The 288,358-nt window shown below is 48.2% G+C and overlaps 2 protein-coding genes and 1 long non-coding RNA gene across 4 annotated transcripts; 2 read left to right on the top strand and 1 right to left on the bottom strand.

The window, feature by feature from the left end:
• Positions 1–128,892: 128,892 nt before the first annotated feature.
• Positions 128,893–188,423, bottom strand: TMEM132E (transmembrane protein 132E). The gene is made up of 9 exons (XM_028835797.2): positions 186,706–188,423; positions 141,130–142,060; positions 139,489–139,635; positions 138,994–139,186; positions 138,040–138,183; positions 135,294–135,499; positions 133,121–133,409; positions 132,009–132,200; positions 128,893–131,032 (listed from the first exon to the last, which is right to left on the bottom strand). Exons 1-9 carry the CDS (start codon positions 186,770–186,772, stop codon positions 129,977–129,979), a joined length of 3,225 nt encoding a protein of 1,074 aa, XP_028691630.2. The 5' UTR covers positions 186,773–188,423; the 3' UTR covers positions 128,893–129,976.
• Positions 188,424–188,579: 156 nt separating this feature from the next.
• Positions 188,580–190,330, top strand: TMEM132E-DT (TMEM132E divergent transcript). The gene is given in 3 exon segments (XM_015119096.3): positions 188,580–188,643; positions 188,646–188,970; positions 190,240–190,330. Coding segments are annotated over 3 exon segments (480 nt in total).
• A 4,848-nt stretch (positions 190,331–195,178) lies between these two features.
• On the top strand, positions 195,179–266,645 carry LOC144335912 (uncharacterized). Of its 2 annotated transcripts, XR_013407161.1 has the most exons (3): positions 195,179–195,310; positions 262,014–262,310; positions 265,818–266,645. It is a non-coding gene; the product is annotated as an uncharacterized LOC144335912 (long non-coding RNA). The 2 variants fall into 2 exon arrangements; XR_013407160.1 differs by lacking the exon at positions 265,818–266,645 and having other exon boundaries at positions 262,014–262,364.
• The last annotated feature ends 21,713 nt before the right edge of the window (positions 266,646–288,358 follow it).

Genomic DNA, 288,358 nt, shown 5'->3' with positions numbered 1-288,358 from the left:
GCAGCTCCACCTACCCACTCTTCCCCTGGGCCTGGACCACACTGAGAAAGCTCTGGCTCCAAGGGGGGTCCTGGCTTGGTTGAGGTCCCAGCCCTGGGAGTGGCCTCCATCCTTGCCCAAACCCAGCAGGGCTGGAGGGGAACCTGGTGTAGTGGGACTTAAATCACAGCAGTGCTGACTAGCTTTTAAGTAAGATTTCCTTCTAACTATGTAATTCTGTTTCTTAGAAGGAGGAGGGACGCCAGAGCCATGCAAGCAGCTCGTGTTTAAGCCTTCTTCCGTCCTTCCTCCTCCATCCTCCCTCCTGCTAAGGCCCTACAGCTGTGGAAACTGTGGCTCAGCCCAGGCTGTGTCAGCTTTGGGACTGGGTTTGGAGGAGATGGAAGAAAGGCTTCTGAAGCCAAGTCCTTCTCCAGGAGCACTCTGGAAGCTGCTGTGCCTCTCTCTCTTCCCTCCCTCCCTCCCCTGCTGCTTTTACTCATTCATTCATTTGTTCCTTCATTCACAGAGCCTTCTCTGGCTCATCTCCTCACTCAGTCACTTGTCCATCCATCCTCCCATCATGCTCTCAGCATTCACTGACCATCTACCAGGTGTCAGCTGATTTCTAGCTCCTGGGGTGGCATCAGTGAATCAGCGAGTGCATTTGCGGTTCACAATGTGCTGTCCTGTTCGTGGTCTCCTGTGCCCTGCACATCAGCGCTTAGAGGCAGGGAGTCCAGGTTCAAGTCCATCCTGATTCTCAAGTATAAGCTCTTTCCACCACACCACACTGTTCCCTGATGAGTCTGCCTCTGTGGTATCATTGGATTCATCTTGCTGTTCCCTTCCCCATGCCCTGCTCTGGCCTACTTCTGCCTTTACTGACTTTCCTGATAGCCTCCTCCTAACTGCCCTTGCCCTTTCCTAATCTGTCTTATGTGTGGCTGCCAGACTATTGTTCCAGTCTGACTATGGCATTGTCCTGCTCAAAAACCTTCAATGGCTCCCCACTGATTGCCAAATAAAGCCCAAACTTTTAATCTTGGCATCCAAGACCCTCAACTTGTTGCCTTTAATTGATTTCTCTGGTCTTTTCTTTGTCTTTTCCCATTCATGCACACTTCCCTTCAGAAAAATGGGATCATTTTCTCTGCTAACAACATCATTGGATTTCCCACCAAAACACCTGAGGTGTTTGCTTATGCATATTCCTCTGCTTGTGATGTTCACCCTGCCATGGCCACACCATGTCCACAGGTCCAAATCCTGCCCATATGAAAGGTCATGTTTAAGTGCCACTTGCTCCTGCCTCTCCCCCAGTTGGAGTCATCTCTGTCCTCTGGGTTCCCAAAGCACTTGAGCCTCACAGCGTGGCTGTTTATGGACATGCCTTGTTCCCTCTTCTAAACTGGGAGTTCTCTTGGGGTAGGCTCCATGGCCTGGTCATTTCTGTATCCTTGAGCCCATGGACAAAGCTGTGCATGCAGCAGGTACTTGATTATTTCTGTGCTCTTAGTCTTCCATCGCCCAGAGATACTCCTCTCCCAGAAAGGCAGCTGTGGAGGCAGTGCAGGTGGGTGGCTGGTGGCTTCAACTCTGGACGGATAGACCTAGGCTGACTCCATGACTCGCTGTGACCTTGGATAATTTACTTAACTGCTCCAACCTCAGTTTCCCCATCTGTATAAAGGCAGATATTGATAGTGCTGTCACCAGCTTATTGAGAGGATGGTGTGGGAGAATGCGTATCCCCTAAACATAGCACCTGCCACTCTCAATAAACATCAGTACTTGTTATCAGTTCTAATCCCACCATTAGCAGCTCTGCAGCCTTGGCAAATAAATTCACTTTCTTGAGACTTGACTTTCTCATCTGTAAAATGGGAACAACAATCTCTGCTGGCCCAGCTTGAGATGTCATTGAGAAGATGAAATGAGATGATAGATACTGTGTGAGTCAAAGGCTGTGAATGGCAGAGTCCCAGCTCGATTATGTTTAATGAAGAAATAGGAAATTCATTGGCTCATATCACTTGATCATAGGAGGGTTGAAGCCAGTGGAGCTGGGCACCCACTTTCTGTCTCTCATCTCTGTCTCTTTGTGCATGACTTCATCTTTGCCATGAGAAAGGCTGGAGGCATGCTCACAGGCAGCTCCACCTACCCACTGTCCTCATGTCTGAACAGGAAAGAGTGCTCCTCAACAGTCTCAAGAAGAAAAATCCTAGAGAAGGCTCTGATTGGACCAGCATGGTCACATGGCCACCTGTGTAGCAGGAGAGAAAAGGAACACACTGTGCGAGAGAGGAGAAGCAGTTCCCTAAGCAGAGGGGAGATGTTTGTTACTAGATGAAGGAGACAGAGCATTGGGCAGACAAGTGGAACAGATGTCCCCTCCAGGTATGAATGCACTTCTTTCATCCATCCCTATGCATCTAGCACTGTGGTGGGCACAGAAAAAATAAAGATGAATAAACCGCTATCATTGCCTGGATAGCGCATGGCTTTGTGCGTGGGCTATAGGGATGTAGACATGGCACTCCATAGTTTAGAGAGAGAGTTCTAAACTATGGGAGAGTTTGAAATTTGCTTTACAGGTATAAGGTGACATTACTGCTATTCGTATCATTTCTCAACATGCAATTGTTTATGGGAACCTCTGGGAGTCAGGAGAGATGAGAAAAAAAGAAGTGGGGATCAGAACAGATCACAGAGCGAGATCACTGAACAGTTAGCAACAGGCTATTTTGCACACTTTCTCATGTCATCTTTGCAAGAAACTTTCAAAGCAGGAATTACAGTCTGCATTTTCGAGGTGAGGAAGGGGATGCCTGGGGAGGTGAAGTGGCTCCTCAGAGGGCACGTGGCTAGAAAGGGCAATGCTGGGATTTGAACCCAGGTCTGTCCCACCTGGATCTCATGCTTTTTGCCCAGTCCCATGGAGTGGCAGGGAAATGACTGGCCAGCTCCTGCCTTGGAAGCACATCTTTTGCATCTCTTCAGAAGAAACCAGAGCTTACTCAGGCAGAGGTTAGGGCCTGGGAGAATCAAGTGTGGAATGAATAAGTGGCCAACAGAGAAAATAATTCAGGAGGCAGGATTGAAAGGAAAAGACCCTTGTAGGGGTGTGTGGGGGGATCCTACACCCCAGTCCCCGTCTCCCTCCCCTACCTCTCCCTTTCTCCTCTTCAACTGAACTCCAAGTGGCAGATTTATTAGTTTTAATTAACAGCCCAAATGCTGGGAAAATGTCCAAATTCCAGCTCTCGGCATCACTGGGTTTCCACGGGAAGGGGTGTGAGGGGGATGATGCCAGGAATAGTAATGAGCGGGGGTGAGACAGCAGGAGAAACCACCTTCCCCGCCTGGACCTGGCCTGGGCACCTCCCATCCATCCTCTGGCCCCAGCCTGACCTAACTTCATAGGAGCTAGGGCTGGGCTGGCCTTGTGGGTAGGGGGAGGCCCAATCCCATGTAAGGTCATGGGGTTTGGGAGCATTTGGCTTGTCTGCTGCTGTGTGACCTTGGCCAAGCTGCTTGACTTCTCTGGGGTTATTGTGAAATTCATGTGCAAAGTGAAGGGGATGATTTCAAGCCCTCTAAGAGTCCTGGCAGCTCTAACTTGTGATTCAGCTTTTTTTCCAGATCTTCTAACTGCCCTGCTTTTCTGACTCTTCCTTGTCCAGGGAAACTCCTTGAATTTCTCCCTTGGACTCTGCTTCTCTCCTAGGGCCTCCTTCTAGTTTGGAAAAAGTTCTCCACTCCCAGCGTAAGCGTAAGGCCTTCACTTGGAATCAGGAGCAATCCTGTCTGAGGTCTGTCAATTTGAGCTTGACCTTGGCTCTGTGAGCCCTTACTGGGTGGAGGTCTCAGGCAAGTCTGTGCCATGCCTGTTTCCTCATTGCACATGGGGATGACAATGCCTGTTTCCTAGGTGTGTGTGTGTTGAGGAGGGGGTGGTAGGTGAGGGGAGGTGGTGGAGATTCAGTGGAATAATTCTAGTGCAATGCCTGTCTGGTACGGCGATCAACGTGGGACCTACCCATGACCACGTGAGGCTGGGAGCCACGCCTGAGACCTTTTCCTTCTGAGAACCCACTGAGAGCAGTGCACAGGGGGAGGGGCTGCTGTCATTAGTGGTAACCAGCAACAGTTGGTTGGAAATTCCAGTCACTGGCCAAGGTCAGATTGAAGGGAACTCTTCAGATTCCAGTTCTACCCCTTTTCCCTCACTATAAGCCCTGTGTCTTCAGCTCGACTCTTTCTTCCTGCCGTGCCGAGATCATGCAAAATTATTCAACTAAAATCATTCAGCAGGAAAGGCAACATGAACAATCACAGTTTCTGCTGAGAAGCCATGGCCTTCGCTGAGTCTGGGCAGCAGGAGCTCAGTGTGGCTGGGAGGTTGACTTGTTTCAGTGTTTTCCAGAGACAGAAAATGCAGGCCCGTGCTGACTCCTTTCCTCCAGCAGAGCCTCGAGCCCTAAAAGCTAAGTGGTCAGGTAGTCTGGTCCCACTTCGGCACCAGGTCTTGCTGGGGGTCTTCAACCAGCATGCCAGGACTCTCCGAGTCCCAGGTTCACCAGGCTGAAATTGCTGGTATGAGAAAAGGAGTTTGGAGCTCACACCCATGGCTCCTGGTCTCTGAGAAGCATGTTCCCCTCTGGGTTCTGGAGGGCAATGAGGAAGGGAGAGAGAAGGGGAAATGAGGGTTGAGGGTGGGAAGGCAGGCAGGGGGAGAAGGAGGAGGGCTGGGGGGGAGATCCAGGAATGGAGATCCATAAGACCCCAGTTAGGCATCTCTGGGTGATGTGACTTGCTTGTAGGGTACTTACTCCAAATGTATGTTTCTCTCTCCACCTGGAATGCAATGAAAAACGTAGAGTCCCTTGGTCATAAATATGTTGACTTCTTCACCCCTCCCTCTTCCAACCAACCTTCCACCTACCCATCTGCCCATCCAATGTGAATAGGGCCTTTCAGGCAGGCTCTTAGCAAGGGATAAAGAAGTGAATAAGATGTTGAAAGTCTTCAAATCAAGTCCTGGCACTCCCTGCCCCACACCCACCACCCAAAACCTGCTCTTTTCTTTGTTCTTTTACTGATACAGGGTGTTGCTCTGTCACCCAGGCTGGAATGCAGTGGCACAAACATGGCCACTGCAACCTTGATCTCCCAGACTCAAGTGATCCTCCCATCTCAGCCTCCCAAGTAGCTAGGACCACAGGTGTGCATCACCACACCTAGTTAATTTTTGTATTTTTTGTAGAGACAAGGTCTCACCATATTGCACTTCTGGGCTCAAGCAATCCTCCCGTCTTGGCCTCCCAAAGTGTTGGGTGGCATGAGCTACCATGCCTGGCCTAACCTGCTCTTCTCTGTCTTGGAGTTTGGTTCCACTATTTCCTTAGTCCTCCCAGCTGGAAACCTTGCTTTGTTCTCTCAACTCTCGCCTGCCTCACCCCACCCCAACTCTCATTCTTCCTTCCAATTCATTTCACCTTCATCACCACGTACTTCCGGTGCTAATATATCCAGTCCCGTCATTCATCACCACCGTGACGCTCGCAGCCAGGGAAGGAGGGAGTGAGGCCTCGGGACTTACTTGACTTCCTCTCTTGATTCTGTGCCAGGGCTGGGTGTGGAGTGAACATGAAGAGCTCTGGAGTCAGAGGGGCCTGTTTCTAAGCCTGCCTCTGCCTTTTCCTGGACGTGCCACTTTGGGCAAGATCTTAAACTCAGCCTCAGTGTCCTCCTTTGGAAGACGAAGATGTTAGTATTTCTTCCACATGAGGAGGCTGAAGAAACCGGATGATGAATGCCAAGTGCCTCTGCGGTGCTTGGCACACAGTAGGGGCTCAGGGAATGCTGACCCCACCTGCCCTCCCACTCCCTTCCCCCTTCTTCTTTCTCCTCGTCCTCCCCACAGGCGTACACTTCCCAGCACCCAGGCTGCAGAGCCCTGTGCAGCTGGCTCAGCCCTCCCAGGAGAGGTGCAGGTGGTCAGGGGTCCCAAAGTCACATCAGAGGTCTTGATGGGAAGCAGGAAGGATGGAACTCCGCTTGGCTTCTGGGGAATTACTCAAAACTAGACTCCAGGCTCCCTGGTGGGGGTGGGGGATAAGCCCACAGAACTGAGTAGCTCCCAGGGCTCCCCACAGATCTCCAAGCAGAAAACCCCAAAACTTCATCTCCGTGGCAGGCAGAAAGAGGCTCCTCCTAGTCGCATCCCCTAGGTGTGGTGAGAGAGCACCATCTCCTCCCAGGGATGAGGAGGAAGGAAGCACATTCTATGAAGGGGTATCCAGGCACCCTCTGATCCTCACCCATCACCCCAGCCGAATTGTCTTCTTGCTGGTTATTCTGTGAAGGAATATCCAGGCACTGTTTGATCCCTACCCATCACCCCAGCCGAATTGTCTTCTTGCTGGTTTAGGATTCTAGACTGTTTGGGCTGGAGAGGTCCAATTCTTCACTTTACAGATGAGGAAACTGAGGCACCAAGAGGAGATGGATGTGGAACCCGTGACTCTTGCCTTCCTATTCAGTGCTCTTAAATCTCCTGAATTCCAGGAATCTGGGCTTAGCGTAGGAGCCTCCCACGAAGGCTGGGATGTGGTTCCCTGAACAAGGAGGGAGGAATTGGCCTTGGGACAGGGCGCATGGGTGGCTCTGGCACACTGGCAATGTCCTGTTTCCTGGGACCTGGGAGGTGGTTTCCTGGGTGTTCACTTTGTATAACTTATTAAGTTCTACATTTATGGGCTATTCAATTTTTGGTATTTGTGTTATATTTCACAATAAAAAGGGTTTAAAAACCCTAATAAATCCCACTGAAATCAATTACACGTACAAAAAAAAGAGAGAGAAAGGCCTCAGGTGTGAAGGCGGCCCAATCCACGTTTTAGTCTTGGCAACTGTTCGAATTCTAGTTACTCTGTCTGTAAAATGGGTACAGCAATCCTCACCTTTCTGCTGTCCAGAGAAGTGAGCATGGTGGTGGGGCAGACATTTTTCAAGCACCCAGCACACTCTGCTATAGGAGGGTGACGGGCAGCATGGCTCCCGGGTCAGGGTTGGGTGTGAACACCCTGACGACATGGCCATAAATGCCATCCCTGACCTCCCTTTCAAGGCCATGTACAGTCTGCCAGACCGCTGCACCGCTGACCTTTCAGAGCACGGTTATTGGAGGTCTGGTGGTCAGGGTCTCGTCCAGGTTCTGCTTTGCCTTTCTGTAACATGGGAGGATTGAGGGGCGTGTCCCCAGAAACACCTAGATTCTGTTCGTTAAGGGAAAGCATGCTGCCCAAAGGTCCAGAGGGGTCATTTGACTGTCTCAGTCACACAATGTTGCGTGTGGGTCTGAATTGAGGATCCTGTTCCCAGGACCTCTCAGGGAGCCCCCGCCTTCCTGCACGCCTTGCCCTTGTCCTGGACCCCATGGGGATGAATGCCAGAGCAGCCTGCATTCCTCTCTGCTGTCCCTGGTGATGCAGGGCTGGCCCTGAGCATTTGTGGCTTTTAAGTTTCCTGAGATTTAAGGCCAGGCTGGCTGGTGGCCTCCACCTCCCCAGGCTGTGGGTGGGAGGCGGGGGATGATTCATCTCTCCTCTCCTGGTGCTTAATAAGAACATGGCTATAAATGTAACTGGGCCGTTTACGAGCCCTGCCGGCTGGCTGCCTCTCCGTATCAGCCTAGCAGCTGCCTCCTGGCCCCTCGGGGTCGGCCTGGCCCTGCCTGCTGCGCCTCTCCCTGGGGCAGGAAAAGGGGATTCTCTCCTCAGGTCTCCACTCCCACCCTGAAAGCCAGGAGTCCTCATGGAGTAGGACTAGGAGAGAGTGGGCAGCTGTGGTGGGATCCATCCTCTATTATTAATTAATAATAATTAATGCGGCTAGTGTTTGCTAAGTGACCCCTATGGCCTGTCAGGCTCAGCACTCGGGGGTGGGACGCACTGATGGGTAATTTCCAGCCCAGACCCTAGGAGCTTGCAGGTTCTGGTGGAGACTCACGAGAGAGCAGATAATTGTTATTCCGTGTGATATGCAGTCTGATGGCTGTCAGCGTGGGGCTCTGAGAGCAAAGTGCAGGGCCCTCCACTGCTATGAGCCAGGTGGCCCGGAAAGAGTTCCCAAAGAAAAAGGCTGCGAGGATAGGGGTGTGGGTTGGGGGGTGTTTGGCTCAGATGGGGAGGGCTATCCAGGCAGAACGAGTTGGCTTACAGGAGAGAGCAGGTCAGGGGTTAGGAAGCCTGGAGGTGTGGCTGGTGCTCAGGAAGGAGTGACCAAGAGGCCATGGGGGCAGGGCCCTACCAGGCATGAGCACGATGAAGAACCTCTAAGGGGTTTTAGAAAAGGGCCAGGGGTGAGGAGTGGAGATGCTGACATGAGTGTCTTAGAAAGATCACCTGTTGGGCATATGGTCACCTTTGCATCCTTATCATCAGATAATAAGGCGGGGTGCGGTGGTTCATGCTTGTTATCCCAGCACTTTGGGAGGCTGAGGTGGGCGGATCACAAGGTCAGGTGTTCAAGACCAGCCTGGCCAACATGACAAAACCCTGTCTCTACTAAAAATACAAAAATTAGCCAGGCACGGTGGCGGGCACCTGTAATCCCAGCTACTTGGGAGGCTGAGGCAGGAGAATCACTTGAACCCAGGAGGTGGAGGTTGCAGTGAGCCAAAATTGTGCCACTGTACTCCAGCCTGGGCGACAGAGTAAGACTCTGCATACAAAAAAAAGAAAAGTCACCCCTTGCTCAGAGTCTTCCAAGGCAAATACTTATGCTTAAATAAACCCTACATCCTCATGTGGCCCAAAAGGCGTGGGCAGTGTGGTCCTGCTGACGCTCTGACTTGGTTTTCCACTCACTCGTTCTTCTCAGCCACGTGTCCTGTGGCTGCCGGTCCTGCGTCCCTTCATTCAGGTCTCTGGTAGGTGTCATCTTCTCAAGAGCGCCTCCCTCACCATCCCTGTCGAACCCCCAACTCTGCTTTATTTTTCTCCAAGCACTTCTCTTTCCTGCATGAGATTTTGCTACAGACCACCCATTTATTAAATTGCAGTCTGTTTCTCTACCTTAAATGTAATCTCCACAGATGCAGAAATGCTGTCTGTTCTTTGGGCCCAGAACCCAGAACAATGCCTGGTCCCTGATCTGTCCTCAAATATTTGTGGGTTGAGTGAATGGACGGTGGGTGGAGTGAAAGTGGTCAGGCCAAGATCAGGGCCAGGAAGCCTCCTCGGTGACCCCTGAGGTTGTCAGAATCTTTTTGAGGGGATGCCAGGGGCCAGAAAGCTGCTGCTCTCTGATGGGCTATGGTGGTGCTGATTTCTGCAATAATATCTTACACACATGCACATACACACACACGCTTTACAAACTGCTTTCTTGTTTTTACCTCTTTAATCATCACAACTACCCTCAATTTGATGGATGTCAAATAAGGATAATACTCTTCCTAGGGCTGTCTTGAGGATTAAATGAGTTAATATGGGGAAAGTGTTTAGATTAGTGCTGGAAAGATGGTAAGCACTCAAATATCAGCTTTTTCTTATTTTTAAGGCTCAGAGAAGTGGTGACTCATCCAAGGTCACACAGCTAAGAGGTGTGTGAATGGGAGGGTCTTAAACTTTGGTGGCCATTTCACCTTGTTGCTGCTTCCCGCAGAGACCCCCCTTCCCATCTCCCTCTTCTACTCCTGCTAGCAATCAGATGTAGCTAAAGGCTTGGCCAATCCACAGAGAACCATTCCTAACAAAACGTTGTAGGCATGCTGAGTTCTAAGCCCCATGTAATCACAAAGGGCTCCTCCAGTCCACAGAGACTGTTCTAGCTGTGAGTTCTTGAAGTTGGCCTAAAGGTGGGCTCCTGTAATGTCCAGCAACTGGATGACTCCACCAAGAGGAAAGGGGCTGAGCTGGAGAGAAAACAAACTGGACCACCCATTTGCTGCTGTGAAGACCACGACTGACCGATGCTGGGAACCTGCCCACTCAGCAAGCACACCTGCATGCCAGCTTGCTCCATTGTCCCTCCCCACTGGTCCTTCTCCACCTCTGCCAGCTCCTCTACTCACCAGGTCCCCTTTCCCCCTTCACCGTCACCATGCCTTTTGCTTTTGACCTTTCTCTAATGATCTCAGAGTTTCCTCATCTGGGGGAATAACCCTCATTACATTGCTGGATTGAGTGCCTCTCCACTTCACAGAGAGGACTGCAGTCTAGAGAGAACCACTTGCTGAGGGCCACCCGGCAAACCGGCCAGTCATAAAACATGAGTCTGGTGGGGAAACAGGGGAGCCACACCTGGCTCTGCTGTTTTCTGGCCATGCAACCTTGAACAGGTTTCTGAATCTCTCACCATTTTCTTCATCTGCAAAATAGGACAAATAATGCCCACCACATTGGCTTGTTTTGTTTTTGGAAGATAGAATGAGGCAATTGGCATAAGTCACCCACACAGTGCCTGGCATTAATAGCTGCTCCATATGTGTTAGTTCCCTTCCTCCCTACCTTTTCCACAAAAATAGAGGAGGTAGTTGAGGTGGGGGTGGAGTGGAAACCTAAATACAACAGAAAATCCGGCAAATACCCAGACTTCAGGAGCTGACCAATCAATGCAACCACAGAACCAGACACATACTATCATTGCTTAACCAATTTTGCAGGGGGAAAAAAATCAAAGGATAGCTACAAATGAAAAACTAACAGAGTAAAACCAATACTCATTTATCTGGAACTAGTTTGCTGTCAGGAGGGGCCAGTCCCTCTGCCTCACGACCTGTCGATTCCAACTGCTCAGAGAGATGACAGGCAAGAGATGCATTCTCTTCCTCAGCGTTGGATGATGAGGGAGAAGCAGAGAAGGAGGGGTTCAGCCAAAGAAGCAAGAGGAGAACTGCAGCTAGCCAAAATGACAGAGAAGTCAGGCAGCTCCTGTTGAACACTATGTTAGCTTCCCTCATCTGACTAGAAGTACATCATTCAGTTTGCAAAGACTCCCAAGGAGGTCCAGAGAAGCAGAGCCATTCACTGGCTAAGGCATGGACCCCACAGCAGGGCTGTCATAAACTGTTGGGTATGTTGTACACTGCACAAAACGTTCTAGCCAACAGGGGAAACAGGAGCTGAAATCTAACCTACACTTCACTGCAAAGCATGCATCCTTGTACAGGGCCCTGTTTTCCCAAAGAAAGGGATATATTTTTCTAGCTTGCACAAAGGTGTCATAAGGTTTAATGCTGCTCTTGTCCCTAGAAGAGGCTGAGAAGCTGTCTCTAAGAAATAAGTGTGCTTAGACTCAGGGTAGTGAAGAGGGAGGGAGGCAGGAGCTTCTTCAAATCAGCCCAGGAGCCTAGACGTTTTAAGAACTTGTCAAATGACATTCTTACTTATCTGTTATTAGGACTGTGAGCTCCTCCAGGGCAAGGCTGTATGCTCATCTTTTGAAATTGTTCATACTTATCCCAGTCCTGGGCACATGGCACTTGGTGACTGTTGAAGGAAGGAATAAATGAAACTGACATGAAGGAGAGGGAAGGAGTAGGATGAGAAGAAGAGAGTGAAGGAACAGGAAGTGTTGGGAAAAAAGGAAGAAGAGAGAAAAGATGGGGAAAAGGCATTGAGGAATAAGGGAGGAGATGCAAAAGGTGAATGAAAAGATCTAGCAGGAGGGCAGAGGCTGTACCAGAGAGAGGCAGAGTGAGGCTGAGATTTCAGAGGGGGAGGAAGAGGGTGGTGGTAGATAGCTCAGGACTCTGGAGGCCTGGCAGGCTTGGGGTGGGGCGGGGGCTTTGGAGCTTAGAATCTGCTGTGTTCTGAATGTTTGTACCCCCGAAACTTATGTATTGAAACCTAAACCCTAAGGTGATGGTATTTGGAGGTGTGGCCTTTTGTGGAGGTGATTAGGTCTTATGAGCTCTGCTCTTATGAATGGGACTAATGGGACTAGGAGCTGCTGTGGTTTAAATGTGTCCTCCAAAGTTCATGTGTTAGAAACTTAATTCCCAGTGCAACAGTGTTGATAGGTGGGACCATTAAGAGGTGATTAGGCAATGAGGGCTCCATCCTTATGAATGGATTAATGCTGTTATCATGGGAGATTGACCTCCTTTCTCTCTCTGTCTCTCATACTCAGTTACTTTTCTGCCTTCTGCCTTGTAATGTTGAAGCACAAAGGACCTTGCCAGATGCTGGCACCATGCTCTTGAACTTCCCAGCCTCCAGAACTGTGAGAAATGAATTTTTCTTTATATATTCTGTGGCATTCTGTTGTAGCCACACTAAAGGAGACTAAGACAGTGTCCTTTTATGAAAGGCCCCAGAGAGCTGCCTTCTCCCCTCCACTTTGAGAGGAAACAGTGAGAAGACACCGTCTGTGAACCAGGAAACAGGCTCTCCACAGACACTGAATCTGCTGGCGCCTTGATCTTGGTGCCAGCCACTGGAATTGTGAGAAATAAATTTCTGTTGTTTGTAAGCTACCTTGTTTATCGTATTTTGTTATAGCAGTGCAGATGGACTAAGACAGGATCCCTGCCTCTGATCCTGAGGTCACTACCTGAACTCCTAGAGGCCTATATCCATGAGCAAGCCTAAGATTTGCTCCACAACCCTGACCTGAAGGGCAAGGCCGTAAGTGTTCATTGATGCTTGCTTTCATTTGTTATTGATGAGGGAACAGGTGATAAGAGGTACCCTATAGCCTGGGGCACCATTCCCAGGCCTATATCTTTGCTGTTTCCTACTTCAAAGCAGTTAAAAACTTGGTCGCTGAAGCCCTACAGGCTTGACCTGGAGTACCCTCTTGTCTTTGGGTAACAAGGCTTTTTATAACCAGCTCTGGACTCTTCTGCGAGCCCAGCCCATGGGGCTGCCTACTGAGCTAGATTAGAACTGAGGGCTCTTTTAGGGAGTAGTTATGCTCCTGACTTTGGCCCCAGATTGCCTTGGGGAGATCCTGGCTCTCACTTACTGTTATTCACTTACTGTGTGTCCTTGAAGTTGGTTAACCATTCTGAGCCTAAGTCTCCTTATAAGGGCAATATTACCTCCCTCAGAGATATTGTGAGGGAAAAACAACATTATATATGTAAAGTGCTCACAACAGGGCATGGCACACAGTATATGGCAGTAGGGATTTATAACTGATCCTCGGTCAGGGCCTTTCTCTATTACCTGCTTTCCATCCTCGTTATGTCCCTTGATTCATCCCAGCTTAACATCCAAATGCTGTCTAACTTACTGGATTCTCAAATGTTAGAATTCATACTTTCCTCTGAAAAGGACTGTTTTGTCCCACCTGACAAGACATAGGAAGGGTTTGTGCCCTCATTTGGACCAAAGGGCCAAACGGTTAAGGGGCAGGTTCTAGTTCCAGATAAGATTGAGCAAGCACATTTTACTCTCCCTCTCCCACTGAATGTAGTAAAAAGTCTAGATAGAATGCATGGTGCCGCTACTTGAGGACTTTGAAAATTAAATAATAGAGGCAGATTAAAGAAGAAGATTAGAATTTGAAGTACTTCTGGACTTGTGGTGAGTTTCCTGTTTTATTTTTTTCTCTTGTATGCCCTGGGCTTGACTTAAGATAGCCCGAAATCCAGAAAAGGGCACAGGGTGCAGACCAGGAGAAGCCTACGGAATGGAAAAGGGGACTCCTGATACTCAGAGAAAGTGGGGGAAAATCCCTCCATTGTTTTTTCTCCTGTTTTCTCCCTTTTTGCTTATGCCCTAGCCCAGGTAATCCTTTGACAGTAGGATGGAAGCAGCAATAGCAGTAGTAGTAGGGACCTGCAATCATGTAAATCTCTGTGGGAGGAAAACTTGCCCTTACGACCAGAGGACCTGTGGTTCCAACTGGCCCCAGATGCAGACATAGTCATGGTAAATAAATGGCAGATTAAGGTAACTAAAATTTCAGCTCTCTGGGTGGAGGACTGAAAAGGAGAGTCACAGAAAACTAGGAAGTACTAGGGTAATTTAGAAAGGGAGGAGCTTGGGAAAGATACCCTATAAAGTTATTTATGAACACTAATGGGTCCAGTCCTAAGTAGTGTATTGAAGACTTTGAGAAATGAACCAAAGAACAGACTAACTCACAGGTCCCAGACTTGCCAGTGGGTGGTGCACACATAGGACGAATCTAAATAGCACTGCAGAGGCTTTGAAAACTGAATGGCTGTTAGAACCACAATCCACAGGAGGCTGGTTGAAACTTACCTGAACCCAGCTGGGTTGGTTGTACTAAAACGTAAACATCAACATTCTCTATAAAATTTAAATAAGACTCTGAGTCATAATATAGTGTTCAAAATGTCCAGGATAACAACCAAAATGACTTGGACTATGAAGAACCAGGAAAATGTCAACATTCATGGGAAAAGACAATCAACAGTTGCTAACACCAAGAAAACACAGATGGTGGAGTTATCAGACCAAGATTTTAAGACAATTGTTATAAAAATGCCTCAAGAATCAGGCCAAAGAGTCTTGAAATAAATGAAAAGATAGAAGGTCTCAACAAATAAATAGAAAATATAAAGAAGAACCAAATGGAAAATTTTAGAACTGAAAAATCTGACAAATAAAAACACCTCTCTAGATGGTCTCAATAGCAGACTTGAAATGACAGATGAGTCAGCGAAGTTGAAGATGGGTCAACAGAAATGAATCAATCTGAACAATATAGAAAAAATTGATTTAATATAAATAAACAGAGCCTTAAGACCTATGGGACAATACTAAAAGGACAAATACTTGTGCCAATAGGATCCCAGAAAAAGAGGAGAAAGAGTGCAGTGCAGAAAAGGTATTTGAAGAAACAATAGCTAAAAACCTCCTAAATCTGGCAGATAAAACAAACATACAGATTCAAGACTCACTAAGCCATGAGAAGATTAACCCCCAAAATAGTCATTTAGAAACATAAATATCAAACTGATGAAAACTAAAGGCAAAGACAAGCCTTGAAGCAGCTGGAGAAAAATGGGACATTACTTATCAGGGAACAGTGATTTGAATTATAGACAATTTCTTATTGAATACTATAAAGGTCAGAAGGAAGTAGCACAACATTTTTTAAGTGCTGAAAGAAAAGAACTGTCAACTCAGAATTCTGTATTCTGTGAAATCCTTCAGGAATGAAGGTTAAAGAAAGACATTCTCAGACGAAGAAAACTCAAGAGAATTTGTTATCATCAGATCTGCTCTAAAAGAAAGGCTAAAGAAAGTTCTTCAGGCAAAAGAGAAATTACACTGGAGGACAACTTAAAGTAGCATGAATAAAGAGAGAGCAACAGAAATGGCCAATATCTGGGCAAGTATAATAGACTATTCTCCTCTTGGGTTCTTTAAATATGCTAAAGAGTTGCCTGATTAGATTATCAATACATATATTGATATAATATATGAGACAGGCCGGGCGCGGTGGCTCAAGCCTGTAATCCCAGCACTTTGGGAGGCCGAGACGGGCGGATCACGAGGTCAGGAGATCGAGACCATCCTGGCTAATATGGTGAAACCCCGTCTCTACTAAAAATACAAAAAACTAGCCGGGCGAGGTGGTGGGCGCCTGTAGTTCCAGCTACTCGGGAGGCTGAGGCAGGAGAATGGCGTAAACCCGGGAGGCGGAGCTTGCAGTGAGCTGAGATCCGGCCACTGCACTCCAGCCTGGGTGACAAAGCGAGACTCCGTCTCAAAAAAAAAAAAAAAAAAAAAAAAAAAAAAAAATAATAATAATAATAATAATAATATATGAGACAAAAATAACATAAATGGGTGAGGATTAAAGGAACTTCTATAGTGGCAAGATTCTATATTCCACTTGGAAGTGGTAACATAATAATTCTAAGTAGACCGTAAAAAGTTATATATATCATAATCCCTGGAGCAACCACTTTAAAAAAGCTATACAGAGAGATATGGTAAAGAATACAATAGATAAAATAAAATACAAACATGTTCATCTAACCTAAAAGAAGCCAGGAAAGGAGGAAAGAGAGAAACAAACAAAAGTGAATAGAGAAAATAAATAAGGAACTGATAAAATGGGAGACCTAAATCCAAACGTATCAATAATTACATTAAATGTAAATGGTCTAATACTAATTTCAATGTAGACATCATCAGAATGGATTAAAGAAAGAAGCTACCTATAAGACATTCACATTAAATATAATGATAGAGGTAGGTTAAAAGTCAAAATATGGAAGGATATATACCATGCAAACACTAACCAAAAGAAAACTGAGTGGCCATATTAATATCAGACAAAGTAGATTTCAGAGCAAGGAAAATTGCCAGGGATAAAATGTGTTGTTACATAATGATAGAACAGTAAATTCACAAAGAATACATAAAAATCTAAATGTAGATTTAGATTTTTAACAACAGAGCTCTAAAACACTTGAATCAAAAATCTAAATGTAGATTTAGATTCTTAACAACAGAGCTCTAAAACACTTGAATCAAAAACCGACAGACCTGAAAGGAGAAATAAACAAATCCATAATTATAATTGGAAACATCAACATGCTTTCCTCAGTTGCTGATAGACCTAGCAGACAGAAAATAAATAGAATTGAACAACACCATCAACTCAACTGGATCTAACAGACATTTGCAGAACATTCAACCCAACAAAAGTATAATACACATTCTTTCCAAGTGCAGGTGGAACATTCACTAAGATAGGTGATATAATGGGTCATAAAACAAATCTTAATAAATTTAAATTAAAATCATAAGAAGTATGTTCTCTGACAATAATGAAATTAAAACAAATATTAATAATGGAAAGATAACAGAAAAATCTCCCAGGTACTTTGTTTTTGAGGCAGGGTCTTGCTCTGTTGCCCAGGCTGGAGTGCAGCATCATGATCACGGCTCACTGCAGCTTTGACCACCTGGGCTCAAGCGATGCTCCCACCTTAGCCCCATCTTGATTAGCTGGTGCCAGAGGTGCACACCACTATGCCCAGCTAATTTTTGTATTATTTGTAGAAACAAAATCTCACTATGTTGCCCAGGCTGGTCTTGAACTCCTGGGCTCAAGTGATCCTCCTGCCTTGGCCTCCCAAAGTGCTGGGTGCATGAGGCACCATGCCTGGCAGCTCCCAGGTACATTAAATTCAACAATATACTTTTAACTCACCCATGAGAAAAAGAGGAAACCTCAAGGGAAATTAGAAAATATTTTGGAACTAAATGAAAATGAAAGCAACATATAAAAATTTGTGAAATGAAGCTAAAGGAGTAGAGGAAAATTACAGCATTAAATACTTGCATTAGAACAGAAGAAAAGTTTCAATAATATTAGATTCCATCTTAAGAAACTAGAAAAGGAAGAGCAAAATAAGCCCAAAGAAAGAAGGAGAAAAATGGAGCACAGAAATCAATGATATTGGAAACAGAAAAACAATACAGAAAATCAATGAAATCAAAAGCTGATTTTTTGCAATGTCAAGAAAAGTGATCAAACTCTAGCAAGACTGATAGAAAAAGAGGAACAGGGGAGAGAGAAGACAAAATTATCAATATCAGCAATGAAAGAGGGGGATATCATTACAAACATTAAAATGATAATAAGAGAATAATACAAACAATTCCAAGAACATAAATTTGACAACAGATAAAATGGACCAATTCCTCAAAAACCACTGTTGTGCACTGAATGTTTGTGTCTTCCCCAAATTTGCATGTTGAACTCCTAACTCCCACTGTAATGGTATTAGATGGGGCCTTTGGGAGGTAATTAGGTCATCAGAGTGAAGCCCTCATGATTGGGATTAGTGATCTTATTAAGAAGAAACACAGGAGAAATGACTTCTCTCTGCCACGTGAGGATATGAGGAGAAGATGGACATTTGAAAACCAAGGGTGCCCTCACCAGACTCCAGGTCTGCGTACCAGCCCAAACTAAGACAATCACAAACAACCAAAACTCATTCATGATAAAGTAAATAACCGAAACAGTCCTACGATTGTTAAAGAATTTGAATTTGTAGATAAAAATCTTTTTTAAAAGGCTCTTAGTTTCTCTGGCAAATTCTTCCAAATATTTAAAGAAGAATAACACAGTTCTACACAATCTCTTCCAGAAAATAGAAGAGGAGAAAGGACTTCCAAGACCATTTATGAGGCCAGCAAAACTAGACCAAGAAAACACATGACAAAGAAAACTGTAGATCAATTTCCCTTATGAACATAGACACAAGATTTCCTAACAAAGTATCAGCAAATTGATACCAGAAACATAAAAAGAACAACTCACCATGACTAAGTGGGGTTTATCACAAGAATGCCAAACTGGTTGAATATTTGAAAATTAATCAATGTAAGCCACCATATTAAAAATCTACAGTAGAAAAACCACACAATCATATCAACTAATGCAGAAAACACACCTAACAAAATGCAACATTGATTGGTAATAATAACTCTCAGAAAACTGGAAATGGAAGGGAACTACCTTGACCTGATAAAGGATATCTATAAAAAATCTACAACTAACATCATACCTAATGGTGAAAAACAGAGTTTTTTTCCTCCTAAGATTGGGACAAGTCAAGGGTTTTCACTCACCACTGGCAGTTCCAGCTAGTGCAATCAGGCAATAAATAAATAAATAAAGGCATACAGACTGAACGTAAGAAATCCAACTGTTTCCATTCACAGACCAAATGTTTGTCTACATAGAAAATTTCCAAAAATCTACAAATAGAAAAACTACAACCAAGTTGTAGTTTACAGTTGTAGTTTACCAAGGTTGCAGGATACAAAATCAACACAAAAACACCCATCATATTTCCATATACTAGTAATGAATAATTGGACACCAACATTTAGAAACAGTATCATTTGCAATAGCTCCAGAAATATGAAATACTTAGGTATAAATTTGACAAAACATGTAGCAGTTCTATATGCTGCAACTACAAGATGCTGGTGAAAGAAATGAAAGAAGATTTAAATAAATGAAGAGACATAATGTGCATGCATTAGAAGATTTAACACAATAAAAATGTCTATTTTCTCTGTAGATCTACAGATTTAAGGCAATTTCAATAAAAATCCAGCAGGATTTTTTTGTAGATATAGACAAGCTAATTCTAAACTTTATGAAAAAGCAAAGGAACTAGAATAGCCAAACCAATTTTGCAAAAGAAGAATAAGGCTGGAGAACTCACCATACCCAACTTTAAGACTTACTGTAAAGCTACAGTAATTAAGGCAGTGTGGTATTGGCAAAAATAAAGACACATATACAGAGAGAAAAATGATAGCTCAATGGAACATAATAGAAAGATCAGAAACAGCCAACTATAAAAAAGATCACTTACTTTTTGACAAAGTTGCAAAGGCAATTCAATGGAGAAAGGACAGTTTTTCTTTTCAATAAATGATATTGGAGTAGATGGGCATTCATATACACAAAAGTGAACCTTACCATAAGCATTGTACCTTATGTAGAAATTCACTTGAAATGGATCATCGACTTAAATTTAAAACATAAAACTTTTAGAAGAAATAATAGAAGAAAACCTTAGTGATTTGGGGCTAGATGAAGAATTCTTAGATATGACATCAAAAACATTACCCATAAAATAAAAATTTGATAAACTGGACTTCATCAAAATGAAAAACTGTTGCTAAATGAAACATTTTTTTTTTTTTTTTTTTTTTTTTTTTTTGCTTTTGAGACAGTGTCTCACTCTGTCACCCAGGCTGGAGTGCAGTGGTGCTTTCACAGCTCATTGCAACCTCTGCCTCCCAGGTTCAAGTGATTCTTGTGCTTCAGCCACCCAAGCACCTGGGATTACAGGTGTGTGCCACCACACCCAGATAATTTTTGTATTTCTAGTAGAGACCAGGTTTTGTTATGTTGGTCAGGCTGGTCTTGAACTCCTGGCCTCAAGTGATCTGCCTACCTCGGCCTCCCAAGGGAGGGATTACAGGCGTGAGCCACTACACCCAGCTGTGAAAGACACTTCTAAGAGAATAGGAAGACAAGTTGTAGACTGGTGGAAGATATTTGCAAATCAGACATCTGACAAAAGGACTTGTATCCAGAATATATAAAGAACTCTTAAATCTCAGTAATGAGAAAATAACTCAATTAAACACGGGCAAAAGACTTGAGCAAACACTTCACCAAAAAGAATATATGAATGCCGTGAAAAGATGTTCAGCATTATTAGCTACTAGGGAAATACAAATTAAAGCTGCAATAAAGCTGGGCATGGTGACACCCACCTGTAGTCCCAGCTACCTTGGAGACTGAGGCAGGAGGATTGTTTGAGCCCAGGCATTCAAGGCTGCAGTGAGCTGTGATCGCACGACTGCACTCCAGCCTGGGTGACAGAGCGAGACTCTCTCTCAAAATAGATAAATAATAATAAAACTACAAATATTAATTAATACCATTACATACCTATTGGAATGGCTAAAATAAAAAAGTTGACAATAATAGCTGCTGGTGAAGATGTGTAGAAACTGAAACTCATACTTTGCTGGTGAGAATATAACTGGTACAACTACTCTAGAAAACAGTTTGATAGTTTCTTATTAAATATACACATCATACAACACAGCAATCGTATTCTTAGGTATTTATTGCAGAGAAATAAAACCTCATGTTCACACAAAAAACCTGTAGGTGAATTTTCATAGCAGCTCTATTCATAATCACCAAAACCTGGAAACAACCCTTTTGCCTTTCAGTGGGTGAGTAAATGTGGTATATCCATGTAATGAAATACTCAGCAACAAAAAGGAATGATTTATACACATAACATTTAGCTGAGTCTCAAAGGCATTGTGGTGGGTGGAAGAAGGCCAATATCCCAAGGTCACATACTGCATGATTCCACTTACATAGCATCCCGGAAAAGGCAAAACAATAGTAATGCAGTGATGGCTACGGGTTAGGAGGGGTGGAGGGTTTCACGACAAAGTGGCAGCTTGAGAGAGTTTTCTGGGATGATAGAACTATTCCGCAACAGTGGGCATATGAATCTATACATGTTAAAGCATATAGAACCATTTACCAAAAAAAGAGTCAATTTTATACTATGTTAACAAGTAATTTAACAGAACAAGGAAAGAAAAAAAAGAGTTAAAAGAGTAGCAGTGCCATAGCAGGCCAGCGTGGTGGAGAACCCAGGGATGGAAGGAATAGAGTTGTAGAGGGAGGTGACATCACAGGTCCAGCCTCGCTCCTCACCTGGAGGAGGTCTCCTCCAGAGCCATGCCCTGCAGGTGCTAGGTTTCATTGCCAGAAGGCATTTGATCATCACTTTCCACTGTCACCATCTCAGCTTGAGTGCCCTGGGAAGCCTAGCTTTATCTGACTTTACGCATTTAAAGTCTCTTAAACCCCTCATGCACCTCTTCTCTGGCTGCATCAGCCAATTGCCCACATGGGAAACTAGGCAGCAGCATATATATATATATATTTTTTTTGAGATGGAACCTCACTCTGTTGCCCAGGCTGGAGGACAGTGGCGTGATATTGGTTCACTGCAACCTCCGCCTCCCAGGTTCAGCAATTCTCCTGCCTCAGCCTCCTGAGTAGCTGGGATTACAGGTGTCCATCACCACACCCAGCTAAATTTTGTATTTTTAGTAGAGATAGGGTTTCACTATGTTGGTCTCAAACTCCTGATCTCATGATCCACCTGCCTCAGCCTCCCAAAGTGCTGTGATTACAGGAGTGAACCACCATGCAGCAGCATTTTGATGCTTTCTTCCCTACCCTGCCTGTCCCGGTCAGTTGACTACAAGTTCCTTAGCATATTTTGAACCTGCCTTGCTGCCTTCCCAAACCCAAGCCACAGCCTGGACCTCCCTCTCCCTACCCTGGACCTCTGTAACTGCCTCTTGCTGATTACCCAGCACAGTCCTGCTGGGCTCCATCCCTTCTTCATAGGTGGCTGGGTTGCTCTTGCTAAAGTGCAGACCTCACTTCCCTGCTTGAAGCTGTAGTTGCTCCTGGGGGCAGGGTGGTGGAGCACAACTTCCATAGCCTGGCCCTGTAGGACTGGCTGCCTCTAATCTCTAGCTAATGCCTCCTCCTCCTAGAAATTTGAACCCCATCCATTCTTCCCCTTGAAAGTTCTCTCCCCTTTCCCTTCACCTGAATCACCTCCCATCCCCTTCACTTGGCTAATTCCTATTCTTTCAACCTCATCTTGGACATCTTCTCCCCCAGGAAGTTTTCCTTGACCTCATCCCACCAAAGATAGCTTAGGTATCCCCTTCTGGGGGCTCCCATGGCCTCTGTGCCTGTGTCCTTTACAGCACTTTTTGAGGGTATTGAGATGGTTCATTAAATTTTGAAAATGTTTTTGAAGTGAGGTCTGGGAAGAATAATAATAATAATAATGATAATAATAATAATAATAATAATAATAATGTCCTTCATTATTTCCCAAGCAGGTGCCTATGGCGGGCACTCAGTAACTGTTGCTAAATGAATAGCATCAAGCCTCTTTCTACTACCTTAATACTGAGAAGAGGAGATTTTCACAGTATCAGGGGGGTGTCAGCGTATACATGCACATACACAGGCCCTTGCAGAATTTCATCTGTTCCTAATAACTCAGAGCCTGCTTGGGCAGAGGGGAGAAGACAACCAGCCTCTTCTCCACTAGAGCTGTGCCCTGCCCTTTAATGTAGCTTTGTGTAGGAAGAGGATCCCAGCCTGAGTCAGGGACTTGACTGTGAGTCCTGGCTTTGTTCCCACTGTGGCCTGGGAGAAGCACGCTGCCTCTCTCTGGATCTGTATCCCATCTGTCCAATGGGATGAATGAAACCTGTCCAGGCTGTGTCTCAGATGCTTTGAGATGACAGATCTGAGGGCTGGGGGAGAAGTGTCAGCCTTGGACCAGTGGGAGGACCTAGAGGGCAGGTTCTGAGTGGAGAGCTCACAGTGGTTCACAGAGTCACTCACACCCACTCCTGAAACACTCAGCCAAAGCCAGGAGAGATGAAGGAATGTTTGTAGGGTGGCCCCCCTTTTCTCTTACCCCCATCTTAATTGCAGGGTGGGCAGCTGCCATCTCCCCCCTTCCCTCACCACATTTTGTTCAAACCTCTAATTTGTCAGTCAAGGAAGCAGCAAAGCATTAGTAATGGGTGGAATATGCCAGGCAAAAAAGTGGCATTCATTCAGCCCGAGGCCTGCGTGGGGAGGGGTGGTGAGCTGTTTCCCTGCTGTGGGATTAGGGTTGGGGGTGGTGCCTTTCCCCTCTTACCCTTTGATTTCTGTACCCAGAGAGCATGCTTCTGCATGGAGGCAGGCGGCTGGTACGCAGTGGGCTCTTTGCTTTCCTCTGATAGTTGTCATTAATAAAACATTACATTAAATCAGAGCTTGGAGGGGATAATTGGAGCCATTTATCATGTCTACAGCCAAAGAGAGGGTTGGCTCATTGGCACAGAGGCTGGTGACCAGGCATTGAGGGGTGACCCAAGAACCCATGGGGGCTGGGGGAGCTGTGGGAGGATTGGTTTCCTGAGAAGAGGCAGGGTGGTCTAGATTAGAGACCCTCCTGCCCCTTCACCCCCTCAGCATTTTAAGCGGTTTTAAGGGACCCTCCCTTTGGCCTGAACAGAGACCATGAAGCCAGGCTCTGCTGCCACATAGGAGAGGTTGGAGCCCTGGCCCCACCACATACTAGCTGCGTGGTTTCTAACCTTTCTGAGGGACAGTTTCCTTATCTGTCAAATGGGAGTGTTACTAATACCTACATTCAGGGCTTTTGTAAAGATGGCCCAAGTGAATGCATTTGAAGTGCTTAGCACATAACCTCGCACACGGCAGGGGCTCAGGTAACATTAGCTGTTATTATTATTAGTTTGGCTGGCTGAGAGGAGGATGGGGCACAGGATCTGTGCCACCAACTTTTGGGGTAAAAAGTCACAATTGCAAAGTGGAAAAAGCATGAGCTTCATTCTCAGGTAGACTACCTGGGCTTGCAACCCTGGCCACTCAGCTCTTCCTCACCATAAGACTTCCGACAAGTTACACAAGCCCTCTGATTCTATTTCCTACTTGTGAAATGGGGATGTTCACGGCCACCTCACAGAGCCACTCGAAGATTCAAGTGTGAGAATGGATGGACAGCTTCTAGCACACTGCTTATCACAAAAGGATATCAATACGAATGAGGGCTCTTCTTTTAGAACAGAATTGCCTCTGTGGTTAAACAAAATACAGAGTCTGTCAAGGTATGCGCAGGGCAAGATTGGGGAAGGAGATCAACTGGACTCAAGTGGTGAAGCTGACTCCGATTCAGCTAGATCCAGGGGCCCAAATGAGACCACCTGTTGTAGATTGCATTCCTGGCCCCAAACCTTAAGCCCTCTTTGAACCCATGCCTTTGATAATGGCACATTTCAGTTCCTTCCACTAGGGAGCAGACTGGATTTCCTTTCCCTTTGACTCTGAGCTGGGCCATGTTACTTGCTTTGGCCCATGGGATGGAGCAGAAATGGCAGATCTGAGTCCAGGCCTTGAGAGACTTGGTGTTTCTTCTTGCTCTCTTGTCCCTCTGCCATTCTTATGAGAACTAGCTAGCCTGCTGACCCAAGGTTGGTAATACCATGTGGAGCAGAGCCACCATAACCAGCCCAGCCTGAAGCAGACTGCCTGGCTGAGCCTGACCTAGTTCAACTGAACCGCAGCTGACCTGCGCATCCACGAGAATAAAAGCTTATTGTGATATACAGCTGATGTATCGTGGTCAGTTATGACCCACAAAAGCTAACTGACACTCCAAGACCACTTCTTCCAGTCTCTCAGCCTTCCTTCTCAAATAGGCACTGCCCTTATGGTGGTAAGTTGGCCATCAACCTGTCCACCTAACCTTTAACAGCTAAAACGCCCTGTACAAATCTCAACAGATCCTACACAAGTCCAGGATCTGACTCTAATTATCTTAGATTAGGTCAAATGCCCATCCCCAAATCAATTACTATAGTCAGGGATGCAGACCACCTTGATTGGCTGAATCTAGGTCATATGCTCACTCATGCAGCTGGGCCATGGGGTCTACCTACAGCACCCCATCGGTCCACATGGACAGAGAGTTGGGGAGGGCCATTCTCCAAAAGACATCAGGGTACACTTATTAGAAGAAGGAGGAATGGATGCTAGGCTGGCAAGAGCCACAGGTGTTCACTACAGGAAGGGAGGGAGTGCATAATTCTATACTTAGGAAGGAGAATATGTAGGCATTGATGACTGATTAGGTAAGAGAAACATGACCCCAAATTTCCAACTGGTGGAGTAGCAGGTGAGGCCATTTCAGCAGAGAAAAAAGACCTAGGCATGAACAGAGTAGAGGGAAGGTTTCAGGACATATAAATCCCCATGGCTTACTCAGAGGGAAAATTAATAAGCCAATCTGACTACATAGGAGGATTTCTTCATTTATGTTTAGTTTTAGGCTCCAGAAAGGTCCCAACATAAATGGAGCATTTCACATTCAACAGGCCTTCCTGTAGCTACATGTTTTTAGGATTAATGAGTAATCCAGGAGGCTCATCCTCTGTAGCAGGGAGGGAGTAGAGCACGCTTTGACAGAGAGGTTCTCACCTGGAGAAGGGGCATGTAGGTCCCCCACCATGCATCAGAGTAGTTGAAGGATAGGCCAGGATGTCAAAGATCATTCCTGAAGCCTAGAGAGAAATCCTCATGACTCTGGGAGTCAGTGAGAGTTGTCAGGGGCTGAAATGAATTCCAATGCCAGCCTGAGATTTTGCCTCTGAAATGTGAGCTGTATACATGTCTACCGTGTTGTTTCAACTATAAATGACTGAATTTAATCTTCTGGAATATCAGAGGAGAAGGAAGCTGCTATGGGTTGAATGTTTGCGCCTTCCAAAACTCATGTTTGAATTTAATCCCCAATGTGGCAGTACGGAGAGATGGGCCTTTAAGAGGTGATTGGGTCAGCAAAGACATGAAATCAACCCAAATGCCCATCAGTGATAGACTGGATAAAGAAAATGTGGTACAGATACACCATGGAATACTATGCAGCCATAAAAAGGAACAAGATCATGTCCTTTGCAGGGACATGGGTGGAGCTGGAAGCCATAATCCTCGGCAAACTAACACAGGAACAGAAAATCAAATACTGCATGTTCTCACTTATAAGTGGGAGCTGAAGAATGAGAGCACATGAATACAGGAAGGGGAACAACACACACTGGAGCCTGCCCGGGGGAAAAGGGAGGGAGAGCATCAGGATAAATAGCTAATGCATACAGGGCTTAATACCTGGGTGACGGGTTGATAGGTACAGCAAACCACCATGGCACATGTTTACCTATGAAACAAACCTGCACATTCTGCACATGTATATTGGAACTTAAAATAAAATAAAATAAAATAGAAGTGTTTAGTATATATGTACATATAAATGTATGCATTTGTAATTGTTTCTGTTATATTGCTTCCAATTTATACTGAAAAGAAAGGAAATAATGTCTTTCCTTTATTCCAAATAATAAACTTGTTCATGTATATGTTAAAAAAAGAAGTGATTGGGTCATGAGGGTTATACCTTTATGAATGGCTTAATCCATTCATGGATTAGTGGATTAATGAGTTAGTGGAATAATGGGTTATAATGGGAGTAGGATTGGTGGCTTTATAAGAAGAAGAAAAGGGACTTGAGGTAGCATGTTCAGCCTCCTAGCCATGCGATGCCCCGTGCTGCCTCAGGATTCTGCAGAGTCCCTACCAGCAAGAAGGCTCCCACTAGATGTGCTCCATCAACCTTGGACATCCCCCCTTTGGGAACTGTAAGAAACACAATTTTTAAAACAAATTTTCCTAGTTTTAGGTATTCTGTTATAAGCAACAGAAAATGGACTAAGACAGAAGCCTTTTAAAGCGCTAAGAGACTTTCATGTCTGGCCAAGAATTCTGATTGGAGACTTACTTCCACAACTGCCTAGCAGGAAGTCTTCATCCAGAATTCTCTGAAGTTAAAAAAAAATCTAACACTAGAAAGGCTTTTCAAGTCTATCTAGAGCAACAAGATGAATAAGGAAGAGATGAATACACTGTTTAGAGCAAATGATGTAATAGAAATACAAGCGAATCAGGTTTCTCATCTCTACTTTTGCCTCTGATTTCAGTTTCTTCCTAGGGAATGGTCCAGTTAGAACAATAAGGTCCCTGTCCCTCTCTGTTCCTCCTTTCCCTCCCCCTATTCCTCCTTTCCCTCCTCCTCCTCTCCCTCCTCCTCTCCCTCTTCCCCCTCTCCATGAGTGTGCACAGACATGTAAGCACACAGTGAGAAGGCAGCCGTCTGCAAGCCAGGAAAAGAGTCCTCACCAAAACCCCACCATGTCGGCATGCTGATCTTTGGCTTCCAGCCACCATAACTGTAAAGGGTAAATTTTTGTTGTTTAAGAAACCTGGTCTGTGGTATTTCATTATGACAGCCAGAGCAGACTAATACAGAAAGGGAGGGTGGCAGTAATTGAGTTACCTGGACCAGGTGTTTCCCAGCTATCATCTCATGTGATCCTCAAGCACCCATCTGGAGGAAGGCTTGCCATTCTCACTTTATAGAGAAGAAACTGAATCTTGTTTCGTGTAGCAGGATGGGTATTGAGTTCTGTACCCACTGGGGTAACATATCCAAGGTCTGGTCTGATTCCCTCACATACTCCAGACCCAAGCCATTGATGGCTTGTGATTCTGAGTGAGGGCAACCTCTGTGATCCTGGAGAGATTATGAGGTACCACAGGACCTTCCTCATCCACTTAATACTCCAAATAATTCTGCAAGGTAGGTAGTAGTACCTATTTCACAGTGCAAGAAACTGAAGCTCAGAGGAGTTCTACATCTTACCTATAGTTGTATGGTATATGGCAGATGCACCCGACAGCGGTAACTTAAGCATACCCTAAGAATGACCTGTATGGCAGATGCATCTGACTGTGTGTTCCAAGCTAAGGAACCCAGGAATGGCCGACTTAGAGTTTCATTTCTTATCTTTGAGGAACATCTGAACCTCCAGCCTGTCCTTTGAAATGTGGTTTGTATAGGGAATCAAGGTGCTTTGTTTTGGGTTAAATGTAGGTTGCTTGATGGAGATTGCTAGGAGAGTGCTAAATGAAAATGCTGTATAAACTGTATACTTCTTATAAGTGGCTATAGTTCTCCTGCCTGGCCTGCCACCACTGGGCTGCTCTGTATGTAAGTTTCCTGCTAATAAAACCGTGTCTTGGCCGGGCGCAGTGGCTCTCGGCACTTTGGGAGGCCAAGGCGGGTGGATCACGAGGTCAGGAGATCGAGACCATCCTGGCTAACATGGTGAAATCCCATCTCTACTAAAAATACAAAAAATTAGCCGGGCGTGGTGGCGGGAGCCTGTAGTCCCAGCTACTTGGGAGGCTGAGGCAGGAGAATGGCGTGAACCCAGAAGACAGGGCTTGCAGCGAGCCGAGATCGTGCCCCTGCGCTCCAGCCTGGGCGACAAGAGTGAGACTCTGTCTCCAAACAAACAAACAAACAAACAAACAAAACAAAAAACAAAACAAAAAACCGTGTCTTGTTTGCTGGCTCTGGGTCTTTGCTTTGGCCTCTTGAACCTGGTGCCATCTCTATTGAAGTTAAGAGAGGTCCAGCATGAAATATAGTTAATTAGTAAGAATTTAAAACCAGGATTGTATGACTGCAGAACCTGCATTTTGGATGACAGACCCAGAGCCCCTGCCTGCCCCTATACCGTGTGCCTCCAGCAGATGGAAGTCAGCTCCCTTCAGACCTATTTTACTGTGTCAATGTCTTAAGGAAAATGATGACTGAAACCTAGTAGTTGCTTAATAAATGTCTCGTGAATGGAACCAATGTCTTGCCCTTTCTAGTAGCCAGCAACCCCCTTAGGTAGGGACCAAACAGTCCTCACAGTAACACACACAGAGTGTCACATCTGTGGACACGTTGGTGGCCATAGCATCATGGGAGAAGACCTCGAGATGAAGAGGGATTGCAGAGTAAGTGGCCCCTTGCCCTTTCTTTTCTGGATTTCATCTTGCTTTTGAGTGTTCTCCAACTTTGGCTTGTCCCTGCCCTCTTTGTAATAGAATTACTGCTCTGAAGAGAACAAATCCAGCCTCTGCCTTGATCTCCCTGGCCCACTGGGCCCCAGCTACTCTGGCTTTCTTCCCTCTTCCAGACCTTTACCCTTGCTGTGCCCTCTGCCTGGGTGTTCTGCCCCTACTCAGACCTTCGCAGAACCAACTCCTTCTCCTTCTTGATATCTCAGCTCACATATCATCTCCTCCCTGTGGCCTTCCCTGATTGGGCCATCTAAATTCTCACCCTCTCCCATCGCTCTCGTCCCTTAATAGTGTTCATCACACTGTTGCTACAGACATCATCTTGTTCATTTACTTGTTTGCCTGTCCTCCATTGTTGCATCCCCAGCACCCACAACAGGGCTTGGCTCTTAGGTGTAGGCGTTCACTAATTTTTTTTTCTGAGATGGATTCTCACTCTGTTCCCCAGGCTGGAGTGCAGTGGCACCATCTCGGCTTACCGCAACCTCCACCTCCCAACTCAAGTGATTCTCCTGCCTCAGCCTCTCAAGTAGCTGGGACTACAGGTACAAGCCAACATGCCCAGCTAATTTTTGTATTTTTAGTAGAGACGGTGTCTCACCATGTTGGCCAAGCTGGTCTCAAAATCCTGACCTCAAATGATCCACCCACCTCAGCCACCCAAAGTGCTGGGATTACAGGCATGAACCACTGTGCCCAGCCACTAAATATTAGTTGAAAGAACAAATGAATGAAGGAACTTTTAAGGAGGGGGCAGCAGGAAGTACGGAGGGGTGGGACAGTTTCTTCTCTTGGGGAACTTTATTCTTTCAGGGTGTCTTGTGCAGTTGAGGCTGTTTCGCTTTTGAGGGGCTCACCATGGAGCAAACGAGATGGTGTGGACACAGGCGCGAGGAATGTGGTTGGAACTGGGAAGCCCAGCCCTCAAGTACCAAGGAGACCCCAACAGGTGCTGTTGACTTTGCAGGAAACCAGACTACAAGGCTCCCCCGGTCACAGCCTCCCACGGCTTCTCCTCGGCTGCTGGGCTGAGCAGGGCTGGGCTAAGCTGGCTGATTTCCACTTCATTATGTGTGATGACTTCCCCCCTCCCTGGAATGATTAGGCCTTAATAAATAACATTTCTCTGTGATATTGTGCCATCATTAATTCTGCTTAGCTCTCCTCGGAGAAAATTTTGTGGAAACATTCTCAGTGCTGCTATTTAAAGCTAAATTAATTCGGCTGATTATTTCTGTCCAAGTAGATTTGTGCCCAGGAGACCAGGGCCAGCACCAAGGAGAAGTGGGGTGAGTGCTGATTCCTGTCCCTGAGGCCTTGGTCACAGTTTCTGCCTGCACCTTACTCTGCACATCTCAAGTTTGAGTCTTCTCTGGTAGGTTGGGGGAGAAAAGGGGATCTGAACTCTGATTTTGGGGGCTCAGATTCTTCCAGCGTCGCCTAAGTTGTTGGTGGCATGAAGAGGATCCATCTGCTCTTCTTTCCCATTGCTGTCCCCACAGAGGCTTGTACAAGTTCGAGCTTCTGAGAAAAGACACCATCATGCCTATAATCCCAGCGCTTCGGGAGGCCGAGGAGGGCAGATCATCTGAGGTCAGGAGTTCTAGATCAGCCTGGCCAACATGGTGAGATTCTGTCTCTACTAAAAGTAAAAAAATTAGCTGCGTGTGGTAGCGGGCACCTGTAATCCCAGCTACTCAGGAGACTGAGGCAGGAGAATTGCTTAAACCTGGGAGGTGGAGATTGCGTTGAACTGAGATCACACCACTGCACTCCAGCCAGGACAACAAGAGCGAGACTCCGTCTTAAAAAAAAAAAAAAAAAAAAAAAAAAAAAAGACACCAACATGATACCGGGTGCTGTTCTTACACGAGTACTGGGACGAAGCTGTACAAAACAAGAGTAACCGCTTAAGTTTCTGTGTACCAGTTCTGTAGATCTACATAAAAATCAGGGGTCTGAATGCTCTGGGGGATTCTGTGTAGGTAAGGCAGTTTCTTTAGAGCAATGAGGTTGTCAAGCTGCAGTCAGGCCAACAGCAGGGTCCCAAGCCCCAGCGAAGGAGTTTAAGTAAACAATGCTGGCTTAACAATGCTGAGTTCTCTTTAATGGGCCAGGGCGACCATAGCACACCAGGTTTCTCTGTACAAAGCTGGATTCTGTGAATTCAGATTTCTGTAAAATCACCGAGGGTTTGGCACAACGAAGCACAGTTCTGAAGAAAATGGCAGGATTCTGTGCAGCCAGGTAAATTTCTGTGTAACAAATCAGGGTTATGTAGAATAAAGATGATCTCTGGATATCAATATTGGAATCCGTTGAAAAAGCCTGGAGCAGAGTGGAGTTCTGGAGAACCAGTGGAGTTCTGCCTGGAGAGCAGGCGGCTGTGTCCACAAAGCGTGTTCTGGGTCAAGTGTGGAGTTTTGTATAACAATGACATGGTTCTGTGTTTGGGGATGAAAAAGCAGATTTTCAGATGGCAAAGAGGGGCTCTGTGTACTGAATGAGATCTGGATACAGTAGGGGCCTACATAACAGAGCAGATTTTTCTAAGAGCTTGAAGAGATTACAATTCTCAATGACAAAGCAGTCGTGCACATGGGTTCTGTATAATACGGCAGGGTCCTGTGTGACAAAATGAGGCACAGCATACCTTGTGTGATCTGGCCCAGGTCAGATGCTTCTCCTAGCTTTAAGGGAGGCTGGAAAGTGATCAGCTGGTACTCTTCATTTGGACGATGGGAAGCTAGCCCTGACACAAAACTGGGGATTCCTTTAACATGGGAAGGGGATTCAGATGTTGGACAACCAAAAAGAATGACACCTCCAGCCCCCAAATCTCTCTGCACCTGGGACATCTCTATCTGGAGGCCATGTACACACCCAACTCCATGTGTCCCATACTGAGCTTGTCACCTTTCCCCACCAGATCGGCTCATCTCTCCAGTCATGACATAGGACTAGGTATGGCACCATCCTTTCCATTTCTCAAATGAGATACTTTGGAGTCCTTATAGACTTGTGCTTCCATTGCCCTCATCCAATCAGTAACTAACGCAGTCTCTTCATCCTTGATGTCCCATCAATCCATTCTGACCCTCCTCACCCTCAGGTATACCCCTTCAGAATTACTGGAGCAGCTCACAGGTGCATGCCACTTTATTATGTGCAGAGACTTTACATCTCATGTTCTTTTCCACTCCTCACTATTGAGCTGCAGTGGCAGGCTGTGGAGACTCAAGCCAAATAGTGTTATCGTGTCTAGATCCCAGATTGTTGTAACTGGGATACGGGGTCAGCTGTAACACAGATCTAAGGTAACAGTCACTCAAACAAGATCAGAAGTGATTTCTTTCCCAGGCTGACAGGCTGGCCATAAGCAGTCCAACTGAATAGGGTGGTCCCTGGGTCCATTCCTTAGGGTGTTGCCCTCCTTGGCATGGTCAAGAGGAGTCACCATGGTGTCCACTGGGTCTGTCTTCTAACTGAGGGGAGAGAGCAGAGGGAGCTGTGGGGCCGCAGGGCCAGTCAGGCCCCCTTCTCCAAGAGCACAACCCAGAGGTACCCATGTGACTTCTCACATCACTGGCCAAGTTTAGCGGCAAACGAGGCTAGGAAATGTAGTTGATTCTGGAGAGCCATGAGCCCAGTTAAAACCTAGAGGTTCATTACTCAGGAAAGCAGGGACAGCTGACAGTCTCTGTCACTCAGATTTAAACAATTAAAATAATGTAGAACCTAAAAACAAGCGTTTATGGAGCTCCTAAAAGGCAGGCAGTCTCATTTGATCATCACATCAACATGGCAAGGCAGGAATTATCATCCCTGTTTATGAAGAAGGAAACTGGGGTGAGGAGGCGTATTAAATGACTTGTGGAAGATCAGAAAATTTAAACGTGACAAGATGGGACCCAAAGCCACCGTGCTGATGCCAGAGCCCAGATTTTCCATCATATCACCCAGAATGGCTTTTCCAAGGAAGGGGGACATTGTCAGTTTTCTTCACAGCTCTATTCCCAGCACCGAGAACAGTAGGGGATGAATCATTGATATTTCTGGAATGAATGAATTTTTGTTCCCTTCTTCCTGTTGGTCCCTCGGCCTGAGAGAAGGGACTTCTACACTTTCTTGCCATGTGGGAATGTGCTGGTGTCTTCTCCCCCTCTTCTTTATTCCTTTCCAGTTGGGCCACCCACCACTGCAATGTCACTCTTCCTTGTGTGTGTGCGTGTGTGTGTGTGTGTATGGAGGGACAACACATTCCACGGTGAGGTCTGGTTTTCAAGGGTGACAACTCAGCTAAAAGAATTCTTGTTGTGGTGTCCTGAACCTCCAGTCATCTCTCCTTCTCATTCTTTATTTATTTTGGAGAAGGAAGTCTCACTTTGTTGCCCAGTCTGGAGTGCAATGGAACAATCATAGCTCACTGTCATCCCAAGCTCCTGGGCTCAAGGGATCCTTCTGCCTCAGTCTCCCAAGTAGCTGGGACTTCAGGCACCTGCCACTGCACCTGGCTAATTAATTTTTTTTTGTAGAGATAGGGTCTCACTATGTTGGTCAGGCTGGTCTTGCAGTCCTGGGCTCAAGCAGTCCTCCTGCTTCCACCTCCCAAAGCACTGTGATTATAGGCATGAGCCACTGCACTCAGCCCCCTCAGTCTTTATACAGCCTGGGAGTTAAGAGGCTGAGGAACCTGGAGGGGCGCTGAGCATGTAAAATAAGTTTCCTTCTGCATAGGACATGAATAGCTGATGTCTATCAGTCCCTTACTATGTGCTGGCTCTGTTCTAAACTCTTTAATGTAGTTCATTTACTTTTCACAATAATGCTATGAGTTGGGTCCCCTTCATAGTCCTCTTTTACAGATCAAGAAATGGAGGCACAGAGAGGTTAAGTAACTTGTCCAAGCTCACACCGTCAGTAGGGAAGCCAGGATAAAGCTCAAGGCTGCACCTATAAATGCTACTCTACAGCTGTATAACAACACACTTATTAGATAGCCAAACGCTCTACATTTTACAGGCTTCGGTGCAGCTATGTTTATTTTGATTCACAATAAAGCTCATTTTTCAGATGAGAAGACTGAGGCTTAGAGAAGCTAAGTCTCTGCCCCAATGGCCCAGTTTACTGCTGGCCTGTTCACAGCTGCCTGTAGTCTCCGGTCAGCGGAGGCCTGTGGAAGTGCTCTATCCCTGAGCTCTCTCTGACTCTGAAGGCAGTCTAGGGCACGTCTGTTGCTCACTTTCTTCCAGGGGTGCCTCTCTTGCTTTCCTTGGGGATCCACAGCCCTTGCAGGCCGCCCTCCCTTCCAGCTGTTGCAGCTGTGCGTGCATATCAGGGGAGTGCCGGTGCATGGTGGGTGAGTGGGGGAAGAGGGCTGTTTATTTACAAGATGACAATTTTGATGTATTTGCTAGGGGGAAAAACACCCCAGCACCACACAATTAAATTAAAAGAGCGGCAGTTGTGGGCGAAGCTCGTCTACAGCTGACTTAGAACCAAATGGATCTGAGAAAAACAACATAAATTGCTGTGGCTTCAGCTGCTCAGCTGGCAAGTCCCCCCGCTGCAGCTCTTAGATGCTGCTCTGGGGCCGACCTCAGCTTGCCCAGGTGTGCACCCTGCCCACGACCCGCGTGTGATGGAGTGATGAGAGGGCTGGGGCATAGCTCTGCTGTTTATTGGCTTTTGTGGCATGATGGGCCTTCCCCGGGCATCACAGAACAGAAGGCCTTCCAGATCTCCATGGATGGCTTCATTCCTCTCTGCTGTCCAGGCCAGATATGTGGTCGTGATGTGAACTTCTCCTGCCTCTGTCTTCGCCTCAGCCACTTAGTCATCAGGCCTAGCATTTTCGTACCTGTCTGGTTCTTCCCCTCCTCTCTCCCCTCCTCTCTGATCATTGGAACGCTCATTCTGTGGTTCATCTGAAAAGTGGTGATGGCCTCCTCCCTGCCTCCAGTTTTACCCAGTTAGATATACTCAACATTCAGGCTGGGTGCAGTGGCTCACGCCTGTAATCCCAGCACTTTGGGAGGCTGAGGCAGGTGGGTCACTTGAGGCTAGGAGTTTGAGATCAGCCTGGCCAACATGACAAAACGCTGTCTCAACTAAAAATACAAAAATTAGCCAAGCACGTTGGCACGCATCTGTAATCCCAGCTACAGGAGGCGGAGGTTGCAGAGAGCTGAGATCGTGCCACTGAACTCCAGCCTGGGTGAAAGAGTGAGACTGTTTCAAAAAACAAACAAACAAACAAACAAACAAACACAAAGAAAGAAAGAAAGACAGAAAAAGAAAAAAGATCTACTCTGCCTTTAGCAATTGTCTCCTAAATTTCTTAGCATGTCATTCAAAGCTCTTGAATCAATCAGGCTTCTGCTATGGTGCTGTATAAAAAGCACTCCTTAGATCTCAATGGCTTATGACTACAAACACTAATGTTTCTCATGCATGGGCCTTCAGGTGGGCTGGGGCAGCTCTGTATCAAGTGGTAGGCTGGGTTCAGGGCTGTGCCACATGGCTTTCATTCTGGGACCAGCAGCTCACCAAAGCATGCACTTCCCAAGGCAGAATGGCAGATCACAAGAGGCCTAGCTAAACTATGCAAGCACTTTTAAAGTCTCTGCTCACGTTGAGTCCACTAATCCTTCACTGGCCAAAGCAAGCCACGTGGCTGAGCTCAATGGGGCAGGAAATTATAGTTCACCTCCTCCAATAGCGAGAGACAAGTCACATGGCAAAAGGAGCAGATGTGTAATACTATTACAAGGAGGAATAGAATAATTGGGAATAAAACACAATTTTTCATGACCCTTTACAACCCTTTACAACAATTCTCAAAGGTGCTGTCTGTGGACTGCTAAGTAGCACCAACGTCACCTTAGCCCTACCCCAGGCGTACTGAATCAGAAGCTCTGACGGTGGCGTCTGGCAGTGTGTGTTCTAACAAATCCTTCAGGTCATGCAGGCTAGAGTTTGAGAACCACTGATGGGCAACCTGGCTGCCCCTTTCCTGACCCCCGAGTCTCACTTGTTCTGGCTGCAATGGAAATATGTCCCTTCCCGAGCTGTTCTTTCTCCCTGCTAGGATGCTCATTCCTCCCCAACCTGGCAACTTCCTGCTCAGTTTTCAAGGCTTGGATCAAATGTCCCCTCCTCTGGGGTAGAAACTTCTGCACCCCACCCCTAGCTCAAAGAGAATGAGTCACTCCCTCCTTTGTGCTCTCATGGGACTCCAACAGGTACAGGGAATACAGCAGGACCCACAGGGTATGTCAACTTTGTGCTCGGGACAGGGACTTCTCCGTAGTCAAGACAGTGTCTTATTGGCTATTCCATCCCCAGCACATCACCTATGCCTGCCACATGGTAAACGCTCAATAGCTGTTCCCTGATTTCGTTGCTGATTTTCATGTGCTGTTGCCAGGGTGCGGGTGCATTACTATTTCTGCCCCGAGAACCAGGCTTCCCAGGATGTGCAGTTGGGAATATTGATGGAGGGGGAACAATGGGTGAGGTGATCAGGGCAGCTCAGGCTGGGCCCTGCTTAGACTGTAAGTGTGAATGGGGGAAAAGTTCTGAATCCTTGGGTATGGCGGGGAAACAGATGAGGAGAGCATCTGGTGCCCAGATGCCTGGCAGCTGTCCTTGCTTATGGCAAATCTGGTAAAGGCTCATCCAGGAACACTGCAGGGCTGGGGGAGCTCTGCTTGTTTATTAGATACTGGGAAAGCTAACTGACCATCAGACAGGGGGTCTTGGGCAGAGCTACCTCCCACCTCAGACTAGGATCTCATCTGAGGCAGGGCTCAGATTTCCATTTCAAGGGAAATCTCTATCAGAGTGGAGGCTCCTGGGCAGCATGAATTGTTTCTGTCCCCTCAAACAAGGGGAGCCCTCCTTCCCCAGTTGAGCTTTCTTTCCTGTGTGTTGAGTTCTTCCCCCAGACTTGGGCATCCCTGAGATAGGGCAGGGGCTGACAGATAAATCCTTAGACAGATGTCCCATTGTTCTCCGAAAAAAGTCAAAAGCATCCTCCCTTAACCTTTAATATTTGACATCCTTATATAGACATTCCGTCCATCTCTCTGCCTTCAACCTGAATACCCTTTCCTTTCCAAAACACCCGTAGAATGAGCAGTCAACTTAAGGATGAAGAGGGATGAGGGAGCTGTGAGATTGGGTGCTGGGTGGAGGGGAAGATGCAGTAGGCCAAGAAGAGCCTCTACCTTCTAATCTTTTCCTTCCGGGCTGACAGGTACGTTTCAAGGGAAATTGAATCTGCACATTTCAGCTTCATTTGCACTTAACGCATCTGGCTGGCAGTGGGCAGGAGGCTTTTGATGTCTGTGTCTCGGTGCCCAAGCCTTTTTAAGCCTCTTTTCTTTGAAGCCAGGGAGACTTGTGTTTCTGCCAAGGAGTAAACAGACTTGTACACCCTCCAGCAACTTAGTCTTTGGAGACCTGGCTCCCAAAGGCCCTGGGGGCTACAGGCCTCACTTCTTCATTTGTTCAGCCTACAAACACTTATTCAAGACTTACTGTGCAAAAGCTTCCCCAAAACTGCCTTCCATAGGAAGGGTATAGAGAGAAACTGGTAGATTTCACAATCAAACTCACCAAGCTCATTTGTCTAAGAAGCAAGGGAAGGCAGTTTATGTCCCACCAATATTTTCTAGAGTGACTTTAGCTCCCCCATAATTTCATCAGCCTCCCTACCTTCCCACCCACCTCTAAAGTCATCCCTTGCTGTTCTTATTTGTAATATGGGCAAATTGATGATTTCTCAATGTCATGTGAAGTGTGAATAAAGCACTTGAGAAAGTGTGGCTGTTTTTATTGATCTGAAGTAATGTATACAATGATAGTATTGTGTGCAAAGGCAGGCTGTGCTGCCCAGCCTCATGTTGGAACAGACTGGTGCCCCAAAGCCCCTCCTTAGAGAACCCTTGCAAAAGACACAGGAAGACACCTTGGCCCCTTCTTTCCAATCCCACAATCCCAATCTGATCCCATACCCTTCTCTACTCCTCTTGAGCCTCCAGAGGGAGAAGTCCCGCTTTTGGTCCTGAGCACGGGAAAGCAGCCTGTCGCAGAGCTGAGAGCCAGCAGGTGCATCACTCCTCTCACTGGAGCGATTCATGGCTGGGTGGGAGGGGCAGTCACAGGCCTCCTTCTCTGCTCACCTAGCCTGGCCTAAGCACCCTGGTTTCCAGGTGGCTCTTCTGAGGCCTGGATGACTTTCAGAGCTTCGGCAGGTTGGAGCATCTCTATGCCGCTTTCCCACTCTTCATGTGCCCAGCTCAAACACCTCCATGTGGGGCACGTGAGGGGTTTGGCTCTAAGAGGCTTCACCCCAGCCTGGTGCTCTGAGGTTTATGGAGGAGGCCTAGTGAGTGAGGAGTTTTAGGGGGTCTGAGAATAGAGGAGAAGCAGCGTTGCTGTGGGAAACAGGGCCCTTATGTGTGGTTGGAGACCCATCCATTTTGATGGGGAAGGCACAGCTCTTTATGGAGGAGGAGGGGGACATTCTTTACCACAGCACAGCATCAGAGGAATGAACAGATGCAGATCTTGGCCCTGAGAGCAGAGAGCAGAGTAGATGAAATCATTCCCCTTCTTCATTGTTTCACGGTGTGACTGAAGCGAACAAGGGGCTGCGTGGCTCTATTGGGGTTTGAACAACAAGATGAGAGTGATCTGCAGACGTTCTCCTCTTTGAACTGTAAACTGACAGAGCTTTCCTCCTCTGGCCCAGGGGTGGGCAATGATTACCCGGAGCTGGGACTGGACCTTGGGTCCCTTGACTCTTAGCCTAGTGTGTGTGTCCTTTCCATTCTAGGTGGAATTTAAGAAAGAACTCCCTGCCTCTGGCAGTTGACACAGACACAGTGGAGTCTGAGTGGTCTGACAGTTCTCCAGGGAGTTCCCCAGTCAAGGGCAGCCTGGGAGGCCCAGGGGTGATTCAGAGAGGTTGAGCCCTTGAAGGCCTGCACATGTACTCCCTGGCCTGAGCAAAAGTTCCCTGTGACTTGGCATGGCGCTTGTGGGAGGCAGGCCTCTCAGAAGAACCCAGGTCACTGTAGGAGGGAGCACCTGGCACCAGCCTTCGGCTTAAGAATAGACATAGAGTCATTATCCAGTAAATCACCATCATCATCCTGGAAGACGCACGGTTCCCCTCAGGTGCCTTCAATCACCATCCCTGAATGGGAGCGGAAACTTGAAGCAGGCATCACACCCACGCAGATGGGAAGCTGACAGCTCCATCTCCCAGCCTGCTCCAGCTTAGCCTGTCTCCCGGCTCAGAGGCGCCTGGTGTGCTGGGTGGGAGTGGGGGTGTTGCGCTCAGTCCTCACCAACTCTGGCCCACAGGCGGAAGAGGAGGGGTCTCCACTGGTTCACTGACACGGGAAACCTGGATCCTGGCTATGCCGCTCAGTCATTGATACAATGTCATCATTGATACAATGACAGTGTGACCACACCGATCTCTCACTTGATAGAGGATCGCCTGAGATGATGTTGGAATACCTGGAACACACTAAGCTCTTTATCACAGTGATCAAACTACAACATCCCTAGAACTACATCCTTTCTAAATGCCGTGCCATCTAACTCCTGCTCAAACCTTGAGACACAAGTGCCCACTGGACCAAGGAAGCATGAATTCAGTTATTCTTTCACCCACAAGAGCCACCAGTTGGCACCAGCTCAAGTGCCCAAGCCTGTTCAATGGCCTAGGCTTGTGTGGGCCAGGAGCTCCCACAAGGAAGGTTGCAGGGAGTGAGTGCTGCCAATGTGTCTTTGCCTCCCATGGGCTCCTGGACTTGGCTAGGTCCCTGCTCTTCTCTGCACCTCAGTTTCCCCATCTGCCAAACACAGGGAGGATTGGTTGAGAGCATCTTTCATGGTCTTCTGGGTGCAGACTTCCAGGCTCTTTGAGTTTTCCAGGGCTCTGTGGTCCCTAGAGTGACAGGGAGAATGATCCCTTGACTCCCCAGGACTCAGAATCTGGTCAGACCCCTGAGCAAAGAGGGGTTCAGAAAGTGGCAGGGATTTGACTGCTGCTGGGGGGCACTTCCATGGGCCCATTTTGCTGATAATTTGCCAGGAGGTTATGTCCCTCTCCCCAGAGAGGGCACAGAGACATATTAGCTGCTGGCACAGCTGACAAGGGGACATTTGCACCTCAGGCAGTGTGATGCTGCAGAAAAAATGCAGGCTTGGGGCCAGATGCCCTGGGTTCCAAGCCTGATTCTGCTACTTCCAGGCTTCGTTTGCATTCTATAAAATGCGGACAAAAGTGTTCTCCTCGCAGGACTGTTTGAGGATTAAATGCAGCCCGGGCTGTGAAGGGACACCCGAGGGGCTTGGCACCTACTTATTTCTCAGAAGGCATGAAGTTTCTCTCCTCCCGCTGGCTGGCCTCACTAAGGGGCCTGCATCCTGATCTCAGGGTGGCAGGAGGATGAAGCGACTACTTGGGAGTCAAACTGTCTCCTTCTCCCTGGACCTTTGCCTTCCCAGTCTGTCTTTCTAACGTAGTGCCCCAGCCTCTTGTAGACGCCCAGACACTGTGCCCTTTAGAAGCAAGCCCTAAAGGTCAGATTTGGAGAAAAAGTCACTTGAAGAATTTCTATTTCCTCGTAAACATTTATTCTCAAACACCAAATAAGGCGCTGACTCAGGGCTCTGTTCCTGGAACCAGGCTGCAATGAAAGCTTGAACTGCAGAGTTGAGAGAGGGTTCCATACCCAGGAGCTGCTCCATGGGGGTCTGGTTGCCAGAGCTTGGCGTTCTCTCTCCTGAAGCTCCCCTGCATCGGGGGGCGGCAGGGTGAGGAGGAATAAATACAGGCTTCAGGGCCAGGCTGCCGTGAGTATGAATCTCAACCCTGCCGCTCATGAGCTCAGTGATCTTGGGAAGTGAAGTTAACCTCTCTGAACTTCAGACCCTCTTCTGCCAGATGGGGACAACCACAATTCTCTGAGCATGTTGAAGTGTAGATGAAATGAGACAAAATATGAGAATTCTCCTAGAAGAAAGCTTGGTTCATCATATGTGCTTAATTAATATTTCTTTCTTCCAATGTGACATATTTATTGAACTTAGACAGAAGGCAGTTCATTGTGTTTGATGCTGAAGACGCAGCCATGAATAAGCCCCAATTCCTACCCTTCAGGACCTCATGGTCTAGTGGGAGGAGCCCGCCCTCATTTTCCTCCCTCCCCTCCTGCTTTATTCTCAGTTGCAGGTGGGACAGGGGAAGACTCATGGAGGCCAGGAGGGTTCCAGCTGGCTGGTGTTTAAAGGAGGATGCTCACAGGTCAAGGGGTTATAACTGGGTGCTCTGTGTGCTCCTAATCCCCAGGGCTTGTCTTCTCTTAGTCTCCCAGTTGAGTGATGACCCTTTCTAGGGTTTTGCGCCAAACCCCTTCTATTTTGTGTCCAGCTGACAATGGTAAAAATCCTGGGGCCTTGCTCTGAGCCCTGAGTTTCATTCCCGTCCCTCCTGCCATTCAGAACCCTCACTTTATTTCCTCAAACCAAACTGAGTGCAAGGTCAGGTTTAAAGAAAAAAAGATTACAACAAAAAAGAAAAGGAAAGAACAAGAGCAGGTCTGGCTCTTCAGGCTGCCCCAGGTTCAGGCTGGAGCTGAGATTCCATGGTGGCATGGGCCTCAGACACAGCCTGCTTTGTTCTTTAGAAGGATAGGGGAGGAGGCTGGCAGGCGACCGGGTTCAGGGGCTGCAAACCTCCACTTGCTTATGACTCATTGTGCCAGTCACTCCTCATTGATCCTCCATTTCCTTGTCTGTAGAACTAGGAGTGGAGGGTGTCACTGGGCTCCCGCCTGCAGAAAGCTTTGCCACCGCCATTTCCTGCTCACAGCAGCTCCAGTGTGCCAAGGAGCTTAGAGCACTCTTGGCCTCCAAAGAAAGGGCCTGGGGAAAATAAGGTGACTCCCTCCTAGGGGGGTTGCAGAATCTCTAAGGGCCAGATAGTGAGATCTCCAAGTCCTCTTCCACCTCTGAGCCTCTGACACCAAATCTGAGGTGTAACTATGCAGCCCGGTGCCTGGATTTTCTATGGAACAAATAGATTGGATGACGCACATCTCACTGAGTGTTCCCACTGCACCTCCATTCTCTTGGGAGACACAGCACTGATTCCTGTGATCCTGTAGTTGCTCAGACTGTGTAGGAGGTCTCCTTTGGGCCTGGCCATTAGAGTCACTGGGAGACTCATGAGGAACTGACAAAGGTGTTGCTTCAGCCTCTGGACTTGGCAGTTTCTTCAAATCATGCCCGGCACCCATGGGATGAGTGGGGGGATGAGTCAGCAGGGCCATGAGCACAAGGTTTCCCTGTGGCTTCTGCCTGGCCCAGTGCCCATCCTGCTGCTCTCCTTGCCTCTGCCTTTGCCCCCTCTGGGTGTCCTCCTGTCCCTGCCTTGCTTAAGATTCCCTAGGGCTCTCTGCATCATCAGGCTGACAGCATTCATTTCATGGCCATCCAGTCTGCCGGGTGCATGACTCTCCAGCCTAGCGCTCTCCACTTTCTATTTCCCGATCTCCACTGTAGCTGACCATGCTCCTTGCCATTCCTCCAGACAATTTCACTGGTTATGCTGACCTTGGTGCCTTCTCATATGTTGTTCCCTGCCAGGAGTGCCTTTCTCTCCCAGCCCAGGTTCTTACTCAAACTTGAGCTCAGATGTTGCTGCCTCAGGACAACCTTCCCCATCCCCTTGCCCCTCAGTCTGTTCTTTGGCCATCCCAGCATGGATCGCACAGCGTCACTATCATTCCTCCATGGGCTGAAGCCTATAAAACCCCGCTAGACTGCGAGTCCTACATGAGAAGACTTATTTGTTTTATTCCATCTTTGTATCCTCAGGGCCTAGAACAAAGCTTGGCAAAGTGTCAGTGCTTACTAAATAATTTCTGATGGATCAGTTGAGGGTGCAGGCTGTCTGGGACCTGCTAAGATGAGGAAGAATAACTAATAATCACACTTGCTTATTGAGTGTTTGCTATGTGCCAGGCATTTTAGTCGCAATAGCTGAAATACCTGAGTTTATACCCTGCAAGTCGAATTATATTTATTCTCTAAAATCACTAGGAGAGGTAGGTACTTCTATTATTCCTGTTCATACAGTTGAGGGACCTAAGGCACAGGGGAAGTCCAGCACTCGTGACAGAGCTGATTTGTAGACAGAGGCTGTCTGCTCCAGAGCTCAGACTGTTACCCTGGCTCTGGGCCTACGTGTCTCCAGTCAGGGCACCAACTGCTAGGCCCAGAAAGGGTCCTAAGGAATCATTCACCTGCTGTTGCCTCTTCACATAGTGCAGAAACGGAGGCCAGGGCTGTAGAGAGGCTTGTTAGGCCTCTGCCTGCAGCGATGATGGGCGCTATCTTTGCCTGGTTTCCCCTCTGTTTGCCTCCTCCTCAAAAAGAGGGGAGGGGGCTTCTCTCTGGTCAGATCCTACTCATCCTCAGCCCTGTTTCCCAGCAACCTGTTTCCTGGGCAGTACCCCTGGTACAGCTGTGTTGCCATGGCGACTGCAGTGGGTACAGGTACATCTCCAAGATGGTAAGAGATGCAGCTCCAGTTCCTAATTGGCCCTCAGTCCCCCTCCAAGAGAGACTCAGAGTCCCCATACTCAACAGGCTCATGCCGGGGGAGAACAGGGTTAGACCTCTGGCAGCGAGGAGGGTACTGGGGTCAGAGACTGGAGTGGGTATGAGGGAGGGAACAGGGCCCAGAGCCTGGTTCATGTGAGGGCAAAAAAAGTCCCCTCAAAATTTCTGGCTTCAAAGTGTCCATGGCACCTAAAAATGGACATCTAACCTCTGGCAGCATCTTCCTTGGAGCGGTAAAAAGGGAGGATATTTCATATCCTTCAGGGGAAGAGTCATCTTTTTATTTTCCTTTTAAATTAGAAAACTATATAAAATATACCTACTGCAAAGTAAAAATCACCCCCAATCCCACTAAACTAAATTACACAAAAATAAATTAAAATTTCCCTCCTCACCACTAAGTCCTATTTTCAGAGGTTAAAAACTGTTAATGGTTTGCAAAATCTACTTGCTGCTGTTTCTTTTTTGTTTTCTTTTTCTTGACACAGAGTCTCACTCTGCCGCCCAGGTAGGAGTGCAGTGGCGGGATCTCGGCTCACTGCAAGCTCCGCCTCCCGGGTTCACACCATTCTCCTGCCTCAGCCTCCTGAGTAACTGGGACTACAGGCGCCCACCACCATGCCCGGCTAATTTTTTGTATTTTTTATTAGAGACAGGGTTTCACCGTGTTAGCCAGGATGGTCTCGATCTCCTGACCTCGTGATCCGCCCACCTCGGCTTCCCAAAGTGTTGGGATTACAGGTGTGAGCCACGGCGCCCAGCCCTGGTTTTTCTGTGATTATGCAGATTTCTCTTTATATATACATATATGCACATATATGCATGTAAAAATATATTGTATTGAATTGGAATTATATTCTACAAATTGGTTTGCATCTTATTTTCTTTCCTTTCTTTAATGTAATGTTATTTTTAATTGACAAATCACAATTATATACAATTATGGGGTAAAATGTGATGCTTTGATATATGTATACAACATGGAATGATTAAATTATGCTAATTAACGATAAACTGGCATAATTTATTAGACTATGCTAACATACCCATCACCTCACTTATCATTTTTCTTGGTGAGACATTTAAAATCTACTGTCTTGGTTATTTTGAAATACATCTTGCTTTTTTATTTTTAACTTTACAATATGTCTTGGAAATTTTCCACATCAGTAAGTACTAACATACCTTCTATCGCTGAGGAAGGTATTAAGAGCAGAGGAAGAGGAGGCCTCAGTGGGGCCAATTTTGGGGGCTCCCGAGAGGAGGGGCAACTGACTACCTGAGTGGAGCGGGGAGATGGTTACAAGCAAGGAAGAAAAATATCACTTGACATATAACTGCAGTGTGCCAGGTACAGCATTACACTCCCATTATCTCATTTACTTCTCAAAACAGTCCACAAAGGAGGACTGACCCCTCCCGTGTTTACAGATGTGGAAGGTGAGGCTCAAGCTCAACAAACCAGGAAGTGGGGAGAGACCGGGACTTGTTCGCAGCCTGGCGCCCTCCATTTTTGTGGGTCTTCCCCCACCCCGCACAGGCGAGCTGTCTCGCCACTGGCATGTGGGGATCTGGGGGGAGCCCCCTACCGTCTTTCTAGCCGTCTCCATTCTCCACTGCAATTGGAGCTAGGTGGAGCTCTATATTCCACAGAGCACTCTGGAATTCATAAAATGGAAATTTATTGAACAAGCCTTTGGAGAAGGAAGGTAATGAAAACCGCTACATAAATTATGAGGCCATTGGTATTATACAGCTGGAGCTAATGCTGTTAGTCCCCAGAAGGGTACAGAGAGCCTCCCTCGACTCCACCCTTCTTGGCCGAGACACCTGCGCCTGGGAGCCTGAGGGAGAACTTCAGGGACCAGGACGTTCATGGGTCCACTAGGACAGACAGACCTACACCTGAGTTTAGATGGGAAACCGTGGGAGGTTTCCCCTCACCGCAGGCAAGATCATAGCAATACCTGCACACTCAGTGGGGCTTTGTCAATGGACAAGTCCCATACATGTGTTGGGCTGTGCATCTGTTAGTGTTATGATCACTGTAATATTTCCTCAATTTGAAGATCCCAATTTTTTCCCCAACATTTAAATTCTGAGATCATGATGCATCTTATATGTAGTGTAATATAGCTCCCATTTTGCCCCTGATAAGCTGTTAACTTGACTTTAACTTAAAATCAATAACATCTCAAAATTGAAGAAACATTATGTTAGTAGTGTTGCTGTTTATTGTCATTTGTATTTTGCAGGCCTGGACATCATTACCTATTCCTTACCATAAAAAGAAAAAAATTTCCCCTGGGGCAGGAGGGGACAGGAGGCTCACAGGACACATGCAGTGTGGCCCTGAGCATGCTGCTCTTTGTCCTGAGTGACCTCCAGTCTGGTCTGTCTGAAACTGATGATTTTCAGGGACTCAGGAACTTCAGTGGTAAAAATAGAAGAGTCCTAGGTGACTCCCAGAGCAGATTGGCCTTCCAACTGTTGTCTCCGGGCCCTGATTTGTTTCCTCCATCCAGTGGGGATAACAGCTGCAAAGGTGTGATGGATTTGTCAAAAACGAGTGACTTCCCTGCAGTCAAGGGCCCCTCTGAGGAGGATCCTTCTGGCACAGCCATGAGCTCTTATCCTGAGCAAACCAAGTGGTTGTGCCTCTGAGCACAAACCCCAAAGTTTTGGGGGTGGATCGACGTCTTACCTGGTGACTCATACCCAACACTGTCACAGGAACTGGCCATAGTCACTCCTTGCATTTACTGTCTTCCCTTCCTTTCCTTTTCCTTCCCTTCCCTTCCCTTGCCTGCCTGCCTTCTTCCCTTCCTTTCCTTTTCCTTCCCTTCCCTTCCCTTGCCTGCCTGCCTTCTTTCCTTCCTTCCTTCCTTCCTTCCTTCCTTCCTTCCTTCCTTCCTTCCTTCCTTCCTTTTTTCCTTCTTTCCTTCCTTCCTGTCTTCCTTCCTTCCTTCTTTCCTTCCTTCCTTCCTTTCCTTTCTTTCTTTCTTTCTTTCTTTTTTGATGGAGTCTTGCTCTGTTGCCCAGGCTGGAGTGCAGTGGCACGATCTTGGCTCACTGCAACCTCCGCCTCCTGGGTTTAAGCAATTCTCATGCCTCAGCCTCCCAAGCAGCTGGGATTACAATTGTGTGCCACCATGCCCAGCTAATTTTTGTATTTTTTAGTAGAGATGGGATTTTGCCATGTTGGCCAGGCAGGTCTCAAACTCCTGACCTGAAGTGATCCACCCGCCTCAGCCTCCCGAAGTGCTGGGATGACAGGCGTGAGCCACCGCGCCCGGCCCCTGTTGTATTTTCATTCTCAGTTGGTTCTTGGCTCCCCTACAGAAGGCAGAAAGGGCACATCTCAGAGACCCAAGTAACAGATGGAAGACAGGAGACTTAGAGAAGGCAAAGACCTTTCCACAAGGCACGCCCAGGCCAGGCCCAGAAGGGAAGCGGCGTGGGGTCATCAGATCACTTCTTTCCCACAGGATGCCCTGCCTGAGCTTTCCATGTTTGGTTACTTGGAGGGAAGTGGGGGCCGGGGGTGAGGGTAGGGGTAGTGCCAGAAAAGCTCTGGGGCCTGGCTGCTCTCTGCTGATGGACCTCCAGGCAAAAAGTGAATTGGGGCTTAGGTCCTACTTTGGGCTTTTCCTATGTGACCGTGGACTTATTACATATCCTCTCTGGGCCTTGGTTTTTCTACCTGTATAATGAAATATTTGGATTAATAAAGTGGTTTCCAAACCTATCAGTAAATCTGAACCACTAAAGGAGGTTGTTAAAATACAGCTCTCTGGGCCCACGGGAGGCCTGGAATCTCTGGGAGAGGGCTCAGGAATCTGTGTTTAACTGACTTCCCAGGTGATTCAGATGCATTTAATCTCTGAGTTGATATCTGGGCAAACTGGGCTGGGTGGTCAGAAAGGAGGTGGGTGGGAGAAGCCAGATTTTTTGGTGGTGGGATGTGGGGGAGGCTTTGCAGGGGAGCAGGGGAAGCACAGTCCTTGCCTTATAAGAAAGGCTGGGCTGTCGTCTCTTAAAGGGGTGACCTTGGACAAGTTACTTAACCTCTCAGTTTTTGTTTCCTCGTCTATAAAAAGTAGGGGCAATAATTCCTTGAAAGGGCTGTTGAGAGGATTAAATTCCATGATTGATACAATAGATTCTGGTTTTCCTCTCCAACCATGTGTCTCAAATGTCAGACGGGCCCAGTCTTGGCCCAGCCCTGCCCTGAAGTCCTGACAGAGTCTGGCCAACATTTCTGCACCCTAGAATCTGGGGGATCAGACGGTGAGTGATGGGGCCAGGGCAGGCTGGGGAGGGCCTTGGCAGAGGGGAGGAGGAGAGGAACATTAGAGAGGGAAGGGACGGAGGTGGAGGAGGGCAGAGGGTTCTCTAGGAGCTGAAATATGGCTCCTTCTTTCCGGAATGTGCCTCTTAATCAACTTAATGGACCTCTGGCTGAGCAGGGTCCTAGGAAGGTAGGAGAAATGGAGGTGGAAGCTGAGGCTGCTGATGCTGGGATGTGGGTAGGAGATGGGCTGGGCTGGGCTCAATGGGCTGAGGGTGCTACTGGAAGCCTGGAGGCTGTGTTGGTGGTTGGGACCTTCACCCTTTTTCCTCCTAAACAGCTACCCGGCCAAAGAAGTGGCCTCTCCTGGATTTGGCAGGGGAAAGAAGAATTCCTGTGGGGAACTGGAGCATCTGGCCCCTGACTTCTGATTTCTTGCAAATCTTCCTTAGGGAGGCAGTGGGAGCTTGAGCAGTGCTGGGGCTGGGCAGGAGGGAAGGTGGAGAAGTGCAGCCTCTGGGGCAGGTCAGGGATCATGTTCACAGTGGTGGCACTCTGTGGTGGCTCTCTTTCAGATGCCATCAACTGATGGGGCTCTGGAAATCTGGCAGGCGGCAACTTTGATTCTCTGCCTGGAGTAACAGTGCCAGCTCCATGAGCCGGGAAGCCTTCTGCCTCAGGGGCGCAAAAGTTGAAAAGTGGCTGATCCAGTTCCTCCTACCCCTTCTCCTTTCTCTGCCCTGGACTGAATCAGGAGTTCATGGGAAGGTAGCCTGGTGGAGTGGGTCTCCTGGGTCCAGATTCACTCTTCTAGTGGTTGACATCTTACAAGTTGCTTCATTCTAAGCCTCAACCTTCCCATCTGTAAAATGGGGATCCTGACACCTTCACAGCAGTGTGGGAGAAATGTGATACAATGGGTGACGGGCCCAGTGCAAGGCAGTTGTACATGGAAGTAGAATGGGACCCTGACCCTTGGTCCTCCAGAGATGGTGAGGGAGTCTCAGAGCAGTCAAGGCAGAGTGGGCAGAGGCCAGGGTGGGGGCAGGATGAAAAAGCGGTGGAAGCAAGAAGACTGAGCTTTTCTCGGGATCCCAAAGAAAGCTGGGTGAGGGGAGCTGAGGGGTGCAGTTGCCTCTGTGGCTGGGCAGTGTCTCTGCTCTCAGGGGCTACACAGGGATGGCTCCAAGGGCCTTAGCCATGTGTAGGAGTTCAGGAATGCCAGGGAGAGGGTAATTTGTGTATGTTTTACGTGTGTTTTACATATGACAATCAGCCTGAAAGTCTGTTTTCAGGCAGCCTTGAAACAAGCAGAAATCTCACTCTGCCTGATCTGTCTGTCATGGCTTGAAGGGTGTCTGGGCCAGGCCTGTTGGAGTACAAAGGCGAAAGGGGTGGGGGAATTTTCCTGAAAGCCACACAGTGAATGAGGAGTAGGATGAAAATAAAAATTGCGTCTCTGGTTCCTGGTCCTATAGGCATTTTCTATCACATAATAATAATCATAATCATAATGATGATGACAATGGTGATGGTGATGATAAAAACAGTAATACTAGTCAGTACTTACCAGGCATTTACAATATGCTGAACACAGCTGTAACACAACTCATTCAATCCTCACACTAACCCTATGGGGTAGATGTTACTATTATTCTCATTTGACTCAGGAGGGCGCCCAAGAACAGAAAGGTTAGGTGACTTGTCCAAGGGCACAGAACGGACATGGCACAGCCAGGATTCAGACCTGGGCAGTGTGGCCCCGAGCCCATGCTCTTTTCCACCACATCTTGCCCTGCAGGTTCTTAAAGGAGCAAATCAAGGGTCACTCCCTGCCACAGAGTCTGGCCCTAGCGCTTCACTCTCCAATGCCCCTCTCCTCTAGATCCTCCAGCAGTGACCTCTGAGTGGGGGTGGGAGGGACAGGGTTCCTCTGTCTGTCCAGAGATGATTAAAAGTAGATTGCCTTGAGAGCATTCTTTGTCTCCAGGGTGTCAAGCCCAGAACAGCCAAAGAGACAATTGCTGCAGGAGTTGCATTTGTTAATCTCGTATTCATTAATTTATTTTATTTTCCATCCTCAGAATTAGGACGAGCCTCTTGAACTTGATATGCAAATATATGCAAAGTGAGATGAACAGGCATCTTTAAAACCTTGGCCCTTCTTTTCCCTCTGTGCATTAGAGAAATTGCAGCTCTCCCCGGCCAGTGGGTGGAGGGTGGGTGTGTGGGCAGATGTGGGGGAGGGGTCCTTTGTCACCTTCCATCCACCAGCTCTTCAGTCCCTCCCAGGGATCCTCTGGAGTGGATAGTGTTGCTATCCTCTCCATTTCACTTACTAGGCCAGTGAAACTCAGACGAGTGGAGTGACATGCTCAAGATCACATGGGAAGGCAAAAGTGGAGCTTAGACATGGGTCCTTTTGACTCCAAATCCCACTTTCCTCACCCTGCCCTGCATACGTGCCTTCCTCCTGCCCACAGCTTCACCACTGATTTCCCTCTCTGGCTCTTGTGCAATGGGGGAACTGCAGTGTAGGTGGCCTGGCAGGGGCTGAACTGAGCCTGTGGATGGATGGACTTTTGAGCTTTCTATCCCCACAGTGGTCTCCACCTACCCTCACCTTCTCAGCAGCCCCTTCCTGTGGGCTGGCCTCAGCCCTGTGGCCAGTGATGGAGAGGAACCCTGAGTACACCTCTCTTGCTCCTCCTGTCCTCCCTACAGGGCCCAGTGGAACGAGTTATTGCTTGCCAGGTGTTTAGAGCTCCCTTGGATTAGAGGCCTTGGCCTAATTGCTAGAAAAGCCTCCCTTGGCTCCCTAGGAAGCAAAACCTGACAGATTTCCTGGCATCAGTCATGCTGCTGGAGAGGGAAATGGAGATAGAGAAAGAAAGAGAGAGAGGTGTTAGGAGCAGGACTTAGGTCTCTAGTAAAGAGGATTCCTCTTCCTTCACCTCTCTCCCTCTCTTTCTGCCCATCTTCTCTCTCCATCTCTTAGTCTACTGGGGACACCTGCTTCAAAGCTAATATCCTGAAGAATGAGGAAAGAGCGGCAGAAAGGCCTTAGGAAGTGGAGTGGAGCAGGTTGGGTCGGGGTGAGATCTGAGAGCTAGTGGGGGCGGGGTGGGGCTGAAAATGTGGGTGAGGATGGAGTAGGATGCCCTGGGAAGAGTGAGAAGAGACAGCGCATCAGAGAGTCTGAAAAGGAGCCTATGGGACAAAAAAGGAATATTATTGTTATTATTGAGACAGAGTTTCACTTTGTCACCAGTTCAACTGCTGGAGTGCAGTTGAACAATCTCTGCTCACTGCAACCTCCACCTCCTGGATTCAAGTGATTTTCCCACCTCAGCCTCCCGAGTAGCTGGGACTACTGGAACAGGCCACCATGCCTGGCTAATTTTTTTATTTTTGAAGAGACAGAGTTTCGCCATGTTGCCCCAGCTGGTCTGGAACTCCTAGGCTCAAGCAATTCCACTGCTTCAGCTTCCCAGAGTGCTGGAATTATAGGCATGGGCCACCCCCCACCCGGGCCAGGAATACTATTTTTGAAAAAGGTGGTAAGGGGGAATGCTAAGGACATGTTTCTGTAATCTCTAGACCCATCCCAATAGGTTTTTGCAGGATCTGAACTCTGAGATTGGAATATCTTGAAGCTCATTCCCCTGTCTCCTTGTCAGGATGGCCCTCTCCTCTGTACTCAGAGACTAGAGGAGTTGGGAGGACAGAGGACAGGGAGAGGAGTCACACAGAAAGACCACAGCTGCATCCCTCGAATTTCCCACCTGGTTCCTGAAAGCAGAGTGTGTTCAAGGCTGCAGCCTGTTGCTTGGGGAAATATGCTGAGGCGGAAAGCTGGGCTGGAGCCCGGTGTTGGGGGAGAGGTACCAACCATCTGTTCCGTAGAGAAACAGATACCACTGGTACAGCCAAGTCAAACAGCCTAGATGGAAACAGGTTCCCCCAGAATCCGAACAGCATCAGCCAGCTTGCCGTCAGGCTTGTCAGTGAGCAGTCAGTCAGGGGCTGCTAAGCAGGGGAACCACAAACAGCCCTCCTCAGGGCAAGTGGGTGCCACCAGGCTACCCCATGACACTTTTCTTCCAGTCTCCTTCCCTTCACCAAATTATTCTCCATCATTAGGTTTTATTGGGAAAGAGTGGGAGGGAATTTGACAAATAAATAAAAATTTTAAAGACAAATAAATAAGGGAGCAGGCCACTCTTTTCCTCTTTAATTTTTTAAAGGAAAAATTAATTTTCCTTTGCCTAAGTACCTGTCACCTTAAATTAATGTCTCTAAGAGCAAAAATGACAGAGAAGTTGGGTCATTAGGCAAATTTTAATTAGAGGCTCAGATGTCCTTTACTAATAAGATGTTACATATATTTCATTCTGTTCTTGCCTCCCTACTGCCAGGACATCTTTGCAATGCAACTGGAAGCCCTTGGGGAGCCAAGCAGATGGGGGCTTAGAGAGATGGGGTTGGAATGAGGAAGGGAATGGTGGATGTTTTTTTCTTCTCATGCAGGTGCTGGGGCAGGGCAAGGGGAGAGAAATGGTTGGGAGAGATGTTTCTGCTTTCTCCAGGAAGGGGGTCCACCCTAGGGCCGGAGCCAGCTTCCTCTCTCTGTTCTTGGCATCATTGCTGCGTCCAGGGGTGTGCACCTAGATCACCCAAGACCAATGTGTGAGTATGTGAGTGTGTATATGAGTGTGAGTGTGTGAGCACTCATGCACAGATATAGCAGTATAGCAGAGATAATGGCAGTTAAGAGGTTCTGATGCCAGACTGTTCAAAATTCACATTTGGGCTCTAATTATGTGTCCTTGGACTAGTGACATAACTTCTCTGTGCCTTGGTTTCCTTATCCAAAAAAATAGGGATAATACATACTTACCTCCTACAGGTGTTGGAAGGGTTCAACCTGATGAATACAGCCCTATAGAACAAGGCTGGTGACAGCGAACCCTCTGCTAGCTGCATGTGTGCCCACTTGCCAGTGAGAGCATATGTGGGCATGCGTGTGTGCACTGTGGGCATGCTTCAGTGGAGAGAACACTAGATTTGGAGTCAGAAACCATGGATTTGAGCTGCACCTCTGCCACTTCCAGCCTGGGTGACATTGACAGGCTACCTTACTCCTCTGGGCCTTTTTACATCTGCCATCTGCCAGTGGGCTTGGGGATGAGACCTAGGCTTCTGAAGGTCCTCTCTGGGTGGGACTAAGACTCAGATGGGGGCATGCAGCCCCTCCTGGAAGCACTGGACACAGGTGAGGAGGCCCGCCTGTGCATACCCACCTACTTACCTGCCAAAATACATGCATGTCAGGCTTGCAGCTTATGACGTGCTTCCAAGCAGACAGGTGCATGCACCTGTGTGTATGAATGCGGTCAGGGAGAGGATCTGAAAGAGGCTTCCTCCATGTCCCACAGGGCCCTCCTCTATGCTCCTCTCAATCAGATCTTTCTCTGGTCTACAAGTGGACATTATTTCCCCCAGGCTCCTGCAGGCCACTCTTGTAGACCACAGAGCTCAGTGGCCCCTCCAAGGGCCTGGTGGTCAGAGAAAGTGACAGACATAAGATTTAACATGTTCTCCTCTGTCTCTGCTCCCATCGAATGATGCTCAGGGTCAAGATCAGGACATGATCCAGCAGGAGCTTCTCTTACCCTGTCACAGGAACCCAGGCTTGGGGGACCCCTGGGCCTCTCCTAAAAACATGATTTCCTGGTTTCTGGGCTTTAATTTCCTTTAGAGGCTGGAGAACACATTTTCTGTGAGTCTCATCTTGGATATTTTTGCCTCCCTGGCAATGTTTGGAGAAGCAGGTGGAGAGGAGAAAAATGGACAGGGTCTGTGAATGAGTACTAGAAGGAGAATCATGCATGTAAAGTGCCTACTCTGTTCTAGGCACTGTGCACAGCACTTTAAATGCCCTGACCCATTTCATCCTTTAACGACACAGAGATACTATCATTAACACTTTTACAGGCGGGAACATTGAGATTAGGTAGTTTACCTAAGGCCACATAGCTAGCAAGCTGACGCTTAAGTCAACTGTGTCTGAAGTTTAATTCTGTCTTCTGCAGGTAATTGTGTGAGCTGCTGACAGGGCCCTGGAAAGTGTCAGGAAGCCCACAGCCTCTGCAGGAGAGAGCAGCTTCCCCTCTCTGGGCCTCCATCTCCTCCACTGCAGTGAATCAAATGAGCACCAGCAACATCTCCTGAGATGGGGTTTGGAGGGCTCCCTGGAGAACAGAAATAGTGCAGGGGTTTTGAGGGACTGGTGTGCCAGCAAGGGCCAAGTCAAAGCTGTCACTCACCCTGACTCATTAGTCCTAAGTTCACCTTTAGGGCATGAGATACAAGCTGAGGGCAGAGTCATAGCCAGGACCATTATTCACCACGGCAACACCTCTGCTGCCTGTTACCACACACTGGTGCTGGACTCAGCTTCCATGGAAAAGAATGGAAATTGCACTCATTTTCCAGGAACAAAGAGGCCAGCTTGCTGACCTTGCCTGTCTCCTCCCACTCTTGCTCTGTTCCCTGCCTCTGATTGGTTGCATGAGGACTTTCTACCCTTGAAAGACCTGGAGGGGACCCAAGAACTCTTGTTATTAGTCCCTCCTTCCTCACCCACTCTGGAGGGGAGTTGGGCATATAGATGGGGCAGGAAAAGAGAGGGCTGAGGAGTACAGGCTGTGGGGGAAAACGAAAGAGCTGGGGAAGGTCAAGAAGGAGCTACAGATAGACTGCCATTGAGAGGAATCAGAGTTGGGGAAAAGAATACATCTTTTGACCATCTGGTACTTATGATGCACTTCCACACATGTCATCTCATTAAATCCTCACAGTAGCCTATCCTCACCCCCATTTTAAACACAGAGGAAAAAGGTCCAGAGAGGTTAAGTGACTTTGCCAAGAACACAAAGCATTTCAGGTGGCAGGGTCAAGATTTGGACACCAGTCCTGTCTGACTTCAGAGCCCTTTCTACTTTACCGCAGTGCCACTTTCCTGACCAGGTTTGGGAGTTCTGAGTTTCAGAGATGAACATCAATGCTAAATTGCTTTGTGAATCCCTCTGAGCCTATATTTACCCATCTGTAAAATGAGAAGATGAAAAGAGATGATTTCTAAAGTCCTTTTTAGTACTGGCTTTCCATGCTAAAGACGTGAGTGTTCAACCCCATTAAAAAGTGGGCAAAGGACATGAACAGACTTCTCAAAAGAAGACATTCATGCAGCCAACAAACATGAAAAAAAGCCTCAATATCACTGATCATCAGAGAAATGCAAATCAAAACCACAAAGAGATACCATCTCATGCCAGTCAGAATGGCCATTATTAAAAAGTCAAGAAACAACAGATACTGGTGAGGTTGCCAAGAAAAAGGAATGCTTTTACATTGTTAGTGGGAGTGTATATTAGTTCAACCATTGTGGAAGACAGCATGGTGATTCCTCAAAGATCTAGAAGCAGAAATCCCACTAGACCCAGCAATCCCATTACTGGATATATACCCAAAGGAATATAAGTCATTCTATTATAAAGATACATGCACACACATATTCATTGCAGCACTATTCACAATAGCAAAGACATGACATCAACCCAAGTGCCCATCAATAATAGACTGGATAAAGAAAATGTGGTACACACACACCATGGAATACTATGCAGTCATAAAAAGGAATTAGATTATTATGTCCTTTGCAGGGACATGGATGGAGCTGGAAGCCATTATCCTCAGCAAACTAACACTGGAACAGAAAATCAAATACCACATGTTCTTATAAGTGGGAGCTGAACAATGAGAACACATGGACACATGGGGGAATACAACACACAGTGGGGCCTGTCAGAGGGGCAAGGGGAGGAAGATCATCAGGAAGAATAGCTATGATGGGATGATCTGTGCAGCAAACCATGACACACATTTACCTATGTAACAAACCTGCACATCCTGCACATGTACTTCAGAACTTTAAAGTTGAAGAAAAAAAAAGAGTTGAGAATTTGGAAGCTTTCCCCAACCCAAAGTTCAGAAGGCTGAATGGCTTGGAAAGGCATCAAGGCGTTCAGCCTGATCTTTGTCATCAGTGAACTAGGGAGGAGACTTTCTGCCTCTCAAGGCCATGTCATTGCCACCTCCAGACACCTCGTATACTTTGGCTATTGGTTCTGGCTCTGCAGACAAGTTACTGCATTCAGGAGGGGAGTAAAGGGACAGTCCAGCCTCAGGATTCCAGCAGGCAAGGAAATCTGAATATATTGTGTCTCTGGGGCCCAACAACTTCTGTTTCCTTGCCCCCTCCCTTCAAGCCACAGACTCCAATTAGCAGCTTAGCACCAAAGTTCCCAGACGTGTTCATGATTTTGGAGACACTGAATAATGGAGATGTTTCTGAAGCTGAGATGAGGAGGGTGGGAGGTAGGATGTGAACTTGTAAAAATGTAGTGAGAGAGATTTCAGATTCTTAAATGCTTCACTTTCTTTACACTTTAAGGAAGGTGTCTGGTTCCTGAAAGGACTCCTGGCCTCAGTATAATTTTCTTATAATTGCTCCATTTTTCTGAGCAATCATCCCAAGTATTGCAGAGTGAGAGGAAGAGACAAGGCTCTGCCTGCGGGAGGAGACGCATTCTCATCTTATGAGAAGTGCAAACCTGATGAGGGAAGAGTGGCTCCCAGTCAGAAGGAGCACCAACCTGGCAAGATATTGTGGCTATCTCCTTTATGGAATTCTTGGGCTGGTGGGGCAGATATTATCCTGGTTTCTGTTGGTGGGGTGCTGGTCCAAAGGAGTTAGGGGAATTGAACATAAAGTTCAGATGCAGAAAGATGACTAACAAAGAATATTCAACTGGATCCTAGAGGTAAGAGGACGGTCCCTAACCTCAGGTGGCCTTTATCTTGGAGAGAGGTGAGTCAAGCCCCTCACTCTTGGGGAGCACAGTAATAAAGGAGATCATAGTTGGGAAAAGAGTGGTGTGTGTGTGTGTGTGTGTGTCTATGTGTGTGTGTGTATCTATGTGTGTGTGTGTGTGTGTGTGTGTGTGATTCCATGCCTAGGAAAGGAGCTCTTATTCTAAATTTGTTCAACAGAGAATGTAACAAGGAAACCTTGAGAAAAAGATTCTCTTGTTCTGTTCCTTGTCATTTGGGACAGAAACGCTCAAATTGGGAACAAACATATAAATATTATGTCTCACCCTACAGAGTTGAAGTCATTTTTACACTTTCTTGAGTTATGAGAAAATGAGCTGGGAGTCATAAGAACTCACCTGGTCACTGCATGACTCCGGAATAATTCTTGGGCCCCAGTTTTCTATCTTCGAAATAAATGATTTGATTTAGAAAATCTCTCAGGTCTTTTCCAGTTTCTGACACTCTAGTTTTTGTTTTTCTGCCATTCCGCTCAACCACTTTTCCCTTCTCCCAGCTGTCAGGAGCTGTCCACGGTTCTGAAGAGCTTGGGCCCGGGGAGAATCAACCATCTTAGATCTGGCCCAATTACGGTTGCACTTTTTTTTTCCCCATTTGTCAGTTGTCATGGTTTTTAAAATTTTAACTTTATTTATTTTTAAATTGACAAGTAAAAGTTGTATATATTTATGGTAAACCACATGATGTTTTGAAGTTTTGTGTATGCATGTGGTAAGTCTATAATCAGAGCTGTGGGTGACATAGCCAAAATCTAAGATGCAAACTCTGCCTCCAAGCAGCTTGTGCAAGTTGGAATATACATATAGTAGGATCGGTACTAAAGGAGATTAGAGGACATTTAGTCCAGCCCTATCACTTTATTGTGATGTTTACCCTCTGGTTGCACTGGTCAGGACTGCCGTTGATGCCTGTTTTCCCAAAATTTCCTGTGTATATGGCAGAGGAGTCATGAAGAGGAATTGTGGGGAACTGGAGAAGACAGGGAGCAAGTTATTTAGTCATATGCTCCTCCTTCTTCTTTATGGGATGAGTGTGAGTGTGATTCCATGGGTCAGGCAATAGTCCTCTCATCACTAGCTGATCTCCATGACCTCACTAGCTGATCTCCATGACCTCAAGGTTTCCCTCAGATATCTTTTTTTTTCTTTAAATACAGAGTCTTACTCTATCACTCAGGCTGAAGTGCAGTGGTGCAATCATAGTTCACTGCAGCCTTGACTTCTCTGGGCTTAGGTGATACTCCTATCTCAGACTCCTCATCTGGGACCACAGGCACATGCCAACACACCTGGCTATTTTTTGTATTTTTCATAGAGACAGGGATTCACTATGTTGGCCAGACTGGCCTTGAACTTCTGGGCTTGAGTGATACACCCACCTTGGCCTCCCAGAGTGCTGGGAATACAGGCATGTGCCACCACTCCTGGCCAGATATCTTAACAAGAGAATTGGCTTGAAAAGGCTTCCCTTTCCCCTCTATTCCTGGATTTAGAGCAGGCAAGGGGGTTGAGCTTTGGTAATCTGATGTTCAAGTGGCTTTTGCCTTCTTGGATTTCTTAGATGGTGTTCAAAGTCCCATTGAATATTTGAGAAAAATAAGACACACAAAGGAGGGTAGAGGAAAATCTATCATCTATTGAGTCTTCACCATGCTTTCAGTGTTTCACATTTATTATTTCATTTAGTCCTCCTAAGATCCCTGTGAAGAAAGATGTCTTAAATTCTTTGTGCTGCCATAATAAAATACCATGGATTGGGTGATCTATATAGAACATAAATATATTTCTAACAGTTCTGGAGGCTGGGAAGTCCAAGAACAAGGCATCAGCAGGTTCAGTGTCTAGTGAGTATCTGCTCTCTGCTTCCAAGAAGGCATCTTGAACGCTGCATTATCTGGAGGGGAGGAATACTGTGTGCCCACATAACAGAAGGTTGGAAGGAAAAAGAGAATGAGATAATTTCCTTGGTCAACCCCTTTTCTAAGGGCATTAATCCATTCATGAGGGCAGAGCTCTCATAACCTAAACATCACCCAACATGCTTCACCTCACAACACTATTGCACTGGGGACTGAGTTTCAAACACACGAATTTTGGAAGGGGACAAAAACATTCAAACCATAGCAAAGGATTATTGTTGTTGTCAGCTTGACAGATACGGAAGCAGAGGTACAGAGAGATTAACTGCTTGGCCCAGACTAACCAGGTAGCAAGTGACCTATACTTCTCCCACTCCAAAATGCATACAGGTCCAGGAGTAGGAAGAAAATGGGCCTAAAGTAATCTCATATTGAGTTCTTCCAAATTTCCTGTCTTTCCTCACCTGCAGCCTCTGTCTTTGTTATAGCAGGTAAAATACCAGATTCCTTCTTGGGGTATGTCCATTACTCTTTCTTCTCTGGAGAGTGGAGCTGGAATGGAGCTTCTCCCTTTTTATTCTTGCCACCTACTTCTTAAATATGTCTCTTGAGAGAGTTTTTGTCACACTAAGTGACTTTACAAAATTAGAATGGTTCAAACTACATGTTCTGCTTCACAAGGGTCGTTTGGTGGCTCGCAAGAATAGTAAATCTGCAGGTGGGAGGCATCCTGCTGGGACCAACTTTACTCACCTAGTAGCTCCTGCTGGTGCCATCCTCTTTCCACTTATCACCTCTACACTGTGTGCTGAGATTATGTGAATAGCAATGGTGTTTTAGGGAGAGGATCACCTAAAATGTCCAAGGGAAAATACTTTCTTGTAAATGTTGGAAATGTGATAGAATTGTCAACATTACTTGAAACCCATTGCAGCAATTGTGAAACACATGTCATGATTCTGTTTATTCTGCAGCAGTGTAAAAATGCTAAACTGCCATCAGAAAAGGAAATACAATCAAAAGAAGGTTGAACAAGATTCTCCAGAATCCTAGGGTTCGGAGAAATAATCAGGACCTAGTTTGCAAGCATGAGTCAACACCATGGACAGCGACGGAGCTTGTCGCACACCCCGTTCCCTTGGCTCCTGCTTAATGATGCTGTGCCCTATGGCTAGGGTCAGGTCCTCCAACTGGCAGACCTCCTAATCCTGGTCTGTTTACCTGACCCCTTCCTCCCCTTTGCCCCAGCTAGGACATCTCCTGGGGCCATGAACAGCTGGCACTGCCCTGGCACATTTACAGGACAAACTTGCCACTTTCAAAGCTGAGACCTCCAACATGGAGGGCATCTGGGCTGTTCAGGCCTCCTCCCCACGGGGTAGGTGACCTTCTTCTTTGATGGAGGAGCAGGTGGGTTGATTTGGCTCTAGCGAGGATTTTTTTCTGTGACAGGTTGCCTAGAGCCATTGGGCAGAAGCCCTCTCCCTTCCCCCACACCCAGGAGACTCTGGCTACAGGGTAGAAGGAGAAAAATTAAAACTAAGACTTATTATGGAATTAGGGCCATAAAACCACAGGCTACAGCATGCAACAGCTACAGCCATAAACCTAGAGCCCATTCAATCATGGAATAGGTGCTGTTACACATTAAGTAGGAACATTTATGTACAGGTAACAGAGAATAACTCCTGATGTTGGATTTGTGGTAATAACTGGCTCTTTATGCAGCTTTTGTGGCTGCTTAATTATGGTGGATGAACAAAGAGGTCTGGGACAGAGAAGGTCAGTGTACATAAAACTGTGGCCAAGGTTGAATTTCATGACCAAGGAAGTAAGTCAGTTTGTCCATGCTTCTGCCTCCAAGAATGATGGTGCCAGTATCTAGGTCATATTGGTGATGCTTATGTGGGGATTTAGGAAGCATGATGTTTTGAAATATTCCTTGGATTCTCCTTTCCTATCCCCCCAAAAAATCTTGATTCAGTAAGTCATGGTCACTGTTAGCATTCAGAACTCAGCTCTGAGTCTGGTCTTGAAGTTTAGGCTCCTTCCTTCCAATCTGCTGATGGCTTCTGGGGCCTCCCCTGATCCATTCAGCACATAGGACAGAGACTAATTTATGGGGTAAACCTCTTGCTGCTCCCTACTTCTGGAAAAGGCAATAAGCTACATTCTAATGACACATTCAACTCTCTAAACTCAACAAATATTTGCCCCACACCGTTTTGCTAAGCAGCTATGGTATGTGAGGCTCTGGACACAAGGGGTGTAAAGTGAATTTGACACAATTCCTTCCCTCAAAGAGTTTCTAATCTGGTGTGGGACTTGTAAAGGTAACAAATTGCAATATAGTGTGCTAGATGTAGTAATAAAACCATTGTTATTATCATTATATGAGAGTTAATGAATGCATTACCTGTGGCTAAAATACTTTAAGGCTGAGATGTGCTCACCTACCCCAAAGAGGCTTAGCAGAGGTGATTAATGTATATTGAAACCTGCTTTGTGAAGAGCAAATGTCTGTGATTCCATGTCAGAGAGTTGGATACGCTCCTACTTGCTTCACAACTGGAACAACTTCTCTCCCTTTTCTATCTCCACCCCTAGCTTCCTGACCCCAAGGTTAACTCCTTTCTGTAATTATACCCATCATCCCTGGCCCAATTTCCAAGCTCCTTCTGAGAAGTGAGCACCCCCAGGTCTAGAGCTCTTCTTCCCCACAGTAATTTGATAATATATAATGAAAGGTTACTGCAGTCTTGTTTTATTTGTGACTCAGGGCTATCTGTGGCTTCCCTCTACTCCTCTATGTTCCATTGCTCCATTTAATTGAGAGTTAGCCATTTATGCAAGGAACAAAAGCATCCTGGGAAGGAGAAGAGGATCAACAGCTAGAAAACTCTAGGCAGTTTTTCTGAAGGGAGTGTCTGACAGAGGGCATTGAAAGATGTAAATATATGCAATTAGCGTGGTTTCACCCATAGGAGCGTTGTAGGTGCTGGGGGATGGTATGAAGTATGTAAATAATTTGTCCTGTTCCACCCCCCTCATGTCTATTCTTGGGCAGTACCTGGCTAGGATTGTGCACAAAAGGCCCTGAGCATCTTTCACTGTCAGAAGGAACTGCAACCCGACACACTCTGGAAACTGGCTATTGTTCATGCTTTCCAGAGGCAGAAAACACCATACATTTCCCAGTCACCCCCTGATCCCCAATGCACACACCTGTAAAATGTGTTTCAGAGAGTTGTACTGCCAAAAATAATCCTAATATGTTCACAGAACCTCACAGTTCTTGAGTTTTTGACTTGAATCTAACCAAAGCACTGTAGTATGGACAGGTTGAGAATTGATTATTAGATTGATTTTATAGACAAGGCACCTGAACGTTAGACAGACTCTTGTCCAGGGTCTGCCTTAGATGACAGAACTGGGACAAGAACTTAGGACTCCTGACTCCAAGGCAAGATACTTTGGCTTTACCGTATGTGAAGCTACATGTCAGCTGAACCTCAACTCCTACTGTGGCATCTGACTCTCATTTCTTTTCTTGGTCTTTGAGAGAATCCATAAGGGCAGAATCTCCACATGCTTTGAAGCTCCCTGGGCTTAGTCCAATTTCCTGAATAATAGCAACATCTAGCATTTATTAGACATAATTTGCAGGCATTATTCTAAATGCTGCACATGAATACTTGTAGCTGTGTATATATATACTTTACATGTATGCATACAACTCACACAACAACTCTATGAAGTAGATTGAAGACAGCTTTGTTAACCAACTTACCCAAAGTCCATTGGTTGGCAAACGGTGAACAAGATAGCTTGGCTCTGATGAAGAGCCCTTCCTTGAACAAAGTTAAGTCAGGCTCCCCTGAATCCTCTTCCCAACCAGGACTTGACTTTTGGACTTTGGTTTTGTCTTTGCATTGCCTGATTTTAGCAAGAATCCTGCTAAATTGGTTTAGCAAGGTCCTCCACCTTCAATATCTGAGCAAATTCCTCATCCTCTACCATTCCCCAGGTGATATCTGGTCATTCTGGCCTGCCTCAAGCAAAAATCTTGTTAGGTTGGTTTAGCCAGAAATCCCTTTTCCCCCCTGAAATGTCTACTTAGTGATTTTTCACCCATCAATCACCCCCTTTCCATCACACTCTTTGGCTATAAATTCCCACTTTTTCATGTTGTATTGGAAGTTGAGCCCTATCTCGCTCCTCTACTGCAAAACTCCATGGCAGTCATCCCTATACCAATTGCAATAGCCTTGAATCAAGCCTACCTTGAATCATGACAAGAGTTATGACTAATTTCTTCTTTCACAGCTCCAAGGTCTATACCCTTAACCATAATGCCACACTGCTTCTCCTGTGGAAGGAACACTGGAGGCTTAGGTTCAAGTCTTTACTCTGCATTTACTTGCAATGTGACTTTGGATGAGTCATATAATGCCTCTGGGACTCAGTTTCCTTCATTGACAAGTACCAAAAACAATAATTCACCTTTATAGGGTGCTTTGCAGTTTACAAAGTGCTTTGTCAGACATTGTTCTTTTTAATTTGTTTTTTTCTTTGTTTGTTTTGAGGCAGCGTCTCACTCTGTCACTCAGGCTGGGGTGTCCTGGCACAATCTTGGCTCACTGCAACCTCTGCTTCCTAGGTTCAAGTGTTTCTCCTGCACTTGAACCTAGGAGTAACTGGGATTACAGGTGCCCACCATCACGCCTGGCTAATTTTTGTATTTTTAATAGAGACAGGGTTTCACCATGTTGGCCAGGCTGGCCTCAAACTCCCGACCTCAAGTAATTCACCTGCCTCAGTCTCCAAAAGTGCTGGGATTACAGGCATGAGCCATGGTGCCCGACCTTTTGATCCTCATTACTCAGTGAAGAAAATGACAGTTTTGATTGCGTATGTGAGGGAACTCTGGGTTTCAGGGTCTGACCAAGGTTAAATAGCTATTATGTGCTGGAGTAAGATCTAGAATCCATGCCATTGGGGTTTCCTTGCCATAGAATATATAGGCCTTGGACTAAATTCTCTCCAAGAGTCCTGCTATTCCTGATTCTCTCTGTGCTGGGAAATTAGGAAAGAGGGGTTATAGTGAGTTCTCAGCTTGGGGCCATCCCAAGCTGGTGGTACAGGTGTATATGACACTCAGTTGGGCTGTCCTTTGATACTGTCCTTTGCAATCTCTCACCTGTTTCAAGGCTTAATGGTGGCCTCTCACAGACCATCTCCCTCGTAGAAGATAGCTTTAGAAAATGGACATGAAACTGTGCTTTGACTTTCTCTTCTCCACTCTAAGCAGCCCTATCTCCTTTGCCCTTTCATCCTTTTCAGGTATCAACCCTGGGGATGGCCAGAAGCATCTCAGAGCTGAAGATCTGTCCCTAGAGAGGCAGAGAGAGAAAGGGCAAAAATATAAAATAAAGATTATGCAAAAGAATTACCCTGTGTGTTCCTCCCACCTCCCTCATCTCCCCGTGTAAATTACCCTATTATTCGTTTCCCTTAGGACTCCTGATCGTCCTTATTTCTTCTTTTGAGCTAAAGTCATTCATGCAGTAAATTAGTTCTTTGGTTCAAAATAGCTCTGATTGTAGCAGTTGCTGCCACCACCAGCAGCAACACCACAGCCCCCGGACAGTTTCCAAAAAATAAAAAATAAAAAAATAAAATAAGGAGAAAAGAAAGAAAGGGGGAAAAAAGCCCTCAACAACTCGACAACTCTCCCTTCCTCCCACTCTATCCACATGCACAGAAGTACATGGGGTGCCCATTTCCTGGGAAATGATTTCTTCGAAAGGCAAGTACATGCTGAAAGGGAGTAAAGACGAAGTCATAACCTAGAAACAACTCAGGTTGTGACAGGAAGAATTATAGTCACTGAGGTCATGGGTCTGCAGTTTGAAAACTTCGGCTCTGTTCTCTTCTCTCAGAAACTAGGTCTTGGTTCACCTTGGGTTCCTGGAGAAGCAGCATAACATAGAGGTTAAGAACCCAGGCCTTGATGTCAGATGCTGTAGGCCTGAGTTCTGGGTTCTGCCACTTTCTCGCTGTGTGACCTTGGACAAATATCTTAACAGTCCTGAATCTGTAATCTCTGACACATACCTGACTCCAGACTCACTCATATCCCCAGCTGCCTACTCTTGTGTACCAGATGCTGCCTACCCAGCATCTCCTCTTAGACATCTTAAATCAAACTTAACACATCCCTAAAGAAACTCTTGATATTCCCTCTTCTAACCACACTTCTCCCACAGTCTTTCCCATCTCCGTGTCAACTCCATCCATCCTTTGCCCAGGCTAAAATTCTTGATGTCATCCTCAACTCCTCTCCTTCACACACACACTAGTTTTATTCTGTTAGAAAATCCTGTTGTCTTTATTTACAAAACATGTTCAGAATCTGCCTACTTCTTACCACTTCCACTGCTGCATCCTGGGTGCATCCACCATCACCTCTCACCTGGTGATTTCACTAGCCTCCTAACTGATTTCTGCTTCTCTCCTTGCATTTTACCTCTTCAAAACTTTCCAATGACTTTTATCTTACTTAAGAATAAAATCCAAGGACCTACCCAATCTACACCCCTTCCCTCAAGGTGGCTATGGTTGTTATTCATTTTGTAGGTGCTGCCTATGAATAGTTGTTTGCTTTCTTACAGTTTTGGTCTTCTCTTAACATTGCAGAATAAATTATAGATTTGTGTGTGCGCATGTGTGTGTTGGGGAGAGGGGTTTGAGATGGGTTGGGAGAGAAGTGGCACTAAGAATAGGTGAACTCATTTCATAGTGAGACCTCCACCAAGTCTTTAATAGCTCTGGTGGTGACAGATGTGTACCCAAAGGTGCTTCTTAAGGACTAGTTTCACCTCTTTACTTTCTCTTCTCTACTCCTAATGGCATTCTCTCCTTTGTCACCTATGGTTGTGAGTCTCAAATTTTTTAGCTAGAAGCATAATTGAAAGATTTTTTTTTAAACATGCTTGTTGCTGTTCCCACCTGCAGAGATTCTGATTTATCAGGGATGTAGTGGTGTTTTTAACAAGTGACCCAGGTGAATGTGATGTGGGTGGTCAGTAGACCACACTTTTGTTAGGAGTACATAGAATGTATATCACCTCATAAAAGTATACATAATTTTATTGCTTTAAAAGGTTAAATTTTTGTTAATTTTCAAAAAGGAAAGTTTGGAAGTAAAAAACACATGTATCAATAAAAAGCACAATGCAAAAGTGGTCAGTACAGAGGGCCAATATACACATTTAGATTTATTATGAAACGTGTTCAGATGATGTCTTAAGTTGGGAATTTTGAGTGGAGCAAGAGGCCCATCTAGGAAGCTGAAATTTTTAAAGGTGAACTTCACCACAGTCCAAGGAAGAGATATGAATACAATGTCCATTATGGACTCCCTCACAGAGAAACAGGCTCAGAGTTAGTCACTCAAACTGATGTTTTTCTCAGCTTCTGAAGTTTCAGCTATGTACACAGCAATATTGTTGACCTTCTTCACTTCAGACAGCCAACAGAAGAGAACTGCTATTTTTTCAGTCCTTTTGGTCTGTCTTTTGTTTTAATCCCAATATTAGACATTATAATAGTAATTACTCCTAACAGACAATGTTTTAATTTACCCATTTATTTACTAATATTTATCTTGCCAATTTCTTTGCTCCCCTTTCTATTATGCATCTGAGGTTTTCCTTCTGGAATTATTTTCTTTTTTCCTGAAGTAGATCTTTGAGAAGTCCATTTGGTGAAGTTCTGTTGGTGGTAAATTATCTCAGATTTTGGTCATCTACAAATATATTTATTGCACATTTGCTTTTGAAAGACAGTTTTGCAGGATACACATTTCTATATTGATGATTATTTTTCTAGACATTTTAAAGACACTCCACTGTCATCTGGTTTCTGTTGTTTATGAGAAGTCCACTGTTAGCCTAACTCTAGCTCTCTTATATATGATCTGTCTTTTCTCTCTGGCTCTTGTATCTGATTTCTTTTCTCTCGAAACCATTTTGGTACCCTGTAATTTCACAATGATGTGTGTAAACATAAATTAAAAAAAAAATTCTATGTGATATATGTCATGCTTCCTATACTTTGGATATATTTCTTCTATCACTTGTGGAAAATTTTCAGTCATTTTTATCCACATATTTTTTTTCTTTGATTCTTTCCATTCTCTCCATCTGGGCCTCTTCTTTGATACCCTCTATTCTTTCCATCTGGGTCTCTGATAAATGCATGCTAGATCTCTTTAGATTCTATCTTCCATATCTCTTAATCTCTCTTTCATTATTTCACAGCATCTTATCTTTGAATAATTTCCTCAGATTGATTGCCCAGTCTACTAAATTATCTCTTCCGCTGTGTCTAATTTATTATATCCCCTTCATTTCTAAAAGTACTATTTAGTTCTTTTTTAGAGACAGGGTCTTCTCTGTTGCCCAGGCTGGTCTTGAACTGCTGGCCTCAAGTGATCCTCCCACCTTCGTCCCCCAGAGTGCTGGGATTACAGCTGTAAGCCACTATGCCTTGCTTCTATTTGGTTCTTCTTATAAATATTTCCAATAGTTTTTATGGTCCATTACTGTTTGCTCATTATTCTGATTTTCGAATTTCTTTAAATATTTTATACATATTTGTTTTTTATGCCTGAGTATTCATCAAATGTTTGTTTAGTGCCTATTAGATACCAGTCACTGTTATAGAGATTGACAATCAGCAGTAAACAAAACATAAAAATGCGTGCTGTCGTGAAGCTTGTATTCTAATAAATAACTCCAATACCTGAAGCCCTTGAGAGCCTGAATTTGTTGTTGGTTGCTTCTGCTGATTCTCACTTATAGTGGTTTATTTCCCGATACAGTTGTAATCTTTGATTGTGAATTCATATTTGGCTGCGCATGATATGTGGGAATGTGAAGAACCTAAATTATAGATGTCTTTTTTCCAGAGAATACTTATTTGCTTCTTCAGGAACCAGGGGAATGTTATTGTTCTGGAACCAATTTAACCTTTTTGAGAGCCCAGATTAAAGTGGGAGCCCTGGCTCAGTTTCTCTACCTTACCACCGCTCTTGGGTTTAATATTCCTATCAGTGGAAGCACTGATATCAGCAACTGTCCATAGGGAATGCTTGTCCTACATTTTTTTTGGTAGCAACATATAGGAACTGTGGCAAAAATTTAAAATTTGTGATTTTAACCATTTTAAGTGTACAATTTAGTGGCATCAATTACATTCACAGTGTTGTGCAAGTATCACTATCTATAACCAACACCCGAACAGAAACTTTCTACCATTAGGCCATGACTTCTGATTTTCTCCTTCACTCAGCCCTTGACAACCTCTGATCTAATTTTTGTCTCTACAAATTTACCTATTATAGATATTTCAAATAAATGGAAACATATAGTATTTATTCTTTTGTGTCTGACTTATTTCACTCACAGTAATTTTTCCAAGGTTGATCCTTGTTGTAGTGTATACCAGAACTTCATTTCCTTTTATGGATGAGTAATGTTAACATTGCCTGTTTATACCACATTTTGCTTATCTATTTATCTGTTGATGGACTTAGGTTGTTTCCATCTTTTGGGTATATACCTAGTAGCGAAGTTGTTGGATTGTATCATTAGTCTATGTTTAGCGTTTTGAGAAACCAGTATAGCGTTTTCCGCAAAGTTTGCACCACTTTACATTCCTTCCAGCAATGCATGAGGGTTCCGATTTCTCCATGTTTTCAACCACACTTGCTATTTTCCACTACTATTTTTTATTATTGCCATCATGGTATGTGTACAGTGGTATGTTACTGTGGTTTTAATTTGCATTTGCCTGATGACTAGTGATACTGAGCATATTTTCACATCCTTATTGGTTATTTGTACATGCTCTCTGGAGAAAAGTCTCTTCAAATATTTTGTCCATTTTTTAATTGGATCACTTGTCTTTTTATTACTGAATGTAGGAATTCTTTTTTTTTTTTTTTTTTTTTTTGAGACGGAGTCTCGCTCTGTCGCTCAGGCTGGAGTGCAGTGGCCGGATCTCAGCTCACTGCAAGCTCCTTCTCCGGGTTCACGCCATTCTCCTGCCTCAGCCTCCCGAGTAGCTGGGACTACAGGCGCCCGCCACCTCGCCCGGCTAGTTTTTTGTATTTTTTTTTTGGTAGAGATGGGGTTTCACCGTGTTAGCCAGGATGGTCTCGATCTCCCGACCTCGTGATCCGCCCGTCTCGGCCTCCCAAAGTGCTGGGATTACAGGCTTGAGCCACCGCGCCCGGCCGAATGTAGGAATTCTTTGTGTATTCTGGATAGCAAGCCTTTATCAAATGATACTCAAATATTTTCTTACATTTAGTAGATTGTCTTCACTTTTTTGATAATGTCTTTTAATGAACAAATATTTTTAACTTCGATGAAGTACAATGTATCTATTTTTTTTCTTCTATTGCTTATGCTTTTGGTATCATACCTATGAATCCATTGCCAAGTCCAAGATTATTAAGATTTTCCCCTATGTTTTCTTCCAATAATTTTATATTTTTATTATATTTAAGTTCTTTATCTACTTTGAGTTAATTTTTGTATGTTCTGTGAGATAGGGGTCCAACTTTTCTTTTACATGTGGAAACCCAGTTGTTTTAGCACCACTTGTTAAAGAGACTCTTTTTTCTTTATTGAAAAGACTTGGAACTCTTGTAAAAAAAATCAATTGACCATAGAAGTATGAGTTTATTTTCTGGACTTTCAGTTCTATTCCATTGGCCTGTATGACAATCCTTATACCAGTACCACATTCTTTTGATTACTGCTGCTTTGCAGTACATTTTGAGATTGGAAAGTGCAAGCCTTCCTACTTTGTTTTCCATCAAGATTATTTTGTCTATTCAAGGATCCTTGCAATTCCATGTGAATTTGAGGACTGGCTTTTCCATTTCTGCAAAAAGTAGTAATAAAGAAAAGATGTCTGTTGGATATTTTGATAGGGATTGTATTGAATCTGAAGATCATCTCAAGTAGTGTAGGCCATTTGACAATATTGTATTCCTAACCATAAGCCTGGGTTGCTTTTCCATTTATTTATTTAGGTCTTCTTCAATTTCTTTTAACAATGTTTTGTGGAGTTCACTGTGGAGGTCTTTCACCTCCCTGGTTAAATTTATTCCTAGAAGTGTTATTGTTTTAGATGCTATTGTGAATGGCATTGCCTTAATTTCCCTGTCTTCATTGCAGATGTATAGAAACACAACTGATTTTTGTATACTGATCTTATACCTTCAACATTTTTGAATTCTTGTGTTAGCTCTCATAATGTTCTTGTGGATTCTTCGGGATTTTTATATACAGGATTGTATCTTCTATGAATAGAGATTGTTTTACTTCATGCTTTCCAATTGGATGACTTTATTTTTCTTGTCTCATTGCTCTAGTAGTACAATGATGAATAGCAGTGGTGAAAGTAGGTGTTCTTGTCTTGCTCCAATGCCTGCATGTTGAATTGCCTTCCTACCTACTACTCCTCATCCTAGTTTTAATACATTTTGAGAGATGGGTGGGATTATTATGTATTTCTTTTACCTGTGTTGAGCCGAGAGATGTACTTAAGTTTCTTTTAGCAGAAGTTGGATGTTTTTAGGTAAAAAAGCCTTTAGGTTATCCAGTTTACAATCATTGGAAGGAACATAAAATCACCCTTTGAAAAAATCTGACAGAAAAGATGAGAGATTAATCCTCATGGCCTGGCTTGATAGCCCCCTCTCCACCTTACCCAGAATAATAAAAACAAGCTGTGTTAGCATAATGGGACTTGAGTCTCAAAGATAATCTGGAAGTTAGTCAAACTTGTAAGGGTCTGGTGAGAAGGGGGGCCCATGGGAAACTGGCATGAAGGATGGGAGATAAACATACCTCATATCCCATATAATAACCAAGTTTGTTCCATTTCTCAGCTAGGTGTCGACTCTAGGTGTTTAATCATCCAACATCTTGGAAATGTATCATCAGTTGCTAGGGAACTTACTCTTGTGAACATCAGTCATACTTTAAGCTGTGCATCTGTGTATGCATATGCGACAGAGAGAAGGAGAAAGAGATGGGAGAGAGAGAAAGATATGGGAGAGATGCACTACTTATTCTATGGTGTGCTCTAAAGAGGGAAAGTAGAGAACACACTTTTGGCTCTTCTTCTGTCATCTCCTGCCTGCACTTCTCCATACGATTCACTTTATTTTGCTTGAACCATCCCTCACACAGAGACCTGGAAAACTGGAGTGGTAGGCATTCTCTCCCTGGGTCCTCGGCACTGTCTCCCATTCCCTGATCCCATTCCCATCCTCAGTTCCAGTGGACCCCGGTGTGTGAAGGCACCTGTGCTCTTCCCTGCCAAATGAGCTGTTGAATGCTGTGACCTTTTGCAAATGCCTGGGGGTTATGTTGCCCAGCTACAGTTGCTGGGAGAAACTCACGTTAGAATTTCTTCACGTTAGGATGTGTAAAATCTCTGTCACCACAGTGAATTAATGCTGCTTTTTCCTGGTTAAATGTGAAACCCATATAAGTGTGAGCTCCTGGGATGATTGAAGATAGAGTGCTCCTGTTTGGGTGCATTCAGCCTGCAGAGCCCATGTGAGAGTCATGGGGGACACACAGACAAACTATTGCCAGTCCTCCAAGAAGCCCCTACCAGATGGCAGATACATCCAGAGGAGCCTTCTGATGATGGAATTAGTCCTGTCCTGAGGAAGCTCCCAAGTTGATGGAAAAGACATAGTCTTTATCCTAAGTGTGCTCCTAGTGTAATGGGGCAGACCTTGGTCCTGCTTAAAGTAAACTCCTAGTGTTATGTGGGGAACTAAGTCCACCCTGGAGGAACCTCTGGTCTGATGGAGGAGGTACTCCCCATCAGGAGATGCAGATGTGATAGAACCATTCTGTCTTAGATGTCCAATTGGATAGGGGGTGATCAAGCTGGCTGGGGGTAACTGTTGGGCTGGAGAACTTCTGGGATACATACTGACTGACTTCCTTACACATAAGGGCTATAGAACCCTAACTGAGCCATCACTCTCCCTGGGAAATCCTGACCACTCCTTCCTGCCCTCACATCAAGGCTATTCTGAGTTTTTTTTCCCCCATTCTTGACCAGCCCTGCACCCCTTCTCCTGGCTTGCCTCTTCCCAAAGCCTTTTAAAATGAGATTTTAAAACATACAGAACAATTGAAAGAATTGTAAATACTCATATACCCAGTATCTGGATTCTACAATTGTCAACATTTTGCCTTATCTCTTTCATCAAATACCTATGTATATATCTATTCTTCAATCTTATTTTTGGTATTTTTTAAAGTAAGATGCAGACTTTTGGTATATTTTACCCTTAAGTAGAGTTCAATATTTGCTTGTAGTTCCGTATGTGTGAGGTGGGAAGGTTAAATTTACATCAGTAACGCCTAAATTATAAGTGTATCCTTTGAGATTTAGCAAATGCTTACACATGTATAACCCAAATCTCTCTCAAGATATGGAACATTACTATCACACAGAAAACCTGTTCATGCTCCTTTTAATCACTGTTCTCACTTTGCAGAGGCAATCGCAGTTCTCATTAAAAAAAATCCCTTTCTAGAATTTTATATAAGCAAAATTGCCTAGTATGTACTCATCATGCTTCTATTTACTTATTTATTTATTTATTTATTTATTTATTTATTTACTGAGACAGGATCTTGCTCTATTGCCCAGACTGGAGTGCTGTGGTGCAATCTTGGCTCATTGCGGCTTCAGCCTCCTTGGCTCAAGTGATCCTCCCATTTCAGCCTCCTGAGTAGCTAGGACTGCAGGCATATGCCACCATGCCTGATTAATTTTTTTTTTTTTTTTTCTGTAGAGACGGGGTCTCACTATGTAGTCTTGAGCTCCTGGGCTCAAGCAGTCCTCCTGCCTTGGCCTCCCAAAGCGCCGGAAGGCATGAACCACTACACCCAGCATCGTCGTGTTTTTGAGATTCACCCATGTTTTTGCATGTTTCTTCCTTTTGTGCCACTGAGTAGTGATCACAATTTGTTTACTAACTCTCCTATTGTTTTTGTTTTTTCTAGTTAGCAGCTCCTATGATTAAAGTTGCTATGAATATTCTTGTACAAGTCTTTTTGTTGGCATATGTTTTAATGTCTTTTGGGCAAATACCTAGAAGAGGAATCCCTGGGTCATAAAGTAGGTATATGTTTAGTATACATACCTTATTGTGAAATGTCCATGTAAATATTTTGTCTTTTTCCTTACTGAATTGTGTTTTTATTACTGTGTTTTAGGAATTCTTTTGTACATTCTTGATATGTCCATTAACAGATATGTTTTATAAATATTTTCTTCTAGTTTGTGACTAGCCATTCATTTTCTAAACTTTGTTTTATTCCAGATGTTTTATAGTTTTAGCTTGTATGTTGAGAAATACAATTCATTTTTAAATTAAATTTTATGCATTATGTGAGACAGGGGTCAAAATTCATATTTTTCCTTATGGATAACCAGTTGTTCCAGCCACATTTGTTGAAAAGATTGTTTTACCTATAGGATTGCATTGGTTTCTTATTGAAAATCAAATGACCATATAAATGTGGGTTTATTTCTGGGCTCCCTATTATCTCCCTTGGAATTATATCTCCCTTTGTACTACCATCCTTTCTTGGTGACAGTATACTAGCTTTACAACAAGACTTGAAGTTCTGTAGTGTTAAGTCCTCCAACTTTGTTTTGCTTTGTCAAGTTTGCCTTGGGTATCCTAGATTCTTTGCATTTTCATTTCCATTTTAGAATGGGCCTATGACTTTCAACAAATAAAGCCTAATGGAAATTGGGATTGAGGTTATGTTGAATCCAAAGAATTAACAGGGGAGTTATTGATTGGGGAGAATTAACATCTTAACAACATTGAGTTTTCCAGCACAGAAACATTTATTTAAGTCTTCCTTAATTTGTCTCAGTAATTCTTTGTAGTTTTCAGTGTGTAAGTATTACTAATCTTTTGCTAATTTATTCCTAAGTAATTTTTTTTGCCTGATTGTGAATAGAATTTTTGAAAATTTCATTTTCCAGTAGTTTGCTACTGGTATATGGAAACATAATTGATTTATGTGTAATGCCCATTTATCCTGGGACTTTGCTAAATTCCCTTATTAGTTCTAATTGCTGTTTTGTATATTACTTAGGATTTTCTGCATAAACAATCAGTCATCTGTGCATATGCCTTTTGTTCCTTTTTCTTGCCTTGTTGCTCTGGCTAGAACTTGCAATAAAATGTTATTGGACATGGTGGAAGTAGACATCATTGCTTTATTCTTGATGTCAGGGGGAATGGGTCTGATCATTTATCATTAAATATGATGTTAGCTGTAGGTGTTTCATAGATGTCTTTCATCAGATTGAAGAAATTCCCAATTTTCTCAGTTTCTTTTCTTCTCAATTTGCTCAGTTTATTTTTTTAAATGATAAACAAGTATTAAGTTTAATAAAAATAATTCTATGATTTTTTCTGCTGTATTATATTAATGTAATGAATTATATTAATTAGTTTTTGGGTATTCAAACAATCTTCTATTCCTGAGATAAACCTAGGTGATTATAATGAATTATCCTCTTTATATATTGCTGAATTTGATTTGTTAATAATTTTTAAATTTACATTAATGAGAGATATTGGTCTGGCATTTTTTTCTTTCTTTTCTTTTTGTAATGTGTCCATCAGATTTTAGTATCAGGGTTAATCTGGCATCATAACATTCTCTTCTATTTTCTCAGTTTGTGTAGGATGGGCATTATTTCTTTCTTAAATGTTTGATGAAATTCATAGTGAAACCATCTATTATTGGAATTTTGTTTGTGGAAAGGTTTTTGATTTAAAAATTACTTTAATAGATACAGGGCTATTTGAAATTTCTATTTTATCTTGTGTCAGTTTTAGTTACTTGTGTTTTTCAAAGAATGTGTCCAGTTTGTCTAAGCTGTTAATATTGTTCTCTTATTTTCCTTCTAATATCTCTAGGAATGGTAGTAATACTCCTTCTCTCATTCCTGATATCAGTAAGTTGTGTTCCCTCTTTCCTTCATCAGCCTAGCTTGGCTGGCTGTCCCTGCCCCTGCCAATCCCTTTTTTTTGTTTTAACTAATGCCCTTGCTTCTGGCTTTTATATAAAGGTCAAGGTGGATCTCCCAGGCTTATTAGCTCCCCACTCCCTACTTTAAACTGTCTTTATCTGTTTTTTTTTCTTCCTTCCCTCCTATATTAAAGAAAGCATAGTCCTTGATTTTTCCCATCTGAACTCTCCCCATATATATCTGACTTTAAGTCCATGACCTGAACTCTCATCTCCTTCCCCTTAGAATATTGGTCTAACACCCCCAACACAATATTCTTGATTCTTCCCTCTTTCCATATTACAACCCATACTGTTGTTCATACAATGGTTCCTTTAGCTATCTCCAGCCTCAGCTCTGGCTCTGACAGCCTTGAGTATCAGCGTGACTTGGAAGTCTCCAGCATGTCATGCTTTTTGTATTTTTCTCATGCTTTCCTCTCCATATGGAGGATATTTCCCCCCTACAATCTCCCTGGAGAACATCTGCTCAGTTCACGAGTAACTTCCTCCATGAAGCCTGGTGAAATCAATCACCTCCTTATTCTGCAGTCTACTTGGACAGATTCTGTGGATAAAAGCATCTGTTATCCTTCATTGCATGCATTTGTTGATGTCTTTGCTTCCACAAAGTCCCTGAGAGCAGGAACTATGTCTATTCATATTGATATCCGTAGTACCTAATGCATTGTAGGTGCTCAGGATATGTTTGTTTATTGACTGTATAACATTTGCATTTTAGGAAGGTCAGGGTTTCCACGTGGAGTCACTCAGGCTTTTCCTCATCAGTTCCCTCTTCTATTCTCTCGCTCACCCTCTCTTCCTTAAAAGTGTGGAGCTACTGGTGATTCCTTGCTCTTCATTAGTTATCAACTTCTGCTCTGCTAGGTCCTTTGGGTTGCACTGCCTTATCTTTTTCCTCCTTTTGACCTCTGCTGTCTCTTCTACATCTTAAAGCAACATTGCCTTGCTCATGAACCACAGTCTCTAAACCAATCTCTTGACCTTCCCCTTTGTCCCACTCCAATCCATCTTTCCTACCACTCGATGATTAATTTCCCTGAAACTTATCAGGAGGAAGCTTCCCTTGGCTCTTTGCTGCTGACAGGACAAACAATAGTTGTCATGTGTTGGGTATCTGCTACATGCCAGATTCTGCATTAAAATGAGCTTTGTAGGGTAACTAATATTAATTTTTGTAGGGATCATGTATTAACCTCCTTGTAAGTACAAGGAAACTGAGGCTTATAATATTGAATTATTTGCTGAAGATCATGCAACTACCAGGTAGAAATGGAATCCAGATCGCTGCCTTTCACATGAAGCGCTTTACCTTGCTTCCTAACTCCCTTTTCATCCCTAAAGACTTGTACTGTCACATCTCCAGGCATGGATGCCCTGGATGGAAATTCTGGGGCCCATCCTTCTTCATCTGTTACTGTCTTCCAGAAAGGCCATGTGCACTACTACCTGGGTTCTTTTCCTTATTGTCCTCCTACCTGGTATACTACCCACCTACCCTCTTTATGTCTGGACACTTGCCCAATTTTTGCCCCTTCCTCAAGCCTCATGCAGCTCTCACTTCTTCTGGGATGCCTGCCTGGTCACGCCATCAGGGATACAATGGCTCTTCTTCGGTGCTCTGTAGAACTTACTGCTGTTTCATTTCTCTCTGAAGTTGCTAGTTGCTTAAACTCAGTGTAAACCCTACAAAGACAGTGCCTCTGCATTCTCTTGGCCGGCACAGGAACCACAAACACAGCAGATCCTCACAAATGCTTATTATTGTACCTCATATCTGACTCATTCATTCACTCAATCTTTCTTTAAATAAGCACTAACAAGTACCAGGCATTAGAGAGGTGACTTAGAGATGAGAATGAGAATGATGATAATGATGATGATAGTTATCTTAGTACTGGTAGCTATAACAAAATACTACAGACTGAGGAGCTTAAACACAGCAGGAATTTATTTGTCACAATTGTGAAAGTTGTAAGTTGGAGATCAGAGTGCCAGCATGGTCAGGTTCTGGTGAGAGACTTCTTCTGGGCTGAAGACTTCTGACTTCTTGTACTGTTACATGGCAGAAGAGGGCGGGAGGACTCTCAGGGGCCCCTTTTATCAGGACATTAATCCCACCCAGGAGGGATCTACCTTTGTAACTTAATTACCTTCCAAAGTCTCTGCCTCCTAATACTATCACAGCGGGGGCTTAGGATTTTTAACATGAATTTGGGAGGAACACAAGCATTTAGTTCATTGCAATAGCACACTGCTACTGACTAGATTCTATTTTTAAACACTTCAGATGTGTTACAGAATTCAATCCTCACAATAATGAGGTAAGCACAATTATTAGCCTTATTTTGCAGATGAGGAAACCAAGGCACAGAGAGATTAAGACATTTACCAAGGTCACACAGTAAATGGCAGAGCAGGAGCCAGGCATCTTGATTGAGTCCAATCCAAATTCTGCTGTCGGTTTACTATTGCAGAATAATTATAACTACCACTTACTTGGCATTTAATACATAAAAGTTTCTGTACTAAGCACTTTAAATGCATTATTCCATTTAGATCCTTTCAAATTCTTTTTTTATAAAGCCAGTATTGATTTACATTTCACATATGAGGAAACTGAGGCTCAGAGGAAGTTAACCTTCTCAAGGTCACACAGCAAGTAAGATGCAGAGCTGGGGCCAGAGCCCCGGCTCCCTGCATCCAAAGCACATATTTAAACCCATTGCATTTCGCCACCTCTACCATTGCAAGATCTCAGACTTGAAAGAGCCATCTTAGGAAGTCACCAAGCTCTATCTCCTACTTGTAGGGAAAGCTATTTTGAGAATTCTCCCAGTCCAGCTCAAATGCTTCGGGTAGAAAGAAGCCAGCTTCCTCACAGGACAGCCCATTTATGGTTGGGACAGCACTGATTGCTGGAGAACTTCTTCTTCTTCTTCTTCTTTTTTTTTTTTTTTTGGTATAAGCCCAATAAGTCAGCTTCCCTCCATCTCCAGGGCCCTCTCCAGAGCTGCCTGTATCTCTCTCTTGAAGAACTGCAGCTTTGCCTGCAGGAGAATTGGGTCAAATCCCCTGGGCCTGCCCAAGGTTGTGCAGTAGGAATGGGGAGCTGAGGAAGTTGCAGCATTCTCGGGAAGAGATGCACAAATGTTCTGGGTCTTTCATCTTAAGTGGTTTCTGATCTCTCTGACTGAATGAGTGCCTGGAGCCACCCCTGTTGAACATTCATTCATGTAGATTCCAGGCTGGTCTATTGCAGGAGTAAATCCCCTTGCTTGCCTTCATCCCTACCCAATCCCCAGCCCCTCAGGACAATCCCCAGCCCTCCCTGGTCTCCGTGGCAACAGGGCCATCTGTTTCATGTGGCATCCCAGGCCAGGGGAAGTTCATCCTGTCCTAACTCTAAGTAACAGGCAGTGCAGAAAGAAGTCCAAGAAGGAAGGGGATCAGGGAGAGGACGATGTGTCTTCATGGTTCCTTCTGGTCCCACTGTCATTTTGAGCAAGGCAGGTGGTCAGAGATGCAACAGCCCTCAGAGGTCTGCTGACACAACACCCTCATTTTATGTATAAAAAAACTGGGTTCTAAGAGGAAAAATTGCAGTCATATAGTACATTAGCCTCAGAGGAAGGTTTAGTGGGAAACTGATAAACCATTTGTTGAATGAATAATAGAATCATAAAGAGTTAGAAGCAGCCAACACATTATGATAAAATTCCCGTCTCATGCAGGAGTGTCCAGAAGTTATACTCTACAAAACATGGTCATCCAAAGTATGCTTGGATGCTTTTGGTGACAGAGAAATCATTATGTTAACTGATTCTATTGTTGGATATTTTGAATACAGAAAACTCTTCTACACGCTTCTACAGTCATACGTCACCTAATGACAGGGATGTGTTCTGAGAAATGCATGGTTAGGTGACTTTATCCTTGTGTGAACATCGTAGAGTGTACTGACACAAACCCAGCTGGTACAGCCTACCACACATCCAGGCTACCTGGTATAACCTATGCTCCTAGGTTACAAGCCTGTATAGCATGTTACTGAATACTGTAGGTAACCATAACACAATGGTAAATATTTGTGTATCTAAACATAGAAAAAGTACAGCAAAAATACTGTGCTGTAATCTTATGGGCCCCCTGTGGTGCATGTGATCCTTTGTTGACTGAATGTCACCTGCAGCACATGACTGCACATCTTTCATAGCCTGCCTCCCTGTGATTTTACCCATCAGTTCCTGGTCCTGCCCTGTGGAACCACAGAGATTCAAACCCTTCACGTGTATTGTCTTGTTGACATCGCTCTGGGAAAAGCCTGAGATGGTTCTCCATCTTACAGAGGTCTGGAGAAGTGAAGTTATCAACCAAGGCTCAGAGCTAGGTTAAGAACCCAAGTGCCCAGAGGTGTCTTGGTCCATAGTTGGGGTGGATGCGGGAGGGATATTATCTTAGCTCCTCTGGGTGCTCCCCATCTCTTCCCATCAATCATGCTGATATGGTTTGGCTGTGTCCCCACCTAAATCTTCCCTTGAATTGTAGCTCCCATAATTCCCACGTGTTGTAGGAGGGACCCAGTGGGAGATAATTGAATCATGGGGGAAGTTTCCCCCCATACTCTTCTCATGGTAGTGAATAAGTCTCATGAGATCTGATGATTTTATAAGGGGTTTCGCCTTTTGCTTGGCTCTCTCATTCTCTTGCCTGCTGCCATGTAAGACGTGCCTTTCACCTTCTGCCATGATTATAGGCCTCCCCAGCCATGTGGAACTGTGGGTCCATTAAACCTCTTTTTCTTTATAAATTACCAAGTCTCGGGTATGTCTTTATCAGCAGTGTGAAAATAGACTAATACACGTGTTCTAAGGAGCTAACTTGGCCCATTTCTTGGCTCTGTGCCATCTGAGCTGTCCCTTTCACCTGCCCGTTCCTCCCCAGCCCTTCACCATGGATCTATGTGTCTGTAAGGCAAGAAAGCAGCCCCCCTGCCCAACTTCAGGCCCAGGTCTTGTAGCTGGGTGGAGGTGGTTCCTGGGCATGTCTCCTCAACCCAGCCCTGGCCTCTCAGCTCCTTCATCACTTCTAGAACATCCTCCATGTGCCTGGGGCGTATGCAGGCTGGGTTAATGAGGAAGGGCAAGGTCTCTCTGATGTCGCCACTGGGAGAAATTCCATTCTACAGCTTTGGGGAGGCTACCAAGCTTTCCACAAACATTTATGCTTTTCCTCCCCAATACCCCTTAATGGGCCTTGTACTTCCTACAAGAAGCCCCAAGCAGGGGAGGGATTGTAGGGGGTGGGCCATAGGCATAGTATCTAAAGTGTGATCAATTGGAACTACAGCACCAAAGGAATAAGGGGTTGTCAGGGCAGGAGGCAGAATTAAGGCTGAGAAGCGAGCAGTAGAAAACTGTATTTGGGAGTCAATTCTACTTTCTTCCTCTTTACCCATCTTAAACTCTGTCCCTCACTCCTTTCTTCCAATTAGGCTGAGAAGCCCAGGATGGTTTTGCTCTACTCAACACACCATCTTTCCTAGTCCTCCAAATGAGCCGACTGCTTGTCACTGGGTTGATGGTCATTGTGCCCTCTGCCTTAACTGGGAACTAGTTTTCTAGTGCAGGCTGTAGCAATTTAGCCAATCAGTGCAGGCATGCAAATGAGAGAATCCTGAGTAGCCTTTTCCCTGGCCACTCATCAGCAGAGTTTTAACCTTGTCTCTCTGATTGGTCTATCAGAAGACAGCTTGGGAGTTTGGACTCAATTATCTTCTTTAATGGGCCAGTGGGCAACAAAAGAGTAGATGTTAGAATAAAGCAACATACTTTTAGTTCACTTGGGAATGCATTACATCAAAATTTTGCATTATATTTGACTTCAAATACTTTAACAATTAGTTGACTCCTGCTGAGTCAGATGGTGTGGGGAGTGGGAAAGGGTGTGGGAAGGGCAGACCAGGACAAACATGGATGGATGTGGTAGCTATCCCCCACAACTGACACTTCCCACATCATATCTTGTCTCCTTTTTGATTGGTGTTAGAGCCCTCTCTGTTGCCCCCTCCCTCAGATGTGTTCACTGGACCTCTCCAACATTTAGCATCAAGGCCCCCGGGTGTGCCCAGAGCAGGGTTCTGTGTGCACAGACCAGTCATGAAGATGGATTGTTCCCTGCAATAAATATCGACTGATTCATAAATCTGGTTGCCAGATTCGATCAAAGTCGCTGCCTGCATAATCTGGGAGCAGGAAGACGCCAGTTAATTCTGTACCGGGCCGGCTGTTTCTCAGTGGAAGATGTATAAATGTCGATGTCTCTTAGCTCCCTGCAACTTGGGGGCAGTGTGATGGGGTCAGAGGAGAACAAATCGTCCCAGCCAAGGGGGCAAGTCTCTGAATGGTGGTGAAGACTAGGATGATCCAAGGGACAGAAGGTTCCACAGGGCAGGACTGCGGTCCTTTTCCCCTTATCAGCCCCTGGTCTCCTCCGCTTCAACCCCTCCACTCTGGCTGAAAGTAGATAATGCTGAACATCTGGATGAAAAGCAGAATCAGCCAGCCCCTCACCCAGATGTTTCTTTTTGTACAGAGAAAAAAAAAAAAAAACATCCTGACAATGATGAGTTTTCATCTTTTTTCCAGACATTGAATGTCAGGTAAATACAGTCTTGGGGGTCTTAATAAAGAACCCCCTCTTTTTCCGTTGGGGTCCCACAAGCTCCTAATGGGGGAAGGCAGGAATTCTTGCTGTCATATTCCTTTTCGATGCCTTGGGGAGGTTTCTCCTTATACTGTGGCCAGCTCTGTGGCTAAAGCAATAAGGTTTTGTTTAAGGTGGGAGAGAGAAGGGAGCTGCTCCTCACTCTACCTCATTTCTCCTCCTCAGTCCCTCTGGCCCTTGTACTCATTTCCCTGCTCACCTTCTCTCTCACTTATTTATCTGCTCAGTCATCCTTTCATTTTCCTGGCAAATACTTGTTGAAGGTTAGGCGTGGTGGCTCACACTTATAATCCCAGTGCTTTGGGGGGCTGAGATAGGAGGATTGCTTGAGGCCAGGAGTTCAAGACCAGTCTGGACAACAAAGCAAGACCCCGTCTCTACAAAAAATATTTAAAAATTAGCTAAGTGTAGTGGTGCGTACTTGTAGTCCCAGGTATTCAGGAGGCTGAGATGGGAGGATCACTTGAGGCCAGAAGGTTGAAGTTGCAGTGAGCTATGATTGCAGCCCTGCACTCCAGCCTGGAATACAGAGCGAGATCCTGTCTCTAAACAAACCAACCACAAAAAACCTTCAAATACTTGCTGAGCATCTACCTCATGAAATCTCTACTTCTCTGAGGCATCTTTCTCATGCAGGGCTCAGGATCAACAATCCAAACTGCTCCCTTCTGTAGGAATGATTCCAGGAAACCTTGTCAGGGGCTGGGGTTCCTCATGCCTTTTAACTGAGAGACACAGGAGCTCAGTGTGGCCAGCCTGGAGGCTTGGGGAGAGCCTGTAGTATATGTGGCTACTGAGGACATGGGCTCTAATTCCAGCTTTGGTATCAGCTCTGTGGCCTTGGACAGGTCCCTGAGCCACTGTATCCTCGCCAGTACAATAGAGGTACTGGTAGTAATAGTATCTGCCTCACAGGATTGCTGTAGGATAAAATAAGTTAATACATATAAGAGTTTGTGGGATTTTTTTTCCCCTTCATCCAACCAGTTCTCTGATTCTCTAACACTGACTGGATGTCTAGAAATTCAATTTAAATCTGATATACTAACTATCTGGAGTTAGTGTCAGACTCCACAGATTGAGGACTCAGTCCCATAAGACCGCCCACACTTCTGATGCCAGTCTCAAGTATCAGGCTCTCAGGTTACCCTCACTTCTGCCCGACTTGGCTGAAGGATCAGCCATCCAATGGGTTCATTTTGCCCACTGGCCAGATAGAGCTGATTTATCAAGATAAGGGAATTGCAATAGAGTGTAATGCACCCAGGGCTGGCAAAATGGGAGACAGGAGCTTTATTATTACTCAAGTCAGCATCCCTGAAAATTCAGGGGCTAGAGTTTTTCAGGGATAGTTTGATGGGCAAGGGAATGGGTGCTACTGATTCACTGTGGATGCGATCATAGGGATGTGGATAATGGTCCTTGTGTGCTGAGTTGGCTTCTGGGTAGGGGCCACAAGACCAGTTGCATGAAGAATTGTGGGTCCGGGTGGAGCTATTAAACATCAGAAACGCAGAAGCCTGAAAAGACATCTCAAAAGACCCAATTTTAAGTTCTACAATAGTGATGTTATCTGCAGGAGTAAATGGGGAAGTTGCAAACCTTGTGACCTCCGTAATAATGACTGGCAGTCGTTTATGTCTATGTCTTAGCAGAATTCAGGCTCCTCTCATCCTTCTAACCTGGTGGTCTTTATTGTTTTACAAAGGTGGTTTAGTTTTGGGGAAGGGCTATCATCATTTAAACTACAAACTAAATTTCTCCCAAAGATAGCTTGGCCAAAGCCCAGGAAAGACTAAGGGCAGTTTGGAGCTCAAAGGCAAGATGGGAGTTGGTTAGGTCAGATCTCTTTCACTGTCCTAATTTTCTCACTGTTATAATTTTTGCAAAGACAAAATTTTGCAAAGGGCAAATTTCAGGGGTTCCTGCAATCCCTCTACCAAAAGTTCAATAATTTGCCACAATAATTCACAGAACTCAAAAAAATGCTATACTTAAAGTTTATTACAAAGGATAGAAACGAACAGCCAGATGAAGAGGTTCACAGGGTGAGGTCCTGAAGGGTCCCAAGCACAGGAGCCTGTGTCCCCATAGAGTTGGGAGGTACCATCCTCCTGCCATGCAGATATGTTTGCCAATTTGGAAGCTCTTTGAACTGCATCATTTCGAAATTTCTATGGAGGTTTCATTACACAGGCATGATTGTGACCTTTGGTGATTAACTCAATTATCAGCCCTTCTCCCCTCCCAGGAGGTTGGAGAAAGGGGTTGAAAGTTCCAAATCCCTCTGTTCACATGTCTCGTTCCTCTGGCTACCAGCTCCTGTCCTGAAGCTATTTAGGGGCCCAAATATCACCTCATTACTATAAATTCAGGTATGGTTGAAAGGGGCTCTTTATGGATAATCAAAGATGCTCTTATCACTCAGGAAATTCCAAAGGCTTTAGGGGCTCTGCACCAGGCACCCGGGACAGAGACCAAATATACAGATGGGGTTTAACTTCACAATTTTTGACTTTATGATAGTGCAAAAGCAATACTCATTCAGTACATTCCTTGGTCTACCATGGAGTTGTGTCCAGTAAGCCCATTGTAAGTCAAGGAGCATCTGTACCATATTTTTCATTATATCACAAAGCTAAAACAGTGCCTGAAGAATGCATGTGCTCCAGTGTCAGTGGTTATTTCTATCCCGGACTGGAGTCCTTGGCATCCCATTCTACCAAGGATATATTTTAATTTTTTTATTTTAAAATTTTATTTTTAGAGATGGGGTCTCGCTATGTTACTCAGGCTGGTCTCAAACTCCTGACCTCAAGCAATCCTCCTGTCTCAGCCTCCCAAAGTGCTGGGATTACAGGTGTGAGCCATCATGCCTGGCTTCATTCTACCAGGGATATAAAGCACCTACTGTGTGCAGGTCACTTGCTGGTGTGTGGAGGGTACAAAGATCAGTCAGAGATAACCCCTGACATACCCCTCTGTGATGTTCACAACAAACACAGACAAAGGGCATTGGGGCTGGGCTGGGTCAAATGTTTCAATTGTTTGGAGAGTTATGGGAAATTTAATGGAGAGAGGGGGAAATGGTCTTTGACTGGATCAATGGAGGATGAATAAAATGAATACTGGGACTGGGAGGGTGGTCTAAGAGAGGCACTAGCATGAGCAAAGTTATGGAGGTGGAAAAGAACCTGATCTGGAGAAGAGGAGATGAGAAAGGGAGCTGAGAGTGGGAAAGCAAGGAAGGGTGGTGTCACATCGTGGAGGGCCTCAAATGCCAGATGAGAGACTGAGGCAATTCTGTAGGCAATAGGAAGCCATGGAGGGACTTGCAGGAGGGGTAAAATCATCAGAGCTGAGCTCCAATGTGGTTTCTCTGGCAGTGACATGATGATGGGATTGAAGAGGGGCGAGACAGACGGAGAAGGCCTAGGCCACTCCTGAGTCTGAGTGAAGTTATGCAGAATGGACAATGACCCTACATAAAGCAGAGGGTAGACTGGGACACACTACCAGGAAAAAGAAGGGGCTGACCTCTGGGGCAAGGCAATGAAGCTGGACACACTGTATCTCTTCTGGTAGTACCTCAGTTTCCCTCTAGTTAAGGAGAGTAGCTGCCTCCATTCAGGAAGGGGCTCATGCAATTTGGAATAAAACCCCCATAAATCCACAGAATATTAAAGTTGGATACCCTCTGAGAGATGATATAGTATAAGCATGTATTTCATGGATGACTAAAATGAGGTCTAAAGCAGGCAAGTGATGTTTTCACTGACACATGTCTGGTAAAGGGTATAGCCTGGACAAGCCCACCATGGGCCCTTGAGGGAGCTCCCAAACACACCCCTTCCCTTGGCCCAGCCAATTAAATGCAGTTAAAACCAAGTCAATTTCTCTGTTGTGAATAGTGCTGCAATAAACATATGTGTGCATGTGATTTATAGTAGAATGATTTATTTTATTTTTTTGACATTTTATTTTATTTTATTTTTATTATACTTTAAGTTCTAGGGTACATGTGCATAACATGCAGGTTTGTTACATATGTATAAATGTGCCATGTTGGTGTGCTGCACCCATTAACTCGTCATTTACATTAGGTATATCTCCTAATGCTACCCCCCTCCCCCCACCCCATGACAGGCCCTGGTGTGTCATGTTCCCCTTCCTGTGTCCAAGTGTTCTCATTGTTCAGTTCCCACCTATGAGTGAGAACATGCAGTGTATGGTTTTTTGTCCTTGCGATAGTTTGCTGAAAATGATGGTTTCCAGCTTCATCCATGTCCCTACAAAGGACATGAGCTCATCCTTTTTATGGCTGCATAGTATTCCATGGGTGTATATGTGCCACATTTCCTTAATCCACTCTACCATTGATGGACATTTGGGTTGGTTCCAAGTCTTTGCTATTGTGAATAGTGCTGCAATAAACATATGCGTGCAAGTGTCTTTATAGCAGCATGATTTATAATCCTTTGGGTATATACCAAGTAATGGGATGGCTAGGTCAAATGGTATTTCTAGTTCTAGATCCTTGAGGAAACACCACACTGTCTTGCACAATGGTTGAACTAGTTTACAGTCCCACCAACAGTGTAAAAGTGTTCCTATTTCTCCACATCCTCTCCAGCACCTGTTGTTTCCTGACTTTTATTGATTGCCATTCTAACAGGTGTGAGATGGTATCTCATTGTGGTTTTGATTTGCATTTCTCTGACGGCCAGTGATGATGAGCATTTTTTTCATGTGTCTGTTGGCTGCATAAATGTCTTCTTTTGAGAAGTGTCTGTTTACATCCTTCACCCACTTTTTGATGGGGTTGTTTGTTTTTTTTCTTGTAAATTTGTTTGAGTTCTTTGTAGATTCTGGATATTAGCCCTTTATCAGATGAGTAGGTTGCAAAAATTTTCTCCCATTCTGTATGTTGCCTGTTCACTCTGATGGTAGTTTCTTTTGCTGTGCAGAAGCTCTTTAGTTTAATTATATACCATTTGTCAATTTTGGCTTTGGTTGCCATTGCTTTTGGTGTTTTAGACATGAAGTCCTTGCCCATGCCTATGGCCTGAATGGTATTGCCTAGGTTTTCTTCTAGGCTTTTAATGGTTTTAGTTCTAACATTTAAGTCTTTAATCCATCTTGAATTAATTTTTGTATAAGGTGTAAGGAAGGGATCCAGTTTCAGCTTTCTACATATGGCTAGCCAGTTTTCCCAGCAACATTTATTAAATAGGGAATCTTTTCCTCATTTCTTGTTTTGTCAGGTTTGTCAAAGATCAGATGGTTGTAGACGTGTGATATTATTTCTGAGGGTTCTGTTCTGTTCCATTGGTCTATATCTCTATATCATGCTGTTTTGGTTACTGTAGCCTTGTAGTATAGTTTGAACTCAGATTGCTTGATGCCTCCTGCTTTGTTCTTTTGGCTCAGGATTGTCTTGGCAATTGGTAGCTTGATGGGGATGGCATTGAATCTATAAATTACCTTGGGCAGTATGGTCATTTTCACAATATTGATTCTTCCTAACGATGAGCATGAAATGTTCTTCCATTTGTTTGTGTCCTCTTTTATTTCACTGAGCAGTGGTTTGTAGTTCTCCTTGGAGAGATCCTTCACATCCCTTGTAAGTTGGATTCCTAGGTATTTTATTCTCTTTGAAGCTATTGTGAATGGGAGTTCACTCATGATTTGGCTCTCTGTTTGTCTGTTATTGGTGTATAAGAATGCTTGTGATTTTTGCACATTGATTTTGTATCCTGAGACTTTACTGACATTGCTTATCAGCTTAAGGAGATTTTGGACTGAGATGATGGGGTTTTCTAAATATACAACCATGCCATCTGCAAACCAGGACAATTTGACTTCCTCTTTTCCTAACTGAATACCCTTTATTTATTTCTCCTGCTTGATTGCCCTGGCCAGAACTTCCAACACTATGTGGAATAGGAGTGGTGACAGAGGGCATCCCTGTCTTGTGCCAGTTTTCAAAGGGAATAATTCCAGTTTTTGCCCATTCAGTATGTTATTGGCTGTGGGTTTGTCATAAATAGCTCTTATTATTTTGAGATATGTCCCATCAATACCTAATTTATTGAGAGTTTTTAGCATGAAGGGCTGTTGAATTTTGTCAAAGGCCTTTTCTGCATCTATTGAGATAATCATGTGGTTTTTGTCTTTGGTTCTGTTTATATGCTGGATTACGTTTATTGATTTGCCTATATTGAACCAGCCTTGCATCCCAGGGATGAAGCCCACTTGCTCATGGTGTATAAGCTTTTTGATGTGCTGCTGGATTCGGTTTGCCAGTGTTTTATTGAGGATTTTTGCATCGATGTTCATCAGGGATATTGGTCTAAAATTCTCTTATTGTTGTGTCTCTGCCAGGCTTTGGTATCAGGATGATGTTGGCCTCATAAAATGAGTTAGGGAGGATTCCCTCTTTTTCTATTGATTGGAATAGTTTCAGAAGGAATGGTACCACCTCCTCTTTGTACCTCTGGTAGAATTTGGCTGCGAATCCGTCTGGTCCTGGACTTCTCTTGGTTGGTAGGCTCTTAATCATTGCCTCAATTTCAGAGCCTGTTATTGTTCTACTCAGGGATTCAACTTCTTCCTGGTTTAGTCTTGGGAGGGTGTATGTGTCCAGGAATTTATCGATTTCTTCTAGGTTTTCTAGTTTATTTGTGTAGAGGTGTTTATAGTATTCTCTGATGGTAGTTTGTATTTCTGTTGGATTGGTGGTGATATCCCCTTTATCATTTTTTATTACGTCTATTTGATTCTTTTCTCTTTTCTTCTTTATTAGTCTTGCTAGTGGTCTCTCAATTTTGTTGATCTTTTCAAAAAACCAGCTCCTGAATTCACTGATTTTTTGAAGGTTTTTTTGTGTCTCTATCTCCTTCAGTTCTGCTGCAATCTTAGTTACTTCTTGCCTTCTGCTAGCTTTTGAATGTGTTTGCTCTTGCTTCTCTAGTTCTTTTAATTGTGATGTTAGGGTGTCAATTTTAGATCTTTCCTGCTTTCTCTTGTGGGCATTTAGTGCTATAAATTTCCCTCTACACACTGCTTTAAGTGTGTCCCAGAGATTCTGGTATGTTGTATCTTTGTTCCCATTGGTTTCAAAGAACATCTTTATTTCTGCCTTCATTTCGTTATGTACCCAGTAGTCATTCAGGAGCAGGTTGTTCAGTTTCCATGTAGTTCAACGATTTTGAGTGAGTTTCTTAATCCCGAGTTCTAGTTTGATTGCACTGTGGTCTGAGAGACAGTTTGTTATAATTTCTGTTCTCTTACATTTGCTGAGGAGTGCTTTACTTCCAACTATGTGGTCAGTTTTGGAATAAGTGTGATGTGGTGCTGAGAAGAATGTATATTCTGTTGATTTGGGGTGGAGAGTTCTGTAGATGTCTATTAGGTCTGCTTGGTGCAGAACTGAGTTCAATTCCCGGATATCCTTTTTAACTTTCTGTCTCATTGATCTGTCTAATGTTGACAGTGGGCTGTTAAAGTCTCCCATTATTATTGTGTGGGAGTCTAAGTCTCTTTGTAGGTCTCTAAAGACTTGCTTTATGAATCTGGGTGTTCCTGTATTGAGTGCATATATACTTAGGATAGTCAGCTCTTCTTGTTGAATTGATCCCTTTACTATTATATAATGGCCTTCTTTGTCTCTTTTGATTTTTGTTGGTTTAAAGTCTGTTTTATCAGAGACTAGGATTGCAACCGCTGCCTTTTTTTGTTTTCCATTTGCTTGGCAGACCTTCCTCCATCCCTTTATTTTGAGCATATGTGTGATTCTGCATGTGAGATGGGTCTCCTGAATACAGCAAACTGATGGGCATTGACTCTTTATCCAATTTGCCAGTCTGTGTCTTTTAATTGGAGCATTTAGCCCATTTACATTTAAGGTTAATGTTGTCATGTGTGAATTTGATCCTGTCATTATGATGTTAGCTGGTTGTTTTGCTCGTTAGTTGATGCAGTTTCTTCCTAGCATCGATGGTCTTTACAATTTGGCATGTTTTTGTAGTGGCTGGTACCGGTTGTTCCTTTCCATGTTTAGTGCTTCCTTCAGGAGCTCTCGTAGGGCAGGCCTGGTGGTGACAAAATCTCTCAGCATTTGCTTGTCTGTAAAGGATTTTATTTCTCCTTCACTTATGAAGCTTAGTTTCGCTGGATATGAGATTCTGGGTTGAAAATTCTTTTCTTTAAGAACGTTGAATATTGGCCCCCACTCTCTTCTGGCTTGTAGAGTTTCTGCTGAGAGATCCACTGTTAGTCTGATGGGTTTCCCTTTGTGGGTAACCCGACCTTTCTCTCTGGCTGCCCTTAACAGTTTTTCCTTCATTTCAACTTTGGTGAATCTGACAATTATGTGTCTTGGAGTTGCTCTTCTCGAGGAGTATCTTTATGGTGTTCTCTGTATTTCCTGAATTTGAATGTTGGCCTGCCTTGCTAGGTTGGGGAAAGTTCTCCTGGATAATGTCCTGCAGAGTGTTTTCCAACTTGGTTCCATTCTCCCCATCACTTTCAGGTACACCAATCAGACATAGATTTGGTCTTTTCACATAGTCCCGTATTTCTTGGAGGCTTTGTTTGTTTCTTTTTACTCTTTTTTCTCTAAACTTCTCTTCTTGTTTCATTTCATTCATTTGATCTTCAATCACTGATACCCTTTCTTCCAGTTGATTGACATGGCTACTGAAGCTTGTGCATTCATCATATAGTTCTCGTGCCATGGTTTTCAGCTCCATCAGGTCATTTAAGGACTTCTCTACACTCGTTATTCTAGTTAGCCATTCATCTAATCTTTTTTCAAGGTTTTTAACTTGTTTGCGATGGGTTTGCACTTCCTCCTTCAGCTCAGAGAAGTTTGGTTGTCTGAAGCCTTCTTCTCTCAACTTGTCAAAGTCATTCTCCATCCACCTTTGTTCCGTTGCTGGCAAGAAGCTGCGTTCCTTTGAAGAGGGAGAGGTGCTCTGATTTTTATAATTTTCAGCTTTTCTGCTCTGTGTTTTCCCCATCTTTGTGGTTTTATCTACCTTTGGTCTTTGATGATGGTGACTTACAGATGCGGTTTTGGTGTGAATGTCCTTTCTGTTTGTTAGTTTTCCTTCTAACAGTCAGGACCTTCAGCTGCAGGTCTGTTGGAGTTTGCTGGAGGTCCACCCCAGACCCTGTTTGCCTGGGTATCAGCAACTGAGGCTGCAGAACAGCTAATGTTGCTGAACAGCAAATGTTGCTGCCTGATCCTTTCTCTGGAAGAGAGTAAAATGATTTATAATGCTTTGGGTATATACTCAGTAATGGGATTGCTGGGTCAAATAGTATTTCTGGTTCTCGATCCTTGAGGAATTACCACACTGTCTTCCACAATAGTTGAACTAATTTACACTCCCACCAACAGTGTAAAAGTTTTCCTATTTCTTCACATCCTCTCTAGCATCTGTTGTTTCCTGACTTTTTAATAAGACATGGAACCAACCCAAATGCCTGTCAATTATAGACTGGTTGAAGACAATGTGGCACTTATACACCATGGAATACTATGCAACCATAAGAAAGAATGAGTTCATGTGCTTTGCAGGGACATGGATGAAACTGGAAACCATCATTCTCAATGAAGTAACACAGGAGCAGAAAAGCAAACACCGCATGTTCTCATTCATAAGTGGGAGTTGAACAATGAGAACACATGGACACAGGGAGGGGAACATCACACACTGGGCCTGTTGAGGGGGTGAGGGGCTATGGGTGGGGTAGGAGAAATGCCTAATGTAGATGATGGGTTGATGGGTGCAGCAAACCACCATGGCATGTGTATACCTATGTGGCAGACCTGTGTGTTCTGCACATGTATCCCAGAGCTTAAAGTATAAACAAACAAATAAAAAACCCAAAAAGCCAAGTCAATTTCTTAAAACTGTACCAAGCACCTATTATATATACACCAGATGCCCAGTTACGCACAGGAGGTCCAAGTGAATGCCACAGTGTCTCCACCCTCAAAGAGCTGCAGCACGGGAGAAAAAGAGACAAGCATACCCATAACTACATACAATGTGACAGTGCAACAAGAATTTCGACAGCATGAGGTACCATGCTCAAGCAACCCTGCAAGATATTCTAGAGAGCTCTAGCTCTTCCTTTCACCCACTCTCATCTCATTTTCTGTCTATCTGTGGCTATCTGTTGGCTCTGAGTATCTTTTTCTAATTTTTTCTTTTAACACACATACACGCACACTCACACACAACCCCCAGTGTTAGTATAGACCCTCCTGATTGAATAGAAGCATATGCTGCAATGGAGAGAAATGTGCAGCTATAATTGCCATAATAGTTGGAACTACTCAGTGGAAATTTACTCCCTGGCCTGGCTTTGCATCCTGGTTTCCACTGCCCTCTCTCACACACTTACAGGTACCTGGGTGTAACATCTCCTTGCCGTCTTCAAACACCTACTTGACTGTGATCAATGTGGCGCTAGCTAAACTGAAGACAAACCTCATTCAATGATGCACTTCTGCATTAGGCACTGTTGGAAACTGCAATTGCAAAGGCTAGGAGGCAGGGTGGTGCCTGTGGCCTCTGAGGAAGAGCAAAGCAGCTCATGTGGCTGAAGAGAAGTCTGCACTGAGGACAGAAGTAGGAGGTGAGGTCAGCGAGATTAGAAAGCCCAGGTCACCTAGGACCCTGACAGTCATGGCAAGAATGTTGGTTTTACTCTGGGTGAGCACCAATCACATAGGAAATCCTCTAAGACTCAAGCTCAAAAGAGAGATCAGTTTCATTTTCCTACCTGCAAGAGCTGCTGCCTCCTCCTCTTCCTCTCTGGTCTCCCTCTCCTTCCTTCCTTCATTCTTGGCTATGTCAGGAATGGGTGCAGGTGGCCTCCATGGCCCTGCACATTCAGCTTTCATCCAGCACTACTGTGATGCCACCCATGGGTTAGGGCCACATCCTCTGTCCTGGGGTCTTACTGCTTTCTTGGCCTTGGAATGACTGGTTTGTCCACTTGGGTACAGTCAGCCTCAGAGGGAAGTGAAGACAGGTCTCATCCCAGTCGAGCATCTAAGCTGCTAGTGATACCAATGGGCCTAGCCAGGCTGGCAATGAGATCAGCTGTCTGCTGACTTGCTGGCCTCTGGCACTCCTGACAGCATCCTCACACCCCCAGCCATGTATATAACATTCCCTCAGTCCTTCTCATGTTTCCCCACCTGGCTGCTTTCCAACCTGCAGATTTTTTTTTTTTTAAATCTAATCTAAGGGCAGTTATGGGAAGAGCTTGGGCTCTTGTGCCTGATGGCTTCTGATCCTAGATCTACCCTATACCTGTTGTGTGATGTTGAACAAGTTGCTGAATTCTTCTGAGCCTCAGTTTCCTCACTCACAGAGTGGTCCTAGTGGCACTGGTGCTTACCTCATGGGATTGTTGGGAAGACTGGATGTGATGATGCATGCAAAGTTCCTGGCATGTCACCAGCCCTCAGTGAACCTGGGCTTCTATTATGGGAGCAGCCACAACGCTGGGTAGATCCTGGGATCCCTGCCTCCCTGGATGGCAGGGGGCCAGCAGCCCTAAAGCCTCTATTTCTCATGTCCAAGGCCCTGCTCAGGGCCCAGGCATCTCTGGAGGCAGCTGTGGTTCTAGCACTGCACTCTGGCCCCAGCCCTAAGCTTTGCAGTAACACAGTGACTGTCCTCATAATTATGCCAGTCTGTGTTGGAATCAGTTTGGCTTCAGTCCTCTCTAAGGTGACATTTGTTGGTCCAATCTCTTCCTGTTTTTCTCTTTCAGTGCATAGTTTCTGCAAGTATTAAAATATGACCATGTGCAGCCGAGTGAGAAGGGTACAAACAAGGGAGTCAGGAAATCTGGGATCTCGCCCTGCTCACGCTGGGGCCTGGGGAAGGCCACTTCTCCCTGTGTCTGAGCAATCATTTCTGTAAAAGCTCCAGTTTGGCCCAGAGGATCAGGGGGTCCCTCTGGCTGGGAAAAAAAATCTATTCTGAGGATTAAAAAAAAAACAAATTAAAAAAAAAAAAACCCTAAATCAAATCCAGGTTCTGGTGCCAAAGTCAAAAGCTTCTCATCTGTGAAAAGAGGTTTTAAATTACCCTGTGTTTAAACAGGAAGAGACAGGGAAAATATTAATGGAGCTTAGAATGGAAAGTCCAAGTGAGACCTTGCTCTTCCAGCAAAGCGAGCAAGGGAGGGCATGATTATTATTTTCAGCATTGGAGCATTTTGATGTAATCTTTGATTTTAAAGGTTTTGTAGGTGCGTGTGTGGGGGTGGAGGAAAACTCCCCCTGCCCAACCTGGAGGTTCAGAGTAGGTGTCAGGAAGGGGAGGGGGAGGAGATGGGCCTCCGGGGAGGATGGTGGGGCAGCTGGGGGAATCTGGCCAGAAAGCCCAGTCTGAGAGTGGGGGTTGTCCTAGAGACAGGGTTGGGGAGTAGTCAGAAGAGGGAGGAGAAATTTTCCAAATCAAGAGGAGTCAGCTTTGCTTTGGAAAGCCTGGCATTGCCGGCGGGGTCTTCAGAATTTGCACTTGCTTTTTCCTCATCAATGTGTTTGAGCATTGATGCTGGGTACCAGGGTAGGGGTGGGGATACAGACTAGGGGAAGTATGTTGTGCCAGTGCAAACTGGGGCTGGGCAGGACCAAATTGGGAAGTGCCAGGGGAAGAGCCTGAACAGGTCTGGAGAGCATCGTTGGATGGGGCAAGAGGTGGGGAAGGGGCATCTAAAGGCATTTGGGGGGTGGGAATTGTTACCCAGTTGGAGTACTGGAGAAATCAAATGTGGGCAGAGTGTTCCAGGTAGAGGGGCAGCAAAAGTCAAAGCTCAGGGACTGGCAAGTAGGGGTCGGCTTGTAGAACAGGAAGAGGTGAAATGTCAACCACGGCTTCTAGGCCCACCGTCCATTCTTACAGACCCAAGGCACTTAGAAAGGGCAGTCATGTACAGGGAACTCCATTCCTTGAAGGCACAGCTGACTGGGCCAGGGTGAACCCCTAATCTATGCTGAGCCAATCACAGCCCTGCTTCTCACAATTGAGAATTTGAATCCTGAGAACTAGTCAGATGGATGGCAGTGAGCAGGTGAGGTGACAGGAGACATAGCGTGGGAGTGGGAATTGGTGCCAGACAAGGCAGAGCCACCTGCCATCCCAGTGATGGGGCTGTGAGCAGGGAAAGCTGGTGTGTAGCAAGGAGCAGGAGAAGGAAGTAGGGCTAGGGAAAGCCCTTGGGACCTGATACAAGTTGTCCTGTTGGGTCCTTATGTTAGCTTAGAAACCCTTATGAGTGGGTTTCTATACCTGGCCACCAAAAATCCCTGGGCTAAGACCCTTGGCTTGCTACAGGATGTAGCATGTGTGCTGGGGAGGTGTCAGGTCTTTAGAAATGAATCTGAGGAGTTTGGATTGGGCCAGGCTTTGAATGCCAGGCTTTGAGATCACATGTACATTTGTAGGCAGTGATGGGTGGGGAGGAGTGAGTCACTGATGTTTTTGAGCAGATCTGGAAGCCCAAATGTAGTGGAAAGAAGGGGTCTAACCCTGAAGTTTAGGCTCCAAGTGTCTCCAGCCAGAGAGCCCAAGGGCTGGTTCAGAGTCTTCTCAGTGCTCAGTGCAAGGTGTGGGCCTAGGTCTCCATGGATGAAGGAGGCAGCTTCTGCCAGAGTCCCTATGACAAGCCCTCCTCCAGGATTGTCAGTCTTGAGTAACCTTCCAGCACCCTGCACCCCCACCACACACGCCCATGATCACCAGCCATCCACAGGTTCATCCCACCAGCTCCTGAAAACAAGATCCTCCTCGAGCTCCCAGCATGGTGGTGTCAAAAGAGCCCAGGATTTGAATTTTGATAGATCTGGGTTCAAATTCTGGCTCACATTTATAGCTGCATGACTTTCAGCAAATCCTTCACCCTCTCCAAGGCCTAGGGTCCTCATCTATAAACCATGAACAATGATACTTCCTCCTTGATTTGTCGCGAGGATTAAACAGGTGATGAATACAAGAGACCTATTGCATGCCTGACACATTGCGCAGACTCAGGGAGTTCACTTCTTCCCACAAGAAGGTGGACCTGGTCAAGTCTACACTGCTCTCACATCCAAGAGGGTAGGATCCAAGTGTATCATGGCCACTCTTCTATGTCTGGTGATGATGGAATGTCTGGCGCTTTATGGGTGTTTAATGCATGCTCACTGAATAAATAAATGAATGTATAAGTGATCCTGAGTGACCCAGGTCCTGGACTCCAGAGGCTATAGCCTCTTATCTAACTTCCTTTTCCCCCACCGTGAACATGCAATCTTCAGAGCTGGCCCTCTGCTCATGTCCTGGGAGCCCAGTTCCTTGTCAAGATTTGCAGGGCCTTCCCTGACCTGGCAGACTGACCCAGCCTTCTCAGGGTCCCCTGGAACCAGACAAAGCTTCCAGCAACTCATCTCTGCCCAGTGGCCTCTTCCATTGGCATGTAAATATCCCTTCCCCCGGCCCCACCCCAGGCATCTGGCTGAAGCCTTCTGCCTTCCCAGTGCTGGGCCCCTCTATGCCTGTCAGTGGCCCCAACTCTGCCTCTCACTCTTGTACCTTGATGTCAGTCTTGCTGTCCCCAATCCCTCATCCTCTCTTCTTTTACCCTGCAACACTCTCTCTTAGGGAAAACCACCAATTAGAACATAGCAGGTATCCTTCCAGACCTTTTTTTTCTACACAAAGTTTAAAATCCTCCCATAACATCCCCTTATACTTAACATAAAATCCAAACTCCATTTCATAGCTGACAAAGCCTTTTGTGATCTGGCCCTGCTTTCCTCTGACTTCTTCCTCCCCACTCACTCCCCAGGCTTCTGTCTGGTCGTCCAACACTGCAAGCTCAGGGCTTTGCACAGGTCATTCTCTTTGCCTGGCACAGTCTTGCCCTGGTTCTGACTAGCTCCTCATCACTCAGGTTTCAACAAAATGCCACCTTCTTGGAGAGGTCTTCCCTGGCCACACCATTTAATATTGCGCCCTATATTTTTCACAGCATGTAGTATTATCTAAAATTGTCACTTGCTGATTTTCTCGTGTGTGATCATCTCTCCCTCTGGAATGCAAGGCCCATGAGGACAGGACCTTCTCTTTTCCACGACTGCATTATCCCTAGTAACTAGATGAGAAACAGGCACACGAAGATCTCAGTAAATATTTGTTGAAAGAATGAATCTTTCCATGTACGTGAATAGATAGTGTTCATTTACCAAAAATTGGGTCACTCTGTAGGGTTTTGTGGCTTTTTTCCCTGGTTGGGTGGCCGGGTGATTTTCTGCCTTCCATGTTCACTGCTCACTATCGGCTTACTTGTCCATCTCTGCCGTGCTCTGAGAGTCCCCTGAGGGTAGGGCTCACGCACAGAAAAGGGAATGGTCTGTCCTTTGCATCTGGCAGATCTGGCTTCCTGTCCTGCCCCATGCTGGCTCTGAGGCTGCAGGCAAGTTCCCTGCAGTTCTTGTTGCCTCAACTGGGATATTAATGGCTCCCACTTACAGACTGCTGGGAGTGAGTGATGGTGTATGTTCAAGCCTCTTCCCAGTCAGCTCCAGGCACCAGTGCCACAGACGAGGGGTTTAATTGGGTCTTTAGCAGCCAGATCGTGGCTGTAAACACTATGAGTGCTCCTCCTCCTTGGCCCCTATAGCTCTGACCTGGGGCTTAGAGCTGTGGCAGCCTCTGGTCCCCAGCCTCCATCCCCTGTAGGGTGACAGGTGGGAAGGGGATCCAAGGGCCCAGGTGGGAGACTAGACAGCCCTAAGCGGCCAGCCTGGCCCACTCCCCAGCACCCTCCCCTTTTCTGGGAAAGAAGAGAACAAAAATAAACCTCACTGTCATCAAGCAATTAAGTGGAAATCAAATAATCCTAAGGACAGAAAAGGCAATTAATAAAGGAGCAATGAAAACTAACAGAACTGCGGGGGCTGCGAGGAAATGCTAAGCAAACACAAATGGGGCAGCGGCGGGAGGCTGTCGGGAGAGGGCTGAGCTCTGGGCTGTAGCTTCTGAGGGTGAGGAAAAGGCCCCTGCGGGCTGGGAGAAGTTGGAAGGAGGAATCCGCTAGTCTGACGGGGGAGACACAGCTTAGCATGTGGGGAATCCTAGACAGATGGAGGACGCGAAACTTCTGCCCTGGAGGATTAGGGATGGAAGTGTTTTAAAACACTGTTACATGTCAGGCCTTGCACCAGGTGTTTTTTACACAACATCAATTCCCAAGAAGTTTATTTTCAACTTGACCATTCCATCCAGCACCAAATCCAAAGTCCTCCCTCCCTATGGCTCACAAGGCCCTACTTAATGCAGCTCCCATCGCCTTCAAAGTCTTCATCTATAACCCGCTTCCTCTTACCACTCTGATCACCCTTCTGCTTCTCAAACACTCCAGGCACACTCCTGGCCTTTGCCTCAGGCCTTTGCTCTGACTGGCCCGCCTGCCTGGAACATCCTTGCCCTTAGAAATTCACAGGCCTTGATTCACTTCCTTCCTTTTTCTCGAATGCCACCTCTTCAGAGAGGCCTTTCATGACCACTTTTCCTAAAATAGCAACCTGCCCTGTCCTTTGGTCTTTATACCCTTTCCCTGATTATTTTTCTCCACGACAATTATCCCCCACACTGGACATTTTATATGTTGATTTATATTTTTTTCCCCATCTTCCTCTTGCTAAGATATAATGTCCGTGAGAGGCATTTGGACTCTGATACCCAGAGCTATGAAATAATAAATGTATATCATTTAAGCTGCCATGTTTGTGAATGTGTTACAGCAGCAATGGAAGACTGATACCAATTATGTTTGGAAGCTGCTTGACCTCTGAGTGGAAGCCCTGGCCTAGGACATCTTCAGAACGGAGGGTGGACTTGCGGAGAGTACAATGCGCATGTCCTCAGTATCCTGGACTCGAGCCTCGAGGTTTAGAGGGGATGGATGACTGTGGACTGGGCTCAACAGGGAAGACCCGCTCAAGGGGAGAGAGGGAAGGTGAGGTACAGTGGGAGGAAGTCTCAGGTCTGTGGCCTTGGCAACGGGCAGTGTTTCCCTTGCTAAGGCCAGGGCACGGTCTGGTAGCTGGTGGTGGGGCGTTGGGGTGGAGAGCTTTCGCCAGAGTACCATGAAGCCACGTCCCTGACCCACAGTCCCTCGGCCATTGCAGGTCACTCTGCCCTAATCCTGCCCCCTCTGTGCCTGCCTTTGGCTCACAATAAGCATGCACATACCCTGACAAGTGCAAAGTTTCGGCCTTTTGGCTCAAGCTGCAGTGGATCTTTGATTTTGATCCCGGCCTTAGTGAGGTCTGGAAGATGAGGGGCTGTCCAGGGAAAGGGTCTGGGTTGGAAAGAGAAGCCAGCTAGGAAGGGAGGGAGAAGCAACAAGGGCAAATCCTGTCTTCCTGAGAAAGTCACTCTCCAATCTAGGACTTAATGCCTCATTCATAGAAATCAAACCTTCCCTGTTTGCCCCTCAGGGGTTACAAGGATCAACGTAGAGACCGGACATAAAAGCACTGGGTAGCAGGCAAGAGGTAAAATCTTATATTGAGTGCCCAGGTAAAGGCTCAGGTCTTGGATGCAGGCAGTTAGACAGACTTCAGCTCCAAGTATGCACTGTTCAAACTCGCTGGGGGTTCTTGGGCACTTTGCCTAAGCCCTCTTGGCTTCCATTGTCTCATCCATAGAATGGGGACAATAACTCAGGTCCACATCTCTTACCCGCAATTCAGAAAACAACAATCCCCCAAAACCAAACTTTTTTCAAAACTCATTTGGTGACAAAACTTGACTTGAAAGGACATGAGGCTGTAAATGTATAGAGTTTATTTGTTTTGCTTTGTGTGCACTCACATATTTCACTGCAGATACATTCATGCATTTGATTACAGGGTACACCCCTGGAGGCATTATGAAATAAAACAGAATACGCACCGAATTACCTTTCAAAAATCTGGTTGCAAGAGTTTCTGAAGATGGATGTGGACCTATAGCACCTGCTCACTGGGGCTGAAATGAAGCAGTCCTCCTGTGACTCCCTAGACACAGCAGGCACTCAGGCAACGGCCAGATGCCCCTGTAAGGAGACAGTAGTGTTCCCATTTTACACATCAGAAAATAAAGGCTCGGGAAGGTTAGGTAACTTTCTCAGGATCACCCAGCAGGTAAGTGGCAGAACTGCATTCAAACACAAAATTCACAGTCTTAGTCATTATACAGGTCACTAAATAAAAATGTCCATTGTCAGGTGATTTGTTTTTCCAAGAGTCAGTCAAGGATGAATTCTATTCATGACTTATTCCCCTCCCACTTCCAGCTTGGCCCTGGCCTCTGTTGGACACAGGACTCAGGGAAAGGCTGGCAGAGTCCTGGGCTCCTCCTCTCTCCACCTGATGCAGGTGGAGTTTGGGAAGCCACAACTACCATATCTCTGGGTGATCTTTGGCCTTGCACAGAGAGCTGGGTTTTGTTTTATTTTTAGAGAAGGAGTCTCCTTTGTCACCCAGTGTTGTGATAATAGCTCACTGCAGACTCAACCTCCTGAGCTCAAACCATCCTCTCACCTCAGCCTCCTGAGTACTTGGGACTACAGGGGTGAGCCACTGTGCCTGGCTTAGAGAGCTGTTATATATCAGCACTGGGAAATGGATCTGTCCAGCTATTACCCTTCCCTCCTCCCCTGGGCCATTCCCACCAAGGCCTCTGGGGATCGGAGGGGGCGGGATCTTGCTTAATTGCACCTGGAGCTGGCGTGCAGGACCCCTCTTTGCTATGTGGAGCCTTCATGGGCCGGTTTAACCTAAGCCCTAAAGTCAAGGAACTGTGGGGCTTGGGTGGGGGGTCAAGGAATGCTGGCTGGGGGAGCCTCAGCACCACTGGACCACCTTGGGCCATGTGGGAGCATGGCCCATGAAGCTGGGGCCTCCTGTGGGGCTCTCTGTGCAGCTGGGCGATTGTGTGCAGCATGAATGGAGGACTTGGTGGCAGCCCACAAAGGGATCAGCCTTGAAGAGTCAGGGCAGACAAGAGTCCCCTGTCCCCAACAACACTAGTGTCCCCAGCAATGCCCTGGAGCCCAGCCACCAAAGGCTGCTTAGGAACCAGAGGGATGGTGAACAAGCCCGATGACAGAATCAGGATCCAAGCAGATCTTGATGATTAGAGCAAAGTCCAGCATCTAAGATGAAGCTTAACAGAAACAAAGGGCAAATCCTGCTTTGGGGGTCTCAAGAGTCAAGGCTGGGGTCAGCAGGAGTGACAAAGACCTGGGGGCTTCAGCAAACACACAGCTGACATCAGGCAGCAGTTATTTTTTGGAGGGGGAGGTATAGATACCCAAATAACTAATATTCTCCTGGGCTCTGTTAATACAGCAGCCAAACTGAAAGGCAAGATTATTCTTTTCTGGGCAAGTCCAATTCCCAGTATAAGACGTGGGAAGGACTTTGACAAAATGGAGTGTGTCAAGGGGATGGCCAGGAGGGGCCCTGAAACCATCATATTTGGAAGAAGGGCCTGGGGCCAGCACTGAACATTGGGGTTTAGAGTCAAGGATCTGGAACTCCTTATATGGGAGGCTGCCCAGTTTATTTTAAAAATTTTTGAGACAGGGTCTCGATCTATCTCCCAGGCTGGAGTGCAGTGGCACAATCAAGGTTCACTGCAGCCTCTACCTCCTGGGCTCAAGTGATCCTCCAACCTCAGCCTCCTGAGTAGCTGGGACTTCAGGCGCAGGCACATACCACTACGCCCAGCTAATTTTTTTTTTTTTGAGACGGAGTCTCGCTCTGTCACCCCCGCTGGAGTGCAGTGGCGCCATCTTGGCTCACTGCAACCTCTGTCTCCTGGGTTCAAGTGATTCTCCTGTCTCAGCCTCCCAATTAGCTGGGATCACAGGCGTGTGTCAACATGCCTGGCTAATTTTTGTATTTTTAGTAGAGACACGGTTTCACCATGTTGGACATGCTGGTATTGAACTCCTGACCTCAGGCAATCTGCCTGCCTCAGCCTCCCAAAGTGCTGGGATTGCAGGTGTGAGCCACTGTGCCCAGCCTAGTTTTTGTATTTTTTTGTAGAGATGGGGTTTGCCATGTTGCCCAGGCTGATCTTGAATTCCTGGGCTCAAGCAATCTTCCACCTCAGCCTCCAAAAGTACTAGGATGACAGGCATGAGCCACCCTGTCCGGCCGGCCCCAGTCTGTTTTGAGACAGCTGTAACTGGTGAAATGTCAGGTCTAAAGGCTGAATGACACGGAAAAGCATGAGGACCTCGGGGTAGAGATGAAGAAGAACTTCCTAAATGCTTAGGAATACCAGCCAAGGTCTTACTCTCCCTCAGGGTTCTGTTAAGAAAAAGACCCCCGCTGTGGGATCAGGACAGGGGAATGGCTGAGATGCCCACTGGGTGTCCCACCCAGGCCCACCGAGCAGGGAAGAGAGGAATAGGGTGCGAGTGGGGTGAAGAGCCAGGGGTCCCAGCAGCCTCATCAGCGGGGTCCGTGGCCCCAGGTGGGAAGGAGGCAGCAGGGCGAGCCTGCGCACATGTTCTCCCTTCTAATTACTCCCCCAGCTGAACTGATCTTCCAGCCTCCTCTCCTGCTGGTAGGGAGAGGCCTTGTTTGCTGCCTGCATGTTTACCAAGCAAATGGTTTTTAAAAGCTTTCACAGACACGGAGAACCCATTTAGGAGCCTGGGTTGGTAAAATTATTTATAGAGATTAATGGTTATCACTCTCGTGCCTCTAGGAAATCAGGAGCCATATGCTGCTGCGTGTGATGGGGCGGGCGGGGTGGGGGTGTTGGGCCCCTCTGCTTCAGCTCCCTCCAGGCCCCACCTCCTCCAGCAGTCCCCCCTCTGCTTCCTTTCTCCTTTCTTCCTTGCTGCCCCCTTGCTCTGTACCTTCTCCCCTGCACCTGGTCTCTGTTTTGTTTGGAATCGCGTTCTCTCAGACTCCCTGCCACACCCCTTCCCATCTTCCTCCCTTTTTCTACGTCTGTTCGTTTCCCTGTTTTCTCACTGCCTGTCTTCCTCAAGATCTATATTGGGATTTGTAGATTTGTTTCGCTGCATGGTTCTCCACCTTTGGGATGCCCTCTGGCTCTCTCTGTATCTTTTCCTGTGGTTCTGTCTTGGTAAATCCCCGTATGTCTTTCTGTTGTTTAATTTCCCCCCATTTCTCAATCTCTGTCTCTCTCCCATGTGTCCTGTGCCCTTCCTCCAGACAACCGCCTCGAGCAACAGCAGGCAGCCTTCCTCACGGGCCTGCCACACATTCATCCTGTGCCAGTGTGGGGTCATGCACGTGGCAGTGGGTTTCTGAGTGTCCTGGGCCCGGCTGCCTCCACCTGGTGGGGATTCTCATGGCTCCATGTGTGCAGGGACTTGAGGTGGGATCCTCTGCTCCCCTCACAGAGACAAGGGGATAGGGTTTAGAGAATTGTCCCCTCCAGACCGCAGGTTGAAATGTGATCCCCAATGTTGGAGGTGGAGCCTGGGGGGAGGTGCTTGGGTCATGCTGCGAACCTCTCATGAATGGCTTGGTGGCTTCCCAGGGTACTGGGTACTGAGGGAGTTATCTCTCTGTTGGTTTACACAAGAGCTGGTTGTTTAAAGGAGCCTGGCACCTCCTCCTCTCTGTCTTGCTTCCTCTTTCACCATGTGACACTTCCGCTCCCCCTTCACCTTCCACCATGGGGAAAGCTTCCTGAGATCCTGGCCAGAAGAAGATGTGGCTGCCATGCTTGTACATCTGCAGAGCCATGAGCCACATAAACCTCTTTTCTTTATAAATCACCCAGCCCCAGCTGCTGTTTATAGCAGTGCAAAATGGACGAACACACAAGGCCCGGGGTGGAAGGACCCTCCGTCCAGGGCCGCCCAGTGCTGGAGAAGGGGAGCAGGGCAGTCGAGACTGGGAACCAGTGCACCATGCAGATCTCTTGTCCTCCTCAGGCTGAGACCCCCAGGACAGGAGCTAGGTCCCAAGGGAACGAGCAGGGCTCCCAAGAGTCAAGGATTCCAGGGGAAGCTCTTGAGAACTGGGTGGAATTTGAAGTTTCTCTGAGATCAGGTCCACCAAGGACCACTCAAAGCAGGCCCCCACCTACCAGCAAGCCCACCAAGTGCCCCCGGGCCCACCAGTCTCTGATGCAGGCCTTCCAGGGGAGGAATTCCCTACCTTTGAAGTGCTGAGTCTGTTTTTAGACAGCTGTGCTTGAGGAGGCATCTTCTCTACACTGAGCAGATACCCAGCTGGAGACTGCAGAAATTCTGGAAATAGAGAGTCCCTTATTCTGGGGGTACCTGGCTTGATGTGGAAGATGTGGCCTCCACATGTGTGGGTGGAAGGAGTGCTTGGTGTCCTGGAGTGTGGAGACAGACAGGCTGCGCTCCATTCCTGATGAAGGTGGCCCTGGTTACTAGCCGTGTGCCCTGGGCTACTCACTTCACCCCTTGGCTTCTTCCTCTGGAAAATGGGATTGGTGATCATGCACCTTCATTTCAGGGTTGACGGCAATGTGATATGGTGATCATGAACCCAAACTTGGGGTGAAGGTGGCTAAAGAACCCCGTGTTCTAATTCACACTGTCCTACTTTCTAGCTGTGTGGCCTGTACAAATTACTTAACCCCTCTGAGCCACAGTTTCTTTCTCTATAAAATGGTGATAGAGATAGTCCCTTACACCAGAGTTGTGAGAATAATTCAATGAGGTCCTGTACACACAGTGCTTTGTTTCAACAAGTTACTTAACCTGTCTGTGCTTCAGTTTCCTCATCAGTAACATGAGGATAATAACAGTGCTCCCTTCTAACAGTTGTGAGGACTAAAGGAAATAGCATAGTAAAGCATTTGGACCAGTGCCTGGTACAGAGGAAGCGTCACATGAAGGTCACCTATTGTCATTGGCGCGATGCTTGGCCCAGAATAGGTTGTGATCCACCTAAGCCCCACTCTCTTGGATTCTGACCCTCCCCTCCCTTGGAACCCTTCACCCTGATCCCTGCCAGGTCCACCAGGCCTGAAAGGAGAGGGTGTCTTGGTTATCATCAGAAATGCCTTCCTGTTCCTCCTCTCTTCCAAAACTATGTGGGGGAAAAGTGGGGATACAGCCTGGGCCACAGCAGGGGAAGGTGGGGCTGTGGTCTCCTGGGAAGATCTCCTTCCACTCTCCTGTTCATCCATCCATCCATCCATCTCCAGGGCTGCAGTGGAGCCTCTAACAGCTCTTTAATGAGCTTCCATGAAGTCTTTCACATTACCTGCCTCCCAGGACACCTGCTTGCTGCTCCCCGCTGGCTGCTGCAGCCCAGAGAGTGCGAGATAGGGACAGGGATGGGGAGCCCCAGGTGGAGAGGCCTCTCACCCTCCATATCCCCTGGTGGGAGTGTTTGGAGCTGCAAGCTGAAGTCCCAGGAAGACTGCGCTGCCTATGTGACCCCTCAACTACTCCAAGAGGGATACAGCAAACTGGGCACAGGACTGCTGGGATTTGGGGCGCCCAGTCCTTTGTGGCCAGCCTCCTCTTCCTGCCCCATCTGCCTGTTCGGTGGTCCCAGCCTTTTATCTTCCCCAGGAATTGGTGAGGGGAATTCAAATTGGTGGTAGTGCTGCAGGTGGAGGTGGAGGTGGGGTGTCTCCAGGTTCTTGTTTTCCGGCTTTGTACTTGACATTACATTTAGAGACATTTTGGAATCTCCTTGTCATCTGGACCTCAATTTGCTAGTTTATGAGATGAAATTAAAAGCCCTGACCTCACTTAGCCTTTTATGGGAGCTGGGGGTGGGGTTTACTAATTAATAGTCTCTATAATAGCAGCCAGCATTTATTCTGAGTTTACTGTGTGCTGGGCTTATGATCAGATGTTTTACGTGGTCCCACTGAATGTTCACAACCTTATGAGGTAGGGGCTATTGTACTGTGGTCCCCATCCTCCATATGGGAAATTGGAGCGGTCACACAGAGAGTAATTGGTGGAAGAGCCAGGATTCCAACTTTGCTCCCGCCCAGTGCTCTTTTTACTGAATTATTATGGGAGACTCTAAAGACCCAAGACCTTTGCTGGAAAAAGGTGATGATTTCCTCCCTGGGGAAGTAGGCCCCATGTGAGAAAGCTTTCCCTTGGGGGCGAGAGAGTGGTCAGTGAGGTGGGTCAGTTCCCTGGAGTCCTGTGGGAGCCCTGCTTCCCATGGGAGGACTTATGGCCAGGTTTGCTGGGAGGGATGGGGTTGGTACAGAGGGCCTCTCTGGTTCCATAAAGCCCCACTTGAAGCCAGGGCCAGTTGGGCCATGAGTCATGAGTCAAGACCAAGGGAAGGTGAGAGAGACCAGAGCGGGGAGCCCTTCTGCTTGGACTCTATTCTCAGTGCACCTGGCACCTAGTAGGTGCTCGATTAGTGCTACTTGAGTGAATGGCTGACTGAGGACCCCCAGCAGAAGATCCTGAGTCCCCATTGTCTGGCCTCTAGAGCCCTCCTCTGTGAGACTCGAGGGCTGAGTATGACTAGGAAGAGAAAAGCCCTTTTCTGCTCGGAGTGTGGGGCTGAGGGAGGGAACACAGAAGTCTTTCCACTCCCCTGTTTAAAAGAAGAAAAAAAACTTAGTGAAGCATTTGCTTCACTAAGGGAGGGATGATAGCAAGGGAACAACTACCTAGGAGCAGCAGTGCTGGGCCAGCCAGACGTTGAGGTGCACACCCCTGCCACTGAGGGCACCCTGCCCGTAATCTCAACCATCTCAGTTTCCAGACGAAAGCTGGCCACCGCCATCTTGGGAGCATTCAATAATAATTGATTTTGAAAAAGTACAATCATGACTCTCATAGGGAAATAAAATGAACATGTGTTAAAGATTGCATTTAACTCATTAATTAGTGAGGGACTCCATGAGATATTACAACCTGTTCAAAGCAGAATTCCAGGTACCGCCCATATATAGTCAGATACGGTATGCTGACGTGAAATTACAGAGAGATGCAAAGCCTGGCGATCTAGTCAACCTCCATAGGACAGCAATCAATTGCATTCCTCTGCAGACAATTTGCATTTCTATGGACCAGAATTTTTTGCATTATGATACATTTGGGACATGAATGTTAGCAAGGCAAGGGGCCAGGAAAGGGAGGGAGCAATCAGAAGGGACCTCACATTTTCGTTTTCACAATGGACAGCCTCTACCCAGGCTTGGCTTGCCCACTCCCAGTGCTAGGGCACAGTGCACTCGCCCAGGGCACTGCGTACCGGTGCGTCATCAGGAAGCAGGCTGACGTGAGTGGCTAATCTGAGACCTGTATCTTACCTGTGGGTGAGCAGTTTGTGGCCTGAGCTCTCCACACAGACTAGGAAAATCATTCCCACAACCTCACTCCACCCTCTGCATTATGGGTAAAGCCCATCAGAGGTAGTGGGGAAGCAAATGGAAGGCCAGGTCTAGGAGGCTGGGGATAGAGAAAGGGGAGGATCCTTGGTGGTGGCAGAAGGTTGGGAACCCCCTGCGGGTGGTTCTAGTAGCAGGCAGGGGAGAGGGGAGGGAGGAAAGGTTTGCAGAGAGTGAAGGAGAACAGGGAGAAGAGGCAAAGAAGGGAGGAAAGAGGGGAGAAACAGAAAGGTAGCTTGATCTGAGAGTGGAAGTCCCAATCTGGCAACTTGGCCTTGGTGAGTGGAGCCCTCCTGGGCCTCAGCCTCTCCCTTGTAAAGAAAAGGTGAGATGAGAAAATTTGCATGTTGCACATTCATTCTGGCTTCTCTTTGGGTCTGCCTGTCATCATTTTTCCAAAATCATTTCATCTAATAGGAATTCATCAACAGCCTGCTAAGGCCCGGGCACTGAACTAGGCATGGATTTGTTCCCCAAATCTACCAGGCACTCCCATGCCTCTGTGCCTTTGCCCACATGATTCCCCTTAGCTGGAATGCCTTTTTTTCCTTGTCTGCCTGTCAAAGTCTTATTCACCTACCAAGGTCCATCCTTGTCTGAAAGTCACCTCAGCATTCTTAGGTCTTCCCAGGCATACTTGGTGGCTCCTCATTGCCCAGCTGTGGTCATCGTATAAGGTGGTAAGTGAAGAGTTAGTGACTTAATGCCCAACACACTGGGTCTGAACTCTGGCTCTGCCCCCATTAGACACTGCCACCTTGAGCAAGAAATAGCCTCTCTGAGCCTCAGTGTCCGTACCTCGTGGGCCAGACTTATTTGCTTTATTATAAAGTTGGGACGTGAATGACAGCAGGGCAAGGAACCAGGGAATGGGGAAGGATATCAGAGGGACCCCACGTTTTTGTTTTTGCACTGGACAGCTTCTACCCAGGCTTGGCTCACCCTCAGTGTTAGGGCACAGCCGCACTGTGCAGTGCACCGTGTATCTGTAGTGCACAGATGTGCTGAGATGGTTCAAGGAGATGATCGTTGTAAATCCCTCAGCTCTGTCCTTGGAACCTGGTAATCACTAAATAAATGTTGGCTATTGATATACACGTGTAAGGAAACACATCTTTCTGGGCTCGCTGGGGTTAAATTCTGGCCACATGCCCCATGGAGTTGGGCTGTGTCTCGTTTATGTGGTATCTCCATGCCTAGTTCAGTGCCTGGGCCTTAGCAGGCTGCTGATGAATCCCTATTAGATGAAATGATTTTGGAAAAATGATGACAGGTGTGGAGGAGCAGGGAAGGAATGACAGGAGGAAAGACTCAGCTGGGCAAGGTGTGGAGGTCTGAGCTGGCAGGAGGAGCTGCCAGGACCAGTGATAATTGGCATGGGCGGGGGGCAGGAGGAGCCTAGCTGAGCCTGGCTGCTGGTAGGGGAGCTGAGCTCTGGTTGGGGACTTATCTTTCTATACAGGAGCCCTCTGGGCTTCTTCCAGGACTTGGGAACCCTCCCTGGATGGATGGAGATGGGAGGTGGAAATCAAGCCACCTTGATTTCTCTAAGGAGAAAAAAGAAAACTTGATATCTGCTAAGAAGTGCTCTCCTTTTTCTCTGAGATGGGGTCAGGGAGCACCATATTGGCTTTGTCTTAGTGCTGCCTCATGTAAACTGAGGCACAGAGAAGGGGAACACGTTGGCTTAGGTCACATAATAAGTTGGCCCATATGTGAAACGTATCCCCTTGTGTGGTCTTATTTTACAGTCACAGAGTTGCGGGAGATAGGATCACAGAGCTTACTCTTTCCTTTTTATAAGTCAGAAGAGGGGAAGCACCAGCCAGGTCAAAGAAAGTTCCAGAGAGGAAGCAGCGAGTTCAAGATGACTCCATCCTGCCTTCTCTGTCTGGGGGTGGGGGCTTTGTTCCAGGGCCACTGGTGATCGTATTTGAGAGCCTGGAGCTTGGTGATGAAATGGATGAAGGATATTACTCTCGGAGCTCAGGCAGGGGCACCTCTGCCCGCTGGTGGCTGGCTTGGCAACATCTCAGGCTGCTTTGGAAACAGAGGGGCTGGGGGCTGCCAGGACTATTGGCAGCGTGGTGGCCATACTCTGGGAATGGGGAGAAGATGGGCCTTGGAAAGCGGCTCTGGGCCCTGGTCCAGCATCCTGGGCCTGTTCCTGGCAGTCCCCACCTGGATCCCAGCTGCTCTGAGCCTGTTCTGCCACCACACAGGGTCCACCCTAGCAGCTGACTCTGAGCCAGGAGCTAGAGCGGCCACCTCTTCCGACCCTCAGGCATGTTACAGGTGGGGACCAATTCACCCAGTTGCTCTGCCAGCCAGGGAACCCGGGGGCCCTGAGCCTTCAGCTTGTCTCTGTCCCTCTCCCTCCCTGTCCCGGCTTTCAGGCACCCTGAGCCCTGGATGCAGAGGCTACGGGGCCAGGTGAGGGTGGACTCTTTTTTTCAGCAGGTCCTGGGCCTTGCAGACGAATAGGGGAGGAATGTGTGTGTGTGAAGACTAACCCACTCAGTGTTTGTCTGTGCTTGTAGACGTAGTTAATCTTCACAGAAACAGTATGAAGGAACTAGCATTGTTCCCATTGTGCAGACCAGGAAGCAGACTCAGGGCTGATAATTCACCTGGGCAAACCCATAGAGCTTTGAGGTGGTAGAGCCAGTCCTCAAATGCAGGCCTTTCCAGGCACGGTGTCTCATGCCTGTGATCCCAGCACTTCAGGAGGCCAAGGTGGGGGGATCGCTTGAGCCAGGGAGTTCAAGGCCAGCCTGGGCAATATAGTGAGACACCATCTCTACAAAAAAATTTAAACATAAAAAATTAGCTGGGAGTGGTGGCATGCACCTATGGTTCCAGTTACTTAGGAGGCTGAGGCGGAAGAATCACATGAGCCTGGGAGGTCAGGGCTGCAGTGAGCCGTGATTTCGCCACTGCACTCTAGCCTGGGCAACAGAGTGAGAACCTGCCATGAAGGAAAAAAAAAAAAAAGTGGACCTTAAAGCACATCACCTCTTTGTTCATCCCCATACACCCCCCATACCAGAGACCTCTCAGTGGGAGGGACAGATGCAGAGGCAAAGGTGCCCACCTAACATGATGCACAAGGTAACAGGGGTGACAGGATGGTGCTATGGGAACTCAGGGGAAGGTGCTGCAAATTCAGATGACAGGGTAGGCTTCTGAAGGCGGGGCATTTGAAGCCAGGCCTTGCTGAATGACTATGGACTTCTGTGGGTGCAAGAGTGAGAAGGGCATCTCCAGCACTGAGGGCAGCAAGAATAAAGGCCTGAGTATCAGTCAAGGAAATTTGTGCTGGATCCTTTAAGTTTTCTCCCTTGCGGATGTGACTATTTGATAAATATCTGTCTCTTCTTTCTAATTTGTAAGCTCCATGAGGCCAGAGGGGATGTCTTTTTATTTACTTTTTCCTCGTTGTAATCCTAAAACTTAGCACACTGTGGGCAGATACTAGATGCTCAGTAAAGATTTGTTAATTGAATGGATAGTGCCTGCTTCAGCTTGGCACCCCAGGACCCCATTCCTCTGCCCCGCTCTCCCAGGCCACACTCCTGGGCTGGAAGGTAGAGGCTATTCTGCAGCCCTGGCCTCTGTTCTCTCTCCCTCCTTGGCCAGCCCATGCCTACCTACCATTTGTGGGCCCCAGGGCAAAGTGCAGAGGGAGGCTCACAAACCACATGTCTAAATACCTATAAGTCATTAATTCAGCAAGCAGATTGGTAAACAAAACATGTTTTATCCATCTCCCTTGGCAAGTATACCTTCATAATGACAAAATGGAAAAATATGTATGAAGCTTTGGTGGCAAATATTGAAGACAACTGAATTAAATTTTTCCTGTACGTGTCCTGGTGTTCTGTTGCTGGGCTGCTGATGTTTAGATGAGTAATAATAGAAAAGCACATAAAAGAAGCCAGATCTAAGAGAGTAGATAATGCTTGATCCTGTTTATATGAAGTTCAAGAATAGGCAAGTGAATCTAGGAGGTCAGAGATCAGAAAAGCAGTTGCCTCTGAGGTGAGTTTAACTGACGAGGAGTATGAGGTGCTTCCTGGGACAATGCAGTTGTCTTTTATTTAGACTGGAGTGTTGGCATGGTGTAAACACTGAGCCAAACGCATTCAACTATATACTTAAAATAAGGGCATTTCACTGTATGTAAATTATACCTCAAGTACAACAAAAGCCTTAACGACATCAGAATCATGAGAAATTTAGAATAAATTGGTGTTAAAAATTACAGAAAAATTGGCCAGGCACAGTGGCTCATGCCAGTAATCTCAGCACTTTGGGAGGCTGACGCAGGTAGATCGCTTGAGCCTAGGAGTTTGAGACCTGCCTGGACAACATGGCAAAAACCCGTGTCTCCAAAAAAATACAAAAATTATCTGAGCATGGTGGTGTGCGCCTGTAGTCCCAGCTACTAGGGAGGCTGAGGAGGAAGGATTGCTTGAGTCTGAGAGGTCAAGGCTGCAGTGAGCTGTTTTCGTTAACACTGCACTCCAGCCTGGGTGACAGAGTGAGACCCTCTCTCAAAAAAATGTAATGAAAATTACACAAAAATAGATGTACTTAATACTTAAGTTATTACTCCATAAAATTTATTTTTCTTGCCATAATGTTTAATTGGTTAAAATTTAACACCAATTTTGTTAAAATGAGGATCTCCATATAATTTGTGTGGCACTGACAGTCGTGCTCTAAAGTAGCCTTGTCCAATACAATTATGTGAGTCAGAAATGTGGCTAGTTGTGACTCATATAAAAAGTAAAACGAAACAAGTGAAATTAATTTTAATAATATATTGTATTCAATCCAAGATGTCCAGAATGTTATTATTTCAACAGGGAATCAATATTTAAAAACTACTAATGAGATATTTTTTGTTCCTTTTTTCATACTAGGTCTCTGGGATTTGGTGTGTATTTTACTCTTACAGTTCATCTCAGTATGCCAAGCCACGTGTCCAGTGCTGAATAGCCATATGTAAACAACAGATACTGTATTGGACAGCTCAGGTAAAGGATTAGAAAATAAAATGCAATCTTTTTCAGAGTCCAAAATTTGAAGGTATTTTTCTTAAACATTTAAGTTCAAGAATAGTATGAAATTGAAACATTATACTTATATATGCTCTCAAAAAAGTATTCAAAATCACCTATATAATTAAAAGGTATAATTCACATTATGATTAATGAATATAAAAAATTTAACAAACACCATTTGAGTACAGCTGAAATTTAATTTAATTTTTTGGAAAAGATACTTAACTACTATTAAATATTTTATAAAGATAAAACTGTTCACAACTGTAACATGAAATGTGCCATTTTTTAATGTAATCAATCAGCATCGTACTTTTTACATGTAGACCTACATATGTACCATATGATTAATACAGATTGCTAATGTAGAAAAATGTTTCTCAGCCACCATGTCAACCATAGTAAATGCTACAAATAATAATTTGACAACTCGTGAGTGCTTCCAGAACCATTCATTGGAACAGGAAGACAGCTAGAGCATGGACACTTGGCATTACTTGGAAACGATACCTTTTCAAGAATCTATTGCATTCACGCTGTCAAAGAGCAAGGATTTGAAAAGCTAATTAATTATCTCCTTTCTTATCTAAGAGCTTCTGCTGCGCATACCCTCTCCACATTCTGAAGTGGAGCCTGATGTCACCAGCAGCAGATCCCAGGAACCTTCACAGCATTCTGACTCTGTGGTCTTTTCTTTTGAGAACCTAGAGCAAAATATGTGAAAAACATTTCCCTGGGGCCTGAACAGTGTTAATCGTGAAAGTAGATGTTTAGGATTATGGGCTGCATCATGGCAGTGCTGAACATAATAATTCTGAGTGACAGGAGGCACCCCATGTTCTTTAAGGGTGTGTTTGTGTGGTGTGTGTGAGTTCCAGCAGACAGCTGCCTGTTTTTAGAAAGTCGTATTGGAGCACAGCCAGACCAATTTGTCCAGATATTGTCTATGGCTGCTTTTGAGGTACAAGGGCAGAGTAGTTTTAACAGAACCTGGATGGCCTGCAAGCCTGAAATACTTATTTCTGGTCCTTTGAGAAAGTTTGTTAACCCTGGGCAGGGACCCCTTTTGCCTAGATCTGAGTAGTTCTCCTTCTTGAACCCCCTTGAACTGAGACCAGATGGACAATGGGGAGTCTGTCTAGACTTCTGCTGTAGCTGCAAGCTCCCTAAAGGAGGAGCCCCAGGGAGCTGGGAAGATCTCCCAAAGCAGCTCCTCCAAATGCATTCTGAGGGTTACAGTTGTTTTCTGTAGTGAGTTTGCTGTCCCCATGGCATTTGGGATAATATCCTCTAACCAAAGTAAGCCAGTGATCCGGGGCAGAGTGACAGAATGGTTCTCTTTGCTTCCTCCTTTTTGCGAGGCCCTCCCCGTCCTTTATAAGAACAGCCAGAGAGAATTTTCTACTCTCCTCTCAAGGAGCAGAGCTGACACTAAGCTCTCTCTTCTAGGCCCAATGTTCTGGAGAGTGGTGGTGACGACAGTGGTGGAATCTAGGAGAGCTGGACTCCTCATCTGCCTGGGTGGCCTGATTCAGCTCTAGAGGGTGTGGCCAGTGCTGCTGGAGTTGTGTGTAAATGGATAAAGGGCACAGCATGGGGGTGGGGGCTGCTCACCTTGTCGTGCTGATGGTCACAGCTGTATTTTGTTGGTTTCTGCATCTGTCATCTCCACTAGATGCATTGTTCTTGGTCAGCCCTTTGGGCCTACACAGTGCTGGCTACATAGTGGATCCCCAATCAGCAGAGGCAGTCAGCCATCCATGGCACATGCTGTATGCCAGGCACAGGCAGAGAGTTATAAAAATGAATCCAGAGGGTGTGCGCCCTCGAGTTGTTCACAGCCCAGTGGGAGAGGCAGAGATGCCAGAGCTCAGGCCCTCACCCTGAGGACAGAAGCCTCAAGGAAATGCTCATTCTAGGACTTCCAAGCAGAGTGCCAAAATTCAGCTTGGATGCTTCAGCAAAGAGGTGACAAACTGAGCTCCTTGTTGAATGAAAGCTCAAACAAATGAGTCTGATGCTGGGGCCGTGAACTTTAAAGATGTGGGAAGGGATTGCTTCTGAAGTTTTAAATTGAATTCATTTAAAATGTTCCCGGGCTGAAAGTGGGATGGGAGGAGAGGGCCGGAGGGAGGGGCTGAGTATTGAAGAGATGCTGAGAGCAGGAGGACCCGGGCAGACTGCCAAGTTGGAGGGTGGTCTCCAGGGTCCTTCCCAGGCTCTCACCCAGCCACGCCTGCGGAGAGCTGGGGGCAAGAGAGATGAGCTGTCCTCGCTGGAGGACAAATCTCTTTTAATTTTGCTCTCCAGAGGAGGGGATGGGGTTGGGCTGGCGCTGGAGCAAGAGATTGGCACTGTGAGTAATGGCCTTGCTGGCTCCACTAACACCCCACATGAGGGATGAGAGGTGAAACGCCCCCTCCCCTAGCCTATTCCGGGACTGGCTGCCAGGGGACAGCAGAAAAAGCAGGGACTGCTTTTTCTTGGCCTGTTTAGGGGATGCAGAAACTAGAAAGGGCATCTAAAAGTGGCCTCCATGGAGCTTTAAGGGGAGTCTATGGTCAGGAAGCAGTCAATGCCTCAACCACCCAGCTGGATGGTGTGTAAGGGGTCCATGACCCCTCCCCAAGTTAAGATCTGGATTCTTCTCTCTTGCTTAACAGACAGGGAGGGAAAGGGGCTTGTCCAGTGTCACATGGGATGGGGGGTGAGCCCTGGGGGATGGGCTGGGTTGTGATCATCTTCATCTTTGTCTCCCCATGGTTTCTGAGGCCTCTGGCTAAAGAGGGGCATTGACGGAAAAGGATTGATTCAGGCCTCCTGATTGTCCTCTACGTGCCCTTTCTCCTGGTGAACCATGGGGCAGGAGGTCTGAGGGATAAGAGGTGGAGATAAGACCAGGGCTTCGAACAGAGTCTGGTGTGTGTCGCTGGATGGATGAGCCATCCTTCCCACTTCCTCAGAGAGTCCTGGAAGTAGGGAGGGCTCTGGTGTTCCACGGGGCAGACTGAAAGCACCCGCAAGGGCCACCCACCTGGAGTGGCATAAATGTCATCTCTGCACTCCCCTAAAGGACACCTATAGGGGACAGGGGAAAGGGAGGAGGGCAGCCTCCTTGAAAGGTGACAGGATCAGAGACAGATTAGAAAGATGGCTCTGCAGTTAAAGGCTGAACGTGGGGAGAGCCGGGCAGGGAGGCTGAGTAAGAGGGTGTCATCATTGTCTTGGGGAGAACAAAGCGTGGGGAAACAGAGTAAAAGATCCAGCAGGGGCCTTATGCTGGTGCTGGGAACATTAAAAATGTGGAAAGGGACTGCTTCTGAGGTTTGAATTGAATCCATCCAGTCCTAATCCTTGCATTGCCTTCTTGTCACTTAGGGCAAGACTCATCTCTGCACTGGCCTCAGTTTCCCCATCTATAAGATGGGGAATCATCATAGCAGCAATCAACCCTTCTTAGCCAATGAGGCCTGAGAACAAGAGGGCAAGTAGGCATGCAAGTGCTTTGACATTGCAGAGAATAGATGGAGGGACTGTTGGCAAGGACTCAAGAAAGGTTTTATAGAAAGACATGAGGTGGGGAAAGGGGGAGGTGATGGAGAGTGTCAGGAGATGGACAAGTGTCAGGAGATGGACAAGTCAACTCTCCTGAGGTGTCCGATTTGCTTTCCTGGAAGCACAATGCATTTATTTGACAAGAGTATTTGACACAGTCTTCTAGGAGGCGGCCTCTTATTCGGGAGGGAAAAGGTGAGCTTTGGCTTTCTTTGTGTTCCAACCCAGTCCTTGATTGAGCTGGAATGCAGATAATTCACTATCGGTGAAGCTGACAAGGAGGCGGTGTGTGTGGGGTGGAGGTGGGATAAAAGCTATTCAACTACCTAAAGCCCAATCCAAAGATAAGAGAACCACTAGGAACACTGAGATCAGGCTGGGAAGATCTGGGAAGGCTCCTGGAGGAAGTGACTTGTGCGCTGGTCATGGGAAGGATTCCAAGATGGACGCGGAGAGAGGAATAGCCTGAGCAGAGGGGCCGGCTTCGGGAACCTCAGGGAATCCCAGCCATTTATCTCTGGAATCCATATGAGAAGCGAGAATGAATTGGATGTGGAATCATGGCCCACCTGACTTTCTAACTTTTGGTTCTTGGAGGTGCACGTGGCAGCACCAAAGGCTCCCAGTCAGTGAGTCCTCCCCAAGGAGCCCTGCCATCGTGGGCCCAGGGACGTGGATCCAGTGCTTTGTCCCAGCCTCCCAGCCCTGTAGGAAGACTGCGAGCTGGGCTGGACTCCAGGCTGCTCTCTGCAAGGCTTGCCTGTTTACCACTTCACTGCAGAGCAGATGGATGACACAAAGGCAACATTTTTCTCCCATAGCAGTGGGAAAATGAATCTCACCAAGTGGTGCCGACACCATCCTCCCGGGTTCCACATCCATCGTGGACCGGGGCTGCTGACAGAGCACAGGCCCATCCCTCAGCCCCGCACTGGGGCCCAGGGGAGAGAGTGGTGACAGGGCGAACATTTAGCATCTTTCCCTTCCTCGGTGCAGCCCTTTCCCTCCCCCAAGATCCACCCACTCCACTGCACAGACCAAGCCTCATGCTGCTCCTCCAGTTCTGGGGGCATTGAGGGCACTTGGAAACAGATGCTCCCAGGCAGGGAGACGATGAGGCTGTGAGAGGCGAAGAGAAGGCATTGGCTATAGACCTGACATCCTCATAGTCTTAAAGCATGATGAAGGGTGGTCATTTCACTGAAGCACCCAAAGGCCAAGTGTGCCTGGGAGTGAGGCTACTGGGAAGATGGAAGATGGAACAGTGGTTAGGAGAGCTGGATTTGAATCCCAGCCCCTTTATTAATAAAACTTTAGGACTTTGGAAAAGTCACTCTTCTGCTCTGGGTCTTGTTTCTTCCAATATTGGAATAGATTCTTCCCGGTACTAAGGATTGGTGATTCCAGACTAACAAGCACACGCTGGGAATTTAAAGACATGGTACTCGTGTTCACTATTTATTGAGCACTTATGATGTGCCTTAGACTGTATGGAAAGGATCATTGATCTCCACAACCATCTTTAGAAAAAGCCAACTTCAGCCCCATTTTACATATTAGACTTTGATACTGACTCAAAGTCACATGCAAGAAAAAAGGTGAAGAACCAAGATTCAAATCCAACCCTGTTGAACTTCAAAGTCCTTTCTTCTTGCTAGATGACATGTCTGTCCCAGGGCACAGAGACTCCTGGAAGCCTGCATGTTAGGAAATCTTGTCGAGGAATTGAAATGAGGGATTTGGGAACCCTGAGAAAGCTGTTTGGGAAGTATTTCCATTCCTGGCTTCAGTTAACACCTAGCATAGCTTCATCTCATTTAGTCCCTGTCCTTCCGCCTTTCTCCTGCATCCTATCTGTTATTCTAAAACCTATTGGTCTAATCTTCTTGAGCCAGTCTCTTTGGAAAAGCCTCTCCTGGTACATTCCGGGTCAGGATAAAGTCCAGACTCTTAGGACCGCCTTGCCTACCTGCCCTGTCTCTCCTCTCCTGCCATTCCCAGTTTGCTCACTGAGCTCAGTGGGAGAAACCTTGTGGTTTTCTAAAATTTCCCAGGCCCCCTCTTGCCTCTGGGTCTTTTCTGGGGATCTAGATTTCTCCTCTTGCCAGCATGAGTTATCCTTATGTTGTCCAGAAGAAAGTTTTGAACCCTTACTAAAGCCTTTCCCCGCTACGCTATTTGCCCATCGGACTTCATTCCTTCCCTGCCCCACCCCCAACCCCTGGAAAGCTGTCCAGGTGAGAAGGTTGTCCAGGGCTTTTTACAGGAGACTGAGCCTGAGCAATCAAAGGCAGGGGTTCTCCCAGTCTGGGTGTTGAACTCGGCTCCTGCCACACCTGCCCAGAGACTGTGGGTTGTAGGCAGCTTAAGATACGCAGGAATCCTCTACTGGGTTGATTGGGCCCCGCAGGAGCTGCCTCCCAGCCTCTGTGGGTTCCCAGCGAATGATAAATAAAACTGTTGCACATTCATTTCCTTCCAGCAGAAGGATGCGGAGTACAGAGTATCCCAAACAGAATCATCATGCTCCAATTCATATCCACATTGTCTGGGAATGCATTATGGGCTAGTTGGGGTTAGAGATTTTATTTCATTTTATTTTGGTGGTAACTTCCACTGTCTGCTGAGGCAAGTGAGTGGCCTTGTTGACTGTTCAATGGATCCCCCTTCAGGTGTGACCTAGCGCAGGATTCCAGCTGGGACCCTGGAGCGGGAAGGAGAGGTGAGGAGGGCCTGGACTGTGACTTAAGCACTGTTTTATACCTTACCTCAAGTTCTCAATATGTTCAGTGTCAAGGCCACTTTGAGAAATGAATCAAATTCAGAAAAGCCAGTGTGCAAGTGCACACACCCACATTCCCTTTGTGAATCATTTCAGGGGATGTGGACTCCCGGACGTCCTTCATAAACCTCCAGTTAGAGCCCTGCTCCAGGGCTTGAATTCAGACTCCATACCCACTGCCCTCCCCTCGGCCATGCCCTTCCTTCCCAGTGCTTCTGACCAGGGCAGAGTCCCTGCCTGTGAGTCTCCCACCCCACCATTCTCCCCCTACCCCCAGCTAATGGCTGTCATCGTATTGTTGGTGATGGGGTGGTGGGTCCCCCCTCAGCCTGGGAGTGCCCTCAGCTACCTCACAGGCCCAGGGCAACCCAGAATGAAGCTGGCATGATGGGCTGGAGGCCTTGGGCCCCGTGAGCTTACTATGTTGGGCTCTCTTTTTACCCAAGATGGAGATGCTCACTGATGGTGCACACCAGCCTGTGATGCTCAGTGGGCTATCCAGCTCCCTGAGTGAAGCCTCTGCCCCTGCTCACATCACCGCCAACTCAGAATGAAACACACATATGAAGTTCCTCCTGTGTGCCATGCCCAGAGCCAGATGCAGGGATACAGTGTTGACTAAAACAAGGTTTCCGTCCTCTTGGAGCCCTTCATCCTAATGGGGGAGAGACAGAGCATTAACAAAATTGGATGCCAGGTGGGGGTGGGTGCAGACAGGACATGGGCACAAGCTAGAGGGATGGAGAGTGACCCAGGGCTGCTATTTTGGGTAGAGGGGTCAGAGAAGGGCCCTCTGAGGGGGGGATAGCCAAGCAAGAATCGGATCACGGGCTTTTCCCGCTGGTCCTCCAGTCCTGGATCAAATCCTCAGGATATGAGTTTCCACAAAACTGACTTCAGGGACCAATGGTCCTGGGAGGAGACAAACAGAAGACAGCTTTTGGGTCCTACCCTGGGATCTGGTGGCCTCGGCCAAAGTCTGTGCATCTCCTTGAACAAACAGGTGGACACCCCCAAGACCAGAGGCTGCAGCCCTCCTAGGAGGCTCATCATCCTGAGGTAGGAGGTGGGACTTGACTCTGGAGGTGGGGCTCAGACACTGGACCAAATTAAGGCTAGCTAAAACAGGGATGAGGTGGGGGAGGTGGTAAACTGGCATGGTGGAAAGGAAGGCACCTTTCCATAAGACATGCCCACCAGTGCGCCTTGTCAATTTACCATTGCCATGGCGACGCCCAGAGGCTACTGCCTCTTTTCGTGGCAATGACCCAATGCCCTGGAAGTTACCATCCTTTTTCTAGAAATGTCTGCATTATCCTGCCCTTAATTTGCATATAATTAATGGTGGGTATAAATATGACTGCCGCTCTGCCTTGGAGCTGCTACTCTGGGCACACTGCCTATGGGGTCGCCCTGCTTGGCAAGGAGCAGTACCTCTGCTGCTTCAATAAAAGTCACTGTCTAACATTACCATCTCATCTTTGAATTCTTTCCTGGGCAAAGCCAAGAACGCTCCAGGGCTAAGCCCCAGTTTTGGGCTCGCCTGCCCTGCGTCAATCCCAAGGAGGGAGCATTTGCAGATGAGGCACGTAAATGAGGCATGCTGCTCCCAGGTGGTGTCTTGCCATGGAAAGAGAGTCCTTGCCATCAGAGACAGTGGCAATTCCTGGTGATAACCCAGCTCTGAAAAGGGTATAGTTTCTTCTTTCTTCTCTTGCTCTGGTTGCCCCAACTGCAGAAGCTCTTTCCTCTGGAGGGGGCCCAGGCTGGTGTGTCTGGCAGTCCCTGTCCCAGTGCACAGCCCCTTCAGGGGGATTAAGATGCAGGTCTTGGAAGAGGAGAGGAATGGAAGGATGGAGTGGGGAGAGGTGGCAGCCAGCCAGTTTGTGAACACAGCCCAGAGAAAGGCCAACTGCGATAAGCTCCCTGCTGCCGGGCCCGGGCCTTATCTCCACCCTGAAGATAGACATCTCTGCTGGGCTAGAAGCTGAGGCCCACCATGGTCCTTGGAGCTCTGTGCCTGATTGAGGAGTGGGAATGGGGCTGTGCAGGGCCTGTAAGCTCCCTGGCCTGCCTTAGCTGAAGGCCTGGTTCTGTAACTGAGTGTCCAGGGCCTGCCCTGCTTAAGGATTCCTATCCCCAGTTAGTGTCGTCTAGACCAAGAAGACTAATTTATTGTGCTCCCTCCCCTCTACATGAAAGGTTCAGTTCAGACCCCCTCATTTTAGAATAATTCCAGGAACGAACCTGTCTTGAAGGATGCTTTAAATGTAGCTACCCTTGACACCACTTTAGAGTAAGCTCTCTTTTGAATTGTCAAACTGATGGCTTGAACTCCTCCTGCCCCAAATTAGCAAAACAACAATATGTTTCTTTGGGGTACTTCTAACATCTCCTCAAAAGTACCCCTGAGAGATGACTTAGTTCAAGAAGGAAGTCCTGCCTCTAAATACCAAACCAAAAAATGAAAAATGTTTTAAAAATTAGAGTATCAGATGGAGGATCAGATCAGATCTCCTTGTCACATCCCTTTAGAAAATTCATCTTTCTTTGGAAAATGATAAAATAATAGCTTGCATTTGCAGAGGTGAGATGTGGGCCAGACATTTTCTGTTATTCACAGATAATAACTCATTTATTCCTCACAAGAACCCTGTGAGGGAGGTGCTATTTTATCCCCATTTCATAGACAGGGAACTGAAGCTCAGAGAGAAATCTATTCTGCTGCCTTCCACAGCCAGGCCAGATGGAACCTGAGTCACCTGAGGTGCCCTTTCGCCCCATCCAGCCTCTGACAGACCTCTCTCCATCCACAGGAGGGGTTTTAAACATCTCTCCAGGATCTCTGGCCCTTTCCTCCCGGAAGTCCAGGGACACCCCTGAATGAGGGCCTCTGTTCCAGGTTGCACCTCAACTGGCATCAGCTCCAAATAAATCATTTCATGAGTTAATAACATAGTCCCTTTAACTGCAAAGTGTTTTCACATAGAGAGCCCACTAGTCTGCTTTAATGAACAGATAAGAATCTTTGTCATTAACTCAGTGTTGGCTTGCATGCAAATGGCTATTCTTCTGAGTGCCATGAGACTATTTATTTATTATTTTAAGTATGGAGTAGATATGCTCCTGGTCACCCCTCCCTCTGAGAAGCTCTTATTCCAAAAAGGACCACTGAAGGCTATTTACACAGATGGGCAGCAGTTCCCCTCTGCGGGGACCCCATGGGTACACTAGAGTCTGGAGGGCTGCTGTCTTCACTCCAGCCCCTCTCCATTGGGCCCACGCCTGGGTTTGGCCAGCACCCCTGTGAACTCCGCCTTCCCATTAGCTGCCTGGTTATTACTGCACTAGAGCTGTGTGGCTCTAGTAGCCAGGGTGCACATCCATATGCACAAGTGCTCATGTGTGGTGGATGTGCATATGTGCGCCCGCATGTCTGCACCCTGTGAGTGTGGCAGGTGTGTGAGTAGAGTGCTCAGAGAGTGTGCCTTTACAATGTGTGCCCTTTGAGCATGCAGGGAGTGGGTGTGCATGCGTGTGCCCTGCGTGCCCAGTGCCCACAGAGCCCGTTTCCTGTCTCCTGACAAGGGCTGCACTTTTATCACCAGGTACGGCTGATGCTTTGCTGTGTTTTCTGGGAGTGGGGTTTTCTGGGGTGAAGGGTCGCCCCGGGGCCCTGGCATCACTAAAGATCTCGAGGAGCGGCAGCTGCTGGAGCATTCTTTCCTCCCCCTCCTCTCCTCTCTCCCCAATCTCTGGGACATGTGATCCCTGCTCAGTAGGCTAACAAGATTCTAGCTCTCCTACCCCACGGGGCCTGCCCCTTCCTTGGCAGAGTGCCATCCCACAATGGATGATTCTGGAACTGAGCCTAGAGAGGGAGGGACTTTGGAAGGAGGACTTGGTGGGCAAGTGTGTCTATATGTAGAGGGAGTGGGCTCAGGCGGGCCCACCCCCGACATCTTCCAGGCTCCCGTCAATGTTGATGAATTGCATCCCACCAGGGGAGGTGTGGGCTGGGCTCTCTGCTTCTTGGAGTGGCAGAGTGCATTGAGATGGAGGTGGCAGGTAGTAAGAAGGGCAGAGGCAGGAAAGAGGAACCCTTCCCTTGCCACCTTCCACCATTTTCAACCTTCTAAACACCCTTCTGCCCTCTCTCCCCTTCCCCTCTTCTGTGTCTGGATGTGGAAGGGTCTGTCAGGTGGGGTCAACCCTCAGGGCAGGGATTGGGCCATACAGTTCTGCTGCAGATGAGGCCATGGAGGCTGGCTCCCAGGACATGCCCACTCTTCCTTTGTTCCCTGTCAACTCTCCTCGCTGGCAGCTTCGCACACCTCGCAGCTTGCAGAAGCTATGGAAGCAGCCCCAGTGCCCCTGTCCCATGGGAACCACAGGAGGGCTGTTGGAAATGTTTGTGATGGAGGAGAAAGGAAGCCATTCTAGAACTGCAGAAGGTCCAGAGGGAAAGAGGCCTTCCAGCCCCACAGTGGGGCCCGAAGAGGGCTGCAGGGGCTGCCTCAGGTCACACAAGAAGGCAATGGCACAGACAAGGCTCAAATTCTGCTGGTCTCATCCTCAGGGGACTCTGCAGCTGTCTGCCTCCTGCTCCAGAGCTGGGATTAACACAGGGGGCTGAGGCCCACTCTGTGCTCCAGCCCTGCTCAGTGACCAGGGAGGGCTGTTAGACACCAGTGATGGTGATACTTGAATCCGCTTTGCAGACAAGTTAGGGTTGGGCCCTGAATGGCGAAGACACTCAGAGAACATTTAGTCCAGATCCATCTCACAGGAGGGCAGAGACCCAGGAAATTCACACTGTGACTGGAGGTGCCCAGGGCTGCTCCAGGCTCTGAGATGTGAGGGAGGGTCACCTCCTCTGCCTCCCTACACCCACCCCTCCTCTCAGCCAAGCCCCCAAGACTCCAGCCCTCCAGCCAGGCTAAATCCATCCCCGCTCCTAATCCTCAGCTTGTTTTGGACATCCCAGTCATCTGGTGGGCCCATTCTAGTACCTCTCCTCACACCATTTCTACCCTTCTCCGGGCTACCTCTCTGATGAACTGCCTGGCTTCTGCATTTGCTCCATTTCCTCTTCTCAAATTACATGCATAGGTTACTTTGCACTTATTTGTATATTTCCCTGAATGATGACATCATTTCTTCACGGTATGGTTAGTCTCCCCCATCAGACTGGGTATTCCTCGTGGGCCAGTGTCTTGTTTTCTCCCTTAGCCTGGGAGCTGCTGTAGGACAGATCCTTTTTCTCTTCTTTTGCCTGAGCACTCCTTGTGGGCAGAGGATAGACAACTTGAACTTTCCAGCTCTGTCTTAACCCTGAGACTCACTGTCATTCTGGCACACACAGCAAAGGGGTAGTTACCATTCCCATCCTCCCTTTTTCCTTCACAATGCCCAGCCTCCTCCAACACAGCAAACCCCAAACCCACAGGAGCACCCGCCCATGGCAGCACCAAATAGAGGATGGCAGAGCTGGCAAAGCTTGGAGGACAGCTGTCAGGGACCCCTGACACTTGTTACTGCCCACTTCTGCCACCTCCCACCACACAACAACTGTCCAACGGGATGGGTGAAGGGAGGGTGTGAACTGGCAGGTCTGGGTGTGCCAGGCTTCATACCATAAGGCCCAAGAACCATCAAGACTGAAGGGACAGCACTGGAGGGACCATCTGGCTCCTGGCCTCTTGTTGAGGGTCTTGGCTTGCTCCAGATGTGGGTGGTACCAGGCTCATGGCCACATGACCAGTCAATGCCAGAGTGAGAACCCCACTAAGCCCCTGTAATCCAGTCTAGCACTCTGGCCACTGCATCAGAATGATTATCTGAACTGCCAGGCTCCACTGAGGAGGGCAGTGTGGAGCAGCAGGGAGACCGTAGAACTTGGGACTATTATAATGAATCCTGCCTCTGATATTTATTTGCTGGGTGGCATGAGACAAGTTATGTAACTTCTCTGAGCCTCAATTTTATCATCTGTAAAATGGGTATAATAATAATACCTATCTTACTTGGTTATTGTGGGGAGTCAATAAAATGACAGCTCTACAGTGGTTAGTATGTAATGAGCTCTCAGTGAATGCCAGCGGTTATTTAATACTCCTGCTTCCTCTGTGCTTGCCACTCTGTCAGATCTATGGCAAGGGTATAATAAACATTCACTGAGCTGATGTGGCAAGGATGAGGGCCATAGGGGATGGCTTCCACTTCCCAGTTTCTCTTGTTTAGCCCAAGAGGCTGAAGGAACAGCCAGTATCTCAAGGGAAAGGGCAGGTGCTGGCTTATGCCCATCTCCCTACATGAGGCATCTCCACTTGTGCCACCAGCTCTCCGAAGAAGCTCAGCTCAGTGCCTTGCTCAGGAAGTTCTGCTGGTTCTCTGCTTTCAGAAGCTGATGGTTGTCTGCTGTGATAGTCAGCTAGGGATGGAGTTCCCAGTGGAGGAGGGAGTGTGGTTACTCCAGCAATGGCAGAGGTCAAGCATCTATGGCATATTCACAGTCTTCCATCTGCCCCAACACTATCCCCAATCTGTGACTTAAATGGGGGTCCCACAGCCTTGACCCCACTACTGAGCACATCAAATCCTTAGAGACCCTTCCCTCTTCTTCTCCCACTTAAAAATCTCTCCAACCTCATTCCCTTCACTTTCCAACATCATCAGTTGCCTCAGGATGTAGCAGAAAGCAGGTAGGTTTGGAGCTGCCCACCAGGTCACTTCTAAGCTGAAGGCAAGTTACTTGCCCTCTTTGTGTGCTTGCCTCCTTATCTATAAAATGGCCATAATTCCTATCTTCCATGACTCTTATTAGAAATACAAGTGTTGCCAGTCATGGTGGCTCACTCCCACAATCCCAGCACTTTGGGAGGGGGAGGCAGGAGGATTGCTTGAAGCTAGGAGCTCAAGACCAACCTGGTTAACACAGTAAGACCCCACCTCTACAAAATATAAAAAATAAAAATGTAGCTGGGAGTGGTGGTGCACACTTCTAGTCCCAGCTACTCAGGAGGCTAAGGCAGGAGGATCGCCTGAGCCCAGGATGTCCAGGCTGCAGCAAGCTGTGATTGTGCCACTATACTCCAACCTGGGTGACAGAGCAAGACTCTGTCTCTAAATAAATACATAAATAAATGGAAAAATAAAAAAAGAGAGAAAAAGAAATACAAGTGTTGAAATAGCAGGGCCTCTTCAGGGAGGCCAGTAGACACTGCCTAGAAGCAGTGATGCCCATGTTTTTATGTATGGGGACACCAGGGCTCAGAAATGGTGACATATTGGCTAAAGGTCACATGGCAAATGCACTGTCAGACCCCACAAGTCCCTTCCAATGTATCTTAGAACGTTTTGCCCCTTCAGACGAGAGTTTCCTTCTCTAGCCTACTTACTGTGTTTTCCATTTTCTCAACTGGGCTCCAAACACACCCCCCACTCCCCAACCCCTGAAGCCTTCTCTTAAGGGGAGCACACTGGGCTGAAGTTAGTGTTTGTTAAAGACAGGCATGGAGGAGCGTCCAGGGCTGATGTGGAGAGGACAGCGGGCAGCGTGGGGCTGGGGCTGCGGCAGGGTGGGCTCCGGGCAGTTCCTCCAAATCTCCCGGTCTGCCTTCGCCAGCCCTGGCTGTCTGAGAAATCTCATTTTGCTAGTGATCTGATTCATGGGCCTGGCTCCCTGGTGCTCCCTAAGCAACTCTCTGTCAATAACTATTCTTTACAAGGTCCCTCGATTCGTTTTCGGGGTTGAAGACAAATTTTTAAAGAGGAGTGCAAGGACCGAGGCCATTCCAGAGGGGCTGTTAACTTAATGTCCTGCTGCATTCCCACCAAGCCGGCTCCCGCTTGAACTCCATGAGGGTCAGGAGTTGACGTTTTTTGCAATTGCTTCTGAATTCTCCCATTTGGACAGGGGGTGAGGGATGAGGAGAGAGGGACACAAATTACAGGACAGGGCAGTAGGCATAGCTCTGGCTCTGTTCCGAGTTTGTTGTGTGCCTTTGAGCCAACTGCTTCTCCTCTCTAGGTCCTCGTCTCCCTGTTTGTGAAACCCTTGGTGCCTGCAAACAGCATTCCACTTTCCTGTTTGGGGTGGCCTGGTGTCCGAAGTTTATCTGGGAAAGAGATGTCTGCAGCCAAGCAGCTCAGGTCTCCTACTCATCGTCCCCGTGTGGGATGTACAGTTGGCGAATTCTGCAGCCGAATATCAGTTTGCTCCCAGCTCTCTGTACCTACTGCTCTGGCGCAGGGCCTCATGCTTTCTGCTGCAGCATCCTCTTAACGGGTCCCCTTTCCCCTCCATCCTTCCTTCCTTCACAAGAGCGGAACCTCAAGTCTGAGCCTGATTCCTGTCCTTGCTGGACCCATCACCCTCTCTGGCCTCCGCACCTTTGCATGTGTGTTTTCTGTGCTTCCCCTCCCACCAGGGACTCGTGTTCCAGGCATAGGGAAAGCAAGTGCAAAGTCAGGCAGCAAAACACAGGGTGTGGAGTCTGTAGCCTCTGTCCTCCTTACCGGACTGTCCCTGGCCTTGTCCTCAGCAAACTCAGCTTCGGTTGTCTTCTCCTGTCCTCCTTTGTGCCCTGTCAACCTAGGGTAAAGGTCTGTCATCATCCCAGACGACAGTGGGCAGCTGACTTGTCCATCTTCCCTATGGGCTTGGGGGTTCCTTGAGGACAGATCCAGTTTTGCTTCCCAGACTCCCCATCAGGGTCCAGGGCATAGGAGCTTAATGCATTGAGGAAACAAATGGCTCCATGTTCCAAGTTTCACACCAGCAATCTACCCCACCTGGCACACATCCCCAACCTAGTGTATTCTTCCTCGACTCACATCCCTGCCCTCCTCACCTCTTATAAGAACTCCAAGGGAATGAGGTGATGAACCTCAAGTAAGGTGGTAGAGTGAGCAAATCCCTCAATACGGGATAATGTGAAAACCATTTAGAGTTTGCATTTGGACTTAATTTGGTAGGCAATCATTTGTCGAGCACTTGCTGATTCCAGGCACCAGGTTAAGCACAAGGGGGTTAAAAAATGACTGAGACCCCCATACCCCTCCAGGAGCATGTAGTCAGGGCAATGTTTGAATGGCAGATATCTGTTGTTCTGGGAACTCAAGGCGAGCCCCCTGCCAGCCTCCTCTGTGGTTCTGCTTTAGGCTCAGCTTTCTGTTAGCTCCTTACTTGCTGCAGAGCTGCACCCTTTCTTTGTTGCCAAACGTATCTTGGGCACAGCTGGTCAGTCTCTAGTCTTCCTTTCAGACCTATGCCTTGCCTGAGAATTAAGACCTGGTTGTGGCGAAGTCCGTTCATTGATACCCTCTATGCGCAGCTGTCTGTACTAGGCATGCTGTCTGTGGGAGCTGTGCAGAGTGCTCTTCATACATGATCCAATTTAATCCTCACAACCACCCTGGGCTGCACCATCAGCTGAGCAGATGATTGTGGGAGGCCAGGCTTCCTTCCATAGTGAGCAACAGCATGTCTGGGCAGGTGCCAGTGTAGCCCCAGTTCTGCTGCTGGCTGCTTCTGGGACACATGCTGGTTACTGTTCCTTTCCTTTCCAAAAGTGACTGCCAGAGCCACCTGTCTATGGGCACTGGATGCTGGCCAGGTAGCCTTGGCTGAGCTCCTGCCCTACTCACGCCTGAGCTCCTGTGCCCCCTAGGTTACTGCCTGTGCTGGGGTGTGGGCTCCCAGGGCCTCGTGAGGGGCTGCATGCACACTCACGGGTCAAGTGTGGCATGAGATGCAGCTAGCCCATGGCCCACTGGTGGGGAGGGGCACCCCAACACGCGCTCTCTCCTGTCTGGTTTCTAACATGTAGATCCCCAGGCTTTCTCCATCAACCCCAAGGGGGAGAGAAGGGAGGAGAGGTGGTTACAGGGAGGGCCACCTCAGAGGTGGGCAGTGAAGGAAGCTGGAGTAACTCAGGTGGGCACACCAACCCTCTCACCTCTCTCCTTATTTTTCTGTGCCCCCCCAGAAGATCTTTCTCTGCAGTTCCGAGGCCTGCCCTTCCCTCCCCTGAGCCAATCAGGACAGAGCCTTAGAGGAGGCACCTCTTTATAAGGGCACATTTGTGGGTCAGCGGATTCTTCATCCCTTGACCTGGGCATCCCAAAACACCAGAGGGTCTTAAGGGACCTGCATGTTGGGGGAGGAAGAGCAGGACCACAGCCTGGTCTAGCCGAGTTTTGGTCTCATGTCATGTAGTGTGCCCACAGTGTGCGAGTGTGTGTGCGTGCATGTGTGGACTTGTTTGTGTGTGTGTGTGTGTGTTTGCCCATGCACACAAGGAAGATACAGAGCCAGCCACCGTGTACTGTTTGTTCATGGGAGCTGCTGCCCCCACCTCCAGTCTGACCACTTCCATTTATTTAAGAAAAATCCGACACAGTGGTGGGTAGAACCCGAGAGAAAAATGGCTGTGGGATGGGGTTGGGGCGACACTGGCTCCCTTCTGGGTTTGCTCACCCTAAAGTCCCTCACAGCATTCCCCGGTGCCCTCTACTCCCCTCCTGGGTTCTGTCTTGTGGGGGATAGGTGGCTGCCTGCCCTGTGCTGCAGAGGGAAGGCGCGGTCAGCAGGGTGAGAGGTGGCTAAGGCGTAGTAGTGTTGACCTTGCTGTAGGGGAAGGGGAAGGCAAGGAGGTCCCCAGGCCTCTGGCTCTGGGGTGTGATTTGGCTAGAGATGGATCCAGGACTCTTTCCCCTTTAGGTCCCTGCCTAAAGCCCTTGGGGCCGGGGTGGGAGTCCTGAGAACTCAGGAAGGTGCCTGGCTTGGCACCCAGACCTCTCTGTAGAGTCAGCTCCCAGGTCCTGGGAGGCACGCGAATGCCAGCAGATGCTACAGCTGTCCCCCTAGCCCCCAGATATTTCATCCACAGCAAGATCCTTGGCAGGGCAGGCAGCCGCCACCTCCCCACCCTGCAGGACAGAAATCCCTGAATATTAGTTTGAGGAAAGTCTTTGTGCAGCCTGTGACACAAGACCCCCACAGAACCCCCTGCACAGGGGGACGACAGGCGGGACGGGAGGCGGGACCGGGACACAGCGTGGGCCCACGTGACCCCAAGCTAGACCTCCTTGCCTCACTCTTGGGGCAGGGAGTTGCTTAAGATGGGAGGAGATTTGGAAAGGGTAGAACAGAGGCTGGGCTTGCTTTCCTCCTTGCGAGCCACTGGAGGAAGAGCCCTCCACCTGCAGGGGGCAGAAGAGGGTAACGGTGTGAGGCGAGGGAAGACCCAGACACTGAGGCGGCCCGACCCGCACCGAGTCAAGCTGCAGGGGCAGGGAGTACAAAATCAATTCAGCCGCCCAGAGTCCGTGTGAACCGGGGGTCCCGGCTGTGTCCTACCCCGAGCTGACCCCGATGGGGGAGTCCCTGCTACTCCGGTTGGCGCCTCTATGCAATCTCTTTGATTCTGCGCATGTAATTGTGCAGGTCCGGGGGTGCAGTGGGCCGCGTGGTGCCCGCCACATCCGGGCAGCCCCAACCCAGGTCCTCTTCCTCCTCCTCGTCCTCTTCGCCGGCGGGCACCGAGTCATAGGCCAGCTCTTCTGACGGCAGCGTGGTGAAGGTGGTGAACTTGACCCGCTTGCGCTTGGAGGTGGGCGAGCTGGCGGGGTCCTCGGCTTGGTCCCGGGCTGAGCCGCCCGAGGAGCCGTCGCCCCGGCCGTGCACCTGGCTCTGGACGCTGGTCTGAGAGCTGCCGCTGCTGTGGTGGTCGCCGTGGCAGCAGGCGGGCACGGTTTCCAGCGGGTTGCCTGCCGGCGGCGAGAGCTCCCCTTGCACTCGCAGCGGCTGCCCGTTGCCCAGGAACACCCAGTGGTGAGAGTGGTCCATGCTGGTCTGGCCTTCGGGCGGGATGCGCTTGTGCCGGTAGCGCAGCACGAAAACGATGCAGTTGATGAGGAACACGAGGATGGCGAGGCAAAAGACGCCCAGCAGCGCGTACATGCCAATCTCCAGGTCGGTCAGACCCCGTGGCATCTGCAGGAAGCCGGTGGGCAGCGGCAAGAAGTCTTCTGTGGGTGGCACGACGGGGCTGGCGGTGCCCGGGCCTGGGGCCTCCGGTGCGGGTAGCGCAGAGCCTGGCGGGCCGGCTCCCCGGGCCTCGTCCTCGCCCCCGCCAGGCCCTGGTTGGCTGGGGCCCGGGTAGTCATAAGTGGGGTCCTCCTCGTCCCTCCCAAAGTGCACCCGCAGGCCCACAGGGGTCGTGGCCAGCACACTCTTGCGTCTGGTTTTCTGGCAACTCTCAGCGATGGTTAGCTCTGCGCGGAGCAGCTCCCCTGCCCCCTCGGCCTCAGCCACTACCAGAGGGAAGGCCCGGTCCTGGGTCACAGTGGCCACACGCTCATCCAGGCTGCTCACTAGCAGTCCGTAGTCTCGGGGACTGTAGAGGGAGAGTGGGGCTGTGGTGCCATCACTGTAGGAGAGCCAGAGGCTCAGTAGGGCTTCCTGGAGGAGGAGGAGAAGGAGGGGTCAGGAGTCAAAGAGCTTGTTTAGCTGGCTTCCTGCTAGATCCTGGGCTCTGTAGGGGCGAGGACCACAGGTCTCTGGCTCCCTGCTGTATTCTCAGCACTGGAACTGTGCCTGGACTGTGGCAGGCACTAAGAACTATTGGTCAAGTGAGAGTCCCCCTTACAGGGTGTGGGGAGGCTAAATCCCTGACCATGGCATCCAGGCTCATAACGCTCTGAGGATGCCGTTGTCCACTTCACCCGTCTCCCCTGGATAAGCGGAAGGTAAGTTTTGCCTTGGGTCTAATTCAAGTCCCTTCTGCTGCTGGAATAGCTCCGTATCTCCATGCCTGACCTTGGGTTTGCCCCCGTCAGACAACAAGCTGTTGAGAATACACACCCACTCCCCACTTCTGCCTGTTGGCTAAAACCTTCTGAGAATTGCCCTTGCTCCAGATGAGGAAGTAGGGTTCAGAGAGAAGTGATTGGCTTGGGGTGATGGTATGAGTTAGGGACAGAGGACCCCTGTGTCCTGACTCTGGGCTCAGCACTTGATGCTCACCTCCTCACTCCCCAGGACTCACACCTGTCACCTCCTCACTCCCCAGGACTCCCACCTGTCACCTTTCCACTTTTGTCCTGTGGCTATGCCCATGGTGTATAATTGGGGCTTCAGAGATAAGTGAGGGTACTTCCTGGGGGTGATGTGGAGGTGACAGCTCTCTGTGAATCCAGGAGGGAGACCCTCAGAGGGAACATCTCAGGTGGCAAGAGCAGCAAGCGAGACCTTGTTCTGACCTCCCATGTAGATGCTGTGGCCATGGGGTGGGCAGGTGTGCAGGGCATGGAGGGCAGAGATCCTCTGTTTTCTAAAGTCCTAATTTGGGGACTTTTGGTGCTAGGGCAAAGCAGAGTCCCCAGGTCCTCCTTCCGTACCACCAAATCCCTGGCTGGTGGGCCAAGCAGCCAGTTACCTGCTTGAGGAAGCTCAGGGTCTGCTGGGCAGCTGTGGTGGCTAGGATGGTGTGGCTGCTCCCAGGGCTGGGCCGCAGGGAGAGGGCCAGGCTGGCCACCACCTGGGCCTGAAGCTGTGTGATGCTGACCTTCTCCTCCGTCACTGTCAGCAGCGTCTCCCCGAGCACAGCCTCCGTCAGCGGAGACACCACCTGAGGCAGAGCGGGACCGGGATGGGAGAGAGCTAGGAAAGCGCAACCCCCCTGCCCAAGATCCCCAGCTAGGGAGAAATCCCAGCACTGCTGCAAGAGGGGCCTGAAGGGTGAGGCAGGCTGGGAGGCAGGACTTTGCAGCTCTGGCTCAGGTCTGCAACCAGGAACCAGTGTCCAGAGGTCATGAGAGTGTTAGGGGCTCATAGGAGTCAGGCAAGAACACAAATGAGAGAGGTGGGCCAATTCTAAGGAAAACAACCACCCACACACAGTGATAAGCAGCAATTGATGTGCAACCTCAATGTCAGAGAGAGAAAAGGGAGTGGTGAGGACTGTGGAAAATGAGGGAACTCATTCTCACGTATAGGAGGCACCAATACCGGCTTCAGCTGATTGTTGCCAGATTCATTTTTTGTGAAACCAGAATCTATATGTATTTTTTAAATGAGAAATCTCCCAATTAAAAACACGTTGGATCAATTGTTTTACAAAGAAGATATGTCTGCAGGCAGATTCTAGCCTACAGGTCACAATAGTTTCTTAGGTAGATGATTTCTATCCAGACACCCAATTGTCAGGGTTGAAACAAGTCAGGAAAGGTCAAAGTTCAGTTCCTAGATCACCAAACGCACCTTCCTGGACTCCAGCCTGGCTGACTCTCACCTGCTCCCCCTCTGCTCTCAGGGAGGGGTCTGCTTGAGTCACCCACACTGAGGATTGATAAAGGTTGATACAGCTTGGAGTGAGAACTTTTACCAGGATGAAGCTAAGGGAGCTTGACCTTGGAATTTCAGACAAGGGGCAGGCAGGGAAGAGTGTTCTGGGGGCCAATTGGGGTTGGGAAAATCTGAGTTCTGCACCCACAGGTAAATAAGGCTCCCAACACTGCCCCTTTGTGTGGGGACAGAGCCCATACCTACCTTAAAGGGGGTGGTGCCTGGCTCCAGCCCTGCCAGTGTGCTGCTGTCCACCATGTGTGCCACTCGGGGGTCGCCCACCCGCATGAAGTCACTGACTAGGTCAGTGACCTCCACCAGCCAGTCCGGGCCTAGCATGGTGACCACCTGGTCGGTGCCCTCGGATGATGTCGTGTGGAACTGGGTGAAGACCTGCAGGGTGGCATGCTGGTACTGCAGAGTGCAGCCCCGGCTTGCACTCTGCCGCCGCTCCTCCTCTTCCTCGTCCTCGTCCTCGCTTTCCCGGACTGACCTGGGGTGGGGACATGCCATGCTGAAGGCTTCTCACCTGGACTCTCACCTGCACAGTTCACACCCCTCACCCTTGCCCTGTTGGGTCCTCCCAGCTTCCCAGAAGCTCTGCAAAAGCAAGCCTCCTCTCTGGTTCATGCCTTTCATCTCTAAGTTTGGAGCCAGGAGTCCCAGTCTTTTCTCTCCTAGAAAAGTACCTTCTCGACCCTACCTCCTGTTCCTATTTGCCTCCTCTTGGCTTAAGCCAAGCCTGAGAATAGCTGGTGTCAAATCCTAACAGCAACTGCTGCCTCTTCTTCAGTACTAAGTTTGCGCCTGGCACTGTTTTAAGCTCTAACCTGGAGCAAATGTGATCCTTTTTATAGAATGCCAGAAATCTTAGCTGAATTGTGTTCTGCGGTTGTGAGGAAGCTAAGCAGAACCCGTAGGTGATGAACTCGGACATTTAACTGAGAAGATTTCCAAGCAAGGTGTGGAAATTGTGGCCTGGTTTCCTTTAGCTGCTTTTAGTCAAATGTGAGAGGAGAGAGACACATAGATAAACTGTTAAGCAAAAGGGAACCTGGACTTGATGATTTGGGAAATTCTCAGCCTGTGCACATTGCAAAAAAAAAAAATGCTAAAATTGAGAGGTTTACTGCCAGGAAGGTGTGCTTTGGTGATAAAGCCAAGTGTTTCTCTCTGTAGCTAGTGCTTTGTTGGTGTACTGGAGGATCAAGCAACTAGAATATTCATTTACACCGAGAGTTCTTTTACCTGGGTTAATTAATTTATTCCTCACAAAAATCCTATGAGGCAGGTGTTATTGTGCCCATTTTACAGATATGGAGATGGAGGCACAGAGCGGTTACATAAGTAGCCCAAGTTTACACAGCTAGTAAATAGCAGAGGCAGGACTTAAACCAGGCTGTCTGGCTTCAGAGTCCACTGCTACTCAAAGCAGTATCGCTATCACTCAGGAGCTGGTGAGAAATGCAGAATTACAGGCTTTACCCCAGACCTGCCCAGTCAGAATCTGCATTTTACCCCGATCCCCAGGTGATTCATGTACACATTAAAGTTTGAGAGGCACTGGTCTATGCCACAGTGCTCTTCCAAACCTGTCTGAGTTGAACTCAGCCCATTTCTCACTTGGCTGCCTGTTTCTCTCACCACCTGCTTCTCTCTCCAGCCCCGCCCACCTCCTGCTCTTAGCTGCCTGTCACTTTCCTCTCTTCTCTTCCCTGCTGGGCTTTTCTCTCCAGCAGCTGAGTGGGTGATTGGAATGCGGTGAGTACACACGTATATGCCCCACATATGGGCACCCAGGTGCCTGAGCTTACAAGCCCACAAGGGAGCCTGGGTATGAGTCACAGTGTGCCTGCACTCATGCACTCACTAGTGTGTCCTTGATGTGCCCAGGCTGGGGCACACGCGTATAGCTGTGTCTGCTCCATTTTGTCTGCCTGACTGCAGGCAGTCTCTTAACCTGTCTCCCCAGCCAACTCCTTTCAGTTCATTCTTTAAGACTTAGCTCAAGAGTTGTCTCTTCCAGGAAGCCTGCCTTGACTTCTCCTGGAGGAAGAAGCGGTCCTCTCCTTGTGCCACTTGATTCCCTGCACACAGGGCTTCCCACCCATCACCATGTTCTGTGGTACGCACATGCCTTCCTCCCCTGCTGGACTGAGAGACTGGCATGGTCAGGCACTGGTCACAGTCACCCCATCTCAAACACTTGCCAGTGCCTAGCTCACAGTAGCTGGTCAATGAAAGTTTGTTAACTGCACAACCAACCGACAGACTATGTATACCAAGGGCCTTATATCCATATGCAGGTCAGACTGTTGGCCGAGGTTGTATCCACCCATGAGTATCCCAAGTATCTGCCATAGGAGAGGGGCTGTACCTCCGGTCGGGGAGGATGGGTACCCTCCAGCCCTTCACTTGGCTGAGGCGGGCATCTGAGAGCTCAATGTGCAAGGGCAGCTTGGGTACCCAGACCGTCATTTCCAGGGGGGCATTGAGAACGTCGTAGCGGAAGGTGACCCTGGCGTTCATGGACCCTCGAGACTCTTTTCCGCTCACAAACACGTAGTCGCAGCTGCTGGAAACCTGGGGGAAGGGAGGAACAGTTGGCACGTCTTGCCGTACAGGTCTTCCTGTGAGGCAATGCAGGGAACTTCAGTCTGACAAGCAGGGCTGGAGGGAAAGTCCTAGGAGGCTGAAGGAGAGGCGGCCAGTGGAAGGAGGCATTGACTCCTCTGGGAGTCCCGGCTTCCATCACTGCTTTTGCTCTTTCTCGAGATCACCTCTTGGTGCCCACTGGGGAAGGCTTTTGTTCCTTAGTAAGGAGCCAACATGCAAATGCTTTTCAGGGGCTGTTCCTGATCTGCCAGAGCCACACTTTGGAGGAGGCTCCAGGGTGAGGGCCTCTCAGGGCTGGCTCCCCTCCCCTAGCAGGACTGGCGGGGCTCTGGATCCAGGGGTCTGGCAGGTAGAGTCCTCTATGGTGCAGAAAAGGACATGGGCACTTAACTGGGAAGGGAGGACATTGAGGTGGAGGGGATGGGGATGAGGGGCAGGCCCATGTCCTCCACAGCCTCTCTGGCATGGTTGCCCCAGGAGAATGGGCAGGTAGTTAATTTCTGGTGAGGGGGGCTGCTTAACCAGGTGTGGAGATGAGGGAATGGGAGAGGAAAACTCAGGACCAGAGAACCCCAGGCATAGATGGGTGGATGGCTGCCACCAACGAATGTGGCTGTTGTAAATGCCTGCCCACCTGGATACCAACTTGCATTCCTAGAGGTTCCCTGGATGGAAACCACATGCCTGCTGAGTACATCTTGGTGGATACCTGTGCCCACTCACAGAGGTGTCACTGCCAGTACTTTAGGGCAAATGCAGATGGCTCTGTGTGTTAAATATGCCCACGCACACACCTGGCAGCCCAGAACGGATGCTGTGTATACATGCATCTAGGTGCTCATGCTGGCGCACGTCCATGGATACATGGTCTTGAGTTTGGGAGCAGGTCTATCATTCAGCTGGTGGGTTGATGATGCCCTGAAGGCTCTGGAAGGACCCAGGGGCGTTGGGACTATGGCTTATCCATGGAGATGAGCCCCTGGGGCATGCCAAACCCTGCCAGCTCCCATCATCATCTCAGAGGGGTGGGTGGAGGGATGGGACAGCAGCCCTGCCAGAAATGCTCATTTCCCACCTCGGAAGGCAAAGAATTCCAACTGCAGACCTGTAAATTCTACTTACAATGTGGCAGACTCCATAAGACCTGAGTATATTTCATCGAGATTTGTAACCAATTTCATTTAACATCTTCTCTAATTCTCCTTGGTTCTGCTCTGGAGCTGGGGTGGGGGAGTCTGGGTGGCAGAGAAGGTGCTGGGTGAGGGCCCTTGGAAGCAGACCTGTTTCTTCCCATCCCAGTCTGCCAGCCGTGGACAGCCCCACAGACTTCTGGTGAGGCTTCTCTGAAGGGGGTGATGCAGTGGAGTGGGGGGTACCAGACCATCTGCTCTGGCTCCCTTGGAAGGCATCCTTCCTGGATGATGGATAGAAGAGGTAAGCCCCATGCTCCCCAGACTTGGAGGGACCCAAAGGCAAAGCATAGAGAGAGAGAGCAGGAGCGAGCCCAAGCGACCAGGAGGAGGACATCTGCATTCCAACTGTCCTGCTCTCCTTCAAGCTGAATTATTTACAGGAGCAAGAACGAATTCAGTTGTCTAATCATCTGATTTTGATGCCTGCTGGAGGGTGGCATAGTGAGCGGCTGACCCACCCCACAGGTACCAGGGCTGGACATCTGCTCACACCACTGCCCACTCTACTGCCTCCTCTTCCCAACTCACTTCTGACCACCATTCAAAGCCAGGGGAAGGAGCGAATCTGGAGTCCTCTTGGGGAGGTGGCAAACTGGGTCATTGAGTCAGATGAGTGTCGTGTGGGCTGGGCTGTGGAGGACCTGGGGCCAGAGCAGGTCCCTGGGGAGGAGCTCAGAGGTGGGCTGGGAGCTCACGGCTGAGAGGAGCCTTTAGGAGCTGGAGGAGCTGGAGCGTGTGTGCCGGGAGTGGGGCCCTCAGTACACAACCTTCACGCCTGGCCTTACTCACATACTTCTTGAGACTTCTTCCTGAGCTATATTGCCTTCATCCGATCACTCGCACTCTGGGTTCAGAGCAGGTCTTTGAGGGGTTGTCTCCCTCACCCACCCCGTTGCCTTGCCAGGTGTCTGCCACACACCAAGGTTCAATAATGTCTTGCTAGATTGATTTCAAGTTGTTGACACTGCCTTCTCCCCTCTGGCCTGACAGTCTGTTTCATATTCCTACAGGAAGCCCTCCAGGACTGGCTAAAGCAGTATCCAGGGGCAGGAAGACGGAGTACCATGGGAGTCAGTAGACTTGGGAATGAACCCTTTCAGAATGGTGTTGTGAAGCTTGGGATGAAGTAAGGCCAGTGCTGTAGGAGGAAAAGGGTGGGGCAGCTGCTGCAACAGAAGGGGTCCCAGCACAGGGAGGCATGAGTTCTGTCTTAGAGGATGAATAAGAGTCAGCCACCTGGACTCTGGTCTGAGGTTCTGCTCTCCTGAAGGCCTAGGGCTTCTTCCCCAGGGGCCCCACCTCCAGGATGCCCACCTTGATGATGTCTTCATTGTCTGACTCGCATTCCACTAGGGCAGAGACGTCTAGGACGAGGCCATTCACCTCAATGGCAATGACCTTGACAGGGATGGCCACTGTCCTGCCAGTCAGAATGGCAGTGTTGATGATCTCTGTGTCCTGCAGGGAGGAGAAGCAGGGAGGGGGGCTCTGCTTGTGGTCCTCTTCTGTCCTGGGGCACACTAGCGAAGGGCCCGGCTCCTGGACACCCCCCCCACTTCTCAGATGCACATCCTTCCAGTGGGGACACTTGCACACGTGTGCAGGGATAGGCAACCACCCCGCCTCACGCTCCTTGACAGATGGTCTGCTCACTTTGGGCTTTTACAGGAACCTCAGGGTCCACCTCACTGTGCTGCCAGGAAACAATCCTTCCCCAGGCCCCTGCCGTCTCCTCTTAAACAGCTTCCAGGCTCCTCAGGACTCACATAGTAACGTCCAACACATGCCCCTGGCCATTCAAGCTGCCCTGGGCTGGCCCCAGACAATCATTCCAGCCCTACCACTCCATGACGCTCTTTCTAAATCTATAGTTCTTTTGAACAAACTACTCATATTCTCACTACTGTACCTTTGCCCAAGTAATGCCCTGCCTAGGACACCCTGTGCATCTTTGGGAGCCCTCCCTCCCAGGTGACCTCCAAGACTCAACTGCATTGCTACCTCCTCCTGCAAACTTCCCATCAGTGGTCCCTCCATGGTGACATCTCCCACCTCTGCCCCCACGAGCATCTGCTGTCCTCATGGCCTCACAAATATAACACACATGCACACAGCTTCTCACACAGGCATACCTGGGCATGGCAGGAAGTCTCACATATACACACATGTCAATTTGTACATATACTCAGTGGTTCACATTCTTGTCACACAAATGTGCATGCATGCATAGACTCAGGCATGTTCTGGGCCGGTCACCTGTCTGCTCACCATGGCCAGGGGTAGAATGGCTTGCACATCCCGCTGAATGACCGTCAGCTCAGTGACTGCCCGCTCCAGGTCAGGCAGGGCGCTGTGGCCACGGTAGTCAATGTGCCACATGATCCTCCGCTTGACCGACTGGCTGGTGAAGTTCTCCATTTCAAAGTCCAGCTGCAGGATCTCCAAGGGGCCCTGGCCCTCCCTGCCAGGGGAGGGGAGGGAAGGAGAGCAGAGGATGAAGGGCTGGGAGTGGCCCAGGAGCTCAGAAACCCTCAATGGGGACCCCACCTCTCCCCGGGAGCTACCTGACGGGGCCCTGTGAGCCTTCTCCAGCCCATCTGAGGTGCTCCAGCCCCAGGATGCCACTGAGGGGCCTGGACCTCAGAGACCCCAGAGGCCAAGCCCCAGCCCTCCCCAAGTCCAGCCTCTTCCTTCAGAGATTCCCCACCCCTCTCAGATGGCTGCTCTGCAAAGAGGTGGGTAGATGCACCAACTCTGGCTCACCAGGGGGGCAGGGGTGTGCCCTGAGCCCAGGTCACATCCACGGTGGCTGTTGAGTGCTTTGCCCCAGTCAGCAGCTCCGAGGTCACATGCCACTGGCCACTCCTTGACTTGGTACCTAAAAGGGTCACACCCTTCTTGGCCTTTACCCTGGGACAAAGTGGGAGGAAGAAGAGGGAGAGGGTCAGGCTACAGCCCAAAGCTGCCCACCTGGCCACCATCACTAGGCTGTACTGGGGGGAAGGGGACAGATAAGCTAAGTTACCCTGAGTCCTGGAAGTTTCAGATGAATGTTTCAGATGAATTTGGGGAATCTGGTATCACACAGCTGAAAACTCTGACCCTCGGTGAAAGCTGCAATTCCTTCTACCATATCCCTGCCAAGTCTTTGCCTCATCTCTACTGGCATACCTTAGTGACAGGACTCACTACTGCACACATCTCATTCCTTTTTCAGAAAGCCCATGAAAACTAGAAAGATCTTCCCTGGATGTGGTTGAGCTAAAACAGCCACAGGTTCTGCGGGGCAACAGAGAACAATTCCCCTCCATCTTAACTGTAGTAGTTCTTCAAAAAGCTGGCGAGGTGAGTAGGTGTTCTCTGAATCTTCTTTCCTTCAGTTCCTCCAATTGTTTGTTGCCATAATTCTGAATCACCTCACAGCCAGTCACGCTCTTCTGGACACTAAATGTGAAGTGTCCCGTACTAAATACAACACTTCAGCTGCACCCCAATGAACATTGGCTAAAGTGAGGTAATTGCCACCTCTCTAATTCTGCAAGCTCTACTCCTATTAATGCAGCCCAAGATCTCTGATGACTGATTTAACTTATGTTCACATTCAGGTATCAATCACTGAATCAGGCATGACTCTTTCCAACAATATTTAAACTTGAAGGTAGGACACTGAGAAGACAGGGAAATACTAGAAGTTGCAGGCTAATGGTGATGTTTCAGGTCCCATGCATAGTGTCTGGGGGTGGGGAAGCATTTTGGTGGGTGTCCTCAGAGTTACACAACATAGGTCAAACCATAGATTCCTAGTGTGAAATATTATCATGTTTTGGGGGGATGCGATACAATCGAAGGCATTTTTGAGTTTGCAAACTGTGTCCTTTTCAAGATGTAGAAGGATAGAAAGAGCTGGGAATCCTGAAAATTTTTCTCCCAACTCTAGGACTGGAGCAAATGTCCCTAAACACACACACACACACACACACACACACACACACTCTCACGCTTCTGTTGGCTCCCAGCCAAGAGGCTGCTCTCTGGTCCCCATTTCTCTTCCTTGGCCTCAGTCTCCTTGTCTGTAAAATGTCTAAGGGCACTTCTAGTCCCAGTTCTATTATTCTGGACATCTATGATTGTGAAACTGATATTTCCTCTTTACCATGATGCCATTTTTATGAGATCCAGAAATAGGGGCAGGAATGTTTGTTGCCATTAGACAGGTAAGAGCACTGCGGCTCCAATAAGCGAGGTATCTTCCTGAGGTTGCTCAAGTACTAAATGACAGACCTAGGATTAGGAAGCTGGACAGGGATACAGCTGGGAGGTCCCCCCTCCCACCCACCCACAAGGAGTCAGGTATGCATTTGATCTTGGAAGGGAAACCAGATCCCCACCCATCTTCCCTACTACCTGAGTGTAAAGTGCTCCACGCTGGGGCTGGAGGACGAGGAGGAGTTGGGGGCCAGATAGAGGAGGATGCTGAGCACTTCCCCGGGCTTGAGGGGCCGGTCTGGCAAGCGGATCATCAGGTTGCTGTCCAGCCTGTGCTCCTGCAGGGTCCTCCTGGGGGGCGGGCGGAACAGGCTGATGCTCCCGATGCGCAGCAGGGGGTGCTGGGTAGGGCTCTCCGCTCGGGCCCCCACCCCGGGCCCGGCCCCACGGCGGGAGCCCCCGCAGCCCCCCGACGCATCAGGGGCGTGGAGCGTGTAGTAGAGCTCGGCCTGCTGGCTCTCCCCTGTCGCCTCGGGCTCCAGCCCGTCCGGGGACTTGCGGCGGGCTATGGGCGGCGCAGCCGGGGCTGGGGGCCCGAACCAGGCCAGGGGCAGCTCGGCCCGCACGAGACAAGTGGCCAGGCCCCCGCTGAGGCGGCAGGAGCTCTTGACTTCCCGGGCATCCCGGAAGGCGTGCAGGCGGACACAGGGTAGCCGCTCCGTGACGCCGAAGTCGTCCCAGTCCCGGCCGGCCACGTAGAACAGCACTTGGGCCACGGGCTGCGAGGCGGGCACGCGCGGGCGGACAATGAAGGCCCGCACCTTCCAGTTCACCGTCAGGCGCTCGGGGATGTCCAGGGTGCTAGAAGGCTGCAGGAGCTCCCGCGCCACCACCTGGCTGGTGCTGAAGGGCCCCAGCGAGACGTTGAGGACCGGCAGCTCCTTGGTCTGGAACACCACGAAGGGCTCGGAGCGCTGCAGGGAGCTGTTGGCGACCGCGGGTGACGGGGGCCGCGCCTCCCGCAGGAAGAAGGCCAGCCGCGTGTGAGACAGGCGGTAGCTGACCGGCAGTACCGGGCTGGCCTGCGGCCCCGGCGGGCTGGGGCTGGCCGGGTGGGAGCGGCCAGAGGCTGGGGACAGACAGAGGAAAGAGGCCCAGGGTGGTCAGGAGAGGGCACGCTGGGACCCCCGGGTGCTCCCAGCCTCGTCTCGCCCACCCCACAGAGGGCTGCCCACTCTTCTAACTGGGCAGGTTCAGCCTGGCTGTCTATCCTCCGGTGGGCCCGTAGCCTGGCTCAGGCCTGGCTCCCCGAACTCCAAGCCTGGCACCCCCTTTGCTCGTATGTGAATTACCCTCTCAGCCACCGCTTCATGTATTTACCTGCGACATAGGGGTAAAGCCAATACCATCGCAAAACCTTGTGAACCTTCAGGAGGTTCTATCCCCAGCGTCCTCACTTGTAAAACAAGTATAATAATTGTTTCTGCCTCAAAGTGCCATTGTGAGGACTTTCAAAGTCGTGCAAATAAAGGACTGAGTGGACTCTGGTGCTGAAAAGAGTCCCTGTGATCCCTGTGTAACCTGCACTGCGCTCCGTGTGGGACAGGCGTTACTGTATTTCATCCTCAGATCAATCCTTTGAGGTACGTATTATTATGATCTCCCTCCACGCAACCAGTTTTCTATCAGTAACTTCCTTTTTGAGTGCCAATTCTAACATCTTACAGATAAATGAACTAAGGTGCAAGGCACTTAAATAATTTAACCAAGTTACATGGGCAAAGGGGCCAGCAGCAGGACTCGAACCTGGGGTCCCCTGACTCTCAAACCCAAGCTCCTTAGTATTGCACCTGCTGTCTCAGCTGGTGTAGGGTCCCCAGCAGCTGTCTCCCTTCTCCCTTTGGCCACAGACTATATAAGCAGGAAATTTTATTCTCAGTCTCGCACACCTAAACATGGGCCTCCTCCCTCCTCTTAACTCCCTCTCCCCACCTACCAAGGAGGCTGCCAACTTCTGGCAATTCCACCTCGGGCTGCCCCTTGCCCTCCCTCCCTGCTCCCATTCTGGCCTTACTTTTGTCACTATGACGACATACCACTGGCCAGCAGGGTCTCCCCTCCTCCCTGGCATTCTCCTGCCCCACAAAGCAGCCAGAGTGTTTTCTCTCCTGGACACAAATCAGACACTGTTGCCCTCCTCACTCCCAGCTCAAAACTTGTTGGACACTGTCAAGGAACAGGAAGGATGCAAGTGGAGGCTTGAGGTTTGAAATCTTATTTTGGATCTCCCCAAGAACCTCCCGAGTCACATTCCTCAACTGTAAAATCAGGACAATGATAACAGTAATGCTGGTCTCGCAGGAGGCTGTGTTGTCATTTGTTTTGTTTCTGAGAATCAAATAAGAAAGCACTCTATGAATTGTGCAACACAATGCAAATGTGTATATATCAAAGAAGCTCTCCCATCTGCTTACAAAATAAAACCCAAACTCACTTTTGTACCTGAGCGTGACATTCAGGGCCCCCTACACAAAGCATCAGGATCCTTTTTCTCCTAGGATTCCTCCTCCCAATGCCCTGCTGGTGGCTTAACTGGACAACTCACTGACCTTCACACTCACGGATGCTGCCTTATCTCCCCTCCTTTGCTCATGCTGCACCCTCTGCATTAGATTCTCTCCTTTCTTATTTGTGCACATCCAAATCTGAATCTTCCTCCAGGGTCCAGCTTCAATGCCACCTCCTCCATGAAGCCCTCCAAGATGTGCCCTCAACTCCTGGGAGTTTCCTCAGAGCTTTGTCCTTCTCTGCGGGGACCTCCCATCCTGCCTTGTGTAGGAGTTGTTACCTACCTGGCCTTGCACCAAGAAAGCCTTCCACAAATCATGGCTGATCTACACTGAGTGATCTGCAGAGACCTACGTCCCAAAGAGGAGACTCCTAGTCAGTACTAGACATTACTTGCAGTTTATGCATATTTATCATTTTACCACTGTCAATTAAACCTTGGCAGTTTCACAAACTTTCACATCCAGTTCCTCGCAAAAGCAGTGAACTAAAAATTCCCTGCTCTTGAGGCTCTGGTCTCAATATCCTTTAAAACAAAATCTGCAGTAATCTTCCTCGTTCAAAAAATAAGGCAACAGGCTTGGGGTATGACGAAGGCTGTTGGGGTCAGTTGTTTTAAGAGGCGTGGCACGTGCTCTCACCACTTCTCCTGTGGCGAGCTCGGGAGGACCTGAGCAGCCCTTAGGACCAAGTGGGGAAATCATTGGCAAGAAATGCTGGGAACTGACGGTGGGGTGCGGGTGTGCAGCAGAGTCCAAATGAGGACAGGAAGTTGTTTGCAGAGATGGGGATAGCCTTTCTGGCTGGTGCCTGAGGTCTCATAATGTGTCCCTGCAGCCTGGGGAATGCTGGCCCCGAGGCTGACTGTGGAAATGCAGGATCCACATTTGGACCCTGCTTTGGAAGCAGCAGCAAGCAGGCGAACCAACCAGCTTTGGGACTCAAGTGCAAGGCCTCTCTCTGCCACAGACTCACTGGGCAAGTTGCTTTCCATTTTGAGCCTCAGTTTCCACCTCTAAAGTTGCGGTGGTGACATCAGTCCCTCCCCCTCACAGGGACATTGAGTAGCTGAAAGACCAAGAACAAGACATCCTCTGGGACCTGCAGAGCCGCTCAGGGCAGGGGCACTGCTGCATGTATGGGGAGGTACAGGGCCTTTGAGTACTGGGGTCAAGGTGGGGCCCCACGCTCCTCCCTCTAGGCTGGGAGAAGTGCAGCTGCGGTCAGTGAGCTCTCAGTGCTCACTATCCAGGCTGCAGAGGTACAAGGTGGTGGGGGGGGACTAGCCCTGCCTTTGTTATCCATCCCCTGGAGACCCCAGAGCTGCTAAGTGGCACTTAGTCCCCTTTGCCCTCTCTTATTGTTCCAACTTCACGACTGACCATCTGGATTCCTTGGAGGCACAGCAGAGGCAGAGACCACCAGATGGGCACCGGACTCAGAGGGGTATGAAGGAAGGATTGGGGAAGTGTGACTGCATCCCCCACCTGAATCCCCTCACCCTGCTGGGGGAGGAGCTGGTCTAGCAAAACCAGGATCCTGGATCATCCAAACCATCTGCTGTTCTTGGAATATAATGAGAAAATATTTCTACCCCAGGGCCTTTGCATTGCTGTTCCTCCTGCCTTGAATTTTCTCCCCTTGATATTCACATGTTTCTCTCCCCCTCTCTTTTTTTTTTCTCTCTCTCATCAATCTTTGTTTAGGGACATCTTCCTGATCATTTATCTAAAGTAGCACTGTCTTTCCCCCATCCGTGCCGCTGATCTCTCTCTATCCCTTTTCCTGTTTCATTTTCTTCATAGCACTTACCACCACTTAACTCTATATTATATGCATGTGTCTGTTTCTGCCAACTAGAAATTAAGTTCCATGGGGGCACAGACAGGGCTTTGCTTCCTGCTCTGTTTTAGTGCTTACAACATGGCCTGGCACATAGCAGGCCCTCAATACATTTTTGTTGAAAGAATGAAATTCTCTGAATGAACAGCCCAGCACTGACTGGGATGCTGTGGGGGTAATGAGTTCCTTGTCAATGGGGCATCCAAGAGGAGACTGGGTGGCCACTGAGGGGAGGGCTCCTGGCCCCAGGCCTAGGGGCTCTGGACCCTGTTAGCAACCTTGCAGATAAGAAAGCTGAGTTTCTGGAAGGGGAAGTAACCTGTATCAAGAAAACAGCTGGCATTCAGAAGAGGGAGCCAAAAAGCTGACATTAGGGCATTGCAATTTTTATATGTATGTCACTGTGGCCCGCAGCAGCCTCTCCCATCACCACCATGAACCACTCCATCCTGCTGGGGCCCTATAGTCTGCTCAGCGGTGGAGCAGCGTGGGTCTCTGAGATGCTAGCACTAATCTATGCTCTCCCACTCACCTATTCTGGAGCTTAAAGGATCCTGCTTGATCTCTCTGGACCTCAGTTTTCCCCGGGAGGTGGGGAAGGCCCTTGAAGCCTTCTGGTGTGGCTGGAGAGGGAGGAGGTAAGACTGGTGGAATGAATAGACACATGGTCCGTCAAGTTTTCAGAGACACTAAGTGTGTGCTTGAGTGTACACATATATGTGTGCTAACCCGCACTCCGGCCTGCCTCTCGGCACAGAGCTCTGACTGCCAGACATCATGGAGCATGGCATGGGAGGAAAAGCTACTGGAAGGTTCCTTGAAGGAAGACAGATGTGGGGTGGGGAGAAGGGAGGCTGATCAACTTAGAGACTGAGGTCAGGCCAGGACTGGAGGTGGAAGAGGGGAGAGATCGGGGTGGAAGGCGTTGCGTGGACCCACCTTGGACGCACAGCACTAAGGAGTGCCCATGCCCTCCAGACTGACCTGGGAGGACACACACACACACACACACCCCCGCTGGTACCTGTCTGCCCCTCACCTCCACAGCAGGCTGCCCATAACAGTTCCGTGGGCCTGGTTCTGAACCCTGGCCCCACTGTGCCCCCAGGCTGCACTGCAGCTCTGTTTTGACCCCAGTTTGCCCTGCAGACCAGTTCGTCTGCTGCTTTCCTGTTGATGGCCTGGGCTCTGACTTGGTCTTCAGGCATTTGGGTCTGGCCTTGGGACCCTATCCCTTGCTGCCATCTCCTGAGAAAAGGAGCTTCTCCATGTCTTCTCTGACTTATGGTGGGGTGTTATGGGCTGAACTGTGCCCTGCCCTTGAAATCTTAACCCTCAGTATCTCAAAATATGACAGTATTTGGAGACAGGATCCTTAAAGAGGATACTAGGGTTTAAATTAAGCTGTGAGGGTGGGTCCTCATCCAATATAACCAGTGTCCTTATAAGAAGAGGTGAGGATGCAGACACACACAGAGCGATGTTGTGAAGACAAAGGGAGAAGGCAGCCGTCTATGGGCCAGGAAGACAGCCCTCACCAGAAACCAATCCTGCTGACGCCTTGACCCCAGACTTCCAGCCTCTAGAACTGTGAGAAAATAAATTTCTGTTAAGCCACCCAGCCTGTGGAATTTTGTCATGGCAGCCCTAGCAAACTGATACATGAGGATTACTATTTCTGCCCCTCCTAGCCTCAGATTCCCCCAGTAAGATGTAGAGACACCATACAGCGAGGGGCAGCGGGGGGGTGGGGAAGCCAGGCTGGGATCATCCAGCTTTTGCACATGGGGATAACGATGATGCCTGAGGTATTCCGAGTTCTCTCCAGCATCCCCGACCCCTGCCAGACTGTACCTAGCGAGACACCCTTTCCATGTGAGCTGGACCAGCCCTGTTCTTCTCATAACCCAAAGAGACAAATACATGAATAGTGGTTTCACCATCCTGGCGGGAGGGTATCTGACCCAACAGGACCCAAGAGAAGACTTGCACGTGGGACGATGTGGGGGTTCCCTCATCCTTCCATGCCCAGCTCAAGCATCATCTCCTCCCTGAAGCCTTCTCTGATATCTCTCACAGCCACCATCCTAGGCAGACAGCCCCTCCTCCTCTCTGCTACTGCTCTGCTCTGGCCAGCTCTGACTCTGACAGATCAGGAGGAGCCTGGCCTTGGTATGAGTGAAACGCACGTGATGTGGGAACTCTCTCATTAGTCACTTCTGTGATTGCTCCCCTAGGGCCATGAGACACTGGCTCCTGCGTCCCTGTGCCTGCACAGAGGCCTCTCCAGCTGTCTCCACCATTAGATGGCACATAGTTATTTTTCATACCTCTGCCTATCCAACTGAACTGGGATATGGGTGGACATTGGTGCTGGACCAGCTTTGCATAGTACAAGGTCAGCTGGCTGAAGGAGAGGTGATGATTTGGGCCCAGTGGGCCCTGAACACTGCCCTCCCTGACCACCAGGACGGGGCCTCTATGTATAATACTACTGAACAGTTGGTGTCTTGAACAAAGATGCCCAGCTCAAGTGGCACACAGTGGGTGCTTAACAAATGTCAATTCCATACCTTTCTGAGGCTGGGGGTACCTGCTCAGGCTTGCCCTAGGTGCCTGGGAGCACAGCAGGGGCCCTCTGCCTCTCCCAGACAACCTTCTCCCCAGGTGCAGAGGCAAGCCCCCACCTTCCCGGGTGCATAAATGAATCTCTGTGGAAGCTAGGGCCAGGCAGCTTGGGGGTGGGGGCCCCCCTGACCATCTCCCTGCTTCTAATCAAGATCAGATGCCTCCTACTTCTACCTCTAATTGTCTCCAAATTAAAACTAATCTCTTGCAAATCAGAAAAAAAAAACTGTCATTAGCTTTGGTGAGTTTGTGGTTCAGGGGCACAGCAGGTATGCCAGCAGGGCTGGAGGGTGCTGGGCTGTGCTGGGAGAGAGCTTGGCCTGCTCACCTGTGTGTGTACACACACAGATGCATCCACACCAGATGTCAGTGTTTAGGGATCCGTTAGCACTTGCTCCTGGGTTTGCCTGAATGTAGAAATCAACCACAGCAAACAAAACAACAGCAAACAACGCCTAAGGAAGGGCCCAGGCTTATACAGTCAGAATTTCCAGGGGACAGGCCTGGTATCTGTATGTTTATGAAGCATCCCAGGCATTGTTATCATGGCAGATGCTTGGATCATAGCACTAAGTAGGAAGGGTTGGTGAAGATGCTGAAGAGGCTGTGACTTGCATAGCGTTAACGTTGGCGTTGTTGATAGTTAATGATGACAAGTACCCAGAGCTTAGAACAATGCCTGGCCCATATAGATGCGAAACACATCTTTTTATCAAATCTATGAATGAATGAATGAATGAATGAATGAATGAATGAATGAGAGGGGACATGAGCCATGATTAGTGCTGGTGGTGAGAATCCCAGGTGCCATGTGGTCCATGATGCAGAGGCCAGAAATGGCCTCTGCCCGGTGACCCCACCCCAACCCAGACTTGGAGGACCACAGGAGGGTATAACCTAAGAAAGTGGGAGGGACTGGCCCTGGGGAAACACCCCCAACCCAGGAGAGCTGCGGTGGAGGAAGCTGAGGCCAAGGGTACAAAGAAGCGGGCTCTGAACTGGGAGGAAGGATGCCTGGGTTTCAGGCCTGCTCTTCCTTGGCCGATTGGCAAGTCTGACCTAGCAGGTTATTTCTGCTCTCCAGGGCCGTATTTCCCCATAGGCAAAAGGGGAATTATTAGCCTGTGATATCAAATTGTTCCTGTGTAGCAGAGTGTCACAGTGGGAAAAACCTAGGTCTTGAGAAAGATGTTTCATTTTTTAAAAAATCAGTGATACCCAGTGTTAGCAAGGGGCTAAAGAACTGGCGCATTCCTCTGCCCTCCTGGTGGAGGGTGAACTAGGCAAGCTTTCTAGAAAGCAATTACAAGATAGGTTTTAAAGGTCTTAAAACTGTCCATGCTCTTTGACCCAAGAAATTCCACTTTGGGAATCTAATAAACAAAAATCTGCTCAAAGATTTACAAATGTTGACTGGGCACGGTGGCTTACTCCTGTAATTCCAGCACTTTGGGAGGCTCAGGAGGGAGTATGGCTTGAGACCAGGAGTTTGAGACTGGCTTGGACAACAAAGAGAGATCCCATCTCTGGAAAAAAAAAAAAATTGCCAGGCATGGACCTGTGGTCTCAACTACTTGGGAGGCTGAGGCAGGAGGATCACTTGAGAAGTTCAAGGCTGCAGTGAGCTATAATTACGTCACTGCATTCCAGCCTGGCCAACAGAGTGAGACCCTATCTCTAAAACAAACAAACAAAAACAAAAAAATTTACATAGATGTTCACTGTAATGCTATGTTTACCAGTAAAAAATTAGAAACAACCTAAATGTCAAAAGCAGAGTTAAATTAAATAAATGCAAATGCATAAAAACGGATATATGCAGCCATTGTAGATCAAGTTTTCAAAAAAGAATATTTACTTGAATGGGAAAGTGTTCACAAAACAGTGCGAATTAACAAAGCAGGGCATTAAACTGACTATATAGCATAATACTAATTTTATATAAAAAGATGTAAACACTGGGAAGAAATATATCAAAATGCTAATGGTGGTTATCTCTAGGGGGTGGGGATTATGGATGATTGCTATTTTTTACTTTATGTTTTTATGTATTTTCCAGTTGTCTGCAATGAACACACATTGCTTGTAAAATTAGGAAGGAAACAATAAATACCATTAAAAATAAACAAAAGTATTTGAAGTTGTTCCAAGAATTTTTTTTAAAGAGGAAATTCTAAAAAAAAAAAAAAAAGAAGAAGAAGAAAGAACCTGTTTGGCTTTGGAGTCACATAAACTCTCACTCAAATTCCAGCTCTGATATAGCTGTGTGTCCTTGGGCAAGTTACTTAACCTCTCAGAGCCTTGATTTCCATACCTGTGAAATGAAGACCTTAGAATCTATTTCATAGAGTTGTGATTAAATAAGCAAATTGCTTGATGTAATTTCTGGTACAAAGTTGGTGCTCAGTGTTCATTCGTTCGTTCATTCATTCATTCATCCAACATTTATTGGTTATTTAGTTCTGAGAGGTGGGAAGTGCTGACCTGTTCTTCTCCTGCACTGGATGCATTGTCTGGCTCACGCAGTTCTTCTGCTAAGGTCGGTTAAGTCAAAGTAAGACAAGTACAGAGATGACAGGTACATGGAGCAGTGTCCCAAAGGCCTCCAAAGAGGCACTGAGGCTGGAAGGAGTGCCAGCTGTTGAGGGGCCCTAGTATTCGGCCCAGAAAGCTTTGTCACTGATCTGCTGTGTTACCTTGGGCAGTTTCTTTCCTCTCTCCGGGCCTCAGCTTCTTTCTTTGGGAGAAGCGGATAGTCCCTGCTCTGCATGCCACATGGATGACCTAGAAGTGGGTAAGGGTTATGTCTGCAGGGAGTTCTAGACTAGGTAGCAGTCAGCTGGCTGAAGGAGAGGTGATGACTTGGGCCGAGTGGGCCCTGAACACTGCCCTCCCTAACCACCAGGACAGGGCCTCTATGTATAATACTATTGAACACTTGGTGTCTTGGACAAAGGTGCACAGCTCAAGGAGCAAGCAGAGGTTAAAACCCAGCCCTGGCTCTGCTCACCAAGACCAGTGCCTCGCGAGGGGCTGCTTCTGTATCGTTCTAAGATACACAAAGATACCATCTAAGCTGGTCCCCACAGGCATGTCCCCACCCCAGGCTGGAGGTGCAGGAAATCACACTGGGCCAGCGGGGTGAAGAGGGGCCCAGCCCAGAGACAGAGGAATGAGTGCCTTCCTGAGGTCTGGGGTCTGAGGGAGATGTCCATCCCATCCCCAGCCCTGTAGCACCTCCCTCCTCCAAAGCAGCTCAAACCATCCCCACCACAAAGCTGCAGCCCCATCTCTAGGACCAGCCTGGGTGCTCCTCTGGCACAGGCTAGTGGCTCCTTCGTCAACCTGGAGGCTCCACTTTTCTCTCCCCGCTGTACTCCCAACACTGAGTGCCTCTGGGTGACTGCAGCCTGGGCTGGTCTGGGAGCAGCAGGAGCCCCAGAGCAAGGACGTGCAGCCTGGGAATACGTAATCGCTGACTCCATGCTGCAGCCACTCCCCCAGTGGGTGGGTGGGTGGGAGGAAGAGCCACTGAAGCCACCAGCAGCCAGCATCCCCCAGATGGCTCTTGCCTACTCCCTGGCAGGTTGTAAATCCTGGAGAGGCAGCTTCCCAGTACTGTCATCCACCCCACCCCCATGCCTGACTGGAACCCAATGTTGGAATAAAAGTCAGCTGTGGGGAGGGGCCAGCAGGAGGGACGCCCCTCCTCCACTTTGCCCTAAATCCCCTCCCAGGAGACCTCCTGCCTGCTGACTCCCAGCAGCTCTGGTTTCCTGCCATCTGCCTGGGAACTCCCCATCTCTTAGCTGAAGGGATGTCAGGGTCCCTCCCCTACGCCTCACAGATGAGAAAGAAGGGTCACAAAGGTTTGGGTCAGGCTGGCTCTGTCATTTATTAGCTGTGTGATCATGGGCAAGTGGCTTCACATCCCCCACCTCAGTTTCCTAAACTGTACAATGGAGTGAGAATAGCCCCTTTTTCACTGACTTGCTTTGCTAACAAAATGCCTATGTTATGAGATTACCTGGGAAATATTTCAGCAGTGCCTGGCACACAGATGGCCCTCTTTAAATATTAGCTATTATCTGAGCATTATTATCATCATCATTAAATGGATCCCCACATGGCCTCTTGAGTCAGGAGGCAGAGATCCTCCAAGACCCAGCGACCGACTCCCCTCTATCCTGTGTGTGAACCCAGTGCGAATCCTCCTGTGCTCTGACTGGGGCTCCACTTGCCTGCCGCTAAGGGTGGAAATCCTGCTGTTTTTTAAAATCCCTGGCACCTCGCACATGGTCTGTGCTGAACAGAGGATTGTTGAGTGAATGAATGAGTGAAGGAATGACTGGGATGGCCCTGGGAGGTGGTTGTGGTTGTGCCTGCTAACACACTCACACAAACACACACAATCTGTGCCAGTCTTCCCCTTGCAGGCACCCCTGCTGTACCCCATCCTGGGACATCTATCTTAAACTGGCCACTCCTTTTACTCCCTCAGCCTAAAACAGGACCAAGGCTGCTGCTCAGTGTGACTTCTTCATTTTTGAGAGGAAGGAAGGAAAGAAATCACAGAGACCTAGGCAGAGGAATTGGGGAGGGGGGTACTAAACTACAGACTGGTGAGTGAAAGAATGAATCAAGCTCAGCTAACTTGGGGGATAGGTCTGTTTCCCGAAAGCCTGAAGGAGGACCAGGGTACCAGAAGGACAGGTGGCCATGAGACCCCAAGAAGCTGCCACCAGGACAGCCCCTGAACTGGCCTTCTAGTCCTGCTCCTGGGGAAACCTAGGCCCAGGGAGGCAAGACTTGCTCAAAGCATATGGCAAGGTAGTAGGAGAGACTTACTGAAAATCAGGGCCCTTGTTTCCCAGTTCCCTGCTAGTCTCAGGGGTACCTTCCTCTGGCCCCTGGAGCCTTGTCACCTATGAGGAAGTAATCCCAAGAGGAGGCCAAGGAAAAGTTCCCTGGTCCTGGGAGATCAGCTGGGCCAGGGTCCCTCCCTTCCCCTCCAGCCTCTGCTCCCATGGGATCCTGTAAACTGCATATGGCGCTGAGGGGCAGGGCCTCAGGGCACATGATAGAGAAAGAGGGTGAGAAGGAGCAGCGCAGGACAGGGTGATGTGGATCTCTAGCGGCAGGGACTACAATATATACAACTCAGGCTGGTGTCCCTGGGCTGGAGGGTTCCCAAGGCAGGAGGGGCTTGGAGTTTGGAGGCCCAGTTGTTGCACGGAGAGTCCAGGCAGAGGAGAGATATCAGATATAGGGACAGAAGCTCTGGCCCTTCCAAGTGCACAATGACCCCACGCCCTCTGCGGTACCTGCTCTGTGAGCCTGTCCTGCAAGTTGTGAGCCTGTGTCTGTTAGTCTGTCTGCATCTGTGATTTCAGGATCAGAACCAGAGACATCAACAGGCTTATGAAGACAAGAAAGGCCTTGTCCTTCCATTCAAGCATCGCTTACCCCTGGGAACAGTTCCTTTATTTCTGAAACACTGGAGGGACCCCATCCTCATCCTTACCCCAGCAGCGACCTGCAGGGCAAACCCTTGGCCCTAGACCTCAGTCTGCTCCGTTGTAATGGGCTCTGATGTGAGGTCCCTTCTGTGATAGAAAGGGCTGCGAGGGGGTCTCAGGGATGTAGGAATAGGGGTCAGGAGGTTTATTTGTCACCAGGTCTGGAGTTGACCAGTGGCTGTGCAGCTAGAGACAAAAGGACACTGCTGAAGAGCCTCTCGCTCCTAGTGGAAAAGATACTGCCCCATGCCCGCTCCAGGCCACATGAAACAGAGGGCTGTCTGCTCCAGTCAGCATGCTGAGAGCCCTCACCTTCACCCCCAAGCACCCTCGCCTCCTGTGAGGCCCAATTTCTTGGATCTCAGGATGACCACGAGGGAATGGGGGAACGAGGCAGTGAGGGCACACTGATGTGCTCGTGGGAAGCGTCTTTTGGAGACAATGGCCTGCCTTTGCCAGCCTAGTCCTCAGCCAAAGAGTGGGCTGTGGTTGGCGGCGGGGATGTCAGGGAAGGCAGCAGCAAGGAGGACAACCTCCAGAGGATCAGGCCCCAGGGAGAGGGTCTGAACTACCCCCTACAGTCACGCCAGACTGGAGAACTGCCACCAACGCCCCAGGGCCTGGAGCACAGGCTTGACCTGCTCTGCTGGGCTACCCATGGAGGGCTGGGGAAGGAGAGAGACCCCCGAAATAAGGCAAGGGTGCAGAAGCTGGAGAGAAGGGCTGAGAATGGGGAGAGGGAGAGAAAGCTAGGGTTCAAAGGAAAGAGACAGGGAGAGGCAGAGAAAGAGGGGACACAGAGAGGAAGGAACTAGGAGGTAAGGCTGGAGAGAGAAAGTAGAGAAAACCCTATCCTGGAGTAGAGGAAGGCGGTGGGGGCCTTGGGGACAGCTGGATGGAGTAGTAGTGAGGTAGGGCCGGGGCCAACCAAGGCGGTCCGGGAAGGAATCTGAACAAACCTGCACAGCCCTGGCCTGGGAACCCAGCCAGCTGAGCAAGAGCGGCGGGGGAGGGGAGTGCAGGGGAGGGGAGTGCAGGGGAGGGGGCTGCTCTCCGAGTTACACTAAATGGCTAATGTGCATTATCCTAATTATAGCGGAGCAAGCTGAGCCTTCCCACTGGCGCAGCCGCCTGCATCTCCTAATAAACAATTAGCTGCAAACAACGGAAAAGGAATGCAAGAACGTGTGTGTGCGTGTGTGTGTATGTGTGTGCGGAGAGAAACAGAGAATGTGTGAGTGCCACCATAGGCCTGCAGTGGGTGGAGAAGGGTTTCGAGCTGGGCCTTGGGAGGGGAGGCTCTGGGGGGAGCTGGGGAACCACATCACCCCTCCAGCCCATTCAGCCCTGGGCAAGGTAAGAACTGCAACAAACAGCAGCCTTAGAGGTGTAAGGTGGGAGACATGGGGTCCCCTAACATTTAGAGGCTACCTCTGGAGTGCTAGGTACTGGCTGAGTGTCACCCCAACCTCACAATAACTCCGGGGAAACAGCATCTTTTTTCCCCCCCAATGATGGAACCAAAGCTGAGAGGCCAAGAGCCTTGCCCAAAACACACAGCTGGGGATAGGCCCCACTGGCCCTCCTGATTTCCCTGGCCCTGGGCTCATTTCATGGGAGCAGTGAGCTGGAAGTCGGGGACCAGGCGTGGAGACCCCCTGAGCTATGTTCCCAGACCTGAGCTGGAGGTGGGCTTGGTCGTGAAGGTGGGACTTTCTCACTGCTCTGCCATGCACTTGTGCGTGAATGATCTCTGATGTTTTGACAACATTCCTGAGAATTGGACCATCTTCTGATCCCTGTTTTAACTAAGGCCTAGAAAAGGGAAGATATTTGTTTGAGATCCCAGAGGTTTAGTGGCAGAGAGTGGGCTTTGGAACTCATACTCCTACCCCTGGGTGGGGGCTCCGTAAGCCAAGGCCCCTGCTGGAAAAGTCAGGGCATTTCCAGATGGGGAAGAGAGTGAACCAACAGCAGAGCACATTCCAAGCCCCTCTGGGCACCTGCCCCTTGAGGAGGAGCCTGCTTTCCTCAGCCCTGAATTGACCCCTTCCTTTCTGTGCTTAGTCTTTGAGTCTTAGCTTTCTTTCCCTGACTCAGTTACACGCTCTCTACTTTCCTAGTGTCTTCAGTGGCCTCCAACTCAGGACCAGCTCACATGAAGCCTAGAGAATTGGGTGGCTGGGAAGGAAAGCCCCCTCCTGACCTGGTCCCCAGGCAGCAGGTATGTGTGCGTTGAGAGTGGGGCAAACTCTGGGGGCCTAGAGTACTGCCACCTGCCAGAGGTGACTTGGGCCTCAGTTCGCCACCTGTGGAATGAGTAGGCTGACCAACTTGTCCTGATTTGCCTGAGACTATTACAGGTTTAATAATACAGCCTAGGTCCCAGGCCGACTGGGACAGTTAGTCACCCTCAGAACAAGGCTAACCTCCCTTCTCTGCCCCCATAGAGTGGTGAGAAGGCCCAGAAAGAGACCTGCAAAGTGTGCAGAGGTGACTGTGGACTGGGCCAGTTTCTTATGTTGGGGGTGGAGGATGGAAGTCCCTGAAATCATCACCTTTAATTGAAGACACTTAGTCTTTGAACCTCAGCTTCCCTATCTACAAAATGGGGCCAACAAAACCTACTAATACACAATTGTTGTGGAGTAAATATGGGAATCCAGGCAGAGTGCTTCTCCTGGACCCTGGCTCACATGTGACATCCCCACTCTCCAGCTGCCTGGTCTTCCCCACAGAATCCTCCCTGATGGGCTCTTCCCTGTTCTAACCACCCTCCAAGCCTATGCCTTATTATACCTGGTTTATCTTGGCACCATATTGATTGATTGACAGTTGTCTGACTGCTGCTTCATCAGCACTTCTAACTCAGTGCTGGAAAGGGGCTTTCAAGACTCTGGTTCAAAACACTTAGTTTCCAGAAAAGACTAAGGTCCAGAGAGGAGAAAAACCCTGCCCAAGGTCTCACAGCTCTCTCCTCTCCCATCCGCCACTCTGTCTCATTGGAGCTCATTTCTCATCTCTGAGGGCTGCTTATCTTCCTATTTCCCAATCCAACTTTTCCACAAGTGTTTCCTTTGCCCCACAGTACTTGGCATCATCTACTCCTGCCTGCTCTTGAATTCTCTTCTCCTACTCCCCAACCCACACCCCAGGTCTGGGCATTTCCAGCCATGCTCTTTCTGCCTCTGTGCCTTTGCACATGCTGTTCCCTCTCTCTGCTGTGTTGTTCCTCACACATTCCACCTGGTAGGTGTTGAGACAAGAATAAAAAATTCCAGGCAGCAGTTTCACATGACTAGAGGCTATGGGCTGATAAGACTCTGAAAAACAGGGTGTGAATCAAGTTGGCTAAGACTAACTGGATCCAATATGGCACTGGATTTGATCTAGGTTTCACCTACGACCTCATTATCCGCTCATTAACACACTAAATCACACATCCACCAGTGCCATGACAGTTCTGAGAACATCCATATTTGGTATAAAAATGACTAGCACACTGCAGTTCCAAGAAATCTCCACTTTTTCAGGAGTTTTCATGAATATTCCAATTCTCAGTTACAGAAATCCATAAACGTAGCAGCCCCAGCCCACTTGCATGACTCTCTTTAGTATGCTCCCGCTCCCTGTTCTTGAGTGTGCACTTCTCCCTTTGCAATAAATCTTTGTGATTTCACTATTATTTGACTCATCCTTGAATTCATTCTCACAACAGTGTCAAGAGCCTGGACACCAGCTAGTTTCCACTGGTTTGGGGACCTCCCTCAGCCCACCAGTATCAGTGTCACATGTCCTTTAACTTCTCCCAGCATCACCTCCTCTTTGAAGCCTTCCTTGACCACTCCACAAGGCTGGGTTAGGCAGGATTCTGGGCTGCTCACATCTATCATTCTGTATTTTTTTCTCTGCATCGCCGCTGTCAGTTTGCATGTTTTGCTTTCTCTTAGATGGAGACCCTGCTGTGGGCAGAGACCAGGCCTTTCACTGTGCAGCCTGACTACTTAATACAATACAGTGTAACTGACACTCAGTAAAGATATATAACAAATAAATATTTATTCAGCCCCTTCTCTGCACCAGACCCTGCTGGGAACTGCCAGGGAGACGGAGATAAAGACGATAGTTTCTGCCCTTAAGGGATTTGCTGGCTAACAGGGAGACCAGACAAGTACATAAATAACCATGCTAAAAGGTAGGAAGTGCTGCTAGGCTTCGGAGAAACGCAGAGCTCCCTGAGCATCTAAGAGCCAGATGCCTACACAAGAAACGCTTTCAATGGGAGGAGTCATTTGAGTAGTAAGATCTTGAAGAATGGGTAGAAACTCGAGAACAGATTGGGTGTGGTGGGACCTGGGTGGGGGGCAGGGATGGAGGGAACAGAGTGGCAACTGGGGTCCAGGAATTAAAGGCAGGTTTGGATTGAGTGGCATGGAAGAGGGAAAGCACAGAGATGGGGCTGGACTGGCAGGTTAACACCAAGAGAACAAAAGGCTTTGAATGCTAGGCTAAGGAGTCTGTGAATTTTATCCCAGAGGTTTTGAAACTGTACTCCTTAGAGCCCTGGGGCTCTGCAGAGGAGTCCCAGGTCCCAGGGTCAGCTTTTGTTGTTATAATTTTTCACATAGACTGTTGGAAAAATGATAGATCCTATGCCTTTAAAAGTTTCCCCATCGGGAGCCTTTAGGGTTCTTGAGCAGGGGAATGAGACCACGAGGTGGTGCTTGTCTTTGTCTCCTCCACATCCACACAAACCACACACACTTGGACAGCAGGGCCAAGACAGGGGAGGCAGATAGAGCTGCTGTTCCATGGGGCTGGTGCATAGGGCGAGAGGCAAGTGCTGTAATTAAGTTCTCCAGCTTAAGTTATCTCAGCAATCTGTCAGGTTCCTGGGGAGGAAGGAGCTCCCCTGCCCTGGCTTTGCTCAGGCATCCCGAGGTAAAGGGGCAGCCACCGCTCCCCTCACCTGATGGCCTCATAGTTGTGTTCCTCTTCCTCCCCATGCCTCCCCATCTCACTTCACTTCCATCCATCTCATCCTCTTTCTCACATTCCTCGCCCTTCCTGGGGCCTTACCCAAGCTCTGCAAGGAAGGTTCAGGAAAGGCAGGGCAGCCGGAGGTTTATCTCTTCCAGACCACAGACAGAACTGAACACAGACATTCTTCAGAAACCCCCCAAACTCCATACTCAAAACATGCTTTCCTCACATCTACTTAATGTGATTCACCTCATTTTACAAGATTCTGAAATCCCACCTCCTCCAGGAAGACTGTCCTCACTGCTGTAGAGCCAGGCTGGTTAAAAGGTTTTTCTCTCTCATGCCAAGGAGTCTGATATGAGGAATGATTCAGGATCTGAGTCCAAACTCAGAGGAAGAAGACAGCCATGACTGATTAAGGCTGCCTGCTGCAAGTACTGGGTGAGAAGCAGGGGCCTCCGTGTCATAGCTTTACTATCCTTACCCTTCTGACTACAATAATCAGATGGGGTATTGGGCTGGACATTTTTAAGGTTCCCTATGAGGCCACACAAGAGCAGATGATATTGACATCTTCTTCAATGCTAAGGCCACCTGCTCCCCTGTCTCTGCTAAAAAGACGCCTTATGTGGTTTGAACGGTCCACAGCTGGATCTTGCTGCCAAGCCCCTCCATCCTGATTTCTGAGAGGAAGAGACAAGAAGGCAAATAACAGAGTCATATTCCCAACAGTTCTTTGCCCACTCCAACATAGTGTAAGTGTACAGTCCCACTTGGAAAGACAAGGTTTTAATTTCACAAGTGCAGATGTGCTGAGTGCTAATTCCATCCTGGGTTGCATAATGAACAATAATAACAATGGCCACAGCACCATTCACTGAATTCTTGCATGAGCTGAGTGGTTTATGTATTCTACCTTCCATTCCCCCATGAGAATATGCGTCCATCTTCTCAACTGTATACAGAAGGACACTGCAGCTTAGCTATGTGCAAGATCATCGCTAACAGATGATGGATCTGGAACTCAAACACAGGTCTGACTAGCACCAAGGCATCTGCAGAGCGTCCTGGGGAAGGGTGACGCTCTTTGGTTTTCACCCCTGTTCCTGACACAGAGCTCCTAAAACCCTTGGAATTTCTGAGTGATAGAGGTGAGAGCAGCATCTTTTGTTATTCATGATAAGCCCCTTTCAACCAAACCTGAGTTTATGCTAATGGGGTGACGCCAGGAGGCTGTAGCTGGTTGCCAGGGAAACCAGCTTGTGATTAGAAGGTTGAAACATTCAGCCCCACTCCCTGACCTCCAAGGAGGGGACAGGGGCTGGAGACTGAGCCAATCAACAATGGCCAATGATTGAATCAATCACGCCTACATAATGGAACCTTTATTGAAATCCTACCTAAACTACGGGGTTTGGAGGTCTCCCAGGTTGGTGAACAATATATCCATGTGCTGGGAAGGTGGTACACCCCAGCTTCAGGGGGACAGAAGCTCCTGCACTCGGGACCCTTTCAGACCTCACCCTATGTACCTCTTCATCTGATGATTCATTGTATCCTTTATAATAAACTGGTAAATAGTTTTAAAATAAAAGTTTTCCTGAGTTCTTTGAGCCATAGTAGTAAATTATTGAACTTGAGGAAGAGGTCCTGGGAATCCCCGACGTAGCTGAGTCAGACAGAACTGTGGTACCTGGGCACTCAATACTTGCAACTGGCATCTGGAATGGGCAGCAGTCTTGTGGGACTGAGCCTTTAACCTGTGGAGTCTGTGCTAACTCCAGGCAGTTAATATCAGAAACTGAATTGTGGACACCCATTTCGTGCCCACAGAGAACTGGAGAATTGCTTGGTGTGAGGAATAACATCCTGCACATTTGGTGTCTGAAACGTTGTGAAAAGAGGAGCGGGATTTTCCTTTGGGAAGAGATTTGTTTGTTGCTGCAGGAAGAATAGGGGTCCTCCCCAAGTCAACCCTGGTTCTCCCGTCCTTCTCTGCCCGAGCACATGTCACCTCGCACCGTGTTGCCATGTCTGTCTCCCCTGTGGTCTCTGGGCCCCTTGAGGAGGTGCACAGTGACCCTATCTCTGTATCCCCGGTCCACAGCTTTTACATAGCAAGTTCTCCTTAAATATTGTTGGAGCTAAGATCAGTGAAGAAAAATTTGGGGAAGGCTGTCTTGGAACTAAAAATGGGTTAGTAATTTCTCAGGGTCAGAGCTGCCCAGTAATGGAAGGAGCTGCCTTGTAGCGTACTGAGCTCCCTGTCCCAGGAAGGATCCCAGCCACCTGAAGCTGACGGATTCCCATCAGGGATGCTGTACAGAGCCTTCTGCACAAGCAGCTGGTTGGCCTGGATGATTTTCCAGCTGTGAAATTCTGGGAGGCTGCCATTCTTCAGAGCTGCTGCCTGCTGTGTGGAAGGCGGAGGAGGAAAGGAAGGAGGCCAGGAAAGGAGGAGAGAGAGCGCCAGTGGGTGGCAGAGAGGAGGGCCTCTGTACTGTTTTATGGGCAGAGGAAGTGCAACCAGGCAGGGCACACAGGGTCGGAGCTGGGAAAACTGAAACAGCCATGTCTCTCTGCTCATTAGTGGAGGTTCTGGGTTCAGGATTGGCACAGCACCGCCCCAGCCCCAGGTGGCCCAGCTCCTCCAACTTGCCAGGGGACCTACATAAGAATCATGGTCTGAGAATGAGACTGGGCTCATGTCTCCCTAAGCACCCCTCGTCCAGGGACTGGGCTTCCCAGAAGTCCGCGAGGGCGAAGGAGAGGTAAAGCTGTGGGGCAGAACAAATCTGCAACTGGAAGCATGTGTGCTTCTCCTGGTTCTGCCCAGCTCTTGCTTTATGGTTTGGACAAGTCTCTTCCCCTCCCTGGGCCTCAGTTTCTATGCTTGTGACTTCTCAGGCCCTTTCCAGGTCTGACTTCTGGACTACTCTCTTCCTGTGTGGTAGACTGAACTATCAGTCTCAATCTTTTATTTTTATTTTTATTTATTTATTTTTTGAGATGGAGTTTCGCTCTTGTTGCCCAGGCTGGAGTGCAATGGTGCGATCTCGGCTCACTGCAACCTCTGCCTCCCGGGTTCAAGCGATTCTCCTGCCTCAGTCTCTCAAGTAGCTGGGATTACAGGCGCTCACCACCATGCCCAGCTAATTTTTTGTGTTTTTAGTAGAGACGGGGTTTCACCATGTTGGCCAGGCTGGTCGCAAGCTCCTGACCTCAGGTGATCCACACGGCTCAGCCTCCCAAAATGCTAGGATTACAGGCGTGAGCCACTGCGCCCAACCCGGTCTCAATTCTTCACGTTGCTCTGGAATAGCATGACATAGCCACACTCTTGCCATGGCGCTGTGGTGGGTGGAATCTACTTCTCCACCTCCTGATTTGAGGCTCAGTCATGTGACTTGCTTTAGTGGATGAGATTTTAGCAAATGGGATGCCTTTAGAGGTTGGAAACGTGCTCGCACAACTGGGCCTTTTCGCCAAAAGAAGAATACACCTCAAGTAGTGTCAGTTCTAAAGAGGAGGAGAGAGGCACGAACAGACCGAGACCAAATCAGCAGCTGGGAGTCCAGCCGGCCGAACCCAGCCTAGAGCAGCCAAACCCCAGACATCTGGTCAACTCACGAGAAATAAATGCTCACTGTTTCAGGCCATGGGATTTGGGGGTGGTTTGTTATGTGGCATTATTGTAGCGATAGCGAATAAATCTTCTTTCCTAGATGCTTGGAATCCTGGTGCTGATGGTGGAGGCTTTGAAGGAAAACCTCAGCCCTTCCCGTGTCTGCAGGCAAGGCTGTCGCTTAGGAGAGCCACAGGGCTGTTCCCTGTCTGTGTTCAGCCCAAGCGGGACAGCAGGCTGGGGTCAGGATGCTGGGATGCTGCGGATACTCGGGGTAGGCTGGCTCAATGGGGCCTGTTCTGGATGGCGAGGGAAGGTCTTCCATAGAAGCTAGCCTGGAAGGGGCCACCCCTCCTGGCTGACCCCACCCACAGAGGTGGGTGCTGAGTACGCCTGACCCCTTTATTCCACAAGGAAATACCTTTCCTGGGCCCAGCTTTGAAGCACCACATGGTTCCGAAGCTGGGCTGAGCCTCACTCATTACACGGTTCATGCTCTGAGGGCCCCAACAGCCCGTGCAACAGTTGGTGACAAGGGACCTGAATCCACTCACTTCGGACTTCATGGCCGATTACATAAGCAAATACAGGCAGCTCTTTAGGAAGTGGAGGACCGGCACATCCCTCTCAGTGTGGGCTACGAATCCACAGGCCCCATCCAGGATCACCCAGTTATTCTGGCCAGCTTCGGCAGGTGGGTTACAAAAAGCAAAGGTCTCCAGCTTAAGTTTTGGGCTCAGATAAACCTGGCTTTGAATCCCAGTCCTGCCTCTTTCCAGCTGTGTGACCTTGAGAAAGTTGCTTAACCTTGCTGAGCCTCAGCTGCCTGTCCTTTAAAGTGCTGACAACAGTAACATCCAGCTCATGGGGCTGCCGTGAGCAGGAAATGCAAGTGCCTGGCACAGAAGTGCTCAGAAATAAACGTTAGCTGTTGCTATTAATAATAAATCATTCTCATTAGACTTTGGACTTCATCTTCCTCAAAATGCATTCTTTCCCTTTTCTCGGCCCCTCAAGGACTTACCGTGTGCCAGGAAGGGCACAGAGAGGTCAAAGTTGGTCTCTGAGTGGGAGAGACCCACAAGCGGCTAGTGGAGATGCTCCGGGTGCAGAGCTGGAAGCCAGCAGATCCTCAGCTGGGAAAGTGACAGGAGTTAGCCAGGCTGAGCAAGGGGCCGACAGACGATGAGGGGCTCAGTGAGCTCAGGCACTGATGGTCCTCTGAGTCGGGGGAGGGGGCAGAGGGTGTGCATATGTTTGGAGGGGGAGGATGAGCTGCAGGTGATGACAGGAAAATAGGCAAAGTCAGGTCACAGGGGCCTTGGATGCTGCCATGAGGAACTGGGAGGATCTCATCCTCCACACAGGCAATGGGAGATGGAAGCTATCAAATGTGGAAGGATGCTGGTGACATGGCCAGATTTTCATTTTGGAAAGGGCTCTCTTGGCGGATGGTGCGCTGGGGAGACTAAGACTAGGGACAGCCCTCAGAATGCAGCTGTCATGGTCCAGGGGAGAGATGTGGAGGCCCCAACAGGCAGTAGCAGCAAAGAAGGACTGAACCCTTCCTAAGAAGCCATTCTAAAGAGCTCAGACTCTGCCTTCACTTCGTCCCAGCCCCACTGTTACCAGTGCTGTGTGACCTTGGACATGTTACTGCCCTCTCTGAGCCTGTGAAGTGAAGACAGTACAAATACTGTTGTGAGGATTAAACGAAGACCTTAGAACAATGCCCAGCACTCAGGAAGAGGTTTACTGTTGCTGTTACTCTAAAGCAGCACAGTCCAGGGGGCTCCAGGGCAGGAGAGAGAAGAAGGAGGGGTGCAGTTGTCTGGCTTTGGCTTCTGGGTGGAGGGAGGGTGGCTCCATTGAGTGAGGGAGGGGGATGAAAGAAGGGACCAGGCCTGGCAGTGGAGGGGGCTGACACCCACAGTGAGGAACTTGTGGAATAGCCACAGGAGACGGTGGACGAGTGGTCAGCTGGAGCTCAGACAGTGAGTATGGCTGAGATGGCCAGGGATGGAGGCCCACAAGGGCATATCACTGAGGGTGGCAGGCACTGCAGAGGAGCCACCATGAGGCTGAGAAAGCAGTGCTCAGGGAAGGGAGGACAGGAACACCCAGGGGGAAGACCTGGCCAGAGGAGGACCCTGCCACAGGGAAGGAATAGCCTCTGAGGGTGCCCTCCAGGGTCCAGACCCAGGTCCACTCAGCATCGCTGCCTGACACCTCTGTGTCCTCTGTCTGCTGGATCCCTGTGCAGGAGCAGGCATGGCACATAGCCCCTCTTCCTGCAGTCCCTGGCATGGCATGGAGGTTTCTAAAGTATGACTAGGAAAACAGTGCTCAGCTAAGCCTGGGAGTCATACTCTAGTCTCTGTGGAGCACATCTGCACAGTGTGCTAGCTGGGGAAAGCCATCTGGCCTCAGTTTCCCCACTAGTAATAATAAGAGGGGGTTCAGCCAGCCCTTCCCTCAGGTTCCTTCTAGGGGTCCGAGGGTCTGTGAGTCTGTTACCCTCCAGGCTCCTGCCCTAGAGGCCCTAACATTGCAGTGGAGGACTCTGAGTTTACACACATCTGATACAGACACTGGCTTAACCCCCAGGAAGATGGCTAGGAGGTCAGGGTCTCCTCCGTGCATCACTATCTCTCAACTTGACCCCTGCCCATCCCACTTTCTGTCAGCCTAGATGCAGCCACGAAGAGGAGTTAATGCAAGTGACTTAACACCAGGAGATGACCACCTTCTTGTGTAAGGCAGGCCTAGGCTGGGATGACACAGTTTCTGTGCCTCCCCGGGAGGCAATGCCACCTCCCAGCCCCACGTAGCTGGCTCTGGTGTTTGTCACCAGCACCTCCAGGAAGATCTTGGAGAGGCGACTGGCATCTCTCTTTGCAATGACAGTCCACTTACTTTCATCCCACGTGGATCTGCTTCCCCAGCTTCTGCCCTTGGCGCCAATGATCCTGGCCACAGATGGGTCAAGGAAGCCATCTCGTGGAGTTTGAAAGGGAAACTCAGCTGATTCTGTCCTTAGTGGACACTAATCCTGCCGTGTACAGTTCCTGGGTTCTCCTCCCCAGAAACCACGGTTCCTTCCCTTTTGACCCCACTGCCCTGGGCGAAGCCCTCCCTCGGCCAGATTGGCTCCATGGGGGATGAAATCTGAGCAGCAGTCTCCTGAAGGGGATGCTGAAGCTCTGGGTTTTCCTGTCCTTGCCAGTCTCCAGTGTGACAACATGTCCCACCTGCTCTCACCCGTCAAGAGTGGAGACCGAGAGGAAGCACTCCATCGCCTGGGCTAGAAGGGAGAAAAGCCTCCTCCTCCACCTCGGCCCCTGTCAGGCCAACTCTCCAAATGTGAGAGCTGCAGGGGCCTACTGCAGCCTTCCTCTTCAGCCCCTGTGATGCCAGAGATGGGTAAACTGAGGCCCAGAGAAGTGAAGGGGCCTCAGAATGGATGGAGCCTTGTGTCAGCCTCATCTCTGACCTGTGCCCAATACCTCAATCTCTTTTGTGGGCTGGGTCAACCCTGGGGGCAGTGGGACACGAGCGCCAGCTTCAAGGCAGCACAATTGTTCGTTTCAGACTCTGTCCTGTCCTAGACTGGGAGGCCACCCACAGGCAGCTGTCTCTCTCTGGAGAAACCATTTTTTCGTCCCTGCCTCCCCCATTTTTTGGGTGCCAGATGAAGCCTAATGGGCTGAGGAACTGGTTTTTAAATGGTGTTCCTTGGAACCCCTCAGGGGGCCATGGTAGCAGGACTCCCAAGGGGCCAGACCATGAACCCAGTGCCTTGTGGAGACTGGAGAGGAGCACGAGACTGTGAGTCCAAATGCTGGGTTCCCCCATCTCCCACTAACTTGGAGTAGCACCCTCTCTAGAGAAGCCCTAATTGCTCATCTGTGGAGTGAGATTAACCTTGAGGCATCTGCAGGGATGACAGCTGTGGAGGCCCTTGGGGAGGACGATGAGAGGGGTCACAAGGTTGAGGAAGGTACTTGGGCCTGGGGTTTTGAGGTGGGGAAGGGAGAGGCAGTCATGTAGCTAGGGGACCGCTTCCTCCCTCTTCTCTTCCTTCTGAAGCCCCAGAGGGGCTGGAGCCATTACAGAGAACAGACTTCAAGTCAACAAAGACAAATTGGCTTAATTGACCCAAATTAGCAGCAGGGAGGGCCCTGATGGCCCAGCTGCTGGTGCATTTAATCACTGTCACCCTGTGTGGTCAGGGACAGCCCCCTCCCACAAGGCCATCAGGGTCATCTCCCTTTTGAATGGCCCCCTCTCTGGAGTCCTCCATCAGTAAGGAGTAGGGCTGGGACTCTGGGGACAAAGACAGCCCCCAGCCAGAGGCCGGAGTTGCCTGAAGAGCGGACAGCCAGACTTCAGCAGAGACAACCCAGCCTGGGACAGGGCAGTCAGGGACTGGGGGATCTCCTCTAAGACCCTCACTCTGAGTTCAATGGCTGCCCCAGGGAGAGGGAGGGATTCACTGGGAAAGGCTGACTGTAGCACCTCCAGGAGATGCTGCCTGCCTCCTGGGCTTTCCAGAGGCTCACAGAAGGGTAGGCTCTTCCCAGGCCTCCGGACTCGCTCTGCTTCTCTCCCTTTCAGCTTTTTAACCTATTTCCTTACTAATGCTGGCATAGGGGGTGTTGGGGATGTGGCAAGAATCAAACTGAGATTTCCTGAAATCCTCTCGAAAACTGCACCCCCTAGGATCCCTGTTGGCTGTTGCTGTCCAAATTTCACAGTGAGAAGGTAGGAAGGCCATTTGTCCAGCCCAATGGCCTCCTGGACTCTGTTTGCTCCCCAGTGGAGACCAGCCCTTCTTCTCTCCCACAGCAAACATGGAGAGAGAGCGTCTGCCGTGAGCTGGCGAGGGCCTAGGGTAGGGGCTCCAGGCTGCCGGCAACCTCCTGGTTCCATGACCTCATGGCCTCTGTCTCACAGCTCCGCCTCTGCAGCTGCATCCATCACTTTCCTGCTTGGAACCTTTGACCTGCTGGGTTGCTCTCGCACACTTCAGCAAGGCCATGTGCAAGGCATCCTGCGGCTCTGGGTAGTTCACAGCTCCATCCTGGACCCCCAGCTGTGCCAGGGCCGCACTCCAACTGCTGGCCCTCCTGCCCTAGACCCGTCAGCCTTCTTTGGCTTCTCCTGGCTGCTTCTCTCCTCAGCTGTCACTCAGGCCCTCCTACCCCGACCTTGTTCTACTTTGCCATCTCCATAAATGCCCCACTGGGAATATCAATCCGGGTGCCCCATGGCAAACCTCAGGGCAGACTCCCAAGGGTGGATCCCCTGCTGGGTTCATTGAGAGCAGAACTCTCTCTCCCCTACCCTGCTCCCCCCCCCACCCCACACACACAGTCATATACACTCAAACTTAACAAATGGGCTGCTTATCAAAAGTTCATTGGAAATTAGCTATTAGAGCTCGGAAACACATTTCAATACTTCCCCACACAGGGACAATACTATCAGTAGTAGTTCAGTAGTAGCAACAGTTATCAGTAGTTACGTTTCCGGGTTAGCCCACCAAACAGAGTTTACCCATAATTCCTTCAGTCAATATTTATTGAGCATCTACTATGTGTCTAATGAGACTAAAGAGTGGTTCTAAGAGCATTGTCTTGGATTCTGGGTCCTGGAACAGGGGACTAAGTGAGCAAGAGGAAGAAAAGAAGACAGGAAGTGAATAGTTTCCCTTTCAAATCATTTCAAAATAAGACATGCCTATCTTCCACACTTTTTCTATGTTCTTCTTCCTTCCTGGGGTCCTATCCTCTGGCCCCAGGGTCTCCAAGCTTCCTTCCCCACCAGGGCCCCCAGCATCAGGAGATCTCCTCTAGGCCTGTCACAATGCTGGGGGGCCTTATAAAATGCAGTTCCCTGGGCCCCTCCCAGCCATCCTAATTCAGAAGGTCTGGTGTGGGTGCTGAGAAGGTGATTCTGGCCCCCTCCCCACTCCCTCCACCACACTTGGGAAGCCTTGCTCTGACAGTGAGGCTCCGTCTTGATTTCCCACTAGAAGACCTGGGATCCCTGGCTGTACCCAGATTAGTGAATTCGGAATCTCTAGGGCTAGGACCCAGATACTGGCATAAAAAACATTAAAAATATAAAAAATAAAAATAAAAAATAAAATTCTTGAATGTGCAGTCAAGATTGAGAAGCACTGCCTGAGTTCTAGTTTTCACAAAAGCGTTGCCTTTCCCTGCATCTGAATCCACCAAATTCATTACCAAATTCATACCTGCCCTGTCCCCCTACTCTCCTCTCCACCCACCGCTGGCAGAAGCAGTGGCATCAGCCATTCACTTTGCAAGTGTCATCAATGAGGTTGGTATACTCTAAAAGCCCCAATACAAAGGCCACCATCAGATAAACCAGCCCTGAAGGTGAGGACTGGAAGCGCCCCATGATGGTGCAACTGTGCTTACGGCTAGACAGTGGGGGTTGACCAGCATTAGCGGGCACCCCATGGTGGAGTGTTCCTTCTGCAGGTTTCTAGAATGCATCCTAATCTGAGTCATTCATCTTCCATGCTCTGATTCTCCAAATACCCTCCTGCCGTAGAGAACCCCCACCTCAGTTTCTTCTGAAGACACCCACTCTGGACAGAACCAGGAACCTCACTCCCACCTATCTTGCAAGGTTTTGCCTAAGGTTTGCAGTGTTCCAGTTGGGGCCCTCCCTCTCTGTTTCTCCTTGGGACCCCTGTCTATGCCTCGACCATGCTACTTATTTTCATGCGCCTGGACTCAGGTCAGCTCCTATGAGCAAGTGTCTGTGAGCTCTGGGAGTGTAAATAAAGGTTAGCTGAATGAATATCTGAGGCTGGGGGCCAGGGTCTGCAGCAGCCAGGGGCTGGACTGGCTCACCCAGCATCTCTTCTGGCAGGGCAATCAAGAGTGCTGTAGTTCAACACCTCCCCATCCCAGGGAAACCAAAACTGCTAGGCCAGGGCCAGGTCCCAGCCTGGGTCTCAAAGGCTTCTGCTGAGAGCAGGCTCACATCCCCAAGTTGGTGGAAGGTAATTTCAACATTTGTAACAATTATTCACTTAATTGGGTTCCAATTACATCAGAGAGGAAGCAGAGGGCTGTGTCTATGTTTGTTCTCCTCCTTCCACCTTCTGCACATCAAAGGGAGTGCAGGGAGGATGACAAAGGGGCTTTATCTCATCTGGAACAATCCTGCCTTCTGTTAGGGGCGGGCAGGGCTGTCCTGGGTAGGCCCCGCCTCTGCCTGCTAAGCTTCCCTGGGGCCTGCATTTCTAATCAGGTGCTGGACTCATTCCAGTCCTAGAGGGTGCTGGATACCCAGCAAGAGCCAATCCTTCTCCTGGGCTTCACCCCCGCTAGAAAGCAGAGTGGGGCCCCAGGGAATCAGGGGGCAGACAGGTGATGGGACTCTCTGACGGGACTGTCTCCCCCACTGTGCCATGTCTCCCTCACTGTCCCATCACCGGATGGGCTCAATAGCACCATCCAGAGCCCTCTCACCATGGCACAGTGGAAGTGGCCTTAGGAAGGGATCAAGTTCACCAACGACTTGCCAGCGGGGCTCTCTGGGGGTGTCTCAAGGCCTTCCATGGGGTGACAGGGGAAGGTGGGACAGATGAGACCTTAGGGAGGTACCCCCACTCTCCCTTCAACCAGTAGTTCTGCTTTTACCGTATCATATATGCATTATATATAATACATGTATTATATGTAATGTATATTATATATTGTAATGCATTATCTATTACATATATACTTTACTGGCTAGAAACGTTTTAGAAAATCACTGATTTAGTCCAATTCTGTCACGTCTCAGACAGGGAAACGGAGGCCCAGTGGGAGGGAAGGGACTTGCTCAAGGCCACACCGTCACTTTAGGGGCTGAGCTGCTAGGACTGAGGTCTCTGGGCAGGATCTCAGCCCCCAGTGGCCAGGAGATGGCAGAGCTGCATGGGCAGGAAGTGTGGAGGAGAACGTGAGTGGAGATTATGGATGGAAATGTGGGCCAGGCCAGAGGCTCATGGGAGGCACTTGGCCTGGAGGGCCAGGCCAGAGCTCCTACCTCTGGCCTCTGCTCCCTGGCCCACACTGAAAAAAGGCTGGGTTCACCTCCAGGGGGGCGGCTACCACAGTGCCTGCCTCGGGCTGGATGCCCTACCCCAAGAAGAACCATGCCTGGGGTATCTGGCCGCAGGATCTCCTCAAAGGGACCACATCTGCAGAAGGACACATATCCAGTCAGTGTCTGGCACATAGTAGGTGTTCAGGAAACCTTTGTAGAATGGAATGAATCAATGAATAGTTGACTGAATCAATGAAAAAGATCCTAGTATCTTTTTTCCTAGGAATCAGGACCTAGATTTCTAACCTGGGGTAAAAAAAATGAGGCTCTATAAAGGAACTAGATGCAGAAAGTTAGACTCAGAGGGGCTTCTGAGTGCCTCTGGAGCCCTGCCCCGAGGGAATCCCCTGTCTGACAGGGCAGGCACAGCCTCTCCTGGGGAAGCCCCTAGTCTGAGAAGGAGGTAGTTGGAGTCCCCAGATTGATGAGGGAGGTGCAGGTCTCTCCTGGGAGAGTCCCCAGTCTGGTGGTGGTAGGGGAAGGGAAGGGGAGGATACCGCTGTCCTGAGGAGCTCCCTGTCTGATATGGTGGCTGCAGCCCTGACTTGGGCAGCCTCCTGCCTGAGAGGCGAGGCAGGGCTCAGGCTGAGGCATAGCTCCCCCTTCCTAGCTTTGGAGCAGAGGGCCTGCGTGTCTGGATGCTCAGTGGGAAGGAGCTGGGAGGTGCAGCCAGGCAGGAGGAGAGCCATCGACATTCCGGTCAGGCAGTCAGTCGCTGAGTTATTATTATTTCTTTCTTCCTTTTTTTTTTTTTTTTTTTTTTTTTTTTTTGAGCTACTTAGAGCAATTTACAGAAATCATTTAGGGGCTGTTTAGGGAGAAGAGAAAAGATGAAGACTTTTAAAGGCAAAGCCCAGGGATGGTTTTATGCTGATCGGCTTTGCAGAGATGTGGAGGAGAATTTGGATTCTGAGGAGGAGCTGCAGAGTTCTGTCCCACACATCAGGGCTGGGAGACCCCTTGGGAATAGCCAGGGACCAAGGGAAAGGAAGCAAATTATGGACCAAGGGCTGAGACACGTGAGGAGAAAAGCAACTGCCAGGAATGAGTCAGCCATTCCATGCCTCAGTGTCCCTTTTTTGTGACTGGGGCACCTGCATGGGTAAATTTGATGACACTGGGACCAAGCTGAATGGGTGTGACACATCCTCTATGACACCAGGGGCTGGAGGAGTGGTCTTGAGGCCTTGAGGGCCCAGGGGGAGTAGAGGACAGTCTCCTGAGCTAGAGTCCTGCTCTGCTAATTCTGTCTCTGTGACCTGGTGGTCCCTTCCATACTCTAAGCCTCAGTTTCCTCATCCATATAATGGGAATCATGATTGCCAATTTCATGGATGAGGCTTACATGGTATAAGATGTTTAGCCATTTTTAAACTGCCAAGGGCTCCACATTCCTTGGTCACAGTGGGCAACAGTAGTGAACTTCAAGGAGCAAGAACCTGATCTTCAAATACCAATTCCCCTTGCCCACACCCCAGACAGGGGAAATCTCTCTTCTAAAATCCCTTCACTGGGCTGGAATCAAAGGCCTGCACCAGTTGCCTGGGCAATGCAGGTCGTGTGTGTGTGTGCGTGTGTGTGTGTGTGTGTGTGTGTGTGTGTGTGTGTGACAGAGAGACATGAGAGGGAGAGAGGGGTTGGGGTCCTAGGGAGGGGAATGGAGGGAAAAATAAGAAAACCAGTCGCACATTTAGCAAAGCCTTCCCCATAGTTCACATTTCATGCTGTTTGTGATGTGATTATTGGAGATGGAATCTGGTTACTCAGTGTAAACACCAGGCCTGCTGGGGCACCTCCCCAGATACAGTCCCTAGGGAAGCCAGAGGTGAGGGTACCCACAGCTGTGACCAACCAACTTCCTTCAGCAATTGTTGGCCTTGCTGCCCCTGTCAATACCCTCATGTGAAACCAAAGGAGACACAAGAAGGAGCCCACTGGCCTGGGAGTCAGGCACGTGGGTCTTAACCCTGGCTTTGTAACTCTCCCCTCTCTGGACTTTAGTTTTCCCATCTTTAAAACAGAAATGGTTCCAGGTGAGAGGGGCCTGAATCTCCTGGCCAGCCCCCATCCCATGTTTCTTTGACTTTAAGGATCACACCTCATTGTGCAGCCCTCTGTGCCACAGTCCAGAGAGGAATTCAGAGTACACACAGGCTCTCAGTGTAGGTCCACACACACAGATCTAGTGCCAGCTATATGCAGGGCACCCTATAAGGAGGTCTTCCCATTGGCTGGTACCAATAATGAGGATAATCAGAGTATCTCTCCTGTTTATTGAATGTCCAGGCACATCCTGGTACTTTACATCCATCAGCTCATTGAATTCTCATGATCTAAGAGGTGGGCACTGTTCATTACAGACCACCTTACAGGTGAGAAGACTGAAGTTTGGGGAAGAAAAGTGACTCCCACCAGGTTGCTGTCAGAGCTGAGGTTCGCTAATTCCTAGGCTGTGCTCTTTTCAGCACACTGCAGTGACTGAATGGGAAAAGCCCTGGATGAAATGTTACGCCATGGTGCTGATGGAGCTCAACTCACCAGTTCACATAGATTTTGGCAGTGGTTCCAACAGAATGACAGGAAGCCGCACCTGGCCCTCTCCAAAGTCCGGGTAGGCCAGTCCTTGCTCTTCCCGCACCCTGGCATCAATCAAACTGCACTGAAATTATTTGCATCCTTGTCTCATATCAGCCAGCCACGGTGTCTTCGTCTCTGCCTGCCTGGTGTTTGCTACAGTGCTTGGTGTGCAGTAGGTGTTCAAAAACATGCTCACACCTGTAACCCCAGCATTTTGGGAAACTGAGGCGAGCAGACCACTTAAAGCCAGAAGCTCGAGACCAGCTTGGATAACATCATTAGAATTCCATCTCCAAAAATAAAACTCCAAGAAACCAATTAGCTGGGCATGGTGGCATACATCTGTAGTCCCAGCTACTACGCGGGAGGCTGAGGCAGAAGGATCGCTTGAGTCCAAGAGTTCAAGGCTGCAGTGAGCTATGATCATGCCAGAGCAAGACCCTGTCTCTAAAATACAAAACAAACAAACAAAGAAACAAACAAAAAAACATGTGCTGAATGAAACAATAGTGAGTGTCTATTTGAGCACTTCCTACAAGCCAGGCGCTGCTCCAAGCACTTTACATGCATTAACTCATTTATTCATTACAGCAACTCTATGAGAAAGGCACTCTTATTATCCCATTTTATAAATGTGGAAATGGAGCCACAGAGAATTTAAGCAATATTTCCAAGACCACACAGCTGGGATATGGCAGATGAATGTGTTAATGAGTGAATGAAGGAATATATTTTCTCTCTGGTTACTGCCAATCATGCCACCCAATCTGTCTTCCTAGCGACTCCTTGGTTCGAAAGAGTGAGCGGGTGGGAAGGAGCAGGCTCCCAGGTTCATTCATTCATCCCACAGATCATTACTGAGCATCTCCTCTGTGCCAGACCTCAGCAGTTGGGGATACAGCACTGAACAAAACAGAAATGACCTCTGCTTTCAGGGGTTCATGGGACACGTAACCATGTCATATGTCAGGTGAAGGGAAACAGCGCAGGGTCAGGGGACAGAGTGAAAGTGAACAGGGCTGCTTTACATACAGGTGACCAGGGAGGGACCCGGAAGAGGTAGGAGGTAAGAGTGGGGAATCGTCCTTGAGGCTCTGTGCCTGGCATGTCAGGGCCAGAAAGGAAGCCAGCATGACCGGAGCTGAGCAGGTGAAGGGGAAGACTGGGTTAGAGAGGTAGTGTCGGGAAAAGGGACAGATCATGCTGGCGGTGTGAGCTGCTGTGAGGACTTTGGCTGTCACTCTCAGTGAGGTGATTCTGAGCAGAAGGGTGATGATTTGACTTGTAGTTTACAGGATCTCCTGGCAGAGGGGAAGGGAAAGTGGCCTTGGGAGGCAGCTGGGAGCCGCCTACCCCGGCCCTGGGAGCTGCTGCCTCTGAATGGATGGGAGTCATCATCGCCAGCACAAATCATGCCAGAGCTGAGGAAGGGCTGAGCAGGCACTGAGCTGGGCAGTGGATTTCCAAGGACAGCAGGAGGTAAGTGGGCTCAGTTCATCAGTCCCGGAGCACTGACTCCTGGGCCCTGAAAATACCTCCAATGGGAGAACTGGGTATGGATAAGCCCATGGACAGCATACAGCCCTGTACTGTCCTGTTGGGTGGCCACCACATGTGGCTGTGAAGTAACTGAAATGTGGCTAATTGGCATGAAGATGTGCTGCCGGCAAGGGCAGAATGCACAAGGGATTTTGAAGATGTAATACAAAAGAAAAGAACAAAATATCTCATTCATAATCTTTTATACAGATTACATGTTTTTATTTTTGATTGTTTTAATATAATGTTTGTTTTTTTAAAAAAATGTAGAGATGGGGTTTTATTTTGTTGCTCAGGGTGATCTCAAACTCCTGGTCTCAAGGGATCCTCTGGCCTCAGCTTCTCAAAGTGCTAGGATTACAGACATAAGCCACCACGCCTGGTCCCGATTACATGTTGAAATGACAATTGTTTGGGCATATTGGTTAAAACATACTATTAAAATTAATTCCACCTGTTTCTTTTAGATTTTTCTCATGTGATAACTAGACAAGATTAAGTGAGACACGTGGCTGGTGTGACATTTCTATTGGACAGTGCCGATGCTGCTCAGCAACCTCTATTTCAAAGACAAGAAAACAAAATTCCACTGAGAGGAAGGGTTTGTCGCAGGGCATGCAGTTGGTTGAGAGAACAGCAGTGGAAAGAGCAACACCAGAGGTGGGAATGTGGGGAGGTGGGGGACCCTCTGGGTGGATCAGGTTTGTCTGAGGTGACGCCTAAGGGTTCCTTGATGCCAATGATACCATTATGAAATAATGATTATGGCAACCATTTACTAAGCAAGCACTGACAGGGCATAATTGCAGTGGCCCCATCCTCAACAACCCTGCAAGATGGGTAGGATTTTCTTCTTATTGTTTGCACATAAAGAAACTGAAACTAAAGAGTAATATGCCTGTGGTCACCTGGCCATCCTGCTAGGAGTGGACGAGGAGGCTTCTGCTCCAGGATCTTCAGGGTGCAAGCCTGTATCTCTCCCCACACACCTTCGGGCTGCAGATTAGGGAGGCCTGTATTCCTTGCCAGAAACTCCCTATAACCCTAGACCTGCTATCCGGCAATGGCAGTGCTGTCCTGGCAGTGTGTACACAGACTTTATACCCACCTTAGGGGCCACTATGGGGAGGATGCAAAGTTCAGGAAGCAGTGGCCTTGCCAGCTGGGTATAACTTTGGTATTGTGATGGGGGCCGGCTGCTGGACCCAGGAATGCCTCCTCCACCCCGGCTGGGCTGAAGAAGCACTGGGAACATGGGACGATGCCTGTGACTGCTTTCCTGGGAAGGAAAGTGGGGAGGGAGGAAGGGAGGGGGCCAGCATCTGGTCACTGCTGTTTCTAAGACAAGCAGCATGTTGCTAAGAGGCATCAAGGGTTAAAAAAAAAAAGATCCCAAACAAAACAAAAAACCCCACCACCAGAACATAGCTCTCCAGGAACGCTCTGGCACTGTCTTAAACATGCTTCCCAGCAGTAAGGCCTGGCTCTAGGCAAGAAAGGATGGAAAGACCCCGGTTTACCGAGCCCCTCCAGCAGGCACGTAGCGTTTGTTCTGGATACTTCCAAACACACCACAGGATCTCATTCATGTGGCAGCCCAGCCTGAGAGAGGGTATTACTCCCAGTTTGCAGATGGGGGAGGAGAGGCTCAGGGAGATGTCAGCCAGTGCTCCTGGGTCACTCAGCTACACCGCAACAGGGCAGGCAGCCCACACCATTTCAACCTACATTTGTGTGACTTGAAGACCCACCACGATTCTCTGACATGATTGGTTCCTAAGGCCTTCCTGGGGCCCAAATGCTGAGAGTGATACCTGTGTGGATCCGCTCCTTCAGCCACTGGCTGACCGTTGGGTGAGGAATGAGGAGGGAGGCTTCCTCTCCATTAAAAATAGTGAGGAAGCCTGGATGTGGTGGCTCATGCCTATAATCCCAACACTTTGGGAGGCCAAGGCCAGAGTATCACTTGAGGCTAGGAATTCGAGGCCAGACTGGGCAACGATGGCAAGACCCCAGGGAGAGAAAAAAATTAAAAATTAGCCAGGTATGATGGCATGTGCCTGTAGTCCCAACTGCTTGGGAATGTGGAGGTCGGAGGATTGCTTGAGCCCAGGAAGTTGAGTCTGCAGCCACCTGTGATCACACTACTACACTCCAGCCTGGGTGACAGAGCAAGACCTTGTCTTTCAAAAAAAAAAAAAAAATAGTGAGGGAGATCCAATCTCTCTCTAGGTTCTCCTACTTGGTCATATTCTTCAGAACTCCTGACTGGACCATAAAGATGCTCCTGTAATCCAAGTAGTCAGAACTGGCTGTGAAGTCACAAGCATGTCCCTTCGGCTCTCCAGGCCTTGGCTGCTAAAATAATGAAGACACTTCCAAGTACTGAGCCTTCATGCTGCGGGCTCCTCACCTTCAATCTGTCATCCAGTCTTACGGAGGTGGAAACCAAGGAGTAGAAACCTAAGTCAGGCTGCTGGTAAGCGGTAGAGTCAGCACTCACACTCAGATGCATCACTCTGGTTCTAATGGTGAGCTCTTTGCCATGTGGTGGCACCTCGAATGACTTCTAGTGCTAATTTCCCATCCCAAGACCCCCACTCCCAGAACAGATGCTGCCAACACTTCCTTCAGCATTGCTCCAATCTGCCCATTGTTCCCTGACCAAGTAATTATTGAGAACCCTGCTTTGATGATGTCACTCCCTCACTCCATAACTCTCTACAGCTCCCCAGCACTCCATGGAACATTGGGCCAAAGTTCCGAGGGGTCTTTAAAGATCACCCAGGTAAACAGTTACCAATTACACACCATGAACTCATCATCATATCATGCTATTTCTTCACAGGCAGCTTGGCTCTCTCCCACCAACACTCTGAGAGTTAGCTGGCCAGTGACCATTTTTGCCCTGTGTTTTTATCTTACCCAGGGTATCAGACAAACAGTAGATGCCGATCGATTAGTCTTCAGAAGCAGAATTCTTGAACTTAATCAAGGGCTCCTAAAGTGGCACTTCTTCCATGAAGCCTCCCCGGGTCCCTCTAACAGTTATGAGATTTCTCCCTCTTCCTCCGCAATCCTCTGTATCCTTTGCAACATCTCTATGACTCTGCATTTTATTACAAGCTGTGCAGATGTGGAAGTGAGGACAGCAGACAGGTTGGCTTCAGAGCTGAGTATAGGGAAAGGGTGAAAGTGGAGGAGGAAAGCTATGAGTGTCGGGACCAAGCCGAGAGAACAGAGTCCACAGCCAGCTCTGGGGGGACGACTCCTGGTGTCCAGCACATGGTGTGGCTCATAGCGGGTGACCATTGAAATAACTAGGTAGTGCAATAACTGCTCAGACACAGGTGCGTGGCCAGTGGTGGCTGGAGTTGGGGGCGAACTTCCCAGGCAGGAGGGCTGGCAGTGCCCCAGGAGGGAGCCCAGCCCTCTGCACCATGCCAGTCCCCTTGCCTCTCACCCCACAACCTCCCACAGCATTTCGGACCTCTCATGCACGGGGCTGGCTGATAGCAGTTTTTCTCCTGCCGAGCACAGCCACAGAAAATTGAGATCATTTCTCTGCTGTGTTGGCAGCTGAGAAAATGGCCATTTTTCCTATTTCCAATCCAATAGTTACTTGCTTTTGGACAAAGACCCCATAAGCCAGCCTCTCCACAGGAGGGACAGGGCAGGGTACAATGTGGTCATCCTGGGGCAGGTCACCTCCTTGGATAGGAGTCGTGGGCCACAGCGGTCATGAGGTGGCAGGGCTCCAGTGGTGGGTGGAGGGACCACCAATTAAGGCATTTGCAAACATAGACTGGCAACAGGCAGTGAGGTCAGAGCAACAGGTAACCCAGGGCCATTGTGGGGTGCTCAGGGACTCAGAAGAAGTTGACTTTGCAGTCCTTGAACACAAGGACCTCCACACCTGCCACTGTCACACTCCCCAAATCAGTGGTGTAAGATCAGACAGGCCAAATAAGTGCATGCAATCCCTGCCCCTGAACTGATTTTTTTGTAAAGGTAGGTAATTAGTAAGAAAATCCAAATCTGCGAAATAAATTGAAGGTTGCTTAGCATCCCAAATGCCCTGGGCAGATGAGAATAGCCGGCATGTGGCCTCCATCATGACAGCTCCCTTTTTCCCTCAGCCTGCCAGTCACTGTTCCTACAAGGGCGCCCCCAGCCCCATCATCCCCTCCCTCCTGGTCCATCCAGGTGCTCTGCCCCACTGACCTCCTTGCTGTTCTTTGAATGGTCAAGCCCACTCCCCCTAGGGCTCTTATCCTGGCTTGTCCCTCCACCGAAGGCTCTCAGATATTCACTTAGTTTCTCTCTCACCTTAATGTTTTTGCTGAAGGACGTACTATCAAATGATCATTGGTATCAATGCTGCGCATCCCTCCCCTGACACACACACCCACCTCAGAATTCCCAGTTCTCCTTACCCCGTTTCCCTGTCTTTTAAAAAAAATTGTGCTTGCCTGTAATCCGAGCACTTTGGGAGGCCAAGGTGGGTGGATCACCCGAGGTCAGGAGTTCGAGACCAGCCTGGCCAACATGGTGAAACCCCGTCTCTACTAAAAATACAAAAATTAGCCAGGTGTGGTGGTGCACACCTGCAGTCTCAGCTACTCAGGAGGCTGAGGCAGGAGAATCACTTGAACCCAGGAGGCAGTGGCTGTAGTGAGCCGAGATGGCGCCACTGTACTCCAGCCTGGGCGACAGAACAAGATTCCATCTCAGAAAAACAACAACAACAAAACAACAATGAAAACCACTTGTTGCCTTTGAACATATATAATTCACTTATTCAACGTATTTATTATTTACTGTCTGCCTTCTCCACCCCCAATATACATAAGAATGTATATTGTGCATCCCTCCTCTGACAAACATACCCACTATGAGTGCAGGAATTTTTGTTGTGTGCACTGACTACAACCAAGTGCCTAGAACAGTGCTTGGCACATAGTAAGCACTAACTGAATACTTGTTGAGTGACAATGTCTCTATGTGCATATATGTGCACAATGGTTTGTCCACTGGTTCATTTGACAATTCATCGGCTGCCTACTTTATTTCAGACATCCCCTCCCAGACAGACTCTGGGAATACAGAGGCAGGGAAGAGATCACACACGGTCCAGATCCATTTGAGCTTTCAGCCAGCAGGAAGCTGGGCAATGCAGACTTAAAACCACAGCAAATCTGTCATGAGTTGCAGTGGGTCCTTGTTCTTCTTAGATTAGGGATGGGGTTTCAGGAAGACGTGGTGGATATGCTCTGCCCTGAAAGCTGAGTAGGCAAGGGAGTGGAAGAGTGTTCTGGTCAGAGGGAACAGCATGTACAAAGACCGTGACATGCAAAAGAGCATGACTTATTCAAGGGACTGAAAGAAGCCTGGAGGGTAAGGGGAGATAAAGGCTCAGAGGAAACTGGAGGGTCAGTGGGCCCTGACAGCACCAGGCAGGACTCACTCAGGTATATGGGCCCGCATGGCAGGCTGCCTGCATCTCTGCTGATTCTGTTGGCAGGAGACAGAGAGGTATGACAAGAAGACCTCTGATGTTAGGGTCAGAAAACCTGACTTCAAGAGCCAGTGTGGTCAGGACTCTGTTGAGCCTCAGCTTTGCCTTGCCTAAAAAGGGGATCACAGTGCTGCGTTCAGATAGCAGCCACTGTGACAAAGTCATCATAGATCTGAACTGGAGAAGTGTTAGAATGTTCAAGGTTAGCAGTGTGTGGCCATGACTGAGTGGGTGTGCACGTAAGTGTGCATCTGCGCTCCTACCTCCCACCAACACCCTTCTTCCACCATGACAAAGTCGTTGCATCACCTGTACCAAGCCACTAAAAATACACTGGCTTCTGGACCAGAGCCAGGCTCCCCCAAAACCCTGGGGGCTGAGGTGGGGAAGGAGAGACCAGGAAGGGCTGAAAAGGTTGTGAGGGCCTCAATCTCTGGGCAAAGTGGTCAGTCACTCACTATCAGACCCTCACCATGCAAGGAACAAAGGCTACCACTGAGGTCTTGAGCTGTGCCTCCCTCATCTTATTGGGGCCTGTTTGAAGATGGGAATGTGCCTCCCTTGTTATACTGGATGCTCCCCAAGTGCAAGAACCATTTCCCCACCCCCCACCCCCACACCACTTTTCTTCTTCAGAATAAGAGAGAGTTTGCCACTCAGTGTGACTGTGACTGATTCTATTTAAGGGTTGGCCAGCTCCAGGGCTGTGTTCCTGGGGAGGGTCTAGAAGTAAGGGTGGGGTATCCTAGCTGCCTGTTCTCTCAAGGCCAGGGCCCCATGGGGTCTGATGTTCAGTTCTGGGAATTCTTGGATGGAGATACTGCTGAGAACCTGGGCCATTTTAAGAGACATCCTATCCATCCTGGTAACACTGGGTACCTCATTCTCTAACTCCAGTGGTCATGAAAGACAGGCCCAGGGAAACAGAAAATCTGAGAAACTCTGCCAGCAAGCATACATCCTGCCCACTGCCATTAGTTTGAACTGAACAGAAAAAGTCATGTAAGAGAAGAGAATAACCAGCCGCTCATTCTCACAGGCCAAAAAAGTGTGGGTGAGAATGCAGCAGGAAGGATTAAAGTTTGATAAAAAGCAGAACTTTTTGAGGGCAAGTAATGTCCTAGATAATTTAGGCAAAAAGAGATTTCCTTCAGTTATCTTTTCTACTTCCTTTTTTTTGTGCATTGAATTATTCATCCTTGCACTCATTCATTCATGCAACAAGCATTGAATTATCTAGGTAACTGCTTCCATTTTCCACTTCATCTTGCTGGGTTGTCTGATAGCCAGCAGGGCCTGGGTGGAAGTGTGTATGGCAGAGAGTGGGTGGGAAGTGGTGGTGGTAGAGAGCTGAAAGGGGTTTAGAAGTAAGGGTGAGGTATCCTAGCTGAGACAGCAGAAAGGAGATAATGGTGCCTGGACTCGGACTGTGGGTGCTGAGACCACTCTAATGGCTTCCTTGTCCCCACTTGTTGCAACAATGGCCTCACTTGTCTCAGTCCCCCCTTTCTTTGGGGGTTCCATTTGTCCCCCAGAGACCCCGTGCAGTAGCTAGATGAGTGTTGGCTCTCTGTGATACCCTGTCCAATCCTTGGGGACTGCTGGAGTATGGCAGAGCCAGCTGAATTGGTGATAATAAGGCCTACTTTTCTTTTCATTTAAAAAGACAGAGAAGGAAAATTTTTAAAGAAATTTATGTTCCTAAAAACACACACACACACACAGCTGGTTCATTAATCTCTTATTAAAATTCTGTGTTGAGCACGGGCAAGGAAGAGGTAAGGAAGACCCTGGGGAGGAAATGGGGAGGAAGAATCGTATCCACTTGTTAGCATCGGCTGCAGGAATCAGGGGAGAGAGGTGTGGGCTCGGGCAGAGAAAGATGAGGGAGTTAAGAAGGGGCTTCTCCATCACAGAACGAAAGAGTTGGAAGGGGGCTTGGAGGGCACTGCCTCCTCTCATTTGGGAGAGCAGGAAAACAAGACCCAGAGAAGTAGGTGAAATTCCTGTGGCTACACAGCAAACTGATGACAAAGTCAGGATTTGAACCCCGATATCCTATATCCTGAGGACTGTGTGATTTCAAACCGCTTTGAATTTCAAGACTTTGGACCTTTGTCTCATTCACCCCAGTTGGACTTTGAGCTACTGAAAGAGCTGGGGATCAGGTGTGGAGCCCCTCACATTTCTTTCATAGCACTTGGTAAGGTTTATTAATGAATGCTACTAGTGATTGATTATCATGACTGCTTGCAACCAGAGGCCAGCTTGAGGCTAGAAGCCCACCATTGGAAGAAGCTGCAGAGAGAGGGGATAGCAGAGGTGGTGGAATCTGTTGAGAAGTCTGGGGCAGACAGCCAAGCCAGGAGCCCCATTTGGGCTCTGGTGCTTGTTCTGATCCCAGAACAAACTTGCAAAATGACCTTGGTCAGTCCCTTCTCTGTGTGTCCATTTCCTCATCCACATGAGGCTGAATTTGGCGGTTCTTCTTTCAGTGTTGTGGACATCATTATGTGCAGGGCAACAAGGTGAGACTCTGCCCCCAATGCATACTCCCCTGCCCCAGGTAGCTGGTCCAGACCCCAGTGGTGGGAGTTGGTGCCTCTCAGGGTTTCAGTTTCTGCAGCATCGCCAGCACTCACTACCAATCTCAGGTCCAGGGTCTATCAGTTCCAGACAGGCCCCTGGCAAGGGCCTAGGAGACACCCAAGTTCAGCTCTGGTATTCCACAGTGGCCTCATCCCCCACAGCGAAGCACCAGCCATTCTCAGAATGGATTCCAATAAAGCTCATTTTCTGCCACCAAGTTTATAACACATCCCCACCTACTGGTCTTAAACATTAACAAGGCTGTATTGTGAATATGGCTGTGTGTGGCCAGAAGAAAGATGGGTGTGGGAGAGGGGAGACAAGCATCATCCCTCACGCCGGGCAGTAAGGGGGTCTCCCAAGGGCTGATGCTTACCCTGTCCTGCTGTGTTCCTCCTGCATCTCCAAAAGGGCTCAGGGCTTGGGCGATAGGGGATGGGGTGGGGTGTGTGGACACAACCCACAGGAGAAACTCAAGGTTGCTGGGCTGGGGATCATGGAGGTGAGGACACGTTTTGAGATAATGTATTCAGAATGATCCTGGACACTACATTTGTATCCTGTGAGACCATGTCATAGCATGTCACCTGAGACACTTGGATCTTGTATGTGCCCACTCAAGGGGCATGGCATGGGCCTGCTCCATCCTTTTGCTCTCTTTGTGGTATCTCTGCCTGTCTCCTCCACTGCCCCTCTTCTACCCTGTACCCTAGAGCTCCCTTTTCAACTGATGCTGGCAGGGTCCCTCAATGCAGAGTTGTTCTCCTGCCCCATCCATTTCTTCTGGGCACCTGCTATGTGTCAAACACTGGAGAGCCATGCAAACACGTGGAAGACATGGCTCCTGCCCTAAATGCAAGAACGTGGGGATCAGGAGGATTGCACAGGTAAGCATGCCCATGTATACCCCTCACACAGCAGCTTATGAGGAAGAAGTGCTAGAAAAGTTGCATGAAGTACCAAAGAAGTCACGGAAAAAGTTCATTTATTTCTATCGCGTCATGGGGACTGCTGGTGAGAAGCTAGGGGGTAATCTAGGGAGGCTCCCTGGAGGAGGTGACATTTGAACTCAGCTTTGAAGGTTAAGTAAGAATTTCTGGAGGAAGAGTAATCCAAATGGAGGGGCTGGTGAGTGCAAAAGCAGAAAGGCAGGAAAGTGAGAAAAAGCAATACCTCACGGGGCACATGGAGGATGGCGAGAGGCCATTATCACGGAAGTGAAGATGTGGATTGGGACATGATCATAAAGGGCTTTGGAGGCCAGGGCAATGAGTGTACCCTTTATCCTAGAGGCCGTGGGGAGCCAGCAATGGTTCCTGAGTAGGGAGCTGACATAATCAACTCTCTAACAGATTTATCCACCACGCTGACCTCCAAACTCCTATTTGAACTAACGATGGGGCTGGGAGTCTCCCCAAAGATTAGATACAAGAAAGTGGTCTTCACAGATGTTCCCTGGAAGAAGCCTGGAGACTGGGAAGTGTAGAGGTGCCCAGACACACCACTCTGCCTATCTCATGGGCTGAACTGGGCCCTGAAAAGGTAGTGGGGCTCCATTCACACACGGTCTCTGTCCAGGAGTCCTGGCAGAAACTGGGAAGGGGAGAGATGGACCAGAGACCATACTGCCTGTGGAAATGGGGAATGTGAGGGAGGCAGCCCAAGGTCACCCTGCCCGGTGGCACCAGAGTCAGAGTGAAACCCAGGCTACTTGGCTCTCAGTCTGGCCGTGTGGTCAGAACCCTGTGATCTCAGTTGCCTGCCAGGCACAGAAAACTGCAACTGTCCTTCTATCCCCCAGTATTTTAGAAAAGCCCAGGAACCCCAACCAAGAGTCAGCTCAAAGGGAGACTAAGTCCCTGTATCCTATTCTTAACAGAGGGAAGGGTGGCTAGGTGGGTGTCAGGCAGCCCTGGAGGAGGAGGGCGGCCCAGAGGAGAGGGGGTTTTATTGTGGGGGGATTTTTATCATACTGGCCTTACCCATCTGGGGGATCTCCGAAGTTTTAAGTATCTGCTGGCACCCTTCTCTGAGGCAGGGGAGACTGAGACATGGGATGGAGAAGAGAGTTCAGGACTCAGGGAAGGAGCTTGGAAATGGAGCCATATAGTCAGGAGGGGAAACGTCTGCTCAGTGGGGCGATTCTGACCCTACCTCCTCAAATACCTTCTTTCTGCTCAGGCAGCCAAGCCCTCTGTCCTTATGTGTGCTGTCGCTGTGTTAGGCACTGGCTGTGTGGAGAGACAGGGAATAAGCCCATGGCTCTGCCTCCACCAATCCAGGGCTACTGGGGCACAGAGAGGGCACTGGTGCCTAAGGAAAAAAGGAGGCCAAGGCCAAGACCAAGGGAAGGCAGCCAGGACGCTAAGGCCCAGCTGGAACTGCGTCTTAGGAACAGGCAGGATTCTGGCAGGTGAGGAAGGGAAAGGGATCTTTAATTCCAGTCTCAGGGATCAGGAAGGTGGGCAGAGGGGCCCTAACGACAGAGTTTGAGCTGCCCATCAACAGCGTTTGAGGTGAGGCCGTGGTTGGGCTTTGGGAAGGGAATTCTGACAGCAAGATGTAAGAAGAGGGGAAGAAGCCACCTAGACTCAGGCCTGGGTTTCTGGGCTTCCTCCTACTGGGCAGGGAAACTCCCTGCCGGCCAGTGCTAGGTCACAAGTGCAGTCCACGCAGCTCCAGCGCGCAGACAGGCAGCCCACCTCCCTCTCCCCCAATCCCATTCTCAGCGTTACACACAGAGCCTAGAGATTTTCGGTTCCCCGCTATGCTCCCACTTACCCTCATCTCACCCTCGTCCCTCTGCTGGCACGCTGCTCTGCCCATTCCTCCCATAAAGAACTGAGGTTAGCCGTCTCTGGTGAACTGAACGCACAACAACCCCCCTGGAGTCACCTCAGCCGGGAATAACCAAGCCACCCATAGAGGGAGGTCCTCCTGCTCCCCTCCCCCCTCCTGGCCCCAGGACCCTACAATTCCGAGAGCCCTTTCCTTTTCTTATTCTTTCAACCTTGAGAATGCGCTTTGGTCAGGGTGAAAGAGGCCGCTGGTTAGAGATCTTGGGCACACTCCTGGCGAGCTTGGGCAGGCTCTTAGGGACTGGGCAGATCTGGGCAAGAGCTGAGCCCGGCACATCGAGGGCGCTCCACCAATGCAGACAGCCCACTGCCCCCTCCATCTAAGTGCCCTCCATCCTGCCTGAGGCTCAGCCCTCAGCGTGGAGCACCGAAACACCCTCGCCCCCCAACCCCGCCACGCCTTGCTGGTTGAGAAAATGTATCCCAGGTCTGCTGGTTTCACGTTAGGAGGGAGCAGAGGGCCCCGCTTCTCCATTCTCCCCTCGGAGCTGTCTCCCTCCCTCCTCGGTCTGCGCCCCTCGCCTCCTGGAGCGTTTCCAGCTTGCGGAAGGCCCGCTGCAGCCTCCTTCCGTCTGGTCTGAGTTCCCACTCTTGGGGGCTGTTCAAAGCCCCACTGCCCGCCACCCGTATGCCCGCTATCCCACCGCCAAAGCGCACCAACCCCTGTCCCTCCTTCTCCCACCCGCTTTACCGCGGAGCCCGGGGTGAGCCTGGGGAGCAGACGCAACAGATTGCAGAATGCGAGAGCGCGGAGCCCGCTCCCTTCGCGCGCTGCCCGCGGCCCCGGCCTGTACCGGTGCCCAGACCCCCGCCCTCCGGGCTCGCCTAAGCCGGCCATTTAGATGCAGCTCACAGGACCGTGGGCGTGCGAGCCGCGGCGGCTGCCCGGCCCGGAGTCAGTCCACTTCCCTTCCCGAGGACCGCGGCAGGAAGCGAGGCGCCGGGCGGCGCGGCCCCGCACCGGCCTGCGCGCCCGGGGCGGGGAAAGAGGCGATACCGGCGGATCCCAACAGCCCCCAGGCTGGCTGGCCGCAGGGGGAGACTGGGGCGGGGGGCGGCCGGGACGCGATCGGGAGGATCTCTCGGATCCCTCTAGATTTCCGTGGGCGGACACGCCCCCAGACCCTCGGGTTCGAACCCTTCTTTATAACCCGGAGAGGACTGGAGCGACGCCCTCCCCCCACCCTTTCCTGGTGCCGGGCTCGGTCCCCTCAGCTGAGCTCGCCGAGGACTCGGGGGCTGGTGGTAACTCGAGCTGCAGCCCGAGACGCCAAACCCGGAGTGGCGGCTGCGAGTCCAGGCGGTGTGGGTGCTCTTCTCCCCAGTCTTCCCCGTGCCCCCTCCGGTGGCGCCTGCCGCATCCTCACCCCGAGTCCGCGCCGCGACACTTACCGTGGGCGAGCAGCGCTGAGAGGCAGAGCAGGGCGGCGCCGCCGCGGCCCGACATCCCCGGGGCCATGGCCGAGGCGGGGGCGGGAGGGGTCCGAGAGGGCAACAGTCGACGACGACTTGGCCCCAGGCTGGGCTTGGTCACATCCAACTCAGGGCGGCCGTGGCGCCCGGCTGTCTCAGATGCAGCTCCGGGGCCAGAGAGTGCAATTTGGGGACACTTTGCAGGGAGGGGGCGTCCCAGGCCCTGGCGGCTACACCCTCGGAGCCGGTGGGGGCGCAGCTCCGGGCGGGAGGAGCCTCCACCTCCCCCAGCTGGTGCCCCCTGCAGGATCTGCGAGGCGCGGGGGGAGCCGCACGTGCAGTCCCGAGCCCGGTGGCCGCGGGCGTCCCGGAGGCTACCTAGAGCCCAGTGCTGAATCTCCCGGCCCCACGGCCCAGCTCGAATCCGAACTCACTCGAGGGTGCAGACTTCCAACGCAAGCCCCAGTTTCCTCGGTTTCGGTAGTAACCCCACATGGATAGAGCCGCTGTCTTCCTCTAAGCCCCTGCAGCAGCCCAGCTTAAAAATCCCAGGTCAGGTGCAAATGAATGCTGTCTTTCTCAAAGAAAGAGAAAATCCAGGGAACTTTAATCCATCTGGAGAAGGAAAAGTTTCCGTGCGGTGCTGAGACTGGCGACGCGGGTCGCCACCACCCTAGGCGACGCCCAGACCGGATGCCCGAGGCGGGCGGCCAGATGTTTGTCCCCTCTGCAAGCCTCGCTCCTCGGCTCCAGCGCGCTTTCTCCAGTCTGGATCAGGGCCCGGGCTCCACACAGGCCAGGTCAGCGCCTCCTGCCCAGGCAGCCGCTCGGCGGTTGGGGCAAGGGTGGCGCGGCCAGAACCGGCTGCCCCATGTAGATGGGGCTTGGAGAAGCGAAGGAGCGAGAAAGCCGGCTAATGGCCCTGCCCCGAGCCCTTCCCGCCCAGGGCGTCGACTCCGGCTTGATGACCATAAACGCTGTAAGATGCAGAGGGGCTCCGGCAGCTCGCGGCAGCTTCGGGCCACCCCGCTCTCCGCTCAGGTCTCGCTGTCTCAGCAGAGGTGCGCGCTGCCCCGCCTCGCTCCTCGCCTTCCCTGGGGGAACCTGCACAAACCTTGAACTTTTCTGGGGTTCAGAGTCTCCGACGCCTCCTTCTCCCCGCCGCCCTCGCCCTGCCCCCGGACGCCCGCTCGCCCGTCGTCTCGGTGCTGCCGGGCATCGGCTCCCGCTCTCTCCGAGTCAGTTTGGGCGAGCGGATCGCCGCGCCAGTCCGGGCTGCGGGCGTTGAGAGGCGGGCGCGGCGCCAGGGGCCAGGGCAGCCGGCACCAGCGCAGCCTGCGGCCAGGGAAGCGGCAGCTGGTGCCTACGGGGCCGCGAGGAGAGGAGGTGCCGGCAGGGGAGCCGGCTCCCCATGGACGTGTGTGGGGGTAGAAAAAGAATCGAGGAGCAAAAAGGAAGAGGAGGTGGGGGGAGCCACAGTTGCACGAAGCAGCAACCGCCGCTGTCGCCGCCTCCTCGGCGCTCGCGCCGGCTGCTCCGCCGTAAATGACTCGAGAGGGACAAACACACTCGCGCTCGCCCGCCCTCCTCCTCCGTCCGGGATTCAGCGCCCACCCGGGCAGAAGCGGGCCCCGAGCTTGGCGCGCTCGCTCCCACCCCTCCCAGATTCCCCGTGGTCACGTGGGCCCGAAGCGCGCGGCCCACGGCTTGCGCGCCACGGAGACTCCCCCCACTCCTAGCTCCCCCTCCTCTGTCCACGTGTCCATTCCGCATTCCCAGCCTGGGGGCGCGCGCGGCTCCTTAATGAGACTCGGGCCAAGGGCCGACCTCGCGATTCCGCTCGCCCCTATTTTATGTTTGATTTTTCCTTCCCAACGCCTGCTAGCGCTGGGACCCGAATGGGGCTGGCCAGCTCCGGCAGCTGCGTTTCTCCAGGGCAGACGCCAGCGCAGTCACTGATGTCCCTTTTCAAAGGATGCACGCTCCCCACCGGGCGCCGGAGGTGTTTTGCAGCCGCTCTGCCAGAGGCGCGGTTAGGGGGCACCCTACACCCATCCCCAGAGTCCGCTGGGCACAGGCTGGGAATCAGCCTTGCTGCTGTGCCCAGCTCCTCTCGGGCTGCGGGGGCTCTGGGACACAGATTCCTGCGGGATGGGTCCGGGGCGCAGCTGTGGGAGACCTATTTATTCCGCTTCTGGGGAAGGATGATGGAGAAGAGGAGGGGACAGTGCTTTCCTACAGGTTGTTTAGCAAGCCTTTAAAGAGGCATGCCGTGGGGGTGGAGAACTGCCCCTCTTGCATACTCACCCAGGCACCTGCTGACTAGGGGGAGGGGTGGCTGGAGTGATATTTGTTCCGCTATCAGGCCCTTTCCATTAGAGTGCAACCTAGATCAGACCCGACAAGTCAACCTTCACCCCTCATCTGTCAACCAGGCATCGGATCCATGGCAGTGATTTTATAGCTTCATTGGGTATCAGCCCCAATCCCCAGAGGGTGCATTTCAATTCCACCCTACTCTGGAGGGACAGGGTCTTCAACCCCATGGGCATATCCCTACTGGGGAGGATATGGATCTTGAGGGTCACCCTTTTATACCTCTGCACTCAACTGGAGTGAGATTGTGGGGCCAGATCAGAGCAAAGCCAGCTGGGGTGCTCAAACCCTACCCTCCATCTGCCTGACTCCATGCTAGCCCTCTTGACCCTGAGAGTTTCCTTTCATCCAGGACAGTGACATTTTGTTTTTGGAAAATGTGTTTGCATTTTTCCTGGACGCCTTCCTCCTCCCTGGCTGCTGGCTGTTGCTGCCTCGCTTGGTACCAGGGCCTATAGAGGGCTGCTCTGGCCCTTCCCCCACCCCCACATCTGTCTGAAGTTGGGGGAAGGTGCAGCCTGGGGAGAGCTGGCCAGCTCTTGGAGGCCCTGGGGATAAAAGGTGCTGGAGTCGTCAAAGAAGATGATTCTCATTAGGCCCCTAATGCCTGATGGCAATTAATGTTGCCCAAGGGCTTATTCACCAACCCACTGAGAAGCAAGCTAGCAATCAGGCTCTGTGTTGGGGAGAAAGGGGAAAGATCCACCTCCTGAGGTAGGGGAGGGCTTCAGGAAGAGGAGGAAGGAAGTAGGGAGGGCCCTCCATCCATGCCCAGCACCCTATCAGAAGGGACATGGAGCCTGAGCATGGCCAGAGGGAAGAGATGAGGTGCTTTACCGAGCCCAAGACACACCTCACTCTGTGTTGTGGATCAAATTTCCTTTCTCCTCAAATGTTCCCAGCTGACGCTGGGGTCTGAGGGGCAGCAATGCCACCCCTCTCCCAGCTGTCTGTGGAAACAGCACGGTGTTCTGGTCAGGGTGAGCAGGGACTCAGACATCGAATTCTTCTCTCTGCACCCCGGTCTCACCCCACCCATAGCTCTTACGTGATAGGAAAATAGACCTTCCTTCGAGATTGTTTCTCCTCCTTCCTCCCTCCCTTCCTCTCTGTCTCTGTCCCTCCCTTTCACAATAGTACGGTGCATATCTCCAACATCACAGGCATTGTAGGTACAACAGTGAGCAAAACAAAACTAGCTCTTGTCCTCATGGAACTTACTGTCTAGAAGGGAAGGCAGACACTAAGCTTCTAATTGCCTGCAATTGTGGTGTGATTTGGCATCATGCACTTTGCCCATCTTATGGAGAAGACTGAGGCCTGTGGTTGGAAAGGGTGAGGGAGCAGCCTGCTATCTTCAGAGAATACAATTTCAGCCCCAGGTTCTTCCTGTACCTCTGATATGGAGCTACCCTTCCTGGATCGAAGCCGTCTGCCAAGTCAATGGGCCTGATGATCATCTGACTCTCCAAATGCCAGATTTTCCTCCTCCTTGCCTCAGGGAAGTGAAGGGCAGCCGATAGCCCACCTGAGGAATAAAATATGACTCCAACCTCTAGTGCTCCATGGACCTGTCATTCTCAGCAGTGTAAATCCTATGGCCCAGAGAGAAGGCAGTTGGCACAAGGTAGACAGCCAGTTGTTTCAGCTATTCCAATCCTGCATGTCATGTACCTGGAAAGGGGTTCTATACATTCCCTCTGCCTTTCCTACTACCCCAGCAGACTGCCCTCAGCCTTACCTATGAGTCCTAGTTATGGATTCCCAACCAGTGATGCCACTGGAGCCTAGATAAGGGGAAGTCAGAGGAGCCACCCCAACTGGAGCCCAGGCTGGAGAAAGGACCTGGCATGTGTGTACTCTTCCATCCCAGATGAGCACCTTATCAACTTAAGGTGGTAGTGTCTCTGCTGTTTCCATTCTATTTGTGTCTTTCTGGACAGAGGATTGGCAATGGTTGGAGGTTATCTCAGTCACCAGTTCCCAGGTGATGCCTGGAACAGCCCTGTCCTCCTGCCAAGGAACAAGGCAGCAAGCAGGGTTCTGTCTCAGGCCCCAGTGCCCTGCATGGATGCTTATCAAGGACCCATATATAAACTGACACCCACTTCCTCCCATGCCTGACCTGCCCTCATGATGGGCCAGGTGACATCTGTCCTTCAGCATGCCTCTGTTTTTCAGAATGCCTACCATCAGGAGACAATCAGACGAGCCAATGTGGAGCATCATGAAGACACGTTCCTGGGATCACCCTGGAATCCTACTCTGTCTCAGCTCAAGGGGGTTCCGAGATTTCCTAAGCTAGCCCTTTCATTTTACAGCTGCAAAAATGGAGGCCTGTTAATTCAGTCATTTTATGAAATCCTGTGAAATTTTTATTGAGCTCTAATTGTGTGTGAAGCATTATGGAATGCTTCTGTACTGGAATGCATAGGTTGAACAAGACAGATAAGGCCCAGATGGCAGAAGTTCAAGAGCTTTCACAACCTATATAGAGAACCTAGAAATATTAATGGCTAATCTTAATGAGTATGTGCTTTTTATGTGCCAGTCACTGTGCCAGGCATTTTGCATGCATTATCTGAGTCCTCACTACAACCTGTTAAGTAGATACTGTTATTATTACCATTTTCCGATGAGAAAACTGAGGCTCAGTGAAGGTAAGTTTCTTGCCTAGGGTCGTAGAGCTAGAAAGTAGCAGAATCACAACTCAAAACCACATCTATGTGATTCCAAAGCTCAGGTACGTAACCCATTTAGCCATTTTCACTCTGATGTGCGAGGGCCCAGGATTTCATATATGACAAAGCTATCATTTCTGGGTGGACATGTTTATGGGCAGTGGGGTACCAGGCATAAATAGGCCATTCAACACGGGGAGGGCAGTGTGTGAAGGAGGCCAGCACAGGGGCCCTGAGAGCACAGGCACCTCTGATGAGAAGGTAGTGTGCTTTCTGCAGTACTGTTCTGAGCAGCTCACCCTCTTGTTCCCCTTCCCCAGTACCCAGATTCACACCTATATGCTGTTGGACTTTCACCCCATTTAGTACACAGTTATGCATACACATGGCTATTGTAGCAATTGTCCAGCCTTCACCATGCAGCTGGGCTGCTTTGCCTTCCCCTGTAGGCTGAGCTCCCAGCTCAGATTCCAGGACCAATAGCGAATGTCAGCAGTGAAGGGCAGGAGAATGTCAGCAGTGAAGGGAAGCGTGGCATGATGGCCAGCACATGGTTTTGCCAAGCAGAGACCTGGGTTCCAGTCCTAGAAGGCAAGGCAACTGTATCAGTTTGCTCATGCTGCTGTAACAAAATACCACAGACTGAGTGGCTTAAATGACAGAAGTTTTTTTTTCTCACCATTCTGGAGGCTGGAGTCCAAGATCATAGTGCTGGCAGGGTTGGTTTCCCCTTAGGACTCTTTCCTTGGCTAGAAGATGGACACCTTCTTGCTGTGTTTTCACATATGGTCATTTTTCTGTGTTCATGAATCATGGTTTATCTTCCTCTTGTTATAAGGACACTAGTCATATTGGATTCAGGCCCCATGAAAATGGTTTCATTTTAACTTACTCACCTCTTTTAAAGACCTTACCTCCAAAGATGGTTGCATTCTGAGTTACTTGGGGTTGGAACTTCAGCATATGAATTTTGGAGGTAGAAGATATATTTGAGAGTAAAAAGGGGTTCTGTTAACCCATTTATGCCTGAGGTTGCAATTTTTTGAAGTTTTGCAATTGGATTTTGGCAATGACCTGGAGCAGTAGGATATAAATAATTCCCACATGCTTAGCATTCCAATAATGGAACACTGGGCATAAATGGGCTAAAATTACTTTGGAGCAGCAGTCTTAAGTGGACCATTTAGGGCAAAATGGAACATAGGGACACCCTAACATTCTGGCCCCATCACTCATTCTACAGCCTTCTTCTTTTAAACCACCACACCTCTCTGAGTCTCAGTTTCTTCATCTGTTGAATGGAGATAATCATACCAACTACCCCAAGCAGGCACTTTAAAAATACTAGTAAATGTATACTGATTACCTGACTGTACTGAGCACCACTGCATGCTCTGTGTAGGTTAACCATTGTTATTATCGAAACCAAACTGCTCAATAAGGTTTACAGGCCTATGTGATTTGACCCCTAGCTGCTTTTCCAAACTCATTTCTTCACCATTTCCCCCTTCTATTTTCTTACACTGGAGCCACAAAGGCCACCCTGCAGTCATGTATCAAGCACATTCCTGCCTCAGGGCCTTTTACCTGTTTTTCCCTCCACCTGGAATGCTTTTCCCCTAACCCCTTGCTCCTTTACTTAATTCAGGTTTTTGTCCAACTGCTACCTCCTTGGAGATACCTTCTGAGGTATAAGATGAGTTGATACAAAATAATGCAACTATTGTTCTACCTCCATTGCTTTATTTTTTTATGCCACTTTAATTGGATTCATAGCAGTTGGTATTTTACTTTATAATATGCCTGTGTATCTGTCTCTTCCGACAGAATGTAAGCTCCCCAAAGGCCAAGATTCTATATGAACCATTCACCAATGTATCCCCAGTGCCCAGAATGGTGCCTGGTATATGTGCTCAACAAAATAAACTGACTAGATTATTTATCCATATTCACTGACTTCAGTAACTGGGTCTTTGATTTTACCCAGTCCCAGTAAATGGGTCTTGGGTCTGTGTTCCCATAAGGACCCTGCCTGGCACCTCACTTCCGTGATCTTCCAGAGCCTGGGAGCCCACAGCCCACGCCCCTGATGCTTCTCTTGGCAGTCCCAACTCTTACTATGCCCTTTTACTTGCTGAGGCTGGAGTTCCTCCACCTGCCATGTCAGCCTCACCCTGAGTGGTAGGGTTTGGGCTGGGACCTCAGAGCCCTGATTCTTCCCACCACTTCCCACCCCTACCAAATCCTGCAGGACAGAGGCATCTGCATCTCCTACCATTCCCCAACGTGACTCCTCTGCTCCAGCCAGGCCAAGCCGAACTCCCTGCCACCACCATCATGAGGAATGCTCCTCTTCATGCCAGCCTCATTCTTCCCTCCCCACCTTTGTTCCTGCTCTACCCAGCTTCCTTTGTGCTCTTCTCCACCGATTAAAATCCTGCCTATCTTCACATTTCAGCTCAGGGGTCTTCTTTATGAAGTTCGCAGACACATTGCAAAATGGTTATATGTCCTCATGGAAAAAAGGAACAAACAGAGATTTTGGAATCAGGCAGAGTTCAAGTTCTGACCACATTTCCTTCTGTTTAGTTTCTCTCCGCACCTTGAGTGCCTAGTCATCACTACACAGTAAATCCCCCCTGCGATGGGGTCATGTTCTCATTAAGATTATTGCTCAGAATCCACCCCCTTGCTATTTTTGTAATTAAGAAACCCAAGGCCCAGAGAGAGCTAGTGACAGGCCCAAGTCCACACATCCAGTTACTGGCACAGACAGGAATATAACCCCATGTAAGGATATGCCTGGCTCCCTGCCCCACAGTGTGCCCATTCCCAAACTTTCACTGCCTGGCTCAGCCCTGTCTTGGACTTGGAAACCCATCTTTTCTTTCCTGGAGAGAATGAGGCTCCTTGGGTAATTATTTCAGGGATTTGTCCCTGATGCAGTGCAGGGATTTGTCCCTGATGCTGTGTGGATGCTGGACTGAACCAGACCTTGGACTCCAATTCTATCAGTTGCATTTATGTACTCATCCAGTCATTCAGCCTCACCTTGGACATTTATTCTTCTCTGAAACCTTCCCTGACACTGCCCACCCTCCCATCCCTATTCAGTTCACCTGTAAGGCCCTGTGTCTCCCACAACTAAGCAGCTTTCAGATTGTGTTGATTTGCTTGTCACCTCCCATAAAGGGGAGACCCAGGAAGGCAGGCACTATCTGCGCTGACCCTTGTCATATGCCCCTTGCCTGATGTCTGTTGAGTATTCAGTTAATGGCTACTGACTAAGTGAATTATTAATCACCTACTGTGTGTTTGGAGCTATGCTAGATGAACGAGATGGACTCTGCCCTCAAGGAGTTTGCCACTGTGTGGGAGAGGGAAGTGGGCAGACACATAGGATTATGATGCCCAGTGGCAGTGGGTGCCCTGGAGGGAAGCACAGGAGCCCTGGGGCTGGAATGAGGGGCATCTACTTCAGCCTAGGACATGGGTGCTGCAGGATATGGGAAAGCTTCTTGAAGGAGGTGACTTTGAGCTGCACTGAGGGAAGGACAAGCTGGTTTGGGGAAGTGGGGAGAAGAAAGGGAGGGAAGGAGGCTGCTGCAAGAACAGAAAACAACATTTTAAAGCCTGCATCCAGGGAGGACACAGTGTGATCAGGAGAGAGTGAGTGTTTCTGCATGGCTGGGGCATTTGAGAGCTGGGGCAAAGCTAGGAAAGGGGCTGGAGAGGAAGCAGGCCCATTGCCTCTGTGCCCAAAGATACCTGTCTGTGGTGACGTGCACGCTCGTGGTTACTATATTCAGTCATACAACTTCACACGTTTGGGGCCAAAGACACTGGGATGCTTACGAAGCATTTTATCAGTGTGTTTATGCATAGTCCCTAACCCCAACACCACACATTTGTGCACAGTCCCTGACCCCGACCCCACATTCATGGCCAACATTAGTTGCGCAACTCAATTCAACTCTCTGCAAAATGGGTAACCTTCTGTACGGGCTGCTTACAGATCTTTTTACTCCCATTTCCCTAGAATCTCTACCTTTAGTTCCTCTTCAGGCAGCACAGTTCCTCCAACCCCCACCCCATGGCCAGCCCTGACTCTAGCTGTCCCCTTTCTCTTCCTCCCTCTGGCCCACGTGGACAGTAAGCTAGGACCACCCCAGGCACCCAGCCAAGGGAGGATTTGGACTTGAGCCATGTAGGCTGGGCTCTGCTCTCCCCTCCCCCTCTTTTCCTCCCCACCCCCATACAGCTTCATTTAATTCCAGGGCAAAGCACTTGCCTGAGGCGAGCCAGAGAAAGACAGCAGGAACCAGAGACAGAAATACAGAGACGAAGAGAGCAAGCACACTTTCTTTGCCCCAGCCCAGCAGCTAAACGGCAGCAAACTGATATGGTTACAAACTCCTCAACTTCTTGTTTGTTGGCCAACTTGGCTGCCAGGTACAAGTAGGAGAGGAAGAGCCGGGGGCCCAACTTCTCTCCATGGCCTCCTGATCAACTGCCCGTGACCTCCCAGAGTTGTTGAGCCAGCTCTGCCTGGCTCCTGGGGTTGGCAGTGCCCAGGATTCCTGAACTGGGCAGAAGGGCCAATTGGGCCTGCTGGGAGGGTGAGAGAAGCCAGGCATGCTGAGGACTGCAGAGGAAGCCAGGTCTGCTCTGAAGAGGGGAAGCCCTCACATCATAGACTTATACGGCCAGATGGGCCATTAGAGGCCATCCTGGTATCCTGTTAGCGTTACAGGGGGAATGAGAGGGCCACAGCAGTGGGTATCTTGCCTGATTTCACACAGGAGTTCGTTTCAGAGTGGAGATCAAAACCCAGGTTCTCTTTCCAGATCCTTTAGGATGGGAATCCTGCTTCAAGTTTCCACCCCACCTCCCAGATCTAATTCTCAGCTCCCTTACGTCTTCCTCTTGCTAAAAACCCATCTATGGCTCCACACTGCGCACAGGATTAATCCCAAATTCCCCAGATTTGCATTTAGGGTTTGACACATACCTTCCAGCCCACCCTCCCCAGTTTTAGCCATTCTTCCCCAATCAGTCATGCCTTTCTCTGCTGCAGTGCCCTTTTGCTCTACTGGAATGCCTGTTCCTCCTTCCCCATCTCTTCTTGGGGCCCTTCTGTAAAGTCTATTTCATCCACCCCAGGTGGAATCAATCACTGTCGGCCTCATAGTTAAAGTCCATCTGATCTTCGTTTAGGCTTCCTCTCATTCACTTACAAAATCTATAGGGACTAATGTGGTTTGGATGTTTGTCCCCTCATATCTTATGTTGAAATGTAATCCCCAGTGTTGGAGGTGGGGCCTGGTGGGAGGGGTCACAGGGGGCGGATTCCTCATGAATAGCTTGTTGCTGTCTTTGAGATCATGAGTGAGTTCTTGCCAGATCTGAGTTACATGAGATCTGATTGTTTTAAGAGTGTGGCACCTCCCGCTTCTCTCTCTCTCTGGCTCCTGCTCTCACCATGTGATGTCTGCCCCTCCCTTTTGCCTTCTTCCATGATTGGAAGCTTTCTGAGGCCCTCACCAGAAACAGATGCCAGTGCCATGCTTCCTGTGTAGCCTGCAGAGCCAGAAGCCAATTAAACCTCTTTTCTTTATAAATTACCCGGCCTCAGGTACTTCTTTATAGCAATGCAATAATTGATTAATAGAGGGACACAGATTACATTTTGTTCATCTTTAAATCTTCCATAACATTGAACACAGCTGCACACATGGAGTAAACGTTCCTAGACATTTACTGAACAAACAAACATATGGCAAAACAGGCAGTAGTTCAGACACCACGGCCCTGCACTGTCTCAGGTACTTTCTATCCAAAGCCTCTTTGAAGCTTCTCTAGCATCTTGAGTGGTATGTAAATATTATCTACATTTAGAGAGGAGGAAGCTGAGGCTCCCAGAGGGAAAGTCACTTGTTCAAGGTTATGTAGCTAGAAACTGGCAGAGCTGGGATTTGATCTCAAGTCTGTTTGTTTTTAAAGCCTGTGTTCAATTCACCAGCTCACAGCACATCTGATTATAAATGCTGTCTGAGGTTGACCTTCCTGGGACTTCTTGTGTCCGCATCAACGTCCATCAGCAGGGGATCCTCAAGGGGATTTTGGGGGTACCTGCAGAGTGCTTTCCTCACTTGGAAATCCCCCTTCCCTCCCCAGGCCAAGTGAAGTAACGTTCTAGGCTTGCAGAACAGAACACAAAAATTAACCCTGGTCTCACGGGGGCCCTGTCCTCGTTTCCATCTCACCATCTGTCTCTCAGATACTCTCAGATGGTCACCAGGAGCTGTCATTGGGTGGTTCTGAACCCAAGTCTCAGAGCCAGGCTGCCTCAGTTCAAATACCAACTCGGCTGTCTACTGTGTGACATTGGACAACTTACTTAACCTGTCTGTGCCTATTCCTCATCTGTAAAATGGAGGTATTAATAGCACATACCTTGTAGTGTTGTAAAGCACTTTGGAGCAGTGGCTGGCTCATGGTAAGTGCTCTGTGCATGTTTGCTATCATTGATATCCACATCATGTTCTTCCTCTGAGATGTAAGTCTCAAAGGGTTTGTTTTCTCTTCCTGAGAAGAGTCATCTCTGTTTCTTTCTGTGTGTTCTGGGTAGGCCTCTTAAATACTCTAGGCCTCCCTTGTAAGACAAGGAAGCAAAATTGGGCAGAAAGAACAGCTCCAAGGAAAGCCAAATCAAAGTGACTTTTGTGGTGACAAATGCTTAATAATAACTTTACAAATCCAGTTGAATTACTATGAATAACAACCCTTTTTTTTTTGTATGGATACCGCGCCCGTCTCCCAGAGAGCACCCAGCTACAACCCTGAAATCCACCCAAAAGAATCATTACTGGGAAAACAAACTAAAAATAACCCCATAGGAAACAGTGCCAGCTCAGAAGCAGTTCTTTGGAGGTGGGGGCGTTCAAGGAACCTCTTCTGTTGCTTCTGGGATAATAGATTCTAATTTTTAAACCTGGAGTTGTCTTGGGGATGAGTCCTGGTCCCTGCCCCTATAATCTAGTTCCCCATGTTGTCTTCAGTATGCTTCCTGGGCATCTGGCCTCTGTGCCACCTTCTGGTAGTCCCAAGAGGGGTGTGGCAGATTGGGGGCCTCACTCCTGGTCCCTGTTGCTGACTTAGTTCTTACCGTGTGCGACCTGGGTTGCTCCCTTTCCCTGTCCTTTGAGTTGGACTCACCCAGAGTACACTGTTTTCCACTGAGGGTCTCAGTGTGTCAGACGTTCTGTGTTTCATATACATGACCTCACTTCCTTCTCAAGGTGGTTCCCACTCTCTTGGTAAAGAGAGGTGGCTCAGAGAGGTTGAGTCACTGGTTCAAGGACACACAGGAAGGAAAACACAGAGTTAGAATTTGAACCCAGGTCAGGCCTGTTTGATGTCAAAGATTACAAATGTTCCTCTAGGAAGTCCTGCATTGAGGGGCTCACCTTCCCCAGGCCCTCTATCAGGGGGAGTGCAGGGGGGATACCCACGATGCAGCAGAGGCCAAGGTTCCCCTTCAAATGGAGTATCACAAGGTAAGTGCTGTGTCTCTGCAGCCAGGGAGGGGCCATGTCTTCTCTGTGTCTCTCAGACTAGGCTCTCCCCAGGAAGGACTGTTTCCTCATCAGAAGGGAGGGTCCTTCTTTCCATCAGTCTGGAAGAAGCTCCACTGTTGAGGCATCTTCTCCCCTCTCAGTATGTGGGCTGCCTCCGGGAAGGGTTGGATGTCCCCCATCAGGCAAGGGCACTCCCTGCGGGGGGCTGTCTCCCAGCTCTAACCAGGTTCCATCAGCCCTGTCCTTGGTCTTCCTTTTCCCACTGATCACCACCTGGGACTCCAGAGTTCCCAGCTGAATGCTGACAGCCGACTAATGGGAAGGGCAGCAGGATAAACACGGGGCTTCCCTTGGCGGGGACTCAGGCTGTTTCTTTCCTCCAGCAGAGATGAATGCTTGTCCCTGGGAAGGATGATGGCTTTTCTACCTGAGAGTGTTACTGCTGCAGATCCCTTTGATTGAAATGTGTCCCTGTGGTGATGAGGCGGCTCTGGGGACTGGTGGCTGCTAGTTTCTGCTGCCTGGCCCATAGGCTCTGTCCATCTACAGAAGATAGATGACGTTATTCCAAGCTGAGATGATGCAACAAAGGTCAGAGTGAAACATTTAATTGGAATGTCAGGAGCTGGGGCCTGGCTCCGCTGAGAGTGATTGATTCCCAAGCAGTCCTTATCAAAGATGCAGCCATGGCGGGGAGAGGCAGTGCAGGGGAGGCCAGGACAGTAGGAGGCTGCCAGCCCCTGTCCCCCTGTGCACTGAGGCCACTCAGTAGGCTTCTGCATCTGTCAGAGGCTATGCCTTCTGCAAAAGGAAGACGGAGGCACAACAGATGGGAGGCATTACTAGGATGAGGACACTGGAGCTCCGAACTTCAGCCTTCAGTTCTGTCTGACAGCTCTGTTTCTCTCCTGCCCTTAATCCCTTCTAATCCCCTGACTGGTCCTGATCCTTTCTCTGTGCTAAAGAGAGGGCTATGGGAAGAAGCACTAGTTGCCCCATGACACAGAGAACACTGCCCATCCTACAGCTGCACTCCTCTGTCTCCAGCCTGCTGTGGACTGGAAGGGTGTCATCAGAGGTTGGAAGCCACTGACCCTGCATCTATGCATGGTAGGAAACTGTTCTCATAGTCTCCACAGCCTAAGGGATCACTCCCATGTTGGGGAAACTGAGGCTGAGAATTGGGTTTGCCTCCACCTTATGAGCAACCCTCTTACATCCCATGGTGGCCTTGCTGCAGAAGTCAACGAAGAACTGGGTGTGGGCAGCAGCAAGAGCTCTGGCTGTCCTGTATTAGAAAGCTGGTTGCAGGGCGGTGCCGAATGGAAGGAGGCTGAGGCAGGGAAACATAAAGTGTTCCAGGTATAAATAGCTATGGTGACTGTGTGTGCTCTCCTTTCTTGGGTGTAGGAGTGAGTCCAGGGAAAGAACAGGCTGGGGAGGTGGCCAGGGGAGAGCAGCTGAGGCTGCAGAGAGGGAGGTGACACACATGGGCTCAGCATAGAGTGACACCTGCAAGGAAGGGGCTGAGGAGATGGGAAGACTGAGGGGTCTGGAGCTTGGATCAGGGAATTGGGGTAACTTGGAGGAGAAGGTGTTATTGGAGGCCTAGGTTGGTATGGGATGGGGAGAAGTTCTTCGGTATGAGGTGGAAGGAGTGCTGATGTCTCCAAAGTATGCTCACTGTTTTATATGTCATTCTCAGAAGGCTGGATCCAGGGCATTACATTTTCTTTTTGTGAACACGATCACTATCATCACTATTGTCTTCCTTGTCTCAACTCTCATCACCACCATCACCATTGTCACCATTATTACCAGCATCACCACCACCATCACAAACATCACCATTATCACCACCGTCATCACCAACATTACCATCATCATAACTCTCATCACCATCATCACCACCATCATCACAGTTCTCACCCCCATCATCACAAACATCATCATTGTCACCATCATCGTAACTCTCATTACCAACATCACCATTATCATTGCCATCATCACTAATGTTATGATTACCCTCTCATAATAACTCTCATCACCCTTGTTACTGTCATCACCAACATCACCACCATCATCACAACTGTTGTCACTACCATCACCATCATCACCACCATCATCAGCCTTAACATCAACATCATCATAACTGTCACCACCATCATCACAACTCTCATCATCAGCATCATCATTCTCATTACCACCACCATCGCCATCATCACCACTATCATTGCTATCACTACCATCACTATCATTATCATTATCAGTCATCAGTCATTGTCCTTGTCCTGCCCTCCATTCCTGCTTGATGCTTTACAATGTATTCCAAAATACTTCCACATCCTTTCTCTAATAAGAAATTAATCAGAGACCTTTGAAACAGGCAGGATTGCTCTAGTTATCTCCATTTCACAGGAGAGGAAACTGAGGCTCAGAGATGGTAAGTGCCATGCTTGAGGTTAAGCAGCATGTTCACTTACTCTTACTAGAACTGAGTTCTTATCTACTGGTTCAAGGTTCTTGCTACTGCACCTAGCTGCTATAGAATCTCCATTGCCTTCCTTATTCTGTTCCTCCCCTTTCTACTTGGCACAAGTACAAACTGGCATGGAAAACTCTAGTTTTGATAAAACAAGAGAGGCTTTAGTCATAATAGTACAAAACTGGATGCATGCTCATGGGTAAGTCCCTTCCTACTGTTGGGCTCCAATGTCCTCATTTTCACAGGTACCGGTTTGGGCCTGATAAAGTCCAAAGGCTCTTTCTACTCTGCTAGTCTGTAATGGTGCCACAGAAAAAGAGTCATATAAACAGAGAAAAAAATAGAAAAAGACAGCGTGACAGAGACATAGACACACGCAGACCAAGGCAGAGACCCAGAGAGACCTAGGAAGATGTAGACGAAAGACTCATTAAGATCCAGGAAGATACAGAGAGAAATAGAGACAGAAAGCGGCCAAGAGACAGGGTACATGCCAGAGAGGAGATTTAAGAGGCAAAAAGCCCAGAGAGGAAAAGAAAGTCTTTGAGCAGGACTAAGGGACAACTGATCTGTGTGGTGGTCTCTGCTCAGGATCCCCACCCAGAGTTCTCCAGGGAGAACTGGCTAAAACATGGACAGACAGTGCAGCCTGGAGGTATTTCTGAAAGGTTTTGGCTGAATTTGCAACTTCTATGTGTGTATTGTATGTGCGTGCTTGTCTGCATGTTTGAATTGTGGGCTTCAGAATGCTTCTTTTTTTTCAGGGACCAGAAAGGGTGTTAGGGCCTCCTATCATGGATTTCTACCTCCCTACCACCTAGTTTTCACAGTGGGAGGCTTGCTGATTTGGCTGTCTCTGTCCTTGCACGTTAGTCCAGAAAAATAGGATGTGGAGGAAGTGGGGTGACAGGTTTAGGCTGCATTCATAAAGGAGCTGTGGTGGGGGCTCCCAATTGTTTGTAGGAAGTTAGAAATGGCTTCTTCCCTTCTGTGAGGTGGGGAGGCTTTCAGCCGCAGAAGCTGTGCAGCACTGGATTAGAGATTGGGCTCAAGTTCAGCTTGGACTCTCATACAATGACTTTGAGCAAGACTCTTCCTCCTTGTCTACATGAAGAAGTGGGAATGAGTGAGCTCTGCCTCCCATGAGTCTGGGAAATAAAATTTCTTTAGTGACTAGCTCCCATTAGTGCACTTTGTGCCCCAGAGCCTCTGATTTATGGGCAGAAGGGCTAGGGCTACCTCCTCCATGAATGTTCTGGCCCACACTGCCAAGCACTTAGAGCATCTTCCCATCATCAGTTTAATTCAAAAATCTAGCTTTATCACTTTCCTCTTTAGAATCCATCCATGGATTCCTATTGCCCTCAGAATAAAGTCCAAGTGCTTCCTCTAAGGCCCTGTAGACCTGCTGCAGCACTAGACTTGGAAGTGGCTGAACTACTCAAACCCCTCTGTTTCCCTTATCCATCTCATCTGTGCAAATTCCATAGTGAAAGGGCAGCCATGGGCCTCCCTGGGTTTCAGCTGGCTGGACCTGGGGTAGACTTAACTCAAGACCAGGCAACCCAAGGGTCCAGAATGACTAGAGTTTATGGAAGAGTACAGAAAAATGAGGAAGAGTCAGGGCCTTAAGAGGTCATGGCCAGCACAAGTTAAGGGGAGGCATAAGCCAAAAGAAAACAGAAGATGCAAGGTAAAAGGAAAGGACCTCCCATTTTTGCAGGTTTTGTTGAACCTGGACTTGGTGAAGGGAGTCCCCAGGGATCCTAGAGATCCCTTACTCCTTGGTGAGACACACACACTTGTCCTGTCAATGTGCCCCCATTAGTAGAGGGAATCTATTCTCAGGGCATAGTGAAGTGACACTGAAATACTTTTCCCCTGCTTACTTTTGCACTTAGTTACCCCTACTCACTCCTTTCCTCCAATTCTGCACCTGATGTTTTAGCCACAGATGGCTGTGCTCTCTGAATGTGCGGTGATGTTGAGCGGCTCTGCACTTGCTGTTCCCTTTGCCTGGAATGCCACCTGCCACCTGTTCCCAGGATGCTTACCTTTCAAGTTGGCTTCTCTGGGAGGTTTTTCTAACCACTTCCAGCCTCAACTACCAAGTCGATTACTTCCTCTTTTGCCCCCGTATGTCCCTGCAATTGCTTCACAGTGCTTGGTCCATGTCTGTCTTTCCCTTTAGACTGAGAACTTGCCAAGGACTGAGACCATGTCCTTCATTTTTGTATCCCCAGCTCCTGGCACAGGGTCTGCTAGAGAAAGGATGTTAAAGTTGTGTTGAACAAAAGGATGTCTTTAAATGTTCATGCAATTACACGGGGAATGTGGGAGGAAGACCAGGTTGGGGTGGACTGGGAGAGAAAATGAGTTAGGTTTGCACAGGCTGAACTTGGTGTGTCTGTGGACTTGGACATGGAAATACCCAAGAGGCAAGGAGAATATGAGCTGGGAGCTTGAGAGAGAAGTTTGGGCCAGAGAGCAATTTGGGAGCTGCACACTTATGGGTGGCAGTTGGAGATATGGGGGTGTAAACATGTGCTTGGGAGAAAGAATAAAGAGAGAAGATAAGGAGGCTGAGGAAGTATGGGCTTGAGGAAGGCAGACCCCCACCCCTTCTTCTCCACCCACCTGAGCTGAGGATGCCCACCTATCATTCTGGGCCCAGAGGCAGCCATAGCTTGGGGGAGAGGCAGATTCTCAGGATGAGGGTACCTGTGCTACTTTGGAACATCTCTTCTTCATCAAGTCCCTAGGTTTGGGGGGATAATTGTTTTCCTCATTAATGAGCATGCGTATAAACCACTGAAGTTTTCCTTGGCTCACTCCTTTGCCAGGTAGCCATCATTTCCCTCTCTCCTTCCATGGGTAAGGGATGTGCCAGCATCACTGCAAGGCATGACAGGACTGCAGACACCTGATGACAGTAGGAGGCCGACAGGGTGGGATAGACTGAGAGGTGGGCAAGGCCGGGCTCAGAGGCTGGGGCCAGGGTGGAGGATAGGTGTCTTAATCCTTGGAGAAGAATAGCCATGATTTCTAAAGCATCCAGCATGTGCCAGGCATGGTGTCTAGCACAATATAGGTGCTATCTCCTTGACATCTTTTTTGGTAGGGGACTTACCCTGTTTTACAGATGAGGAAACTGAGACTCAAAAGAGGATATAACCATCCATGGTTACACAGAATTGTTGCAAAACCAGCTTCCAAATTCAGATCTCTAGGACTCCATAGTCCATGTCTTCCCTGGAACATTACCCTGGGAGGGAAGTTTTCTCGGGACCAGGTGTGCTTGCCACAGCAGGCAGATCCACCCCAGCAGCTCTGGCTGCAGAGCATAGCACTCCCCTTGTGTCGGGCCATAGCTGCTGCTTCTTTCCTCCTTGTGGCCATCATTAGTACTGCTATACAGCTATTTCCAGCTGTCCCCACCTGTCCCCATCTACATGGTAGGATTGCTCTGCCTGGTCCCCTTGAGTGTGTTACTTCTGACTCCTCACTTTGTGAGCAGAATTGGCATGTGTCACTTGCAGGCCAAGCACTTAGTTGCCAAAGGAAGACCCTCCAGAGCAATCTTCTCCTTCTGGTAGAGTGGCAATTGCAAGATGTTAGCCACTCCATCAGTCTGGGGACCAGTTACAACCCTGAGCAGAACCTCCTGCTGAATGGTGATGGAAATTTAATAACAACGAGATGATTTGGGGGTTGTTACTGCAGTGTAACATAGCTTATCCTGAACTGAGATGTAACTTTCCTCATTGCTAGAAGAAGTCATGCAAACCAGTTTGCTCCTAAGGCTCTACCCTTGCTGGCCCCAGGACCATCTCTCTCTGAGCACTTTCTTCAAATAACTCTGGCATTTGTGAATGTTCCCAAGAAAATCAGACAGAAATCCAGATGCTTCTCTGAGCACAGAAACTGAAAGCCAAGCTTTCTGTGGGGTTCCTAGATCCATGGTACTGCTGTCAATATCTGTAGATAGTTTCATGGTTTGCAAAGACCATTTATGCTTGCAAAGATGCCCAGTCCTAGAAACAACCCCTCTGAGGGAGACATAGTTGTTACCATTTCACAGACAAGTAGAAGGGAAGTCAGAGGAGTTAAGGCTCCTTGACCAGAGCTATATGGTTCTTTGAATCACTCACTACGCAACTTGGGGCAAGGGACTTAACATTTATGTTCCTCAGTTTCCTCAACTGTAAAATGGAGATAATCATAGTGCCAATCTCATATGAGTGTTATGTGTATGAAATGTGATAATATACATGAAAGCATTGAAAACAATGTTAGGCTCTTGTAAGTGCTAAATAAGTATCTGCTGTTATATATCACTGCTGTCATCATCATCACCATCATCATCATCAACATAATCGCCACCATCATCGCTCATTATCATCATGATCATCATCACCATGACTACCACCATCACCACCACCATCATCATCACCACTATCATTACCATCATCAGTATCATCATTATCAACATAATTATCACCATCATCATCATCACCATCATCATCACTACCATCATTGTCATCACTATCATCACCATTATTGTCATCAACACCACCATTATCCCCACCACCGCCATCTTTATTATCATTCTTATGGTTCTGGACATATTGCTTCAACTCTCTGGGACTCAATTTCCTTGTCTGTGAAATGGGAACAGTAAATATTTGCAAGCCATATAATAATGATAGAGTTAATGAGTGCACATCACGTGCTTGACACCATTCTGAGTTCATTATTCATTATCTCATTTAATTCTCATGAGCGCCTCCAAGATCAAATTATAAAAGCAGAACTGGGATTCTAATCCAGGCCATCTGACTCCAGAGTAAGTCTTTTAATTACTACCATATAAACTTTATACTTATAGTCTCAAGCCTCCTAAGTGGTGATAATTGGCATATGCAAGGTAGCATGTAATGCTGCAAGATGTTTCTGGGGCCTTTGATAAGTAAACTGACATGTGAGCTATGTGAGTTTATGAGTGTTAACTGTCTGTGTGTGCGCACTTATGTATGAGTGTGACATGCTATTTAAAGTATATGCAGTCATACGTTGCTTAGTGATGAAGATACATTCTGAAACACGCAATGTTAAGTGACTTCATTGTTGCGCACACATCGTGGAGTGTACTTACAGAAACCTCAATGGTATAGCCTACTACACACCTAGGCTATACAGTATGATGTCTTGTTCCTAGGCTACAAACCTGTACAGCATATTACCATGCTGCATACGGTAGGCAACTTAAACACAATGGTATTTGTGTATGTAAACATATTCAAATGTAGATAAAGGGTACAATAAAAATACAGTATGAAAGATAGCGAATGGCACACCTGTATGGAATACTTACCATGAATGACATGTGGAGGACTGGAAGCTGATCTGGGTAAGTCAATCAGTGAATGGTGAATGGACATAAAGGCCTAGGATGGTACTGTACACTACTGTAGACTTTATAAACACTGTACATTTAGGCTACATTAAATTTATTAAAAATATTTTTTCTTCACTAACAAACTAACCTTAGCTTACTGTAACTTCTTTAGTTTGTAAACTCTTTTTAATTTTTTTAACTTTCAGACTCTTGTTATAACAGCTTAAAACACAAATGTTGTACAGCTGTACAAAATATCTTCTTTCTTATATCCTTAATCTATAAGAGATTTTCTGTTTAAAAATTTTTAATTCTTTTTTACTTTGTAAACTTTTTTATTAAAAATGAAGAAACAAACACAAACATTAGCCTGGGCCTACACAGGGTCAGGATCATCAATACCACTGTCTTCCACCTCCACATCTTGTTGCACTGAAAGGTCTTCAAGGGCAGTAACGTGCATAGGGCTGTCATCTCCTGTGATAATGATGCTTTCTTCTGGAATCCCTCCTGAAGGACCTGCCTGAGGCTGTTCCTGAGGTAGTGTCACTCTTTTCAGAATCATGTCCATGGTGGTTTGCTTGGTTGTTTTCTTTTTTCATCATAGATTTGCTTGTAAGCAGATAATGCACCATGAACATTCTTCTCTATTAATGCAAACCTTTTAGTGTTGGGGTCTACGTTTTCAAACCTTTTAAGGAGCTTGTCGCAGTCTGCAAAAGCTTCTGCTAAGCTCCTCACTGTGAATTTTCTTAAGTGTTCTTTTTCTTCTCCTGCAGTTTCCCTTTTTCTTGCCTCTTCTTCAGCTATACAATCCTGTTCCAGCTCCAACCACTCCTCCTTAGTCAATTCTTCATGAACCACCTCTAAGAGCTCCTCAATGTCATCCTCAACCACACCCAGGTTGAAGTTGTTTGCCACCTCAACTACAGTCTTGTTGTTTTTTAATCTCCTTATCCTTGGAAAATCCTTTGAAGCTTGGATAAAGCTCTCGAGTGTCTTCTTCCAGATGCCATTCATACACTCATTGATGACATCGCTTAAGCCCAAGCAAGGTTCACGATGCAAAGATGTAATTTTTCCAGAATTGCATCAGTGTCTTCTAAGTGCCTTCCTTAGCTGTAGCAATAGCCTGAAGAAGGATCTTCCCTGAGCAGTAGATATTACAAGCTGCTATAATTCCTTTCTCCATTGGTTGGATCAAAGAGGTGGTGTTTGGAGACAGAAAGACCACATTGATATTGAAATGAAGATCACCAATAGAAGAGGGATGTGTAGGAGCATTATTAACAATAAGCAAAATATTGAAAGGTATGTTATTCTCCAACAAAATGGAGAAAAATAGCATTTCTCCATTTTGCTGGCATAGCAACTCAAGGGGGCATCTTGGAAGAGGAGTTGGGTCATCCATGACTTACTATTGTTCCTGAAGTACACTGGCCGTGTGTGCTTATTGATATGCTTGAAGTTCTGGGACTCTCACTGTCCCAGATCACAAAGAGTTTCAATTTGTGGTCTGTAACATTGCCCCCAAGCAAGACTGTCATCCTGTCCTTAAAAGTCTTGAAATCTGGCATTGACTTGACCTTCTTATGCCTTTCAGGCATCCGTTTCCAGAATAGGCAGCTTTCATCCATATTGAAGATTTGCTCTGGCAAGTAATTTTCCTCCGTGATCAGCTTGCTAGAGTTTTCAAAAATTCTTCAGCTGCCATCACATCAGCACTTGCAAACTCACCACTCACTTTCACAGAATGTAATAAATAATGATTCTTGAATCATTTAATCCACCCAGGGCTAACAGTAAATTCAACATCATAGTTGGGTTCAGCATCTTCTTTCAACATCACAACATTTTTGCTTTGGCCGTGATCATTATGGTGCTGGGAGGGATAAGCTTCTGTATCTAGTCTTCAAATCAATTCATTAGAAATTTCTGTCTATCTGAACTTTTAGAACTTTTTTCTGAACCTTTAGAACTTTTGCTAGTATCATTGCCTTCAATGAAGCAAATTCTTTAACAGCTTCGGTCACTTTGACCTTGTTCTTCCTAATCGTAGCTATGGTGGAATGGCACCTGCCTAACTGGTGAGCAATACCCATCACTGATTCTCCACCTTCATAGTCCTTAATCACGTTCAATTTGTTTCAGGACAATCACTTGATGTGGCCTCTTACTGGCAACATTAGCAGTGGATTTTGTTCACGTTGGGGCTATAATGAACAAAACATTGTGAGATTAAATCAAGCACAAGAGAAAACAGTGCAATCAAGAAGTGCAGTAAACACGAGATATATGAGGCTGCTGCTGGAGTAACACGACATACTGTTTTACAGTAAGTTTTTTTTTAATAAGTAGAGTACACTCAAACGATAAGAAGTATGATACACTAAATAGGTAAACCATCAACATAGTCCTTTATTATCATTATCAAATATTATGTACTATTCATAATTGTATATGCTAGACTTTTATACAATTGGTAGTGCAGTAGGTTTGTTTACAGCAGCATCACTACAAACATGTGAGTAGTGCACTGTGCTACAACATTACATCACTAGGCGATAGGAAATTTTCAGCTCCATTATAATCTTATACACCCTCAAATATGCAGGCTGTTGTTGATTGAAACATCATTACGTGGAGGATGACTGTATTTGATTCCTGTTTGAGATCTGGCAGGCTTTCTGTGTATGTACTGGCTCACCTGTAATATTGTTTAATCTGTGATTATTGGTCTCTGTGTGTTTCAGTGTAAGTCATACACACATTTGTGGGTGTGATGCCATGTGAACCAAATGTGTGAGTTACCATGTGAGATGTATGAGTCACTGTGGATGTATTTGTAATGATATGTGAGCTATGTGGTCTGGTTCGGTATGTGATACAGTGTGGCTGGTGTGTGTGTGTGTGTGTGTGTGTGAGAGAGAGAGAGAGAGAGAGAGAGAGAGAGCTGGCATGCAGGGTACTATCCGCACTGTCTGGCTGTGAGTCTGTGGTGTGTATCTGGGTGCTGTGAGTATGTGTTCACTTGTGCATCTCTGTAGGAATGAGTAAGATGTGCATGTGTGTGTGCGTGCATGTATATATGTTTGTGTGTCTAGTCATGTCCCTGTACACAGGGTATTGCTGTGTGAAAGTGTGTGTGTCAGTAGGCAGAGTGCCCTGTGTCTCTAAGAGCCAGAAGGCCGGTGCAGTGTGGGTTGAGGGAGCTGTGAGTTAGAGGGTTTAAACAGGCTTCTTGGCTGGCCTGGGTCCAGCTCTCCCCTCCCAGCCTCTGCAAACACTGCCTAGCAGATGCACTGAGTTTTTATACACGTGGAAACAGCCCTTTAAATATTTACCCACCAGCCTGGTGGAATGGTCTGCTTCTCTTCCCTACCCTCCCTCCACAGGCACTCAGCTCTCCTCCTGCTCCCTGAGGCTTAGCTTGGCAGGCCTCCGCTGCCTCTGGGACTCACTCTGCTTTCCTAGGAGTCAGTGAGGAGGGAAACCCTAGGAAGGCTGAAGCCAACACAGCTCTAACTCTGGGTTGCATTCCTTAGCATGGCCTTCATAGCTGCCTTCACACCCACTCAACTCCCTTACACAGTCACGGCATTCACATTTCATTTACTTCACTTTTACACTCAGATACACCCAAGCCCAGCCTCACCACTTGACACTCACTCCCACCTCCTTTCACAGGTCCAGCCCTTCACACCTCTCCAGGTGTGAAGACTTGCCAGTCTCAGGAGCTTCTTCCCCTACTCCCCTGACCCACACAAGATGCTGTGAGCTGCCCTCCTTCCTTAAGGGCCAGGAGGTCCCAGCCTTGAAACTCTGTCCATGGTTCTGAACCATCATACCTGGCAGACACTTTCCTCCTTTATCTTGGGACGTTGGTGGTAACTCTTATCCAAAAGTTTCCAGGAATTCTGAACTGAGTGAAGAGCCAGTGGTAGGTGAAATAAGATCATGTGCGTGTGTGTGTGTGTGTGCTCAGACTGTCTCTGAGGGATAAAAGAGAGACAAAAAGATAAAGAGAGACAAAAAGGAACAGAGAGAGACAGACACAGAGCCATAGAGAGAGATAGAGGAGAGAGACAGAGACAGTGAGACAGGCAGGCAGGGAGACAGATAGAAGCCACTGGAATGTCAAAAGTGCTGACAAATAATCCTACCTACAAAGAAGGCATCTTATTTTCCTCTGGGAAGTTGGAGGAGTACATGACCCCTGATTCTATATGCTGGAATAATAGCTCAGGTGGTGCAACTCCCTGCCAGGGTTTAGACTCATTTAAAAGAAGAGTCTAGTAGTTTAATCTTGTGCCTGGATTTAGGATCCAGGGTGGGGCTCCAGTGCCCACCATAGTCCAGGGCAGGCATCCTGGCAGGCCACTGTCTTTTGTCTTCTGGTACTATCCAGGCCTGCTAATCCCTTACCTCCCCCACCTGCCCAGGCTGAACAAAATGTTTAAGGTCAGAGATCATCTGGAGGAAACAGCTGGAAAAAGGTGGACTCTGCTTGTTGCCCGACCATGCTTGATATCAAGGTATGGGAGACAGGAGGGTGGGGACATTGTCCTCTTGGCTCAGCTTTCCTCCCCTTTCAACCCTGCTGGTTTCTCCCACCCACATAGGTGTTTCCATGGATTACTTTCCTTTTGTGTCATTTCTCAGGCATCATTTATCTGCTGGGTATTCTGCTAGGCACAGAAGTCACAACAGCCACCTCAGGAGTTTCACAGTCACCTTGGGAGATGGTTGTAATTTACATTTTACAGATAAGCCACCCGAGGAACACAGAAGTTAAGTAACTTGCCCAGGGTCCCACAGCTACTAAGTTGCTGAGCCAGATGCAAATGCAGATAGTCTGGCATCCTCTCTGAAAGGGACTCCTCCAGGGCTGATGTGTAGCATCATCCACTGGCAGCTCTCAAGGGTGGCACTGGGTGGTTGTAGAGGCAGCACAGGCTTCAAAGTCAGAAACCCTGGAAGCGGTGGCCCTTGGGATTTCCACATTTTCTGGGAGGATCCAGTTGGGGCCTTCTTTGCCTGGCAGCCCCTCGTTATGTCCAGGGCAGGGGTACCCGAGGATGTCAGGGGAGGGAGGTGGCAGCAAGAGCCCAGCCCAGGCAGGCTGGTGGGTTCAGCCAACCATGAAATGCCGCGGCCTCCGGCTGCAGGTGCCCCTGCCCACAGTGGCAGAGTCCGCCTGGCAGGGCGGGAGCCCAGCTAATGGCCATGTTTATAGCTCAAAGCATTATTAGCTCTTAGGAGTGCTCAGTCCTCGCTTGTTGTTGACAGCTGAGCTTATTGATTGAGTGACTTGATGTTTGTGTTTATTAAGTGCCCGGAGTGTCGGCAGATTTGGACCAGCCTTGGCTAGGTTGGGGAGGGAGTGTATGAATGGGGGAGGCTGATGGACACATCCCAGCCTTGCTCATTTGTTCAGGCACATGTGTTGGGTGATGGGTATGTGTGTGTGCGCGCTTCTTGATGTCATGTTTCTGAATGCAATTTTAGAAGAACGAACCTTGGTTTCCGCACCCAGCAATCATGGAGCAGCTTTTGGGGGCAACTGGGATTTGGATTTGGGAGGCCTGGCTTTGAATTTTGGCCTTATCTTTTCAAGCTGTGAGCTTGGGAAAATCCCTTACTGTCTCTGAACCTTGGCTTCCTTATCTGAAAAATGGAGATTAAAATAATACCAGCTCTGACTATCTTTGAGACTGAGAGTTAATGAAGTAGAGCAGTTTGCAAACTGTAAAGTGCTGCACACACGTCAGTGGGTAGAACTATTTTGAGCTGAACTGTGATGCCGTAATTACATTTATGTTTAGGAGACAGGTTGGTGGAGCAGAAAATGAACAAGAAGGCAGACCCTGGAGGACAGTTGGGAACTCAGGCTCTGAGGTGCCTGGACCTGCTGCTGATGCTCACATTTTAGGTGGTCCCTGAGACAGACCAGGGGAGGAGGTTTAGATTCTGGACCTGGCTCTGACGTCAAGGTGCTGTGTAGCCTCAGGAAAGTCGATTATCCTTTCTGAGATTTCCCTTTTATTTGTTAAAAAAAAAAAAAGGCTTAGATTCAATGGTCTCAAAGGCTTTTTTCAGCTCAGCCTTTTCATGAACACAGGAATCACTGAATCTTCTCCATCTGTATGCACAGATATTTGTGTGCTTCACATTTAAATGTACTGGACTCGAGTCTCCATGTTCAAAATATCCTGTGTTTAAGTTTCACCGTGCATATCCACAGGGGTACACATGCCCCTGAGCTAGTGTGTGTTTGCCTGGCTCCCCCCAATCCTGAACACATATGTGCCCGTCCATTTGCTTCTTGTTAAGGCAGAGGGGCTGGGAAACCAGCTGCCTCCCTGGAATCCAGCAGCTAATGGGGGAAGCCCATTTTAATCACTGACAACAATACGGGTCCATTAAAAGAACAAATTAACTGCAAACCCAAAGATTACTTCTGTTCTGCTGGTGCTTGGTGAAGGGCTGTTGAATGCTGAGCTCCATTTGCTAAATGGGCCCCCACCCCCACCCTTTGCTTCCCCAGGCATGGCTGCTGACAGGACAAGCTGGCCTGGTCTTTCCTACTCCTCTTTCTCCTCCCATGGAAGTCTTTTGTACCTCCTGTCAAAGCCCTATTCAAAGCTACCTCCTCTGTGAAAACCTCCCTCATCCTTCCTTCACCCCTGGTTGGAGTAGTCCCAGAACGCCTTCCTCCTGGCTCTGACATCCTAAGCTTGGTGGAAGGGAAGCCGGCCTTCCCTGACTCCTACTTTAGCTTGGTATATTTCCCCACTTTTGACTCTGCTGTCCATTAGGGGAGCATCTTTTTGTTGATCGCTTGGTTGTTTGTTCATTCATTAATTCACTCATACGTTTAACCAATATGTTTTGAAGACTCACTGTATGCCAGATTGTGTGCTAGGCTCAGTCCCTGTCCTAGAAGAAGGGGAGTCTCATGCTGTGCAGAGTGGGAGGGAAGCAGAGAACAGAGTACTGGGTCCTGCTGGGGAAGGTCAGTCAAAGCCTTGCAGAAGAGGTGGCATCTGAGCAGCAACTTGAAGCATCCACGGAGTTTTCCAGCTGCAAAGGGGCACAGGGGCCTCTGTTCGGAGAGACCAGCATGAGCATTTAGAAATAGGTCCTGGTGGAAGGCCTTGCATAGAGTGGGTGCCCAGTTAATGTTATGGGAAAAAGTAATGTTTATAAAGTGTCCACTATGGGTCAGGCAATGGCAGGTGCTGGAACAGCAGCCTCAGTTTCCTCATCTGTGAAATGGGAATGACAATGTTACCCACCTCCCAGGGAGAGAAGGTAATGGATATGATGTGCTCAGCACGGTGCCTGGAACCTGGTAGTATCAGGAGGGAGCTTGGGGCTCTGCTTTCTCCTTTCCAGAGCAGGAGGGGAATCAATCTCCCTGGGGCAGGAAGGCCATCCTGGGCAGGCAGAGGACCAGACTGCTGCGCTTCCCCAGGCCTCCTATGGGATGCCAAAGAGAGTGCCATGCCCCACAGGCTCAGCTTCTAAAGGCCAAGTGGAAACAGATCTAGTAGCAAATTACCTGCATAATGGAGAGAAAGGAGAAAAAAATCCATTTTCGGTTTTGGTGTTTGGATGTAGGACTTAACCTACCCTACTAAATCCAGAAGCATGCTTTTCTGTGTGGTCTGATATGGGGTGGATGGAGAGAGGAGAATGAGGAATTCACACTGCTCCATGGCTACCGTCTGCCTCCAGAACAAAGCCCATGTCCCTTTGAGGGGCAGTTAAGGCCCTTTCTAAATAGCCTGTCATCTCATCTTTAGTTACTACCCCTAACATCTTCCACTCCAGCTGCTCCAGACTGTGGGTCTCTTCTGGCAACAAACAGCTGCTGTTCCAGACCCCTGTGCCTTTGGATGTGCTGTTTCCCCTGCCTGGAATGCTTGTTCTACCACCTCATTGCAGAAAATGCTCACTCATTCCTTAAAGCTCCGTGAAATATGATCTGTCAGGAGAAGTTTCCACCAAGTCTCCTTGGGGAAGAGGACTCCCTGCCCTCTCTGGGTTCTTGTGCATTCCCTCAATTGTGAGATACCATCGATTGTGAGATGCACCATTGATTTAATAATAGCTTTTGGGGGAAAAGAAACCCTGCTCTAAATGTATGTATCTCCATCTCAGAAATGAGCAAGTGTTTTTGAAAAGTGCATTTTGGAGTCAGCGAGAAGCAGTCAGTGCTTCTCTCATGGCACAAAGGCCACAAATATTGACTCAGGCATTCACTCATCCAATCAATCAATCAATCAATCAATCTTTATTGACCTCTGTTGCAGGCGCTGAGGGGGAGCAGTTAACGAAATCAAATCTCTAACCTCATGCAGCTTATATTGCATTGGGAGAAACAGATAATAAACAAATAAAAATATAATTGAATCTAAATAATCTAAAAGAAGGGTCAGAGTAAGTGCTTTGAAGAAATACATCAGGTTAGGAGGATGAAATGAGACTGGGGTAGTTCTTTTAGCGAGGGTGATCGGGGAAGCACCTCTGAGGAGGAGACATTTGTGCAGGCTTGAATGAAGTGAAGGAGTGAACCATGTAGGTATTTGGGGAGGAACATTCCAGGCAGAGGATATGGCATGTGCATAGGCTTTGCCGTGGGACTGTTCTTGGCGTGTTTGAAGAACTCGTCTCTGGAGTGGCACAAGTGAGGGGTAGTGCTATGACATGAGGTCAGTGTGGTCGACACAGCCCTGAGACAAGGGCAGCTGTGCTATTTTTATCCTAAGTGCAATGGGAGGGTTTTGAGCAGAAGTGTGCCATGAGCTGCTTGCAGATTGGACCCATATGCCCCCAGGCCTGTCAGATTGTAAGTTCCCTGAGGGCAGGGACCCCAGCACTTATCACCATGCCTGGCATACAGTAAAGTTGTGTTGAGTGAATGTTGGATAGCTTGGGATGATAGTCCTAGGTGGGAATTCAAGGTTGAGAATATAGTGTGAGTGAGACCTGGGGCAGTGCAAGGGATGGGAGGCCCTGGCAGGTAGGACTACCTGCTGATGCGAGCCAGCCCCCAGCTTCTGTATGGATTCACTTAGATTCCAGAGGCTGTGGACCAGGACCAGGGGATGGTTCCCACTGGCAGGCCCTGTCTTAGTCATTTCCGCATTCACCATAGTGCTTCCAGGCACGTCTAGAATGGAACAGGCATAGGCCAAATATTTGTTAAATGAGTTGATGTGAAAATAAGCCATCATTCTACCTGTGGTGCCTCACATTTAATCTTTCATGTGTGTGTTGTTATTCAATCCATACCTTGAGCCCATTTGATTCCCTTTTTACAGATGAGACTGAGGCTTAGAGAGGGTCAGGAAGTTGCCCATCATAAGCAAGCAGAAAAGGTAGGGCTCAAACCAGATGTCCCGATGCCTTGTTTTCTTTCCTTTCTCCTCCATGGTTAGACTCTAAAGGATGGTGCAGCCTTTGAGCTCTGCACTTTAGTGCAGTAACAGAGATGGTGTTTTCTGACCCCTCAGTGGGGACACAGGCTTGACAAGCTCAAATGTGGTAAAGAGAACAGGAAGATGGTGAGTCTGGACTGGGTGCTGCCCTGGGGAATGTGGACTATGCCATCACTGTAATGCCTCGGGTGCCAGTCAGGTGACCTGGGCTCTGTTCCCAGCTCTGCCCCTAGCTTGCTGAGTGACATTGGGTGAGTCTCTACCCTCCCTAGGCCTCAGTTTCCAAAACTGTCAAATGAGGGGGTTGATCTAGACGTTTCTCTAAGGACCATTACAGCTGGGACACTACAGGATTCAAAAGCGTGCCCTGCAGGGGAGGCACTCGGGCAAGCCTGCAGTAGGCTGGACAGAAGGCAGACCTAGGGTAGTGTGTCTGTCCTCCCTTACAAGTGGCAAGTGGTTGCATCTTCCCAGAGAGGCCTTTGCAGGGGACCTAGTGTCTTTGCCAGTGTGCTCCACCTTGATTCTCAGCGGCACTGCCATCACCCACTCACCTGAGATACTGGGAGACACCAGACGCCCCCACTGCCTCACTCCCACGCTCAGTCACTGCGGCCCTTTGCTCCCTCCCCGTCCCTTGAGCTCGAACCTCCTTGGTGGCTATGTCAATGTCCCTCACTGGTTCCAGCCCTCACTTTTCTCAGTGGATCACCGCAGCCACCTCCTGATGGCTCTGCCTGGCCCCAGGCACCCTCACCTCTAATCCATTCTCCACACTGCAGCCGGAGTGATTTTTCCAAACTGCAATTCTGGTCATGTCATCCTCTTGCTTAAAACACTTCCATAAGTTCCCTTTTGCCCTCAGGATAAAGTCCAAACTCTTTAGCATGGTGCACACAGCTGTCCACGGCTGGCCCCTGCCAACTATCCACCTCCCTCCCTCCTTCCTCCTCGGCTTCCAGCTCTCATTCTGTTCCCAGCGCCACTGAACTCTCTGCGGTTCTTGGGCAATGCCACATCCTCTCTTGTCCCCCTGCTCTGCACATGCTGCTCCTTTGGTCTAGAACACTGTTCTCTGGTCAGTATCACTTGCCACACCCACGTCTAGGCTCCTGCCAGTCTGGTTAACAACTGCCCTTCAGAACTCAGCTTTAAGCAAACCCCTCCTGGAACCCTTTACCCTTCCCACCTTTCACTGCTGGCCTGGCCAGGCCCCATTGGGCTGGAGTCATCTCTGTTATTTGTCCGTTGGCACTGAGTTTCTAGATGGCAGGAATCTTGTTCATCTCTGTATCTGCAGGCACTATAGTTGCTCAAGGAATATTTGAGAGGGAAAAATATCCCAAATGAATGAATAAATGGATGGGAAAGCATTCGTTCACAGTCACTCATTTTTTTCATGTGTTTATTCAACATGTGTTTGCTGATTACCTACTAGATGCCAGGAGCTGGAGGCAGCACAGAACTGAACATAACAAGAAGATCCTTGCCCTTATGGAGCTTGTGTGCCCACAGGCAAAGGAGTGAATATTGTCTCTCTCCTTTGCAACTCTGAGGTTTTGGAACTTTCATATTTTCTCTGCTTGAACCATTGAGAAATCCTTTTGAGTGAAGAGAGCAAGACCTGTGCTAGGGTTGGGGCTGGAGCTGGGGCCAGGCAGGAACCTACTAACCTGCTTGGGGCCACCTCCCTGGCCCTCCTGAGGGTGTCACCTCCTCAGAGGACTGCTCCCCTTCTCCTGGTCCTACTCTTCCTCTTCCTCCTCTCCCCTCCTCTCCCTCAGCTATTCTATTTCCAAGCAGGCAGCTTAACTTAGGCCTCCCGGTTGGGCCTTTAATTTGAATTTATTGCTGGCTGTGATTGTATGTTAAACAAACTCTAGGTGATTATTAAAAACATGATTATTGCGGTTTATTGTCCTGCTTGGTCCTCAGTGGGTTTTCTGGTTCTGAGAGCTGGCTAAGCCTCTCTGATACAGTGCGAGGGGTGAAGACCTCCAGAGTGGATCCCCATACCTCCCCAGCCTCGTGACACCTCTGGGGAAGGAGGGGCCGAGGGGACTTCTAAGAGAACAGAGAACCAGTGGAGGCGTGGTGATGTGGCAGGAGCACTAACTGGGCACCTGGGAGACCTACTGTCAATTTGACTCACAACTCTCCTCCTCCTCCTTCTTTTTAGAGACAGGGTCTTGCTCTTTTGCCCAGGCTGGAGTGCAGTGATGTGATCATGACTCACTGTGGCCTCAAACTCCTAGGCTCAAGCAATCATCCTACCTCAGCCTCCAGAGCAGTTGGGACTACAGGTGTGTGCCACTATGCCTAGCTAATTTTTAAATTATTTTTATTTTTTATAAAGATGGGGTCTGGCTCTGTTGCTCAGGCTGGTCTCAAACCTCTGTCCTCAAGCAATCCTTTTGCCTCCATCTTCCAAAGTGCCGAGATTATAGGTGTGACCCACACCATGCCTGCCCTTGACTTAAATTTCTTTGGGCTTCAATTTCCACATCTGCAGGCTGGACAGTTGGACCAGATAACCCTGTACCCTGAGGACTGAGACCCAAGCATCTGTCGGGAGCTGGAGGGTCTTCACTTTGTTCTGCAGAAACACTCCAGCCAGGGGCACCTATTAGCCAGACACAAACCAGAACACCCCATCCTGGGCATCCAACGAAGACCCACTCACTTTCTTTTTTTTTCTTTCTTTTCTTTTTTTTTTTTTTGAGACAGTCTCGCTCTGCCGCCCAGGCTGGAGGGCAGTGGCGCGATCTCAGCTCACTGCAAGCTCCACCTCCCGGGTTCACGTCATTCTCGTGACTCAGCCTCCCAAATAGCTGGGACTACAGGCGCCCACCACCACGCCCGGCTAGTTTTTTTTTGTATTTTTAGCAGAGACAGGGGTTCACCGTATTCGCCAGGATAGTCTCCATCGCCTGACCTCGTGATCTATCCGCTTCGGTCTCCCAAAGTGCTGGGATTACAGGGTTGAGTCACCACACCCGGCCCCACTCACTTTCTTAACTTGGTCATGCTGACTTGGAGAATGTCTTTCTGTGGTCAGGTAAGCTGAGATCTGGTTTGGGTGGCCAAGGGCACATCCAGACAAAGGCATTGCCAAGGTGAAACTGATGCAGAAGCAGGCAGGCTCCTGGCCTGGGAGCTAGAACCCTTGGGCTCCAGCCCCAGCTTTGCTTCTGACTGGCTAAATGGCCTTGGGCAAGTCACTTCTCCAAGCAGGGCCTCTGTTTCCTTTTCTCTGAAAGAAGGAGTGGACTATTCAATGATTTGCAAACTTTAAAAAGTTAACAGCATCTTTTTATTTTTTATTTTTCCAAAAAAAAATCTTCTGTAGCAGATAAAGAGACAAGGTGGATGAGGAAAGGAGCTGCTAGAAGCCCAGAGCAGAGTGCTTGGCCCAGCAATTTCCCTTCTTCCCCTTGCATCTGCCCAGGTCGGAAACACTGGGCTCTCCCAGGAGATCTCTAATACCTTCCTTTAAAGTCAGTTGTGATGCCATCCAATTCCCTTTCCATATTTTAAAGCCCTCACTTTACAGAGAGTGAGGCCTGCCCATTGCCTCATCGATCCTCCCGACCTCCTTGAAAAGGACGGGCAGGCTCTGACTCCCACTTTGCAGAAGGTAAGGCCCAGGCTGATCAAGGGTTGTCTCCAGAGGTGGGATCAAGCTTCCCCAGGCAGACTACTGCCCTGGTCTCTGGCCTCTCTCCACGGGGTGGTGTGGGGTTCGGCAGATAGGCCTGTGTCATGCCCTTAGTGCAGCTCCAGAGGTCTGCACTGCCTGCTGGTCTCTTGTTCCACCTTGACTTGGCTCCTCAGGCAAACAGTTGGGCCAATCCCAAGCCTGATGAATTTTTGATGAACTCTGAGTAAAGGCACTTTTAAAAATTCAGAAAGCTAGGGAGGTGCTGGGAACCAGGGAGGCATTGCCTCTGCTCCCCTCCCGCCCTTCTCCTCACGAAGCCTGAGCCCTGGAGCCTGTGGGTAAGGAGAAGGGCGGGACACATCTGAGCACTTCTCCTGAGTGATCCGGCAAAAGAAGACCACCACCCTGGAGAAGGCTTCACTCTAGCCTTTCTGATTGGAGCAGAGGCAAATTCCAGAAACAAAGGATGTTAGGTACGGAAAAACAGTTAGAAATATCACCAAAGTCTAACCTCCTTGTACTATATTAAAGTGAGAAACTGAATGTCATAGAGGGGAGGTGACACACCCAAAGTCAAGCTCAAAGGGGCCAAGAAAGGACAAGACCTCAGTCTCTCTTTCTCCCATCCAGTGCTGAGTTAACAGGCCACTTCTGGACCCAAGAGTCTGAGATAGGCTTCCTGACCCAAAGTCAGAGCTTTGCATTCCAGTGCCCCTACTCTCCAATGCCCCAGTAGAGCCATTTCCGGGATGTTCAGAACCCAGGGACGGACTGGTCATCCCTCCGTAAAGCCTGGAAGGACACAGACTTGGGGAAGTGGGGAGACAAGTGGCAGCTCCCTATCCCGGATGCTAGTTTTCACTGATGCTAATCAACAGTAACCCCTCAATTCTCATCCCTCCGGTCCTTAGAGCTTAGAGGAACTGGGTCTCCTCCTCCCTCTGTTTATACCCCAGACCCTTCAGGTTACCTTTCTGGGGCCTAATTTCCTCCTTCCATCAGCCCTCATTGGATCTTCCAGCCTGGTTTGGCCTGGTTAAATCCATGTCCTGACTGGTTTGGAGTCCTCTCAGCTGGTGGCTGGATGGAGAGGGACTGGTGTGCAGTCAGTGATCTGGATTCCAACTGGGGTTCTACCAACACTGGCTGTGTGACTGTGGCCAAGTTATTGAACCTCTCTAAGCTTCTTAAATGGGAGATGCAGAGAATAAAATGAGACAAAACAAGTGAAGACCTAGGAAGGAGACACAGACTGGGTGCTGCACACATGTTGAATATGTTGCTTTCACCTTTTAAAATTCAGTATCCAAGTTCTAAGAAAAGGCATTTCCCACATCTTACTTTACCACCCTCTTTTGACTCCCCACCGTGGTTGATCTCCTTAGAAATCCTTGTAACATGAAGACGGAGGGGGCTAGCATACCGCACAACTTAAGGGGGCACCATTTGTCTTATCGAATAGCACATGTGAATGGCACATCCTGGAGTCAGGGGGTTCCATGTGATGCCCCTGGCAGGGAAGTGGCATGGAAACCTGGGTCTTTAGCATCTGATAACTTTCTTAGGTTTGTTTTTCCTGCTGAAGTTCCATTCCCTTCTCTTGTCAATGGTACTTGTTATCTTGTCTGGTTCTTTATGTATTTTGAACTTTACTCTGAGAACTGAGATTTCAACCTGACTCCCATAATTTAGACTTCAGCTTTTGGAACAACTTCTCCCTTCACCAGTGTGTCCTGCTTTGATTTCCAAGCACGTAAGATTGTAGAGACACATTTTTTGGTCTATTTCAATTGCACATGCATAAGACTTGTAAATATAAAAGAGGCCCATAAACTGAGAGATGCTGGGTAATGGCCTTAAAAACAGTATGTTTTATATGAGAATCTGAAGAGTGGTCCCTAAATTGGACATCTGGGTTTGTGCCCTCCAAGTCTTCAAACCCAAGGTGAGATTCTGCATGTGCTTCAAGATGTGTCTGGAGGACAATAGTGCAGGAAATACAGAGCCCAGTTTTATGTACATCTTTATCTTTATATTTTGAACCCTGGCATTTCTACTTTCTGACTGTGTGACCTTAGACACACCTCACCACTTCTCTGAGGCTCAACTTTCTCATTAGTAAAATGGGGCTAATAATTACTCATTGACCTTACAGGGCTGGGAGACAGGTACCTGAGATAATTTTTGTAAAACGGCTGCCATTCCATCCACCCCAAGATGTTGCTTCTTGCCCCCTCCTCATATCACAGAAGAGAAAGTGGAAGCTCAGATTGTTCAGGCAGCTGAGATTCACATCCAGACCTGCCTGATTCTGAAGTTCACGCTTCTCTTTCTAACCTAGCTTTATTGAAATAATTTTTAAAATTGTAGTAAAGTATACACAGCATAAAATTTACTATTTTAACCATTTTTAAGGACAGAGTCCCATAGCATGAAGTATATTCACATCGTTGTGCAACCATCACCACCATCCATCTCTAGAACTTTTTTAAATCTTCCCAAATTGAAACTCTGTCCCCATTAAACAGTAGCTTCCCATTCCTCCCTCCCCCAGCCCTGGTAACCACCATTTTACTTTCTGTTGCTATGAAGTTGACTATTCTGGGTACCTCAATTGGTGGAGTCATGCAATCTTTGTCCTTTTGCCACTGGCTTATTTCAGTTAACTAATGTTATCAAGGTTCATCCGTGTTGCAGCATGTGTCAGAAATTCCTGTATTTTTAAAGGCTAAATAATTTTCTGTTGTATGGATATACCACATTTTATTTACATAAGGATATGTTTTAATGGACAAAATGAGCCCGGTACACAGTAGCTATGAATCATGATATTATCATTATCAGTACTTATTATCATTCAGCTACTTGACTATTACAACATTTGCTATAAAATTCAATTCTTCTAACAATATTAATAGTAGTAGTGACAATAATAAGTGCTTACCAAATAAAGACGTCCGTCTTTTTTCCATCTGAGGATTTCCTTTGTCCAGTAGGCTCAAACTCTGGCACGCCTCCTCAGAGCCACACAGGGAGTTTGCTAACCACACAGATGCCCTAAACCATCCTGATGTTTTTATTCTCAACTTTCTCCCTGAAGTCTGTTGTGCACCAAAGTTCTGAGCACCGCTGTCCTGGTCTTTGAATCTTTCCATGGCCTACCATCCCTGACAGTGTCTGGAAAGATGCCACAAGACCAAGTTTGAGAGGATGTGTGGGCAGAGGAGTGGAAGCCCGGAGGCTCCTGGGCAGCTTCTCTGAGACCACAGGCTCTGGCTTTGTGACTATTCCTATTCTGACCTCTCCTGTGTTGGAAAAGTGTTCCAGCCCTTTCTGGGGGAAATGCCTGATACAAGAAATGACCTATTCAGACCTGTGATTGGAACTCTGGCAGACAGCTGTATCCCTCTGACCTCCACCCTCCTGGTGGGTTAGGATAGAATTTTTGACTCAAGGCTGGCATAATTAGGAGGTTTGGTGAGCAGGTTGGTTGGGGCTCTTTGTTTGTAACTCACTTTGGAAAGGCTTCTGGCATCATCTTTCACACAGAGAGCAGAGAGTGTGTTCCCTGGAACCCTCATGTCCATCTTTCCTAATTAAAGTGCACCATTAGCTTCATCTTTAGACACCCTCCCCTAATTCCTCCACTCAAAGTTCAGGCAGGAAGTCGATGCTGGCTGCAGCAGCCATCTTCAGCATCCCCTTGGCCAAACTCAGTGGAAAACTGTGGGTCCCAGAGGAGGGTGGAGACAGTGATTCCAAGGGGGCAAATGGAAAGTATCACTGCTTTCCCAGCTGCCTAAAAGTCCTTGCCATCCTCTGTTTCTCCCTTGTTGAACTGGCAACCTCCTACTTATCCTTGAGGACTTAGCCCAAAGTCACCTCCTCTGGGAAAGCTTCCCTAATGTTCCTGCCCTAGGAAGCTTACTGCTCTATCAACTGCATAATTAGAGACCATTGTTCATTTATCCCATCACCCTGGGTCTTTTTTTTTTTTTTTGTGGAGGGTGGGGAGGCTGGAAATGGGAATCTCAGGTAGATTTATCCATAGTACAAAGGTACAGCTAAAAAGTACACCACAGTCTTTTTACTAAAGGATTATATTTTCACACTAAGAATCATGTTCTGGTCAAGAATTCTATCATTTTGTGTGAGGCCCAGTCACAGATTTAGGCTGTGGTTTGCTGTATTGGTCTAGAGATCAACTAGGGATTTGAATATGACTAAAATAAGGCAGGCCATATGTGACGACATTCAGAATTCAGCATAGCATCACAGATTTAGGCTGTGGTTTGCTGTATTGGTCTAGAGATCAACTAGGGATTTGAATATGACTAAAATAAGGCAGGCCATATGTGACGACATTCAGAATTCAGCATAGCATCTTTCTCATGCCTTCCATTTCCTTCCTGTCATCTTGTTTTCCTTGTAGCCTTAAGGGCAGATATCCCAGATAATGTTCTGGTGATGAACAACTATAGTTTTACTGAAAGAAAATTATTGTGTCACTTTAAAGTTAATAGTTTCGAAAAAGGGGGAAAAAAAAGAGCCAGTTAAAGTCCAATTGCTTATTCAAAATGGTTCTCCCAAATCTTGTCATGGTTCTGCAAATCCTACTCTAAATTCTATCCTGTGACTTTGTTACTGCCCAAGGACATGACATTTATAGAAACCAATAAACATAGACAAAAATGTCAAATTATTGATGCCCATCGAGGTAGCTTAAAATGCCCCTAACCACCTGGGATTATCTAGTAAGTACTCCCTCAGTTCAGTGTCCATATCCTTCATATATAATAGACAGTTCTTTCTCCAGGCCCCCCAAACGTCCATTTTGACCACTCAAGGGTTATATAGAGAACCTACTATGTGTCAGACCCTGTGCTTGTCTGCATGGCGCCCCCTGGAGTTACAAATCGGAATAGCACCAATTTATGTCAGGTCCATGCAGTGTGGAGGGGCACTTGGAGTTACAATTGGTCTTTACCTGTGGATTTTCTTTTTTAAATCTAATTTTGAAATACTTTGAGATTTACAGGAAAGTTGCAAATATGGTGCAGAGAGTTTCCGCATACTGGTCCCTTGGTTTTAGGGGCTCTTCCTTAGAACAGCCTAGAGAGGAAATTATCTCTCTGGTCTCAGCCTCAAGATTGCTTGTGCATCTCCAGAGCTATTTTCATGCTTTATTTTTAGGAGCACTGTACATTTGATAACTCCATGGCTTTCTCCTTTTGAATCAACTGCTAGGAAGCTCAGCGTCAAGTTTGTGGCTTAATTCTACCAAAAGTGTAGAAACTCTTGGCAGATATTTTGAGTATTAACTTTACCCTTGATTTCATCTTGTTCTTCCTGCATCATTTCCCTTTCCTCGTTTACCTAATTTGCTTTGTTATCTGTATTGAGCTTTGCTGGCCTCTTGAAATCATTTTTGGAACATGGTTGCGGTACATATAACTGGATAAACAAATAGATAACTTCCTCTATGTTCCCAAGGTGCCTGATGCATGTTTTCACCCTAGCAAGTATCGCGTTTTGTAATTGTTTATGTGTTTGACTCCCCCACTGGGCTGGGACTGCCACCTGGTTTCCCTGAAGCTGGACTCCTTGGCATGACTGAACACCCAGGATGGGTCACTGTCTGAATCACATTTTTCAGACCCTGAACCTATCACCACCATCCCATTTCTTCCCTATGTGGACACACCCCTCCCCCACAGGCTCACAGCCAGCCTTAGTGTCCTTCCTACCCTGGCAGATGTCCTATATGTGCCATGTCTTGAGGCATGGACAGACAGGACCAGTCAATACCCAAAGGGAAAGAGAGTCATTAACCAATGTGCACCCACAGTCAGAAGATGATGGCCTGAGAAGGTGGAAAGGAAAGTAGGGGTGTGTGTTGTTTCCCTCTCCTGCTCAGACCTGAAGGTGGCACCTCTCCTGGTCTTGCTCTTGATCCATTTCATGTCCCCTCCCCTCTCCCTCCTCCCTTGGCCATCCTAGTGATGAGGTGAAGAGGCCATGTGCGGCCAACAGAATCCCAGGATCACAAGATTGTCAGCTCCAGAATGTTCATGTCTCACCCGGCAATTCAATTTGGACCATCCTCTTCACTGACCTTCCCCTTCATGAACTCCTTCTTTGTATAAAAGGGGCAACTGAGGCCCAGAAAGGGAGAGTGATTTCTTCAAAGTCACACAGCAAATTTGAGGCAGGCTTGTTCTCTTTCCACTTGAAAGCAAGGGCTCTGTGCTCTGTGAGCAACAGGCACAAACTGAGCCAGCGTGGAATCAGATACACTCTGAAAGTTTGCTTTGAAGGAGGAAAAATAATGATACAGGGGCAGTTTTGGGGTGGGTGGAGGGCAAAGTGGGCCAAGGGAATGGCTCGAGTGACTTTGTACGGGAGGTGAGAGGGAGCTAATGGATCGGCAAAAGTAGAAATGGCAAATTCTAATGTCCTCAAGGATCCTGTTGAAGGGGTGACAATGTGGGGGCCATAGTGGGGGCAGGAGAAAGCAGGTCATTGTCTAAATTGTGTGCCAGCTGCTCTCCTGCCGCTGGGGAAAGAGGCGGCAAAGTTGCCAAATCTTCCAGGTTTTTTTCCAAGACAAGCTGTAAAACCTGATGTTTATGTGAAATCCAGATTTTCACATGTTGACAACTAATTCAAAAATCTAAAAGCTCTGTGTGAATACAACGCATAGACCTTATTTGGATCCTCATTCAAACAAACCTCCTGTAAAAAGACATTTTTGAGACAATTAGGAAAATTTAAATAGACACTAATAAGGAATTAGTCTTCATTTTGTTAGGGTGATAATGGTTTTGTGGTTACGGTTTTAAAAAGTCTTTATCTGCAAGAGAGACATACTGATGTATTTACGGGTGAGAAAATATAACGTTTGGATTTGCTTTAAAATATTTCAGAAACGAAAAAGATGTGTGTTGGGGATAGATGAGATGAGATTGACAAAATGGTGATAGGGAAGCTGGACGGTGCGTATATGCAGGTTAATTATGCTCGTCTCTGCTTTTGAATATGTTTTTAAAAATCATCACAAGAATAAACTCTCTGGGTAGAACAAAACCTGTCAGTGGGCTGGATGTGGCCTTAGATCACAATTTTTTCAATCTGTAGTCTAGGTTTTTCTCTCACACATAAGCCACGAAACACCAGCGGGTTAAGAAAAACCCTAGAGATCAGGCTGGGCGCGGTGGCTCACGCCTGTAATCCCAGCACTTTAGGAGGCCAAGGCGGGTGGATCATGAGGTCACTAGATCGAGACCATCCTGGCTAACACGGTGAAACACCGTCTCTACTAAAACAACAAAAAATTAGCTGGGCGTGGTGGCGGGCGCCTGTAGTCCCAGCTACTCGGAGGCTCAGGCAGGAGAATGGCGTGAACCCGGGAAGCGGAGCTTGCAGTGAGCTGAGATCCTTCCACTGCACTCCAGCCTGGGCAACAGAGCGAGATTCCATCTCAGAACAAAAACGAAAACAAAACAAAACCCTAGAGATCATATGGGTGAGGGGTTGGCAAACTACAGCCTGGGGGCCAAAGCTGGCCTACCACCTGTTTTTGTCAATAAAGTTTCATTGGAACACAGCCACATCCATATTTTAACATTACTTGTCTCTGACTGCCTTTGTGCTACAATAGCAGATTTGAGTAAGTGTGATGCAGACTGTCTATCTTACAAAGCCTAAAATATTTGCTATCTTACACTTTACAGAAGAAGTCCCCTGACCCCGAGCCAGGTCAACAACCATCTCTCTTTAGCACTGAAGTTCTTGTGCCACATCTTCCAAGCCCAGGGATAAGTTGGGGCTGGAGGGAAGGTGGGCCCTGCTGATGGAGGGGGCAGGATAACTGGAGAAACAGGACTCTGACGTGGAATGAGGGTAGTTATGTAGAATGGGAACCTTGAGCATGTGCACTGGACCCTGCTGACATTCCAGGGAGTGCCAAGGACCAGTCCGAGTAAGAGGCAGTGTGAGGGCAGGCAGAGAGCTTGGGCTTTAGAGCCAGGAAGGTCTTACACCCAATCCTGACCTAGTCTATGCCTTAGTTTCTCCTTCTGAAAAAATGGGAATGAGAAATGATAAACAGCTCTCGTGCGGTGAGCTAGAGGGGCTGATATAAAAGCAGGTCATAAGCAGGAGGGGTTTAATAAATAGTAGATATTATTGCTATTATAGCCCTGTTATGCAGTCATTGAGTTTTTGGATCATAAAGACCCACTGTTACTAAACTTTACTGTTAACTGTAGAAATATCCTCTTAATAAAAGGAAATAAGTGCTGATTATAGAGAATTCACACAACTTTTGTTAAGGGCAAACAAGATGTTTATTGATCTTTTAAGGTAAAACAAAGAAGAAAATTGTATTATTTGTGCATGTGAAAAGGATAAGCCTCTACCTGAGTGAGAAACTAGAGGTTAATATCAAATGTCAGCTGTAAATAAGGTTTTACATGCAAGCATATTATGAAACTATGTTCTCCATATAATCTGGTTTTGATGGTAGTAGGCAGACTCTGGAAAATATTATGTATATCTAGATAGGGAGGTCATGGTTGACGTAGTCGTTACCGACTTTAGATATGTAAGCATCGGTAACATTGAGAAGTAATACCTGCTGCCTAGGGTTATTTTGGAGATAAATGAGATAACCTATGTAAAGTACCTCATATGGTGCTTGGCATATGCTAGGTGTTCAACAAATCTTAATTCTACCAATCCATCTATCCTCCCATCACCCACTGTTAGTCTGTCTGCTGTTTTCCCTATGCCCAAATGCCCTGCATTTGGCCTACATGCTTAATAGTTCAATAGTTTTGCTGTCTATGCATTCTGTACGCATCTGGGATTTTTTAGGCAATTTAAAAATTATTTTTAAAAATTGTATTTATTTATTTAGAGATGGAGTCTTGTTGTGTCGCCCAGGCTGGAGTGCAGTGGTGTATTCTCGGTTCACTGCAATCTCCACCTCCCAGGTTCAAGCGATTCCCCGCCTCAGCTTCCCCAGTAGCTGGGACTACAGGCATGTGCCACCACGCCCAGCTGATTTTTGTATTTTTAGTAGAGACAGGGTTTCACCATGTCGACCAGGCTGGTCTTGAACTCCTGACCTCAGGTGATCCACCCTCCTTGGCCTCCTGAAGTGCTGGGATTACAGGCGTGAGCCACCTGGCTCGGCCTTATTTTCTATTTAAAAATTTTTCTCAGACAAGATCTTGTTCTGTCACCTAGGCTGGAGTGACAGATCGTGTAGTGGCATGATGATAGCTCATTGCAGCCTTGAACTCTTGAGCTCAAATGATTCTCCTGCCTCAGTCTCCTGAGTTGCTAGGACTACAGGCATGTGCCACTGCACATGGCTAATTAAAATTTTTTTCTGTAAAGACGGGGCCTTGCTATATTGCCCAGGCTAATCTCGAACTCCTGGGCTCAAGCGATCCTCCTGCCTCAGCTCCCACGTAGCTGGGACTACACGTGCATGCCATCGTACCTATTTCATGTTTTAATTTTAGTTTTTGCAGAGATGGAGTCTTGCTATGTTAAAGCATGCTTTTTCAACTGTAATATGTATACAGATTCTTATTCAGTGGGCCTGAGAAACAATCTCCCAGGTGAGACTGAACCTCAGTCACACTTTAAATATCAAGAGTGTAAAGCAGGGCTTCTCAGTCTCAGCACTATTGATGTTTTGAGCTCGATAATTCTTTGCTATGGAACTCTCCTGTGATTTTAGAGTGTTTAACAGCATCCTTGGCCTCTACCCACTGGTTATGACAACCTCCCAGGTTGTGACAACCAAAAAGCATCTCTACACATTGCCAAATGTCCATTGAGGGCCAAAATTATCTCCAGTTGAGAACAATTAATGTAGAGAATAACTTATCCACAGGCAAGGGCAGAGACCACATAATTATTTTCAAGTCATGCCATCAATTACCATATGCAATCAAGCATTTAGTAACATTTGATATTCTCATGATGATGGTGATGATGATGATGATGAAGATGATGATGGAGATGGTGATGCGAGTGACGATAATTTTAACCCCCACAGATTTCTACGCCCAGAGCCTGGTTTTAACTTTTGCATCTCCTTAGTGAAAGGTCCTGCTTACCTTCATTTTGCATCCACTGTCCCAGTAATCCTACCAGGACATCTTACTGAATGTGAATCATCACTTAGAGTTCACAAGTTGCTGTCACTGCTATAAACTACAGGTGTTATCACCATTGCTTTGCAGATAAGATAACTAAAGCTCTAAGAGTCAAGTGAAGCATCCAGGGCCATAAGACAATTTGGGAGCCAGATATGGGTGATAGTTTAGATGTCATAGCTGCCCCTGGGAGGAGGTAGATCTAGTCATTCTACCCTGGAGCATAAGGAACTGCTATCCCTCCCTTCCCTCTTCTTCCCTTTGGTCAAGGGTACACAGAGCCACTGGACCAGTAATGGCTGGCATTTATGGGGCATAGCTTAAAATATTTTATGAGTATTATTCTATTATTCCCCCATGACAATACCTTGATGGTAATATTACAGAGGAGGAAACTGTGGCACAGAGAAGGTTAAATAACTTGACTGAGGTCACAGAGCTAGTGAGTTAGGATTCAAACCCAGACAATCTGGCTCCAGACCCCACATGCTCTATTGGCCTTTGAAGCTTGGAAATAAAGTTGGCTACCTGCTAGGCTGTCATTTTGTTAGCATGGAGCCAGAAGACATGGTCTCTGGCTGCCAGAACACCCAGGATAGACCCCTCCACTGGAGTGTGGCTGCTGCTGCACCCAGGCAATGCCTAACCCTGCTGGAACATCTCCTGCCATCCCTGCATGGTGGGAGACAGTCCTTCTGTGCAAGTCTTCAAAGCTTATTCAGGTGCTGTGACTGAATGACAGATGCACAAGCTTGTTAGCCTTGTAATGAATATCCCAGCCTCCTCTGGTGGGAGCCAGCCTGCCTAAGGATGATGGGGAATGGAGAGAGGCAGAGGAACCTCCTTCAAAAGGCTTCAGTCATTGTCAGAAAGTTTAAGAGAACACACCTGTGCCGGCGGCTAGCGTGCAGATGCCAGCTGGCTGCTGGGTTGTCACTAAGGAGAGGGAATGAGAGAAAAGAACATGGCATTTGGATTCAGAGTTTGAATCTCAGCTCAGCCACTTTCTAGCTTTGTGACTTTTGGCAACTTACTTGACCTCCTTGAGACTCAGGTTCTTTATCTGTAGAATGGGGTGCTAACACCTATCTTGGAACTCTGTTGGGAGGATCTGCCAGGCACTACCCATGGAATTTCCTGGGAGATCCTGGGCATTCAGTAGGTAAAAGGTGTGGTTATAAGGAGGTCTAAATGCCAATGAGCCAGGTGCCAGGAGATTCTGCAGTGCTTGTTGGGAAGATGGAAAAGCCACACATAGGAGCACTTTGTGTTGTCTATTCAAGATTCCCTGTCTTGAGGGAAATGACTCCCCATCTTTGGGGAATTAATTTCCTGTCTCCCATTCCATGCAGTATTGGTGGAACTTCCAACCTCAGCATTATGGCCCCATTTCAAACTCAGGGTGGGCATATGGCCCAAGCTCGACCTGGAATTTTATATCAGACACTTGGACACAAAACTCTTTCCTTGTTGCTTGAGATTACCAAGCTGGATTTATTTAAGCCTAGAAATATCTAGGGCACAACACCTACCCCTACCCTTCTGTCTGACCTACACAACCCCATGGAGAAGCCTGTCTCCAGCAGGAAAAGGCCACAGACATTTATACAAGAAAGAGGGCACTTAAGTGGTGATCTCATTTCAGATGCATCCCCCTCCCCCCACCCAGACTTCTCTATTAAATGAGCCAAGTGAGTCCTATTTTAGCTTCAGCTTTCTCAAGTTGGGTTTTTATAACTTTCAACCATAAGAAACCCACCTACTACAAAGGAGGTATTCTAAGAGACTTGGGGCAAACTATAGAGGGCATCCTGCTAAAGGTGTTGGGGTCGAAAGTCAGGAAAGGCTGTCTTAGAGTGAATTTCCCCTGCCATGGTTCTCTTGCTTGTATTGATTTCCTGCATCTTTCATGTCCTTTTATCTTAGAGTATTTTACAGACTCCCATTGTGCTTGAGGGAGCCTTAGTCAGGGCTGGAATTCTATACCTAGAATTTTGTTCTAGCTTTGCTCGGTGGGCCTTATCTACAGACACTGGGTGCTGGGCAGGATGTACATGATCTGAGTTGTAACCCTAATGCCAAGAAGACAGCATATTCCTGATTTGGATGTAAGTTCCCAAGTGCCTCTGGGACAGTGCAGTTGTGCAAGATGCCAGGAGAATGAGCAATGGTGATGAAGTGAGGTTAAGCCAAGAGTTGGTCCTCCCAACTATGTTTCGGGGATGAGCCAGTGAGGTCTTGTTGGGGGATGCCCCCCTTGATGTGAGGGGTTAATTTGATTAAATAAACTTTCTCTATAGCAACTGTGATATAAATCGGGAAATGGAACTCTGCCCTGGATTTAGAATTAGGTGAGCCGGTAGCTTTAGATTATGTATTGAGAAGAGTTAAAAGTGTTAAGAACACTGACATATTATAATCAAAAAGCAAGGGAAAGAGGAAACTATTATTTCTTTGACTACATGTCAGACACCGTAGTAGGTACTTTATAAACATCATCTCAGTGAAACCTCCTAAGAACAACCCTGTGCCTCATGCACTGCTAGTGGGAATGTAAAATGGCTAAGATGCTTCTGAAAACAGCCTGGCAGTTCCTTAGCTGGTTAAACATAGAGTTACCATATGACCCAGCAATTCAACTCCCCGGTTCGTGCCCAAGAGAAATGAAGACACATGTCCACACAAAGACTTGTGTACTAATGTTCATACAATATTATTCGTGATAACCAAAAGGTGGAAAAAACATAAATGTCCATTGACTGATGAGTGGATGAATAAAATGTGGTACTGTCTATGAATGAAATGGCAAAAAAAAAAGAAATAAAGTACCTCTACATGCTACAACATGAGTGAACCTTGAAAACCTTATTCTAAGTGAAAGAAACCAGTCACAAAAAAGACCACATATTATATGGTATTCTTCATAGGAAAGTCCAGAGAAGGCGAATCTATAGAGACAGGAAGTAGATTAGTAGTTGACAGGGGCAGGGGTTAGGGACAGGATGGGGAAACTGGGAATTGATGGCTAAAGGGAAGTGAGACTTTTTAGGGGGATAATGAAAATATTTAAAATCATTGATGGTGATGAAGGCACAACTCTGTGAATATGTTAAAAGCCACTGATTCATACAATTAAGTGGGTGAATTGTATGGTTTGCGGATTATATCTCAATAAAGTTGCTAAAATTGAAAGTGTTTTTCAAAAGTCTTCAATAATGATTTGACCTTTAAACTATAAGCATGTATAACACAGAAGAAAACAAAAATTAGATTAGAAATCACACACTAATTCTGAAAAAAAAACCACAAAAAACAAGAGGAATAGTTCTGTAATGTATTACTGTTTCCATTTTACAGAGAAGAAGCCAAGATTCAGAGAGGGCTAAATAACTTACTCAAGGTCAAGTTACTAATAAACAGAGGAGCCAGAATTAGTTTGAGTCTTAATGTTTAACCATTTCTAGGGGTTGGCATGAGAAGGATCAGATGTTCCTCTGGAAAATCATCTTCTTTGGGGGATTGTGCCTGGGCCATGGACAAATGAGGTTCATCTCATCCAGCCAGCCAAGCCAGTCCATTAGCCCTAGTGATCTGTGGAGTGGCGGGCACCCTCTCACCCATCCATGCACTGTAAGAAATGCCACGGGTCTGGATGCAAGACTCCATGCTTCCAAGTTTGTGTAGGAAGGAGGGGCTGGCAGGAGAGCAGCGGACAAGGATCTCAGCTCCACCTTTTCTCAAAAATTCCCATCCTAATTTCTGCTGCTGGCTTTAGGGGGATGCTGGCCCTTCAGTGTCACCCTGGGCCCCCCATAGACACATGACTCTTCTCTTTATACCCCATAACAGGGCCAAGTAGAGGCCAGATGATCTTTAGTAAAGGCTGTGGCGAGTCTTGACTCTAAAGGGTGGAAAGCAAGGGTGGAGAGCAAGCCACTTTGTGGTTTTGAACCTCAGTTTTATCATCTGTACAAGGAGGATAAGAATGCCCAGATTGCAAGAGCATGAAGATTTAATACTCAGGCAAAGTGCTGGTGTGGGGATGAGCACCCAATGTCTTTATGTCCTTATGCCTGTGCGAGATATTGGGGATAAGAGATAGCGGTCAGGGCATTTCCACATTTGAATCCCTAAGCTTGTCCTCTTCATGTGTCTAAACTCATTTTGGAGGAGTAGCTCCTGTGAATTATTTCCTAGAAATGGCATGGTACCATCTTGCCTGGGGTTGACTGCGATCCCTCGGGCGCTGGCTCCTGCCACTAAGTACTTGCCAGCTGCTGCTTTTAAGGGTGGCACTCTGAATGGCTGCATCGTCCCCACCTTGAGACCGTGAGGTCCTGTGGGTGGGATGGGGGTTTGATCGCAAGTCCTTCCCTATCGGTCAACATGGTGCCTGCCTTGCAGTGGGCGCTGAAGATACAGATTCAAGGAAAGGAAGTAGAATGTCAAAGCTGAAAGAAACCTCAGAGGACATCCAACCCAGTAATTCTCAATTTACTTTTAACCTCAAAATCCTCTCTTCAAAGGAAAACTTTATGCAGAGGCCCAGTCTCTATACAGATACAAGCTGAGTTGTTCTGACAGTGGTGGGTGGGACCAGGCCTCTCCCAGCTTTGACCTCCCCCTTTCCGTTCACTTTGGTAGATTCCTTACAACTGCAGGGAGCAGAGGTTGAACCTCACTGATCACATCTCAAATATTCATTTTACAGATGGGAAAACTAAGACTCAGAAAGGAGAGTGAGTTGTGACTTGCTTAGAGTCTTGGAGGATGCAATGCTGGGTTTGCAACAGGGACCCTAGCTCTGGGGCTAGTCCCCCTTGCCACATGAATCTCTAAGCACCCTAGGCCTTGAGTGTGGGTTGAGAGCCCCAGGCATTTCTAAATGCTCTTTTCTTTTCAGCAGTGCTGACTGCCCTGGATGCACACAAAACAGCATCACTATCAGGATCACGTTAATCTTTAACTGGAGGGAGCACAGGGGCAGAGGAGAAAGGCAGAGGTTTGGGAACCTGCCAGAATAAGTCAGACTTCATTAGCTTCATAATAAACGGATGCAACACCCACCTCCTCAAAGGAGCAATTCTTCCAAGGTGGAAGGGATCTATTCCTCTTCCATTCTCTTTCTTCCTTCCTCCTTCCTTTCCTTCCTTTCTACCCTTCTCCTTTTATTCAGTCGTTTGCCAATGCAAGATGCAATGGGCCTTCTGTTATTTAGTTGTTGTTATGATTTGAAAAGCAATCTACATACAAGTCCCTGGACACATAGAATTTCCACTGATAAAACACACAGTCCCTGCTTTTCTGGAGAACCTGGCCTAGAGCTGGAGAGAGACAACAAAGCAGTTGATTATGCTGCACTCTGCTATGTGTTCCAAAATAAGGCAGCCGGCATGGTTAACTGTCCATTATCCTTATGGTGACCACATTTTCCCAGCCCCACATCAGGATACCTGACCCAGCAAGCACTCATGTACCTAGGGAGACAACAGAATGGAATATGGGAAATTGTGATGGCCAGCAAAAGTCTGGGCTATTTGGGGGCCTTAATTATAGCATTGATCTCAATTTACCTGACATCGGATTTATGTGTGTGTAGAGATGGAGTGAGGAATAAAAGAACGATAGTGGATGTATTTCAGAGGGCATGCTCAGGTATCTTTGATGCCTTGACCTTTTCATCAGATACCACCCAGAATCTGTATTTTTGTTTTCTTCTTTAATAAAATTTTGGGAAATTTTAACCCTGTTGCAGAGCAAATAGAATCAGATTTCAGTCTTTGCAATACCCACAGCTGATTCCATGCATTTGCAACAGTTGTTTTGTGTTGCTGACTGCTACCCTGGCCCCCTCTCTGGGGAGTAGGGCTCTGTATGGATGTCTAGCTTCCTCACTGGCAGGACAGGAAGTTCCTTGAGAGCAGGAATGCAGTCTTATTTATCTTTATTTTTCTATCCCCGCCAGTGCCCTGCACAGCCCTTAGAATGAGGTAGGGCTTAAGTAGAGCTTGTTGAATTGAATTATTGAGTAGACAGGCTTGCAATGGGAAATAAACAAACAAAAGAACCAATGCCTTATAATTCAATGCTGCTCAATCTGTCACTTGCAAACTAAATCCCCAGCTCCCTTGGATGGCTGGAGAAGAGGGCTCCCAGACATGGAGAGAGGGATGTGCCTGGCACTGCACTGTGCACACAGGATCATACCCATCCCTCCTGCATCTCTGGGATCGAGGTGCTCTTACTAATAGGTTAGGGAGCTCCAGTCTCCCAGCAAGGACCTGGAGAGCTGGGACTGGGCCCGTGGCCTGCCTGTCCTGGGTGTGCCCTTTTCCTCCCAGACAGTGCTGTCTGGGTCAATGTTGCTATGACTTCTCCCCTCCCCCTGGCCCCTCACGATTCCTGGAAACAGCCTGCAACCCCCTGACCTCTTGATCAGTGGCTATGGAAACAATATGTACTCTGACCTCTGTAGTGGCTTTGCTCTCCTTATTGGTCCCAAGTTTCTAAAATGTCAGTGTAAAGATCTGACCCAGAGTACTGTAGCCATCAAGGGCTGTCTCACTGGTTTTTGGTTATAGGATGGAATTTTGTTTCTTTGGCCTTCTTTCTGTGTGCAGTGTGTGGCACATAATAGCTTGTTGAAAGAGGAAGGAAGCAGGGCTGGATTGAATGACTGAAATTGTCCTGGCTTGTGTCATTCCTTAGCCCTCCATTCTTTGGAGGCCCAGCCTGTGAAAGCAAAGCAACCAGGAAGGAAGGAAGGAAGGAAGGAAGGAAGGAAGGAAGGAAAGAAGGAAGGAAAGAAGGAAGAAAGGAAGGAGAGAAGAAGGGAGGGAGGGAAGAAGAAGAGAGGAGGAGAAAAGGCCAGTATCTCCCCCTTTTCCCCTTCCACCAACTGTGTACATTTCCCAAGAACAAATGTTTTCCCTGTGGGCTAGCCCCTAGCACTCCGAGTGTGTAGGCCATGGCCCAGCAGTATTAGCATCTCCTGGGAGACTATTAGAAACACAGAGCCCAAGGCTGTACCCATACCTACTGAATCAGAGTTCTCATGTATCAAGATTTTCAGATTTGTGTGCACATTAATGGTTGACAAGTGCTGGGCTAGATGACATGCAGTTAGAACCTTGTCTATTCCTCTAAGAGAGTAGTCAGGTTTCCTGAACATTATAAGGAAGGCATTGGGGAGGATTTTAATACCAGGACCTCAGGAATGGAGAGAGGAAACATCTTGAGAGGAGATTAATAATGATTATTACCATTATAATTGCTAAAGTTTATTGAGCATTTACTATGTGATAGGCACTTGATATTCATTATCTCATTTAATCCTCACGACAACTTTATCAAGGAAATATCATCATTATACCCATTTCAGAGATGAGAAAACTCAGCCTAGGGTGATAGAGCAATTTGCCAGGATCATACAGGGAGATCTGAGTTATGCATCTAACTCTGGCTTCTCCTTGTTCTATGATGTTGGCTAAACGACTTTGATCTCCAGGCCAGGCTGACCAACCTTTCACATTCAAACCAGAGAGAACAATGCCCAGAGCCTTCTCAAAAGCAGACAAGGAGAGGAATAGCAAGTACACAAGTCTGCAAGGTCCTTAAGAGCTGAGATGTCCTTTTTCCAAAGCAATAGAATCATTTAACTGATAAACACGGAAGCAATGTCAAGATGGTAATAAATTGCCTCGCTATCAGGCAAGGCCTTTGTGTAACATTCAAAAGAAACTAATTAAAGAAATTTTTCTTTAAAGTATATTTGACCCAGACATTTCTACATCAGCCCAGGATGCCAATCCAGTTTGAAAACTTGGTGTGAAGCTTGCATTATTAATGCACACTGGAAAAATGATACTGTATATTTGCCTTAGAACATTTTGGGAATGGAGGAGGATTAAATGTATCTTTTGAGGATTTGATCAGGGAAGGAAATGGAGGGTGGGGTAATGCCAGAGAAGGCCAGAGAAGGTGTGCATCCTTGTAAAACATATATCATAAAGCTTGGGTCTTTATCGGAACTCCAGCATTCAGATGACTGAGACAAATTTTAAAGAGAATTTTTTCACATCTAATACATAAAACATGATCTCCACCATCTCTCTTTAAACAGCTTTGTTAAATAGTCAGTTGAACGACATCTCCCTTGCTGCCATGAATCCATTAGGGAATTGTATTTACATAGGGGATTTTACTTGACGATCTCAAACCACTTGGAAAACATGAACCTTCTCAGCCTCTCGGCACCCTTGGGGGAGCTGTATGCACACTCCTGATTTATTTGTCCTACCCTGGTGTGGTGACAGTGGCTCCTAGAAAAGTGGACTTGGCAGAACCAGTGCCCCAACTAGTGCTTTCCAGGATACCTCTCACAGGGCTGCCCCCTGACTCCCACTTGCTGGGTTGCTTGGACCCATGGAGATAGGCATGGGAATGGGGCTGGTGCATCTCCTGCCATCCTCATCCTCTTCACTCAAATGTACACTGAACAGGCATGGAAACTCCAACAAAGAAAGAAGCTGGCATCTAAACAATGATGGCAACAGTAAGAGTAGCTCATGTGTATTGCTTAATATGTGACAGGCAGCATGTTAAACGCCTGATGTGGGGTTGCCCGGTAAATCCTGGCGAGCCTGCAAGGTGCTTCTAGTGTTACCTTTACGGCATCGATGAAGACATTGAGGCCTAGAGAGCTGAAATGATGGGCTCAAGTCCCACTCTTAGGAAGACAGTCTCAAGCCCTCATTTGTCTGTCTTAGTTCACACTCATCTACACTATCATGATAGACCAAACGGCATTATATGTACAGAAGGAGTTTCAGGAAGGGAGAAAATGAAACTTGAAGCACTTTGCCATATACGTATTCAATGTGTGCATTCAGCAAATGCCTCCAGGCTTGGCTCCCTTCCATTCCATCCTGAGAGGCTGAGATAATTTTCTTCTTTTCACTTAAAATAGTCTCCATCTAGATATGTGAAGCAGCTAGCACGGTGGCTCGCACGCAGTAGATGATCAATGACGTGACTTCCCTTTTCCATTTGTAGTCCATGCACACATGCTGACACTCCCTAATTCCATGAATCGATATATTTCTTAAAATCATGCTCAGAGGAGGATTCTGAGAACACAGATGGGGCGGGACTATGGCAGTGATCACTTTAAACGTGGTTTGCCACGTCAGCAGAAACCATTGAAAGCAGAGGTAAGGTTTCAAGGAAGGAGAAGGGCTATGAGGCAGGTGGAAATGGACAGAGTGGTGGATGGGCAGCAGAGTCGAGAAAGGTGAGGACTGATTTGATATTCTGCTGTGTGAAAGCAGGCAGGGCTGATGCTCAGGAAGAAAATCACCGATGGCCTGAGGGGCATCCTGTGTAGCCGTGCAGGTTGTGCACTGCAGAACTTTAGGGGGCACTGTTCTTACCATCCTGAGAAGGGAGGCCCTCAGTGGACCCTGCACAGTCAGTATGGGCCTAGGGAAGGACCTTGCCTGCACCATTTACTGAGTACTCAAAAGAGTGGAAGTATGTATGGTGGGGAAAGGGTTTTTAAGTTGGGCCTTCGAGTTAGGATTTCGACAGATGGAAAGCAGGGAGGGGCAAAGTCCAGGTGGCTGACTCCTATTTGTCCTTTAAGGCTGAATTCATGCCTCCCCTGTTCGGGGATGGTTCTGTTGCAGCAGCTGCCCCACCCTTTTCCTCCTACTGTACTGGACCTACCTCACCCTAAGCTTCGCCACCCCTTCCTGAAAGGGTTCATTCCCAAGTTCGTGGAGTCTCGTGGTCCCCCTACCAATCCCCCAGAAACCCACCATCCCACCTCCACTACCCTGTGAGCTCCTGGAAAGCAGGAACTATGTTTTCCACTCCAGTAGGCAGGGATTAGCAGTGGTGCTAGCACACAGTAGGTTCTGGCACGTAGTAGGAGTTGAATGAATCAAGTAACCAATGTATGAGTATGGGAAGCTGGTGTGGGGGCCAGTCATGCGAGCAGGGTGGCCATTGTACAGCCAAGAGATGCCAGGTTCCCCAGAAGGGGCAGTGGACCAGAATGAGAATAGGCAGAGCTCAGGGACCACTCAGCCGTGGGCAGCAGGGAGAGTGGAGAGGAACCAGCGGAATGTGAGCCACCCGACGTGGAGCTTGGGGCTGTGCTCAGGAATCTGACACACAGCTCAGAGCCAGGCGGCAGCCTCCAGCCCTGTGTCCCTGAGCCTTGTTTGAAAGCTGTTGATTTTTTAACAGGGTTTGTCTCCCTGAGAGTCAGAATTCAGGATGTGTCTCTCTCTAGTAGAAAAGAGAAGCCACTGGGAGACAAATATCTTTTATCAGATCAAAAAATTAACATGTGAAGCAAAGTCAATGCTATCGAGCATTGCGGGGCAAGGAGAGGCCAGATACCCAATGATGTCTAATGACTGACTGAGGGACAAAACAGGCAGTCTTCTGGGGCCAAGGCAGGGGAATGCCCTGCTCTCCAGCCCCTGCTTGGAGGGGCCTTCTGAGATGCATGGGCTTGTTTATTATGGCCTCAGAGGCATCAACACCTGCTCTCCTCCCCACAGTGAGAATTGGACCCTTCTGTGGTCGCCACTTGCTGAGTACCTAAATCCCATCCACCCTAGATGCTCTGAGAGGCAGGGTAGACAGTTAGAAAAGCAGTAGACACACCTTTGTTCAAATCCTGGCTTCCACTTCCTGGTTGGGTGACCAGAGGCAAGTCACTTAACCTCTCTGACTGCCTGTCAAAAAGAGCTAATAAGTCCCTTTCATACAGCTGTTGTGTGGACTCAGTGGGACACCTTCTGTAAGTTTAGTGTCTGGCACATAGTAGGTTCTCGATAAATTACAGCTGTTATAAATGATTAATAACTTCGTGTCTGCTCTCAGCCTCACTCAGGCTCTGTTGCCTGCTGCCTTCAATGTCCCTGACCCCCACACTGGCTGCTCCCACCCCCAGTCCCACTCCTCCTTCCAGGCCTAGCCAGAGGGCTGCCCACTCCATGAGCTCTTACTGTGAGAAGGGCCTTCCCCTTATGGCCAGAATGTTCCAGTTTCTCTCTTCCAGCCTCAGCCACCTACCCCAGACTCCAGAATAACACAGTGAGACCTGAGCTCTCAAGTTGGGTACTCTCTTTGATGTCTCTGTGCCTCAGTTTCTTCATCTATAGACCTGGTAGAGTGGCACAAAGGCCTTGGATCTGTGCTCCCTGCTGGCAGGAGGCAGGGAGCCACATGCTCTTGGAATAGGGGGTACCCACGTCTCCTGAGCACTACCAAGTATCCCCTTTTTTTGAGACTCATGGAGGCTAAGGGACTGGGTAGGGGTCATGGGGTAAGCAAGAGACAGGGTCGGGCTGTGCGGCTGGGGGGCCTGCCTCCTCAACTTCCAAGGTCCTCAGAGGGGCAGGAATCAGTGTTAGATGCGGAATACTCCAACTATCTCCTTGTCTTACTTCCTCCCCTCAGCTTCCTGCTCCTTCTGCATAGTCGGCTGCTTTCTCCCCTCCTATCTCCATAAAAACCCTCCGGATGCTCTCCATCCTCCTCTGCCGGCATTATCGCTCTGGCTGTTATCTCTCTCCCTGGAAGGCTGGATGCTTTGCGTTGAGTCCTGCTTCCCGTGCAGTACAGCAGATTCCTTATAATGAGCATAATCTTCACATTAATCCAGGGCTCCTTTCCCAGGGCCCCTGGGTGCCCAGTGGGCTTTACTGAAGCCCTCCTCACTGGAATCCACTGGGGAGGAAATAGGTAAGAGGAGTATTTTCCCATTTCACAAATGGGGAAGCTGAGGCTGAGACACCTGGTGCCCAGATCTCTCCCTAGACCTCCCCTTGCCCAGGAACCAAATATCAGCCACCCTCCCCTGGGGTTGCCTCAGCCTCACCAGCCGCATCCCCTCTCCATGGCTTTAACTCCCCAGCCCACAGATGCCTAATTCCTCCCTCCCACCTTACTTCCTGGCTGACTGCCTCTCCCAGCCTCTGCCCTGCCTTAAGGCAGAGTTTTAATCAGCTCCCCTTCCTGTTTTTCCAGCCCCACATGCCTTCAGATCTTTCTGTAGGTGCCTTCCCATCTACCTGACTTGACTCTAGTGATCCTGGAATCAGGGGCTTCCACACATTGTCCAAGGAGCTTCTCAGTACATTAGACCAGGGTTCTTAACTGCAAGGTAGGGGATGGTGAAAGTCTACGAACTTCGGAAATTGTAGGTCAGCATGTCAGTGCACGGATACATGGAAATATTTCAAAGGGAGGGTCCACAGCACTAACAGAGTCTTGAAGTGGTCTATTGTTGCAAAAAAGTTGGGAGCCATTGCACCAGCCTGCGAATGATGGGAATCACCGAGGAGCTGGTTGCTTGTGCTCAGTGCACACAGAGGGAAACTTTATGCTTTATCTTGTCTGGGGCCTGTGGCCTCTGAGTAGGGTGTCTCTGCCTGGCTATTCTGCCTTGGAGACTCTGGCTCTGCTCTAATATGCTCCCCATCCCCAGCTCCAAACACCTTCCTTCTGCATTCCCTCAGGGACTGGATACTGGCACACAGGTTGGCTTCTCCCTTGTGGGGTCAACTTTTCCTCTATCAAGATGCCCTGGCATTGAGTCATGTCTGGGTCCTGGTCTCTCTACTGAGACCAGTGCTACTCAAAGTGTGATCTGTGGATTGGCATGTTGGGTTGTGCTGCTTTAGACTTTATCCAGGCAGTTCATTTTGTTTGTCTTGACTATGCTGTTTCCCTCCTTGCCTGCCTGTCAAAATCCTGTCCATCCTTGGACAGGCCCAGCTGTCCCAGGCTCAGCTCCAATGCCACCTCCTTTGGGGAGTCCTAATGGATGAAAGCTGTCCTTCTGATGGGCCTAGAGCTGGCTTCTTTCCTCACTGACAGCACTTGCCAGCCTTACTGTGTACCCAGCAGTGCTCCACACATAGAAGGGGCTCAAGAAATGCCTGGTGTGCCCTCGGTTGCCCCTATTGAGGAAGAATTCACTCATATATTCAACTGTGCTTTTGTTCAACACATTTGTACCAGACATTGTGTTGGGGACTAAACAATGAAAGGGACAACAACTTGGTTGCCCTTACAGAGATTCTGGTCAAGGGAGGCAGATGGACGCGAGGACAGGCAATGGCCTTGGCGTGAGTGATAACTACTGTGTTTGGGGTCAGAGGGTATCCTGAGCGCATATGAGAAGGGCCCTCATTGCCTGAGGAAGGTGGGATCTCCAGTGAGACTTGGTGGCTTAGTTAGCCAGGGCCGTTGAGGAGGAAGGAGTGTTCTGAGAAACAGGGAGAGCCCACCTCAAGCGTGGAGCCTGCTGTGATCCAGAATTCAACACATTTCATCTGCGGAAGCAAAGGCCATGAGAGGAGAGGAGAGAAGAGAGGAGCCCAGACGGCAGGCAGGGTGGGGTCATGGAGGGCCCAGCAAGTTTGAATAGCTTGGACTTAATAATAAGGGCAGGCGATGGGGAGCTGTGCTAGTTACTCTGCCTGTGTCACAAATTACCCCAACACAGAGTGGTATAAAACAACCATTCATTATGTTCCCAGAGTCTGTGGGTCAGGAGTTGGGTCAGGGCACAGTGGGGAGGACTGTTCTCTACCCTATGATATCTGGGGTCTCAGATGGACCATTCAAGGACCCAGGGGCTGGAATGTGTCTGGATGTTGATGCTGGTTTCCTGCTGGGAGCCTCAGTTCCTCTCCACATGGGCTGGAGTCCAGGTCTTGGCCATTCAACCTGTCCTGGGATCTGTGTCTGAGATTTCCCTACTGTGTGTCATATTTTTCTTAACCTCCTCTCTTCCTGAAAATGCTAGAAGTAACCTCCTCTGGGAAGCCGCCCGCCATCTCTCTGGTTAGGAGGGCCACTTGCAGCCTCTGCCTGAAGTCATTTGTCTCCTTGCCTGTCTCCCCCACTAGTCTGAGACCTCCTTGAGGATATCTTCCTTATGCCTGATTCTCCATCGCCTCGCATATAAAAGATGCTAGATAAATGTTTGCTGCATTGTCAACTAAACACGAGAAGGCTGGCCTAGCAGGGTTGGCATGGCATTGGCTCTTTGGCTTATCTTTGTTGAATCTGCCCCTTTAAAGCTGCATTTTACCTGCCTCCTTTCTAAGCTCATTTAGGTCAAATATTTATAACTATTACGGGGCCTCCTTCCTTACCTAGGGCTTCCACTCCTGCCCTCTTCAAATTACTCTCTACAAAACAGCTCCAGGAAGCTGCATCAGATTTAAATCAGAGCATGTCCCCGGCTCAAAACCCTCCAATGTATTTCCACTGTAAGTGAAATCCACAGCCCTTTCGCAGCCTACGGTCTACGAGGCCCTGCGTTGTGTGCCTCTGCCTTCCTCACTAACCCCATTTCCTAGACACCCACCTCCCACATTCCAGTGACACTGGCTTCCATTCTGCCTGAACAAGCTAAGCTCCTTTCTGCTTCAGGACTTAGTATTGCTGTTCCCTCTGCCAGGAACACACTTCCCTCATCTCCTTGCTTGGCTATTCTTTATCACTGAGACCACAGCTCGAATGCCACTTATTCAGATTTTCCCTGAACTCCTAGCTTATGTAGTATCCTCACTCCAGTCACCCTCTCTTCCAACACTCCTCCAATTTTCTGCATAGTTATTATCAGAAATAATCTGGTTTCTCTACATGTTTGCCTTGACACTGCTGGTCTCCTTCACTGGAATGCAAGCTTGCTCAGGGAAGGACCTTGCTATTCATTACTAGACATAGCGTTCAGAACAAGATCCTGACCCATAAATATTTGTGGAATGAATAAATGCATGCATGGAGACCCATTGTACAGATGGGAACATGTAGGCACAAGTAGCTTGCTGGCTGAGGAGTCTGTGGCTCTAGGCCTCCAGCCCCACCTCTTCCTTGCTGGGGCTCCCATCCTTCTTCTTCCACTCATCCCTCCCTCCTGTGTGATGCCAGAGTACTCCTTCCTCTCCTCAGCAGCCTGGGTTGGGAAGGGTCGGCTGAGCTGGTGAACGCAACTGCAGAAGCATCGCAGGAAATGAGAGAGATCCTGGTCCTGGGGGAGCATTAAACTCCTGGCTTCAGGGGGAGGTGAGAAACAGGCAGCTCTCTCTGCCTGCTTGGGAGCAGGAGGAAGGCTCTTCTCCTGGTGTTACTGATGGATCAGATGCACAACTGCAGATTATGCTTCCTGCATGGGCTTCTGTGCCCACCTTGTGCAGAGCATCCGGGCCCCAGGAGGAAAGATGCTCGCCAAGGAGTGGTTGGCCTGCTCGCTTGCTCGCTTCCACCCCAGGATTTATGGTGCTGCCCTTGAGCGGGAGTCTCTGATGGAGATATACTGGCCTGCTTATCTGCCGGGAGTGGGCCCTCCCGATGAATGTGAGTGGTAACTGCAGCAGCCACCACGCAGGAGGCGGGAGATCTACAGCCCTCTCTCCTGCCCCTCTACTCTCCTGCCCATCTGGCCTGGAAAGAAAGGCCCTGACCCTCTTGGTCCCTGTGCAATAATAACGCTTGGCGGCTGAAGGATGGCACTACCCAGCTGTCTCCTGCCGAGCTCCTGGGAGGACAGCTGGCTGCCAATCAGAGGTGTGAGTGGCTGCCTATTACCAAGCATCGTCTGCCCTTGTGGTGCTGTCCACTCCCAACAGCAAATCCTATGATGGGCCAAATGTGGAACCCCAGAACTTGTGCCTAGATTTTCCCATCTGTGCAATGGGTCTCCATGCATTTATTCATTCAACAAATAGATTCGTGTCAGGTCTTGTTCTGAGTTTGGTATCTGGCAATGAACAGACAAGGTCCTGCCCTGAGCAAGCAGGTGGGGCTGGCGTGGGGGGACTCACGTGTACTGATGCCCTCTTCCAAGTGCCAGTCATGCGCCACATGCTGCCTGCTCACCTCTCTCAGTCCCCTCGGCAGCTTTGAGAAGTGAGCGCTGTTGGCTCTCGTTTACAGACACAGAAACTGAGGCTCGGGAGGGGAAGGAGGGGGCTCTGTTTGAGTGCCATGAGCATGTGTCGCTAGTTAATTTTTCTAGCAACCCTAAGAGGTAGGGTCTACACATTGTTACTGCCTCTTAGAGACTAGGAGCTCGAGCCTCCATGTGGGGACAGAAAGGATGGGGAAGAAAGGATGGGAGCAGCTATTTGTAGAGCCTTTTGTACCAGACACCTTTAAGTTCTTTCTGTGTGTCTTATCGTTGTCACAGCGAGTCTAGAAGGTAGGTAGGTTCTTATATTCTCATTTGATTAATGAAAAACTAGGGCTCAGAGGGGTTTGGTAACAGTGGGGGCAGGGGAGAGTTATCCTCTTTCTGCATCTCACAACCAGCCCAGCTGGGATGCTTCTTCAGGACCACACTGTTCAACATCTGCTGGCAGGAGGGGAGTGGTGGCCTTCATGTTTAAAGACCAGGAACGCTGCATCCCTTTCCCCACCTATCATGGTTGCCTGCTGCTGGCACTTTCTCCTGTCAAGACTCTGTACCTCCAGCCTTCCTCAGGCCAGGGGGACGAGGAGGTGTTGTCCTCTGGCCTAAGATGGCAGGAATGTCTCGGCGGCATTCCTGTGATTTCTCTCTGCTCAGTCGGAGTCTGTCACAATGTCTCCTCCCCTCCTACCAGACTGTACCAGACCTGGGAGACTTACAGAAAGGCACTTTGATCACAGGAGCCCAGGGGAGCTGGAGCAAGTGGGAAAGTAAGAGAGTGAGAACATGCGGGTGAGAGTTTTCTATCTAAAGCTGGATCAGAGATTCCTGTTCCCCACGGTTGTGTGGGGACACATCCCTGTCAGGCAGCAGTGACCAACACAGATACAGACAGCAGGGGCAATGTGGAAGCCTGCCATTAGGAGAGGTCATTAGGCCACTGGGGAGGTCTTCTATGGTTTGGCTGTCACAGCTCTGCCATAGTCATCACTTTTTGGGGGGAGAACCAAACCTCCCCTTTACTCCTCGTCACCTCATCGGCTCACTGGAATCAGAACATCAGAGCCAGAAGAGCGCCTAGAGATCATCTCGTTTGCCCCTCTGGTAATGGATGGGGAAACCAAGGCCAGGGGTGAGTTATTTGCCCAAGTCGCATGGTTTCCCAGTGGCAGAGCTGAGATTAGGATTTGGAGCCCTGGTTTTCTGGGCAGGATTCTTTCCATGACAGGAGAGGAAGTCTGGGGTAGTAGTTAAGTACCCAAGCTTTGGGACCAGACAGATCTAGGCTCACATGCAGGCCCAGCCCCTGGCTTGCTGCGATATGACCTGGCAAGGTCTCAACCTCTCTCTTTCCTCACGGGATGCACGTGGATCAGGACCATTGTGAGACCTAAATGAGAGGTGTACCGAGGAAGAATTGGGTAATGTTTACTGTTATCATCACCGTCATTGCTGTTGGGGCTTCGTGCTCCAGGCACAGCAGATGAGGAAGCACTGCATGAGTGCGGGGGGAGGTGGGACAGAGTGTGCATGGGGTAGGTAGCCTCCTCCCACAGTCTGGCTCCGTTTCAGGGGCCCGGACTTCTTGGGGGTGCTAAACTCCCAGGAGGGTCAGATACCTGACATAGATGCTCTTATTTATTCCTCCCAACAACTCTATGAATTGAGTGGAACTATACCTATTTTACAGATGAAATTTGAAAAACCAAAGTCCAGAAAGTTTCAGCGACTTGCTGCATTTCTAACTTGGTGAAAGGTAGGGCAGGATCGCAACCCTGGGGCTCTTTAGCTTTTTTCTGTTCCACCAGTGGCACCTGAGACCAGCTTCGCGGTGCTTGCAGGGCATGAGATGGGTGGCTGATTCAGCTTAGAACCTTCGGAGACTCCGAACCCCACCCTGTCCTGGCCTGGATGGGGGCCCCCATCTCTGGGCTGTCTCCTGGGCTAAGCTGTGTCCAGCTTCACACAACAGAGGGCGCTAGGGCCCTGGTTCTCTGGCCAAATCCTGGCCCACCAGGTTCTGCCTGGTTTCCATGGAGACAGGTGGGGTTGAGTCGCCCCAAGTCGGTGCTGAGGGGAGAACGCGCTCTCTTTTCTTCCTCTGCTTCGGCCTGTGCTGTTGAGATTCTTGACTTAGGTCAGCTCGGGGGTTTTGGCTTGGGAATAACACAAAACAAAATAGGACGGCGTTTCATAGTAAATTACTTTAATTTTTATGGTGCTGTGTGCCCTGTTTCCTGACAGAGTGCCTCTATATTTAATAGTTTACAAGTAGAATTTTTCTCTTCGGGTGTTTTGGTTCTCCATGACCCCACGCTCTCACTTTATCCCTGCATGCTCTCCTCCTTCCAGCCTCCATTCGAATGTTTACAGCCCCAGAGAAGAAGCTCAGAAGCCACAGAGTCCACTGCGAATGTTACAGTGAGGAGCCTGGGACTGCAGAGGGGACAGTGCCTGGGTCCAGGTCACACAGGGTTTGGTGGCTGACTCTCAGAGGCAGGATTTGATTCCAGGATCCATCTGGGATCCGGAGGTCCCATGGCTGCTGGCAGGATATGCAAATGGATAGCAGGCTCAGCCCAAGTTTGGGGGTGCCTAGTCTCTAAGACTGAGCAGAGGCCCAAGGGCCCATTCTCAGAGCTGACCATCAGGTCTGTGACGTCCCCAACTCACCTTCCCTAGTGCAAAGGTAGAATCGGAGAGCCCACCCTTCTACCCCACTCCACCTTTATTCAGATTGTCCTTCTGGGATCCCATGTCCTGCCACCTTTGTTCTCAAAGCTCACATTTATTGGGAGGGAGGTCCCCTTGAGGTCACCTTTGAGGTTCTTGGTAACCTTATCTGTATTAAAAGGTTGGGATTGTAGCATTGGATTACTAGCACACTTAAAAACTGCTAGGCTGGGTGGAAGGGAGGAGAGGCCTCCAGCAGCCTCAGAGCCCCCAGGAATATCCCGGGCCCTGTATTCACCTGGCTGCACCACTCCATTTCTGCAACCCCAGGGAGCTAGTGCTACTTGCGAGTCATTAGATGAGATGTTTGAAACACACGTTCCTCCAGGTGTGCCGGCACCTGCAGCATCACCTGGGAGTTGGTTAGAAATGCAGACATTTGGGCGCCCTACTCCAGACCTACTGAATCAACGTCCGCAGGACAATGAGATCCCTGGGCGATTGCTTGCATGTTGGAGTTTGAGAAGGGCTATTTGGAACTGCACCTTGAATCTTCATCCATCCCCATTTAACAGATACAGACACTGAAGCCCGGGATGGTTAAATGGGCAACCCCAGGTCACAGTGTTAATAAGTCACAGGGCTGGGGTTCAGACTCCACCTTTTCTGATGCCAGAGGACTTTGGAGGATGGAAGGATTTCAACAGTACAGGATAGGGGGAGAAGCACCTTTGGGAAAAAGGGACAGCTTGAGCATGGAGACATGAGACAGTGAGGATAAGGGAAAATGTTGTGATGGGGGTGAGTTTAGGAAGTGGATTTGTTACCTGGAAGGGGACCTTGGCTCTCCTCTGGTAGGTAATGGAGAGCTATTATCTGGGAACAAGAGAGTTCATTAAGCCTATAGGTCCTGCCTTGCAGGAGAAGTTGGGGCTGAGATACATCCCACATTTTCTTAAGGGCTACAACTCCACTCTGGCCTCATATCTGAATTATCTAACTCTGTGAGAGTGAAGCAGAGGAGCAGGTGGGCAGGCCTCTGGGTGGTTGGACTGCAAGGAGCCAGGTGGGGACCATGGGAGGAGCCCTGGATGGGCAGGTGAGTTCATGAGCCCTGAGTCACCTCTTCTCCAGTGGAAACACCTGCAATGCCCTTATCTGGATCTTGAGGACTTGGTTACCAGTTCCTGTGCCACACTGAGCCACCTCTGTGGATGTGCTCCCATGTGTCACTACTCTGCCCAAAGCATGGGGCTCAGTATGGACCCCCACCATAGATCCTGCCTGATTAGAGCAGGAAACCAGGCCATCTGTCTTCTCCCTGGGTCTGGGCACTCTACATCTAGTAATGCAACCCAACTCTAGCATTTTTAGCAATGGGTTCATTGTAGGGAGTATTGGCATCAAGTACAGTGGAAGGAGCCGTGGGCTCAAAAGAAGGAGACTCAGGTTCTACCTATTTACTCCATTCTTGTCCCATGAGTCAGCTCAGACATAGGACCACTTTTCCCATTCCTCACTCTCTTTCAATCACCTCAACGCCACCCTGCACCTCGATCAGCATCCTCACAGCTGATGGCACTTCCTAAATCAAATTCTTTCAGAGCCAGGAGCTCATGTCCTCTTCAGAGAAACCCGGTGGTGAGATAGGTAGGATTTATTATCCCCATTTTACAGATGGGAAGATGGCAGCCGATAAAGGTTAAGGAAGCGACTTGCCCTAAAACCACACAGCAAACAAGGCACAGGGCCAGAAACTGGAGCTCTTGACTTTGAATCTACAGCTTTAACATCTTGAGGATTTTTAATAATTTGTCTTGGGATACTTCCTAGAATGTGAAACCCTGGGCTCAGGACTTGAGTCTGTGTGCCTGACGCTGAGTCCTGGGACTGGCACCTGGCAGGTATTCAGGAGTTGTGAAGCTGCTTGTGTCTTATCTCTCCTGCCCCAGGCCTAGCACAGTGTCTGAGCGAGGAGGCACTGATGAGGGTGGATGCCCAAGTGCTGACCAGAGCAGATTCATGCCTGTCCCAGTCACCTCTGACACCTCATGTACCCCTACTTATTCCCTGTCTTTGGGAAGCCTCTTTTCTACTCTCTTTCTTTTCCCTGTTTCTAGAATCCCGCTATTTTCTTGCTGTGCTGAATACCCCTCCTTCCAGACCTGCCTTTCCCCCAAGATTCCTCCTTCTGACCCAGAGGCATAAGGCAGACATGGGTGGGTACCCAAAGTGATGGTGAGTCTCATGGGATGGGGCCACTCTGAGCTGCTCTCAGGCCCTACTTCTATTTGTGGCCAGTCTGTTTTTCTTTTTTCTTTTTTTTTTTTTTGAGACGGAATCTTGCTCTGTCGCCCAGGCTGGAGTGCAGTGGCCGGATCTCAGCTCACTGCAAGCTCCACCTCCCGGGTTTACGCCATTCTCCTGCCTCAGCCTCCCGAGTAACTGGGACTACAGGCGCCCGCCACCTCGCCCGGCTAGTTTTTTTTTGTATTTTTTAGTAGGGATGGGGTTTCACCGTGTTAGCCAGGATGGTCTCGATCTCCTGACCTCGTGATCCACCCGTCTCGGCCTCCCAAAGTGCTGGGATTACAGGCTTGAGCCACCGCGCCCGGCCCAGTCTGTTTCTCAATGTGGGGACAGCCTGGAATGGAAGAAGTCCTGGTTTGCAGCCTCTGCTCCTCACACACTGGGTGACCTTGCACAGTGGTCAAGACACGCATTCTGGAATAAGCCTTTCCAGGCTTGAATTCTGATTTTGCTTCCTGTTAGCTGCATGATCTGGGACAAGTTACTTCACTTCTCTGAGCCTCAGTTTCCTCATCTTTTAAACAGGGGAATAATAGTACCTGCTCCATAGGATTTTAGAGGCTTGAAGAAGTTAATACCCCAAAGTACTTAGAAATAGCTTAACATACATTGAGTATTACTATACTTTGGGCCTCAGTTTCCCCACCTGTACAATGAAGGGGTTATGCCTGCTGCTCTCTAAGGTTCCTCTGCCTCTGACATTGCAGAATTTAAGCTCTGGGCAGTCATGAGCTCTGCTTAGTTCTCTCCTTTTGTGGAATTCCCAGTGCAAGATTAATAAATAAATGAATGAAGAAAGAGTGCCTTTCATTTGTGTAGTGTTGACTAGTTTTCAAAGTGCTTTCTCATCCATTAATTATCTCAATCGAGTCTCTTGCAGGCCTGCGACGTAAGCGGCCCAGGGATTATTACTGTCGTTTCAGATGAAGAACAAGAGCTTCCGAGAGGCAAAGTGACTTGCCCAAGGTCATACAGTTATTTGATGTCAGATGAGAAGAGGTGGAAAAGAGAATCTGAAAGAGAAAGGGAGGCTGGAAAAGGTGGGGGTGAGCCTGGGCAGTCTGGGTAACAGAAAGTGGAATTTGGCTGTATTTGCCAAAGCCAGCTTCAGAGTTTTGGGGTGTTTCTTCCTGCTTTAGGGTTTCTTGAGTATCTGACTTCTTGGGAGTTTTCTTCCTTCTACTATGACTGGGTCAGTGGCTGGGGCTCAGTCTAGCCTTTGGATAGAAATTAGCAACATATTTGGCAGCATTTGTAGAGGTATGGTGCTCAGAGCAATGGAGGTAATAATCTGCTCTGGGCAGGACACCAGGGTTCAGTCCTAGGCACTGCACTTTGAGATCGACTTTGACACACTAGAGGTGGGTGATGGAGAGTCTGAACTTTTAGCCCTCTGGGACAAAGCTGAAGGAACTGGACATGGAGAAGAAAAGGCTGGAGAGTTTCTGCACTGTTTTGACATATTAAAAATAACTTAGACTTCCTCCAGAGGTCTCAGCTGGCAGAAACACAATTGATGGGTGGAAGGTACCAATGGAAAATTTTATTGCAACAGAGGAAGAACTGGTTAATTTCTGCTGTGAAAATCCTTGATCCCCATTGTCTCCCGCTCCAGGCACACTGAGACTTATGTTCCCTTGGCTCCCTGTTTTTCTCATTCCTCTCCTTTCCCCAGTGATGCCCTTTCCTGGCTGCAGGAGTTGGATGGACCCACACCCTTGTCACACTTCCCAGGAACTGAGAGCTCCCTGCAGGCTGGGCCATGCATTAAGTGACCCTGCCTGGGGTACAGGCTGACAATTCAGGTCCCTACTAGTTGTGAAAAAATAGTCATGCAAAATTCTGTGCAGGGAAGGACCCTGGGAAACCAACAGGGCTTGCTTTTGGAGACAGCACCAGAGTGGTGCAGAATTAAAACACTCTCCAGGCTTGACCAGCTGCTTGTTGGAGACCTGGGTCACTGAGGACTTGGTTAATTCAGGTATAGCAGTAGGAGAGGGAGCAGGGAGTGTGTGGAGGGTGGTGCTGGTATCCCGAAAGGGGATAAGGAATGAGATCTCCAGGTCTGGGCGAATGAGGAGACATGTCTGCCCTGGCACCATCTCTCTAGGTCCAGGGCTCAAATTGGAGCCTGCTGTCCTCTCAGCCACAGCGCTTATCCCCAGATGAAATAAAAACAAGGTGATTATTATGGGTGTTTGGGGATTCAGAGCATCCCCTTGGAGACCACATCAACTGGTGGCAGGAATGGATCTTTAAGAGAGTAAGAATGAGAGAGGCTTAAAAAAAAAACAACAAAAAAACAAAACCCAGCTTGTCAGCAGTAATCAGCTCCTGCTTGGCTCTCTCTCTACTAGGGTCCAGGCTGCCTTGCAGGGAGATAATTTCCCTCTAAGAGGCTTTATGATGCTACAGTACTGAACACAGGTGCCCGCTGCCTTCACTTGGTATTCTGTGGCACCTCTACCCACTCTGACTGTCCACTTCTGCAGGGACAGGTGACCTCCAGAAAGGCACTGTCTCTCTCTCTGGTGCAGTGTTCCTCTCTGTACCCTTCATTTTCTCACACCTTCCCACCCTGCCATTGCTTTGGGGCTTCCTTCTTCTCTTTCTGTATGCTCAGCTTCATGGCAGTGAGGACCACACAGAGAGGCAGGAGGCAAAAAGTTGGGAGATGAGGGGGTGCAGCTAGATGTTTGGAACTTGGTGTCTCTCCACAAACACTTCCAACCTCACCTGGGTCTGGCTTAGATTAAACAAATAAAAATACAGGACAGACATTTAATTTGAATTTCGAATAAACACGAATATATTTTTGTATAAGTATATCCCATGCAAGACTTGGGATACACTTACACTAAAATTAGTTGTTGTTTATCCAAAATTCAGATTAACTGGGTGTTCTGCACTCTGTCTGGCAAGTTAGTCTTGACTGCTCCTTCCTCCTGCTTCTAGAAGGGTCCTTGGGTGTCTCCCAGTCTGGGAGGGCACAGTCCCAAACAGGGGGACTGTCCCCAACCATTTATACAAAGAAACTGTGGCCCTTACCTCCTGGCAGTGGATCCATGCTAACCAACGGCCTTCAGGAAGCTTCAGGGTAGCCCCCAGGAATCAGTGACTGTTGTCATCACTAAGAAAGATATGCATGTAAAACACAGAGGCATTCTACTTAGAGACGGTGGAAGTGAGGCTCAGCGAGGCAGACTGACTGGCCTAAGGTCTCTCAGTGCTCTGCTGGCAAAGCAGGCCTGGGCTGAGGCCTCCTGACTCCTTGTACAGTGCTCTTCCCACCCCATGCACTGTTTGCAGCAGCCAGCTTATTTGCTGCATTTTAGCTGGGAAAAGGTGGGGATTGGTCCAGTGGTCAAGGCTGAGGAGTGGGAGGGAAGCTCCACTTGGGACAGACCCAGGCTCACATTTTTGACCTCACAGCTTCCCTCCCTCTTCCCACTCATAAGTCTGCTCCCTGCCCTAATCCCCACATAGTTGAGGAACATACTCTCTAGAGTGCACCCCGGTGGAACCTTTGGCTGCTGCTAAATTAATTTCAAGCTGAGAGTGCACAGGTTTGGAGGCTGCAGGTGGGAGCTCATGCAATGATTCTGGGGAAGCTCAATTCAACTCCTGCTGCTCTGAACAATGCCCTGGGATTGATGAGCTCAGAGACGGTAGGGTGCTCAGAGTAAAGAAGTGATAACCCACTCTGTGGAACACTGGTATCCAGTCCTAGGCACCACACTTGGAGATGGACTTCAACAAATTGGAGGTGGGTGCTGAAGAGTCTGAACTTTGAGCCATCTGGAGCAAAGCTGAAGGAACTTGACTTGAGGAAGAAAAGGCTGGGGAGTTTCTGGACTGTTTTGACATATTAGAAAGAACTTGGACTGGCTCCAGAGGCCCCAGGGGCCAGAAACAGGACTGATGGGTGGAAGGTACCAGGGGCAAAGCCCTCATTTGCTCAAAAGCAGGGAGAAGAATTAGGATTCTAGTCTTAGTTTTCCGTGTGACGTTGTGCAAGTCGCTTGCCCTCTCCGAGTCTCAGAGCCTACTAGACTGTGTCTAAGGCTCCTTCCAATGTAGAGTCGAGGTCAGTCTAACTTGTGGTCTGTGAGTTGACTCCACAAGAACAATTTAGGTCGGAGATCATGCCTGCTGCTTTGTACTTCTCCTAGCCCTCTGTCTGGCTTAATAAAGACATGCTAATTGGGGGATAAAGAAGAGGGAGATGAATTTATTTAAAGCATAGTTCAAAAGCCCCCTCCTGCCTGAAGCCCTTTAGGGTGCTCCCAGGGAGCTGAATCCTTCTTTCCTGTTTGGCTACACAGTGAACTCAAGCCTTGATCTGACCTGTTTCCCTCAAGCTTGTTCTGTGTGGGTGGGGCAGTCGAGACTTTATTAACCACCTTCACAGATGAGCCCAGCCTTCCCCACTGCTGTGGCCTCAGTGTACCCACCAGACTGAGCATCACTCTTCCCCAACCATGCCTGATCTTTGCCTCATGATTATCCCCCTCGTCTGTAATTCCTTTTCCCTTGTTTCTAACTTCTATCTGCTTATCCTTTAAGGTTCAGCTCAAATGTCTCTATAAAGCCTTCTAACTCCCCGCTGCCACCACCAAGCCCTATCATCTGATTTAGTTACTTCCTTTTTGATGTCCCTAGGGAGGGATCCTGTCTATATTATAGATAGCACTTGCTGTACTGTATGGCAGGGTTTCTATCTACTCATCTTCTCTCCCACTCAGCCATGAGCTCCTCAAGGGCAGGGAGGATGCTGTATCCATCTCCCCACCCTCCGTTCTCAATCAACACATGGGATGCTCAAGGCTCCTTCTCACACTCCGCGTCCGTTTTAATGTCCTCGCCTCAGTGAGCCCTCCCTGCCCACCCATTTCAAGAAGATTCTCTCTGTTATTCTCTCTTACAACACCCTGTTTATTTGCTTCAAGGAAAATCATGATCTGTAATTTGCATAAAAATGGATTGTTGACACATTTGTTTTCCGTGTCTACCTCTAGATTACAAGGCCCAGTAACTTTGTCTGTCTTGTTCACTACTATATCCCCAGCACCTACAATACAGCCTGGCACATGACATGCACACAGGAAAGATTTATTGAGTGAATGAATGAATGACTGCAAGTACCGAGAGGACTTCCATTACTCTGCCAGGTCCGTGTCTGTCCCTCCTCCTTCTAGTGGCAACGCCGTGATTATTCTTTGGGGAACTGCCCTTTTCCTCTCAGTCTATGTTGGTGTATGGGTCTGACCTCTTCCACAGTCACAGAGCCAGGCCTACACCCTAGACCTGGCCCATCAGAATGCTCCTTCTCCCTGACTGAGAACGGGCACCGGGCCAAGCTGTTCCAGGGAGACTCAGTCCTGGAACACTTACTGCCAATGTGGTAGGATGTAAGCCTGTTGTTGCCGGCAGGGAAGTCTGTCTGGGAATGATGCCCGCACAGAGGGAAGCTGATTAAGAGATGAAAAGAGACAGATTCTTGACAACATTGTTGGAGCACCTGGATCCAGATGTGCCTGAAGCTACCCCCAGACTTTCCAGCTATAGAAGCCGGTAAATTATCTCTTCTGCTTAAACTGATTTAAATTGTAATTTATTATTACAACTGGAATAGACCTCATTAATACAGATTGGAAAAGTGTCTTAAATCCTCTTTTTATTCTCATCTAGCATCTAACAGGGCCTGACACACTGTAGTTATTCAATAAATATTTTGAAGGAATAACTTACTATAAGCACGGCAAGAGATTAACAGTGTCTAATGCACTTTAAATTTTTTTTCTTTTTCTCTGCAAATAAATGTTCGGTATATATTATGCATGCAACGAGTGTTGATTGATCCCAGTTGGCTGAGATTTATTTCATCTCTTCTTCCTCTTTCTCTATTAACTCCCCCTTAAGGAGGCCACTGCCTCTCATCCCACCCCCTTTATGGCTCCTGAATTATCATTCTTTCATTCTTCTTTCAGTTAATAATTGCAATGAGATGTAATTTATCATTCAGAATAGGTCCATGTCCTAAGTCTCAAAATAACATGGGGAAAAAGTGAATACTAATATATAAAATCATAGGTGTTGTGTATGCAAGGGGAATGGATTTCAGCCCACTGTGTTGCTTATACAAATCGCTGGGTCTCATATGACTCTCCAGAGAGGGAAGGGAGCCGAGTGCCTAGAAAAGGTCCCCTGTTATTGCCTCACTCATCATTACCTTGGGAAATAGGATATAATATCTTGAAGCAGCAACAATGGGAGAAGGCTGTAGTCCCCCTTGGGTTCTCCTAGTGTTGGACACTGACTAGCCATTGAAAAAAAACTTTTTACCATAAAAAATTTTGAACTCATATAAAATAGAGACAATAATGTAATGATCCACTATGTATTCATCAATCAGCCTCAGTAAATTCATGGCCAATCTCTATACCCACCCACTCTTTCCTTCCCACCTCCAGTTACTTTCAAGCTTATCATTTTATATGGAAATATTTTAATATGTATTTCTAGGGGATCAAAACTCTTTTAAAAACCATAACCATTCTACCACGATCACCCTGTGGTAAGTCACTATAGTAATGACCTTTGATGAGCCATGGCCGTTAGTGTTGGTGAAGTCCCCTCCTACAATAACTCTAAACTGGACAATGTGTCTCTCTTTGGTCAATGGGACAAGAACAAATACAGCACAAGGCAGAGGTTCAGAAAGCACCTGCCCATTGGAGCCTTTCCTATTTTGCAGCTTTCTATGAATGCTTCTGCCACTGTATGAAGACGTGAAGCCCAGGCTAGCCTCCTTGAGAATGAGAGACCACAAGACCACAAAGAGGTAGAGAGAGAGAGAGAGAGAGAGAGAGAGAGAACAGCCGTTTCTGTTGAGGCTCCACACATATGAGTGATCCCAGTCACACCATATGGGATAGATATGAGCCATCCTAGGTGACAGTGCCCATATTTGTCCACTGGCAGAATCATGGGTAGACAAAATCGTTGCATATTTAAGCCACTGTATTTTGGGATAGTTTGTTATTCAGCAATAGCTAATTGATGCATACACCCACCAAAAAATCACAGTAATTCCTTAATTTCATCAAATACCTAATCAGTGTTGACTTTGCCTTCCTTGTCTCATAGACTTTTTTCTTTTGTACTTGCTATTATCAGGATCCAATAAGATCTATCTGTTTTGATTGACATGTCTCTTAACTTTCCTTTAATCTATAGTTTTCACTTCCAATTCCAATCTTTTTTTCTTTCTCTCTGGGTCCTTTTCCCAGAAGATTTTCCCATAATCTTAATTTACTGAATGCTATGGTGGATTCCTGTATTCCTAATTTCCTGTAGGTGGGGAGCTAGATATATCTGGAAGCTTGATCAGATTAAGGCTTGATTTATTTTTGCCAAGGTCGCTACACAGGTGGTCTTCTGTTCTTCTATGGAGAGGTATCAATGTCTAGTTGTCTTTCCTAGATTTACTAATCCATTAGTTGCTACAAAATGATACAGCAGTTATTCATTCTTCATTTATCATTTATTTGTTATTATTTATCATTTATTAGTACTGTGATACTTATATATAAATTTCTTCTTATAAAGTATTTGGTTACCCAGTGGTATCATTTGTATAGGAAAGGCAGGATAAATGTTTGATTTTTTCCCTGTATTTGTCACTTTTCAAAATAATGAGTATCATAATAAACTCATTAATTTAAACATTTTGATGTATTTTAAAACAGGGTAGTTATTGTTCTTATTGATGCTTAAATTATACCATCTTTGACCAATGGGAGCCTAATTATTTTGGCTCCCTTGACATTTTGACAAAAATCCAATAATCTTTGATAATGTTTGGTAGTTTCCTTGTTTCTAGTTTATTTTGTACTTTTTCTTCTCCTGGTTTTAGAATTAACCTTTTTCCCAAGGATACTCAGTTTCTTTTGACACAGTTATACACAATGTTTCATAGGTTAACTATGATAGAAAAAGCCTTGATAGGCTTTTTTGGTAGAAATGAAAGGCCAAATATTTTCCAGGAATATTGGAGGTCAAGTTGCTTGGCACAGATAGGTGGTTTTCTCTGAAATTAATTTGGAAAATTCTATCAGGTGAGAGCATATAATTTTTGTGTTTGTAAAAAGCAATGGCCAATAGAGATAACAGTTTATGAAGAACCACTGTTTTCTATAATGAAGAAGACATCTTATCTTTGTAAACAAAGGAGCAAAGGAAAGCGTGATTTCAGAACTGCTTGATTCTATGTACTGGAGATTCAGATGTGGGAAGGCACTCAGAAATGTGACTTTTGGTCTCAGTCCTGTTTGGAGCCCTTAGCCCTAAGTCAGAGAATGTACACAATCTACCTGGGGAGGCTGAGTTACCCACTGAGGAACAGAGATGCTTGGGAGTTCCACTGCTCCCAAGACAGAATCCTGGGTCTCCTACTAATACCTAAGCAGTTCACTTTTCTCAGACCCTCTTTTCTTTTATGAGGAATGGAGATAACTACTTCAGAATGCGTTTTGAGGATGAAAGGAGATGACCACATGAGACAGCAACAACTTGTGCTCAGCTTGGGCTCTTTCCTTTCCTTTCCTTTCCTTTCCTTTCCTTTCCTTTCCTTTCCTTTCTCCCTTTCCCTTTCCCTTTCTTCCCTTCTTTTCTTTCTTTCTTTCTTTCTTTCTCTTTCTTTCTTTCTTTCTTTCTTTCTTTCTTTCTTTCTTTCTTTCTTTCTTTCTTTCTTTCTTTCTTTCTTTCTTTTTCTTTCTTTCTTTCTTTCTTTCCTCCCTCCCTCCCTCCCTCCCTCCCTCCCTCCCTCCCTCCCTTCCTTCCTTCCTTCCTTCCTTCCTTCCTTCCTTCCTTCCTTCCTTCCTTCCTTCCTTCCTTCCTTCCTTCTTTCCTTCTTTCTTTTTTGACAGAGTCTCGCTCTGTCACCCAGGCTGGAGTGCAGTGGTGTAATCCCCGCAACCTCAACCTCCTGGGCTCAAGCAATCCTTCCACCTCAGCCTCCTGAGTAGCTGGGACTATGGGTGCCTGGCTATTTTTTTTTCTTTTGTAGAGACAGGGTCTCACTATGTTGCCCAGGCTGGTCTCAAACTCCTGAGCTCAGGCAATCCACCCGCCTCAGCTTCCCAAAGTGCTGGGACTATAGGCATGAGCCACCACTCCTGGCCAGGCTATTTTCTTTTGTGTTTTCCATCATTGCTTAGGAGCTCTACTGCACCCAGGCTTTTTCCATCTGCGTCTTCCCCCAAACTAAAGTACTGTTGTGTCAGAAAGCCCTGTCACTTCTCTCAGGGTACTGAGGTGGGAGGGAGGAGGCAGTGTGAAACCTCAACCCAGAGTCTGTGAGTTTCCAAAGTGGGTCCCCAGGTTCACATAGCCACTTGTGGGTTTCAGCAGGGTCTGGGGTTTGTTCCTGCTGGGAACACAAGATGGTAAAGACTTCCTGACCTCCTACCCTAGATGATGATGATGAATTCGATGATGCCAGCAGTAATAATTATAGATAACATTGACTGAGCACTTTGTATGTGCCAGGCTCTGTTCTAAGTATTATATATGTGTTTCTAGTTGTTCAAGCTACCATCATCTCTCTTCTGGATCACGCAATAACTTTCTAACTGGGCTCCCTGACTTTGCCCTTGCTGCCCTACTGTTTATTCTTCACAAACTGCCCAGAGAGATTCTTTTAGAACACAAGTCAGATCATGTCTTTCAATGATTTCTTATCTTACTCTGCACAGACAATGCACAGAAAATGGACATCTCCAGGCCCCTCATCATCCAATCTCTCACTATTTCTCTGGTCTAATTTCTATCCTATAAAAAAGAGCATTTCCCTCTTTAGCCACACTAGCCTCTTGGCTATTCCTCAGCTCTGTCAAGCATGCTCCTGCCTCAGAGTCTGCGTAGGCTGTTCCCTCTGTGTGGACTTCTCCCCTTCCCATCCCATTCTCTCACTTCCTCAGGTCTCTGCTCAAATCTCACCTCCTTGGTGAGCCTTCCCCGATTATTCTGTATAAACTGGCGTACCCCATTTTGTCAATTTATACTCTCTTTTCTTCATCGTATTTCTTCCACCATCCATATTATATATTTGCTTCTTTGCTATTTTCTGTCTTTGCTTCCTACAATGTTAACTCCATGAAAATAGGAATGTTTATCTATATGTGAAGCACATAAGACAATGACAGGTGCATAATAGATAATCAATAAATACATGTTGAGTCAATGAATGGCTATTAACTCACATAATAATCTCAATAGGTATGATTATTTTTCCAGTTTTTCAGAGGAAGAAACCCAGGCAAAACTACAACTTACCTTAACCAGCAATTTGCCTAAGACTACATAGCAAGAAAGTGAGAAGATGGGATTGGCAGACAAAACTGGAAAATGGGTACCAATGCTAAGAATCCATGTGCCACACCTACCTCTTTCCTTTCCTTTTCTCTGCTATGGTGTTTTATAGGGGAATCCTTCCTCAGCAGGATCCACATACACTGGAATTCTGCCCTGACCCCATGTTTGCCTCTTTGCTCTAGAATTTAGGCTGGACAAAGCAGAAGGAAATCCAAGGTCCCGTTGACCTCCATGACGAACAGCAGCTCCATGCATGCCACTTTCTTACTGCTCAGAGCCTGCTCAGGCTATTCCAGCAGAAGGATTCTCCATCTCTGCAGACTCACCTGCTCCACACACTATATGGCAGATGAAAGAAGATGAAGGAGAGAGGAGGCAGCCTCGATAACTTCTCTGTTCCTTCTGAAAAATGTCCTATCTACATCCCAGAGACCTGGAATGCACAGAAATGTAGGGGAGAAGGGTCTAAAGCAGAACAGGTGACCAGGACCATTTGATGCTGCCATTTTAACATATAAAAATGTCCACATTAACTTTTTTTGGCTTTGTGTTTTCATTTTTTTAGAATTTATTTTTAGATTTGCAGCCAGAAAAATTTCCTCTTTGTAGTGTACAGTTCTGTGGGTTTTTACAAATGCACAGTGTCAAGAATCCACCACCACAATCATGATACAGAACACTGTCATCACTCTTCCAAATTCTCTTGTAGTCTGCCTCTTTCCCTAAGCATCTCCCTGATCGTCACTGATACTGTACTTATCCCTATAGTGTTCCTTTTTCCAGAAAGTCATATAAGTGGAAACATACAGTATAAAGCCTTTTGGGTCAGGCTTCTTTCACTTAGTAAAATGCATTTGAGGTTTATCTATGATATGGCTGCAGATATCAGTAGTTTGTTCCTTCTTATTGCTAAGTAGTTTTCCATTATATGGAGATACTAGAGTTTGAGGATACCATAGTTTGTTTATCCAGTTCCCTATGGAAGAGCACTCGCAATGTTTCAGGTTTTGGCAATGATGAACAAAGCTTCTATAAACATTCGTGTGCAGGGTTTTTTTTTTGTGAACATACATTTTCATTTTTCTTGGGCAAATACCTAAAAGCAGGATGACCGGGTCATGTGATAAGCATATGCTTAACTTTATAATAAATTGCCAAATTGTTTTCTAGAGTGGCTGCACATTTTGATTTCCTGCCAGTAATGCATAAGAATCCCATCTTCACCAGCACCTCATTCGTATTGTCAGCTAAAACAATTTTTTTAGCCATTCTAGCAGGTAAATTGTGGCCTATGACTAAGGATGTGGGCATTTTTTTATGTACTTATTTGCCATCCTTGTATCTCCTTCAATGAAGTGCCCAAATGCCCCTATATCAAAATTGTTGCCTTTTTTATTTATGCTAAATTGTCATGTATCCCAAGAACTTTGCTCCCTTGCCTGAGAAGCCTACAAAAGAGCACTGTTGCTCCATCAAGAACCTTTGCCAAGTATGGAGAAGGTTGGTGGGTGGTGGGTGTTATCTAGAACTGAGAACCACAGCGGAGCTATACTCTATTTTTAGTAGCTGAGAAAATTATTTGAGACCATCTAGTCCAATCTGGTTCTTAGTAATAAGAAAACTGAAATCTAGAGGGAAGTTTTTGCCCAAGATACCACAATTAGAAAGTTGGCGAATTGGCTCAAGGACTTAGATGAACTGACTTTATTTCTAAAGGTTCCAGGCTCTCTCTGCTGTAGACCTTAGTGCTGTGGAAGATGCTGAAGACATATACGTGGTCCCAAGCCCTGGAAAGTTTTTGGGAGAAATGAAAGTAATGCAGGAAAATTTGAGGATGAGAAGATACACATGGACATGTATTTCTGCACTGCTGAAAATACTGGAGGAAATGGAGTGAAATGATGGAGTTAGTTAAGCAAAGCTTCCCAAAGGAAGGAAACTCTGGGGTCCAATTTGGAGGGAAAGCGTTAAGCCCATGTGTTGGTCCCTGTGGCCACGTGTGAGACTTCCATCTCACAAGGGGCCGTGTAGACCAAGAGTGCTCACCAATATATACAATAAGGCCATTTTCCTTATCTGGCAATATGCACAAGCAACTATAAGGCTCAAAGTGAGTTTTTCTTGGTATATTTTGTGGTGAGTTTTCAGCTCTAACTTAACTTCGAATCTTCTTCATTGCCCTTATCTCCTGGGCCTCAGGTGGGGAGCACCTAGGTGACCCCATCCTTATTCCAAATCGCAGCTGCCAGAGCTTAAATCCAGTGAGCAGCAAGCTTCTCAGATTTGCTTCTAGTTGAAATCAATATTTGCTGAGAAGATTGCATCTTAATTTCAGCGGCCAGTTCTTGGGGCGAGAATTGCTCTAAAACAAACCTCCAAACCCGCAGACTTAATGTGTCCTAGTTCAGTTGTTTAGTAAATCTCTCTGTACAGAGAAAAATCCATTAGCTGTCAGGGGCAGGGATGGGGATGGGGAATGGGAAAAGAAAGCGAAAGCCAGAATGAGGCCTCAGCAGCAGAGATGGGACTTACACAGCCCAGGGCACCCACGTGAGTCCTCAGCCACATCCCTAGGCCCAGGCTAGGACTTCCCCAGCTTGCTGCAAGTCAGGAGGCACAGCCAGTGTGTCACTGACAGAATGAATGGGAAGTGGAATGAGACCCCCTTCCCCAGCGCCTGCCTGCGGAAGTGTTTTCTAATTGCCAACTGTCCCGTTCTAAATCTACAGGAAGGCGATCGATTTTCTTTTCAGCAGGACTGGGGGAAAGCAATCATTTACCCCAGAACATGGGCTTTAATGAATCCGTGAAACATATGAGGTCACCCTGATTACATCTTTCCCTGACAGCCTGGGATGGCTTTGCAGCTCTCAGAGGACCTCCTGAATTAGGAGGTTTTCAGAATCTAGCTCCCTCCTCTGCTTCCTTCAATCTGTTGAGTCAGGTTGTGTTTTGGGGCTTTTCTACTTGGAAGGCAAGATGCTCGGGTCCAGGCTCAGCCTTGGATACATTATAGTGAGGCAGCGAAAGCCAGCATTGAGAGCTGTGGCCTCTGGAGTCACACTGACCTGAGTCAGAGTCCAGCTTTCCTACTGTCTATCTGTGCTTCTCTAGGTGGCAGATTTAACCTCTCTGAGCCTCAGTTTCCTCAAACCTCTATAGGGCAGAGTTGTTGTCAGGATTGAAGGTTATATATTTAAAGCATCAGGTATATAGTCAGTGGAGAAGACAAAGTAACACTAATTGCCACTCTAGCATTTGTTTATCCTCTCTATATAATGGACAGAATATTATTTGTTTCACAATGAAGAAAGAATAGAGAAGGGGAAGGATGAACCTCCTATGATCTGGAAACTAGCAAGAAATTGTAGTATGGGAGGTCCTTCCTTTGTCAAATGCTAAAGATAAAAAATGAACTCAACAGATAGGAACAAGATCTGCAGGAAATGGTGGGGAAATCATGCCCTTTTGCCCCAGAATGGTGCATTAGAATCCTGGACTATTGGCTCCACACTAAGACCTTCCATGTTTAGCCTATCTCTTAATTTTAGAGCAGAGGGCAACCAACATCTAGAGGGGGACAGAAACTTGCCTGGAGTCACTAGCCAGCTGGTAATAGTACCATCTCAAATCCAGGCCTACAGACTCGAGGTCGCCAGCCTTTTCTCCCTTGGTAGATTCCCACCTTTGCAAACTGAGGTGATGCTGATGAAAGGGGAGGAGGGAGCAGAGAGGAAGAGGTATTTTTACCTTGAATTATTTTTATTAAATGTCACAACGGCTTCGAAGCACTTGGGATCCGAGTAGACAAATCAATGAAAATAATTACAGTGAACATCCTGCCTTCCCACTTCCCTCCTCTTTCCACCCCCGCAGCTCCCTTGAACTCACAGAGAAGCTGGCTAACTTAGCCTTGCACTCTAGTCCTGGGGGAGCAAGGGCTACAGCCCCCTCTGACCTCTGCCTTCTCTTCATTTTGTTTGTAGGAAGCTTGACCCTACTCAAGTCTCAAATACTGGAGAGAGAAGCAGCTACAGCAGCAGCAGCAGCAGCAGCAGCAGCAATAGCAGGAAAAATGAACCAGAGGCCAGAGAGACACAAGCAACTCCTACAGGGATGTACAAACTGGGAAGAAGGCTTTTATTCTTAGAACCCATTTATGGCTTAGAAATACAATTTCCAACATGCCTTATATTTCTAGTCAGGTGACAAGATTAATCAAGGGCACATGAATGAAGTCTTCAGGAATTACCCATCCATCCCATCCATCCATCCATCCATCCATCCATCCATCCATCCATCCATCCTTCCTTCCATCCATCCATCCTTTCAACCATTCAATGACCATTTACTGAGGATCTACAGGAAATGGCATTGTAGTGGCAGGGGTCTGATAGCCCTGATTCAAGTTCTTACACTGCCATTTAAGAGTTAGCTGTGTGTACCGAATATCTTCCATCTGCCCTCCAGATCCATTCCCTACTACCTGTGCCAGTGAGACTGACCTGTATTGACTGAATTGGTGGGCTCAGTTTGTCCCCTGGCTTATGATTGGGTTCATGTCATAGAAAGCACCAACAGGAGATGGGAGGGAGGGGGAAAAGTGAGGTTGGAGTATTTAATTCTCCATTCCCCCCTCAACACATGGTGTCATTCAGCTAAAGGCCATGACTGTTGATAGCTGGCCCTCTCTACACAGTCCCTTCCATCCTTGGGTTCTAGGAATCAGCTAAAGACACCTGTAGTTACCTGCCCCCAGGTACTTCCACATCTCCGTTTATTTCTTATGCTCTACGTTTTCACAAATAAACCTTTTATTAGACTCTCCTCAGTTTATTTCCATTTTGGTCTGTCTTTGGCTTCCTGATATACACTGTGTGACCCTGAGTATGTTATTTTACCTTTTTGAGTCTTGATTTCTGAGTCTTGATTTCTCTATGGGTAAAATGGGGAAATCAAATACGCTTTGTAGGATTGTTGGGAGGCTCAGGGCAGATAGGTACTGTGCCCAAGTTTGCTCAGCTAGTTAAGGGGAAGATCTGGCAGGTGAAATGAGAGAATCTAAGCTGTAGCCCATCCTTCTCACTATACAGTTCGATATGGGGTCCTGGGTGGCCCTAAGCATTTTGGGATCAGTGGCAACAGAGGCTCACATTAGTGAACTCAATGCCCTCTCAAGCCTCTCAAGACCCTCCTGGCCAGGCTGGCATTGGTATCTTGGGTTCAGGTGGTGGGGGCTTGAGGTGCTGTGATGGGGAGAGAGCATCCTTCTTCCTGCTGCTGCAGGAGAGTCTGTTAGAGAGGTTGGGCTGTCAATTCCATTCAGTAGTGACATTTGAGGAAAGGATGCCCTGGTGTTGGCTGATGTTGTCAAGGAAGTACTTGTCAAATTTCCCTCTTGGCTGAGCAGATGGGGACGTAAAGGGAGGGGGAGCTGGTATTTGTTGCATGATCTCTGAGTACCAGACACTTTACAAATGAATTCTCTCATTTAATCTCTCAGTAATATATGAGGTGGGAAATTTCATCCCCATAGTTCAGGAAGGAAACTGAGGCAAAGAAAGCTTAGACAGCTTCTGCAAAGTCCATAGCCAGTAAGGCTTTGGATAGGCAAGACGTAACTCAAACCCTGTTTCCTTTGCAAAAACTTCACTCTTCCTATGATACAAGGATAATCAGCAAGAAAGTCTATTTTATTTGCTCAGCAATTTATAGTTCTTCCTACAGCTTCTGCGACTTGGGCCCATCAATTTCACTTTCCCAGTCTCTCACATTTTCAACCTTACTGTCTTCCTTGGCTCCTTCACTTCACCTCAACATAAGAGTGTACTTAAGTCTCTTGTGTCCTTGAGATATGTGCTTGCTCAACCCTGCTGCTTCTCCCAGTCACCACCTTTTCTCTTCCTTGCCCTACTGTACTCCCTTATCTCCCAGACTGTCCTCACCTATTGGAGCCAGGCTTCTGTCCTCATCAAGCCTTGTCCAACCTATGACTTCCTGGTTGTCAACTTCAGTGGGAATTATGTAGTTCTCATCTTCTTCAGTTTCATTCATTCATTTATTTGACAAATATTGTTGAGTTACTACTATATGTCAAGCATCATTCTAGGTCCTAGAGATAAAGAATGAACAAAACAGAAGCGAGTCCCTGCTGTCATAGCACCTACATCCAAGTGGACCAGGTTGACAGACCACACACCATCACAGAAACAATGAGGCAGTGGCAGTCAGTGCTATGGAGAAAACAGAGCAGGATGAGGGAGATAGTAGTGGAAGAAGCATGATGTTTAGGTGGTCATGGAAAGTCTCTCTGAAAAGATGAAATTTGAACTGAGAACTGAAACAAAACAAGGGAGGAGGGTAACTGTGTGGATGCTGGGGTGGAGGGCTCCAGGTGCTGGAGCAGCAAGTGCAAAGGTAGCAACACATATGGTGAGTTCAAGGAGCAGCAGGGAAGCCAGTGTTTCTGGAGGAAAGTGAGTCAGGGGACAGTTGTATGAGATAGGGTCAGAGTTAACAGGGACATGCCATGTAGCCTTTCAGGCTGGGGTGAGAACTTCATCTGTGACTTTGAGTGAGAAGAGAAGAAATCAAAGGACTGGAGCAGAGAAATGAGTGGTCTGACTTACATTTAAAAGCATCCTTCTGGCTGCTGTGTAGAGAATAAACTAAAGGGGGCAGGGGTGTGACCAGGTCCCTCTGCAACATGAGACATTTGGGGCTATTTCCCCCTTCTAGAAGCTCTATGCCTCTCATCTGTTACCTGCCTCCCTGACCAATTCTTAGTCTTAGTACGCTGCCCTTCCCTTTTCCTATCAATGGATGTTATCAGCCGCACAGCTCTGTCCTTGGTCCTGACGTCCCTCAATTACTCTAGTAACAGCTTATACCCTCCCTGGCTTTAACTGCCTGAACCTACAGGACTCTGCAATCCCTATTCCCAGCCCAGGCATTGCTTCTGCACTCTAGATGTGTTTATTCATCTGTTTTCTTGACTCTTCCACATGGGTTCCTCATCTCAAGCACCCATTTCTCACAATGTATTCATACCTGAATATTCTCTTTTATCCCCCAATTCTGCTCCTTTCCCTGTATTCTCAGGCTCTGTGTAGTCCCCTGCATTTCCCAGTCACACACGCTGGACTCTTGGTCTGTATCTTCTATATCCCACTGCTTCTCCTCTTCCTAAGACCTAGTATCTCCTAGGCCAACTCCTCCCTCTCCACTTCTACCACTACTTCATTTCAAGCATGTATCATTACTTATGTGGATCAATGAAGCCACCTCCTAGTCTGCAATCTCCCCTCGTGAACTCAACTTTGCTCCACTCCCCTTCTCCGGGCTTGATCTATGAAACACATCTTGTTATGAGAGTTTCCTGTCTAAATTCCCCACTAGCCTCCAATTTGCTTTCAGATATTAGCTCATATTTCGAGCTTCATCCCTCAAGTCCTCTTCCAAGCACTTTAGGATCCAACAGTTCCCACCTTCTCATTGTTCCCCAGGTTCCTCAGCGTTCCTGTGCCTTTGTGGTTTGTTTACGTGGTTTCTTTACACTGTGACTCCTCCCCCTTCTCTGCCTGATAAACATCTTGTTTTCCTATAAGATCTCACTCAAAGGTCACATCTTTTAAAAAGTATCCCTCAAATTTCTAGGTACAATTCTTAGCTCCCCCTTCCATAGGTCTGAAACCCTTGGTTCCTATCTTTGTTTATTTATGAAAGCTCAATTTGTGCCAGGCACTGTGCTGTGATGAATTTTTATAACTCCAGTCCTGAAAACAACTCTAGAGAATAGCTAATCCTCTTCCCATCTTGCAGGTGAAACAACAAAGGCTTAGAGGGGTTAAGTAACTTACCCAATATTTTAGAGCGCCCATCAAGGGGTGGGGGTAAAATTGAACCCAAGTCTTCAGGATCTAGAGTCTCTTTGCTCTGTGGCTTTTCCCTTTTCCTTCGGTAGTGCAGTGTTATCATTTGTTCTTATGTTTCCTCCCCTGACTACGTTCTTCAAGAGCGAGCGCCATCGAGAAAACTCTATCCCTACTGTCTAGCATGGTGCTTGGCATGTAACAAGAATCTACCTAGCGTTTGTTGAGTGAATGTGTGTGCACATAAAGAAGGAAAGGCAAATGCCTACCCTGTCCCCGATCCCATGGAATTTTCACAGCAACCCTGAAAATGGTCATTAGCACTTTCCTTTTCACAGCCCAAGAATGTGACACTTGGAAGTACAAAAGAATAATAAAAGAAGAAAACCCAGAATTGAAGCTTTGTTGTTTCTTTGGATTTGAGAAATCCAACACTTAAGGCCTCGGGGTTGAGCTAAGACAGTTCCACGAGCAACTTGCCAAGAAACAAGAAGTTCCCCGAGAGGATGAAGTAATGTTTCCAGAGCTAATAAAGCCAAGGTTCTTACTGCATCCTCCAAGGGAGAGAAATTAAGAGCGCAGCCACAGTCCTCTTTGGCTCCAGGTGATCACAGAGCCCAAAGTCAGTCCTGCCAGGGGGTTTAATTTGTGCGCCCCCCAAACTCCCACATCTATTGAGTGCTGACAGTGTGTACCATGTTGTGCAGGGCCTGGCCAAGTGGCTGAGTTAATACCACTGGCTAGTTGTAACATCATGGGAAATAAACTCTTTAAAATAAAAAAAAGCAAAGTATATCATTGCAAGCAGAGAAAAAAAGGATCGTTACAGATGCATATTAAGTATATCTGACACTGTGTATAATATATTTTCAATGCCAGGCAACTTGTTAGTTTCCTAATATGTGTATTCTGGAATGTTTGCAAATATGTTATAGAACTCGGTAAACAACTCTGCAGGCAGGCTGGAGAGGCTGTTCCCATTTTAAGCTGATGTTCTCTGTGGCGTTTAAACTTTCTTCTCCCTCTGTGAATACAGGCCTGGCTCAGTAGCTGTGAGAGAAACACATCTCACCATCATCCTGTTTTTTCTATCACAGAGGGACAGAGAGTCAAGAATCTACCAGCTCAGTGTGACAAACTCCCTGTGAGGGGTGCAGTCTTACCCTCAGGCTGTCTTAAAATCCAGAGCTACGGGGGCCTATGGAAAGCACTGAGTCCTATGGCCCACTTATAGCCAGAAGAATTGAGGTCCAGAAAGGAAATATACTTGCCTAAAGTCACTGGTGCAAGGTGATGGCAGAGTGCAACTTGACCCAGGCCAGCCACAGTATTCCTAGACATTTTGTTCGGTGGTCAGAATCTAGGGAAGAGGTTGCATCGGTACCCCAAACCACTGCATTTTTTATAGAGGCCAGAACCAGAAATCAGGGAGGGAAGGAGGAGATGGCCTCCAATTTTCAAGCCTCTGGGCAGATGAAGGCCCCTTCCTTGTCTCCATTTTCCTCTGAGCCTTGCAAAGAAATTGGCTTGGGTGCAGGCACCAGCCACAGCCCTGCTGTGATAAGGCTTGGAACCCCAGTGGGGCAAAAGCCACCCTGAGCTCCTTCTCTCTGGCTGACTTGCTGTCCTTTGGCCTAAGAACCAGAGCCTAGAGAACTCACCCAGAGCAAAGGAAATCCCCACTCGACTTGGTTTTCATAATCTGCCTACAGATCTTGACTGGTTAACCTGGTGGGTCATTTTAATTTTCCCAAAGCCTTTCGACTTCCTTTGGATTCTTAATCAGATAAGGGGATCTTTGTGTGTATGTGTGTGTGTGTGTGTGTGTGTGTGCGCGCGCACGCGCGTGCACGTGCCTGGGCTCACTTAGTTCTCCTCCCCCTTCTCTCTTTCCCTCTCTCCCCTTGCCATGAGCCATCTCTCTCTCCCCATAATCACTTTCCATCTCTTCCAGAATGCTTAATGGAGTCTAGAGACAGAGGAAGGAGGATTTCATCTCAAAGCGGGAACCAGCACTTGCACTTCTCTTCCTGTTGTTTTGAAAGTGGATTTGGCGTTGGGAGCGAGTGTTTCTTGGGGGAGGGAGAGGGACTTCTTTCCACTCCCCCTTTCTCCCTTCTGGAAAAGGTTTTTTTTTTTCTTTGCCATCCTCTGCTCTGTTGTCACTGGCCCCACACAGCTGCCCAAATCCAGTGCTGTCTGTGCTCATGGACCAGCTTCAGACCGAGAGGAAGAGAACCTATGATTGCAGGGAAAGAATGCTGATGGCTGGTGGGTATCCTGGCAATATCCAGGGAGAGGGACCCCAATCCTGTGCCTCAAATAGCCTGTCTCCTAATGCTTGTTGTTGGGAAGTAGTTGTCTTCCCCTCTGAGCCTGTCTGTCCAGTGAAGTGCAGCTCTGTTGGTGTCAGCTGCTTCTGCTTGTCCAGAGAATGCCCAGGCCCCTTGGCCACAGAGGACTCTGCACCCATCCTGGCAGAATGCATTCTTCGCAGGCCTGGGGAGCCTTGCTCTCCTGTAGGAGAGAGTTCAGCTCAGAACAACAGAAGTGGAGTAAAGGGATTCAATGTTTTCTTTGCAGATCCTTTGTGTGCCACTGTGCCTGGCATGGTACTTGAATGCAATAGCCACTTAATAAGTGTTTGTGGTTCTGAACTAAATTACCTGTTGGTGGCCCTGGGCTGGAACAGATCACCTACATGCCGTTCTAGCCCTGAAAGCTACCAGTCTGACCATGTATTATATGTTCTTACAGCGAACTATGAGGCTATGTGCTACTATGCACCCACAGTATGCTTGGCACTGTGCCGGGCACTGCTGGGAACTCAGGGGTGCTTAAAGCATAGATACTGCCTTTGGGAGCTCTCTTCACAGGACTGCATTGAGAAGGAGGTGAAATCAAAAGTGAGAATGCCAGGGACAGTTCAGCACAGATCAGCGCTTTTCTTATGTCTTACAGAATCAGGATTTCATGCCGTTATGATCCTTAGAGGATCCTCTTGTCTGACTCCACCACTTACAAATGAAGAACTTGAAGCCCCAGGGATGATTTGCCCAGGGCCCTACATCAGTCTGAAACAGTTAGGAGGCACACTCAGGGTGGGGGACACCCAGAACAGTGCTCCCTCAATAATAGCAGGTTGCCAGTGGCCAGAGAGGTGGACACAGGAAACATCTTGCATATGCCACACAGAAAAGGAGTTTACGGTCTTGTTCTGATTCCAAGCTGGCTGCTGCTGATTCCCCACCGTGGCTCTGCCTCTCTGCCTTTGCTCTTTGAGGATCCTGTCAGCCCTCTGGATAATGTTTCTGCTTATCTCAGCTCCCAGGAAACCCATTCCTGAGCTCCTGTGGTCAGCACTTCTTACCCGGCCTGGCCCTGCTTCATAGGTGGAGCTCAGACCCTTTGGACAGTGTTGAGCATATACCAGGGGCACAATAAATATGTGTTAATTCCCCACCCTGGCATCTAGTGATGCCAGTAGTGTGCCCCTGACTTGGTAGTCTGCCCTGTCCCTGGATCTCCCGAAGGTCCTATACTTCTTTCTGTGGCCTCAGCCATGCTCAGAAGAGGACCAACTCTGCCCCTTGGGATGGAGGAATGTGAAAGAACCCAGCTGAGCTGCTGGTCCAGCTCTGACCACTGGCCCTGGCTCTTGCCAACTCTGTCATCAAGGGCCTGCTTGGTACTTCTGTTTGGAAGCTATGTCCCCTGGGATAAGGGCTCTTCCAGGAAGGGGGTCTTGTCCCTGCAGCTGTCTCCTTACTTTTTGCAGTCATATTGCCCTATCCCCACCTGCCCAGACTTCAACATTTCACCTGCCCCTGCTCCTTCTGGTCACCTGGACCTCCTCCCATCGAGGCTGCAATGTCGCTTGCTGCCCAGTTACAGCCATCCATGGTCTGGACTTCAAGTCTCTGACTCACAGCCAGCAGGGAAAAGCCAAATCCCCAGGAATCTTCAGGCCTGTCTGCAATTCTAAGTTCCAAGGAGGACAGGCAGGGAGAAAAGGAATTTCAACAAGTACCTTCCTGTCTTGCCAGCTGAGGCCTGAGACTGAGGTGACTCTGGTGGGTGGTCACACACTGGCTTGATCTCTCTCTGGGAGGGAAACTGGCAGAGCATCTAAGGGGCCGGAATTCCACTGGGAGTCTCTGAGCTGCTTGTTTGGGGCCCATGAGCAAAGGGGCCTGGGGTGGAGAATAGGCATTCCTGGCTCTGTTAGCATTGCCTCTTCCCAGCCTCCCTCCCCTTCTGACCCCATGTTCACTCTGCTTCCATTATCAGCGGGTGAAGTGGAAAATAACCTGGCTATTAGGGGAACGCACATCTCTGCTCCTTTCTCTGGCTGCTAATGGAACCAGCAGCTGTCCCCAGCCATGTGTGGCTGCCCTGACCCTCTGAGATTGGGGGTGGAGATTAGCCATGGGAGAGGACTTTGCTCAGTTCTATTTCCCACGGGGCATGGTGCTGACATCATGCAGGGAGAGTTGAGAAACAGAGCAATTGATTTGGAGGTGGAGACTTGAGCATAATAATCACAGCTTTCATTTGTTGAGCTCCTCCTGCAATTCAGGCAGCATGCAAGTTTTTCTAGTTGTATTATCTCATTTAATCCTCTCACCAACCCCAGGAGGCAGGTAAGGAATTACTATCATCTTCCTTTGTGGGGAATGAAGCTCAGAGAGGTTAAGTAACTTGCTCACAGTCACATAGCTAGAAAAGCCAGAGCTGGGAACTGAACTAGGGCTGCTTTGACTCCCAAGCTCTTTCCTGGTGCTGCAGGAAGATTCCAGGAGGCTATAGATGTGCTGTCATTCCCATAGCACAGTGCCTCACACCTGATTCTGCCTTGGGCAGGTAAGGAAGACAAGCAGGATGTATTTTCCAAGGGGGTGCATTTTCCAAGGTCAGTTGAGACCCCAGAGCCAGAGAACCTATTGGAATCTTGGTTGAAGAGGCACCTGGGTCATATCCAGGAAGTCAAGAATGCATCTCACAACTTTTGAACTGTCTTCCAAGTTACTTTTGCCTTTTCCTTATGGTTATACAATACAAACTGTGTGTCTATATCTACCCTTAGATGGGTTGATCACTATGTTGAGCTCAAGAAATCCACCTCTAGGAAAATCCAGTGATAAGCCCCATGTTTAGTGGGTGGGTAAATGTCCTTGGAGGTGGACGCTGGGAGTTTCAGAGCCAGTTGGAGCACACAAGAGGATGAAGCTGGGCATGAGAGGAGCCTAAGGCTGTGCAACCTTGCAGAGAGCTTGGGGGCCAGGTTGGCAGTGCCTGGTCCTTGGCATGGGCTCAGGGTGGATGCTTGAAGGAGCTTCATGGGTGCTACATCATGCATGTAATAGGTGTTCATTAAATACTTGGATCAAAAATAAATGAGCTCCCTCCAGAGGAGATTTTGAGCACTGCTGTATATCAGGCACCCTGCTAGGCATTCTCTATATTCTATATTGAATATATATTCTAAATTCTATAATATATATTCTACGTTGTCATATATATAACATGTATATGTTATTTCAGCTAGTCTGGGCTTTTTGTCAAAGCAGGGCCTGAGCAACACCGAATGTCCCCGGGGGAAACCCCCACTACCTGCAGTGGCATGAGTCCCTATCATTTTTCCAGTTCTCCTGGGGACTCCTATGGAGTCCCTTCTCCACCCCTGTCTTCAGCTTACCCTCACTGCAAACTTCCACTTGTGTGAGGCTGTGAGGTGTTTCTCTTGCCGCCACAACCATTCCCTGAGGAGGCAAAGTGGCCAGCAGCAGGTGCAGGCAGATAATTCCTGTCATCTTCCTCCGGTTCCTGCACCACGCGCTTCAGAGACTTGTCAGGACGGTGGGACCACGGACTTCTCCGGTACGCGGACCTGAGCTTAAGTCCCAGCTGGCTGCCATCCTGCGGGATTGCTGTGTAATCTTAGGCAAGCCACGGCACCCTCTGGAACTTGGTTTTTTATTCTGAAAATTGATGGGGGTTGGAAAGGACTCAGTGGCTTTGCAGGTCTTTCCCTGCATGTCTGTTTTGTTCTGTGCGTCTCTCTCTCCCTTCACCCGAGGCAGTTAATTGCACAGGACTTGTGACTATGGCTCCACCACTTTCTGCATCTTTGACATTGGCAAGTTATTAACCTCCTCGAGCCTCAATTTCTTCATCTGCAAATTAGTATTCACCTTTTAGTTGTTGTGAGGATTAAATGAGATCATGTGTATAATCAAGTAAAGCACTCAATGCAGCGCCTGCTGCAGGGCCAGTGCTTGGAAGACGCTCTGCTGATGTTTAGTCCTTCTGGTCCTCCTCCCCATCTTCTTCCTCCTCCTCCTCACCAACATCATCACCTTCATCAGGGAGCAGCACAAGGTTTTCTCCCAGTCATTGCTCCCAGCATCCCTGACAGAGCAAGTTCCAGCAGAGGACTGATTAGGGAGCCACCAGACCCTGCTCTGTTCTCTTGGAAGAGGCAGGCCCCTCTGCTTCAGCACCATCTCACTCTCTTTCCGATCATCGGTATTCTTTCACCCATTTTAAAATCCAATGTTTTTGGCATGGTTTCAGCCAGCCCTCTTCCAGGGTCAGGGATGGACTGTCTGTCTCTGAGATTCTGGGAAGTGGAATGGGGATGGCCAAGAAGAAACCAGTATAGATGAGTGTATAATCCCTACCATCTCTAGTCCAGGAAATGGTCCTGGGGCAGGGGCTGGTGCAGGAGAAGGGGACCTGACTGGGGTGGGCTGGCCAGCCACGCAGCAGCTCTGAGGCCCAAGACCTTGAAGCTGAGAAGATTACCTATGTCCCTGTTCTGAAAGATGAACAGGTGGGACTGGAGGATCTCTGGGGTCTCCATCAACAGAAGCAAACATGGGTCCCGTGGCCTGATGACCGAGATTTCCCAACACTGTCAGTGTTTTCTCTTCCTACCTCATCCTAAGCCTGGCCCCAACCAAGGGCCTCAGCCTTGTAGTTCAGTAATCCCTGCATATTCTATCACCAGCCTACATTCATGGAGCACACCCAGCAAAGCCTGCAGATGTTTGGTGGGGCTGCAGGGCACAGGACCTGGAGAATAGGATTGGCTGTATGGCACAGTGGAAATTGCTCAACAGAGACCTGAGTTCTTCTTCCAGCTCTGACATGATGATTTGCTGCCCCTCTCTGGGCCTCAGATTCCTCATCTAGAAAATGGGTGAGTAGGGCTTGATGGCCATTAATGACTTTCAGCTCTATTTGTCATTGTCTCTGAACTCAGAGGCCTCAAGTTATAGCCGTGGTAGGGATGCCCAGGGTTCTCCACTGACCTCAGACCCCTTCCTCCTCCCAGACCCCAGATCCTTGTCTGGAGAGTAGGAGTAGGAGTTGTCATTCTCTCACTGGAAAAAGGGCATTACTCTGCCTTTTCTCTCTCCCTCCCCTACTTCCTTCCCTCCTTCGTTACTTCCCATTCTCGCAGATTGATTGTTTACTTCTGTATGGCACTGAGCCCTAACCCTGGGGCTTGGGGTGTGAATATAAATATGGACACCTTCCTCACCTTCAGAGGCACCTGTTTTGGTGGAGACAGTACATGTGCACACAGTCATGGGACGGTTTGGGTGGTGAGGTGTATGCCAGGTACTAGAGGCCATGGAGGAAGAGAGGGAGGACTGGGAGGAGATTGGGAATCTGCACAGAAGAGGCAACAGAACTTGATCTTGAAGGAGGAGCAAGAAAACTTCAGGTTAACATGGGAGAGAAAGAGCACATGGGCCTGAGGATGGCCATGTGCCCAGGCACAAGGGCCTAAGGGACAGGAGGAGTGTTTAGGGGAAGAGGGTCTTGGTGGCGGGAGTGTAGGTTATGGCATGCATGGGGAAGTGGAAATCAGGGCTATAAATGAGCCACAGACAAAACAACCTGGCCCTGATCAGGGAAGACTGAGGACTTCTATCCATTCTGTGTGGGCCATCTGTCCATTAATAATAATAGTAATAATAATAGCTAACATACACAGTAGCTCGCTCTATTTCACAGGCTGTTCTAAGCATTCAACACGTGTTCCATTGAGGAACCTCTATAAGGCCAACTTCTGTTAGCCTCGTTCAACTCATCTTGCAGATGAAGAAACTGAGGCATGGAGAAGTTACTTGCCTAAGATGACACAGCTGGCACGCAACAAGAATTCAAATCCAGGTAGTCTAGCTTCAGAGCCTGTGCTCTGAGCCACCAAGTCAGGTGGAATGCAGCCTCCTGAGGGTGTTAGCTGCAACAAGGCAAGGGTTTTCACACAAGGTTGGACTCTCCTTCCCGCTGCACCCCCTCATCTCTCCCCTAGTTTGTCAGGCAGACAGGTGAGGGACAACAGCCAGGAGCCAGATTTCAGGGGATGGGGGATGAGGTGGTGAGCTGTACCCAGTTCTGAACATCTGCCTCCATCGTGATCTGATTACTCCATCCTCTCTCTACTGACAGGAGATAGCACCTGCTTTCCATTGTCTTAATTTAGCCACATTTTTGTTTTTGTTTATTTAGCATGAGAATCAGCCTTTCCTGATTTGTCAACAGAATGGAATTTCTCTTTCCTGAACTTGTGTGTTTTTTAGATTTGAAATCCAAGGATAGGAAGAAGTGACCCTTATGAGCAAGTGAGAGTGGCAGGTGAGGAGGTGGGGGCAGGTGCTTGAAAAGCCTCACTGCTAAGCCAGGGAGAGCATTGGCCACTGACACTTACTTCCCCCAAACTTCCAAACTCCAAGAAATTCCCACTGCCCAGCAGCTCCAGTCAATAAGGCCCACATTCCCTGATGTATTAATCAAGCCTCTTCCTGATTTCAGCCTGAATTCAAATCCCACCTCCACTATTATGAGTTCTGAGACCTTATCTGAGAACTTGATCTTTTAGAGCCTTGGTTTCCTCATCTGTAAAATGTGATTAATAACACTTGCTTTTAGGAATTTGTATGACATCAGTGATATTCCATTAAACCTCTAACCTGGGACCAGCACACAGTAGATGCTTAAATGCTTTCTTCATGTTTAATATGACCCTCCCTAGACCCCTGAAGTATGTATTACATAGTACATACTTAATACATACATAATACATAATGAAGTATGTATTATTGTCATCCCCATTTTCAAGATAAGGAAACTGAGGCATAGGGTAGTAAAATTAACTGCCTAAGGTCACGTGGCTGGCAAATGGCAAAGGCTTTAAATCCTCCAGTCTCTCCTTCTACCTTGGCCATCCCTCTGCATAGTTCCTGCCCTTCCTCTAGACTTGGCTGCTTGCAGCTCTTATTCCTAGCACCTGTGTCTTAGCTCACCTGGTCCCCTCTGCCTGGCCCTACTTTAAGACCCTTTAACGCTGTCCCCTTTAGAGAGCCTCTCCTGATTTGCCGATAGAATAGAATTTCTCCTCTCCAAACTCGTGTGTTTTATGGATTTGAAATAAAAGGATGTGGGCTCAAATCTTAACTCTTCTACCTGACTGGAGGGTGTGACTGTAGGTAAATCATGTTATCACTTGGAGCCTCAGGTTCCTCTTCTGAAAGAGGGGCAAAATCATGCCATTTAAAAGTTGGCATACCTTGGAGTCATCCTGCCTTTACCTTTTACTATCTGTGCGGCCTTGGGGGATCTCTTTAAATGAGCCTCTGTTTCCTCACTGTTATGAGTAGAAACGCTTGCCCAGTGTCCAGCACCATGATCATTCAGAAGCTGCAGAGAGCGAAGCAGGGTGATTGTACACCTGGATTCAGAGTTAGATTGCCTGGGCTCAATCTGACTCTGACCTTGGCAAAGTTACTTAACCTTTCTGTGCCTTAGTTTTTCCACCTGTAACATGGAGAGGCTGGCAATCATACCTAACCCACAGTGTTGTGAGGATTAAATGTGATAATACATGTAGAACTCTTAGAATAATGCCTTGCACTTACATCACAGTGAGTATTGATTGCTGTAGCTCAAGATTGTTTAGGGATTAATGGAAACTTCGTAAATGTCCAAGGTCTGGGCAGACACAAGGTATGGACCATTCTCCTTCCTCCGTGGATGTCAGTCATTGGAACCCAGCCTCATCCCCTTCAAGGGGCAGGCATCCAGCCCCATGGTCTGTGGCCCTCCAGAGTCTTTGCCCTAAGCCCTGTGCTGGGTAGGAATTGAATCAGGTGCCAGACCTGGGAAGATAGCCCTGCCTCAGTTTCCCTGAGAGACCCAGCCGTCACCACATTCAAAACTGAAGTGAGAGGTGAACACTCCCCTTCTGGCCGCTGCTTCCCACTCCCTACTGACTTGGGGCTCTCTGTCAGCCCCTGCAGGAGAAGCCCAGTCAGCAACTCTGGGGAGGCCTGCAGTGCAGCCCTCCTGACCCGCCTGGAGGGAGGCAAATGGAAGACCTCCCAAGACCTCTCCAGCTCTGATCTTCCGTGGACCCAGCCCGTCTTGAGACCCGGGCACCTTCTGTGCCCTACCTGCTCCTGCCTAGGGGCTTTTCTGGGGAACACCTTTGCTGGCATAGCCGCTTTGCTGGGGTAGCGGGAGGAGTGGCGGTTGTAGGAGAGTGTTTTCTTCCCCTTCTTCTGCAGTTTGCATTTACTTTTCCAACAGGTCAGTGAGCCACAGAGTTAATTCAAAGAATTGCCAAGGCAGCAGCAGCAGCTGTGAGCTGCGCGCAGCCAATCAGTCAGCCATCAGGACGCTAACCAGGGGAGGCAGCACAGGGCCACTTATCTCCCAGGCTGTGGGGAGGGCGGCGCCAAGTGAAGCCGCTTAGCCTGCTCAGCCTTCAGCTCTGGGCTGTGGTGGTGGCTGTGGCTGAGCCCCTTAGTGCTATAGGGAGCAGCTCAGGAGGCAAACAGCTCACACAGCACCTGTCGTGAAAATAGGCACACTTGGGTTCAAGATCAGCTTGCCATTCACTAGCTGGGAGACCCTGGGCAAGGTCTTTAACCTCTCAGAACCTCAACTTCCTCATCTGTAAAATGGGCACAGTCAGTGCCAAAGGCACAACTTCCAAAGGCTCTTGGAAGGATTTTAAAAGATTAGACTGGAAAGCACCTAGTCGATGTTTGGGCCATAGCAAGTACTCCCTAGGCCTATAATTCTAATTAAGAGATATAGTAAATATTCCCCTGTCCATAGTGGTACAGCTGGGGCCTTAATTTGGACTTAATTTGTCAATCTGGGTAGATAATGAAGACATTCGTTGCAGGATTATTCCTTGTTTTCACAAAGGTTTTGAGGTAGTTACACACGTGCCCCTACTGTGTGATATGCTGAAATGATGGTGAGGACAGGGCCTATGATGACCTGAATAGGGCATAGCCCCTCACTGAAGGAGCTTGCAATCTGGTTGGGGAGGCAGAGGTGGGAACCCTGAGGATTAACCAAGAAACCAAGGGAGCAGAGGCTGTGAAGTGGCAGAGGGAACAGAAGCTGGCTCTGCGGGGGCCTTGGGGCGGCTTCCAAGGGGTGACACGTGCAGGCCTAGGGTGGGTGGAGGGTGATGTCTGCCAAGTAATTCCTGGTGCAGGCCACAGAGGGCCTTAAGTACCAAGGCTGTTACTCCCCCAGCAGGAGTGCTTCATGCGCCGGCCTCACACTAGCAGGTAGGGTGCCAGCTCGATGCTTACTGCATCGTGAGGAGAAAATGTGCCTGTTTTTGCAAAACCTGCTAGTCTCTAACTGACACAGACTGGCTGGATGAGGATGCTTTTCTCACTCACAGAATTCTTCGTACAACAATTTCATTCAAAGAGCAAGCCTCCTTGGTGTCTTTTTCTCTTTTTTTGGGGGGGGAAATACACTTGGTATGCAAGCTGTCGCAGACCTCTGCATTGAGCTCCCGGACGTAGGCTCTCTTTTTTTAGTTTTATAAGTTAAATTGTGATAAAATACACATAAATACATTTTACCATCTTAACTTTTTTTTTTTTTTTTTTTACCTTTTTGATACAGGGTCTCGCTCAGTTGCCCAGGTTAAAGTGCAGTGGGGCAGTCACAGTTCACTGCCGCCTCAGCCTCCTGGGCTAAAGGGATCCTCCTTCCTCAGCCCCCAGAGTAGCTGGGACTACAGGCACCGCACCACCACACCTGGCTAACTTTTGTGTTTTTTCTAGAGATGGGATTTTGCCATGTTGCCCAGACTGGTCTCGAACTACTAGACTCAAGCAATCCTTCCACCTCAGTCTCCCAAAGTGCTGGGATTACAGGCATGAGCCACGACACCAAGCCCTAACCATTTCTAAGTGCACAGTTCAGTAGTGTTCAATAGATTCATGTTGTTGTGCAATCAATCTCCAGAACTTTTCCATCTTGCACAACTGAAACTCTACTCATTGAACAGCTCCCCACTTCCTTTTCCCTCCAGATCCTGGCAACCGCCATTCTATTTTCTGTCTCTATGAGTTAAACTACTCTAGATGCCCTCTTCTAAGTGGAATCGTATGGTATTTGCCTTTTTTGTGACTGGCTTATTCACTTAGCATATCATTTTCAAGTTTCATCCATGTGTCAAAATTGATTTCCTTTTTGCAGCTGAATAATATTCCATTGTAGGTATCTACCACTTTTTGTTTATCCCATCATCTTTTGATGGACACTTGAGTTGCTTCCACCTTTTGGCTATTGCAAATCATGCTGCAATGAACATGGGCATACAAATACCTGTTCAAGTCCCTGCATTTAGTTTTTCCAGGTGTATACCCAGAAGTGGAATTGCTGGCTTGTATGGTAATTCTGTTTTTAATTTATTTGAGGAACTACCAGATTATTTTTCACCATAGACTCTTAGACAAGGGAGGAGCTTCAAAAGTCGCATACCCTTGCTTATGGACAAGGAAGTGGGGGCCCGGTGATGAGCTCTTCATCTGCCTCTCGCGTGAGGTGGTGGCCCAGCCAAGGCCACTCTGTTTAGGGTTCTTAGTGCATGCCTCTGACACCTTCGAAGATGGCCAATGGGAACACCAAACTGAGGTGTGATGATTCTGCTTGTGATAAATGGGGTAGACGGGGACACAGGAGCACAGAAATGCAGAGCCTCCTGAAGGTCATACAGCAGGCCACACACAGCCTAGTGTGCTCCAGCTCCCCAGGGCTCCAGAAACCCCTCATGCTAAGTTTAGTTCAGAAGGCAGAGCCTTCCTGTTTGGGTCTGCAAAGCCCCAACAGGCTGACAGGGGATGCCATAGGCCTCAATTTGTCCTCCTGTAAAACTGAAGGAGGCACATGGTCTCTAGGGGCTGTTGCAGATTTGCTCTTCCTCAACTGAGGAAGTCTCAGTTCCTGGGGCATGTTACCAGCCTCCTCTGGTGGAGAAACCAGCAGCCCTTCATTTGGACTGTGTCTTCCCAAACTCCAGGATTCTCTCTGATTTATAGGCAGGTAAACTGAGGCCCTGGAGCACTGCTGAGAGGGTGGCTGAGAACCCAGGCATCCAGACTTCCCCTTGTCTCTCCCTCATCACCATGACTGGGAGGAGACGATGTGCCTTAGCCCCTGCCTATCTGGTGTCATTTGCTTCTAGGAACCTCCCCCAGGGGGTCAACATTGCTGGGTACTGGCCCTCTAGCTCTGGGGGAGGCCCTGTGCCCTTAGGGTCAGCCTATCACCCATGAACCTATTAAGGATGCATGAAGGTTGACATGTGAGTAAGACCCAAAGGCGGCTGGGCCTATAGTAAACCTCCCCATTAGCCACCCCTCCCACTCTGGCTGGCAGGCACTGTGGAAGCATTAGGTGTGGCCAATATCACTTATTTATTACTGAACACTTAGGGAGCTGTTCCAGGCTCCCACCGAGCATGCCCTCCTTCTTCTTCCCTTGTCTCCTAACTCAGGCTGCTCCTCCCTGCCTCAGCCAGTCTGGTCTTGAGCTGCCCAAGCCACCTAGAGAGTGAGCTCAGAGGGCAGGCCTGTCAGAGCCCCACTGCAGCACAGGGCTGGGATTAGCATGATTACCCCAGCATTCCAGGAAAGAAAACAGCCTCTCAGAGTGGGTGAGGGTCTTGCTCAAGAGCACACAGCTGGTGAGTGGCAGAGCCAGGACTTGATCCTTGTCAAGTTTACCAAATGACAAATGACCTGCTGAGTCCCTATGCAGCCTCCCAGCCTCTGGGAGCTGTGCTGGGGAGCAGGCTGGAGGATTCGGCGTGGTCCTGCTTTGGAAGCCAGCGTCGCTCATGGATGATGGAGACTGCAGGTCTGATCTGGGATTCTGGAACGAGCTCTGCTCATTGCTGGCTGTGTGGCCTTGGACCAAGCACTTAGCTTCTCTGAGCTGAACTGCTGCTGCTGCTGCATCCTCATACTGGGAATCATAACCACGCTCACGACCCTGCCTTGTGAGACTGTGAGCCCCATGCCATGATAGTGTGGGCCTGAGGAGCCCTTACTGTTGGTGGTTACTGTTTTTCTGCTATCGTTAGAGCATGGGGACTTTCAGTGGAAAAGAGAAACTGAAGGGCCAAAACCTTGTGAAGGAAAGCCTGACCCCTACTCTGTGGATTCCAGAAAAGTCTGGCTCCTCCCACCTCCTGCCCCTGGAGCCCTGCCTGGGGGAAAAGTCAGCCAGCCCTTCTCTCCCATCTGTCTTATTTCCATTGAGGTCAGAGCCGGAGGAACCTGGGGGATCTTCTTGTGTAGCCACACACCCCCAGGTCCAGAGAGAGAAAGGGGCTGGTCCAGGGTCACACAGCAATCACTGCAGGGAGAGCAGGTCTCTGCCGGCCAGTTTTACGCCTCTTGCCTGTGCTGCTGGCAGTGGGGGCATGGAGCCATAGCTCTGTGAACTTGCAGACATTTCAGCTTTCTCCCTGAGCAAACTCTTATATGAGGGGTCACTGGCAGAGTTCTGTCTCCCAGGAGATCTGATGAAGTGAAGTGGGTGAGAAGACAGCAGGGAGGGAGACAAAAGATGTTTCTGGAGGCCCAGAGAGACGGCAAACCCCAGGGATGGGGAGTAGGGTGAATGGAGTACTATTCAGCACCATATGCTCAGGAATGGACTCAGTGCTGTGCCAGGATTGTGGGGTTCAGGTTGTGTCGAAGCAATTATTTCAACCATCTGGTAGCATTTGAGGTTTTACCCCAACCCAGCTCATGCTTTCCATTTGCAAGTTGAGAAAACTGAGGTTAAATGGTTCTCGAGAGCACACTGCTTTCATTATGCTTGGAACTCAGCTAGAGTCCACCCTTTTCCAGTCCCATGTTACCCCCACCTGTACTTTCAGCAGACCCATGACCAGGATGCAGGTTTGGTCTGGCTCTGGCCGCCATCTGGTCCCTGCCACTCTCCCAGGTAGGGGCTGTGACTGTGCTTTCTCCAGTTTCCTCTTGCCCTCTGGGCTCTGGTCAGAGCCTGGCCACAGTGGACGCGCCAGGCTGGCCCCTGGTGAGTGGTGACGTCCCGTTTAGCACATTGTCATGCCACCCCCAGGCTGCATCAGCAGCTGCCTGGCTGAATAATTCATCAGGCCTTGTTTACTCTTCCCTTCCTGGCTGTTAGTGGCTCTCAAAACCCTATCACAGCCCCCTCCCAGGTCCAGCTGCCCTGGCCTCCACCCTGCTCTCCAATTTAGCCACCAGAAAGCTGCTCCAGGACCGGGCCATGCGCATTGGCCATGAATTATTCAGGCCTCATTTGACTGGAGCCAGGGTGGATACTGGGGCTGGAGGAGAGTTTGGGCCATGTGGTCTGTGCCATTTGGAGGGCACGTGGAGGAAGCATGTGGAACACAGAGTTGTCTCTGTCTCCATCTCCATCCAAGCTGACACCCACGTCCTGTTGGATCCAGAGTGATCTGCCCATTGTGAGCCCAGGGGAGCACAGGATGCCTCAGGGTGAGAGCTCCCCAACCCTGAAGCACAGAGACCTGCACACAGCACGCTATCGGTGCTCAGGACTGCGGGCTGATTGGCAGGCTGGCCTACATCAATCAACAAGAGGATGACACATTTCATATAAGGGGCGGAGGACACAACTCTGGAGTCAGACAGCTTAGGTGTAAATCCTGACCCTTCTACTTTCCAGCTGACTAAGCTTGGGCAAGTTATTTAATCTTCCTGTGCTGAAGGTTCTTCACCTGTGAGATGGGGAGACCGATGGCTTCCGCCTCACACGGCTGCTGTACGCAGAGCAATCGAGATCAGACGTCTACAGTGCTGGGGTGGAATGAGCGCTCAACCTCCAGACCACACTGGATTGTCATTGCTTGGTTGGTTGTTTGCCTTTCTCATCGTCCTGAGAGCTTTTTAAAGAAGGTACTGGGTCACATTTTTCTAGGTACCTCCAAGAACTAGTACTGAGGTGGCTCCTAGTAGATGCTTGGTAAATGCTTGTTGAATGAATGAATAAATGAATGAGTGAGGAATTGCTCTCCAGAGATGTGATGGGCTGATTTATGAGGCAGTGAGTAAGCTGCTTATTGCTGGGAGTGTTCTGCTGGATCACAATTCACATGGAATTCCGTAGCAAGGATGGATGCCCTGGCTAGAAAGATGGTCTTTAAAGCCTCCTCCCCCATCATTAAGCTGCTGTGGTTCCAGGATTCAATGAATAAATATGGGTTGTAGGAGTTGGTGGTGGTAGTGGATGATGATGACAATGATGGAAACAAGGCTGATGATAAAGAGGCTAAGTCCTAGGACTTGAGGTTGGGGAGGTGGAGAGGAGAAACAGCTGATTCATCAGACTAGCCCATCAGACATTGTGCTCAAGGATAAGGAATTATGGCTTTTTCCTCTGTATTCCTGGTGCCTGGCACATAGTAGCACAAAATAGTGGTGCACTGAACAATGAATGTTCCTTAGTCCTTAAACAATCAGGCGATCTGAGGACCTACCCCTTCCCAACCCAGTATACAAATTCCTCAGCCCACCCTGAGCCATCTTCTGTGGTCCTTCTGCCTCGTCCTTTGCCTCAGTCTCTCCAGTCATAAAAATGGGTCGCATTTGCTGCTTCCCTTTCCCTAGTAACATTATCCAAACTGGCTATTTCTGGCACCACTGCAAAAAGAGGGCAGGTGGGGCAGGCCTGCCTGGTGGGACCTCTGACCATCAGGCTTCTGGGAACCATAGGCCATGCCTACACCATAGAGCATCGATAAGCTATTTTGATGTTTCTCTCACTTTCAGAAAGACGACTTCCAAGATTCAAGCCCAGGTGGTGCCGGTCTTTTTTTGGAGGTACTAATTAATAATTTAACTTCATCTAATGATAATGTTATCTTGTTGCAGTTTGTGGATTTATGATTATCTCATCCATCCGGTGCCTAGTGTTTGGCATAGAGTGTGTCTCTGCTGTCTGCAGAATCTGCTACTGGGAGAATTTCCCCACTGGCAGAGGGACCCAGGAAATGGCATGATCATAGAAGGTCTCCTAAACACATTTCCTTGGGAGGGCTCCTGTAGTCTTCAAAGTTGATGGCTTTCTGGAGTCTCCCAAGGGCTGTTTTGCCTGGAAACAGGAGGATGGAGCCAGAGACCTATCAGCTGTAGGCATCTCAATATCAGCGGAAATGGGTATCAAGAAGTCTCAGCCAGGTGCAGTGGCTCGCGCCTGTAATCCCAACACTTTGGGAGGCTGAGGTAGGTAGATCACTTGAGCCCAGGAGTTTGAGATCAGCCCGGGCAAGAGGTGAGACCCTGTCTCTACAAAAAATACAAAAATTAGCCAGGCGTGGTGGTGTGTGTCTCTACTTTGAGTTACACAGGAGGCTGAGGTAGGAGGATTGCTTGAGCCCCGGAGGTCAAGGCTGCAGTGAGCTGTATCTGTACCACTGCACCCCGGCCTGGGTAATGGAGAGATACCCTGCCTCAGAAAAAAAAAAAAAAAAAGAAAAGAAAGAAAGCCCCATGTCACAGACTGTCATAGCAGGAAAAGCACCAAGAGAATGTCACTTCTGGCCCCTCCTTCCACAGTCAAAGAAGTTGAGGGACTAGCTCAGGAAGGGACTAACTGAGGTTCTATGGCAGCAGTCACAAAACCTGTTTTGAATCCAGGTCCCCTCCTTCCAGCTATGCCCTGCTGTTCTCCAATACACACCTCTCTGCACCAGCTGACCAACCTTCCTTCTCTGGGCACTTGGAGAGAAGTGGTCCAGGTTCATTTGAATGGAGATGGGGTGGGCACTCAGATCCCCTCCTCCTATGTTTGGTGACTACAGCTCCCTAACTGCCCTTTCCTCCTGGCAGGGAAGAGTCAATAAGTCCAAAGAGAATGGGTGGGAATGACTGAAAATCCCTTCTGAATGTATGCAAAACGTTTTCACAGCCTCATGTTCTCTCTGTCAGGTGAGTGGCATTTGTACCCCTATTGTCCAGAAATGGGGTGACCTAATTAGAGTCAACTGACTTCGAAAGGCAGCAAAACTAAGGCCAGACGTTAAAGGAGCAGTAGGATTTAGCTGAAGAAATGGGTGAAGAATATTCCAGACCGAGAAACTGTAAGGAGAAATGCTCCAGACTTAAAACTGTAGGATATGACCACTTAGGTGAGCCCCTTGGCCTCTAGGGACTTCAGTTTATTCTCTTAATAAAGAAAATTATTCTCTCTGCCATACTAGGAGAGTGCTTGGGGAGGAGGTTGGAGGCAGTGTCTGCACCCAGGCTGAACGTAGGGTTCTGTATGGCTGCTTCTGAATGCTGGACTGGACGATGGAGCAG

Source organism: Macaca mulatta, chromosome 16 (genome assembly GCF_049350105.2).
Source record: "Macaca mulatta isolate MMU2019108-1 chromosome 16, T2T-MMU8v2.0, whole genome shotgun sequence".
NCBI lineage: Eukaryota > Metazoa > Chordata > Mammalia > Primates > Cercopithecidae > Macaca > Macaca mulatta.
The sequence above is the reverse complement of the archived record's forward strand: the minus strand, read 5'-3'. Positions and strand labels throughout refer to the sequence as shown.

Bases quoted from the DNA above. Each gene is read 5' to 3' on its own strand.
- TMEM132E (XM_028835797.2), bottom strand. From the start codon at position 186,772: ATGGCCCCGGGGATGTCGGGCCGCGGCGGCGCCGCCCTGCTCTGCCTC. The intron at 139,187-139,488 runs GTGAGCCAGAGT...CTCCCCTGGCAG, and splicing joins GGCACACCCCTGCCCCCCTG to GGAGGGCCAGGGCCCCTTGG. The intron at 133,410-135,293 runs GTACAGCCCCTC...TCCCCACCCCAG, and splicing joins CCCATCCTCCCCGACCGGAG to GTCAGTCCGGGAAAGCGAGG.